This window comes from Lepisma saccharinum, chromosome 21 (assembly GCF_977018435.1).
Source record: "Lepisma saccharinum chromosome 21, izLepSacc3.1, whole genome shotgun sequence".
NCBI lineage: Eukaryota > Metazoa > Arthropoda > Insecta > Zygentoma > Lepismatidae > Lepisma > Lepisma saccharinum.
Window position 1 is genome coordinate 27,765,032 of NC_139249.1, and position 278,344 is coordinate 28,043,375.

Consider the following 278,344-nt stretch of genomic DNA (forward strand, 5'->3'; position numbering starts at 1 on the left):
TTTCTTTGAACTGTGCATACCACCTTCTAATCGAATTGTCTGACGGTGCATCTTTCCGATATCCCGCACAAAAATGTCGTTGCACAACTGTAACGGACCTCGTTGCGTGATATTCAAGGACACAGAATGCCTTCTCGCTAGTAATATCCGCCATTTTGGAAAACTGCCGCCTGGCGGCAGAATCAGGAGACAGAGGTCTATGAAACAAATAAGGAACAAAACTTGTTGAGTTTCTCAACAATATCGTGCATTTGTGTTCACCGTGTCATTCACCCACATCGATTACAACAATGAGGAAACCCCGACAATCATTTACGAAAACCCGGATGTGAAACACTCAGGCAGTAATTGTTTATTATTTTTTATTAATGATAGTAATTCTTGTAATTATTATAATTAATAAAGAACTGCATATATATAATCAGCAAAGGAAGCATTGATTCAATAATAAAATGGTTTCTTAAAGTCTAGTGATAAAAAGAAAAGTGTGTGTCTGGGAGCCACACCTGATATGTAAGTTTCTAGTACAGCACAGGTAAGCTAGGGTTAAAACTAAACGTGTAGTCCTGATGAATACATCTGACCATGAAATTTACTTAAAACAAGTGGTTGGAAGTAGCATCGCTACTGTAGCTAACTACAAAATTCCTGTAGTTGTAGCAAAAATTTCGCTACAGCTAAATTTCTTCACAGCATTTTGAGGTAAATTTTGAATGTAACAAGAGCGTAAAAAAATCTTCAATAACACTTACTTTTGCAGGAGGTTCAGACAAAGTCCATTACATGTAAATATGGATAATGTAGATTATAAATATCTTGATATCGCAGATTATAGAGATCCATGTATCTGAATAATTCTAATATCCAGATAACTAACTAGCATATTATATGAATATATTCCGGCTAACAGCTATGTTTTCTTGAGCTGCATCGCTATTTTGAGGAAAAATGTGCCTTGTTTGCACCACCCCCGAAGCAAATCCTATGGATATCAATGGTGCAAGAGACTGCAAAATGTTATTTATTACTGTGTAAAACCACTTGCAGTACAAAAACGAACAATCCATTTTCCACTACAACGGCAAAGAAGTAGTGCCATCAATGGCTCAGTAAGTTGACAGCATTGTTCATTGCCAGTATCTCGTATGTAGGATCTCATCAGCAAGAAATTATTGTTATAAGAACGATAGACATACACTTTCTGGAATTACAATTATTTTCGTCATACTATTTGTTTAGAAATTTTAAAATTACAATATGCTTAGAACACTCGGGTTTACATATCTGTTTCCTCAATACATTTTATGATATTGTAAAAAAGTACGTTCGAGTTATTGACTTTTCTGCAGAAACGACAATTTTCTTTAGTTAATATACAGTTTCCGAATTTATGTATTTTTCCTACTTTTATGTCACTTTCCTGTAAGTTTCGCTAATCATGACAATGAAGATGAATGGTTCATTTTGTAATTCTCTTTATCTATAGTCACTTTCTGCCATGTTTGGCTTGTTGTGTGAATGAGGAAGAATGATGAATGAAGATGAGCAGTTTGGGGAATGGAGGAGCAGGAGGATTCTATCCTCCCAACTAGGCATCTTGTCTAGTTTTTGTTTTGAGTCTACTTGATTCACATATAAGATAATCAAGACTGGATCCGAACCAGTATGTGCCTCCACTGGGTATCGAACCTGGGCCCTTTCATTACAAGGTGACAAAAGTTTCCACTGTGTCTTCAGGGAAGCACTCCCAACATGAAAACTTACATAAAGCATTGCTCCACCTGTTTTGCATTTATTCCATAGAAGAATACCCCAGCTATTGCCAGGGTTCGAGCAAACATCTTCCCCCAAAACAATTCATTTTGTTTAAGGGATAAGAAGATAAAACTGATAAATATCAAATTTTTATTTTTTCCCCATTTTGCACAACACATTATAGTTAATTTCAATACATATGATAAATTTCAATTAATTTTTAAAAAGCAATCAATGAAAAATATTTTTATGCTTCTTGAGAACATGCACATGTGTAAGACCTCGATTCATTAATCTTCCATGTGGACAGCAGGAATATTTAATAAGAGAAATGATCGATCATTACAGAGCATAGTTTACCCTCCAATTATTGTTCCTTAATATTCTCAAGAAAAATATGTTGATATGTAAACACAAATAATCCTACCAAAATTTATTTGTGTATAGCTGTAATCATTAATTTCGGTAACACTGTAATTGCAATGCTCATATATCAAATTTGAAATTATATACCACTTACATAGGTATGATATTCTCAAACATTATAGTAAAAATAAATAGCTGAAGTAACACTGCTATGAAAGTTATCGAATGATGGTAATCATGATAATAAATAACACTCTATTTTCCAGTAAGTACAACTATCATACTATGGGCTTCTCTTGAATATCCATATCGTTGTTTAATTTTTTATGCAGGAGTAGCGCAAAAGTAGTGAGCTACTTTTGGGTAAATGTAGGTGTAGTAAAGCTACATTTTGTAAGAGTAGCTGTAGCAAAGCTACTTTTAAAATGTAGCATTCTGATTACTGCTTAAAACTACCTTTCACATGTTTGTGTCTCAATTTACATGTTGATGTCATAAAATATGAAACAAATGTTAATATCAAAATATTTGATGTTTCGGAACTGTTCCACTGTTCACAACACATATGCAAGAGTTTACGTATTACGTAAATGTGTGTATATATCCTGTTTAATAGAGCTTTGAGATGGAAGTGACACGTGGCTCCTGCAAACCAACCCTTAGAAGTAAATGCAGCATTTCGAACCGAAGGATCATTCCATGTCAAATCATCCACAATTTTGTGAAAATGTCACCCACTTTCCCTGATTTTGATGAAATTCGGTATATTTATAGCATTTTTAATGCTAATTACAAAAATGACAACTTTTTTTTAGATTGGTCAAGGGGTTCAGAAGTTACGTGCTCTTTAAAATCTCTGTGTACGCTACTTGCTGCTCCACCTTGAATGACACACAATAGGTTATAAATGATGGTATTTCCCTCAGGTTTGCCGTAAAAAACTTCAAGTTTGTTTTTGTTTAGAATAGTGTAGGCTTTCATCTAAATATGGTTTCAGATGAGTGTATCAATAACCATGTATTTTTATGTATAGTTTCATGTGTCTGTTTAGAATAAATTACTAACTTCAATAGTGAATTTTGTGCAATGCCCCCCCTTCATTTCCCCACGAATTTTATATGTGGGTAGCTCAGTGTGTGTACTAATGCCTGATGGAAAAATTGGGATGGGCAGTTCAGAGACAGGGTGATAAAAAAAATCATTAAAAGTTAATCTTATTAAAAATGCTTATTGCATTTGATGGAAATGATTTTTTTATCACCCTGTCTCTGAATCGCCCATCCCAATTCTTCCATCAGGCCTTAGTACACACTCTGAGCTACCCACATATAAAATTGATGGGAAATTGAAGGGGGGAGGGGGGACATTGCACGAAATTCGCTATTGAAGTAGGTAATTTATTCTTCTAAAAATTACATTAAACTATACATAAAAATTACTAACTAACTAACTCTCTAGCCTTCTTAAACCTGAAGGTTCATGGCTGCAGCAACACAGGCCTTCCCTCTGTCCATATCTTGGGCAAGATCTATATACTCTTTTCCATCTCTACCGATTTCCTTTAGGTCCATCTGAACGTTGTCCCTCCATCTTCGTCTTGGCCTTCCTATAGGTCTCTTACCATCAGGTTTCCCAACAAGAATCCTGTGAACTCCTCTTTCCTCTCCCATTCGTGCCACATAGCCTGCCCACCTAAGTCTTCTTGATTTAATTATTCTAATAATATCTGGACATGAATACAAATTATGTAGTTCTAAATTATGTAACCTTCTCCACTCACCTGTCTCCTCATCCCTTTTAGGTCCAAAGATTTTCCTAAGGATCCTATTTTCAAATACTCTCAATTTGTGTTCCTCTTTCAATGTAAGGGACCAAGTTTCACACCCATATAATACTACAGGCAAAATTACTGTTTTGTATATTTTAACTTTTAGTTTCTTAGATATTAAATGAGAAGACAAAAGTTTATGAAGAGAGAAGTAACATGCATTTCCTGAATTAAGCCTACTTTTTATTTCCTCTTGAATATAATTTTCATGTGTTAATATTACTCCTAAGTATTTGAATTTGGAAACTGGTTCAAATGAGTTGTTATCAATAATTAGATTTTGATTATTACCCAAAACTTGGTTTCGGCCTGTAAGCATATATTTAGTTTTCTCTTTGTTAACTTCCAAACCTATCTCTTTATCAGTTTTGAAAAATATTTTAGCATTATTCTTGATTGTATTTACATCATCCCCCAGTAAATCTACATCATCTGCATATGCTAACAACTGAGTCACACCATTTAATTTTAGTCCTTCGTTACTTTCTTTTACCTTCCTAACAGCATATTCTAAGGCACAATTAAAGAGCAATGGAGATAATGCATCTCCTTGTTTTAACCCATCATGAATTGTAAATTTGTCAGACACATTAATACCCACACGAATTTTACTTTCTGTTTCACTGGTGCATACTTTTATCATACTAACAAGCTTCTTAGGTATTCCAAACTCGACTAACATATTATATAATTTATCTCTTTTGACCGAATCATATGCTTTTTTGAAATCAATGAATAGCTGATGGACATTTTGATTATATTCCCACTTTTTTCAAGTGTCTGTCTGATGTGAAAAATTTGATCTGTAGTTGATCTGTTACGTTTAAATCCACATTGATAATCACCTATAATTTTATTAGCATATGGGGTTAGTCTCGTTAAAAGAATGTTAGATAATATTTTATATGTTGTTGAGAGTAAAGAAATTCCACGGTAATTATTGCAGTTCATTTTATCACCTTTTTTAAACACAGGAACAATTATGGATTCTTTCCACTGTTGAGGGATTTCTTCTTTATTCCATATTAAACAAATTAATTTATGAATTAGACATATTAACGAATTTCCACCATATTTAATTAACTCAGCTGGTATTAAATCAATGCCAGGTGCTTTGTTATTCTTTAGCCTTTTAATAGCATCTTTAACTTCAGTCAAGTTAGGTTCTGGAACTAAAGGTTCTGCTGTGTGCACTTCATTTACTTCTGATTTATCTCCTACATGAATATTTAAAAGGTCATTAAAGTAGTTCTTCCATCTATTTAGAATATCGCTTGGGTCAGCTAGAAAATCATCATCTTTATCTTCTATCAAGTTTATTTTAGGTTGCTACCCCTTTCTAAATTCATTTACACCTTTATATAAATCTCTGATATTTTTGTTTTTGCTGTTTGTTTCAATTTCGTTAATTTTGTTTTTCAAGTAATCTCTTTTTTTACTTCTAAATGTGGGGTTAACTTCTAGCTTTATTCTATTATAATTGCTTAGATTTGTATCATCCGAGTTATTTAACCACCTAAGTCTAGCTTGATCTCTTATTTCTATTAGATTATGACATTCATTATCAAACCATGGCTTACTTTTTCTTTCTTCAGCTGCTGATTCTATTGCATTACATATGTGCTCCCAATTCTTATTTACATCTGTTCCATTTATATTTTCATCATCATTTAAATCGTGCAAAACATCTAATCTATTTGACAGTTTAATTTGTAATCTTTCTTAATTCTTTCATCAGCAAATTTTCCTGTATTAAATTTTATAACTTTTAGATTTTGTTGCTTATGATTTATCACTGCGAGTCTTTCTCTTAATTTAGCAATTACTAAATAATGGTCACTAGCACAGTCAGCACCTCTATGTGTACGAACGTCAATTATACTAGTATGTCTTCTCTTATCAATGAGAATATGATCTATCTGATTATGAGTTTTACCATCTGGAGAAGACCAGGTATATTTATGGATATCTTTATGTTTAAAAGTGGTACTTTTCACAATTAAATTCTTTGAGGTTGCAAAAGTAATCAATCTTATACCATTATCATTACTTAATTCATGAAGACTTTCTTTACCAATCGTGGGTTTAAATGTCTCTTCTTTGCCAATCTGTGCATTACAGTCACCTAACAGAATTTTCATATCATACTGAGAAAATTTATGAAAGACCTGTTCTAACTCTGCATAAAAATCATCTTTAGTATTATCATCTTTATCTTCCGTTGGAGCATGTATGTTTATTAAAATAATTTTACACCACCTACCCTGTAAAACTGCATATGATATCCTATCATTAATAAATTCTACTGTTTTAAGAGCCGAGATAATTCTATTATTTATGAAAAAGCCTGTTCCAAAATTATGATTTTCAGTACCACCATAAAAAAAAGTATAATTTTTAATTTTACAATTCCCTTCTCCTGGCCACCTAACTTCCTGGACAGCTACTACATCTAATTTATACTTAACTATCTCATTTACTGTACACTGAAATGCCCCAGGCCGGTAAAGGCTCAGAACATTCCAGGTGCCTAATTTAATATCCTTATTCCTAATGTAGATCTTATCCTTAGCCCAGGGACCTCCCAAAGTAGTCCCCACCCGGAGATCCGAACGGGGGACTATTTTACCTCCGGAATATTTTACCTTGGGAACATCCATGGCCTTATATTGCTGTTTCTTGACATGTCTTTTTGCAGTGCAGAGTTGTCAGCTCTACGCCTAACCCCCAATATGAATGGAGGACCGCACCTGTCGTTGGTCAGCGGATCCCTCGGATCTAGGTGGGAGGATCACATTGTAGTCCACCAACCATACCCCACTTCTGCCGATTGTGGAATGCTCATAGAGCCATAACAGGACAGCTCTGTAAATCCCAACAGAGCAAAATGTTGACCATTTCACTCTGTTGGTTGACTAACTGCAGTGAACAAGTCACTGGGCGATGAGGTCGTCACATCCCTACGCCTAGGGGTAGTATCTAAAGAGGTCAACTAAAGTTGGGGTAAAAAATAAGAAAAGAGAAACTTAGAATTGGGGTTCACAAAGACAAAATACATGGTTATTAATACATTCATCTGAAATCTTATTTAAATGAAAGCTTACACCATTTTTAACAAAAGAAAAGAAACTTGAAGTTTCTACGGCAAACCTGAGGGAAGATACTATCATTTATAACCTAATGCGTGTCATTCAAAGTGGAGCCGCAAGTGGCGTACATGGAGATTTTAAAAAGTGTGTTAACTTCTGAACCCCTTGACCAATCTAAAAAATATTGTCGTTTTTGTAATCAGCATTAAAATTGCTTAAGTATACTGAATTTAGTCAAAATCGGGGATGGTGGGTGACATGACCTGGATGAATTGACATCGAATGACCCTGAAGCAAGTGTTACTTGTTACTTGGCCTGTAGTATTTTTTCAGGGAACTTTCAGACCGAAGCAACAAGTGACGTGTGTCACTTGGAAGCAGACTCTCAGTAAACCATTCAACCTTTTGAAATAAAGTGCGACAATGAGCTAAACATGTCACTTGCATGTTGCTCGGACTACACTGTTTTCTCAGTGGCATGCATCGTGCCGCTTCTGTCTGTTGTTCTTACATGCACGGTGAATGTTTTGCTTTATACTGAAGTAGACTGTGTCGCTCGTCATCTGTGACTTCAGTCTTAAAGCTCCTTCAATGGCGCACATCATTTCACCTAGGTCTTGCTTGTGCATGCATCGTGGATGCTTGCTTACAGACTGAAGGGGCCCATGTCAGTTGTCATGGCCCCCCACTGTCATGTGTTGCTTCGGTCTGAATATTCTCTAAACTTAACAAGATTATTAGCTACTTCATCAGACGTTAAGATTTAATTTAGCCTGTAAATCACAGAGAACAAATTGCTAGTATTATTGTTGTAAAATGACCGGCTTTTTGTTAGATGTTTCCTTTTTATAATCATGAATGGGCCTCTGGAGTGGAATAAATTATTAATGTTGCCATGTAATAAAAAAATTTGAACCTCAGTGGTCAGAGTGCTTCGGATCTCATTTCAATCTGTAGGTCCAGTCCAGAGTTCTAAAATAGGATTTTTTTGCTTGACATTTGCGACCAGTCTTATTTGCTTCTGCTTCAGTTTTAGTGCCAGTGTTTTTCAACTGCTGGGCCGCAAAAATCCATTGCACCCAGGGATTGACGACAAATTTGAATCTAATTTTATATTTGACAGCAAGTCTATACATAATATATATATATATATATATATATATATATATATATATATATATATATATATATATATATATATATATATATAATATATATATGATTATGCCAGAGTTGATATATAAATATTAATTAAGGGTGCATATTAATTTCCATATAAACTTTAAAGATCAGAAATGTATTTATCAGTGAAATTGTTGGGATCAGGGCATCGACTTGTAAGAAATAAATGTACTGGGCTGTCGTCTCACAAATGTTGAGAATTTTGCAACAAGCAGTGAAAATACACCACTAGTTGCTCTGTGACCAGGGTTAGCAGCAATTTATCCAAATTAAACATGATGTACTGGAAAGCCAGAATACAAATATACATATTTTACTGACCACAAAATTTAATGTAAAGAGATTTGATACTAGACTTTCAAAAGGTAGAGCAGTATTTTCTTTTTTGCTTCATGTACGTGTTCGTATAACAAATTCAAACATCGTAAATAGTATCTTACTGATCATACTATTAGGTTCTATTAAAAAAACATACAAAACTACTCTAATTATGTGAATATGTTTATACTACATAGATTTATTTAATAAGCCAACCAAAATATGAAGATAACACTCGGAAAGAACCGTTTGAACAATGTTTATGTCTAGCTATGAATTTCATATTGTAAATTGTATTTTATATTTTGAAATGAGTGTCAGCTTTACAGTAGGGAGCTAAACGAAAACAATGAAACAGGAAAAATACTGCCAACTTCTGTATTTTCATTGACTTGAGACACTTTTGTGAAAAAAGAGGCAGAAAAAACCTCAGGTTTCTTTTTTCAAGAAAGACATTTTTTTCCGACCATTTCCAATTCTAATTCTGCATGGATTTTTCTCTGTGCACATGAAAATAGCAACTTTTATGAATTAAAATTCTATTGAATTTATACATGTCTATAAATGCACTGAGGCACGTTTTTTTTTACAGTTCAGCTTTATTTTTATCAAAGAAGGAAAAGAAAGCTGCGTGGAAAATATAACAGAATTCTCTCAATCAGTTTACTTTGTTAGTATCCTTTGCAGAACAATCTATCTGGCAGATGGAACATTATTGCAAGATAAAATATCTCGGTTGATGTTCAATTGAATTTGAAATTTTTATACAATTAACAACAACGTTTGCTGCCTCGTTTCGAACACGCAGACTGTAATGTTATTACAATTTATTTATTAGAAAATTGTGAACTAGCGCTATTGCGAATCGAGTTCGTTATAAAAAGCAGGCTGAAAAGAAACAAAAATCTCCGGCAGATGAATATTCTTGAGCCACTTCGGTGACTGAGTACGTTTAGTGATCAACACATGATCCCTCTCTTACCGAATGTTCCGGACACGATTTCCGACCTGGACAAAAATGTCACTGGATCTTTTGTCCTCGTATTTACTATTTGCCCGAAAGTGCAGGAAAATTACGTAGGATGAGAATAATATAAATTCACAATAATTATTCCGGAAATTCATCTACATGTCAGAATCTCGCTCGTTTGCTACAACACGTTGTTTCCAGGGTGAACTAAAAGTTGACATTTTGGTGCCTTCCGAAAATATTACTCTTACATTTCAATGTTGATATCAATTTGCTACAATGAATGATAAATATGTACAATTTATGACGTGTACTCAATGGTTTCCTTTTGATTATTTTTTTTCACGAGTGTAAATTACGAGGATTTCTCTTGATGTGCCAATATCAAACGATATCGTGAAGTGCAGAACAAACTAGTACAGGCAGTAAGTATGCACCAAACTCAATATAATTCCTTTCAATGAAATATTAATTTCTTCCTACAACTTCTTTAATAGAGCATTCAAGATTAACCAGTTTGAGTGGAGAAAAAGAGAGAGAGGGTTGGGGGAGAGAGAGTTTTTAATTCGCATGTTCCTAGTATTGCAAATAATCGTTGGAATTTTCTTGATACCAATTTTTGAAACACATAATTTTTCTTACATGCATATCAGTTGTCGGTAAAATTTATAGGTTGCCACTGTTTTCTAAAATAAGCTAGGGGTCTTGGGTTTGAATCCCGGCAAGGGCATGTATGTTTGTGAGTGTCCATTCATCAATTTAATCATATCAACACTCATCACCATCTTCGTAAATTAGCCAAAAGTGGCACAAACAGCTAAGTAAAATAAAGCAAATCAATCAAGCAATGAATCAATCAATCATTAAATTAAAAGAGCTTCGCAATTATTTCCTTATGAGACAAACACGATTAGCAATAACGCTAGCACAGATAGGAATAATTTTCAAAAAAATTGTAATAACCCGGGTTTGAGTCCTGGTCGAGCGTGCATTTTTCGCTGAAAATTTCTACATTACAGTCTGCGTGTTCGAAATGAGGCAGCAAACACATCATGCTTACATTTGTTTGTTCGTGGATTTCCCCTACCTCACGTGTCCCTTGCAATTGTTGATATTGCATGATACACGAAACACTCCGAGGTGATGTGGTTAGCACAGCTCGCTACGGCGCCAGGTGTCTCAGGTTTAAATCCTGGTCTAGACATTGGTGTCATTTGTTATTTCATCATATCATCCTCATCTTCGCGATTAGCCAAAGGTGGCAGAAAAGCGAATTCAAATAAACCAAATCAATCAATCAATTATGGAGATATTTTAGAATGAGTACGTAATCTTGAATTTCAGTCTGCCCATTATTTGTTTTGGTCAGTTTATAAATACTGTCAATGCTTCTTACAACATCGCAAGTACCACTAATGTTTTGGATTTTGCTCAGGCCAGACTCCCAAGTTGTTGTTTTTAAGTCGTCTCTCTTAACGAGGAACGCTAGTGGCAACCCTGCCACGCACCCCTGGTAGATATGTCAGAGCAAGCGTTTGCTGTGTTGGGTTGCATACGTACAGGATAGACTTTAAGCGCTTATAGCGCAGAAACTAAGCGCTTTCGAGGTAAACTTTATAGGGAAAAGTTACTTGTTTTTATGATATCTATCAGCACCGAAGCGTTGTTGAAAGAGTTTTGCGACACCCTGTATGTATATATATATATATATGTGTGTGTGTGTGTGAGAGAGAGAGAGAGAGAGATGAAGGAATTGGGAGCATAAAAATTGAAATCTCCATTTGTTAAAGCATAGCTCATTCACCCCAATTTCTACCGGATGCAGAGTCGAGTAATAAGACATTTCCAATCGGCTCTGCACAGTCGGCAAGGCAACGGCCCTTACCAGCAGTGATTGCACCTCCACTATAACTTTCCACCAGCATCAAGGGATATCCCCGGTGAACATCTTGAGGTGCAAAGTCCGCCACATCACAAAGGAATTCTGAAGTATAAAAATAAACCTGGAGATGGTAAATAGACAAATAGACACCATCGACGCTGATTGACAAAATCACATCATCACGAGGTGGCAACAAGCGTGCGGTATGATTGCAGCAGTCTGGACTACAGAGAGCCAGAAGCCAAGAAGCCAGCCCAAGTCCGGAGAAGTAGCGGTCCAGCGATAAGCCACCAAATCTCCTGCCGCCTCCTATCGCTGTCAACATCTAGGCCAGCAGTCTTCAACATCTCCCGCCATCTCCAGTGCACCCATCTCTGCCCAACTGTCGCTGACGCCAATAGCCGAGGGCCAAATAATCAAGCAAGTGGTGAGTATCATTCAACCAACTAAGGCTCCCAACGTCCTTAGTCCACACCATTCAGGGTAGAGGTGGTCAAGCGTGACCCAAATTGAAATCTTATGTTTATTTAATTGAGCTACTTCCCAGCGTGACTCGATCCCATAATTAACGCGATGCCACACTACAATATACATACATATGTGTGTGTGTGTGTGACACACACACACTCACCAGATTGACCCTGCAAAAAAATAGTCCAATCTCATTAAAGAACGTTGCAGGAGGCAAAATATTTGTTGCTATTTTAATGTTTCAAAGGTATTATACTAAAATTCTGTGCAAAGAAGCTGTTTAACAACACCTGGTATTAGTATTTTTTTGGTATACTCAATCTAAAATTTTGTACAGGGACGGCGACAGGGGTGGGCAAGGGTGGGCAAGCGCCCACCCAAAAAGTCCTGTGCCCACCCAATTGCCCACCCAATCAAATTCACTAAGTCGTACATATACTTCGAGATATGTGAAGTGAATGTTGCAATAAATAAGTGTATTGTGGTGTTCATTACATGTATATTTTACTAATGAATATTGTATTGCTAGAGATCTTGAAACAAGTAAACTGTGACCAATTTAATACTTCTATGATTAGAAGCAGCTACTGAGCTTAGGAGGCGCAAAATTATGGAGGGTATGGTCAAAATGAGATCAGGATTCAGGGTGAGCTTGAGGGCTGCAGCTCCGGGCCTTCACTGGGGAATAAACTGCTTCGTAAAGAACCACATAAAGAAAAAAATAGGTAGTTTGGATGTGATGTAAAAATGTAGAAATACGTATAACTAACCACCTCATGTAGCTTTGCGAAAAGTTATAACTGAAACTGTGGAGGGGGTTGGGGTGGGGTCTTGGTGTTGTAAGCTCCGGGTATTCACATATATAAATCCCGGCCTGATTATTATTAAAATAATCTCTAAATATACAAATAAAAGAACCTCAGCGTTGCTTCCTCCAGCAACACAATAAATTAATTTGACTTTTTAATTAGGTCTACATTGAAATTCCAGAAGTATCTCTTTCTTTCTTTCATTACCATTATTTATATTTATATTTTACATACCTGTCATTTTAAAATATCTACATGGTATACATGGCCGCGGTGGCTCAGTCGGTAACGCTTCTGACTACCATGCTCAAGGTTCCGGGTTCGATCCTCGGCCGGTTCAAATCCGGGAACTTTTCTAACTGTGGAAGCGGCCCCGGCGCTCACCCAGCGTCGAATGACATGGGTACCAGGTGGAAACCCTGGGGGGTAAAGGTGGTCAGGGGCGTGATGCTGATCACATCACCCCCACTCACGACCGGATCAAGAAAGTGTGGGGCGTTACCCCCACACCCCCACACCCCCTATACGCCTTCATGGCGTGGTGCTATGCACAGGGGAGCACTTTACCTTTACCTTTACATGGCATACAAAATAACAACTTTGTATTCGTTCTACTAATAAATAGGCTACTACCGAGGTATATTAATTTTGATGTAACAGTTATGTAGGTTTGAAAAAAGCAACAGAATTATTGAATTATCTATTTAGAAACCCTAGTCCCACACATAAATTTTGCCTATCAGTTATGTAATCATGCAATTTTTATTGTGATTAACTTACTTAGAATTAAAAGAAGAAGGGATTGGAAGGAAAGCTTTGTTTTGAGGGCATCAGAGAACTAATCAATCACGTGAGAATAGTTTAAACTTTAGAAGCATCAGAGGTTTAGCCGAAAAGGTCAACAGAATCTGTAGATGCAGATGAAGTAAAGAAGAAAAGGGATGTCACTAATTATCCATAAGAAAATTTTGTTTATTTGTTTTTAAGTCGAATGTTTTGCTCAGATATGCTAATCGGGACTAACCTACAGTTTAAAGTGGAGTCCGAACCAGTGTGCATTGTGCTTCCACCAGGGGAGGGGCCAGTATAAGGCGACAATGTTATGCCATTGGAGAAAAAAAAGTACAGAAAGAACCCACAGGGAACGTGTCATTTTATCACCATAAATGATGCGTTCATTGAAGAGGGTGTATTGCCAGGACAAATATTTGAGACTTTTGGAAAACAACGTTATTGTTCAAACAGTTAGCTGCCTTGATCCAACAATGAAACACTCTGAAATTGAAACTACCACCTCAACTTTTGGAGTGGTATGAACTAACGAAACTCCACTTTTGGAAGAGTAAGTTGTTCCTGATTCGACTGATTTGTTCTATGTTAAGTCACTTTTCTGCTAATTTTGGCTAATGGCGACAATGAGATCCTATAGTGATTACATGAAAGTGACGAAAAGGGGGGGAATACACGCTGCCACGTCCTCTCACGTGAGCATCTGCCAGCTTAGCACACACAGGGTAGAAACAATGAGATACCTCTGGGCACAGATCAGGGTGACTTACACTATGAATATATGGAAAGAAACAATAGATTTAACCCACTACGGAGGGTACAATTCGTCATATATTCTTGAATAATCATGTACAAATATTAGATAACTTTGGAAAATCTTTTCATACAATATTTTCTCTATTTTTATTTCTTATTAATTGTAGCCAATCTTCTTCTTTGGGCTTCTTCTTCTTGTAATTGCTGAGGCTTCTTCTTCTTGTAATTGCTGAGGCTTCTTCTTCTTGTAATTGCTAAGGCTTCTTCTTCTTGTAATTAATAAGACTTCTTCTTCTTATAATTGCTTACACTTCTTCTTCTTGTAATTACTAAGGCTTCTCCTTCTTGTAATTGCTGAGGCTTCTTCTTCTTGCAATTATTAAGGCTTCTTCTTATTATAATTATTACATATTGTGTACTTTTTCTTCTTTCTTTTCTTTATCGATCTTATCCAAATCAAAACGATCTCCCAGACAAACAAAGAGAAAGGGGTAAGTTAAAGATCGCCACCTGGCCGGCGCTAACCTTAACTTGGAGCTGCAATAGATGCGCCTATCAAAAGTGCTTGGGTGCCTGCCGTGAGATGGCGCTACACCTGGGACAAAACAACCCAAAAGCCGCACGAAACTCCCAGTTCGTGGGAACCGAAAAAGACACAGAATCGTAATTACAATTCGACTTCTTTACTTTTATATAATGATCACTTATGTTATTACTGAATATTAATTACCCTTTCCACCTTATTTATATCCTGTTATTGTACTAAGTTCATTTATTTATTTCATTATAATTAGTATTAATATCTACAATCATTATTTCACCACATCAGTGCTTTCCATTTTCTCTATTTACAATTGTATAAGTTTTCTTGTGTGCTGTCATCTCTGGCCCACTTTCTAAACTGCTTTATGCATCATCAAATATAAACGTCGTTCTTTTTGCATGCTGCCATCTATGATCCTCTACCTCAATGCAGTTTGTGTACGTGACACAAAATTCCCCTCCTTTTGGTAAAATTTTTCCTTCGTAGAAATTTCGTATGCAAGGAAATATTTTCTGCAACACCTATTCTTACTATTCACTTCTCCTGTGTTCCTTTCAACATTTGTTTAACGTCTTCCGTACAATTATATCTTTTTACATTATCTAGATTTTCTCTTCTTACTTCCTTTGTCGCCGTGTCTTGTATAACTATAGTGTTCCTAAACGTATCTAATACAATATACGGACCTTCATACTTGAAAAACAGTTTTTTAATTGTGCGATCAATGGTCTTACTGATTGGATGCGTTTTACAATAAACTATATCACCCTTCTTTACTTCTATCTTCTTTCCTTTCGCTTCCTCCTTTGACGTCCTCTTCTTTCTCTTGTTATACAAATCATTGAAAAATTCTTTCCTAGTTTCCCTTTCCATAACCTTCTTTGGCCATTCTAAATCATCGAAAATCATTGGCTCTGCTTCATATCCCAAGAAAATCTCTATCGGGCTCATATTTGCCTCAGCTGATATAGAGTTATTTAATAATTGAACTATCCTGTTAATTACTGCACACCACCTTGTATGATGATCATGACAGTATATTCTAAGTAATCTCACAATCTCTCCATTGTAACGCTCAATTGGATTGGAACTTGGATGATATCTTGTAACATTAATCAACCTTATCCCTTTGAAATATAGATACTCCTTGAAATATTCTGATGTAAATTGAGTCCCGTTGTCTGTCAACATTTTCTTTGGGCTACCATAATGTTTGATGAATCCTTCATCCAACTTCTTGACTATTTCTTTGGCTGTCGCTTTCTTTAAAGAATAGCACATGATAAACTTGCTACATACGTCCACACACGTCAATATATACAAAGATCCCTTGGACCTAGGTAATGGTCCTATTAGATCTATGGAAACCATGTCTAATGGCCATTTAGCGATAATATGTAATTCTTCTTTCCTGAATTTTATCTTTGAGGGTTTAGTTTGTACGCAAACTGTACAATTTCTGACATGGTTAACAACGTCACTCTTCATAGTCTTCCATACGTAAAATCTTCTAGCTAGTCTCAACGTTTTATCAACTCCGAAGTGGCCAGATCCTTCATGCACGACCTCAAGTACTCTTCTTATCAAGGTTCGTGGTACCCTTATCCTTACTTGGTTCGGATTCTCATAGCTAACTTGGAAAACGATGCCATTTATAATTTTATATCTGCTCTTTATCTTAGACATCCTTGTTTTCTTGTTTCCTTCCTCTCCTTCCAACATCTTGATAATATCCCTTAATTCCTCATCTTCCTCTGCTCCAACTCGCCATTCCTCTTCTTTGATACCATTTACTTCTTCCTCAGCGATAGCGTTGATTTCTAGTCTAATCACTTCCTCTGGTTCCTGATTTCTCTTCAAAGGTGCTCTGCTTAGAGTATCTGCAACATGGTTTTCTTTTCCTTTTATATCCATAAATTCAAAACTGTACTGTTGCAGTAAAATCGCCAATCTCGTCAGCCTTGCATTCCACTGTCTTGCAGAATTTAACCAAACTAGACTCTTATGATCACATACCACCTTGAATCTTCTGCCTTTTAGATATGCAGAGAACTTTTCTATTCCAAATATTATCGCCAGACACTCTAGCTCACTTATCGTATACGCTCTTTCGAAGTTCTTCAAGCTTCTGCTAGCATATTGTATCACATTCTCTTCGTTGGAGTCGTTTCTCTGAAATAGGTATGCTCCCAATCCAATGTTCGATGCATCTGTGCCTAAAAAGAACATTTTCCCAAAATCAGGTTGGCTTATGGCTGGCGCTTGTATAAGGTCTTGCTTAAGTCTTTGGAAAGCCTCATCTTCATCTCCTTCCCATTTCCATTTTATATGTTTTCTGAGAAGTTCATATAATGGCTTGGCTTTGCTTGCGAAATTGTGTATAAATTTTGATCGCCAATTACATACTCCCAGGAATCTTTGGAGTTGTTTTCTTGTGTTTGGCCTTGGGAACTTTCTTATAGCGTCATTTTTGTCTGGGCACATCTTTATTTCACCTCCAGATACTACATGACCTAGGAAACGTATTTCCTTCCTTGCAAAAGAGCATTTTTCCAATTTGACAGTTAATCCTGCTTCTGCCAATTTACTTAATACCCAATCTATTTTTTCTATATGTGTCTCCCAATCTTTCGTATGTATGCACATATCATCCACATATATAGCAAGCCATTCTCTTGTTTCTATACTAAATATTCTGTTTAGAGCCATCATAAAAGCTGATACTGATGAATTTAGACCATATGGGAGCCTTCTAAATTGAAATAATCTTGATCCATATCGAAACGCTGTATATTTTCTAGACTCTTCTTCTATTTCTACCTGAAAATATCCCAAAGTCATATCAAATGATGTGAAGTATATGCTGCCGGAAAAGGTGTGTAGTAATTCATTTATTCTTTCTACTTGATTTCTGGGAAGTAGCACGTGTTTATTTAGCTCCCTTAAATCCAGTACGGGTCTCACACCTCCGTCCGGTTTGTCTACCACGTGCATTGGGCTTACGTGTACGCTATTGGAGTTCTCTATTATCGCTCAACTTAACCATTTCTTCAATTCCTTTTCTACAGCTTCTCTCTTTGCAAAGGGTATAGGATATTGCTTTGACACTATTGGGCTCGCTGTGTCTACCTCAATCCTATAGGTGTATTCATCCGTCATTCCTGGGCGTTGGCTAAATATTCCCCTATGTCTCATCAAAATATATATTAAGTCTTCTTTTTTATTTTCCGAGATCCAATGACACTCATCCACTTTGGCTTGTATTTCTTCTTTCGATGCGTTGTATTTATGGGCATCTATTTCGACCTCCTTTTCATATTCACATTTTACATTTTCATTTTCAATTATATCATCGTAGTCTTTCTTCTTATACACTGCATCATGTTTCTGATATACAAGACTTTGCTTCCTAAGGCCTATTTCGCTCTCGGAAACTTTTATTTCATCCTCCATAGGGATATCTACTTTCATGTTCTCCATTGATTCTAGAGTTAGCCGATTTTCTTTTATGTGTATGTGCCCATTGTAATTTTCTAAGAATGGTACTCCTAGGATTATATCACACCTCAAACCCTTTATCACCAGAAATTTTACTTCGAAATTTGCTCCTTTGATGCTCATCATGATGCGTACCGTGCCCTGAATTTTGTATACTTCATTTCCCGCAGCCATAACTAATCTGACTTTGTCCTTTTCAGAAGCGTCTAATTTTGCTTGTGAGTATTTCTTTTTAATTCTTTGCCAACATCTATAGCTCATTACTTCGACAACGCTCCCACAATCGATAAAGCATTTAACCTTAATTTCTATTATTTCTGCTTCCACATACAATGATCTTCCAGGTTTTAAGTTTTCAAAACTCGGCTCTCCAATTAAAAATAACTTCAGAATTCCTTCTTCATTTATCATATGTTCTCCCTTCATATATTCATCATTTTCCCTTGCTCTCACACCTGGGAGTTGCTGCGAGAGCTCTACAAGTTTAGCCTCTCGACCGATTCCATGTTCCTCGACTCCTCATTTATCTGCTGCCATCCAGCATTTCCTACTTTGTTCTGCACTTGGCTTCTGACTAATTCCACTGCTTCTCTTCGCTCTTCATTTATCTCAGTATTTCCCCTCTCGTTCCTCTCGTTGTAATTGTTTCCTCTAGGTTGCCTTTCTTCTATCTTTATCCTTCTTCCTGAGTTTCTTCGGTACACATTTTGCCAATAATCATTTCTTCCTCTATATCCGCGGTTTCCTCTCCACGGTCCTATATTCCTTCTATCATAATTTCGTTGCTCTTCCTGGACATAATTTCGCCTTCTGCCACTTCCGTTATCTTCTAAGAATCCTCTTCCTCTGCCTCTATATGCATTTCTGACTTCTATATTCCTAATCCCGAATTCTTGTTTCCGGAATTTCTGCTCTGGACGTTGTTCCTCTTCAGGATGATGCCTCTTAGGATAATATCTACTTTCCTTTCCTTATCCCATGACCTTTGAGTCTTTTTCAGCATGTCATCTGTTCTGAGGTAGTCTATCAAGTCTTCAACCTTCCTTATCTTTACTACAGCCACCGCTCTTTGTGTCCATATTGGTAGCGTTTGTATCACTTGTCTAACCAACTCTTCCTCGTTCCATTTTTCATTCAAATTTCGGAAGCTCCTTAATGTTTCCCATGTGTGTGATTCCAAACTCTCAACCTTGGAGCAATCTATATATTTTCTTTTCAATGTCTCCAGTTGCCTTTCCTTAATCTCCTCACTGCAATAATATTCCAAAAAATCTTTTACTAAACTCTTCGAATGTTCCAAACTTGTGCTGATTTAACTGATACCAGCCTGCCGAAGACTTTTCAAAACATCCTTTGATAAGGTCTAGTATCATATTTCATGGTATCCTCATTAGCTTCACGTTAGTTGTCAGTTCCTTCAGGAATTTTCGTGGACACTTGTCAGATATATTTCCATTAATCTTGGGCAAGTGTTGTAATTCATTAGGCTTAGGGATTCTTGTCTTATATTTTCCCACTTCCAAATTACTTCCGTTTACTTTGTCCAACCATCTTCCATTGTTGCTCCCTTCTTCACTACTTTCCATTTCCTTTTCTTCCTCTGATGATTCCTTTTATGCTTTATTTCCTCCTCTGTAGTCGATTCGTCACTACTACTTTCCTTTTTTATTCTCTTCTCATACTCTTGTTTTCCATCATTTCTTTCTCGATTGAAACCTATTGGTTTATCTTGTATTCTCATATCCTCTATTTTAGGAATTATTCCTCTCCATTGTACTTTGTTCTCTTCCTTTCCTTTGTCAATCTTACTTTCGAGGGTTTGCATCTTCTTATTACTCTCCTCTAATTCTTCCCTAACTTCTTGTCGTTTTCTAATTATCATTTTTCCAAATTTAAAAGTTTCCTTTACTATTGTTTCTTCTGTCACAATTTTCATTTCTTCTACTCTGTTTTCTACTTCATCTATTTTAGAGATGTTAATATCTATCTGCTTCTTATTTGCCAAAATATTGTTTTCTAAACTTGTACTCCTCTGCTGGCATTCTTCATTCACTCTTGAAGCTTCCTTTTCGATCTTTCTATTGCTTTCTTCATGTCTTTCATCTGACATCCTTATCATTTCTTCTATCTTTCTATCAAATGCTTTCCTGTTTTCTTCGCATACTTCTGCAATCTCTTCTAACCTTTCTTTAACTTCTTTTCTCTTTTCTTCCATTTTTCGATTATTTTCTTCCAACCTTTCTTTAACTTCTTTGCTGTTTTGATCTTTACTTTCTTTTATTTCCATCATCATTTTCATCAACATCTCCATCGTGTTTTGTTCTTCTTTCTTTCCTTCTTTTTCCTTTAACTTTGCTTTCCTGCATTCCTTGCATTCGTATCCTTCTCCCCTTTCACATATCTTCTCATATTTTTCTTTCCGGATTCCTTCACATAACCATTGTTTCATTTCTTCATATATTTTACACTGTATTATTTCTTCCTTATTTCCATCTTTGCAACAACATATATATTTTCCTTCTTCCATGTTTGCTTTACTTATCTTTCCAAATTCCTTATTCTTCGCGTTATTTCAACCTCTGGTCTGCATCGAGCCCCACACGTTGGTCGCCATTAATCAATGCCACGTCCTCTCAGGTGAGCATCTGCCAGCTTGGCACAGGGTAGAAACAATGAGATACCTCTGGGCACAGATCAGGGTGACTTACACTATGAATATATGGAAAGAAACAATAGATTTAACCCACAACGGAGGGTACAATTCGTCATATATATGCTTGAATAATCATGTACAAATATTAGATAACTTTGGAAAATCTTTTCATACAATATTTTCTTCTATTTTTATTTCTTATTAATTGTAGCCAATCATCTTCTTTGGGCTTCTTCTTCTTGTAATTGCTGAGGCTTCTTCTTCTTGTAATTGCTGAGGCTTCTTCTTGTAATTGCTAAGGCTTCTTCTTCTTGTAATTAATAAGACTTCTTCTTCTTATAATTGCTTACGCTTCTTCTTCTTGTAATTAATAAGGCTTCTTCTTCTTCTAATTACTAAGGCTTCTTCTTCTTGAAATTGCTGAGGCTTCTTCTTCTTGCAATTATTAAGGCTTCTTCTTATTATAATTATTACATATTGTGTACTTTTTCTTCTTTCTTTTCTTTATCGATCTTATCCAAATCAAAACGATCTCCCAGACAAACAAAGAGAAAGGGGTTAGTTAAAGATCGCCACCTGGCCGGCGCTAACCTTAACTTGGAGCTGCAATAGATGCGCCTACCTAAAGTGCTTGGGTGCCTGCCGTGAGATGGCGCTACACCTGGGACAAAACAACCCAAAAGCCGCACGAAACTCCCAGTTCGTGGGAACCGAAAAAGACACAGAATCGTAATTACAATTCGACTTCTTTACTTTTATATAATGATCACTTATGTTATTACTGAATATTAATTACCCTTTCCACCTTATTTATATCCTGTTATTGTACTAAGTTCATTTATTTATTTCATTATAATTAGTATTAATATCTACAATCATTATTTCACCACATCAGTGCTTTCCATTTTCTCTATTTACAATTGTATAAGTTTTCTTGTGTGCTGTCATCTCTGGCCCACTTTCTAAACTGCTTTATGCATCATCAAATATAAACGTCGTTCTTTTTGCATGCTGCCATCTATGATCCTCTACCTCAAAGAACAACAATGCAGTTTGTGTACGTGAGAACGCAGATATTGGAAATACAACCTCCATATGCTGGGCAGGATAGAGGTTGATATTTGAGCTCTTTGGAAAAGGTCACTCCATACAACCCAAGTCGTCTGTGAAAAAGAGATGAATTACCGGGTATGGTGATCAATTTCGATGAATTCCTTGTGTCCAAAATCACATTCTACAAATTGTAAACTATTTGTTACCTCAGTGCATGTGTTCATCTAACCATATGTGTATCACTTCTCCCGCATGATTAACAAAGACTTACTTCAGAAAACTATTAACAACTTAGCTAACAGATTTTTCAATGTTACTTGACTATTACTTTGGGCGATATTTTGTCAAAAAAGCCTTTCACAAGCCTGGGGATACTTTATCCAGGGTGAATATAATTTGTTTTCACGTGTGTGTGTGTGTGTGTGTGTGTGTGTGTGTGTGTGTGTGTGTTTACATTCCCAACAAGACATTAATTTTAATCCAAATATCCAGTGGCGGCGATTAGGATGAGCGAGGGGAATTTCCACCCCCCTGGCCACATTTTACCACTTGTTGCACCCGCACTATGGCCTCTTAATGCTAAGACTTTTCTACCAAAAAAGTAAACTGTCCTTGCACCCAAGCTTTTGGTACCCGATAGCCGTTACGGCAAACATGCAGATACATTTGTCAGTTGTAATAACCTTGTAAGCTAAGAAAAGTGATCATTAACCCCCAATTTTCAGTCAAAAACTCATATGATGAAAATAATATGATGAGGAACATGTATTTAAATTACAAAAAAGTAATTTAATCCTTCACCATTGTCTACCAACACAATTTCTATCACTGTCGTCTAATATATAAAGTGGAGTAGGTATGTGCCTTGTATTTTTGTACTTGAAGGACAAAATGTGATGCAACCAATTCACATTTATTTCACTACATTGACATGAAGGAAAGAATTATTAGAATGTATGGCTGCACACACACAACACTTCCTTGAAATAATTGTGTCCATCGGTAAAGGCGTATCCAGGGATTCTGGGCCCCCAATGGACATTTCCACTTTGACATGAAAAACGTTTTAAATCTATTCATTTTACAGATAATGACACACACACGAGATGTGCAAAATATCTCGGCGATATTTGTTTCGGTTCTCGAGAAACACGCCTTCAATCACCGCTGAAATTCACCTCCTATGTCACGGATTTGAAAACGTCCTCTCCGCAGACAGGAGGTCCTCTGACATCATCACTTAGAAATGCGTGCAGGCGGGGCTTCTGCTCGTCACGTCAACTTAGCATGAGCCGACAGCAAATTCACTTGTTACTGTGTAAAACAAGTATCTTACAACTCCAGTGCAAAAATCTGTGCTCCATTTCTTGGAGATGAATTATGCCCTAGCAGTATAGTATTATTTAGTATAATTCAGCCACTCGGTAGAGGGTTTTGCCATTAGGGTGACAAAGCAAACCTTGTAACAGTCAATGGCTGAACACGTGAACAGCCTTGTTCATTGCGAATACATAGGTTAGTTCTGACTGGCAAGAACTTAATGTTATAGGAATGCCTTTTCTGGAATTACAATTATTTTCGTCATAATATTTTCTTCACAAATTTTAAGATAATACTTTTAGAACACACTGGTTTACATGCCAATTTCTGCAATATAAGAGGAGATACGGTATAAATAGGTACGGTGAGTTTTTAAATTTCCTGCAGTAAATGACAGTTTTCTTCAGTTAATATATATATTGCAAATTTTTGTATTTAGCCTACTTTTCCGTTCACTTTGTTTAACCGCAACGATGAGAACGCATGGTTAATTTATTATGTATCATCTCTAACATCACATTTCTTCCCACTTTTGGCTAATCGCTACAATGAAGATGAAAAACTACAAGCAGTATTCGAAGTCTGGGTGCAGGAGTATACCCCCCCCCCCAACACACACACACTACCACCAACTGCACAATCTAAGTATCACCCAACCTGCCACGATAAGAGACGAACTTTTTCTTCTGTCCCATCTCATTTCGAAAACATTCACTTGTCCCATCTCCTTTTATGAGACGAGACGGAACATGCCTCGTCTCGTGAGCAACACTAATATTAACAATAGAAGCATCCCCCTAGCTGTCCCCAAATTATCGATCAAATATCTTCCCATGTAGCAATTTCCATGAATTTTGTATATAATAATTACAACGCCAGTTCATTCCTGGTAATTATGAATCTACAGTTTGGTTTGCATATATAAGCAGGATAATATTCAGTTTTCGAGGCCTGTACCGACGAAACGAGGAGTTAAAATAATAATAATAATAATAATAATAATAATAATAATAATAAAAATATTGAGAAAGGGTTTTTTTTTGTATTTATAATGATAAGCCTTTGCATACATTGTTAATTCTATATTTTTCGAGACTTGAGACGAGAATTGCCCTCTCAAACCGAGACGGATGTTTATAAATTGAGACGAGACTGTCAATGAGAAATTTACAAATAAACACGAGACAGACATTTACAACTCTCAACGAGAAAACGAGAACGAGACCAAGGCTGCCATGTCTCGTCTCGTCAGGATCCTTAGTGGTGAAGTTGTGAACCAACCAATTAATGCGTTCGGGGTAACGAGATGAGGCGGCTTTTTTTGCAGTACAAAATTCAAAATAATTATATCGTACCATTTCAGTATGGGATATTGTTATGGGCGTAATATAGTTCACGTGTGTGTGTGTGGGGGGGGGGGATCAACTTTTGGTATGATTAGGGTTGCTTTATTTCGTAAGAGAAAATCCAGGACACTGCTGGCGGAAGCTTGTTGGGGAGCAGGGGGGAAGGGGTGCTAGACCCGACAAAGTTGTGTGTATGTAGTCACACTACTTATTAGCATTGATACTTTTCTGTTCATCTTGTGTCACTACGTTTTTAAGAACCAAATTTCTTTAATATCATTCGAGGGGGAAAAATAACTGATTTGACAGTCTCAATGCAGTTTTTTATCGCAGAAATTCCGAAACTATCAGGAAATTGCAGATATTAGTCTGCAGTCCCATCTGGTGTGTGGAATTACGAAATTTCCTTCCCATCCGTATCCCATCCTATACGTCTCTAATTTAAGAGAATGAAATAAGTCCGAAGGAATTTTTTATGAACAAGTGGATGGAACAAGGAAACTGGTAATTTTAGTGAACCAAAGAAAGAGGGGGTTGGACCCGTTGAATCCCCTTAAATACGCCCATGGTTATACACATTATTTCCTTGTAATAATTATACATAAACTAAGTATAGATATGTACTGTGCAACTAATGTAATCTTCTCAGTGTATTTTCTCTTATCTGCACAAAAATATTTGATCATAATTTGCGCAACAGAAATGGAACACAAACTGAAATTGCTTTATGGAATTGCTTATTTTGCACTACATAGGTTACGATAAATATCGATAAATATAAGTTTAAAAAATATTTTTGAGTGTCTGGTCAGCAACCAATTTTATAAGGAATATTTTTTGCATGGCCTGAGAACACACACGCAGCTGAACCCTTTCATTTATCTTGCATGTGAGCAGCACGGATATTTCATAGAAGAATGATCATTACAAAGCATAGCTTTCCTTTCTCCTATCGCTCCTTCTTCCATTATTTAAATCGGTACAGATTTGTAAAACTGCTGCACGTGTTCGCTCACCCATCCGGAACTGGACGCTCGAAGCAGACGACAAACGAGCTCTCCCTAAGGAGTGACGTAGTAACATGGCGGCGGCGTGTTTTCAGCGCAACGCTAGCCTCGCAACTTTGGAAGTCTCGTTTCTGCCTTAAATTGGACGCAGAGAAAAGTGAGAACTTGCAGGGGTCATTTTTCCAGGGTGTAGTTTTTAAAACTGTTGTAAAAAAAATTGAGTGGAAATGTCCATTCCCTTCTTCTTTTTGAAAATGCTATGGAGATTCAGCATACTTTCCGATGAGACACTTGATGTGGCAGGTATAGAAAATTCTCGGTGTGTACACGGTTTGTGGATTCCGAAAATAACATCCATTCATTTTTTTTTTTTTTACACTAGGTAGTGATATATCAGCTGAAACTGTTTTGGTACAGTAAGTGAAGTTTGTGTTTTTTTATAAATAATAAATGCAGAGGTGAAATACTAGAAAGAAATATATTGATTGCTTTATGTACCAGACAGTAAAAACAAACTATTATTCACTCCATGTTTTTGTTAAATGTCTTCAACCTTGTCAGTCAAGTGGAGCTGTCTGAGTGAACCATCCAAAGCAAGTAATCTAGCCGCAATTGAAAAGTGGACTTCCTTAATTGTGAAAAGGTTTTCAGTTTTACTGTACAGTTGTCAAAGTATTTAGAGCCCTCATCACAATTTAGCCTCTGCTCTTTCTTAATCCAAGAGACGTCACAGAACTGCTACAGAAACTTCGTGAAATATCAAATGAAGATTTCAGTGAAATATTTCAAACTGCTTCTGAAAAGTGTTAACATATTCAATTCTGAAATTGCTATCATCGTAACTGTAGATAACTATCATCGTATTATGATAGAGGGGGACACGCCAATGGCCTTGGAGGATGGGCACCCCTGGCTGGACCCCCTCCAAAATTTATTTCTGGATACGCCCCTGTCCATCGGAGACAAAGAAGTGGAAAAAGATGCGAGAATAGATTAGAAAGGAAAGATGAAAGACACCAAACACACACACACATATGTGATGTGTGTGTGCATGTAAGTTAAGAGCAATATTTGAAGAATGGAAGGAGAGAAAGTGAAAGGGTGAAAGAGGTGACAAGCTGAGAAAGAAAGATATAAGAAGGGATTAGGGAGTAAAACAGAAAAAATGAAGAGGAAAGGGAAAGAAGTGAAGAGAAATCGGTAGTGTAAGAGAGAAGAGAGAAGGGGATACATATGCATGTGTGTCGTACATATATGTGTTTTACATGTATGTATGTATGTATGTGTGTATACATACGGCCTTACATTTATACCTGCCCACCCTAATCTATCAATATACAGCTTCTGCCCACCCGATCGAAAATTTCTGGCACCGCCCCTGCCTCAAAGAAGCAAGCTTTCCTCGAAGGACTATCAATTGGACTTAAACAACCATCAGGAAAAAGCAAAAGACTCTATATCACTCACATTGGAAGTGAAAATGGCTTTGTTGAAGGTGCGGAACTTTTTTTTTTGTGTGTCCAAGACGACTGGCGAATACCATGAAGACATGAACGGTGATGTTTTTAAAGATTGGTTTTCGTCTGGCCTTCCTAAACTTAATGCGGACAGTGTTATTGTGCTTGACAATGCTCCCTATCATAGCGCGAAATGTGAAAAATTACCGACCACTGCTTGGAGGAAAGGTGATATTTTAAAATGGTTACGTGGCAAAGGTGTCGTACTTTCAGCTGATTCATTAAAGTTGGAACTTTTGGATCAAGTTTCCCACTTGAAGCCAAGCTACGATAGTTACGTGATAGACAAAATGGCAAGGAGAACGGGGCACACTGTGTTGTGCTTGCCTCCTTACCACTGTAACCTCAATCCCATTGAACTGATATGGGCTCAAGTCAAAGGGTACATTGCCAGGAACAACAAAACATTCAAGCTTGAAGAATTGAATAGACTGACTGATAGTGGCATTGCTCAAATTTCAGCTATCAACTGGGCAGATGCAGTTCAACACGTTATTGAAAAAGAAGAGAGAAAACTGTGGGATGTGGACAATTTCACTGAGAACTTGAATTTTGAAAGATTTGTTATCCAAGTCAGTGACAGGGAAATTGAATACGAAGACAGCTGTGACGAAGATTTGGCAGTAAGTGAACCCCTTCCATTGAATTAAAAATACATATTTTCCCCCTGTCTCAACAGTTTGGGTATTGTTGTGACTTATGAAATGTAAAGTGAAGAGGAAGAATCAATGTTTCATTTTTCTCGGCTTGCCTTTGATTTGAGTCTCATTGAAAACGTGGCAATCTTTTTGTTCTGCCACCAGAATACAATACTCTGCATGTCAACAATATTGAGAAATGTTTTGGTGTGAGTGAAATGCTAAAATAAAGTATAGTTTAAATATGCTTACGATTGTCTTTACTTTGTCACTGATAACAAAGGAAAATTTAGTGTACTATGTTTTTGTTAGTAAATATACACATGGGACAGGTTATTATAAAACAGTGGAAAATAAGATTTGAAATTTTTTAATTCAACAACATTTCTGTTAGACATCCATTTTGGCTCTTATATAAAATGAATAGGTGCGGTGAACTATGAGTGTAACAGCAGATGATTGCGGTAGTCGGCAGACATGAATCACCTGACACGGAGTGATACATCGAATCGGTGAGAAAGTTTGTTTACAGAAAGTCTCAGGGTTGGTGATTTACACTTTAGTAATGCTTCCCTCCCTGCCCCTCCCCCTCAAACATAATTTTGCAGACTCTCCGTTATTCGCCTAAATCTCCGTAACCAATCATCATAGGCAGGTAATCTTTTTTCATCTTAATCCTAATTAGATAGTCTAGAAAAAATATTCTGTTTAATTTTTCGATAATGTCAGTGGTTTTGCCATAATTTGAAAATTAATCTTGAAAAAGTGATTTTTTCTAGAGTCGTTTTCACGTTCAGAAGAGACAACGGGGCTTATGGAGAAACCGCACAGTGTTGCCAATACAGCGCTAGCTCATGTCGCCGGGAAATGATGACCTTCCTTCACAAAGAAGGTGTTACATATTTTGTATATATAATGATAATTATATGTAATTATTAACATTAATATTATACTGTGAACGTTACAGTTACCCTTTTTACTATGATCCATTGCGATCACTACACACGCGAGTGTAATGCACGAATATGACACTTCAGAAATCACTTAAAAAAGTAAAAATCACTGAGAGCTCACACAACTGAAAACACTTTTTCGGGAGAGGGAAAAAGTCTAAACAGACCAAAGCAGATCTCTCACTCAAGTAAGGGGAACATGGCACATGGATTAGATTAAGTTGCAACCCAAACAAACAAATGAGTTATGGCCCACGTGAACTGATAAGACGTGAATGACTCAAGCAAGGCATGTCATATTTCTATCTTGAAGCCCCATATTTTGTCACGTGTTGGAAAGCCTTTCAAAGGTTAATATGGTGTCTATGAATTTATGTGTACGTTGGAAACTGAAAGGTGATCTTCATTTCAGTATTAATGTCGACAGTAATGTAAACGAAAACAACGTGTATTTGCGACAGCACCAATGTTGATCACAACAGCAGCATTGGAAATAATTGTCAATTATTAAATTTAAGTAATTTCAATTCTATTATAACAAACAGCATGAAGTTCATATTTTTACTGAATGGAAATAAAATAACTCGAAAACTTGGTGGTGATTAGCCGGAATGCTGCGGTGAATCAGCTCAAGATGGCCAGACAACGTCTCCTTACTTCGCACGCGGTTCGGGTTAAAAAGAAACTCCAAATGCATGGAAGTAATATTTCTGGGAACCTTTGAGTGGTAATAAAAAATAATTTCATTATTTTCTCCACAACTTTGTCGCTGGAAGTTTTTACTTGGAATTACAGAACAAAAAATGGCCAGCGACGACATTTTCTGCTGCACGAATATAAAAAATCTCCACATACTTTATTTGAATATTTTTTAATGCAAATATGCTTTAAAGTATTGATAAATTCTGAGTACCACCGTCACCTATGACAATTAAAAAACAGTGTCAATTTTTTTCATAATGAAAGCTTCAATTTTACGGCATGTTTCAACGTTAGGAATGAAAACAATGTAAAAATTGTGTTTTCACAGAAAATTTGCGTTTTTAATTTATCTAAAATTAAGTAAGCAAGTTACCAGTTTTTTGTGTTCACCATCGTATTCTCTACAAAATTTCCTGCAAAACTGCAGGTACCGATTTTACTTAAGCTAAATTTGTAAATCCAGAAATTTGACAACAGCGTGCTCGTATTTCCCATAAGAAAAGCATTGCCCATAAGAGCCCATTGTGTCTTCTGAACGTGAAAACGACTCTAGTACTTTCTAAAGTTTTTGCTTTGTAACTTTGTAATATTCTGTTTAATTTTTCGATAATGTCAGTGGCTTTGCTGTAATTTGAAAAATAATCTTGAAATAGTGATTTTTTTCTAGTACTTTCTAAAGTTTTTGCCTTGTAACTTTTGAACAAATTAAATGACAAGAAATTGTTTCAAATAAAAGTTATAGCCTAATTTATAAGCTTTAAAGCGATATAAGTTTTAATGTATTTTAATGAAAGATACACCATAAAATGTCTCAAAATGGAGGATGGTACCAAAAAAGAGTGTCTTTATCACAGTCCGGTGGGCTTTTGAATGGTGTAACTATAAATTGACCTTGAACTCCTCTTCTTGTAGAGGGTCAGAATAATACGCAATGCTTGCAAAGCCCTCCTTGCAGTTTTTTTGAATATGACAGCCAAGGAAATTCTAGTAACCACTTATGTAGAAAAGGTGTTTTCCCTGCTTCGCTGTCTTGCTTAAAATCGTAACCTGGACCAGGTTTCCATGGTGATGTTAATAGTTCTTATCTTTCAGTGTCAGACAAAATTTGATCAGAACTTAAGTGTACATAATTGCCAATGTCTTTTTTTGCACAGCTAACGTCCACTGATTTTCCTTGAGAAATGGGATCAAGTTTGGGAAGCTTTTCATAATCACCAATCACCTGAGTCACCTCCTGTCCATCTTCAAATGCCCGCTTTCTGGAACAAACTACAGTTTCTGCAACAGCTGTCTCTGAAGACATAGATTTATTTTAACAAAGGTAACTTGATTTTTTTATGCTTGTCCATGGTGTAACGTGCACTATCAATAACTTGTAAAAAACGAGCAGAAATCAGACACACAAATTTGCACTAACACAACAACACTTGAAATAGTTTAAGAATAAATATGAACTTTCCTCCCTATGACAGGTGTCTGCTTCCCAGCAGGTCGTTGGCCAAGGTCAGTCTATTTCTGTCCTTTAGACCTTGCATTACAGATTGACAAGGAATTCAACCCCTGAATGCTCCCTGGTTTTCCCCCAGATCTTCTGATAATGCACATAAAGGCGAAAGTTACAAATTAGTATAGTTTCAGTGTTGAAAATTATGAAAGTTTCATACCAAATTCGATATCTCAAAACTATTTTTAAATAATGAGGCAAAATGAAGTGAAATGAAGTGCTTTGTTTATAAATTGCCATAAATTGAAAAAAAAAAAAAGTAGATTGAAATTTCCAGCCCCCCTTTGCCGATGCCCATGTAGACATTATAACTAATATGAGTGCACACCTTCAAGCATAAACCTGTAATAGGTTATCATTTTATTGCATATTATATTATTTAATTTCATTGTATTAGTATATTGTAATGTTTGACTGACATGTCCAATATCACAGCATAAAAATGCAAATGTGATTCATGGATGAAATAAATCTAAATCTAAACCCAAAAATAATATCAAACTTTTATTAATTGATCTTTTCTGGAATATATCTGTAATATTTCAATTGTCTTTCCTAGGATGATAATTCAGGCAGGATTGGAGAACAAAGAGAAGCAACTGCAGATGTGTCAACTCTTCAGCCTTTTACTGATGCTTCAAATGGGTATCTTGATGTATTTTACCAAACCATCAAAAAGTTCCTTCACTCCTGTAAGTGAAAAAGATACTCCTACACGAACACCACAATGAAGAAGAAATCAGGATTCTCTACACAGGTATATAGAAAAAGTCAACAGTGATGAAATACAGAAAATACACTCAAAGGTAGCTGCATTTTTTTCGTATGTAATGTACCATCTAGCACTACAGATTCGGACCATTTTAGGAACATGGTAAAAGTTTTACGGCTTGGAAATATATCACATCTACCTAAATGGAAAGCTTTGTCAACAACTTTGCTTGAAAAAGAAAATGAAAAATGTGTTAACATGAGCAAAACTCTAGTGGATGAAGAATCTGTTCTACTTATAGATGGATGGAGAAATATATCCAGCAACAGATAAACAGTTGTGATAATGTTGCAAAATTCTAAAGGGTGTGTCAGTCATTCCTCAATGCCTGGAATCTTACAGAAGAAGCAGAAACAGGAGACAGTGGCGTGCCCAGGGGGGGGTTGGTGGGGGTTAAAACCCCCCCCATTGGTTTCGTCATTTAAAAAAATTCAAAGCAGAAATACATTTTATTTCATAAATCGCCAATATTGTAAAATGTTTACATTTGGCAATGAGAAATGTATTTGCTTCTTCAATTACTTTTGATAATATTGGAGTTGAGTTACAGCAATGCACAAGCATTCATTCATTCCTTAGTCACTGAAAAGGAAGTAGAATTTCCTTCTCAGTATGGTCAAGAAAAGAGCCGCAACCCTTGGAATGCGAACTGAAGGAATCCCTCCTCCCCTTTCTTTCACCCACGATGACCCTCTTAGGAGAATGACCCTCCCTTTCCTGTTACGACAGTGCTGCCAACTTCCCTTTTCTTTCTTTCCCCTTCTTATACTATTTATGCCAGCAGAGCAAAGTTCTGTGAGATTTGAATCACTACAATTAGTAGGCAAAGTAAGTCAAAATCTTATTTCGCACCTGGATGAATATTTATTTCAAAATATCAATAATTATAATAATAATAATAATTGTTGCAGGCAGTAGCGAGGCATGGTTTTACGAAGGAGGCAAGCGATGTTTTGTACAATAGCATGCCGGGAGGGAGGGAGGGATGCGTTATATAGCGCAACTGGCCCAGTCAGTTTCATAAACAAAATAAAAGCAATTAATATGTCAAAATATTATACGTTTTACTCTTGTGCTCTTTACAAATTAGATATTTTTTTCTCAACCAATTTCCAGCCTTCAGTTTATTGAATTTTCTTGTAACATGTGTGAAAGATCTCACTTGAATTTGTGCGTAAATAATTTAGCAGTTGCCAACACTACTGACACTGACACTACTGGTTGCTGTCAACACTGGTGACGTAATTTGAGCTGGACCAAGTTGGATGCATGTTTCAGACATTCGACCGCCCGGTATCTTTGTCCCAAGTCCTGGTGTTCTCTGGGGTTGTAGCGAGTTGCAGTCTGCAAGGTAGCAAGTTGAAGTGGTTGTGTTGTGTGTTACGTTTCTGCGTGTGTAATAGATTTTTGACGTGGAACTAAAGATGGATAGAGAAAAGAGGAGAAATACGTATTAGATTATTTCCAAAAGAAACAAAAAATGGAAGTTGAAGCTTCACCTTCCACAAATAGAACGTCAGAAAAGGTCGATTTAAGTTCAGAGGAATTCCATCCGAATTGCGAGAGTGAAACGTGCGAACTTTCAGACTCTTGATATTCAACAAGAAGGCATAACAGAAGATATTGCAAACCTTGTTGCAACATTATGTCAAGGAACTGTCGAGGTAAGTGACGTTCATTATTTGATAGCAGATATATCCATAGACGGATTTAGAATTGTTTTTCTGGGAGGGCACAGCATGTGCTGTAAGCATACAATCGTGTGTGTGCAGGGGAGGGGGGTGCCCGCGTGTGTATGTCTGGAAGACGTGTGTAGGATGTCACCCTATATCACCAATAAACTTTCGCAGGGCGAGAGAACATGAAGATGAACAAGTTCCCTCAATGATTTCAGGGGCCTCACTGATGGTGGTGTAATCAAAGAGGTCCTGGGTTTGATCCCCTGAGAAGGTGCATTGCACAGTGGTACGTATCCCGATTTAAACTTTAAGTCCAGTCCCGATTAACGTATCTGAATATAAAATGGACTTTACAATCATTTACTTTTTGTTTTGTTCACGAACCCTCGAAAAACGATAGATCCACCAAGGCATTTGAAACCCTGGCGTCGGAGCAGTGGCACTAGTGTCGCTAGTTAAAGCCACGGGGAAGCCTGTGGTTCACGTATTTTCCGAGGTCCCAGAAAGCTTGGTGCTACTATGCAGTGTATATGTATGCAACCACATTATAAAATCAGTTTTATTATTTTGTAGGAAAGGGATAAAATTTGTATTACGACACGGGATAGACTAGATAGGCATCCTATTAACTGTAAATATTCCTTACAAATCTTCTGAATATTTCTCTTATACAAACGCAACAAATACAATAAGTAATATACGTGTGCAGTAATAAATTCATTTTCTGAAAGCATCTTTTCTGGCATCAGTGGTCGAAGTAGGTGATGTTGCCTCCAGTTAAGAAAGTTTCACAAATCATACCCCCAATTAGAATAATTTTCATATTGAGCATCCTCCACCTACTGTATTGTCTCCATGTTGATCCATACAAGGATGTACCCCATCGTATTTCCAAAATCGATCAAATATCCCCTCCCTTTTCGGCTACGAATTTCTATTTCGAGCACTGTCTGGCAAGATTTTGTCGGGCTCAGTGACAGATCCTGTGGTGCGGTACTGGGCTTCGGAGGGGAAGGGGGGAGTGGCCCCTTCAACAGTTGGTTTCGCAGTTCCATAACGTTAACATTATACACAATTCCTCTCCATAGACCTAATATGAAAATGAATATGACACATTAATGACACTGTAGTAGAAAATGTTAATTACTGAAGGGGTTCGTATTTGTTTATCGACTGTCAAACAAATGTTTTGACCAATAATATAATAATACAATGCCAAAAATGTACACAATATTTAGCAAATCCATCTCCACAACAAGTACAATGTTGATTGAATTGATGTTTTAAATCCACTTTATGCACAGTAAGGCTAATAGGGACTGGGCCTAAAGTTTAAAGTGAGATCCGAACCACTATTAGCCTCCACCGGGTGGGTATTGAACCTGGAACACCTTGATTACAAGGCGACGACGCTCACACTGAAATGAAACTGTGGTATCGTCATCTTGCAGCAATGCAAAGACGTCCAGTAAATGCTCTTGAAGCAATTGATATATGCATTGAAGTAATATTTCCCTGGGTAAACACACGTTTGCGCATATTATGTACAATCCCGGTAACAACAACATCAAATGATAAATCATTCTCAACTTTGAGACGTTGAAGACCTATCTTCGAAATACCATTTGCGAAGAAAGCTTAAATGGGTTAGCTGCTCTGAACATTCACTGGGATATAAAAGTTACTTGTGACGACATATTGTCAGAACTCGCACAGAAACCTCGATGCCTAAATTTCAGAATTTAAATTGTTGAACTGTGGTACCTTATTTATTACTGTCTTTAAGACATCAAGTAGTCTTAATCTCTTTAATGTTGTTACAATGTTGAGTGTACATTTTTTGTTTAAAAATTATATTTGAGCAATTAAATATAAAATATTAATAATTTGGAAATATTCAAGCAGGTGCTTTTATATGATGCAATAAAAACATGAAGCATCCATAGCAAATACATTGATTGCGTTCATTGGGGTAAAATCCAAGTATATTAATTATCTAATTTATTACAAGAAATTTGACCTGTGAACTGGAAAATGTATTGGATTCATAACCCCCCCCTTACGAAAATCCTGGGCACGCGCCTGACAGGAGACTAGCTAGCCAAAATTGTCACACAGTCCATAGCAGAAGCAAAAGTTCTGTATAATACAACAGTTTATGCTGTTGTCTCGGACAAGGCTTCAACTATGCCTAAGATGGGAAGAATAGTTCCTATTTGGCACAGTAATTGCAATATCCACACAGGAAATTTATTGGCCAAGGATATCATAGGTGAGAGCATAACCAAAAGTGTCCAGCTGATACTAAAAGAGTTCAAGCAGCCTGATCTGGAATATGCTCTGGTACAGAAAGGGGGATGTAGAATCAAGGTTCCATGTGACACAAGATGGTGTTTGTATTGGGACTCCTTCTCCTATGTATGTTTGGTGAATAACATCCATTTTATGAAGGTGTTAATTGTGAACGATAAAAGATGTAAAAGGGTCAAGGCAGAAGCAAAGCAACTGGTTGTTGATGATTTTATTGAGGAAGTTAGAGACAATATTATACTTTTGGATTCCATTTGCGAGCTAAAAAATATTTCACAGAGAACAGATTCATCCATTGAAGGTTCAGCACATTTGTGGTGTACACTCCCGGTAGCACAAAATTATCTTCACTGTGAAGACAGACTGGAGTACAGGAAGGACATGGCACTCACAATTTATTCACTAGCAGCATACTGCCTTCATCCTCTATATGCCGATGAGGCAAAGAGCTTACCATATGAAACCTTGCAAAGAGTTCAGACATTTTTGCTGGAAAGCCTTGATACTGAAGGCATAAATGGACTCCATAAATTTTGACAAAAAAAGGGAGTATATTCCAAACTTTGTTTGAGAAGATCAATTGTGTTTTGGAACATGGCAAAGATACACAACAATAACTTGGCCTCTTTTGCACTCAAACTTGTGAAGATTACAGCAACCTCAGCTCAAATTGAGAGGATTTTTGGTCGTATGGGCATTCTTCAACCAGAAACCGTATTGATTTCAAGCATTCAAAAAAGGTACTACATGTGTATTACACATACAAAGATAATTGATTCAAACAAATCAGATGAGTATTATGTAATTTTTATGTGTGACCATAAGGAAAGAGACTATTATTTTCTATCTATGGCTGTGAGAGTCAGTTTCGTATATCTGCGTTGCTGGCTTTGGATGGATACGATTGATTTAAAGGAAAAACTACCTTCATTAACAAAGGTTACAGTGTCCAGTACAAAGATGCCTGGGTAGTATGCCAACCAGGATTAAACAAAGATGTACTATGCTACCATCTCAGTCTTGGATCCCATAACATTTATTAATGAAGGGAGTGGCCTTTGAAATTAATTTGATCTATCCTAAAAAAAAATAGCAACACCGATGTATAGAACTTGATCAAACTTTGCTTTCTAGTTTTTTTTCCTCTCTTTGAGATTATTATGCCCTTTTTTGTGGGAATTATTATGAAAACAAGCAAAAGCTCTTATTTTGTTGGCAATATTTCAGCCTTTAATTTCACTAAGCTGTCTCCAGGCAAATGCCCTCATTCAGCATGAAAAAAGCTTGTCAGGTTTAAAAGCTGAAACAGTGACAGCAACAATTTGTACTTGTTTTTGAAGAATTTCCAACTAGAACATGTACTGTAAAAGTTTTATGTTTTTCAGATTAAGATTAGAATTACACATAAAAATTTAATAGCTAAACTGAATTACAACTTAGCCTCTATGAAAGCAAGGTCAATGATTTGAAAAACGTGTCTTGCCTAAAATGTTATTTTATAGTATTAATACAAGATGCTGGAGTTGATTTTTAAAACAAATGTTAAATTAAAACTTGTTATGTCAATAAATTAGTGCTTAATTACAAACATGTTTATCCCTTTCACCACAAAAGATTGAACCTGTCTTGTGTGCATAATTAATAATTCTATATTTCCAATATTTGATGAAATCAATACTTGTTTCATTCTCATATTAAAAAAAGATATGAGAATAATGGAAGTGTGAAGTTTGTCGTAAGTAATATGCACTTCATGTTTTGGAAGAAAATAAACCATACATGCCCTACAATAGATAGAAAGAAGTGTGGGGATGTTAACAATGCCAAACAAAACAATCCTAACCTACTCAAGATGTAAAAAGAGTAACACTGCAAATATGTATGAACCTAATTCTGTAGCTTCTGGTCTAACTTGCTAAATCTAAAAAAGTGTATTATTTTTATTGTGTACATTTGCTATGTTCAAACCGAATAGCATGGATTCTAGAATAAATAATAACCCATGGCTTAACAACCCTCGAATGGCCTTGACATATCTCCCGACTGCCAGTTTCCCTACCTAGAGGTGTGGAGATATTCAACCAGTAATGGGGTGACATGGGGTCAGCACGTCAAACCCTCAGCCGTTATAGGATATATCCATGACCGGGTTATGCAACTCACTTGTAGCTCCCCAATACAGTCCAATACACAGACTGAGAACCCAGGTGAACTCGAACCCATGATGTCCCACAGTCAGAGTCAAGAGCAGAACACCTTAGACCTCACGGCCACAGAGGAGCACGTGGATTCTAGAAACTTGGTAAAATTATAAGTCAGTAGAATGGTTGTCTAGTTCGGTTAGAATGTTAGATAGTATTTTATGAAAACTGAAAATTTTGAGTTATGTTTTGACCAGACACCACAGCATCATATCCAAAGAGCAATAAACATAACTTGTCTAACCTTCTAATAGCATATAGGGGTGTGGAAGGAAACATTGTTCTGTAAAAAAAAATGCAAAAAGCAATTGGTAAAACATTTTATTAATGTTTCAAGACATGTATCACTTTAAAAACACATGTGTAGAATAATCTGAACAAAATTTTACAATCAGAAGTTATTCCCTGCGTAGTTGCTCAGTCAGCCAGAAGTAGCTCGGACAGTAAATATCTAGGTCCAAGTTCTGATTATTTAATTAAAAACTAATCATGGTACACATGAATTTTTAACATGATTCTTCATTGGCTTGGTTGATTACTTACTTTGTGTTTATGTTAGGGGAATAAAATACATGTTTTATAATACTTAGATGTAAGCGAATTTATTTTTCCGCGGAACTTGCTTGTAGAGGTTCTATTAATTTCGTATTCTTCCACCATCCACTTGTGAACTCATTGGGAATAGTGGAAGTTTGTGAAAAAGATAGTAACTCACATACAGCATGTAACATTGTTATTCGTACACATATAATTTCAGAGGAAAAAATGTCATATCTACTAGTAAATATAATAATTTTCATATGTACCTGGAAATAAATGTTAACGAAGGTTTCACCAACAAATGTCAATAAAAATGTATTTTCAAAGTGCATAAACAGAGCATATAATGTGTGTGAAAAGAGAAAAACATGCTGTTTCATGCAACATTGTTATTCGTACAGGCAAGAGTTTCAATCTTTCTCGCTATTCGGGCGATTTCGTGCAGTTTGCAACTTCGTAACAAGTTTGAACATGCAGGCACGCTCTCCGTCAAGCGGAATGCTGGCATAGGTATTGTTGTAGGCCTATCGTCTATCTATCAGCGTGTTCGAAATGGGCAAGGTGAAGGCACTTATTTCTGATCTGAAGGGTGTTATTATAAATTTGGCTCTTAGATGTTATTTGTTAAGAAAAATTGGACAAACAGTCAATAAATCAAACTCCACAGTTCAATACATAGTAAACAAATTTAGAGAGGAAGGTTCAACACAGAATGTGCCAAGAAAATCAAAAGAGAGACAGTTGAATAAACATGATGAACGCTTTATTTTAAAAAGAGTGCAAGAAAAACCCCAACTAAGTGTTCCTCAGTTACGACCGTTAGTAGAAAATGTTGCTGGCAAGATGATGTCCGATCAAACTGTCCGACGTGCCTTGTGGAAGCATGGATATCATGGCAGAATACCACGAAAGAGGCCGTATGTAAATAAGATGAATCGCAGGAATAGACTTTCATTTGCGAAAGAGCACATCCACACGAGTCCAAGATTAATATAACAGTTGGGCTGAAAAGTTCGTAGGCTAACATAGTAAAAAATATTTTTTTGACAAAATTCGATTTTATTATTCAATATAGTTGCCTTCGAGGGCGATACAATGATTATAGCGGTCATACAATTTTTCGATGCCATTTTTATAGTACGATTTCTCTTTAGCCTCAAAATAGGCCTCAGTTTCGGCGATTACCTCTTCATCAGTGCTAAATTTCTTTCCAGCGAGCATTCTTTTAAGGTCTGCAAACAGGAAAAAGTCACTGGGGCCCAGATCTGGAGAATATGGTGGATGGGGAAGCAATTCGTAGTCTAATTCATATAATTTTGCCATCGTTTTCATTGATTTGTGACACGGTGCATTGTCTTGATGAAACAGCACTTTTTTCTTCTTCAAATGGGGCCGTTTTTTCGTGATTTCATTCCTTAAATGATCCAACAACGCTATGTAATAATCGCTGTTGATGGTCTGGCCGTTTTTGAGGTAATCGATGAATATAATACCATGCGCATCCCAGAATACTGATGCCATAACCTTGCCAGCTGACTGTTGCATCTTTCCAGGCTTTGGATTCGGTTCATTACGTGCAGTCCACTCGGCTGACTGTCGATTGGACTCTGGAGTGTAGTTATGGAGCCATGTTTCATCCATTGTAATATATCGACGGAAAAATTTGTGTTTATTACGGTTGAATATCGCTAAACATTGCTCCGAATCATCAAAACGTTGTTGCTTTTGATCGATTGTGAGCACGCGCGGCACCCATTTTGCACACAGCTTTCGCATGTTCAAATATTCATGCACAATATGTCCAACACGTTCCTTTGATATTTTTAAAGTCTCAGCTATCTCGATCAACTTCACTTTACGATCATTTAAAATTATTTTGTGGACTTTTTTGATGTTTTCGTTGGTAACAGCCTCTTTGGGGTGTCCACTGCGTGCATTGTCTTCGATGCTCATTTCGCCTCGTTTAAATTTAGCAAACCACTTCTCAACGGTTGATTTTCCTGGTGCAGAGTCCGAATAATGTTTATCAAGCCAAGCCTTGGCTTCAACAGTATTTTTTTTCGCCAAAAAGCAATGGTTTATTAACACACGAAATTCTTTTTTATCCATTTTTTCACAATAACAAAAGCTGCTTCACTCACAATGCTATATCTCACGAACTAATTATCCAGCAGCTGTGAAATTTATACACGTATCTTTTGAAGGTTAGTACTAAGTAAAAATCACATGGATTTAATTCTAGTAACTCCATCTATGAGTCAGCCTACGAACTTTTCAGCCCAACTGTTATATGGGTCAGATGGGATAAATAGGGTCTGGAGAAAATCAAATAAAGACAATGATCACGTTAACACAGTTCCAACAGTTAAACATGGTGGTGGGTCATTAATGATTTGGGGCTGAATGTCGTTCAAAGGTGTTGGTACCATCCAGTTTATTGATAGTATCATGTATGCATATGTCTATTTGGACATATTAAAGAACAATGTAAAGCAGAGTGTCCAAAAAATGGACATGCCACCTGTCTACAGATTCCAACAAGACAATGACAGTAAGCATAAGGCACGAGTTAACATGAATTGGCTAATATGGAATGTGCCCAAACTACTACAAACACAAGCTCAAAGTCCAGACTTAAATCCCATTGAGCATTTATGGGCAATTTTGAAGAGGCGAGCCCATAAAGCAGCCATCAAGTCCAAACAAGAGTTGAAAACTGTTGTGCAAGCCGAGTGGAATAAAATAAGCTCTGAAACATGTCGGAAACTGGTTAATTCTATGAAGAACAGGTGCCAAGCAGTAATTAAAGCCGAAGGATATGCATCAAAGTATTAGAACTGTCAGTCAATTTGCTTGGAATATACTTTTTTCTTTTATATTATTAAGTGTACGAATAGAAAAGTTGTACAAAAAATGGCATGTTTCTCTTTCAGTTTCATTTAATTTATTATTGTCATTGGTTATACGGAATTTGGGTAAGATTTTTTGTTCCTAATGATATTAGTTATTGAATTGTAAATAAACAATTTCAAAACAGTGTATTTCCTTTCAGATATTAAAGCATTTTCTTTGAAAATCAGTGTGTACGAATAAGAATGTTACATACTGTACGTCTAAGTACTGCGTGTCCTTATGCTTCAATATGCATTTCTCTGTGAGCAGCAATTTGTTTACTGTCATCTTTGATGTGGATTGCTGCTGCTACTATGTCACATGCTGTAAAGTGAAAAGGGGCTTCATGCCCCTAGATGCTTTCATTATTCAGTTGAGGACTATTTAACATTAAAATGTCCCTCAATGCTTCCAACAGCTATTCATATGCTATCTAATCCCAAGCATAAAAAACTCTCCAAGCTTCACATGAAAATCCAGCAGGAATCTATGCAAAACAACTTGAAAGAAAAAAATGCTTGCCCACTAGGAAGTGTGCATGCTTGCATAAGCTACTTATCATGTCATAATTTCTCCAGTAAATTAATACTTTGGTGAAATTCTAACTGTGCTAATTAGTCATTTTTACTTATTCTTATTTCAGTATTCTGAAATACTTCCCAACAACTTGCCAAAATCAGTAAATATTCAGAACTAGATTGCAAAGTTATCAGAAAAAAATGCCTTTTTAAGGAAAAACTCTTTTTGGATGGGCTTTTTTCAGCCTTTTCTCCAAACTGCTTGCAATCAATGAAAATACATCAGCTTGAAGCAATTTTCTTGTTCCACAGCTTTCATTTGTCTCTCTACTGTAAAGTGACACTCCTTTCTAAATTTAGAATACAACTTTTGACACATAATTAATACAAGCAGCATTTACAAAAAAAGGTTGACTTTTTTTTTCCAGGGTTGGCTTTTCTCTGTCATTTTCATAATTCTGTATGCTGCTTAAATGTATCTACATATGCAGAATTTTCAGCGAAAAACATAGGCTCGACCAGGACTCCAACCCAAGTCTTTGGCATACTATGCCATTGCTCTACCACTGAGATACTGTACTCACCTGGCTTTTCCTGATTTTTCGCTGTCGCTGCTTTGCCTATGTGGAATTGTCACTCAGTGCTAACAACAGATTCTGTTGCACACTGGTAAAACTGAGACAGGCAGCGACTGAAATAGATTACCTACAAATGGCAAAAAAGGAGATCTATCCTCCTTCAAAAATCTGGATTTTTATTAGAAAAGAGCTCACTTTATGCTGAGATAGCCTAATCGAGACTGGACAAACAAATTTGAAATGGAGTCTGAACCACTATATCTGCACCAGGAATCAAACACTACGGATAGATTGAACCACTACATCTGCACCAGGGATCAAACACTGCAGATAGATAGATAGATAGATTAAAAGACACTATGCCATTGGGTAGGTCTAGATACACACACATCTCTAGGGCATGTAATGTGTGTGTCTATGCACACATACGCAGAGCATTTGAAAACTGTATTACACTGGTCAGAAAACAAATTTGACACAAATAATCATTTCATAGAATTCTACCTTCCAAAGCATATACAAATGATCTAGCATAAACTAGAAATAAGAAGTATCTAAACACAAAAAAAATAACTTAACATTGTGAAAAATATTTCTTTTGGTTCCCTTCTGAGAGCAGCTTGCAACATTTGTAACAATAATTATGTTGTTATAAATGTAATAAATAGTGTTCCTGAAGAGAAAATTTTCTATAAGTACTAAACGTTAAAAAAGGCCAATGACTTAAATAAAAAGATCTATGCCATTTGGGGTAATACTACATAAGTATATGTACCTGTACTCTGCAGTAGCACAACCTAAACTTATCCTAGAAGGAGATAGAGCAGACGTGAACTGACAATGTGACAATCGTGCATACAAAAAGAATTACTTATACGAGGGGCGATCAGGTTGCTCTGACCCTAACATAGAAAGAGCGGAAATAGGGTTCCAATTTTTATTTTATTTTTCAACATACTCCCCTGCAACTCCAATGCACTTTTCCCATCGGTGCTCTAACGCCTGGATACCTTGCAAAAAAAATTCTTCCAACTGGTCCTCCAACCATGAGTCCACAGCCCTTATCACCTCAGAATCATCAGAAAATTCTTGCCCACGAATATCATTCTTCAAATGTTTGGGGACCAAATCTGGGGAATAGGGTGGGTGGGGCAACAATTCGAACGATGAATCTGCAATAGCGGCCCTCGCAATGCGTGAGGTGTGGACAGGTGCATTGTCCTGGTGAAGGAGCACACCCACGCCTCTTTTTCTTGATGGAATCACGTAATTTCTTGATTAGATCACTGTAGTATGTGCCAGTGATGGTTTGGTCTCTTTGTAGATAGTCCACAAGAAGGACACCCTTGCAGTCCTAGAAAATTGAGGCCATCACATTCTTGGCTGACGTTTGCACCTTGAACTTCTTCGTTGGTGGAGAATGTGGGTGTTTCCACTCCATGCTTTGTGATTTTGTTTCTGAGTTGAAGTGACGGACCCATGTTTCAACCATAGTTACAAATCGGGCAAGGAAATCGTCTATATCAGCACGAAACTTGTCAAGAAGTTCTTGACTGATGAGCACTCGAGTTCGCTTCTGATCTGGAGTGAGGTTTCGAGTGACCCATCTTGCAGCAATTTCTTTCATTTGCAATTCCAGGGTAATTATGTTTTGCAGTGCCATATGACAGGCCACACATCTCAGCAACATGACGGATAGTGACTCGACGATCCTTCAGCACGATATCGTGGACCTTGCTAATGTTTTCGGTCGTCATGACAGTTTTTGGTGCTCCACCTGCATGTTCATCCTTACACGACTCTCTCCCACAATTAAACTCACGACACCATCTCTTCACCATACTGTATGAAGGACCAGTGTCCCCTAGTGTATTCACCAAGTCCTCATGAATTTTGGATACCGTCCACTTCCTCTTCACAAAATATTTGATCACCGCTCTCACCTCAGTTTTCTCCATTCTGGCACATTGACACAACTTCACTCAGTTATACCCCTGTAAAAAGAAAACTGTACACTACTCAGACTTGCAATTCAGAATGAAAGCATACAAAGGATCATTAAACAATAACAAAATAAAAAATCAATCATAACGTCATTCCTTCTATGTTAGGGTCGGAGCAACCTGATCGCCCCTCGTATCAATATTCTAGGGTCAAGGATTCTCAACAACAAAAAATATTATTTAGGTTCAAATACAATTTTATTGCACATAGTAATCATCCAAATACAGTATTAATAATTTTATAGATAAAAGTTTGTGATTCACTTGGTAAATGAACTCACTCACTTAATTTGCAGTGCTATCAAGAGCAAGATTACAGACAGTTTACCTTCACAACACAGTGCCAGCAACTTTATCGTGTTGATAAGTCACAAATCAACCAATTCACTATTTTCTGAATTGCAAAATATACTTGACACACACTTAAAAGAAAAAGAAAATGCGATGTCCGTAAAATGGACAAACTTTTTTCTTACTTCTAGCTCCATCATTTCATCCAAGCTTGGAAAGATCTGCATTAACCCTTAAACGACAGCCTGTCACCTATAGGTGACAAGATGCTTTCGCATGTAGTATCTGACATTTGGGACATACTGTGACTCTTGTTTTTGTTCGGATATACATTGTTTTTTGTTCTGCATGAGTCTTGAGGAATGTGATAAACAACCAGTAAGGTTTAATTTCATTTGGGTTATATTTGGGGGCAGCCCTTCGGAAATCTTGTTCCATTTCTATTTTAATTTTATTATCGTTATTTTCTCAGTTCTGGGATTTGTAATGGCACTTTTACCAAGGGAACGAACTATGACGGTATCATAATGAGTACCATCATAACGTGAAAAATAAAATAATTCTTTTAGTTGAAATCTATGATTTAAGTTCGTATTTGGTGGTTTATATTTGTAGAAAATTAATTTGCATCACTTTGGCTTTGTTCTAATTGAAGTATATATCTAAACTTCAAACATTTAAAATATTTTTATAATTCAGCGATGTAATTTGGTTTGTGATGTATCAGGAATGTCCTTACCGTAGATTGCCAATTTATGCAAAATCGCACATAAGTTTGTTTTCAACAGGTTTTACTTGCTCATTCATAAGTATATGGATACGAACATGTAATTAAAATGTATTACTAGCATGTACAAACCATTTGAAATAAGTTTTGGCAGAATTTCGTCGATAAAATTAAGATTTGTTACAATGAGCGCCTTGAAGAGTAATCCTAAAGTTGTAAAGTTGTGAAACATAGCCAACTCACATAAAGGGAAAAATCTAAGTTGTGCGTAAATAACCTTTTTCCCACCAAAATTGTAAAACTTAAAATAACTGTAAATGGTAAAAAGAAAATACGTAAACAAGTAATAGAGTATTGTAATATCTATTTTATTGTATCTAATTTATTTTACAAGCATTTTCATGTATTATATCTGTACAATTCTATAATTGTCACTTGAAAAATAATAATAAGTTTGTATTCTGTGCGTAAAGTTGTAACAGTGTGAGTTTGGATACACTGCTTCATCTAAAAGATCACCGACGAGTAGTATGGAGTCGCGAAATTTTTCGGAAACTTAAATTGGAACTATTTGAATATAACGTGAAGATGTGTCCGTGAAACGTGATATTGCAGTGCAGATAAGTATATTATTTGTAATCCGAACTTGAAAAAACGTTGCAAAGTGCATTAAAGGTCCAAAGGACATTAAAATAGTGACCTGATGGGATCACGTAAAATGGCAGCCATCTTCTCTTGAAACTGAACTTTCAGATAAGTATTGTCGACATGCATGTAGCTACATAAATGCAAGGCCTAGTTTGATAATATGAAAAAAAAAATTGTCTACTCTGAATTTGGAGAGTCTATTGAACATATAAATATACATAATTTGTCTTAGATTGTTCTTGGTGATAATCGAGCGTTTCATGCCGATTTTCTCACAAAAATCTTCGCAAGATTGTAAGTATTTGTACGTGGTAATAAATTGACTTGATGTGATTAACGTGAAGAAAAACCTAAAATATGTAAAAATGATATTGAGATGTATAATCTTGCTTCATTATATGAATGCATGCTGAAACAAGTGTATGAACGTATATTTCGTACTTGTTATTTTTTTAAAAAAAATACACTGTTCTTTAATTCTTGATATTGGGAATTTTCTTTCTTACTTCGAAAGTTAATACAGTTATTTGTACAGTAAGTTGATGCATAGAAATTTTGAGTTGAACTTTTTGGTAACCTATGAAGTAAAATATATAACAATTTTTATAAAATTCTTTCAAAAAATAACCGCGACTGTGAAATTCGTAGCCGAGGAAAAATGTCGTATACGGTTTTATTAGATTATGGAGACTCATTTTACGGCTTTTTATGTCTCCTAAATGGTTCAGTTTGAACGTCTCACATATTAGATTGATGAGACTCATCTTGTCTCTTACATAATTAGATTACTGATGCTAATTTTTGTCTCTTAATTGTTAGGTGGAAATCTTTTATTACTAAATTATTGAATTTGTATATTATTGTATTTATCTTGCAAGTCTGTTTTGATATATGAGCCATGACGGAAACTGTCCAGGGGAACTTCACACTCGCAGACATTGTGGGAATTTTGAATGCACACAACACCAAAATAGAGACTGCTCTGCAGGTACAGGCAGATGCAAGTAAAGCTCACACAAAGGAGCTCAAAGATCTTAAAATGGAAATAAGTCAATTTAGAAATGAATGTATGGTCAGGAATGAAAAGGTAGTAAAAGACATGCAGGTGCTTGATAATGAAGTAAATGTGGGTGTCGGAAACTATGAAAGTGAAAGTCAACCTAGTGTTACTTATGTACCACTTAACTACTGTAATAGCAGACACATTTCACGTGCAAGTGATAATTCAGAAACTGATTGCGATATCAATTATGATCTTGATGATGCACTCATTGGTGATGTTTACAAAAGTCACGAGTGAATATTTGAATTATCTACCTGACTTGTTTACGGATTGTGCACGTATTGGATATGTAGAAAATAAATTAGAATTTAAGTTTAAACATGACGTAACAAGGTCACTTGTGAACATGAGAACTGAAAGTGTTCAGCTAAATGCATGTAACTTCAAGAATAGTAATAGTGCAAGGCGCTTAGGTTTCACATGCATGTTAGTGTACGATGTTACTCGTAACAGTTCAGTTAGTGATCGTTTAAGGAATTTTAGTGTAAAACACAATTATGTTCATGATGGTATGGTAGGAATACTCAGATCACACGTTGCACATATGAAAGATGGTAGTGATATCGCCATACAGCTTATGAGTAATACATTATTAGATTTAGGAGTGAGTTGTATGACTACAGTAAGTAAGACTTGTACACCTGATTTTATGTGCACAAATCCTGTTTTAGTAAATAAAAAAAAGTAAAGGTAAAGTAAAGTTCTCCCCTGTGCATAGCACCACGCCATGAAGGCGTATAGGGGGTGTGGGGGTAACGCCCCACACTTTCTTGATCCGGTCGTGAGTGGGGGTGATGTGATCAGCATCACGCCCCTGACCGCCTTTACCCCCCAGGGTTTCCCCCAGGTACCCATGTTATTCGACGCTGGGTGGGCGCCGGGGCCGCTTCCATCGTTAGAAAAGTTCCCGGATTTGAACCGGCCGGGGATCGAACCCGGGACCTTTAGCATGGTAGTCAGACGCGTTACCGACTGAGCCACTGCAGTTAACTCTCAGGGAGGTGTCATGCACCCATTGAGCTTTCACTCTAATGATGAAAATCTTGAAACAACACTCTTGTGGATATGAATGAACATAGTGTAGATTGTAGTAATCTCAAACAAAATGTGATCAGTCACAGAACTAGTTTGAATACTGACTTGGTACCGGGCGATGCTGGAACAGTGTGCTGTGGCAGGGGTACTCATCCAGAAATGAATGATTCTTGTGAATATCTTAAGAATTGCTTGCATGATAGATTTTGTAAGAGTATGAACAGGGTATTATTTCTTCGAAAGTTACCGAAAGTCCAGTTAAGGCCTAGATATTCAAAGTGTATTAAGGTTAAACTGAAGTTTATGACTATGAATGTTTTGTCTAACCGCACAGGTGCAAAAAGAAAAATAGTAACTCATCCTAAACATGTAAGAAAAAGAAGGTTCAGACCTAAATGTTTGAAATTATGGAGGAGACAAATTTGTCTTGATGCATTCTTTGCATTCTTCTCTCATACTTGTGCATTGACTGTCAAGTCATGCTTGATCATGCATCGTACACATGTACGCAAAAGATGTCACAATGATGCCATGAAGTTAAAGTTAACTTCACACTTGTAATGTCGTAGACTTACATTTCAATCATCTGATAACTTACCTTTAAAGTATCTTAACGAAGGCATTGTTGCAAAGTGCAAACATGTCTTATGACATTTTACCTGATTGTGCCAAAAAAATTTTGAGGGGTAAACAGTGTAACATGCATAGTGTTTATCGTTTAGGATTAAGTTCAGAATTAAATAATGATGAACTGAAAGTGTTGTTCACTCTTATGGGTTGTACATATTGGAAAAGGTATGTTATGAAACGTACATAAATTTGTTAGTAAGTGAATTTGAAACATGCAGTTTAGCGAAAGAGCTTTATTACGTACATGTAATATCTGATATGGATGGTTAACTATAATACTTTCAATATGACAGTATCAGTATATGTTTTAATTTGAGAAATTGTTGATTGTGTAGCTATTAATTATGTAGCTTGACATGCTGAGTCATGTATACAGTACAGTTTCAATGCTGGGATATATCAACCACAGATGCAAACTGTAAAATTGATAAATATTATCAGTTTGTTTATTCAGTGCTTTTGAGGTTGGCCTATAATTGGTAGTATACCTCGTGCACTTGAAAATATTTATGCAATTTTGATAATTATTTTTATCATACAATGCTTTTGAGGTTAGCCTATTGTTGGTAGTATACCTCATACTCCTAAGATGATAATATGATATATTTGTAATGTTGTTAGTATGGCGTTGAAGCTTGAAAAATGTGAGTTATGTAGATCAGAAATTAAATTTTTGGGTCACACTATCACTTCGCAGGGGTATAAGAAAGATCCTAAGTATGTAAATTTGCCTGTGCCCAATTCGGTGAGACAATTGCAAAAAATCCTAGGTTGTTTTAATTGGTTGAGCAAATACATAAAAAAATATGCTATCATAGCACAACCTATGTATGGCTTGTTAAAGGCTGGTAAGAAATGGCAATGGAATGACAAAGCTTCTACAGCTTTTAAAACACTAAAAGATATAGTGAACAAATACTTTTAGCATTTCCTAATTTTTCACACACTTTTTATGTTCAAACCGACGCATCAATAGTAGGTGTTGCCGGATACTGCAATCAGCTGATAGATGGTAATTTTAGACCTCTCGGTTTCGTGAGTAGATTGCTCAGAAATTATGAAAAGTCATACACATCTACAGAATTAGAGGTTTTGGCTATACTGTTCACTATAGATAAGTTCTGTTCATTATTAAAAGGAAGACATTTCATTATTATAACTGACCACAAAGCACTTACCTGGTTAGAAACGGCGCACACATGGAATGCACGTTTAACTCGTTGGTTTGTGCAATTACAACAGTATTCCTTCCAAGTTCAATACTGTAAAGGGTCGGAAAATATAATTGCTGATGTTTTAAGTAGAACATTTCCGATGCAGGAAGATCTGTTATATCATGTAAATTCTTTGCAGTTTAAGGAAATAGTAGAACCTTTCACTAATATAGATGATTTGATTATAGCCCAAGAAAAGGATGAAGAACTGAAGGAAATTAAGCAATATATTTTGCACCCTTCGATTCTTAATGATAATCCAAGAAGTAGGACTTGGAATGAACGTTATCTTCTAAGAAACAATATTTTGTGTGTTAGAGACTTTCACAACTTTCAAAAAATTAGAATTTGTGTACCAATTACATTAGTAGGTTCAATATTGAATAAATTCCATGACTTATCGGGACACATTGGTGCTAATCGTACACTTTCACAAATATACAGATACTTCCAATGGAAAGGTATGAAGAAAGATGTACAACAATATGTAGCAGACTGTGATATATGCATTCTTACTAAACCGAACAAGCACCCGTCTAAACATTTAGCCAAAGTACACATTACCGACAAGCCTGGAAAAATATTGTTCATTGATTTACAAGGTCCATTCACCATGGGTCCTAAACGTGAACGCTTTTTATTTACTATATTGGATGCAGCTTCCAGGTATTTGGTGGCATATCCAGTGATGAACAGCAATGCTGTTACGGTACTGAATAAATTGTGTCCGATATATTTTGTACATCTTGGTATTCCAGAAAAAATAATTTCGGATAATGGACCACAGTTTCGTTCATGTCTTTTTAATACGAAAATGAAAGAATATGGTGTCAAACTTATGTTTACTCCACCTTACCATCCTTCATCCAATATGGTTGAACAGTATCATTCGGAACTTAACCGTTTAATGAGAGTATTGTGCATAGATAACCATGCTAAAAGGCCCCAGCAAGTGACCATGGCTTTGCATTGGTTGAATAATACAATCTCCTCACAAACAGGTTTCGCTCCTATAGAATTAAGGTTAAATAAAGAACCTAATCTACAAATAGGAGATGTCATATATGATGATAGTACACATCAGTCATGGAATGACAAACTGCTTATGGCTCAAATTAAAAGTCATGCAGCTAGATCCAATAAGTTAAACAAATGGAATAGTAAACATCAAGATAAAATATCGATTTCTTCTGGAAATCTCGTTTTTATTAGAAATAGACAAAGAGATATGGGTGATAATCGAATAAAGAAATATTGTTTTTTTATATGAAGGTCCATACTTATGTATAAAAAACTTTGGTGACTCTCGTATATTTGCCTTACGTTGTAGTGATGGTATTCTGCTTGAAAACATTGCTATTGAACATGTAAAATTATGGAAATGTTCCAAAGACAAGAAAATTTCTTGGTTGAACACTTTGCATAATGGAAGTAGCACACATAAAGATGTGGTGCAAAATCTACTTGAAGCATCAATGCAAGAAAAGGATGATGTTTATTCATCTGTCAAAGCAGATGAGTGTACAGTTTGTTCTTGAAACAAACCTACCATTAGTGAGGTTAGCCTAAGTTGGTAGTATACCTTGTGCATGAAATAAAAATGTTTTAAGGTAGATGACTCTTGTGGTTGTCCAGTGTTAATGAGGTTGGCCTAAAATTGGTAGTATACCTCGTATAAAAATAATAATTTGTTAGATAACTCTTATAGTTATTCAATATTTTTCTTTGGTTGGCGTATAAATGGTCATATTTTAAATACATTTTTATTATGGTGATAATTTAGATTTAGTTGTTAGGATTTACCTCATGGACTGTGAGATACTTAATAAAATGTAAAACATTTCAGTGCACCAATGTCACACTTTAGCAATAATTGTTAGTTGAACTGTAATAACACATAATCTCATGCTTATTTGTCCAAGGAACAAGCTGCTCAAGTTTTAGTTTATAACACCTAGGGAATGGTACCAAAAATCCAAATGCTAATTTTTATGTGAGAATTTTAAGCTGTAAAATAGCAATTTTGAGTTATTTGATTTCATAAGCTGAATCAAATACTCACAGTATGTTGCAAAAGGTAAGCAAAGAGATCCATGACTAGATCCGAGCTTGTTGCACATGCTGACATGCCATAGAGCATGAAAACTTTGAGTTGGTTCACGTAAAAGGCAATAAGTAAGTCCTATAGTGCCACTCAACAAACTTGATATGAAAAGTGTTGTAATATGTGAGTTGGTTCACGTAAAGGCAATAAGTAAGTCCTATAGTGCCACTCAACAAACTTAATATGAAAAGTGTTATAATGTGAATTATTTTAAGAATGTGATTATATTTTATTAGCACAGAATATTGGATGGTACATTTTCTTCACAAGTTGAAACCTTACTAAAGCAATTTCTTTTGTATAGTTGGGTTAGGTGAATAAGACATTGTTTATACTGGGCAGATGATTAGTACTGGAACGTTAAGATTGATTTCATGAAATGTTTCGCATACTTAATCGTACCTGGCCTTTTGGTGTGTTGATTGCTTAAATTAGTAACATTCACTCCTGCTAAATGGTCATGCTCCTTCAGATGGTAGTGCATACAGATTTGACATTAAGTAAGCTCTAAAATACCGATTTAAATTTCAAAAGGTTTTCTCACGTCCACAGCAGTGTGAATATCTTATCAACAAATTTTTTGTTCAGAATTGAATAGAACTGATTGTTATTTTTTTTGTTTGTCAATGTTATTGAGCAGTAACCATTCTATTTTAAGTGGTGAAGATTGACAATAAGTTAATTGAGCAGTAACCATTGTATCTTGAGTGGTGAAGATTGACAATAAAATTAATTAAGCAGTAACCATTCTATTTTAAGTGGTGAAGATTGACAATAAAATAATTAAGCAGTAACCATTCTATTTTAAGTGGTGAAGATTGACAATAAAATAATTGAGCAGTAACCATTTTATTTTAAAAGGTCAAGATTGGTAATAATTTTGTACAGTAGCCATATTATGAGTGGTGAAGTTTGTGAGTATTCTGTCACATAAACGATAGGTTATAATAATTTTATGCTTTGTATTCGTTTAACTAAAGTGTTGTATGATTTTTAGTGGTTAACTCTACTAGAAATGTGTTAACATATTAATTTTTTGCTTTTGTTCGTCATTTGACATATAATATGTGATGTGCAATTCAAGTTCACCATCACTTTGAAGTTTGAGTTTCATTTTTCATGATTTAATGTGATATGATACACTTGTCTTTAAGATTAGTTCAACTCTGAAGGGTCTTAAAGTTTATTAATATATAGGTTATAAGCATGTTGCCATATAATGTGGTATTGTATTATTTTACTCATTTCTTTTACCAATTTTTGTTTTCTTGCAAATAACAGATGTTATTTTGATCTCAAAAGTTATTACAAGTTTATAAAATTGTAAATAATAGTTTGGCGTGGGTAAGCCCATTGGGCGCCAGTATGACGGTATCATAATGAGTACCATCATAATGTGAAAAATAAAATAATTCTTTTAGTTGAAATCTATGATTTAAGTTCGTATTTGGTGGTTTATATTTGTAGAAAATTAATTTGCATCACTTTGGCTTTGTTCTAATTGAAGTACATATCTAAACTTGAAACATTTAAAATATTTTTATAATTCAGCGATGTAATTTGGTTTGTGATGTATCAGGAATGTCCTTACCGTAGATTGCCAGTTTATGCAAAATCGCACGTAAGTTTGTTTTCAACAGGTTTTACATGCTCATTCATAAGTATATGGATACGAACATGTAATTAAAATGTATTACTAGCATGTACAAACCATTTGAAATAAGTTTTGGCAGAATTTCGTCAAAAAAATTAAGATTTGTTACAATGAGCGCCTTGAAAAGTAATCCTAAAGTTGTAAAGTTGTGAAACATAGCCAACTCACATAAAGGGAAAAATCTAAGTTGTGCGTAAATAACCTTTTTCCCACCAAAATTGTAAAACTTAAAATAACTGTAAATGGTAAAAAGAAAATACGTAAACAAGTAATAGAGTATTGTAATATCTATTTTATTGTATCTAATTTATTTTACAAGCATTTTCATGTATTATATCTGTACAATTCTATAATTGTCACTTGAAAAATAATAATAAGTTTGTATTCTGTGCGTAAAGTTGTAACAGTGTGAGTTTGGATACACTGCTTCATCTAAAAGATCACCGACGAGTAGTATGGAGTCGCGAAATTTTTCGGAAACTTAAATTGGAACTATTTGAATATAACGTGAAGATTTGTCCGTGAAACGTGATATTGCAGTGCAGATAAGTATATTATTTGTAATCCGAACTTGAAAAAACGTCGCAAAGTGCATTAAAGGTCCAAAGGACATTAAAATAGTGACCTGATGGGATCACGTAAAATGGCAGCCATCTTCTCTTGAAACTGAACTTTCAGATAAGTATTGTCGACATGCATGTAGCTACATAAATGCAAGGCCTAGTTTGATATGAAAAAAAAATTGTCTACTCTGAATTTGGAGAGTCTATTGAACATATAAATATACATAATTTGTCTTAGATTGTTCTTGGTGATAATCGAGCGTTTCGTGCAGATTTTCTCATAAAAATCTTCGCAAGATTGTAAGTATTTGTACGTGGTAATAAATTGACTTGATGTGATTAACGTGAAGAAAAACCTAAAATATGTAAAAATGATATTGAAATGTATAATCTTGCTTCATTATATGAATGCATGCTGAAACAAGTGTATGAACGTATATTTCGTACTTGTTATTTTTTTAAAAAAAAATACACTGTTCTTTAATTCTTGATATGTGGTAATTCTCTTTCTTACTTCGAAAGTTAATACAGTTATTTGTACAGTAAGTTGATGCATAGAAATTTTGAGTTGAACTTTTTGGTAACGTATGAAGTAAAATATAAAACAATTTTTTTTTAATTCTTTCAAAAAATAACCGCGACTGTGAAATTCGTAGCCGAGGAAAAATGTCGTATACGGATTTAGAACGCACTAAAATAATAATTTTGCACATTTACATCGTGGCGTCATCGCGTGGGGGCCCGCTGATTTTCAAATTTCGTAAAAAAAAGGTCATTTTTCTTCTTCTACCTGATAACGGAAAATTTGTTTTTTATGTCCTGGCGTCGCAGCGTGGGGACCAGCAGATTTTAAATTTTCGTAAAAAAAAAGTTTCTTCTTCCTCTTCTACCCGATAACGGAAAATTTTGTTTTTATGTCATAGGCTTAGAGCCACATCTGTACTGAACAAAACGAGGTAAAATTTGTAACTCCAGCGCTCTTAGTTCCAGAGATATAAAATTTTATATAAAAGCATGCGGAAATTTAAAATTCCCACTGAAAACGCCTAGGTCGTTCATGGGTTTTCCGGGAAAACATGCTCGGTCGTCTAAGGGTTAAAGACAAATGCATTTATCTATGTAGTAACACAGTGAAAAAATCTATTCTTTTAGCCTTTCATTCCTTTCGTCAGTGTAAACAGTAATATCAGTGTTTACCTGACTTGTCATTAATTTTTTCCGGTATTCCCTTTTTTTCTATCGTTACTGAAAATTCGATAAGTTTGTTTACATTAGATAGTCATAAGTTGGTTACATGCACAGATAATAGACTTGTTTGAAGGGGGGAAAATACGTTCTCATTTATACAGCCTAAGGAATTTCATTCTTCCATGTTGTTTACATTATATCTATTCTCTACATTAGACTATGTAAACTACTATAAGCTAATGTAATATTCTAGTAGATTACACATAGACAATGCATGTAGACGTAAACTTATAGTCTACGGCACATCAGTGGTCATCGCATCAGCACACAGCAACTGTCATAATGCACAATTTGGCTCTCCTGGGTTCATTCAAAAGTTCTGAATCATCTGCTATATTCCATGTGCTTAGCCCCTTCATAAGACTATCTCTACCCAAATCTCAAAAAACACCAGAAGAGGAGTTGTTTTGTCACAACTGTTGAGGTCATACAGGTTGTAAAGGCAAGTTTTCAGTAACAACCATATATCTTTTTAGAAGGTTTTCTAAAGTTCCGACAAAAGTCAAACAAGTGTGATAGACTTCACAAAGAACATGTTAAATAAAAACATCAACATCATTCACCAAATCTCATTTCTTCTAGATAGAGCTAGAAGCTATCAGCAAACACTCGTAAATGTATTATGACTGCTTGCATAAGGAAAAATTCCATCAAATCAACTTTTCAGATTGCATTTTTAAAGATACGTTTTTCCGTTGTAGGGAATTTGTATCACCAATTCTTTCGTGAATTATCAAATTAATTCAAAACTTAGCACGTTTTTCTTTTGGTACTAAGGGCATTATGGGCGAATTCGCTAGTGAGTTTTCAAATGGACTTTAAACTTTTCAGTTTCTTTAAATCTCTTTCTGCATTGAGGGCATTCATATGGGCGAATTCCTTCGTGAATTCTCAAATGGGTTTTCAAGTTTTCACTTTCAGTAAATCTCTTTTTGCACTGAGGGCATTCATATGGGCGAATTCCTTCGTGAATTCTCAAATGGATTTTCAAGTGTCCACTTCGAGTAAATCTCTTCTTGCACTGAGGGCATTCATATGGGCGAATTCCTTTGTGAATTCTCAAATGGGTTTTCAAGCTTCCACTTTCAGTAAATCTCTTCTTGCATTGAGGGCATTCATATGGGCGAATTCCTTCGTGAATTCTCAAATGGGTTTTCAAGCTTCCACTTTCAGTAAATCTCTTTTTGCACTGAGGGCATTCATATGGGCGAATTCCTTCGTGAATTCTCAAATGGATTTTCAAGTGTCCACTTCCAGTAAATCTCTTCTTGCACTGAGGGCATTCATATGGGCGAATTCCTTCATGAATTCTCAAATGGGTTTTCAAGTGTCCACTTCGAGTAAATCTCTTCTTGCACTGAGGGCATTCATATGGGCGAATTCCTTTGTGAATTCTCAAATGGGTTTTCAAGCTTCCACTTTCAGTAAATCTCTTCTTGCATTGAGGGCATTCATATGGGCGAATTCCTTCGTGAATTCTCAAATGGTTTTTCAAGTTTCCACTTTCAGTAAATCTCTTTTTGCACTGAGGGCATTCATATGGGCGAATTCCTTCGTGAATTCTCAAATGGATTTTCAAGTGTCCACTTCCAGTAAATCTCTTCTTGCACTGAGGGCATTCATATGGGCGAATTCCTTCGTGAATTCTCAAATGGGTTTTCAAGTGTCCACTTCGAGTAAATCTCTTCTTGCACTGAGGGCATTCATATGGGCGAATTCCTTTGTGAATTCTCAAATGGGTTTTCAAGCTTCCACTTTCAGTAAATCTCTTCTTGCATTGAGGGCATTCATATGGGCGAATTCCTTCGTGAATTCTCAAATGGGTTTTCAAGTTTCCACTTCGAGTAAATCTCTTTTTGCACTGAGGGCATTCATATGAGCGAATTCCTTCGTGAATTCTCAAATGGGTTTTCAAGTGTCCACTTCCAGTAAATCTCTTCTTGCACTGAGGGCATTCATATGGGAGAATTCCTTCGTGAATTCTCAAATGGGTTTTCAAGTGTCCACTTCGAGTAAATCTCTTCTTGCACTTATTACAACATATTGACATGGTTTCAATGGTGTGATATTTAATTCCTCCACCAACAATTTCACCAGCACACATGATTCCTGATGGCTTCCCACAATTTCTGATGAAAGCAGGTAATATTAAATTTCTTTCTATGTTCCTGAAACAAAAAGTTTCAATATGTTGAATTACAAGAAATTATCATCTAACATAGGCTACTCTCTTAAATTTATGCTTGCACAAACATGTGTAACAGTATCTACCTACTGGCATATGAAACCACCTACAACCACAGCCACATTTTCTTTCTATGTATTACTACTCCATGGCAATCTTCTCTTTACTGTACCATTCTACAGCAGCTGCATATACTCTGGGTCATTTATATTCAAACAGAAATTATTATAATTCACAAGATAGGGAGGAAATTTTACTGGGATTTTTCATATACAGGGAGTTTAAAATAAAGGGACATTGAATGTCAAAGAGACCCTGAACCTCAGTATTTAAAAGCAATGTTCTAACTTTATGCTATCTTGTGAGTGAATAATCTAAAATTGTCATTTCGTAAAAATTCAAGTATTATCCATAACTAACTAACTAACTCTCTAGCCTTCTTAAACCCGAAGGTTCATGGCTGCAGCAACACAGGCCTTCCATCTGTCCCTATCTTGAGCAAGATCTATATACTCTTTTCCATCCCTACCGATTTCCCTTAGGTCCATCTCGACGTTGTCCCTCCATCTTCGTCTTGGCCTTCCTACTGGTCTCTTACCATCAGGTTTCCCAACAAGAATCCTGAAAACTCCTCTTTCCTCTCCCATTCGTGCCACATGGCCTGCCCACCTAAGTCTTCTTGATTTAATTATTCTAATAATGTCTGGACATGAATACAAATTATGTAGTTCTAAATTATGTAACCTTCTCCACTCACCTGTCTCCTCATCCCTTTTAGGTCCAAAGATTTTCCTAAGGATCCTATTTTCAAATACTCTCAATTTATGTTCCTCTTTCAATGTAAGGGACCAAGTTTCACACCCATATAATACTACAGGCAAAATTACTGTTTTGTATATTTTAACTTTTAGATTCTTAGATATTAAACGAGAAGACAAAAGTTTATGAAGAGAGAAGTAACATGACTGTTTTGTATATTTTAACTTTTAGATTCTTAGATATTAAACGAGAAGACAAAAGTTTATGAAGAGAGAAGTAACATGCATTTCCTGAATTAAGCCTACTTTTTATTTCCTCTTTAATATAATTTTCATTTGTTATAATTAAGTTAAATGTTAGAAGTTATTTTCCGTACAAATAGATCATTTAAACTTTTCAATTTACTACTGTTTTGTTCTGTATCCCACCTGTGACACAAAAAACAATAAATTTCTCCTTTATTGTTATGTTTCTTCTCAACTCCACTAGAATAATCAAAGGCCATTTATATTCTCTCTCTGTCTCAAATACTTTATTTTTCATAATTTGACAATTCAGAGAAATTAAAATAATTTCTTAATAAGTGAAGAGGCAGTGTTTCATCTTTCCCACCGGTGACAATAAATTGTTCACTTGTAGCAACAATTCTGGGAAACTATTTTAAGGGTAGTTTTGTTTAATCAACAGTACAAGTTTCATATTTCATAGAAGAGAAACTGTAAGAAAAATGTTGTTTAACTATCAGAAGACTAGTTAGTTTAACATCAAAAATGTAGTTTGCGTGCCTCACCGACGAGAATGGAATGCCCATAAAATATTTGATTCTTAAAAGATACGTCTAATTGAGATTACAATGAATTGTTATTTTTAATAAGCGCCATTAATGAAAAAATTGCAATTTCCTATTTTTTTATTTATTTATTTATTGTTTGTCTTTCTTGTTATCGTTATAATATTAATATTTCAACTGACACTTTGATATTTCTAAGTTTCTGTTATTGGAACCCTCTGCCATGAACCATAACTGTAAACTCAATTTTCGATGAATCAATGCTTGTATCTTATATACAAGTGTATAAGTTGGCCAACAGCAGACAAAAAGAAGAAGGTAGTGGATCGTTAAAAAGTTCTCAGATTTTGTTACGTTTTTTAGACCGGATACAGACTACGGGAACATTATAAAGTAAAAGCGAGTACAACGTGAAGGCTAAGTGAAAGAACTAGTAGTGTTACTCTGCCCAAATTATTAGTATTTTACAGAGGAATTTTAAAACTGACATGCTCTTCTTCCAAGCAAAAAAATGCACATTTACAAAGGAGAAACAGTGCATCACCTCTTACCGAACAGTACTTTCACCTCTTGAATCTTAATAGTGTGACACTGTTGTCAGGTAGTGTACTGAACTCTTGAATCGCCAAATAGCAAATAGCAGAGACAGTAACAAATAGTGTCTTCTGCGTTTTGTAAAATTACATTTTTTGTGAACAAAGTTGGAAAAAAAAATCATGAGGGACTGCAGAAATTGCTACCAGCTAAAAGCACAATTGCAAAAAATTAAGACTGAACTTGAGTCAAAAAATATAATCATTGAACTCTTGAAAGCTGATTTACAAGCAATGGCACCCAAAGAAAATCAGAATATTTATACAAGCTACAGGAATAACTACAAAGGGACATGGAGTGAAATTACAAGATATGGCACAAAATGTAGTTCACGTCCACAAGATGGTCTATCACAAATAGCTTCCATAAAGAAAAGCTTCACACCCAACCCGACAGTAACTCACCAGAATTCCTTTGCTATACACTACAACCCGTGATAGCAGAAGATGATATACAACCAACAAAGGTACTCAAGACCAATATAAATCTTACTCCACACAACATTATGTGTAGTGTTGAAAGCAAGAATACATGAGTAATGTCACTCAAGCTACAAGCATCAAATCCGATGAGAAGAACATTAATTATACCAAAAAACATAGTCGTAGCCTCGGGGAAAGCAGCACTAAAAAGATAAGCATACCACAAAACAAGCCAAAAAGGGAAAATGAGATATAGTCACCAAAAATTCACATATATGGTGACAGTTAATGTCGCGGACTACCTCCATTTTTGTCAAAAAAGACGAACATAGCTGTTTGTGGCACTGTGGCTACATCAGAAAATGTACTAGAAAGTGTTGAAAATAGTGTAAAATATTAGGACATAATGATCAGGTAATTATAATAATCACTGGCTCGAATGATGTATCAAAAAATGAAGGTTCCACTACAAAACAACCTAAAAAAAACTTATTGCTACCAATGTTGTGTATCCCACACAGGTATGATGTGATGGAAAATTCCTGGGTGAACAAAAAAGTACAAACTGAAAATAGTAGAATAACAAAATTGTGTAAAGGGTTTGCAAATGTAACAGTTCTTGAAGTCCACACTATTGCCAGAGACATGTACGAGGGGTGGCTGAAAAATTCTCGGCCTACCCATGATGCATTTATCGTAGCTGAATGTTACTTTAGCTAATCATAATATATGCCTTTGCAAAGCCCCATACCAACTTTCATAGTACTATCTTTTTTTGTTTTTCAGATTTTGATGTTTGAAGTGAAGACATTTTCTGAAAAATGGATAAAGTGAGCATTCGTGCGGTTATCCAATACCTCATGAAAAAAGACATGAGTGCACAGGACATCCACAAGGACATGATGGAAACATTGGGGGAGGATGCCCCATCGTATTCTACTGTCAAAAAGTGGGTGGCGGAATTCAAGAGGGGGAGCACCTCTGTCCAAGATGCACCTCGCAGTGGAAGGCCGGCAACGGCCTGTACTGAAGAAAACATCACAGCAATACAGGATCTTGTTATGGCAGACCGGCGAGTGACAGAATGTTACATCGCAGAGAAAGTGGGGATGTCCCAGGAACGCGTTGGACACATACTAACAGTTGTGCTGGACATGCACAAGGTGTCACATCGATGGGTCCCGAAAATATTGAGTGCTGAGAACAAACGTCAGAGACACCTCTTGTCTGCAGCAAACTTGACCCTCCTTTAGGCTGATCCTGAGACATTTCTCCAACGTTTTGTAACCATGGACGAAGCATGGGTCCACCACTCTCAGCCAGAGTCCAAGGTGCAATCTAAACAGTGGAAACACCCCTCCTCCCCCCAGTTCAAGTCAGTGAAATCAGCTGGCAAGGTCTCTGTTTTTTGGGATGCGAGGGGTGTCATCCTGGCTGAGTATCTAAAAAAAAGGTGAAACGGTGAATGGTGCGTATTATGCTGCTCAACTGAAGCATTTGAGGGAGGCCATCAAGGTGAAACGTCGTGGAATGTTGAAGAAGCGCATCCTTTTCCACCAAGACAATGCACCCGCGCACACGTCCACCATTGCAATGTCTGCCATCGAGTCCTCCGGCTTCGAACTGCTTCCACACCCTCCCTATTCACCAGACTTGGCTCCCTCAGACTTTCATCTGTTCCCTAAACTCAAGCAACACCTCGGTGGAATCCATTTTCCATCAGATGATGACGTCATGGCTGCGGTGAAGGACTTTTTTGCATTGCAGGATGAAACGTTTTACAAGGAAGGTATCATGGGCCTGCAGCACCGGTGGCAAAAGTGTGTGGCACTGAAAGGGGACTATGTTGAAAAATAGCCATGAACGATTGAGCTCCTGGCAACCCTTCATGGGTAGGCTGAGAACCTTTCTGCTCCTGGCAACCCTTCATGGGTAGGCCGAGAACTTTTCTATCACCCCTCGTATACCAGATATGGACTTCATCTTAGCAAAAAGGGTAAGGAATACTTAAGTGATAGAATAATAGAAACTGTAAACCAGAAAAATGATAAATGCTGTGAACTCATTGCACTTACTTGGAAATCTGACCTACAGCCTATCGGATCAAATGATAAGGGCGAGCGAGGAATGTCAGGGGAATATAATGAAGCTGATAAAAACAAAATGAGTAAAAATGGGAAAGGGGTATACAAGCAGTGATCGTCTACACGAAATGCACGATTTCCGAGTAGATTCAGTGGGGATTGTTTATGGTAAATATTTCTGATAAAATTACCAAGGTCAGTGATACTACAGCAATGATCGGCATAAATCTAAGCCATGAAAAATGTAAAAATCAAATCCACATCGAACACTTACTCATCATCTATAGACAGTACTAAAACACCCAAATTCAAAATTGCAAATAACGTAGATAGTCAAAACAAATTCGAACATATACACCAAAATCTCTCAAACCTCTGCACCTATCACACTGGAAACTAAGGAAACAAATTTTAAGAAAACACATTCAGGCTCTAACCACAGACATAAAAATATGCAAAATCAAATGACTAATAACTTTTCTGACAATTATGCCCAATAATGTACAATCTGCCACCAACAAAGTAGATCTCATACAATTATGTTTACATGAAATTCAACCTGACATACTGACATTAACTGAATTTGGTGAATCTCAATTTTATACCCTAGAGGGATATAGCTTGGTGTCAAAATTTACCAGGGTGGAACATAAAAGTAGAGGCATTGCCATATATACAAAAGCGAGCCTTTCAAGGACTAAACAGATCAAGTGGCTTAAACCATTATGCATTGAAATGGTATTCGAAGCAGCAGGAATTGAAATCAACATAAATAATCACATTTACACAATAATGACCTTATATAGATCCCCAAGTTGTAATATCAATGATTTTCTCACAAAATTAGATTTTGTATTACAAAGGCTAATATTGCCAAATTGCAATCATCATTCTAGGTGACATAAATATTGATCTCCTTCAGAATACAAAAAGTAAAGAGCATATACAGGTAATGGACAAAATAATATGAACACCAATGCAATTGCAGAAAACTTGTATTAGTAGGGAGTTGGGCACCCCCTTGCCTGAATGACAGCTTGTATCCTACGTGGGATAGACAAATAAAGGTCCTGTACAGTGTGAACTGGAATACGTAGCCACTCCTCGCACAAAACAGTCTCAAGTTCCGAAAGTGTCATTGGAGGTGGAAACCGATTCCGCACTTTGGCCTCCAAAATACCCCACAGAGGCTCAATGATGTTAAGATCGGGGGACTGTGGACACTAGATGAGATGTTCTACCTATCACTGTGCTCATCAAACCATGCATCAACGCACCTAGCAGTGTGAATAGGGGCGTTATCATCTTGGAAGATGGGGCATGCACCGGGAAACAAAGTCTGAACCATGGGATGGAGGTGGTCACCCAGGATGGTGCAGTACTTCTCTGCGTTGATTCTCCCATGCAGGACGACAAGTGGGCCAACACCATTCCAAGATATAGGCCCCCAAACCATCACAGACCCCCCACCATGGTTCACGGTAGGCACTAAGCAGTCAATATCAAATGCTTCAGCAGGAGTTATCCACAAATAAACACGTCCTGTGGTCTGAAATAAAGTGAAAGACGATTCGTCTGACCATATCACATGTTCCCATTGCTGCTGTGTCCAATTTTTGTGCTCTTGGCACCACCTTCTTCGTGTCACTGCATTATGTGGAATCACCAACGGTTTGGGGATGGCAACTCTGCCATGAATGTTCACAGAATGCAGCTCCCTTTGAATGGTTTTCGTTGATACAGAGTCCTGGAGGTGATTGTTCATCTCTGCGGTTATCTGGGACAGTGTTGTCTTGTGCTTTCGAGTCACTATTCGCTTCAACACATGTCGATCCCTGTTGGATAACTTTGTTTTTCGCCCACTATTCTACTTTGCAGACGTTGTTTCTCCATGTTGTCTGTAGGCTGTCAGAACAGTTGACACTGTGCTCCATGCTACACCAACAAGTGTAGCTGTTTTTGTCACAGATGCTCCAGCCAGGCGGGCTCCTATGATCATGCCTCTTTTGAAGTCTGAAAGGTCGGACATACCTGCATTTGACGGATAGCTGACTCCTCCCATGCAACTCTCACACCAGCTTCTGATAGACTGATATGTTTGCTTTCATCGCCACTAGATGGTTGAAATCTCTGCTGAGTGTTGTTCCTTTTCCACGACGGCGTATATAGGCCTTTGCAAACCAAGGTGTTCATATTATTTTGTCCATTACCTGTAGATCTTCTTAAATTTCATGGTCTTAATCAAATTGTAAAAAAAAAAAAAAAAAAAACACCAGGATAACACTCACTATTGAAACTCTTATAGATCATATTAGCATCAACTTTCCTTTTGACGTGATTAAAAACAGAGGTGATTCACAACTTAATATCAGACCACACAGCACAACTCATGTAAGTAAAGTTGCTTATAAACCATAATATAACACAAATATAGGCAATAGAATGTAGAAATATGAATGAAGAAAATATCAAGTATCTATCTTATGTTCTAAAAAAAAGAAGATTGGACAGAGGTGTACCAATCAGACACTATGGAAAAAATTTGGAAAAATCTTATAAATACACTCATATACTACCTAAATATTGTATGTCCCATTAAAAAGAAATATATTTAAATAAAAAAAGCAAAACTTGGGTTACAAACAAAATCGTGCAGAAAAAAATGAACTGAAAGGCATCCACAACAAATTCATAGCTACCAAAGAGAAAATTTATAATGATATGTATAAAAGTAAGAAAAAATAATATATATTTATATTTTTTATTTGCTTTATTTTACTTCACTTTTTGTGCCACTTTTGGCTAATTTGCGAAGATGGAGATGAGTGATGACATGATGAATGGACACCCACAAACATCCACGCCCAGGCTGGGATTCGAACCCGGGGCCCCTAGCATCATAGTGTGATGTGCTAATTAATGAAATCTGAGAAAGCTCACCATTTATCACAAAAAATGAAAAGTAATAGCAATAAGTCTAAAATCATATGGGATATACTGAACAAGCGAAGAGGGAAAGATAACAAAAAAGCTAAAGAAAGTATCTCACTAAGCCCTGCGTCAGGTCAACCTTGCAGCAGGTTTTAGCATATGTAGATCCAAACGTGCGCGCAAGAATATAGTTCCACTGAGACGGGTTCTATTCCGACACAACTGCATACTTGCAAGAAAACAGTTATTTAATTTGTAATATACAGACAAAATAATACATTGATTAGCAGGTATGGACTTAATTGGTTGCAATCACTGTGCAGACGAACTTAGAACCGCAGATTCGCCAACTCGAATCTGTAATGCGTTGAAGAGACATTGAAACTTTAGAGCGAGTCGAGCGAGACTGAATGCGTTGCAGAGCGCGTGAAATCGCTGATACCAGTGTTGCACCTCCCACTATTTTAACCCTATGTTTATTGTAGAGCGGCGAGAATGGCTGAATCTCCTGTTCAGCGCGCGGTTTTACCCGAATGTTATTTTGGGCTTCATCCGAAAGGAAATGTTCTTCAAAGTCAAGCAAGTTGTTTTAAATGCATAATCCTCCTTGCGGCAACAAGATCAAAGTAAAACAGGGCGTGAGGTGATTTGCCGTCAATGTGCACACGAATTGTATCACGGGTGTTGAATGATTTGCGGTTTGAGTTTAGCAAGAGGAAACGATTGTTTGTTGTTTGACGACAAAAGAATCTCCGCGGTATTAAAATATATCGCAGTGAGAAGAAACATGTTTATTATTTGGACGAGACGTCCTTCAACTCGGTGGGTGGGGGAAGGGGTAATAAAACATGGAAGGATACCACCATGCAAAACCACCGCCAGGGCTGAAGAAACCGACGATGAGGGGAAGGGGGAGGCTTATTGTTTCACCCACTGGCGGCAATGAAAGCTTTGTTGAAGGCGCATATTTACTGTTCCGCGCAAAGAAAGGGAAGGGTGATTATCAGCAAGAAATGGACAGACCAAGATTTGAATCCTGGTTTAGTGAAGTGATTCATAAATTGAAACCAGAGTAATAGCGACAGACAATGCACCTGATTGTATATATCACCAATAACAAATCATGCTTTTTTGGTGGTACAACTTGAAGTGCGTGTGTCTTACAGTAACGGATGTATTGCGAACGAAGCAACCAAGTTTTTCATAAATCTATTTCTTTCTAAACCAAAAACAATAATTTGTCATTAAATTCAAGAGGAGCCTATCGTTGTTTACTTTTATCTTTGTTTATTTTTATTTTTGCGTGCTCGAAATATACACACATGCTCTCATGTTTAGAAGTTGTTTCGCTCTTATATTAATGACACATTTATTAAATAATATATGCGCAGAAAGTACTTTTAAAATGTTATGTTTCAGGAGACAAAGAGAAGCAAAAATACAATCCACTTGACATGCATGCGGGTTTTGATGTGTTGTGCGGTTGGCAATACTGTAGATTTTCTCAGTGTCTCCGATGTAAGCAGCTCGGCGGTTGAGGAAAGACTGGCACGGAAGATTCTGAGCTCAGTTCTCGCGCGGATTGATACATAAAACCTGCTGCAAGGTTAACCTGACGCTTGGCTTAGCTATAAATGGTACCGATGTAAAAGACCCACAAACTGTAGCAACAATATTCAATAACACTCTTCTGAATGATAACCCAAACACTAGATTGCAAACGGAATAAGCTAAAAATTTGGGCCGATACACAAATAGCATTCAAAACTCTATCATTCTAGATGAAATAAGTATTATCGACCTAGAAAAAACTATAAATTCCCTAAATAACAAGAAATCATGTGACATTGAAGGTTGGTCTAACCAACTAATAAAAGAGTGTACACACTCTCTACTTCTGCCTCTGCAATTTGCTATAAATTCATCAAAAAGAAATGGCATATTCCCAAACATCTTAAAAAAGTGTGTCATAAAACCAATATACAAAAAAAGCCTAAAACAGACCCCTTAAATTACAGACCAATAGCATTACATCACTGTTCTCGAAAGTACTAGAAAAAATAATCTGCAATAAAATTCATGATTTTTGCTCTAAATTTACTATTAAAAATCAATATAATCATGTTTTTCAAAAAGACAAATCAACAAATTCAGCAACTGTACAAGTTATAAAAATAATTACTGAAGCCTTGGAGGACAATGAAATTCCAAGCACGGTTTTACTAGATCTGTCTAAAGCATTTGACTCTCTCAACCACAACACACTTATGCATAAACTGCATAGTCTAGGCATCTGACGTGGCACATTTAACCTAATTAAGTCATTTCTTTCTGAACGAATACAATCCACTCAAATTGAGCACATAAATAATACATCTATCAAACCTTTTATTTCAGTTTTAAATCGTCAAAGGTAGGTGTCCCTCAAGGATCTATACTTGGTCCGTTATTATTCATCCTTTACATTAATGACATATCGAAGAATAACATGACTCAAACTATCACCTATGCAGATGACACTAACATAATATGTAGGGCAAAAACATAAGAACAATTAGAAATCCAAACTTGCATCTCGATTAATCAAATAACCCAGTACTTAAACGCTAATAGCCTAAATGTGAACCATCAAAAAACAAATTTCATGATTTTTAACCCTGGCAACAAGAAGAACTTTGATAGATAACTTGACGGTCTACTTAGATGAAAATGAAATAGAGTATGTTAACCAGGTAACATTTCTAGGATTGATCATCGATGATAAACTAAATTGGGCATGTCATACTGACTATATCTCTGATAAACTCACCAAAAACCTATACCTGTTGAAAATTCTTTCGCAGTATCATATCAAGGAAATCATCATGAATCCATATTATGGTCTTATCCAGGGCTCGAAAAATCCCAGTTGCCAGGTCGCCATGGCGACTAAAAATTTCAGCCTGGCGACTGATCTTTTGCTGTAATATGTACGAAATTTTGATGATTCTCTAAGTTCAAATTGGAGTACAGCGCAAGTTTGCAAATTATTTTATTTTATCAACGTTGTGACCATTCCAGAGTCTGTAACAATTTCTTGCCCCCAACATTCCATTTCCTGCTTTATCAAATAATTTAGCGATGTTTTGAATACCGAGATGCTCAGCATCTTATACAGTGTGTTTCAAAAGTCACACAACCAAACTTTGGAAATATATATCATGAAAACCGTAAGAGATATTTACACCGGGTTTTCTGCATTATAAAGCCTCATCCATTGAGATATTTTTCAATGCTTAAAATTATCAGTTCACTCAGTGCAGAAAAATATATAAATTAATAACACGGAAAGCAGCATTCAATTTTTTCCAGAAATGCACTTCTGAGTAAGAAAAATATGTAAGAAATTATCGAAGGGTTATAATTAGACATTTGGTAACTGATGCCATGTCAGTCTGTCATTTGCGACCAATATTGGTCATGTGCAACATTTCATGAATTTTTGACTGGCAGTGCAATTTTTGGGACATATCTCTGTATATGGCAACACTAGCAGGTCGAAATATTGCCAACAGTTGCATGCAACATGTGTCTAAGTATTGGCTATACATTTACGTGAAAAATCATAAATCAAGATGCTGTGCCAAAATTGGACTCCTGAGAGAATCCTAGGCTGCCCCTGGTTACATTCAATTCTCTTCACTCCGTTTCGCTGCTACCGTGCCTGTTTTTTTAATTGGTTCAGAAAGGCGTATTCATTGGACCAGTGCATGTGCATTGCTGAAAAGTATTTTACTACTCATTCTTACACTCATGTGCAAGAGGTTTTCCAATAAAAATGCTCTGCTTCTGCTGTACCTCACAAAGCAACTGTTTTACAACCAGTCAAACACCAACAAATGATCCCACAAATTGTTTTTAAGAGTTGGTATTTATTGTTGGAAATCAGTTCTCAGATGTTTTCAGCAAATGAACAATGTTTTTTTTAAAATAATGTAATTGCTTTTATTTAGATAAATGCTAATATAAATTTATGAACCCAGTGATAGCCAACAGGATTAGTTTAGTGCAGAAAACCTGGTGTAAATATCTCTTATGATTTTCATGATATACATTTTCAAAGTTTGGATTGCGGGACTTTTGAAACATACTATAGTATGCACAATTGCTAGTAGGTGGTCTCCTGGCACCTGATTTTCAGAGCTGGCACCTAGCTTTGAAGAAAATTTATTGAGCACTGGTCACTTAGAGTACTGTATTACAGCTTGGGGAGGAGAAGCTCACGTACATACAAAAAGAGTATTTACACTACAGAAAAGGCCTGTTAGACTTATATGCAAAATACCATCCAGATCCACATGTAGAATTGCCTTTTGTGAAAACAAAATTTTGACTTTATATTCACTGTATGTTTATAAATCTATTATTTTCATACTAAATGATGAGACACAAGTTAGAAGTCAACACATCCATGGACATAACACAAGACAAAGAAAATACTTTAATGTCCAGACAAACAGACTAACTCTGACAGAGTTTTACACCACATTCTGGAGATGTGAAATTTTACAACAAACTTCCTTCCTGGCTAAAAAATATCACTCCTTTTAAGAAAAAAAAAAATGCAGTTAATCAAGCAATATCTCGCAGAAAGAGCATTGTATGACATAAATAAATTGTAAAATAGATTGGGCACAACTGTCAATTATGTATTAAAAAAAATCTAGTAATCTCATAGAGCTTAGTGTTTATAAATACTATCACATTACGGAATAATGTATCCAACTTAAGAAAAAAATCATGCATACACTATATATTTTTATTATGGGCATACCTGTTTATCATTGTTTTTAATATTGTAAAAGTTCAATTTATGTAAATTTGTGTATCACATATGTGAGTTATGTAAACATCTTTGATGTTTTTATACTGTAATATCTCTTATACTATATCTTATCTATATTTACATGTATCTGATGATATACATACCCATGGAAAAAGGGGTCAATGAATAAATAAAGATTATTATTATGACTTCTGTTTTCGATGACGAGTAAACAAGCTAAACCTTGCACACATGAGTGAGATTTTGGCAAGGTGAATTTGCAGCTTGTTCAATGCTCAAATGGCAACACACAGCATTCTGCTGAGTGCTAAAAACACATAAACATGCTTCTCGGGACTATTTATTATGAAAGTGAACAATGGAATTGTACAAAACAAAGTGTCCTATTTCCTTACATTATCAGTGGGACTTCTCCTTCCATACAAACATTCACAGTATATACAAGTATTGTGAAAGTGACAACACATAGTTACCATTATTGCTGGCGAAAACGATATAAAAAATTAAGTTTGTGTAAGAGGAATCGACTACATTGTACCTGCATCTGATTTAGCTAATCTGATATTAAAACAGAAACACACTATTGGTAACAACTTCTGGAAGTTTCCATGTGAGGGAGATCCAGAAAGTGCATTCACATGGCATCCATACGTGGCACTAGTGGTCGGAGCCTGATGCACATACATATGCATATATATACATGATGTGAATCTGAGCACCGCTTTCTTCTCAACTGAAAATGCGGTAACCCCGCAAAATATCAAACTATTTATTTTCGTGTGGTAAGTGTTTGCTGTCTCCTTCATCATTTGGCACAAAAGGCGAAGTACAATAAAGCAAGTCAATCAACCTTACAATACATAAAATATTATTCTTTGGTTCAAGAATAATTAAGACTTTCAATTCACAGTTATTCTCATAAGATGTTATATTCATTTAGTTTCTTCTACAAAAGTTACTTCATGTCTTCTACCACCTTACCAAATTTCATGAAAATCTGAAATGGTCAGGTTGAAAAGTTGTCTTTTTTCTTTTTTGGTGATGATTTGGCACAGAATGACCATATGCATGTGCATAAACCTCGTTTCAAAGAATATTGATTAATAAGCAGAGCAAATTCCACTAATTTTATTTCATAGCCTTTCAGAATATACTTTACCTTAACTTCAATTTGAAAAAAAAAATGGCATGATAACTGCTTTGCCTTATAATGATAATGCAAATTTAGTAATCTGAGATGTTGACATACAATAAAATCAACATTAGTTTTTTCTCGATTGTCAGTGGAGGAATCTTTGTGACAACTTTTTAAGTGGAATATACATATATTTATGAACTTTAGAAAAAAGTTTCAGAGTGGTATGCCAATTTGACTTCAAGATACAACTATTTCTGTTAAGCACTGCAGGCTCCCACCATGGCCTCAGCATTGACTGATCCATGCAAGATTAGGAACTTTAGCCCCCGGTTTCTCAGGAATTATGAGGGCTACACATGAAAAATTGTTCATGGGTTCATACCTTGGTAGTATTAACGAATACACCAAGTTTCATTAAAATCTGAATGGTGGGTGTCATTGCCTGGGGTTCTTGTTTTAAGTCCGGTTTATGCACAGAAAGGCTAATCGGAACTAGACGTACAGTTTAAAGTGGGATCTGAACCACTATGTGCCTTTACCGGGTTTCGAAACCTGACACACCTTGATTACAAGGCGACGCCACTACCACTGACCCATGGAAGAGGCCGAATCATTACCTGGGGGGATTTAAAATGGAATCAGTCTGATACAAGTTTCATGAAATTTAACACTTAAATTTATGGTCCCCACCTAGTGGTTGCAGGACCTTGTAGTTGGTGGTGGGGCATGTGTGCTCTGATGATCCCCTAGGCTATACCGGCGGTAGCATAGCTACTGGCAAGGTCTCTCATGCTGGGCAGGCTAGCGGGTAAAGAGCCAGACTAAGAAGCAACCTAACGGTCAACGGCTCCAAAGGCGGAAGAAGATGGATGGTCATCTCAACGGCTGAGGAGGCGGAGGAACCTAGAGGAGTAATACCTCTATAAAAAACCTTGGTCCATCTGGCTCCGGATGGTAGCACCTTGTAAGGACCCCTTGCCAGGGTTACGGTGAAGACCTCAACGATATCTGTGGCAGAGAAGGAGACCTTCGGAACGGCAGAGATGGTGGAAGAGGCAACCCACCCTCTTCGGAGAAGAGGGAAACCACTGCCTTGTGGAGAAGGGGAACTTCAAAGGCTAAGGGAGTAAAGCCCGAAAGAAAATCCTGGTCCTCCAGGTTGGGGGTTGGAGTGAGAGACATTAACTCTACCCATAAAACATAGAGCAGAATAGCTAAGCTTTGCTCACTGCAAGCCCAGAGGCAGAAAGGAGGCAGCCCCTCCACTGGGCTAAAATGCTGTAGGCCAATCCCCTCCACATTTGAACCTACATGATTAAAAGAAAAACAAGAGAGCATACCGGACAGATCACGATGACGACGAATTGGTGAGGATATGGCTCGGTGAATGTTGGAACATGGCATGTAAGGGGTCTAAATGGGAAAGAATGTGAATTAGTAAGAGAGGTAAAGGAAACAAAAGTGAAATACTTTGCAGTTACAGAAACAAAGAAGAAAGGTAATGGAATTGAAGAACTTGATGAAAACTTTCTTCTATTCTACAGTGGAGTACCAAAACAAGAAAGAGCAAGATCAGGAGTGGCATGTATGATACATAAAGATAAAAAGGAAATATCAAGGGATGGAAATTTTAAATGAGAGATCAATGACAGTAGATATATTAGAGCAGAAAGAATTAACTTTAGTGATTGTATATGTCCCTAACGAGAATGAAACTTCGAACAACAAAGATCAGTTTTATGAAATACTACAAAGAATTATTGAAAACATAGATAAAGAAGTTATTATCCTAGGAGATATGAATGCCAGAGTGGGAAATAAAACTGATCGATGGGGAAAAGTAATAGGAAAGTATGGACAAGTGATAAATAACAATGGAGAGAGACTATTGGAACTCTGCATAATAAATGATCTGATTATCACCAACACTATGTATATACATAAAGACATACACAAATACACTAGAGAAGAACCAAGTAGAAATGAAAAATCTATAATAGATTACATCATTGTGCGGAGAGAGATGAAAAAGTTCATAAGAGATGCAAGAGTTAAAAGAGGGCCAGAAGTAAACACTGATTATAAACTTCTCATATTAGATATGACCATAGGGGTTAAAAGTAAGACATCAAGGATGAATAAAAGGAAGAAAATGATAAATTACAACATAAGAGAGAAGATAAAGGTATACAAGTTGAAAGAGAAAAATGTTCAAGAAGAATTTAGAAAGAAAGTGAAAGAAGAACTAGCGAATGAGCAAGTAGAAGAAAGAGAAGAGGACTTAGAAAAACCCTGGAGTAAATGGAAAGGGGCAATAATATCTGCAGCTGAACAAGTGTGTGGAACATCTAGAGTAGGAAGCAACAAGAAGAAGATAACAAATTGGTGGAATCCAGAAATAGAAGCAGAGGTAAAAGAAAAGAAAGAAAAATGGAAGAAATACCTGTCAGTGGGTACTCTGGAGGCATTTGAAGAATATACAAAGCAGAGAGATAAAGTGAAGAAAGTGCTTCAAGAAGCAAAGAAAGAAATGTGGGAGCAATTTGGAAGAAATATGGAGCAAAATCGAAAAAAAATTCAAAAACTTTTTTACAAAGTTTTGAAGAACATGAGGAAACAAAAAGATTGCCCTTTAAAATTTATATATGATGAAAATAAGAAAATATTAACAAATTCTGAAGAAATAATGAAAAGATGGAAAAACTACTTCCAAAAATTATTAAGTGAAAATGAAAGAAGAAATGTACCAAATGAAGAGGAGGAGGAGACAAGACCTGAAGAACCAGATGTCCTAGATGTACAACAAGAAGTAATTACACGGGAAGAGTTAAAGAAAGCTATTTTAGTAGAATGAAACTAGGAAAGGCAGCTGGTCATGATGGCATTGCACCAGAAATGATCAAGTATATGGGAAAGGAAGGAGAAGATCTGTTGCTCAGAATAATAAATGTGGCATGGAAGGAAAAGAAGATAGTGAAGGATTGGGAAATATCAATACTAATACCAATATATAAGAAAGGAGATAACAGGGAATGCGGAAATCACAGAGGTATTTCACTACTCAGTGTGCCTGGCAAAGTCTATTCAAGAATTTTGGAAACTAGACTAAGACAAGAAATAGAGGATAAATTAGAGGAGGCACAAAGTGGATTCAGACCAGGTAGAGGTGTCGAAGATCACATATTTACAATAAGACAAATAATAGAGAAAGTTATAGAATACAATAGAGAATTATACCAATGCTTTATAGACTTGGAAAAGGCTTCCAATAGGGTGCCATGGCAAGAGTTATGGAAAACCCTAAAGAAAAACAATGTAAACAAGAAATTAGTAGAAGCAAAACAAAGTTTCTACAAAACAAATAGATGCTATGTCAGAACTGGCAATAACAGATCAGAGGAATTCATAACAACAACAAAAGTAAGACAATGTGATATTTTATCTCCATACTTGTTTATCATTCTGATGGATGATGTTCTGAAAGAAATAAAACCAAAGATGAGAAAATTCAAAGTAGGAAATTGGAAACTGAAAACTGGAACTGTATCTGAACTTTTATATGCAGATGATATTGTATTGTTTGCAAATTCACAAGCAAACCTACAAAGAAATTTAGAAATAATAAATGGTAATATGTCAAAGAAATATATGAAAATAAACAAAGATAAAACAACTGTGTTAAGGATAGGGAGAATAGAAAAACCCTGCATAATAAGCCTTGAAGATTCCGAGCTAAAACAAGTACAAAGTTTTAAGTATCTAGGGGTTACAATCAATAGTAATGGAAAAATAGATGAAGAATTAAACACTCGAATAAAGAATACAAACAGATTATATTATGCCATAAACAAAGGAGTTTTAGGGAAAAAGGAAATGAGCCAAAAAACAAAAATGATTGTGTGAAAATCAACTTATGTACCAACATTGATATATGGAAGTGAATCCTGGATAATTAATGAAAAACAAAAACAAAACTTACAAACAGTAGAAATGAAATATTTGAGGACAACAGCAGGAAAGACCAGAAGGGACAAAATCAGAAATCAAACAATCAGAATAACATTAAACACAAAACCAATATATCAGGATGTTGAGCAAGCACAACTCAGATGGTTTGGACACCTCAGCAGAATGCCTGAACATCGAATACCTAAACAGGTATGGGAAGCAAGAATGGGAGGATTTGATGCAGAGAGACAGAAAGGAAGACCACGTAGGACATGGAATGAGGGAATGAAGGATATCCTGAGCAGGAGGAACATCTTGTGGAGTGAAGGAAGTCAGTTGGCAGAAGATCGTGACAGATGGTCAGCTCTCTGTAAAACCTCGACACCAATCGGTAGAAGAGGATCGGAATAAGTAAATAAAAAAAAAAATTATGGTGTTTTATTTCAGAGCACATACCTCCATATTATATTTACCTGTGCAGGTGAAAATTTGTAGTAGTTTACCCATTCGTTAAAACCAGCATATGCTACTTTCCTACAGAGTTATAATATGAAGTACTGTGAAGAATATTGAATAACCATATATGCCTCAGAGAATATTAGATAATTCCGAACATTCATTTTAATAATATTCACCAGGGGTTTGTGGCCGCGGTGGCTCAGTCGGTAACGCGTCTGACTACCATGCTCAAGGTCCCGGGTTCGATCCCCGGCCGGTTCAAATCCGGGAACTTTTCTAACATTGGAAGCGGCCCCGGCGCCCACCCAGCGTCGAATAACATGGGTACCTGGGGGAAACCCTGGGGGGTAAAGGCGGTCAGGGGCGTGGTGCTGATCACATCACTCCCACTCACGACCGGATCAAGAAAGTGTGGGGCGTTACCCCCACACCCCCTATACGCCTTCATGGCGTGGTGCTAAGCACAGGGGAACACTTTACTTTTTTTCTTTTAGGGGTTTTCAAAGTTTTTGCTGTTGCAGTTCCCCTCAGATGCCAAAATCTGCATTCACCATGCACCTACCATCAGCAATAATAAATAAATTCATTTTATGTGGCCATAAAAAAACAACACAAAATCTGTTCATGTGTTAATGTATGCATACAAGTAATGAAAACATAATGATAAATACAGATGATGCAATTTTCATTAATGTTCATAAGCTGAGAGAGAAATACAGAGTAAGAAAACCAGGATATCAGGCATATTGCAATGTTTAGCTGAGTCAGTGAGTTGTATGAGCTTGGTTGGTGGCACACATTATAACTAATCTGGGTATATATTTGGAAATGACAAGGATCATCTCAGTCTGGATATTTACTCTTGATTTTTATTTGGACTTGATCACCGTCATGGTCGAAAGTCCAGTTTCACAAAGATATGAAGTCGCAGAAGGAAGCATAATGTGTAAGGCCTTATTATTGTTTAACTCTGGATACTTATTCATTATGGATGGATCCAAAATTAAGACACTGTCGCAGATAGAAACAAACATATACTTCACTATGTTGTCTGAGGAAAGATCAGTAAGCTTCTCCTCTTCTGCTTTGGAAAACATTGATAGATGGTCTGCATTGAATGAATCTCTCATTCAGTTGTGCAGTGTGAGCTGTGGAAAGTACTTTTCGAAGAGGATGAAGTTGTGTGAAGTGCTCCACTTGATTGTAGTCCTGTTCCTTCTACCACCATGCTCAGCGTAGGTAAACAATCACCAATGTTTTCATCTTCAATATTTTTCTTTGAAAGCAGCACTTCCTTTTGAAGGCATGCACGGGATTCTAGCAACCATTCTGACTGAGTAATGTACTGTTGCCAGAACTCTCCTCTACTTATATGTTCGGATTTTGTCAGGGTCGTACAAAATAACATCTTGTTACTAAGTAAATCAGGCATAGTTTCTTCTGAAGATCAAGATATTGATTTTTTTTTTTATTAGTAAGTATAAATTTCAGGAGAAAATAAATATTTGTCAAAAGTTCTCGTGCTTCCCCTGCAAAACTTCGGTGGACGAACCCACTCACCAATTGAAGGCATACCACTCACCAATTGAAGGCATAGTCCACAAAGAATTTTTGGAGCATGGAACCACTGCAAACTGCGATTGGTACGTGAAGACTTTGGAAAAACTCCATGCACGATTACTGCAAGTTATGCCTGGCAAGGATGCAATTCCTCAATATGACAATGCACACCCACACACACTCCGAACACAGGATGCATTGCAGCATCTCAAATTCCATGAGATTTTACCCCACCAGCCGTACAGCCCAGATCTCACACCTCGTGACTTTTTCCTTTTTCCGAGGCTGAAAGAGCACCTGAAGGGACACTGTTACACCTGTGATGCCGAGGTGCATGCAGATGTGCATCGCTGTTGCCGGGAGAAGATGCCTGATTTCTTCGCCGACAGGATGCAACAACTTGTCCGATGTTGGCATTTGTGTGTGGACAATGATGGTGACTACGTAGAAAAGTAGTGACATCCTTGTAGAGGACATTCCAAACTTTAAGAAGACATATAGTTCAGGTAAGTAGCTTGCTTATTATTCACGTTATTGCGTAGGAGGCAAACCTTTTCAAAATGCCCCCATACCACTGTGCGTGTGTGTGAACATGTGTAGGTATTTTGTTGATATTAGTTCCATCACAGCCCACCAGGCGGTAGGCATTTGCATACCCGAAGTGGCACAGGTGAGCACATTTTCTTTTGGGTAATGTAAGAAGTATCTACAACACAGATTTTCCAATTTAACACTGTTAGATTTCTACCTCTGGGAAACTGAATAATAATGTGTACCCACAAAGCCATGGTCATTGGATGACATGAAACATACAATTGACTCTTCCTGTGCTTCCCTTCCTGCAGAAACCATATTTGCTGTTTGTTGATCTGTTCTACAGCATTGCAGACAACTTACTGCTGCAAATGAATATCTGTAACTTTCAGATATGTGACTAGCAAAAAAGTTCATACTTGGTGTTATTAGTGTTCCCATTATTATATTTCAAAGAGTGTAAACACTCCCACCTGATCCAACTCACTCACTCACCCATGGTGGGAGATCATCCAACCAGTTAGATATGGGGTGGAGTGTGGTCACCATGTCAAACCCCAGTCTTTGTTGTATGTTTCCATGACCAGATATATATGAATTAGGAGATAGTAAACACTTACCAAAAACAGAAATCAGAAGGTGATATTTTGCTGCCTAGTCATATTTTTACAGAAGAAATAGATGAGGTTTTATCAAGATGAGGGGGATGAATTAAGGCCTTGGCCTCTGAGGACTAGGGAGAATGGGATGGCTTTTTCTTTTGGTGTGGAAGGGGTGAGAGATGGAGTAGTGGAGATATTAGAGGTGGTTAGTAGGTTTGATGCGTATGCAGGTTTCTAGGTGATTACCCACGATGTGGACAAACACATCTAAAGAGGAGCCCAAGTTAAGAGTTCAGTATGGGCTGTTATGGGCTTTTACTTTTGAGATCACCACCCCTAAACAAGGATGTTTCTGTCAGAAACAAAAGTCGTTAACATTCGAAGAGAAAATAATAAATATGCAAAAAGCAGAGGAAATGTAAGGATTTGATGGTCTATACCTTCTTTTACAATTCAGACCATTCAAAAAAAGGTGCTTTCCTTTCTTGTGTTAACCGCAATTTGGGGAGTTAAAAATAACAGCCTTCCGCCTGTTGCCACTCGCTGCAAAATCGTGTTGGGAAGAGGGAAGGGGTGGGGAATGGCCAGGCAAAAGTTAGTAAATAGGCTTTCGTCTTGGGGTCGGGTCAAGTGGCTTATTATTTGTGTGCACGCTTTCTCAATTTTGGGTAATTCTTCTTCGAAAACAGGCATATTGTGTGCATTGGCGGATCTAGCGGGAAGACCCCCGGTTCACTTGCTCTTCCCAAAGGATGACTAACTATTATAAAAAGTATTGATAGAATTATATTAAAAGACCATAAAATTATCGAGCAGTTCTTTTCCAGATAGTACAGTTTGACACAAATGCATAAATAGGGAATAGATTTATGAGATACTTAAGTAAATTTAATCTGGGACTTGTTGCTTGCAAGGCAATAACGTTAACTGATGGACACAAAGCGAGAGCATTTTAGATTGAATATTTCCAATGTCTGTCTCTTTACTTCTGTAATCATTGTTCACACAAAATACAACAGAGCTTCCTTCATCTATTTCACGCCTCTAGTAATTGATTAATTGAGTTTTAAATCCTCTTTTATGCACAGATATGTTAATTGGTACTGGACCTACGGTTTTATGTGAGATACGAACCACTATGAATTTTCATAATTTAAGTGCTTTATTCTTGTGAATCAGGTAAAGAATAATACATAATAATTCCACGCGACTGTACTTTTTTTTTATATAGTTGTTATCAATACCTTATAATCTTTTTATATGATACCATACTTTTCCTCATGGCTAGTAAATATGGTTCTCTATTTTATACATACACATTTATCGAGAAGTGTAGTTATTACAAAAAATATGTTATATTCTGTTTCATATCTTGCAACGTTTAGAGCTTTCTTATTTACAGGAATTATAATTGAAGCAGCCCACCGAATAACGCTGTATGGCACTTTTGGAAATGTGCTGAGTTACCAGTGAAATCATGCTGCGGCCCTGTGGCTACAGGCTACAAACTGGCCAGCCATAAGGTCGGATGTTGCTCGAAGATTGATACTGTGTTTGCATAAGGTTTTATGTTTTTTCTACTGTAGTCCACTAACATACAACAGGTTTTATCCCTTGTTCTCGCATTCACTGATATGTGTCATACAGCGTTATTCGGTGGAATGCTTCAATTTTAAAATTGTTGTAACACAAAACAAAAAGGACGAAAATATGAGGGAAAAATGTCTGCTTAATACAAAGAAAACATATGTTAATATTAAGTTATCGGATAGGGCATAGTGTATAATAATAAATATTATGCGCTTATCCACTTAATAAATTTTCTCTTTCTAATTTGGTGAGTTTCTCCGATTCCTACTCCCGCCGTTGAATTGCACATACTCACAAGTCGCAACAAGAGGAAACATAAAAGCATTGTGTAAAAATCTATTTCTGTATTATAGACCCATGGCAGCTAGGGACGACCAAAATTACGTCAACTTTAGTGCTCTTTGTTCATATCACACTATATTTAGCCTGTCTGAGCTACCCTACCATTGTGCTTTAATATATTAACTCTTAGGTTCAGGAGAATGTAATTTTTGGAAACTTATGACTTGCTACATAATCTTAAAGGTTTTCGAAATGCATTTTTGTTATCGATTTACACGAGAAATTCTTACCTTTGTTGTAAATAATGTTTTAATAGCCATCCTATCGCGCTCCAATGTAAAGCTTAGGGCAACCAAATGACGAACGAAATTATTTAGGGGCACAACAGGGGTGGTGCCTCTAGCGGAAAAGTTTGGCAGTGAAAAGACCCATTGAACAGTACCCGTTGACCACCACTAACTTTTGTTGCAGCGTGTACTACAGCAGAAGCTCTATGCACGCTGGAGTTTCCTTCTACTGTGCACCATGCGGCAACACTGTCGCCATAAGCCCCATACTGAACTCTTAAGTTGGGCTCACCAATAGGAAGGTCATCTATGGAGTGGAATCAGGTGAATCTGAGGGTGGTCAAGTTGTTGAGTTGATTTAGGAAGGTTGTGAGAGTGTTCGCCATGTGTCCAGAGGAGGAGGATGTCATCAATGAACCTTAGCCAGAGAAGTAGCTTCTTTGATTGGGAGTCTAGGAACTCATGTTCCAACCTGCCCATGAAGAAGTTGGAACAGGAGGGTGGCATTTGGAGCCCATGGCTGTGCAATGTATTTACAGGTACTGCTGGTATCTAAAGTGGAAGCTGTTGCAGGGGAGTACAAGGTTGGCTAGTTGAATCAGGAAGTGGGTGCTGGGACTATGTGGTTTGTGTCAGCTGTTAAGAAATGATTCAGTGAAATGGGCATGGGCATGGGGAATGTTTGTGTAGAGAGAGAGTTATGTCAATGGTGGCAAGGATTGTATTGGGTGGTAGGTTATAGATGATGTCAAGGTAGTGGTTGGTTCCATGGAGAAAAGAAGGCCATGGCTTGGAGGAGAGATTAGAGAGGTGGAAGTCTACGAAGGCAGATATTAGTTCAGTGGGTGAAATGTAGTTGGACACAATGGGTCTCCCAGTGTTGTTAGGTTTGTCAATTGTGTGGAGAAGACAGAAGGCACAGACACTGGTGTGTCAGGGATGAGAGTGAAGTTGGATAGGCCTTCAGGGAGGCCTCTGGAAAGGAAAAAAAATCACAGATTGAGGCCAACATCTCAATTCATCCTCCTCATCCCACCCATAATACAACCTATGCCTGCATCAAGCCCTAATCAACCATGGCATTGTTGCAACGATTCCATTGAAAGTAAATTACGCCATTACAACCCGAAAGCGTCAGTTGCTTTTCAACAACATTATAGTATGCCCCTCGTAGAAATTGTAGATTATGAAATAGTATATATCATATGTAATTAAAAATGATGAAGAGAAAGCTAAAATGCTTACATAGAATTCAAAGCTTGTTCCTGTACGAGTTTGTCTTCGTTCAATGACTGGTGCAATTCATGAAGCACATAGTCCTTTGAAATGAGACAGTCATATGACTTGAAGATGACAGTCGATATTTGGCATCAGTTTTCCCTAACATTATTTTCATCTTGAATATCCAGGGTAGCTACGATTTTTTGATTATGAAATTCCCCGACTTTTCCAGGTTTTTCAGACCAGAAATGAAATTTTTCCTGACATATTTGTCGTCATGATTTTTGCTTTTGAACCTCATGTTTTTCAATTAAATATGCATGCACGTTAATTATTATGAATATGAATATACACAGTTATTAGCTGAAAATTTACCAAGTGATTAATATAATGCTATTCAATGAAAAAATAAATAACTATTGTACTTCCCCATTTTCACCAAGTCATTACAATTAAGGTGGTGAAAAAAAAATTAATAAAAAAAAGTGGCATATAGCAAAGCTTTACAATGTAACCTGTATACAATCTCTATTATATCAATACAAGGCCCTCCCGATGTCACAGTGGTAGCGTCGTCGCCTTGTAACCAAGGGGTCCCGGGTTCGATTCCCGGTGGAGGCACATAGTGGTTCGGATCCCACTTTAAACTGTAGGTCCAGTCCCAATTAGCCTTACTGTGCATAAAGTGGACTTAAAACAACAAATCAATGCAAATATCAATACAAATGAGAAACAACAGAAAATTAGGTCATGTACCTTTAGAAAATATGCAATAAGTTTAATGATTATATTTTTTAATTTATTGAAAATAGTACATATTTCGGAAATTCAGAACGTGAATGGGGCCAGTGACCAACCATACACCTAAAAAAAATATATATGCGGGCCATACCTTGGAATCAAATATCTCCATTATTTGAGTTTTCCACATGCTGGAACCAATTTTATATTACGGAAAACATCGAAATCTGTCTATTAAAAGGTAACAATTCCGAATGTTTTATGATTTTTTTTTCAAATTTTCCTAGCAGGAAGACTAATTATCATAGAACTTTGGCAATCATTGTGACACGAAATTTGAACCTTCCTTAAAATAATGAGCACTATTTGGATTCGAAAAAAGTTATTTATGTTGAAAAAACTTCAAAATGACCTTATGCAATCATACATGCTTCACACGGACAAGGTATTCTCCGGTTGACAAGCGACAGTAAGTATCTTAAACTAGTGGGAATGAATGTAGAAATAAATCGGAACCTTAGTAGAGTGAATTCAGGGTCTTTATTTTAATTGTAAGACAACCAAACCTGACCTTCCTAACCTAACCACAAAAGCATATATTGACAAAATCTTAAGTAATCGCTAAACTCTGCAGTATGTGTTAACAGACATAAATCGAAATCAAACCATGTAAAAGTTGCATTTGTAGCATGATGAAATCGTAATAAAACAAAAGGAACTTGGGCCCATTTTCACCACTTTTCAGCATAATTTCATTCTACACGCAAAAAATACATAAAATTACTATTGGCATCAAACCAACATTCCTAACCTAACAACGAGTGTACATTTAGTTCCTCTATTTCGCACCAGTTTTAAAAAATAAATTCGTTCTACAAGCACAAAACACGTGCATATTCGAATAATGACATCACTGATACTGCAAAAAATCACTAATTTCTCGGGTGCAACACATCCCTGCAATGTAAAAACTACGACAACGAGCAAATGAACTAGTTGATCAGGTTGCTTCTGAATGGGTCGTAAACGAAGGACTCAAATTCACAGAACGGGTTCACGGGGGAATGAAGTAGTGAGTCCCTTTGTATTTACTCGGCGTTCGCACCCATCCAGTGTGACGTCAACCACAGCCAGTTACGTGAAATTCTGCTCTTCAAGCTTTATTGCAGATTCAAAACCAATGAACTGTCCAAACACCAACCTGCTCCGCTTCACGTATCAAAAGAGAACGGGTTCCGAACGGGTGTGTTCTTGAAGAAAGGAAATTTCCTCACCACACACGAAGCTAAAGCAACATTTTTTCCACAGGAAATTCTGAGGATAACTGGTACATAGGTTTCATCTTGAGTAGCTTGTTCTCTTAAGAAAAATCTCACGCCTCTCCAAATTCTGGTCTTGAACAGGTTCACAAGAACGAGTCGCAAAATGAACGGATCCAAAAACCTAGATCCGAGAGTGAATAAATATAGAATCGAAATGCCAAGGAACCATAATTTTGTACGTAACAGACCAGAAGTCATAATGACGAGAGGAACAAGTTTCTGAACTGAATCTTTTGGGGGGACTGGAATCACTAAAAATGGGCGTAAATTCCAGAAAATATGCAAAATTCCCTGACTTTTCCCTGACCAACCAAATTCCCTGACTTTTCCCGGTTTTCCAGTCACGTAGCAACTCTGATATCCTATATTGTCAGGCTAGTCTTAGATATTGTTAGTCCTACTTCTTACTTGAATGTTTGCCTCCCCCCCCCCCTGTTCCCTTGTAATTTATTTCCACCTAAGATTAAACATGCAATGCCCTCCTGACTCCACTGTGGTTATGCCACTACATTCAAGCATACTTTGCAATAAGCTGTAAATTTTAGTCTGTGCACTCTTTCAGGACATCCCATTGGCAGACCCAACAGATGTCAGGAGAAATGTCACCAGACCAGCTGTGGCATCCCAGGGTGACAGTAGTCTAACAGTGAAGAACTGAAGTGAAGCATAAGACAGGCCATGAAAAACAATTAAGAGAAATTCAATGTCAACTAGATACCTCGTAGGCAACCAAAAGAGTCCATGTTGAAGTGAAGAGATAGTACAAAATTGCAGTTACCAATTTCGATTAAAACAACCACAAGTTGCTCTCTTCTACGTTTTATGTGCCATTTTGACTTAAATCTGTGAAAGAATTTTGCAACATGCTGTTTCACTAACATTGGAAAAATCTTATTGACAGTAGTAAAGAAAATTATAATGTAGATATTTTCGATTACCTGGAATTAGTATCTTCATCCTTTACTGGGTAGTTCAAATCCACATCTGTCAGATTTATTATGTTTCTTTCTTCTGTTTTAATAGTTGGGATTTCTTCGTCATTATATTTCACATCTTCCTCCATCTTCACATATTCTCTTTTCGCAAATGAAATTTTGCTTTCTTCTCCTACATTCAATTTATTTTCTTCCCAATTGAATGCATTTTCCTCTTCCTTGACTTCTGATTTGGAGACAACTGACTGCTCTAGCATATTTATATTTCTCATTGAATCAGGTTTTGTATCTGGTGATATCACAGGACCAAAATTATCCAAATCATTCTCACAAATGTCATCAACTTCACGTATGGCATGTTCAAGCACCAAAGTTTTCTCACAGCTTGTATCTTCTGATTTGAAGTGAGCACTGGAATATGGGAATACTGGTAGAGATTTGCTATCTTTAATACATGTTTTTTGTGAAGTGCTAAAATTGGCTTCTCTTTCACACTCCAATGTTGTGCTTCCAGATGATATATTTTCACTGAAATCATCAGACAAGAGAAGATAAACAGTCAAAAGAGTGATTATATCAATAAAACAAACACAACAAACTTTTTCTCAAAATTTCTGAGAAGAGGTTGTAATGAAAGTTGTTATGTACCCAATAGGACCAAATAATGTAAATAGTTTGCCAAAGCGGAATAGAGATGGCAGAACCAGGTGTGCAAAGTTAAAAATTAACACAATATACGTGAATAACTATATAAATAAGAACAAAGCAAATTGGAAAGATGAAAAACAATAGAATCTACTATAAGAAGAAAAAGAATAAATATAAATGGAATAAATTAATCTATATATTCCATAAATCAAATCAGTGATCATATGTAACTTAATCAGAAAACTAAAAAAGTCAAAGCACCGATACAAATTTGTGTCTTTGTACAGACCTTGAATCTGTCTGATTGACTTACCATCAACATAGTGGAAATTTTGTATACACCAGTGGTGGCGAGTTCCAGTCGACGCCCCACACAACACTTTTGGTTTCGCGTTTCAGCCGTGGCACCTACTTGGATGCACGTGTCAGTCGTTTGGCACCAAGTATACACATTGTTGCACATATTTAGTGTTGGCACGTTCCAATCACAGCCGTAAGGGAGGAGATTAGTACAGGGTGGCTACTCTAGAACCATGATAAAATTCAAGTACAATTCCCGGTTTACAAGGCAAATTTTCAAAAAATTCAAGGCCACAAGGAGATGTTTTCTCTATTTCAACCTTGCATATTACCGCCTCTCAACACCCACACACATGCCCCAGAGGCGCAGACACAAACTTCTGCCAGGGGGGGGGGGGGGGAGCAAGTACCAGGACAAATGTACCAATAATAATAATGACATTATTATGACCATTATTATTATTATTATTCGTAGTAGTAGTAGTAGTGGTGGTAGTGTCAAAGACGTTATCATCCTCGTAAATTACACAAAAAGGAGGTAGAAGTCGGTGTTAAAAGCATTTGTGTTGCAAAAAACGATTTTAAGCATTAAAAAAAACTACGTTCAATTTCACATTCATTAATAATGGAAAACAAGTACACAAACTGTATTTTTGAATGGCAGAACATGCATGATAAATGCATTTCAAATATTATTATTTTCTTACATATAACATGTATAACTTTCATGTACAACATATGTTTTACACATATTCAAAATGGAGTGATGTAGAATAAGAAAATATATGCCAACATTAAATTGTGTATGTATTCAAAGTTTCTTTAATATATATATATATACAACATACGTCCATTACTTATATTCATTACATAATCAATTCATCCACCTCATAACAAACCAACAGCAAAAATTATATAAATTGTCTCTCAAATGTGCATGCTCCTTTTCCTCATGCATGTCTTATTTCTCTCTCTGGTAATTTACAATGCATTACAGAAAACAATCATATTGCAAGTGAAGCGAACAAGGAAATTTTCAATCCATTTTTTTGCAAATTGAAAACAATATTGATTTAATAGGGTGTAAATAATTTCACGAGGTGCCATGATATTCTCTCTTTTACAACTTTTATCTTTTAGCTTGTTGGGCAGCCAGGGTCGACTCCCGCCGCTCCCTAGCTATGGCTCTGAACTTGACGAGACTAAGAAAAGCAGGCATTGCGAGTGAGAAAATTTTATGAAATGTATTTTTATTTGCATAAAATTTGAAATCGAGGGGTACAATTGCCTCTCTGTGCCATCTGCAGGTGCCCTTGGCCATCAATGTTTGCCCCCTTGCCCTCCTTAGAATTGATTTCCATTCAAGGTTGGGGGGGGGGGCAATGCCCCTGACCCACTGTGGTTGCGCCACTGATATGCACACACAAATATAGTAACAATATGAAGTGTCTGTGTGATTGCAATGTATCCAAAAATTCTAATTTAATTAAACAGTATTATTTAAAACATTTAATTTGAGGTCCTTAATTTACATTCACATACTCAGACTCGAAATACATTTACAAGTCACACAAATATTATGGTATATATTCTAACCTGCAAAAAATTGTTAATTGTGTAAGAACTTCAAACTCAAATCTACCTAATCATCTTCGAGAAATCTTATCTTGCAATAATCTTCCGTCCGTCAGATTGCTCTACAAAGGCCAGTAACAAAGTCAGGGTGGCTACAAACAAGCAGAAATGAAATTCCCTGACTTTTCCAGGTTTTCCAGGACAATGTTGATATTTCCACTGAGGCTTGGAACCCTCTGCTTGCCAAGAACAATGAGTGCGGACTCATTTTTTTATGCATAAAGCTACTTCTCTTATCTCTGTGAAGCAAACAACTTAACTCTTGCATATAAGTGAAACAATTGAATTGTACAAAATAAAGTGTCATATTTCCTTACATTATCAATGGGATTTCTGCTTCAGTGCAGTATATCCTAGTGAAGTACTGTGAAACTGACAACATGCAGTTATACCATTATTGCTGACAAAAAAGGTATGTAGGTATTAGAAATTTAATACATGGAATTTATAGAATTGCATTGTATAGGTACCTGATTTAGCTAACCAAACATTAAAACAGGAACACACTGTTAATAACAGCTTCTGAAAGTTCATATATGAGGGGCATCCTAAAAAGAGCTCCAATGTTGCCTGTATGCAGCACTAGTGGCTGGAGAGCACCACACACATGCGTGCAAGAAGAAGTGGCATGTAGCTGTAATATGGTACAGTACCAATGCAGCCATTTTAGGACAGTTCTAGGTTAAAGATTGCAGCTCTCATACAGTCTCCCACTGACTGCGATGTAGCCTAAGTGTAGTAATCAGATTTTTGCACGCTCAGAATTTGGCACAGAGCCAGCCACCAGCAATCATGTGAGGTGTGCAGACCGGACGTCGTGAGTGTTGTGAGTGATAGTATGGTCAGACGATGGTGCAGACAATTCACACAAGGCCAATCGAATGTGCACAACCCCATCCAGCTGAGTACACGCGGACCCCTTGCACACTTCAGGTGAGAGATCTTGGACCACTCCCTGTACAACCCTGGCCTTGCATGTACCGACTTTCATCTCTTTGTTCAACTGAAGAGGTTCCTGGCAGGACAAGGATTTGACAGCTACACTGCGGTAGAGATAGTTCTAGTCTTTGCTGTCAGACACATAGGCCATGGGCATACAAAATTTAGTGCCATGTTACGACAAATGACAGAACAACGGTAGTGATTATGCTGAAAATTAGGTTAGGACTCACTGTTACTAATGCAATAAATTACTACTGATATTCTTGTTTTATTTATGCCTAATCGGTAGTGACCTTGATTCGATGTTATTTTTTTTTCCAAATTGGTGTATTTTTTAATTTTTTACTATTCGGTGTTATTTTTCCCAAAATTCACATTTTTATTTTAGTGCATTTTCTGGCAAATACCTGAAATTATATACCTTCATGGTGTTTTTAAACTACTGTTTCAAATTGTAAGTCACATGGCCTACACCTCTTCGTGAGAGTTTGATATCTTGAAAGTTATTTTGGGAAAGTTATTTTCCATACCCCCTTTTTAATTTTAATATAAGGGTTTTAGGTAATGGAATTTTCCCTGTATATACTGAAGGGTGCATAATGACCATAAGTGCTGACGCACCCAAAATTTTTAAATCAATCAATCTCACGTGACAGATACCGATATATTATTGCACCAAAATTTGGCATTATCTTTTTTTGACTTGTTAGTACATTTCCCAAATTCGCGTTTTTGTTTTAGAACATTTTTCTGCCAAATATACCAAACTTAATACTGCCATTGTGCTTTTAAACTATTATTTTAAATTGTAAGTCACATGGTCTACGTTTCGTGACAGTTTGATATGTTAGATCATATTCTTGAGGAAGTAAAAGTAAAGTGCTCCCCTATGCTTAGCACCAAGCCATGAAGGCATCTATGGGGTGTGGAGTTAGGGCCCGACACTTTCTTGATCACGGCCAAAGTGGGGGTGATGTGATCAGCACCAAGCTCCTGGCTAACTTTACCCCCCAAAGTTTCCTCCAGGTATCCGCTTCATACAACGCTGGGTGAACGCTGGAACAGTTTGAACTGGTGGAAAAGATCCTGGTTCTCCCCTGCAGGGGATCGACCCCAGGTCTCTCACATGGTAGTCAGACACCCAAATGACTGAGCTCCATTATTTCTCGCTTGATAAATGCAGACGGTGCGCAATTAGTTTGGTAACTCAAAACACATCTTGCACGACAAATACTGAAGACGCAGCTCCCGTGTGACGGTAGATACGCACTCGATCTCCCGTTAGAACCCTGCCACTTTGCTCTGTGATGCAAATTGTGAAATACATGATTTAATGTGGTTGTCGGAATTATTTCATGTATATAACAAGCAAGATAGTTTACTCTTGAATAAAATGTTGGAAAACTTGCACCTTCCATGTACACAAATATGGCACATTTTGTTTCTTTAAGCCTAGAAAAGACAAGAATGTTGGATTTCATGGAATTTTTCGTTGTTTTAGGACATTTCTTTAAAAAAATCGCTAAAAACACAAACAATTCGCATTTTATGCAAATTCGCATTATTTCGAACAGGCAAAAAATTTGTCCAGACATCACTGCACATTCATAAACACAAATTTGCAGCAATTAATATTTTTCACGGTTTTCGCGTTTGCGAAAAATCAAGGTGCGTACTAATTGAAAATTACTTTCTGGGCACCCCTCGTATAAATCATTAGATGGAAAGTGAAAATTTAGCAGGGCTGGCAGAGAAAAGTCAATTCTTGAAGAAAGTGATTTGCTTTTATGATTGAATGATTCGAGTAAATATGATATTGAAATATTTACGTATTTATTATTAGTATTTTATTTCATAATATTGGACATTAACTTCACTGAGTGAGAGATTAATGACCATCTCTCACGAGTTTAAACAGACAGGACAGAGAGTGGCGTTAATTTCATTGCAATATGTACTAGTTTTGCAGTAAATTTGAGATTGGGAGCATGCACTTGCCAAACTTTTATAACATTCACCAATGCAGATTTATGTTTCACTTTTTCATGATAGTATTCAATATATATCCCATTTTGTTGGATTCTTCTTGATATCTAAGAATAGTGCAATGTCATTGTAAACTTATGTTAACTTGTACGAAACCAGTAATACATCAGGATGATGAAAGAAAACCTTTGTAAGCACTTCTACATTAAATAAGCGAGCCAGAAGAGTAATAAAATTCCAGCAGCATATTTGCAGTCTAAAGCTCTTGTTTGTGCATGCGATTTTTGTTGGATGTTGCAATCAGAAGACATCCAACAAAAATCAATTCCATAAGAGTGGCATGAAATTTCTGTCGCATGTTGTAGTGAGATACTTTGTTGGGTGGTGATATTCGACAAAAATTGTATGTATCAATGGAGCCTATTTGTTTCCACGTTCCTTCAATTTGTCCAACAAGAAACCTTACTACGACATCCGACAACTATCGGACGGTGTCACCCGCTCCCACCCCCTCCACCTGTTGACAGTTCTGTCCCCTTACTACTCCCATACGAACAAGAAAAAATAATAATTCAATGAATTTTCCACGTAATATTTAGAGGCTTAACACATTTTTCTGCCCCTCTGGAAATCTCTCTCTCCCCTCTCTCTCTCTCCCTCCCTCCCACCCTCTCTCTCACTCTCTCTCTCCTGCCATCACTGATTTCTGGCGCCGTGGTTGTGTTGTGCATAAAAGGGGTCTAAAAGTTGAGGCCGAAACTTAGCAACAAGATTTCCAGATTTTACACATCTGTCGCCATCCTGAAAGTAAACAGATTGAGCAAAGTGTGTTTTATTTTTCATACAACATTATTTTCCTTCGTCGATAAAAATAACTCAACTGTGAAAATCTCGCGTCAAGGCATTTATCAATATGTATAAATTCAATAGGATTTGGATTAATAAAGGTTGCAATTTTTCAAGTCTTCGGAGAAAAACTCAAGCAGAATCCATGCATAATTCCCAGAGCCAATAATTCACGCAGAATTCCTGGAATTCAAAAAATTCCCAGTGAGTAGCCACCCTGTAGTATAATTCCAAAAGTTTAAAGGAAAAAAAAAAACTGGAAAAAGGATAAAGGAATTCCTAACTCATAGAAAAGCGGAAATAGAAGGAAATCCAGAAGGAAGCCCACGAAGGAAGTCCAGTTCTAAACCCTGCATCGAGAAGGAAGTCCAGATCCAGATCCTCCATTAAGAAGGAAGTCCAGCTCCAGATCCTCCATTAAGAAGGAAGTCTGGATCCAGAACATCCATTAAGGAAGAAGTCCAGATAGAAAAATATACAAATCAAGAAAAGAAATAATAAAGAGCATATTCAGATGAAAATCGACTGTAAACAAGAATTATAGAAGAACGTAGCTTATCATGTAAATATTCTGATTCCATGTATCCTTTGTTTAAATAATATATTCGTTTAACCGTCTCCATTGGAAGTCATCCTGTCTGGTTTCATTGTCTACAAAGAACTATACCCTGAAGACATTCTAGCTGAGGTTTAAGATTAAGATTTATGCACCTTGCACCAAATAGAGGTGGCATTAATAAATTGGCGCTCCTAATGTGTGGCATACACGAATGCACGTAGTCAAGTGTGTTATCATAAAAAAACAGGTTAGGTAGTATGAAATTAAGAGCCAACATAGAATAATGAATTCCAAGAAAAAATATTGTTTTGTACAAGTCATAAGCGTGTCATCATTCAGGATGCACACAAACACACACATGTATATTACTATTTTTATTTTCCAAGTTTCCATTTATGTACATCTGTTCAGTATTAATATTTTCAGATGAATATCTGCAGCAACATAACAGACATAGTAAAAGAAATTTGCAATTCATGCACACAAGTTATACTCAAGCTATGTTCACGTATGATTCCTTGGCCATATATCACACATGCAATGCAATTTGTAACGCATTTAAATATTGGAACTACGAGGCATATTTTTAAAGTAAGTTCCGTTTTGATATTACACAAACACAAGGACACACGTTGTAATAATTTTATTTTTACATGATAGCCTGGGCCTACATCTACCTTTCAAAATAATTGCCACCTACATTAAGGCACTTATCATATCATACGAGCCCGACCCTGTGGCCGAGTGGTTAGACCATCGCGCTGCGACGCCAAGGGTCCCGGGTTCGAATCCCGGTCGGGCTTGGTTGTTTGTGAATGTCCATTCATCAATTTCATCATTTCATCACTCATCCCCATCTTCACAAATTAGCCAACAGGCACAAAACGCGAAGTAAAATAAACTAAATCAATCAATCAATCAATCATATCATACGAGCAGCTTCTGAATGCCATCTTCAAAGAAATCGGCCACCTGATGTGATAACCACTGCTGCACGGCTGTTTTTACGTCTTTATCTGCGTTAAAGCACTGACCAGCAGGGTGCTTGTTTAAGTGCAGGAACAAGTGATAGTCACTGGGTACTAGGTCAGGGCTATAGGGATGATGATCAATTTGTTCCCACCAACCAAATGACACGATGTGATCTTGGGTTCGATGCGCCGCATGTGGACGGGCATTGTCGTGAAGCAATACGATCCCTTTATTGAGCATGCCATGCCTTTTGTTTTAGATTGCACGATTCAGTTTATTCAAGGTCTCCCAATATGTTGCAGCATTTACTGTGTCACCCTCTGGCATCCAGCTAGGTTGCAGCACAGGTATTACCCGCGAATTTGGAAAGGAAGCGTGTTATTGGGCATAAGATGTTATAGCGCTTGTAAACCTACCTGGACAATCACAAATTATTGGACTTCCTTAAAGGACAATGAAATTAAAAATAAAGTCAAAGTCACGAAAAGGATGTCGACATGTGGGTAAGCACAAAGTCGACTTTCAAACAAAAAAAACGGTTACTCGTAGATATATTGAATTACATTAATTTAGGTGATCTCCGTACTCTTCCTTATTTATCTAATGCGATGGCAAACAAATAGGACACATCATCAATTCCAAGAAACATGCATCATTTTAATGAGCATTACCACAGAAGGCATTGGCAAGAACACCAGGACACTAATTGGTTCTCTTCGTCAAACAGAATGTTAAGTAACAAATATTTTCTGAAGTGACGCAAACACCACATTCGTTATTTGCTTAACAAAAGAAAGACTGGTGTGTACGTTCCTTCTATTAAATAAGCACAAGAATTTGTTGAAAATATGTACACTAAATGCATGCATGTAACTAATACTACCTTCACACTGTACTAGGAATCAGTCTTAATTTAATTGTACTTCAATTTACTGACACGTATTTAACAAGAGCCTCGTTAGTCTGCAAAATGCAGTCCAGCATATACTATGTGGAAGTGAGGCCGACTTTTGGGCACCTTAGCAGAAGGTCACCCCTTACACCCCCAGAGGCAACAAAAAAGGGACATACAAGAGTGAATGTGAAGTAGATGATATCACAGTAGTGATTATTTAGTGTCCTCATCCAAACTAACCGAATATGTTTGTAACCATGTAATACTCTCCCTTACCTGTTCTTAACTGTACAACAACAGAAGAAAAAGCATGTATGGCAATTGTCTTCCAAGTAAGTTATGGTTTCATCACAAATTTTGTACCAGAGGCTGGTCTGCAGTGTGTGTCGCACTCTCTGCAGGGTATATATGGGCATATATATATATGCGGGGACATGAAGTGTGTGTAGGGGGAGGGTGGAACTGCTTCCCATGCCACCAATCCTTAATCGTCGCCACTGTCAATACATTCAACTAATATGCTTCCCATGCCCCCCATCCCTAATCGTCGCCACTGTCAATACATTCAACTAATATGATATGGTTCTAAACCGGTTGGTTTGCCTTGGAGTCCATTGCAGAATTTTTCTTAGATACCTGGTGCTAACATGTTAAATTTATCATTTCCTCTACATACAGACGTGCACTTGTAGCACAGGTGTTGCCCCTGATGCAGCAAAAGGAGAACATATGGGTAACCGATTCAAGATGTAATCTCCACTTCCCAATGGAATCCCAAAGAATGTCGAGCATCGTAATGTACTGAAGGCACAGAGCAACATTATCCTGTTATCTTTCATTGTTGAAACAAATGTAGATAATGAATTTTCAGCACCTCAAAGAGCTTGAACTTTCATTAACGTCTACTTCTAAATTGAAGAGGCTAATGATTATTCAACGTATCTCAGAAATATGTTCATTTGCGATTCACTTTGCTTTTTCGAGGGTGCGCAGCACTCAGTTCCACTGTAGCTTGTGGATGAAGTGAACCGTACATCTATGCTCCGTCAGAAAAATGTTAAGTGTGAAAGTGGAACAGCATATCAATTTGAAGTTTCTTATGAAACTCGGAAAATCCGCCACAGAAACTTATGGTTTGTTGAAGGAAGTATACGGAGATGAGTGTTTATCATGCATGCAAGTGTTTGAGTGGTTTCAAAGGTTTAAAGAGGGATGAGAAGTGATCGCGGATGACTCGCGTCCTGGACGGCCTTGCACGTCAAAAACGGAATCAAACATTGCAAATGTCGGTGAATTGATTCGAAAAGATCGTCGCTTGAGTATTCGAGCTATTGCAAAACAACCAACATTATTACATTACGGTGCTAACGACCCTTCGTGAGCGAGTAACAAGATGACGACCTGATTTGTGAAAAAGCAAGTCATGTTTTCTTCATCAGCACAATGATCCTGCCACACGGCATTGTCAGTCAAGGCTTTTTCGGCCAAGCATGGGATTCCAGTGTTACAACAGCTACCCTATTCACCGGATATCACTCCATGCGACTTTTTTTTATTCCCAAAGGTCAAATCAGCACTGAAAGGAACCAGATTTACGACCATAGAATGTGTGGAAACAAAAGCGATGAGGTCATGAACATGGTTTCAGAAAATGATTTCCACACTGCTTCCATAAATGGAAGATTCGTATGGAGCGGTGTATCGATAGTTATGGGGAGTACTTTGAAGGGAATAATGTTCGTATTGTACAATATAACCGATAAAAGATTTTGTAGCAACAGTCCGTTTTTTTTTCTAGCCACACCTCGTATGTTTGTGATTGTCCAATCATCCATCCTTATCTTCGCGATTGGCGAAAAGGGTTCCAGGTTTCTTACATGGTGGAGGCACATTGCACAGTTGTTTGGATCCCACTTTAAACTGTAGGTTCAGTCCCAATTAGCCTTACTGTGGATAAAGTGGACTTACAACACCAACTCAATCAATACTCAATCAATCAATTATCTTTGTGATTAGCAAAAGGATGGATGAATGGATAATCACCAACATGCATGGATGGCACAACGTAAGTCCGTCTGTAGTAGGTCCTGCGGCAAATAAATGAAAAAGAAGTAAATCATACAGGGAAACCAGCGATTTCCTTACTTCCAGATATGCATTGAATCCACATTGCACTGTATTTGTGGGCAATCAAAGAGGTAAATCACACAAACATCATCAAATTTGATCAACCAATATTTCTAAAAGCACTCTGTATCGTAGCCAATGAGAACTCAAATAGTCCTTTGAAGTAGCTCATACTAAGGCTGGGTGGTCTTCATATAAAGATCAGTTTCCTTAGATGTGTTGTTTATCTAATGGAAGATTCAGGTCTACTACAAATCCTTGAGATCATTTACGGAGGTAATACTGTTAAAACTATGGTAACCTACGACCACCGGAAAAGCGCCACACTTCCAAGCAGCACACCTTGAACTGCATTTCGAAGACTAGCGAGGATCTGGCATCTGGACTCACAGCCAGTATAATCCTCTGTGAGGCTCGTGTGTCATCCATATTGTCCCTTCATCCATATCACCATCAGTCCTCATCTTTGCAATTAGCCAAAAGTGACAGAATAACGAAGTAATATAAACTAAAACAAATCGAATCAATCCGAAAAAGCCATAGCCAGCAGCACAAGGGCTTATATCATAGTTCATGCAGCACTCTTCACGATACTTGAAGAAGCAAAGTGAATTGCAAATGAACATATTTCTGAGATACGTTGAATAATCATTAGCCTCTTCAATTTAGAAGTAGACGTTAATGAAAGTTCAAGCTCTTTGAGGTGCTGAAAATTCATTATCTACATTTGTTTCAACAATGAAAGATAACAGGATAATGTTGCTCTGTGCCTTCAGTACATTACGATGCTCGACATTCTTTGGGATTCCATTAAAGCCGAGCATATTGGGAAGTGGAGATTACATCTTGAATCGGTTACCCATATGTTCTACTTTTGCTGCATCAGGGGCAACACCTGTGCTACAAGTGCACGTCTGTATGTAGAGGAAATGATAAATTTAACATGTTAGCACCAGGTATCTAAGAAAAATTCTGCAATGGACTCCAAGGCAAAGCAACCGGTTTAGAACCGTATCATATTAGTTGAATGTATTGACAGTGGCGACGATTAGGGATGGGGGCATGGGAAGCAGTTCCACCCTCCCCCTACACACACTTCATGTCCCCGCACTATGGTCTCTTAATTCTAAGCATTGTCTATCAGTGGATTTGACCCAAAATCATCTGCCCGAATTCCATTTTCAATACGATTCTTTCTAATTACAACCAGTAGACAGTAAACTATCCTTGCCTCTCCTCCCATCCACTGCTCAGTTAAGACACCTAATCGCCGCTACTGTGTGCATAAATACTTAAACAAGAAAAACAACATGTAAATAACAAACGCCACGTGAACGAAACACTGCAGAAAACAATGCATGATGTTCTCACCAATATCATAATCGCCCTATGATGCCAGGGGTTCCTGATTTGAATTCCGGCCTGGGCATGTATGTTTGTGAGTGTCCATTTATCAATTTCATCATATAATCATCACTCATTTCCATTTTCGCAAATTAGCCAAAAGTGGCACAAAAAAAGCAAAATAAAATAAAGCAAATCAACCAATCAATCAACCAACCAACCAATATCATATGAAATGGAACACGTAAAGTTAGGGAAACACATGACTCTGCATAAAACTCCATATCTCCTCAACCCCCAACTCTAAAGGCACGAAACAAAAACAAATCTCTAGAGGAAATCATAAGCTATGAATTTGGTTCAATGACATTTGGACATAAATTACATAGTTTCTTACATATTTGCTGTTCTTTGTGTCAAAAAGCAACATTTTCACTAATTGAAAAAATTAAAGAAAATATTTGAATCTTTGTAATTCAATTAAGATTTATGGCAGCTCTATCAAACAAAAACCATAATTTAGCAAATTTTCTGTTCTTCCATTTTGGATATCTTCACTTTTTGTGTACAATGCACCGTTTTCGAGATATTAATTTCATTTTTTAATTTTTAAGTTGAATTTTTGTCACCTTTTTCCAAGATGGCGGATTTTCCCCAAACATTTGGATGACGGATTTTTAATATATTATTCACTATACCGTTTCGCACAATCTGGCACAAAAAAACATTTGTGTTGTAATTATTTCCAGGTGAATCCGTATATTTCCTCTACTAATATGAGACTAGTCAGAGTTGCAGCCAGTCCAGACTTCACATTCATGAACGATAATGCATGTCTGCACTGAGCCAAGCTGGTGGATGATTTTCTTGACAGGCTACCAAGGTCAATAGATATGAATCCTATTTTGCATGCATGGTATGCATTAGAGAAACAAGTTGCAGCCCATCAGCTGCAACCAAAGGCACTTCCACACCTCCATACAGGTCTTTGTGAGGAATGGGACCAGCTGCCTGCAATACTCTTGAGCCACCTTGTAGAGAGCATGCAACATTGCTGCAAAGCATGTGTGGTCCCATTAGGGTTACCACACTCCTTATTAACTGACCTGTTGTTATGGAACTCTCACGCTGACTATATTTATTTCTTTAATGTGTCTTTGGCATATAGTTCTTAGCTTAATGTTTTTTGCATGAGGGTTTGGTTATAAGTCATGGCAAAGGTAAAGGTAAAGCTCCCCGTCTACACATCACCATGCCATGAAGGCTCATCTAGTGGATGAGGAGGTAGGGCTCCACACATTCTCAATCTCGGCCATTTTGGAGGTGATGTGATTAGCACCATGCTCTGGCTATCTTTTTCCCAGTTACAAATTGATTTAAGGCTGGGAGAGCCCCAGAGCCAATTTTATGAAGGGTCAAGGCCTGAAAAATTTTGACCTTACATCCCACACCCCACGAATCTAACTCAGGTCTCACGCCCTACCAACGAGATCACCGTGGCTTATGCATAGTAATAAGTAATAGCAACATTTTCCGGCAAGAATACAGGACCGGCACAAAAATTTGAAATACACAAATAGAAGAGGACACTTTATGGACAATGCAGGTCATAACTGCCAGAGGTTGGTAAGGAAGCGCCAAAAAAAATCATAAAAAGTATTGTTCTACATATGTGTATTAGACACAAGGCTACATTGCAGTACAAAAACAAAAGTAACTATAGTACATTACAAGGAAGGTTTTGCATTCCGGAGAGTGAGTGACAAGTAGTAGAACATTTTGTCTTTAGATGGCAGTGTGATTGGTTCATTTGCTTTATTTTACTTCACTTTTTGTATCACTTTTGGCTAATTTGCGAAGATGGGGATGAGTGATGACCTGATGAAATTGATGGACACTCACAAACATCCAGGCCCAAGCCAGGATTTGAACCCAGGACCCCTGGTGTCGTAGCGCGATGTGCTAACCACTCTGGCACGGGGGCCAGCTAGATGGCAGTGTGAAGTATGGTTATCACACTAACAGCATGAGAACATGCCATGCCAATATGATTTCGACCTCATACCTAAAGTAAAGGAACACCTGCGCAGGAGACGGTTTTGGACTCAAAATGACATTGTCATCACCATGAAACATGAGACGTCCTGACTCACACGAGAATGGTATTGGTATTCGATGCCTCTCACATCATTGGCAGCATGTTGTGAACACACTGGGGAACTAGTTTAAAAAGTTTGAGGATTCATAGGGCAATTTGTGTACATGTCTTTTGTTTTTGTACTGCCTGTGTAGCCTTGTGAGTAAAACACATTTTTTACTAATTTTATATGGCACTTCCCTGACAACCTCTGGTACACATGACCTACAATGTCCATACAGTGTCCTCTTCTATTGGAATTATTGTGTCGGTCCTGCATTCTTGCGAGAAAAAATAGTTGCCATGATTTATGCCTTGTACTTTGATGTACATCAGAGCTCTTTTGTTTCAGTTTTACAGTAATGCCACTTCAGTTATCAGAAGGTTCAAGCCATTGCAGCCAGGAGATTTCCAAGTGTGCACCTTTTGGTAATGATCTGTTTTCTAATATTTTAATTATGCTTAACTTTTGGACATGGGTGTAAAATGAACATGCCTCAAATTTATATATTTTTACCCCAAATGGAACATGACTCTTAAAGGCACTTAATCGCATGGCCATGAATTTAGGTGGATTGCAGAAGTTTGCCCTGTTGCCACGACGGAGCACAACCCTATGTGTTCTGAGGGTTTAGAGAATGAAAGGTCTCATTGTAGAGTTGGCCTTTGTAATCCATGTGATACAAACTGACAGTATTTGTTTGAAAGGTCAGGGATGACAACTGTATGCCCCAGAGAGAGGTCAGTTTGATGCTCAAACTAGGCAATACAGTCCCGTGGAAGCCACACAGTGCATGGCAACCAGTGAGTAATGTGCTGCTTTCGCTTTGCATTTCCAACATGTGGTACCAGCTCAATTCTGTCCAGTTATCTATTTTCATGGCTATGCATTCAGGCCCGTAGCCAGGAATTCTTAGTGGGGGGGGGGGCAAAGTCAATCCCAGAAGGGGCAAATTTTTAATATATTGTGTCGCATTTGCAGATATAGCAGGGTGCACTTGTAATGGATTGACCATTACTGGTTTTGGTATATTGTATTTGGTCTAGGAATTAATTCGTGCACCTGGACAAGAGATGGCGTAACGAGCATATCGTCAAACAGTTCCGTGTATCCACACATGCGTTGAAAACTCCTGTCAGCGTGCATCGTTCGTAGTATAGGGCAGTTGATTGACGCATCAACAGCAGCATTTTGTAGTCAACTGAACATGGTGCAGTTCGTGCCAGATAAAGTGTTTTTGCGTGGTGTTCTGCTTCATTACTTTAACATGCAGAAAAGTGCTACCAAAAGTCATCGTATTTTGGTGGAAGTGTATGGTGACCATGATCATGCGCTAGCTGAGCGAACGTGTCAGAAGTGGTTTGCACGGTTTAGAAGTGGTGATTTCGACCTGGAAGACCAAGAGCGACCTGGACAGCCAAAAAAATTTGAAGACGAAGAATTGAGAGCATTGCTCGATCAGGATTTGTGTCAAACACAGGAAGAACTTGCAGAAGCATTAGGCGTTGATCAAACAACAGTTTCCAAATGCCTCAAAGCCATGGGAATGATTCAAAAGATGTCACATTGGGTTCCACATGAATTGAAAGACAGAGACATTGAAAGATGAAAAACCATTTGCGAATTGCTGCTTCAAAGACAGAAAAGAAAGGGGTTTTTGCATCGCATTGTTACTGGCGATGAGAAGTGGATCCATTACGAGAACCCGAAACGAAAAAAGGCCTGGGTGAAGCCAGGTGAACCAGGTCCATCACAACCAAAACGAGATATTCACTGTGCAAAGGTTATGCTGTGCATATGGTGGGATATGAAAGGTGTGGTGTACTATGAGCTGCTGCAACCGGGTGAAACTATTAATGGAGAACGTTATCGACGACAATTAATGCGTTTGAAGCAAGCTCTGGTCAGGAAACGACCAGAATGGGAGAACAGACATGATAAACTTATTTTTCAACATGATAACACTTGCCCACATGTCGCAAAACCAGTCAAAACCTATTTAGAAAATGTCGGATGGGAAGTTTTACCCCACCCGCCGTATTCACCAGACGTTGCTCCTTCGGACTACTACTTGTTCGATTGCATGAATAACGATTTGATTCGACAGCGGTTCACTTCTTCAGAAGATATCGAAAAATAGGTCTCTGACTGGATCGCTTCAAAGGATGAGGACTTCTTTCATCACGGAATCCGTAACTTGCCTGACAGATGGGCGAAAGTGATGGCTAATATGGACAATATGGACAATATTTTTCTTAAGGTATTTATGTATTTTGTGTTTGAACTACAGCTTCAATGTGTGCATAACAACCGCACGAATTAATTCCTAGACCAAATATTAATTACTTGCTGGCCAGCTACAAGGTGTAGGGTTAAGTAATATGTTTCCATGAGTGTACTTTTATGTTATTATTGCATGTAAGTGTATATGCTTATTGGATTGTGCTTTGCTGGATATATTAGATTCCCCTGTTTTTTATCTCCCCGGTTGGGGGAGCTAGCTGTCATACCAAAGACCATTGGCAGTGGAATTTTTCCAACGCTACGGGGTCCACGTCCACGGACGTTTACCCCGACTATAAAAAAAGGCCAGTGGCCTTTAGCAAAAATAAACAGTGCTTCCCCATTGATCGACAAAGTGGAACGTCTCGTCAAATTTAATCCACTTTTGGTGGCTAGACATAATATAATAATGTAGCATTTGGTGTAAGCCAACCCCAGTTGCTGTCCCAAGTCCCCTTTTAGAAAAAGCTTTGAATTTGTGGATATTTCCGTATTGAATAATTGATGCCCATAAGAAAGAGTGAAGGCGTAAGGAAATGCATTTGTTATGAACGGAATATCACTTGTTGTTATTGTTATTCACTTGTTGTACATGTGTAAACGAACCAGGGACTAAAAAATATAAATTGTTATGTGAAACTCCCGCTTTCGTAATTCCCGCGCAAATATAATCTGCTCGCTTGGCACCCAGGGTGAGGTGAAAGGAGAGATTTGAAGGATTAAGGCAGGAAGTAATCCAGAGGGCTGGATAAAACAAGGGATAGGGGGGCTGACGCTTTCACACACTTACCCCCCTCCCACAAAAGCTATAAGTAACAGGAAAGGGATGATATCTTGAAACTCCAACAAACAAAAAAAGTTCGAGCAACATCAAATAACAGAATTTCGATAATGACCTTTCCGGGCTGCCAAAGAATACAAAGATTAAGTCTAGTAGGAACTGTATGTACTCGATATTTACAGGTCGATAATGTTAATAGGCGATTAATATGTACCTACAGCTTTGAGCCTCTCTGCAGAGCTGATTAAGGGAGCCCTTTATAAATCGTGCTTCATAATGTTTCCCTCTATAGTTTCCAGTATGCACAAGTTTTATGCACAAAGGAATCTAATGAGAATCAAACTACAAATTTTGTCGCTTTTTAACCAAAATAATAAATGTGAAACACAAGCACATTTTCATCGTGTTTGATAATAATTTGACCAACTAAGCTGTCCTACATCTTTCACCAGCCGACCTCTAGGGTGGGATGGTTACACAACACACTAGAAGCCAAAGGTGCCAGTTTCGAGCCTGGGGATGAGTGTTCTTTGTGAGCAGAGGCGCAACCACTGGCATATGCTACAGCCCCCTCATAAATTTTGAAAAATCGACAATTTCAAGTATATAAAATCACCATAAACTCGGGAAAACCAGAGTGGTAAATTCAAGCCCTATAAAATTATCCCCAGTTGACATTTTTGAGAGTGGAAAGTTGTAAATATACGATATATCTTCTTGTGTATGCCCCCCCCCCCCAGAAAGCAGTCAGGGATGCCAAATTTTGAAAAACATTAGGTTCTTATAAGTTTAAAAAATCTCAAATTCTCCCTTCCATGTATTATGATATTAATACGCACCATACTCGCTATTCTAAAAATATTATTTATTGATTTTAATATGAAAATATATAACAATAATAAATATAATAATAACACAACAAATTCTTAGGTGCGCTATGTTCCCACGGACCCCTATAAGCTGCGCTACTGAAAGCATCTACCTATAGGTACAATTCCAGCCCCTCCAGAAAAAAATCCTGCATACGTCAGTGGGTGCAACCACGAATTTTTGACTGGAGGGGGCAGTACCAGGACAAACGTGCAAATAATAATAATAATTGTATTATAGTGGTGGTAGTGGAAATAATAATCGTAGCATCAAAGACGTTATTTAAAATCACGCTAAAAGGGGTTAGAAGTCGATGTTAAAGCATTTGTGATGGAACAAATAATTTGAAAATATTTTTCCAACACGTTCAATTTCACATCAGCTAATACTGGAAAACAAGCACACATCTGTATTTTGAAAGACACAAAATGCATGATGAACATAATTCTATTTGTACATATGACATGTATTACTTTCATGTATGTACAACATATATTTTATTTATGCAACATGGAATGACGTAAAATAAGAAAATACATAAGTATGCAACATGTTGACGCTAAATTGTGTATGCAAAGTTTCTTTAATATATATATTATTTATGAGAATACATTAAATACATTACATAATCAATTCATCTGCCTCATAACAAATCAAAAGTAAAAATAATACAAATTTTGTCTCTTTTTCCTCAAAAGAATTATTCGTGCATTTGAGACAAAACTTTTTAGCCACAACAGTCTGAAGTAGCTACCTATTTGGTGTTATTTCTCTCTTGAGTAATTTAAATGCATTAACGAAAACAATCAGATTGGGATCGATGCGAGGAAGAAAATATTTAGATCCAATTTTTTCAAACTGAAAATAGGATGCAAATATTTTCAGAGGGTGCAATGGCATTTTCTTTAACACATTTTTTATTTCATTTAGACTGTTTTGGCCCCAATGCTATGGCTCTGACACAGCACACATTGCGAGCAAAGCGAGCAAGAAAATTTTACGAAAATTTGAAATCAATGGGGGCAATTGACCTTCTGTATCCCCCCCTGCAAGTTCCCTTGCCCGTCTGGAAGAAAAAAACTAATTCCATCTTGAGTATCCATTTGTCCTACTATTCTTAGATTCTGCTAGTCTTGTTTTTTTACTTAAATGTTTGCCCCCCTAGAATGGACTTACGTTCAAGGTTGGGAAGACAATGCCCCCTGCCCACCTGTGGTTGTGGCACTGTTTGTGAGTGCCTCTTCATCATTGATTGATTTGATTGACTTGTTGTTTTAAGTCCACTTTATGCACAGAAAGGCTAATCGGGACTGGACCTACAGTTTAAAGTGGAATCCGAACCACTGTGTCATGTGCCTCCACCGGGTATCGAACCCGGGACCCCTTGATTACAAGGCAACGACATTACCTCTAAGCCATCGGGGAGGCCTGCCTCTTCATTAATTTCACGTCACCACTCATTGTCGCGATTAGCTAGAAGTAGCAGAAAACCAAAGCTAAGTAACAAAAATTAAATATCCATTCCCTCTCTCTACTGCATGAATCGCTATTACTAAATGGTAGACTTGGGAAACAAAAAATTAAGTAGTTCAAACTTGATAGCAACACATCCAAGAAAATCATCCAAACACATTTGGCACCTTTAATATAAGACTTCTCAAAATGTCATAAATGTTCTAGATACTGAAAATTTTGAAATAATTTCCCGAAGTCTGAATCAGGAAGGGACCCCCCCCCCCCCCCCAATCCTAGTACGACATTATTCGGAATCCCACACACCTCATTAAATCACAAAATCAATAAGTGTCTTTGTTATGTTTCGAGAGTAATACATGATATAATTGTAAAGATTAGTGAGAATACCATGTAGGAATGTGTTCTGTACATTTTGCAGGGGGGGGGGGCAAAGCAGGATCTTAGGGGGGGCAGTTGCCCCCCTGACGGCCCTGTAGCTACGGCCTGTGTGCGTTTAGATGATTTACTCAATCATCTTGCTCACTAGATCTGATTTAGATTCTAGCAGCACTAAAAGTGGACATCCATATAATATGCACATAAACACTGTATTCACATACAAAATAAGCGTTAATAATATTTACACTACAGTGACAACCTGGCTAAATTACAATGATCAGAAGGCAAATCAAGAAGTGGGATAACATATAGATGTGGAAGAGATCAAAGATGTATATAACATAAATTGCTTGTGAAATTTGAAATACATTTAGCATTCATGCAACTCACCTTATATTCAAATGAACAGCTTCATTTCGAATTGATTCAGGCAATTTAGAAAGCTCTGCCACTAGCTCCTTTTTCAAACTTTCAAATGTTTTCAATATTTCTTCATCTGTAAGTTTCTGGTAATCATCCATTTTCGTTCTGACAATTTACAGTTATATCTTCAATGTATACAAATACCTGTCAAGAACAAAAAAATAACTGCATAAAATAAAAGTGCACTTAACAATTATTTATACAATACTTCCTTATTTGTCTCATTTGAGTTAATCAGAAGGTTTGACCTTTAACACCCAGGTTTCCAAGTCTGTGTTCTTTGAACATGCAATGAAGAAATAAATTTTAAAAAAAAACGAAATTATTTACTCTTTCCTCAAAGGATTTGGAGCTTGGGTAAATGCAAAGTTGCACCATTGTTGTAAAATAACAATCTGTGTAGCTATACCTTGCAGTTGAGTTCTTGCTGTCATTGGTAAAGGCATTCTGTTGTGAGATAATTTACTTATCACTGCCTATGTGAGAACAGGACCGAACACAATATTATTTTTATTTGAATGAATACGAGGGTCACTATTTATATTTTGAGCCTTGGCAACACTGATTGAAGTTAGGCGTGATTTGACGTTTGCACGGAATCGTCTGGCATTATTGACCATAACATACTTCAAATGTTTTGTCAATAGCTTCATTTGTGTTGTTTATGTTGCCTTGGAGATTGCGCGACAACAATAAAATGGAATTAACTCGTGAACATTTTCGTGCAATGATTTTTTACGATTTTCGACGTGGATTATCAAGACAAGAGTGCATCGATCAACTTACTTCCACATTTGGCGATGAAGCCCCATCCTTTGCCACTGTGAAACGCTGGTATAACGAATTTAATCGTGGCCGCCATTTGATCACCGACGAGATTTGCGAAGGTCGTCCAAAATCAGTTGTTGTTCAAGAAAACATTGATGCTGTGCAAAACCTAATACTGCAAGATCGTCATGTGACATACTGTGAGATTGAGGCAACCATAGGCATTAGTTCCACCAGCATATATAAAATATTACATGATCATTTAGCTGTGAGAAAGGTATGTTCTCGTTGGATCCCACACAATTTGACAAAAAACTCAAAAAGACGATCGCGTCAATTGGTGCAAACAAATGCTCAATAAATACAATCGTGGTGCTTCAAAAGACGTATATAAGATTGTAACAGGTGACGAATCATGGATATATGCATATGAGCCGGAACGTAAACAGCAGTCGACTGTATGGGTGTTTCAAGATGAACCCAATCCAACAAAAGCTGTTCGCGCTCGAAGCACATCGAAACAAATGGTCGCCTGTTTTTTCGGGAAAACTGGTCATGTGGCAACTGAGCCTTTAGAGGAACGTAGAACGGTCAACTATGAATGGTACACAACAATTTGTTTGCCAGAGGTCTTCGGTCAAATACGGAAAACAAACAAATGCCATCGGATCATTCTTCATCAAGACAATGCCAGCTGTCACACATCTCGTCTAACAACCGACTTTATGAACAGTCAAAAAATCGAATTGATGGGTCATCCGCCGTACAGTCCTGATTTGGCACCCAATGACTTATTCTTGTTCCCGAATGTCAAGAATAAATTGCGTAGACAACGATTTTCGTCGGCGGAAGATGCCGTTGATGCGTTCAAAAACCATATTATGGAGGTGTCTCAAGAAGATTGGAAAAACTGCTTTGACAAATGGTTCGAACGAATGCAAAAGTGTATTGACCATAAAGGAGAATACTTCGAAAAACAATAAAGCAGTTTTCAATGACAAATTCCTGTTTGTTCATTGTTAGGCTCAAAATATAAATAGTGACCCTCGTAAGTATGCAACATGCATGAATCAGTATTAAAGTTTTGGACATTTTAATTTGAACATCTTTGAATTTTATTTAGAGGGACGTGTACAATTTGGTGTCACTTCTTTCATCTCTGGGTGAGAACTGATAGTCGCAACTGACTATCCAGAAGAAGAAGCAGTGTTGCCTAACTCGTGGCTCCAAATATTGGAGTTATGAGAGTGGTGGCACGTGGCAATGCATGTATGTGTGTGTGTGAATTATGCAATAATATGTACTAAAAATGCATGATAGGATATGAGAAGCAACTTAGTCTTGTTTGAAAAAAAATTCTCCTCATGGTGCACTAAATAAGTGTCAAATAGAGATGGTCGAAATTTAAAAAACTCATTTTCTCCATGAAATTTTGGTTTTCTCATACCTTCTTTGATTTTTTCTTAAATCCCCTAAAACGCAATTGTTTTGCACAGAATGAATATTTGTGGTACCGCACACAAATTCAAGAAATTAACTACATTAGGCTACTTAGGAACAGTTAGCTGCCAACACTCCTTTTCCCTCCTGATAAATGTATTGTTTTCTTATGATAAATTACAAGTGTAGGAACATAGTGATACTACATTTTAAAATATTAATGATCATTTTGGCTTAAAGTGGAGATCGCAAGGGCATGCAAAACATAATTTCATAAGAAAATTCTCTTTTTACTTCATCTAACTGCCTGTATCAAGATACAATCTCGACATCATACTTCCTCTGAATCCAATAAACATTTCATTCAAAATAAAACTCATCTTATTTCTCCATGTCAAATAATTCTCATTTCACACATTAAAAAAAAAATCCATCCAATTGAAAAGTTCATCTTTCAAATTTTTAACCATGTAAAGTATAAGGTGGGTTGGAACAATTGTGGAGCATCAAATATGGCCATGTTAAATGCCACAACCTAATGTGTACAAAGTATTTAACTTTACAAGCATCCGGCCTGCAGTCAACGAGCCACTTCTAGCTCTATCAAGGGTCCCTAAATGGTACTTACAAAAATGCACCAAAACATAAAGCACTTGAAAGGTGAAGTAGTAAATTCTCTTTTGTAACATTCAACCAATTCAGAAATTTGGCAATCGAGGGAGCACATACATCTCTCAGATTAAACACCAAGGCAAAAAATACCAGATTATCTACTATCTCTTAATATTAGTATATTTGCACATTCTATACTGGTAGTAGACGACAAGATTATGGTGAGGTATTAACACATTAATTTTGGAATATAATGGAACATAGAAATATTTTAACAGTTAACAACATTCATCAAATTTAAATAGTATAATAACAGAACATATTTTATAAAGATTCACAACTATCTCAAAAAAAAATTGTGAAATTATACATTTGCGAATGCCTCCTTGTTTATATCAATATTCTTTCCAACAATATATTTTACAACATACGTTAGGACTCTTGTTGCTATGTGAATTGCATATTTGCAAAAACTCAGCTTCTCTATTTAGAAATTATTTTAATTTTAAAGAAGGCACAATGGGGAAGTATGAACCATACTTATGAGGGATCACCCTTTTGTCCCAATATTGAACACCGTCGTTGAATTTGTCACTTGAGGAAACTGCAATGAAGTAAGCAAAAATATAGTACATGGGGAAAATTCATCAACAGATCACATGCATAAGCGTACACAACATACAATGTGTGAACTGAGATAATCCATGCAAAATTGCAACCCACGCAATAAATAAATGTTTATTATCAGCATTCAAAGAAGTGTTGGCACAAGTGTCAAATGCATTCAGTGCATCAAGGGAACAATTACTTACTAATGCACATTAATATTCCAATATTTCACACTTTAGGTGTGATTAACCCTTTTCCAGGGTTGACATTTTGCCCAACCCGGGTGTTTTTTTTTTTTGCTTTTTCACATAAAAGCAGATAAAACCTGGGCAAAACTGGGTTTTATTGTTTTTCTTTCAGGTTATGTTTATAAATATATATATTTTAAAAACGAAATACATTTCTCTTTGATAGTAATATATTGGAACATTCAATTTGTATTGTTTTAGTTCACTGAATCAAAAACTTTAATATTTTCTGTTAACATACTTAAGAGCCCGTATCACCGCTGGTGACGATACCTAAAAAATAGGTTCTTGCGTCGACCTTCTGTGCTCAAACAGTCAAGTGTGTGGCATTTAAATTTTACTGAGTTAAAGATCAAATATGAAATTTGTTATGTCGTTAAGCCTTTTTTTAAATACATTATTTATTACGTAGTTTTCCTTATCTCAATTTCGTAAAATTCACTTGATCGCCAATTATATGTAATAACTTAAATCAACATTTTAAAGAACAAGAAAGCTTCTACTGTTCTTCTACAGCAAAGAAATGAAACTGATCTTACATAATTTTCTTTAGAATGTCTGTAGTTCGTCGACGTACAGAGCAATGTATGTAAATTCTAACTTTGACGTTTCTAAGCTGGTCGCGCTAGCCGTTTCCCCCTCTGTACCGCTCGCGCTCAACCCCCCCCCCCCCTCCACGGTCCTTTTTTCTTTCACAATCGGCCGGTCTTCCAAGAAAACCGCATGCTGAGAGCTAGGAAAAGAAAAAAAGAATTCAGGGAAAGGTTTTGGGGGAATCAATGGTTTGGGCGATGCTTGTAAACAGTTCTTCACTACGCTATATCCTAATACTAAATCACGATGGGGTTGTAGTGCAATGACAACAGTGAAGAACGGGGGATTTCTCCAGTATATTGTTCACAAATGGGAAGGGCTGGTTACACAGACTCAAGTACACCTTTACAAAAGGTTTGCCTGCAAAAGAAAAATTGTGCCAAATTATAACTTTTTTTTTGTGAGAACACGAAAGTCCATTACCAAGGGATTTTTTTAGGGGGAAGGTGACTTTACTCAAAGTTTTTAGGTAAATATTGTGTAAATTCTATCTGGTGGTGGATTATCAACCAGTAACGCAAATTAATGACTTTTTAGCTGTCGATCATAAATAAGTTCAATGAACGTTCATTGTCAGTTTGAGATATTTCTGAGGGTCAATGGTAAAAAATACTTGATGGAAATAGTGCTATTTTTAAACATTTTGAACGTCCGTTCAACTTAATTTCGAATTTGGCTCCTTTCATGATTTGTAAGTAGGGGGATAAAATATATTTACTTAATACTTTACTGCGTTATTTTATCACCAATTACATACATACATACATATATATATATATATATATATATATATATATATATATATATATATATATATATATATATATATATATTACAGTCAGACCCAAAGAAGTCACAACATAAGATAGTTCTGTGTCATCATATACAAAAATACTTTTAGGCATAGGTCTTATGTAGAATAAAATACATTAATTATATGTTGTTTTTTTCTTTTCCAAAGACATTATTTAGTTGAATAATATGACAGACTTACTATTGATAATGACCATACAAAACACACCATAGAAATTTCATTCACTTTCTGGGGCCAGCCACCGTGGGGGAGTGGTTAGCACATCGCGCTACGACGCCAGGGGTCCCGGGTTCGAATTCCGGCTTGGCCGCGGATGTTTGTGAGTGTCCATTCATCAATTTCATCATATCATCACTTATTCCCTTCTTCGCAAATTGGCTAAAAGTGGCACAAAAAGCGAAGTAAAATAAAGCAAATCAATCAACTTTCTGGATATACGACAAATAACACTATTTCTGTATAAGGAATTTTAGGCGTGCTCAGATCCTCCGATTATGGGGAGCAAGGGCCTTGATAAGAGTTCAGCTGACGAAATAAAGCCTTCATTCCATCTCACTGTTTTTATTACATTGATGGGAACAAAACAGGGTCGTGTGTGTCCCGACGCATCTAAAATCACTTTATTAGATGAATTTCAAATTCAGTGGCACCATTGTTCTCTGCTGGCGCTTTATTTTCCATCTCTGCTGTTCAAAGACTATTGTACGTATAAACGTGGTTTAGTACCGCAAATTCAAAAGAACTACACATAATTTATTCATGTGCAATATATGGGCAATTTATTCTGCAGACACATACAGATAATACAACTAAAGAATAAAATATGTGGAGGTGTTAATAAGAAATTTGCTAGTGGGAGAGTCCAATTACATAGGAAGTAATACACTACCCTTTCCTTACGTAGTTACTTGGAGCTTTCGTAGGTTTGAAAATAGTATTTACTTTTATTTCTATAAAAGCATAATGTTGTTTAAGAACTGTTATTAGATTCTTCTGCACTAAATTTCTAAGTGAGGCTATTAAGGGGCAACTTCTCCCTTCCCCCCCCCCCCATTTACTCACCGTATGCAAAGAGTGTGAATACTTTTTTGCTGAAATGGGAAAGTGAACCACAGCAAGAAACTAATAATATACGTCTGTTTTTATGAACAGCTGCAGAATTACCTACAAACTTGGTGAAATTCACAGTTTTGCTAGCTTGTACTCATTGGACGAAATACATACAGCCAGGGACGGAGCTACAAGGTCGTCAGGAGGGATGAAACCCCAACAACATATCTAAGCTCCCTGTAGCCCCCAGATTTTTATAGTACGGTAGACGCCTTTCGATCGAAAATTAAAGAAGTAGAAGCTATCTTACGTAATATTTTCCATTATAAAACTTCCCTTAGGGCAAGGCCATTGCTATGTTCAAGTACATTTCCTGCTTTTATAAGATCGCAAGATTATTGCAACGTGTTGTACGTAAAATCGTGGTTGGAGGTGGCAGCTGCAGATCTGCATGGATCAACAACGGACATTGATTATTTAATACGTACTAAGTAATTGTTAAATCACAAGTCTCCAAACTTGCCAAAAAAATTTACAGATACTCTGCTGCCTATCTGGTAGGTGGATGTGTTCAGAGGCTGTGGGATTGCTGTTTGGTTGTTGGAGGGTCAAACGATGATAATACATCCTATGTAAATCATGTCACTATTTTTGGAGCGAGTGTTAAAAATTAATTTTTATAAGTTGGAGGATGTTACCAATTGTATTGTGAAGGTAACACTGAGAGAACAAACATATTTTCAGTGCAAATTCACCTACACTAGGAGACAAAAGCATTGACTATCAATATCATTGACATAAATCAATGGATACAGTTGCAGCTCTCGCACTGGGCAGATGTGATTAGTAGTGAAAATAACTACCAATAGTTTTATATATGTTTCACATCTGATTCTTCTCCATGGAATAGAAATTGACCACTCGGCATAAATTATTTTCCAACGGCATAAATAATAATTTATTAACATGAAGACCTAGGCTTACAAGGAATAAAACTGCCCAAGCTTGCTGATTTTTGCACTAAATTGCAATGTTTAGTTGCACAGAGGCTAATCGGGACAAAACCTACAGCCTATAGTGGAATCCGAGCCACTTAATTAAATGTCCCTAACCGTGGATCGAACCCGTGACCCGTCGATTACAAAGCATCATTATTACCGCTAACCGAGGCGGGAAGGTTCACTTATAATCTTTCTAATTATTAACATTTAAGAGTTAGTTAGTTTCTTTAGTCTTTTAATTCCTTAATGTCGTATTTTTGCCTCTCGGATGTTTTCAATAACGATGTAACGATGAAAGGATTGAGAAAACATCGCTGACAATTATGTTCATTGCAAATACTCGAATGACAAACTACAATCAGAAAAGCTGCCCCCCGTGGCGGAGTGATTCAGTTCTTTTTCACATGCATGCTCGGATCCGGAGAGATAGTTCGCAACTATGAATAAGAGGAGTGTACAGTTAACAGAATCAAGCATATCTGGAAAGTAGTAAGCTGCGTGAAAACTGACATACGTGTATTTCAGGATAACTATGATAGATATGAACAAGAAACTGTATTAGCCTTATCTGCGGATGTTTGAAAAGTCCTGTAGTAAATTCACAAATTCGTCGTTCCGGTTCAATATGAGTAATATGCATTGGCTGTAAATAGTTTTAATTGTATCAAAAATGCTAAAAGTACACATTTTACTAACTACACGACTTTCCCAATGATCCCAAATGGCTAACTTGGATTGATATTCATGTGCATTAGCACTGGCCTCCGTGGTGAAGTGGTTAGCACATCCGGGAGTTCGAATCCCGGCATGGATGCTCTTTGTGAGTGTCCGTTCATCAGTTTCATCATACAATTCATCCTCAGGCGGAGCACAAAGCATGACGCCTTAGGTTGTAAGACACGTTTTTATTACGTTAAGAAAAGAAAGAACATCAAAATCATCTCACTTAGGATAATTCACCAACTGCAGAAAACACAACAGAATGTCTTCCGCCTGTTCTGCACATGTGTCGCAACAGGGTGAATAGCTATGCACTACTACAAAACATCGTCATTATTTCCCTAGTTTACAGCACCATACAGGAGAGATATCCTGCTACTCGATGTTATAAACTATTCCATATATGTTGGTCAGAGGCGTGCGCACGGGCGGGGGGGGGGGGGTTGATTGCCCCCTAATCACGGACGTTCGCAGATTTTTCCACAAAGGGACAAGAAAGGTATTTTTTCATTGGGCATATTACCCCGATACTAGTACTGTCCTCTCAAAAAACACCACTTGAATTTGAAATTATCGCATTCCTGCGTCCCCATTACATAATAATTAATGTAAATTACTATGACTGAAATCTAATTATACTTGTGAAATATATACTTTTAGGTTGACCTTCGTTTTCAAGGTGTGGTCATCCTTGCCCCCCTTCCAGACGTTCCATGCCCCTATATTATTATACTTTCACCTAGAAATTTAGTGGAGAGCAATATTGTCGATGTTATTAAACAATATTAAACAATATTATACTCTAAAAGGAAATGGCGCAACCACAATGGGACAGGGGGCATTGCTTATGCCTTTTTCCAACCTTGGACGGAAATCATTGAATTAAAAGAAAGCAAGACTAGCAGAATCTACTAGTAACAGGACAAAAGGATACTCAAGACGGAATTAGTTTTCACGTCCATCTTCATTATTTCTTCCAGACGGTCAGGATCACTTGCAGAGGGTTACAGAGGGACAATTGTCCCCTCGACTTTAAATTTTATACAAATAAAAATACATTTCTTAAAATTTTCTTTCTCGCTTCGCTCGGGGTACCTGCTTTTCTTGCAGTCTTGTCAACTTCCGAGCCGTAGCTAGGAAGTAGCGGGAGTTGGCACTGGGCGCCGAACAATCTGATTGAGAAAAATTGTAAAAAAGAATGCCATGCCGTCCCATGCGGCCTATTAAATCAATACTGTTTTCAACTTTCAAAAATTTGGATCGAAAAATTTTCTTGCTCGCTTCGCTCGCAGTTTCTTTTCTCCAATACATTGTAAATTACCAGAAAGAAAGTAAGAACGAATAAGTAATTCATACAGTTGCTGCTATAACAGTTTGGTTTGGAGGAAAACGAGCGCTCACATTTCAGAGACAATCTATATAAATTTTGCTGTTGGTTTGTTAAAGGGCGGATGAATAGATTACGTAATGTATTTAAATAATATGTTAATACCTAGGAATATATATATATATATATATATAATATACACACTCGCGCGCGCAAACACACACACATATATATATCACATCAATGCAAAAAACTAAAACAGTGAGATAAAATGAGGTTTTTCTTTGCCGATCTGACTTAATTTTCAAGGTTTTTGCTCCCCCCCTTATCAGAGGATCTGCGCACGCCTATGATGTTGGTACCTTCTTCTAATAATAAAAACAAGTTAAAATAACAGTAATATTAAATTAATAATATTAAAATATTAATTAATATTGTTGTCACATGAATGGGAAAAGATGGCATAAGAATAGGAATATAACAGCACGTATTCATTATCTAGCTCATGAATAGTTAAGATCGCTTCAATTTGTATAAAAACAACTGACCTGGCAAGGTGATTGTGAAACAGATAAGGAATTGAATATTTATTGAATAACGAAAAAGGATGCTAGATCCATTTGACGAAAAGTAAAGCTCTTAATTTAATATTTAAGCATATTACTTAGGTAGTGGTGTGTATAAATCTTCTTTGATACAGTCATCCAAAGTTGTATGACCCCCATGTAATCCTTCCCTTACAATAAGTTTGACGGAAATACACCTATCTCGATTATACGACAGATGCTAAACAAAACAAGCATATTTACATAATTTAATTTTAGTAAGTCTCTCGTGGAAGATTCGGACTCCCTGGACACCCCGCCTCCCCTAAATAGTCCTTGGTTCTATTACATGTAAGTTGTATTGCGATGTTCGTCAATGTGTGTTTTTCTTCTTTCAGACACTCGGAACATGTGTTGTCCTGTCACAGAAACCCTCTCGGCTCGGAGTTATAAACGTTCGGGCTCAAAAGAAAGGTCTATTATGGTCAGAGCCTGACCTTCCCCACGGGGGGGGGGGGGGGAGTAGCGGACAGGGAACCTTGTCTTCTGTTTCTTTCGACACAGCAACCCTCCCACCAGTAAAGTCTCAAACGGTCTACCATGCAATGGATTTGCGTTCGAAGGGAGAAATGGAATCAATATTGGCAAGACTAGGAAGAAAATTTGACATCTGTCCGGTGCGTTTTTCGAGTGACGCTGATACGGGCTCTTAAGAATTGACAATCAAGGTCTCACACCTTGAAATGATTATAAACTAAAAATATACATAACCCGTGCCATACATAATAGACCATTGAGGGCCAGGTTTACCTACCAACTGCCGGCTGCACTCCCACATTCTGAGGTGGGAGATCATCCAAACAGTTATGGGGTGACGTGTCGTCAGAACGATTAAAACCCTCAGTCATCGTTGAAGGTTTTCATGATCGGGGTACGCTACCCATTCATAGCTCCCTCAATTTAATCATGACGGTGAGTGTTCATACACAGGCCGAAATCTCAGGAGAAAAGTTACATTTCCCCAAGGAGACTCAAACCTACACACGTCCCATAGCTGGAACCCAAAAGCATGACCGCACAGCCAAAGATGATAAAGTTATATATATAAATGTATATTTGGTTGTAGCTTTGCTGCTATGCACCAGTTACATTTGTTTTAGATTTTATAATTTTACAATTTCATAATTTTATAATATAATATTTTCTCTCACAATATAGTTTTTAAGTACATATATTATTTTCTTCGTTGGGTTCCTCAAAAGTGTTGACAAGGTGTATGGGACATTATATCCTGCTTCTTTTAGGTCTCTAAAGAAATAATCACGCATAGTTGCATTAAGATGACATTCAAATATAATATGATCAGGTGTTCCTTCTGTTGCACCACACTGACAGATTGGGGATTGAACAATCTTCCTAGTGTACAGGTATTTAGGGGCTAGGGTGTAATTTAGCTGACATCTAAGAAGACTTGTTAAAGAGTTTCTTGAAAGGTTAATGTCTTGATACCAAGGTTCTTTAGGTATAAGTGGTTGAACTGAATAATATTTTTTCCCATTAGTCTTCCCTGTAATTGTCCATTGTTTCTGCCAACTTTTCAACAATTCTGTTTTAGCATGCGACTCTAGCGATTTTGCAGAAAATTTGATCCGAAGCGATCGGTGACTTGATTCTTCAGCTGCATACTTGGCTAATGCGTCTGCTATGTGGATCCCTACTATGGATGTATGCCCAGGAGTCCAGACAAAAGAAATACTGTATCCTGAGTTTGTTAGTTTGTGATTCAAAATTTTTATGTTAACAATGTACCAGTCTACATAGTAATCAGCTGTTATCGACCCCAGGGAGTGTAAGACTGACGCTGAATCAGTGGCGATCACTACCCTCTTGAGGTTTTTCTCCTGTGTATACAACAATGCTTGACGAATAGCAAACCCTTCCGCTGTGAATATTGAAAATTCTGCTGGTAATGGGTAGATTTTGTATTCCATTAGATTATTGCAATATATTGCAGCTCCAGTGTTACCAGTTGCGAACTTTGATGCGTCTGTATATACTATGTAAAAATCTTCATGCACTACAGAGTGTACATATTCCTTGAATATGTTATTCAACATACTTGGCATTGACGTTCGTGTATCTTTATCTGGATATGGAGGAAAGTGAACGGGAAGTATTGTTGCTAATTTAAAATAGTCTGTCGTAAAGCACGGAGACGTTGAAAATCTAATAACTTTCGGTATGAAATCCTTAATCGACTTGTATGCTGTGAATAAGATTGGAAGATTTAATTTATATTTAGCTGTACGGTTTGATGACAATAAGGCTTGTAAAAGTGATAATTTTGGTATTATCGGACTGGATATGGAAGACATTTTTTTCATTAACCCTTAGTACACCACGCAGTCTGACGAAAGTAAGCCCAGTGTCGCCGAGGCATTGAGCACGAAATTTGAATTTGTATACATAATGGAGAAAAATCGTAATAACTCTGGCACTATGGGACCAATCTACTTCGGATAACTTTTGTTTTGCAGGCAGAACATCAGTGCATGCAACCATGTAAAAATTTGGATGCCCCAACCGCAAGGGGGGGGGGTTACGGGCGGGGGCTACATCCCCCGAATTTCAATGAAAAAAACATAATATGTAGAGTTTGCCCCCTCTTCTCCAGCTACTTTGGGGAAATAACCGGAACTTTTCTTTTTTTTTCAAAGAATGGACCTTCCGCAACAGAATGGAACTTGATTCATGTTTGTGGGTGCAATACAGTTTGAATAATAAGGCAAAACGTAAAACTCTGTTTTTTTACTCAAAACAGCGAATCTTAGCCAATTTGCATATTATTCGTAAAATTGTTATAACTCGGACACTATGGGACCAATCTACTTCGGATAACTTTTGTTTTGCAGGTAGAACATCAGTGCATGCAACCATGTAAAATTTGGATGCCCCAACCTCGGGGGGGTTACGGGCGGGGGCTACATCCCCCGAATTTCAATGAAAAAAACATAAAATGTGGACTTTGCCCCCTCTTCCCCAGCTACTTTGGGGAGAAAACCGAAACTTTTGCTTTCATTTCAAAGAATGGACCTTTCGCAACATAATGAAACTTGTTTCATGTTCCTAGCTGCCATACAAAGTGAAATAAGTCGCATTATGTGGAGCAATGCAATGACTAAAATGTTATGTTGGGTTACAATATTTGGCAAACCGTTCGAGAAAGAAACATGATCGAGGGCTAGTTAGTTATATATAACACAGCAAAATAATTAGGGTTATATAAATAGGTACTCACCATCTATTGTTCTGTGTGATACTTCTCGAAACAGGGATCAATGCACAGAAAAACTTGACACTTCTTGCACTGAAAAAACGTCAGGCGGACAACTTTTTTCTTGTTGCACACTTTGCATCTCATGCGCTTACTGGTCTTTCTAGGCCAATGCTTGTTAGCCGAAGCTTCGAATCTTACCATCTCAGGGGGAGGTGGATAATCAACAAGCAAAGGTCTAGAAGGACCAGCCTGCTCCATAGATCCCCGCCGAACCAGCTCTTCATACAAAGCTATCCGGAAGTCTCGATGTCTGCGAGTGCAGGAGACCTGGCTGAAGAGGATGTGTGCATTGAGGAAACTTTGGTTTAGAAGGTAGAAAAACAGTTTGTTTGTCCACTTTATCGTCCTTCTGTCAGTCAGGTATATACATGCCATTCTGTCTGCCTTATCCACGTAACCCATACTTCTATTGTAGTCTAGTATGATCTGGGGCTTCAAAGGATTGCCGTGGTCGTCAGTGAAGTTTCCTTGTGCGGGGGGTTTGTGAAAATTTGTCAACACACAGACGTCACGTTTGTCCTTCCAACGTATAGCTGTCAGGTCCCCCTTTGTATACACGTCCAGGTCACCACGTTTGGTCTTCCCCGTTTTCAAGTCAGTGGGCATGGAATGCCGATTCTTATTGACAGTTCCGCAACATTGGGTGCCCTTTGTTGCGAGATCATCAAAAAGTTCGGGAGAGGTAAAGTAATTGTCCATAAAAAGTTTATGACCAATTCCTTGTACTCTCTTACTTAGTTCCATGACCAGGGCATGGGTGGCTGTCACAGTTGGAGTCTGTCTGGCACTGTCCTTTCCAAGGTAAACTAACATATCAACAGTATATCCCAAAACATCACAAAGCAAGTACACCTTTATGCCAAATCGCTTGTGCTTCTTTGAGATATATTGCTTGAAGAGCACCTTTCCCTTGTAAAGAACAATAGCCTCGTCAATGGCTACGTGTTCCGTCGGGTGATACAAGTCGAAGTAATGTTGTCTCAGATGTTCAAGAACCTGTCGCAGTTTCCAAAGTCGATCGGTGTTGTCTTGAGGAGGGGAAGAGTTGTCAGCAAAGTGCAGGAAAGCTAGGATGTGTTGGAAATGGTTGCGTGACATAACATGCCGGACCCAAGGTGTGTGGAAGGAATTTGTCTGCCAGTAAGAGTCCATGTAGTCGTGCTTGTTATGTCCAAAATAGATCCAGAGGGCAAAAAAAAGGAATAATTCTCCAAGGGTGATGGGGGATTCTACCCTGGACGGATTATTCTTATCGACAAACTGCTGGTAGTATCGGTTAGATTCTACCAGAAGAATGTCGAGAAGAGCATCCGTCCAGAATAGGCGGAAAGAGTCGAAAGGTGAAGAATCAGGAGTCAAATCTGAGGTCTTGGGTCCAGGCCGGCCAGTAAAAGGTAAAGGAGTTGGACCCTGAACATGAGAGGTGCGCGGGCCCCAGGTTGATGAACTTGATGACGTCGATGAAGATGCTGTTGGGAGAGGAGCGCCATTTTCATCCGAAGAAGAATCAGATATCCCCCCCAAATCAACATCATCATCAAAGTCATCATCTTGATCAACATCTGATCCCACGCTCTCACATTCATTGTCCGTATCATATAACAGCTCATCGATCTCCCTAACGCATAATCGTTTTTTTCCGGACATATTTCCACAAAGAGCCAAGTCAACAGGGAAGAAATAGATTCACAGTAGCTACACAAGATGCAAGTGCGAACGAAAAAAATCAGAAGCACATATCACAAAAAAATTAACAACACAAGTTCAACACAGCTCGAGGGGCACACAATCAGAACGCACAAAACACGGTGTTTCACAGCCACTGCTCTGAACGTTTATGGCGAGGCCTTTCGTAACAGAGGAGGGGAGGGAGCCTTCGCAATCCTTTGTTTTGTCTATACTTCTGGATAGACTCACGCTTCTGGCTTCTGGCCTCTAGCTATCATCAAGCTTCATTGCATTTCTAACATAGAGGCGACAGAAAGCTGACACCGCCAAACCTCATCCAATCTCCCCTCTCCTTGACCCCTGCCCCCTGCCACTACTTTCGGCTGGATCACCAGGTCTAAACACAAAGAAGAATGTGTGCCTTATCAGTACTAAATCACAGTGTTGGAAGCTTGCAGGAAAACAGCATCATAAATACCAAGCATTCATTGTGTCTGTCAAGTGTTGAGCCAACATGTGTTTGGGTCAGCCCAAACACGTGACATATTCTGAGAAAGGAGGGGGGGATTTGGAATTTTCGTAAACACATGTTCCCGAACGAACTGTCAGTGTTTCAACCTCAATATACAAATATAAGTGTGGCAAACCCTCGATAATTGTACCTAAAGCTGTTTGTATCATATGTGTTACGGCGGCTACTAGGGACATACTTTTTTTGTCACATATATGAGACGGCGGCGGACTAAGGGTTAAGAATTTTCTCGCAAGATATTGTGCCCGTAGATGAAATGGTGGTTCTCCTACTTCAACAAACGTAGCCTGTTTCGGTGTTAAAGTTATCTAAAATACTATATTCTGAAAAATTTGACCAACAGTTTGATTCCACTCTTGCTGGATGGCATAACAGTTAATATATCTATGATGAGTTACCAGGGTTGCACATTGCAATACTATACCAATACTTGAAATACTTGATAGCTTTGGTGGTTTAGTCAACCTCCGTGACAGAGTGGTTACCATAGCACACTGCAATGCCAGGGGTCCCAGGTTCGAATCCTGGTTTGGACATGGATGTTTGTGTTTGTCCCAATGAGAATACAGAGAAAATAGAGAGAAAATGGGGAATACTACTGCTTAGGGCTATTATTATTATTACAAATGTAAAAAAAAAGTAGACAGGCTGTCTAACTGCCATGCAGAAGACCCAGGTTCGAATCTTGGGGTGGGTGATCTAAGGTAGGAATTTTTCCAGTTTTTGTCCCTGCATAAAGCACCTCTGGAACTGACCCAACCTCAAATCAATGGGTTGTGGGGGGTAAAGGCCACTGGGTGTTGGTTGTGATTACCAGATTACCACCTCCAAAATGGCAGAGATCAAGAATATGTCGGGCCCTACCCCCATATCCCCTCAAGCCTTCATGGCACAATGCTATGTGCACGGGAAACTTTACCTTTACCTTCTATACAACATACAGTAGCTGCACACACACTTTTAAATATGCTTCAATACATTGTGTTCATAGTTGTTTTCCCATAATTTTTGTGGATGTTTCAAGTTAAAATATTTCCTCCGTGTATTAACCATGCCAAATTTTTAAGGCTGACATTTTTTATTGTCTTGGCTGATTTCATCCAAATGGAATACCATATCCATTCTCCAAAATATCTGGTTGCTATGAAACTATACTTTTTCCGCGCTTAGAAGGGACTGCACTGTAAACACAAGGGCAAAGGTATTACTCCGCCAGGCTTCAGCGATTGGATGATCGTAAAGCTTCTGCTGCTTCCACCACGTGTGAGAGAAAGTTGGCGCGAAAGCAATGTTACAAGCTACGAGAAATTAAATAAAAAGGAAAACTATAACTATTCACAAGATAAGCTGAACTTCTGTACTTAAGAATTTAACTTGAAGATTTAAAAGTGTTTTACTTGCCTAAGCGAGTCAGATAGAAAGTCGATTCCTTCCATAGATTCCTCCCCTTCACTGCTGGTGCCGCCGCTACTGCTATCAGCTGGATTGATAACAAGTCGTTCAACAACAGTGTCGCACATGTAATCTGATTCCCAGAAGCGTTCCTCTTCTTTCTCCAATATGCAATACAATAAGGTGCCTGCCTTTGCCGGTCGGGTTTCTTAGCCCTGTGGTTAATCCTGAGAGGAAAGCCTGTTTTTTAGATTTTACGGCAGAATCTACCCACACCTTAAGAAACAGTATGACCTTCATTCACCCACGTTTCATCAAGGAAATACAACTTTCGCCCCTCCTGCCTGTATTCGCGTATTTTCCTCAGGTAGTTCCGGCGCCACAACAATATGTCTTCTCGGTGAACAATAATATTTTTTCTGTTGCGTTGCACAAACTCGAAGCTGATTTCTTTCAGAAGTGTGTGGAAACTTGTTAAGGTTCGGCAGATCCGAATCACTATTCACACTCACCAACACTTTATTTATTGTTGGCACTTCTCGCAAACTCATCGCACTGAACTTGTAACACAGGCTTTTGACGTTGACACTTTTTCCCTGGTGTTGTGAAAATGCCCTTATTTAGAACCTCGCTGCACGCAGATTTTACACTCTTAACAGACACACCAGTAAACTCAGATGTCAATTTCATCACGTCCTGGATAACCATAGTTGGATATTTCTCGCAAAACTTTGCGAACACATTCAATACAATTTGTTTCTCGCCGCTTTTCAACGGTTTCCCGCTGCAGTATTTAACGTAGCCAACGCGAACATCCATCTCGCACAAATTGAAATTCCCTCCCGCCTGCCCAGACTTTACGCATGCGTGTTGTACCCAGAGTAAAAATTGTCACGTCTTGTGTATTTATGCCAACCTGGAGTTCATTTACATAACAGTTGGGCTGAAAAGTTCGTAGGCTGACTCATAGATGGCGTTACTAGAATTAAATCCATGTGATTTTTACTTAGTACTAACCTTCAAAAGAAACGTGTATAAATTTCACAGCTGCCGGATAATTAGTTCGTGAGATATAGCATTGTGAGTGAAGCAGCTTTTGTTATTGTGAAAAAATGGATAAAAAAGAATTTCGTGTGTTAATAAAGCATTGCTTTTTGGCGAAAAGAAATACTGTTGAAGCCAAGGCTTGGCTTGATAAACATTATTCGGACTCTGCACCAGGAAAATCAACCGTTGAGAAGTGGTTTGCTAAATTTAAACGAGGCGAAATGAGCATCGAAGACGATGCACGCAGTGGACGCCCCAAAGAGGCTGTTACCGACGAAAACATCAAAAAAGTCCACAAAATAATTTTAAATGATCGTAAAGTGAAGTTGATCCAGATAGCTGAGACTTTAAAAATATCAAAGGAACGTGTTGGACATATTGTGCATGAATATTTGAACATGCGAAAGCTGTGTGCAAAATGAATGCCGCGCGTGCTCACAATCGATCAAAAGCAACAACGTTTTGATGATTCGGAGCAATGTTTAGCGATATTCAACCGTAATAAAATTGCTTCCCCATCCACCATATTCTCCAGATCTGGCCCCCAGTGATTTTTTCCTGTTTGCAGACCTTAAAAGAATGCTCGCTGGAAAGAAATTTAGCACTGATGAAGAGGTAATCGCCGAAACTGAGGTCTATTTTGAGGCTAAAGAGAAATCGTACTATAAAAATGGCATCGAAAAATTGTATGACCGCTATAATCGTTGTATCGCCCTCGAAGGCAACTATATTGAATAATAAAATCGAATTTTGTCAAAAAAATATTTTTTACTATGTTAGCCTACGAACTTTTCAGCCCAACTGTTACTAAATATTGGTTATGATAATTCTAGAGTACAATAATTACAATTGTGTTGAAGGAATGTTATATTCTTGTAAGTTATAAAGTGGACTATATTTTGTTGCGCATGACAGGGTCTGTTGTTCAAGCAGACTCAACGAGAAGTGTTGCCAAACCCCCTATTATTTTGCTAAAATTAGCTGTTTTGAACTTTTTGGTCCTGCATTGGTGACAATAATGGCTTTCAGATATTTGCACAGTAGTATCATAATTATATGACTTCATTAAAAAATTAACACGGAAGTGACCTATTTTTAGTTTGTTTATTAATTTTCTTTAACAGCAGTATTAATCCTTGTGGTATTGTTGTAGACGTTCCTATTCGAACGTTCTCTACGTCGCTGCTTGTAAATATGATGCTAGATTTTCAAAAATTTGAAAAATGGAAGAAATAAAGTGGTTGAAGTTCCATTTCGTTGGTAATTTTCGATTCGTCAAACCTCTTACAATTTTTGAGTAAATCAGACGAAATTCTGCACATCTATTCTCTACGTCCATTGCAAGACAGGGTCTACTTCATTTTTTGATAGCTTAAGAAAAGAAAATCGCAGATCCACGATATTGGATTCTTTTTCAAATTCTCTTACAATTTTTGTCCAATTTGCATGACATTTTGAAAACTCTAAAAATGTATGCAAAACTACTCTAGTTATGTGAATATGTTTATACTACATATATATATATATATTTAATAAATCTACGGATATACAAAGATAACACTCGGAAAGAACTGGCCATTCAAAAAATTGCTTTTATTGTGAAGGAAGTGAGGAGGAAAATTTGTATTCTTTATTCTATGAAAACTAGCAACAAATAGGGTATGACATATCCACATTGTGATTATGGTGATTATCCATAAAAAGCATTTCTACAATATAATGTAGAACCCTACACACTGTGAGAATTCGCTTTTCGCTATATTCTTCAGTTATTGGTTGGCAACACTGTATTCATACACGTGCATTTGTTTACCGTACAGTTCCTTCTAAGCGCGGATCCAGTATAACAGTTCCCATGAAAAAAAAAAACATTAGTCACTCCCAATTTGGATCCTAACATACATATGCCCTAAAATATTTAAGTCTCTTTTCATAATGTCCAAAAATGCACTTTACACAGATATTTGAAACTGGCAACACAATTTGGAGCTACCTCAGAATATGAAAAATCAATTTTTCATCCGCCATCATGAAATGCTTTGAACAAATGCAAATGCAAAATAAAATCATTTCCTGGGTGTATCTATTTGTGACATGAATTTCAGTTTAAAAACTCTCAATTTGCTACAGATATCCAGATCTCAAAATTGGTGACATTCCCCCACCCTTCCTACCCTCCTATATTACACAGTTTTTATTAAAAACTTCAAGCTCAAGTAATGTCCTAACGTAGCTGAGACTTGGGTTTCTTAATCTACGAAAATCTAATCTCAAATACTGGCATAACTTAAAACACTCGAAAGGCATGTTAAATCAGTCTGTTGTGCACCATCTATAAACATGGTGACAAATTTTCCTTAAATACAATATGACACCAATCTTTTAAGTTATCTTGTAACTATAAAAATTGCAACTCAAAAGCTTTACATTTATGGCAAAATGTATGTTTGCGATTTTAGCACCACTCCTCTCCTGAACTATTAAATATAATTTTAAAAGTTTTACTGCAAAATTGCGGACCAATGAATTATCTACAATGACTGATAGTTTAGTTCCTTATACTCCAAAAATGTATTGTAGACAGTTTCGGGGAAAAAGAGCATGGTACAGAGCGTGCGTGCAACATGAGAAAAATCAGTTTTTCATTCACCATCTTGAAACACATCCTTTAATTTCACTCACATGTAATACTTTTGCAGTCTATCAAGTTTCTAGCAGCAGAAATATGTTATCATGGTCACTAAATAGATGACTTGTCTTTCTTTGCCCTTCACCCCCCTCCTCTCGTCCTAAATCGTGCATTATGTTTCGATAATTTTATTGTGAGTTTGAGTTTGAGTTGCTGTTTTAAGTCCACTTTATGCACAGTAAGGCTAATCGGGACTGGACCTACAGTTTAAAGTGGGATCCGAACCACTTGTGCCTCCACTGGTATCGAACCCAGGACCCCTCGATTACAAGGCAATGACGCTACCACTGCACCATGGGGGAGGCCCCAATTTTATTGTGAATTAGCATTGCAGGTAATGTCACAATGCTCCTGAAAGTTTTATGCACAAAGCTGGAAATTGCAGTCTATAAAAAGGTTTGGAAATGCCAAAATATGAAAGTATATGTATGCATTGTATTTACCTGAGAACCCCACACCCCCTATTTTTAAGAAAAAAAATCAAATTGTGGTAGAGTATGAGGGTGCTCAACTTCTTGGGTATAGAGCTCCTAAACACAAATACCATTTACCCTACCTGGGCAGAAACCCATTACATTCAATCAATGCACTGAACTGGAGGGAGGGAGGGGTCACTGTGTCAGTGCAAGGCTTTGGAAAGAAAACATAACATTTGCACTATACTAAATTTTGTAAAAATTCATTGTCACAGGTGAAACTATGTAGCTTGCCCAAATACGGAAGTGACTGATATCTAAAGTGCTACCACATTTCAAAATTATAAACTTTGTTTGTTCAATGTTTTATCTAAATATTTCAGACCCTTTTGATTTTTGTTTCTTGGATATACGAGGGTGTACCCAAAAGAAACCGGATTTATGTTTTTTTTGTTTTGTTTTTTTTCTTTCAAAAGTACCTTATCACCTTCAAAGTACTCTCCATGACACTTAATACATTTGTCCAATCTGTGATTCCATTCTTGGGAACATTTTTTAAACTCATCTGGTGTGATGGCTGACAGCTCCTTCCTCCTTTTTTCTTCACCTCTTCAACGTCGTCAAATTGCTATCCCTTCATGTCCCTCTTCATTCGGGGAAACAAAAAAAATGTCACACGGAGCGAGGTCAGGTGAGTAAGGGGCATGGGGCAAGAGAGTCATGGTGTTTTTTGCCAAAAACTTACGCTCGGAGCTCTTCTTTCAAAGCACAACATGTTTCCACTGGACACTCTTTTTGCTAGTCACTCTGATTCAGAGGCACAAATTTCACAGCGACCCTTCTCATTCCCAAATCTTCCATTAAAATTCGCTGAACCGAGCTCCAAGGTAGTCCAGATAACTTCCTCACCTCTTCAATGGTCCATCGTCGGTCTTCGGGCACATGTTCACAAATTTTATCGACATTTTCATCCGTTCTGGAAGTAGATGGACATCCAGAACGGGGTTTGTCATCAATCGACATGTCACCTTTCTTGAAGCGAGGAAACCACTCGTACACTTGAGTTTTTCCCCATAGCGCTGTCCTTGTAAGCTGTGTTCAACATCACAACCATTTCTGTGGCATTTCTCCCAAGCAGGAAACAAAATTTCACAGCTGCACGCTGTTCTCTTACATCAGCCATCACAAAGAATGAGGTGCGAGCGAAACTGCTTTTACGAAAAAAAATCACCGTGACCAGAGACGACCTTCCCCAGCTAAGCCACTGGGTGCAATGAACTCACAACGAGTTACTCGACACTTCGTACTACGGAAGCTCCACCCAGCACAGCGTTATTCTGGTTTCTTTTGGGTACACCCTCGTATGTTTGTATTATTTGTGTTAAAAGTCTATTTCTAGCATGATTTGAGAAAAATATTCTGAAAAAAAGAAACCACTGTGACTTGTACCACATTAATTGTTTTGAGTATTACAAGCTTGGCTAAGCCTTTATTTGACAAGGTTTCTCAAACTGTTGACAATTCTAGAACCTCACAATTATTTAAAGCAATAATTTACATTATTTTCTGAAAAAAAAAAAACACATTTTGAGTGGGTTTTTTTGAGGTGGGTTTCTCTGGAAAAAAACTGCATGGGGAAAACTGGGCCGGACCCACCCTGAGCTTTTCACTTCCTATCATGGGCAAATGATGTTATCATGAAACCTCGACATATTGGGCACAGTCAAAATCACTTGTTGCTTGCAATAATGCACACTCCTGAAGTTTGGTAACAAGGTCCTTACGTCCAGTCCTCATTGACAAGATACGGAAAGTAGATTTCTGAAGTAAACATAATCACATGTCGTGGTCCTTCTACATGTAAAATAAATGTCCTGGTGTCTGGATAAGTATCACAAGCAATCTGGTCCCTCTTCTTATTCTTTGGGCAAAATCGAATGTTGCATCAGATCTCCAATCTAACATGACAATATCAAAAAATGGCATCTGCGAATTTCTCACCCGAATTCTCTTACATCAAGCACACAATGTAGTTAGTAGCGGGCACCAATTCTCAGCCATCCCTTGAAGTCCCAGTAGAAAATCAAGACAGTATAAGCTGTGTGAATTAAGTTTGTATTGTACGTTTATACACTGGCAATGCATGGTGCAAGTCAATAACGCGATTGTAGTTCCTACCCAATGTCTGTTGAGCAGGTATTCAAACATAACACTGTGAATCAACTCTTCCCTCGATTAGAAGCAAGGCTACTTGTAGGCAGAGACATCTATTACTTTGCGAGGAAATTACGTATAACAACTTCCAGGTGAAGAGAGACAAAATTGTGATGAGTTCTTATGACATTATTTTAATGAAAATAAATAATGCTTTTTATAATGCAAGAAAATCGTCACAATCAATAACAAATATAAAGCATATTCTTGAAGAAATTTCAACCCCACAAATTGGAAACAAATTCAAATATGTCACACTTTCATACATGTAATGAACAAACAATTAAATTTGAAATAAAAAGAACTCGAACATTTTTGTTCAAGAGAAGTAGCATGTTAATCGTACGAGAAATGATGTGTTAAATGCCACCAGTGGTCACAGCAGTTCTGAAGAGGTTTAATAAAAACATGTATCTGATTAAAATGAAAATAATTGAGTAAGCCTTCTCTCCTTGGATTGTATTACACCAACTCAAATGTACAAACAAGCCCAGCTTCATGAAAATGGCAGCAAAACCACAGGGTTAGTCCAAAGTCCGATCAATCTTTCCCCCATGGATTACAGACGTGACTGTAAAATGTTCTTATTTCTGATTGTACACCTATTCAAGGTTGCCCATGAATGAACTTATACCCTTAAAGAATGGATAGTAGTAAGCATGTGGAATCATGAATAACATCATACAGGAAAATCAATTATAGGCATTCAAAAAAATTGCACAACGTGATTTAATGAACCTATTAACCCAGGGGAGGTTAGTACTATTTATGTCATCAATCTACCTAGTCTTACCATAAATACTGTCCCAAAGTTGTAAGTAAATAGTCACAAAATGGTGAGAGATATTGTAATATCAGAATAACATGAGGTGCATGGATGCATTATGAACGAAAATCACAAACAATTATTCAAAATGGCCACCTTTAGGACTGACACACTTCTGAAGTCTTCGTGGCCACGCATCAATTGAATTATGCAACACATCGACTGGAAAATGAGCAACTGCCTTCAGAAGAGACCGACCGCTTTAAACTTTCAATATTGGGATGTCTCTTCTTCCAAGCCATCTCCTGAAGCTTGGACCACAATTTGTAGTCCAAAGGGTATAGGTCCGGACTTGCAGAAGGCCAATCTGAAGTGGAAATGAAGTCTGGAACATTTGCTATGAGGGCACACTCCATTTCTGTGAAAAAGGGGTAAAAACATCAGCCAAAGTGTACCAGCAGACAGTGCTTGAGAAACTTTGCAAGAATCTTACCGACACCATCTTCCATGGAGAGAACTGGAGCTTCCAGCAGGACTCAGCCCCAGCACACAAAGCATGCACCACCCAGCAGTGGTTGGAGGCAAATGTTCCTGACTTCATTTCCACGTCAGATTGGCCCTCTGCCAGTCCAGACTTAAACCCTTTGGACTACAAATTGTGGTCCAAGCTTCAGGAGATGGCTTGGAAGAAGAGACATCCCAATATTGACAGTTTAAAGCGGTCTCTTCAGAAGGCAGCTGCGGAGTTTCCACTTGATGTGTTGCGTAATTCCATTGATGAGTGGCCACGAAGACTTCAGAAGTGTGTCAGTGCTAAAGGTGGCCATTTCGAATAATTATTTGTGAGTTTGGTTCATAATGCATCCATGCACCTCATGATGTTATTCTGATATTACAATATCTCTCACCATTTTGTGTCTATTTACTTACAACTTTGGGACAGTATTTATGGTGAGACTAGGTATATTCATGCATCCCTCTGCCTGCATGCTCTGATTTATCAAAGGGCAAGGTGTTATTAACCAGGGTTGGCCCGGGTGATGGCCCAGAAAATGAAGCTTATAATACTCAAAATAATTAATGTGGTACAAGTCATAGTGGGTTTTTTCAGGATATTTTTTTCAAATCATGCTAGAAATAGACTTTTAACACAAATAATACAAACATATATTTAAGAAACAAAAATCAAAAGGGTCTGAAATATTTAGATAAAACATTGATTGAACAAAGCTTATAATTTTGTAACACCATTAAGCCTTGTTTCCATGATATGAATAACTCAATATGCTGACCAAGGCAGAAATTTATTTTATTATAAAACATAAACTAAACGTAACGTTTCAACCTTCTAGCAAGGTCTTCTTCAGACTATGTACCAAGTACAAATGTAACAAGGCACAAGAACAGGACGGTATATATACACAAAAATACTCCCCAGACTATTATTCTAGCAGGTGGCTTTCCCTTGTCAACTTTACTTTCACCTGAAAGTGAATGTGGTTGGACTCTTTATCTCACGCTCTGTTTCCTTCATTCTTCTTTCTTCTTCTCTCCTCTTTCTCTCTTGTCATTTCCACTCTTTCTAACACCTTCTTCCATTCTTTGTTTATCATCAGTCCCCCATTCCCCACTTAAGAGAGAGAGAAATGCGATATTTAAACACACGAGAGAAACAGGACATGACATAGAGTGGGATGAGGCTAAGCAGATAATATATTACAAAGGAGAATTGAGTACAATTCAATAAATGTTGTGAAAGTAGAATAATGTTAACTGTGATATAATTAAACCAAACACTTTCCAAATGAGTCATTTCATTACTCAAAATTTAGTATGTGTACAAATGTTCTGTTTTCTTTCCAATGCCTTGCACTGAGACCCCTCCCTCCCTCCAGTTCAGTGCATTGATTGAACGTAATGGGTTGCTTGCCCATGTAGGATAAATGTTATTTGCGGTTAGGAGCTCCATACCCAAGAAGTCAAGCACTCTCATAATCTACCATAAATTGTTCCTTTCTTAAAAATAAGGGGTGTGGGGTAGGTACTCAAGTAAATACGAACACATTCATATTATGACAATTTTTGACATTTTCAAACCTTTTTAGAGACTACAATTCCGAACTTAGTGCATAAAACTTTTAGGAGCATTGTGACATTACTTGCACTGTAAATTCACAATAAAATTATCGAAATATAATGCACGATTTAGGAGGAGCATGGGTGGGGTGGATGGGCAAAGAAAGTCAAGTCATCTACTTAGTGACCATGATAACATGTTTCTGCAGCTAGAAAACTTGACACAATGCAATGGTATTACATGTGAGTGAAATTGAACAATGTGTTAAAAGATGGTGAATGAAAAACTGATTTTCCTCATGTTGCATGCACACTCTATACCATGCTGTCTTTTTCCCCAAAACTGTCTACATTGCATTTTCGGAGTATAAGGAACTAAACTCAGTCATTGTAGATAATTCGTCGGTTCACAAATTTGCAATAAAGCTTTTAAAATTATATTTCATAGATTAGGAGAAGAGTGGTGCTAAAATCGCAAACATACATTTTGCCATAAATGTCAAGCTTTTGAGTTGCAATTTGTAGAGTTACAATATAAATTAGAGGATTGGTGTCATATTGTATTTGAGAAAAATTTGTCAGCATGTGCAAAGATGGTAGACGAAAGACTGAGTTAACATGCCTTGCAAGAGTTTTAAGTTATGCCAATATTTGAGGTTAGATTTTCGTAGACCCAAATCTCAGCTATGTTAGGACATTACTTGAGCTTCAAGTTTTTAATAAAAACTCTGTAATATAGTGTGTGGTTTAGGAAGGGTGGGGAAAGTCACCACTTTTGAGACTACAATATCTGTAGCAAATTTAGAGTTCCTTAGCTGAAATTCATGTCGCAAATAGACACACCCAGACAATGATTTCAATTTGCATTTGCATTTGTTGAAAGCATTTCAGATGGCGGATGAAAAATTGATTTTTTATATTCTGAGGTAGCTCCAAATTCTGATGCCACTTTCAAATATCTGCCTGAACTAAATTTTTGGACATAAAGAATGCAGACTTAAATATTTTAGGGTATTTTTTAAGCTGCTTGACAAAAAATTTCTTTAACAATATAGTGCATATGTATGTTGGGATCTAAATGGGGGCACTAATGTTTTGTCCATGGGAACTGTTAGTTTCATAGCAACCAGATATTTTGGAGTATTCCATTTTGATGAAATCAGTCAAGACAATAAAATATGTCAACCTTATCATTTAGGCATAGTTATTACACGGAGGAGATATATAAACTTGAAACATCCACAAAAATATTGGGAAACACAACTGTGAACAAACTGTATTGAAGCAGATTTAAACGTGTGTGTGTAGTTACCGTATGTTGTATACTAGGTAAAAGTATAGTTCCCAGTGCATATAGCACCGCACCATGAAGGCACATTCAGGGGATATGGAGGTAGGACCCGACATATTCTTGATCTCGGCGAATTTAAAGGTGATGTGATCACAACCAAACTCGGGCTACCTTTACTCCCAGGACCCATTGATTTAAGGCTGGGTGAGTTCCAGAGCTGCTTTGTGCGGGGCAAGACTGGAAAAAGCCTGACCTTAGATCACCCACCCCAAGATTCGAACCCAGGTCGTCTGCATGACAGTCAGCCATCCTGTCTACTTTTTTTTTTTACATATGTAATAAAAGTAATACCCCTAAGCAGTAGTATCCCCCTTCTCTCTATTTTCTCAATTTTCACACACATGAATTATCTCCATATTATGGATTGATTGATTTGCTTTATTTTACTTCGCTTCTTGTGGCACTTTTGGCTAATTTGTGAAGATGGGGATGAGTGATGATTTGATGAATGAACACTTACAAACATCCATGCCTAGGCCAGGATTCGAACCTGGGACCCCTTCCGTCTTAGCACGATGTGCCAACCACTCCGCCACGGGGGCCAGCTCTCTGTATTATCATTGGGACAAACACAAACATCCATACCAAACCAGGATTCGAACCTGGGGCCCCTGGCATTGCAGCATGCTGTACTAACCACTCGCCAATGGAGGTTTACTAAACCACCAAAGTTATCAAGTATTAGTATAGTATTGCAATGTGCAACCCTGGGAACTGATCATAGATATATTAACTATTACGCCATCCAGCAAGAGTAGAATCAAACTGTTGGTCAAATTTTTCAGAACATAGCACTGTGGCTGTGAGGTCATGCTTTGGGATCTGGCTATGGGACGTGTGCAGGTTTGTCTCCTTGGGAAAATGTAACAGCTTTTCTCCTGAGATGTCACCATCATGATTAAATTGGGGAACTATGAATGAGTAGCATAACCCGGTTATGAAATCCTACAACGATGACTGGGGGTTCATCGTGCTGACCACACGTCACCCTGTAAGAGTAGGATCAGGTGGGAGTGCAGCCAGCAGTCGGTATGTAGACCTGGGCCCTCAATGGTCTGTTGTAGAACGGGATATGTATGTTTTCAGTATAATCATTTCAAGGTGTAAGACACTGATTGTCAATTCTTAACTATGTTAACAGAAAATATTAAATAGTTTTTGATTCAGTGAACTAAAACGATACAAATTGAATGTTCCAAAATATTACTGTCAGGGAAAATTGAATTTCATTTTTAATTTATATATATATAAATAAACAACCTGAAAAACCCCAATGAAACAGGCAAAATGCCAACCCTGTTATTAACACACCCCACTCACTCATCACTTGTCAGTTTGGTTCCAGGCCTATCGAAAACAAGATTTACTTTTGGACCTGATCGTATCCACCCAGTGCGACCTATAAATTTTATATCCCTGATCTTTTTAACCACTCACAAGCTGTATTGTTTGCCATTTTAGAATGGATCCTGCAGAAGAAGAGAGGATTTTGACGCTGTGGGAGAGTGTAGGAAAGAATGAACGTAATTGATGATATTCAATGTTGGGAAATGGCTTACAGCTTATCCAGGGAAGAAAAGTGAGAATATGCAGCATCCTAAAAGAATGCAACGTAGGGGAACGAGGAGAGAGGAGGGTGAACAACCCAGACAGCCTAACAGGATACATCAATTGGTCATTGCACCTACTGTGACTGGCATAAACACAGAAATGCAATGGCACATATCAATCATACATATATGACAGGAAAGGATGTCACACTGGAATCGATACCTGGTGGAGACATGCAGTAGTTCGGATACAGTGGACATAAGAAATTTTTTAAAAAAACTAAAGTCTTCGGTGTGTTGTCTGACAGGAAAAAAGTCAATTAGTGCATACACAGACAATAAAATTATATGTTTTACCCTTAATATTATTTTGTTCCCAGTAAGGGGCTTGCTCCCATATTATGTGACGAACTTGATTAAAAGTTTTGCTACATGCCAAGGCATAATTTCCGAACAAATTGTTAAAGTCTGCATGTTCCAAATGAGAAGGGGAGCACATTATGTAGCATTTGTTTGTTTGTCAATTTCATCAACATCTGTCGCAAACCTCTTTTGCGATTATTGATATTGCATGACAGTCGGAATACAATAGAGACTTTTTAGAATGAACATTTGAATTTCAGTCCACGTTTGTTGGAAATTCTTTGTCTTGGTCAGTTTGTAAGTACTGTAAATACATCTTACAACATTGCAAGTATCATTATTCTTTTGTATTTTGCTTAGGTAAGACTGGCAATTGACGCTAGTGGCAGCCCTGCCACGTGCCCATGGAAGTTATGTCAGAGCGATCGCTTGCAGTGTTGGGTTGCTTAAATACATATTAGATTTTAGGCACTTAAGAATGCAAAAACTAAGCACTTTTGAGGTAATGTTTATGAGGAAAAGTTACTTGTTTTTGTGATATCTACCAGTACCAAAGTGTTGTCGAAGTGGTTTTGCAACACCACTTTCTACCAATACCGATACCACTTGTATTGGCCGATACCAATACATCGCATCGGTATTAGCTCAGCCCTAATGCATGTATATGTCTGTGTACTTCCTTGTAGGTGTGTAACAATTTAATTGTCCAATTTCAGCCAGTGTACTCACTGCACCAGCAATTATACATGGAATTTCTGGATTACAAGATAACAATCTTGGCCACGATATTACCAAGGGAGCATTTGTATTTTTGTTAAAGTACAAGCATTCATGTTCCTACCATAAGTTGACCACATGTGGCAGTTTATCTGGGGCAGTCCCTTTTTTTTAGTCTATGTCCCAATTTTTTTAAAACCTAAAGTGGGATAATTTTCTGTGACAATAACTTATTGGTTACAATACACTTTCTCTACTACTACAGGTCTGCAATGTTGCAGTTATGTTGAACATTGATGTGCGAACTTCGGTCGTTCCACATTCTTCTAATTTTAAAAGCCTGCCTGGTTGGGGTGAAATGCATAGCACATTTGCACCGTATTTAATAAATTAGTTTTCAAACATAAGTATTTATGACAACCCAGATCTCATATTAAAATGCTGCATTAGAGACCCTGGTGTTTTACTGTTCAGACACAAAAATATGTTCGCTAACCCTAGAAAGGTAGCATACGTAAATTTTATGTGGAAGTAGATGATGGTAGGATCCCCTCCCTCTCTTCTCCCTTTCAGGCGTGCCCCATGACAGCAGTGCTTCCTCGTGTCAGTTGCCGACTGACCGGTATCGAGTGCAGGTGGACTCTGCATTCCTGTGTTGTATGTGGATATTTTTTTCTAGAGCTTATACGCCAGTTTGACGTGTCCCTACCCTTAACGGCTTTGGTATGATTTTACAAAACCGGACCCTTCTCCAATTTCGTTCATATTTCGCATACTCACTAATTTAGGGCTCCTAATCACAAATCTGAAGTTAAAATTTGGCGCTCTCGTGTGGAACTTTAAAAAATAACATGTAGAAGGTTGTGATTTTACAATATGAAAAAAAGGCATAATTTCGTTAATAACTCTAATACTCACTAATTATGGAGTCCTGATGATGTATTTGCAGTTAAGATTTGGTTGTCACGTGTAGAAATTGTAAATTAACGTGCAGAAGTTGTAAAATGACATTGTGATTTACCACGATGATTTTCGAAACATCAACAACGATTGGAAACCATATTTGCTCATACGAACAAGTGAGGTTCGAAATTCGTTACGTTGTCTACAGCATTGCCACACTGTTGCATTGTTAGTAGGATTGCATTCAGGGTGGAACAATGGCAGAAGAGAGAATTGTTAATGTAATACAGTTGTGTAAGTGGAGTGTGGAGGAAGAAGGGCATGGACTCATTAAGAAACTCATGGATTTTGGAGTTCTGCATAAAGAAGGGAATTATATGTGTCCACGTGGGCACATATTAAATTTGAACAAGGACGATGTGTCAATAGATAAGTATTCATGGAAGTGTAAAGGGAAGGTTGTGTTAAAAAGAAAAAGTCACGGTAGTGCAATTACTCCATATCAATTAGAAAGGAAACATTCTTCTGTAAATCAAAATTATCATTGTTACAATTATGCATTTTTGTCAAACTGTGGACGTCCAATTGCACATTAAACGTTATTTGTGATCAGGCTGAAATTTCATCTAAAACAGCTGTTGACTGGTCTTCATTTTGTCGGGAGGTTGTAGAGCACGCATTCTACGAAAATCGTGAGAAAATTGGAGGTGTAGGCAAAGTGGCAGAAATTGACGAGTCGAAGTTTGGCCGTAGAAACTACCATCGTGTTGAAGGGCAGTGGATTTTTGGCAGAATTGAGAGAGGAAGTGGATGGTGCTTTCTAGTACCAGTCGAGAGGAGGGATGCTGACACCTTAGTGAATATAATTATGGAGTGGATTCTACCGGGTACAACAATAATATCAGACTGTTGGAAGGCGTATGATAACCTGAATGACAAAGGTTTTGAACATCTCAAGGTAAACCACAGTGTGAGCTTCGTGGATGTGGAGACTGGGGCTCACACTAATACTATAGAATCGACCTGGAGGCATGCAAAAGTTAATATAAATTCTTATGGCTTGAAGAAAGTTTTCTTCTCAGGATACTTGGCCAAATACATGTTTCTGAAGAGGTGCAGTCAATTAGGTTTGGACCGTACAGTTGACTTTTTCAGACTCGCCGGAACTTTATATAACCCCCTGAAAAACTGCGACCAGCCCAAGGAAAATGAGGGAAGTGAGAGTGTGAGAGTGACAACTCAGAAGGGGAAGAGTATGTGGAATGTGGACTAATTTAATTACAGGTTAGTTTGGCAATGGTGTAGGGAGCATTCAGTTGTTCAGTAATCTGTGAATTGTTGGTGGGAGGAAGATGGCATCTTTTAAGGTAGGAAATGAATTCATTTTAAAAGTTTTGATTTGAAAAAAGCTATTTCTTAGTCACTTTCAGTTGGGTACATATTAATAATATTGGGGTATTCATTCATATTTCGCATAGTCAATAATTTAGGACACTTAATGACGATTATGTAGTTACAATTTGTCGCTCAAGCGCTACGAAACTGACATTTTTTAACGGTGCACCACAAAAAAAACATTCCTGCATAGCCCCACAAACCATTCACGGTAAGGTTAGGTTAGGTTAGGCAAACATAGTTAAAATTTAGAATATATATTTTGTTCTTAAACTACTCAAAACTGACATTTTTCAACGGTGCCCCACAACAAAAACCATTCCCGCATAGCCCCACAAACCATTCACGTTAACGTTAGGTTAGGCAAACATAGTTAAAATTTAGAATATAGGCCCTATATTTTGTTCTTAAAGTATTCAAAATGCAAAAACTTCCGATAAATAAATAGTGCATTGCCGGTAGCAATCAAGAACCCCCTTTTTTTTGCAAAGGGGCGTGAGCGCCAAATTTTAACTTCAAACAGATTCGTAATTAGGAGCCCTAAATTAGTGAGTATGCGAAATATGAACGAAATTGGAGAAGGGTCCGGTATTGTAAAATTGCTCCACGGCTTTTTTCATACATGCAAGTCTGACTTATCGCTACCTTTGATGGGTGTTTTGGCCCAAGTTCCTTTTGTTTTATTGCGATTTCATCATGCTACGAATGCAATTTTTACATGATTCGATTTCGATGTACGTCTGTTAACATATACTGTGGAGTTTTAGCGATTAGTTAAGGTTTTGTTCAATATATGCTTTCGTGGTTAGGTTTGGTTCCCTTAGCATTAAAATAAAGTCATAAATAACTCTTTTTCGAGTCCAAACAGTGCTCATTACTTTAAGGAAGGTTCAAATTTTGTGTGACGATGATTTCCAAAATTCTACGATAATTAGTCTTTGTGCTAGGAGAAATCATAAAACAATCGGAACCATTATCAGTGTTATTGTTGAATGTTTGAGTACAGTTTGCATTGTTTTCTGTGTTATGTCAAGTAATTGGAAGACTAAAACAATGTCAAACGTTTTGGACAGTGAAGATGAAATATTGGCTGCTCTCGATGAAGCCGAAGAAAGTTCCGAAGTTGAAGTAAATTCGGATTCAGATGAAAGCTGTTACGATAGTGATGCTGACCCCGAGTATGCACCGGATGAAAATGACTTAGAGGTAAAAATCTGATATTCCCCGGACACCTGTAACTTCATCGTTTTGCCAATTTTTGACATTTTTACTTACCTATCTGCTTCGTGGAACATTCTTTAAAGTGTATTCACGTTTTTTTGATCAAAGTAAGTAATTGCATTTTTTTTTTAAAAAAAAGTACGTTTCCACAAATGGTTTGTAGGGTTATGTGTCTGGTTCGTGGGTCTATGCGAGAATGGTGTTTTTTTTCGCATATTTTTTTCGAAACCAATTTTTAACTATTGTGACCTATACATGACCCTACCTAACCTAACCTTACCGGAAATGGTTTGTGGGGCTAGTCAATGGTTGAATTTCCGCTATGAAACATTTCCACATCACACAAAACACCATCCAGATGTTAGACAATGCTACAGGAACTTATTACCGTAAATAGTTTCTTCTGTAAAAATGAAGAAATCTGTCCGGGGAATATCAGATTAGTACCGAGTTAGATTTTTGGAAGTAGAAGTAGTACAAAAAATTGAAATTTCTACTACACCAGAGCAGCCTCGGAAAAAGAAAAATGATACTCTTTCAAACGAAAGTAAAAAAGAATAAAGCCAAGCGTACCAAAAAGTGGTGAGGATAAAACTATAGGAACTGTTATAAAAGTGCAAGGAGAAACAATGAATTGCAAGAATGGGTTTGTTTGGGATACGAAATGCCAACAGAACAAGGAAAAGACACCAGCCAAAAATGTTATTCATATAAGGCCACAACCCACAGCAGCAAACAACTCCCGTCAAGCCACCTTGGTAAATATGCGATAATGCCTGGACACCTTTCACTCATTTATTTCCTTAATTTTACCACTGGTACTTACCTATTTTGCCTTGTGGAACATTCTTTACGGTGAAGTTGTCTTTTTCCATAAAATACTGTCAACTTTTTATATTACGATTGATTATTTGTCTTACTTGTTCCACTTCTGTAATAGACAATATGGCGTGCACTCGTAATGGATCATCACGCGTCATGATGCGCCAGCTTCTGTTTTGTCGATTTTCAGAAAATTACGCACTATTTTGATTTTTTTTTTTTTTTATGTTTACCTCCACAAACCATGCACGTTAGCCCCAAAAACCATCCACGGGTAGCCCCACAAACCAATGACGTTAGCCCCAAAATCCATCCATGGGTAGCGCCACAAACCATTGACGTTAGCCCCAAAAACCATCCATGGATAGCCCCACAAACCATTCACACAAGGTTAGGTTAGGTTCCATTAGCACTCATTTCACCCCTAAATTCATCGAAAAAAGAAAGCGCGGCGAACATAGTTAAAAATAGAAATTTTCGTAAAAAGAAGGCACGTTTGGAAACACTGCAGAGATCGCGTGACTTTCAACGCTCTCGCCATCTGCAGGCACACAATGGAAACAACGGCATAATGTGGCAGGCAATGCCAATTTCTTACGTAAAAAGTGATTAATTCTTGTTCGGCAGCATTAAACTACTAAGTTTTTACTTTCCGTGAAAGAAAATACCTCCAAGAACGTCCAGAATGTTAAAGAAACTCATTTCAGTAAGTACTTTCTCCTGTAAATTTGAAGAAATCCGTCCGGGCGATATCGCATATTTACCGTCACGGTAGGTACTCTTGTCAGGAATGTTTTGAACTGCTTTTTTGTGACGAATTCTTGAGACTATTCTTCAATATACCAATGAACAAAAAAAATGTACCCTAAAACAACAAATGGGCATTACAATGTCATGATTTTTCCTTCATTATAGCCTACAATGTACATGCAGAGAACCATACCTTTCTAGCGTTAATAGTACTCAATTCATACTTCAAGTTGGCATTGTGCATTTCTCACTTAGTGCTCCTGTTCTGTAAGAAAATATATATTCTTCTTGAGTTACTTAGCATAGCCTTCCTTCCTTCTTCGTTGTTTGGCACACACCGCCTATGAGCGATTTCTTGCCAGGGGTCCTATTTGATTTGTTATGAGAAAGTTTGTTTACATTCCAAGTGTCTGTGTCTGTTTGTTTATGTTACAATGTTGTTCTTTCGTGCAAAGCTGTACAGTATCCACATGACATCAGACCGTGGCTCGTAGAGTAGAGTCGAAAGGGACATCGGAAATGGAATACCCACACGGTGTAACTGTTTGTAAAGTGTATTGCGATGATGTTGTTGTCGAATTGGGCATTGTAAGAACAAATGTGTGAGTGATTGAATAGGTTCTCCACACGGACAGGAAGTTGCAGGCACGGTATATGAACTGGGATATATAACGACGTGACCTGTACGCATTCGCATGGTAAACACTAAAACTGCACGGGGTAGGTTAATGTGTTGAAACCAAGGACGTTTATTGCCGACTTGTGCATGCCATCTATATGTATTGGTATTGAGGAGTTGCTGGGTACACCAATCGTCCCATTGTTGTTCTACTTTGATTTTTACCCGTGGGAGGAGGTCAGTGTACGGCAGGCGCATCGGGGTAACATTTTCTTTCGTTCTTGCTTGTTTGGCCATTACATCAACGCGATCTTGATATTTATTGAGGTCACTGTGAGCGCGAATATATGTGAAGGTCGCTGACAGACCCTGCTGTTGAAGTTCTAACATGATTCGGAGAATAAGATAAGGAAATACCGTTAATTTATATGCTGCCCGACCTGTTCGTGCTAAAGTTTGAAGTACGCTCAATGCGTCCGTAAGAATTAACGAATGATCGATTCGTAACTGCAGGGCGAATTGTAATGCTTTATAGATAGCATAACATTCCGCCGAGAATATCGACATATCGGATGGGAGGGAATATTGTCGGGTGATGTTATGAGATGGTACGTAAAAAGCACAGCCCACACCGTCTGCAGACTTCGATCCGTCAGTATAAATAAAGGTTGATGTGGGCCACAATTCTCGATAATTTTCATGTCTGCCATGATCTTCATATTGTATCTCTACTCGGGGTTCTGTGGGAATATTCAGTTGATATACAAGCGGGTCCGGATGGGTAAAAGTTTGGTGGTAAGCGTCAGGGTCAATGTTATAACATTGTAAGAAAAAAAAACGTTTTGTGGGGGGGGGGGGTCGGGAGGCCAAACCATTGTCGTTGAATCGCAAATGTTTTATTAAACGGATGAGCGTGTCGCGCCCACGATTTAAACAAATATTGCACAGTGAGTTTGATGCGTCTGTGTGACAAAGAAGATTCATTGCTTTCTAAATATACACTAACATTGGGACTAGACGGCATGAGGCCTAGACATGTACGTAAGGCTCGTCGTTGTAATACGTCGATAGACGTAAGAAGTTTTGGATTGGCTCCACCATAAGCTGGTGCTGCATAATCAAATAATGCACGAAAACAATTTTTATAAAATAATAGCATTGTATGGGGGTGTCCTCCCCACTTGGTCGTGGAAATGCAGCGGAGTAAATTAACAATTTTTAAACCCTTTTCCTTGAGATATTGTATATGCCTTGTCCAATTCAGTTTCCTATCAAAGTATACACCCAGGTATTTGACATTGTCGACTACTGGAATGTGCTGAATTTCTGTGATATTGTTTGGGTAACTGCTCATTTTTCTCGAGTTAAAAATTATGATTTTGGATTTCGGAATGGATATAGTGAGTCCTAAGGTATCTAAGTGATCCGTAAGAATTGGAACTGTTTTCTTTAGAGCGAGTAAGCCTTGCGTGGCGTCAGGGGTGCATTTATAGCAGCACAAATCGTCGGCGTATTGTAACAATTTAAAGCCGTGCATATTTAGGTGATGTATTTGGTGGGTATAGATATTAAAGAGTAGGGGGCTAAGGGGCGAACCCTGAGGGATTCCCGTGCGAGCTATACGGGGGCCTTCCAACCTATCTTCAAACCAGAATTGTAAATTTCGTTCGTGATATAAATTCCAGATTATGGTCCCTACTATGGGGTGTATGTTTAGTTGTACCATCATTTTATATAAGATCGGGATGTGAACTGCATCATAAGCATGTTCTATGTCAGTGAATAGGCCAAAGCAATAATCATGAGTAATCTGGCTATTTTGGATTTCAACTGTTAGGGTAGCTATGGCATCTTGGCTTCCATGTTGCATGCGGAAACCCATTTGTGTTGGCGAAAAGAATTTATTCTTTTCCAACACCCAATTAATGCGATGTTGAAATGTTCGTTCGAAAAGTTTGGCAACTACTGGTATTAATACTATTGGTCGGTATGACTTTACCTCCGCGGGAGGTTTGTTAGGTTTTAATATGGGGAGGACTATGTGATGACGCCACTCGATAGGGATTCGTCCTGTGCGATAAACGGTGTTGAATATGTGAACAAGTAATTGTATACCTTGCTGTGGCAGATGTTTGAGCATGTCATAGGTGATACCGTCATATCCCGGGGAAGTGTTCGGCACGATTTCTAAAATTTGTTGTATTTCGGTGGCATTAACAGCCGGGAAATCGGCAGTGAAATCGAAATTCTGTGCAAAGGATATTGCCGCTCTTGCGCATACAGAGGGTGGCGTGAGGAGTTGCATAAATTCTGCTTCCCACTGTCTATCAAGATTTTTCCGTTTTGGGGGGGCCGGGTTCCTAATAGAATGAAATTTATGCCATATGGAACTAAGACTATCTGTGCAATCGAGTGAATTACAGAATGAATGCCACGCTTCTCTTTTTGATTGTAAATATATTTTCTTCGCCTTAGCTTGCAGTTCGATTTTCTTCCCCGGCGAGGGGTTTCGTTCGTATCGTTTTAATTGATTTTTTTTGACATTTTATTGAAGCACAGTCGCGGGTCCACCAACTTTGGGAAGGAAATTTAATTGGGCTACTATATTGGCTTCGATGGGCACTATTGTCTATTGCAATGGTAATCATACGGAGGAAATTGTGATATGGTATGTTTCCGTCATTGTGGGGAGTTGTTTGATCATAAATGCTTGTAAATTGTGTTTTAAATGCGTCCCATTTTATGGAAGCTTTGGTCCAACGTTTCACCGGAACCGACCCCCTATTGTCTCGCAACAAGTATGTGGAAAACGATCGACGGGCTATAAGTAAAATGGGGGAATGATCACTGCCACGGAGATCTTGTTCCTTTACCCAATGAAAACGGTGATATAATCGGGGAGAAGTAATTGTGAGCAAGGTTATTAGAAGTATAGGTTGGGCCAATCCGTTGTTTACTCGTGATGACGAAACGACGGTAAGAAGTGAATTTATCAATGAAATGAATTCCAAATCTATGCGCTAGTGTTGCACTATGCAGATAGGAAAACCATACCAGAAACTGAACACACGAAATCGAGTACACAAATGAGCATTTCCACCCATTTACATTTTGTGGCTTTAGACAAATTGAAAATAAATATCGATAGGTACTTATTGTTATGCGGGACAGAATATTATTGATCGGAACGCGATTTTTTTTTAAATCCCGTCATTCGGGACGGGAAATATTCGCAATTTCTCGACTAGTCGGGAAATTCTCGGGACGGGAAATTTCCGAAATTTTCCGACGCTCTGGAAATTTCAAATTCTACACGTCATTTTCACCTTAAATGATTGTCTTTGTATTTCTGGAATGAAAACTAACAATTTCCGATAAGTTCCAGGCACTTGCAATGTAGAAAATAAAAGAATTAATACCGTTTTGAAATGACCATTCGGTATTTCCCGACTGCTCGGGATCCAGAAAAGTAGGGAAGTCATTTGCTGAAGTCGGGATCGGGACAGAATTTTTCTTTCCGATCCCGGTCCCGACTTTTCTAGATAACACACACCACTTGTTATTATTATTTATTACAAGATGCATCTTCCAAGTACGTTGAACATAATGTACTGTGTATACCAGAAAAGAAAATTTCAAATGAACATTTATGTACGCTATATTTACACTAGGCTATGCACTTGTATGTTTTTCTTCAGTGCACAACATGTTTCCTCGAATATATCAAGCCCGACCCTGTGGCCGAGTGGTTAGCACATCGCGCTGCGACGCCAAGGGTCCCGGGTTCGAATCCCGGTCGGGTATGGTTGTTTGTGAATGTCCATTTCCTCCATTTCATCATTTCATCACTCATCCCCATCTTCGCAAATTAGCCAAGAGGCACAAAACGCGAAGTAAAATAAACTAAATCCATCAATCCACCATCGAATATATCAAAGTCTGCCTAACATGAAATGTAATATTGTACAACTTTGCTTTCACGCAAACTTGGCATAGTAATATTTCATTCTCACAGGCAGTGGCGTGTCCAAGGGGGAGTTGGTGGGGCTTATAACCCTTCCCGTTGGCCCAGTATTCGCTAAAAGAAAGAACGCCAAATGTAGGAAAAGATGGCAAAATGAGGGATGACTACCAAAAATAGTGTACGTAACCCCTCCCTTTCGAAAATCCTGGGAACGCCACTGCAGTCTCAGGTCAACATGCAAGGGCAGATTTTTTATTTTTTCCACCTTTCGATGTGTAGTCTTTAATTTCTGCAGTAGAAACCACGTGTGGCTTCTTACCGATGTGTAAAATGATTAATACAACTTTCGTGTCGGTATTTTATAAGCACAACATATACACGAAGTTTTGTTCAAAGCTAAGTTGCGTTACTGCGAAGCCGTAATTAGATTTTGATCAGCTGTAGGAGTTTAGCTTAATGGTTTAATTTTTGCTTTGTAACTTGGCCATAAAGCAGAATTGAGTTGCAGAAGTATTGTATTTTTTTAATATCGCTTATACGTTCTATGAAATAAATGTTAATGTGTCTGTAATGGTCTTACATAGTAGTATACATTTTTAAGAATACTTCAGTGAATTGAACACGTTGCCACAAATATTTAAAATAGTATTACTAATTTGTATAATACATTTTAAACTGCTGCTCTATAGAATCCTTCAAAATGTCACCAGTATTTTTTTCATACAATCAAAAGAACATCACGATATGAATCTCTGCATGTGATTGCAGAGTAATCAAACAAACGCCAAATTATCTATTCTTCCATTGCACGTTAAGGAACAAACACAGACTACACAGAGCCAAGATACCATTTCCTGTATCATACACTCCCTGTTATCGTCTCCCCACCCCCTCGTACAATGTGGATACTATATAGTTTTGCCCGCCAGATTGGTATTTAATTTTAAAATTTGTGTGTATATGCAAGTTTGTGATCAGTGTTACAGGTCAGTGAAGTGAAGTATAGTATTGCGATATCTATATGACCACAGCTACTACTACGAATTCAATTCTATGGTACTCCTCCACAATTCCGAGTGTTGTACACCTTCTTGACCAAGACTGCCATATACCCGGCGGTGAGGGTCACGAAGGAGAAGAATTACAAACGCTGTCTTGACTATTTTATATTGTTTAATCAGCACTATATGCCTTAACTTTGTTGAGATGTCAAATGCGAGAGGTCTATGATGCGCTCCTTCAAATAATTGGCGACAATAAAACTGTCCAAAAGGTCGCACATGAGGCTCGGTGTATTGCAAACTAGTTGTGTGGCTTTACATTTCTTTGCTCACTAGTTATATGGTACGTATGACTTCTTATTCCACGTAATGTAATGAGCAAATGCCTTCAAAATATTAATCTACGATGTGTTTGATGATTTCTTGCAAGCATATCGGCGTTTTGAAAAAAGCAGGAGTGATGAAAATTTCAAAGTTTCTTAGAAGCCACTTGGCAGCCTGGTAGGACTTCCCTCCCTCCACTCGGGGGGGGGGGGGGGGGCGACCTTTGAGTCCAGGTTGATGAGAAAGAATTGGCATCGAATTTAGATATAGATGATCCAAAGATAGGCAACACTGTACAGGGCCGAAATCGAAAGGAGAAGCAGTTTCAGTATGATGAAACTGTTGAAGATCCACTAAAGCGGTACAAAGTTGATATTTATTACCAGGCCGTAGACGATTATTTTAGCTCTAAGAGAAAGATTTGAGCAGCTTAAACATCATAGTGAATTTTCCATTTTTTTTATGATATTAGTAAGCTTAAAGACATGCAATCTTATCTTTATTTGAAAATTGTAGAAAACTGCCGGAATGTTAACACATGAAAGCTACTGAATTAAAAGATGAACGAAAAGCGTTTTTGGCTATAAGAAAACAATTACACGAAAGGAGACCTTAAACTGATAAAGAGTCATGATTTTGCACCTAATGTGAGTGTAGAACTTCGGATTTATTAACTTTGTCGGTAAACGTGGCAAGTGGCGAACAAAGTTCTTCTTGGAAATTAAGGCTAATAAAAATACTATCTCCTATCAATCATGTCTGAAACACCCTTGTTTCTATTTTATGTAAGATAGCTTTATACGAAGAAGAATACTAAATGCAAAGGTAAAGTTCCCTGTGCACATAGCACCATGTCATGAAGGCACGTTTAGGGGATGTGGGAGTAGGCCCACACACATTCTCGATCTCAGCCATTTTAGAGGTGATGTGATCAGCACCACTCTCCGGCCGCCTTTACCTCCCAGGGTTGCCCCCATGGTACACCCATTCATTTGAGGCTGGGTGAACCCCAGAGCCGCTTTATGGAAAGAATTAAGACCTTAGATCACCCACATTTCAAAAATCCAATCATGTATCACAGACCTACAACGTTAAACATATAAAGTCAAGCCTTCATTTCTTTCCTAATACTTGTTACATTTAAGATACATTTAAAAGAAAGAGAGAGTTTTCATAAAGTATAATAATAAGTCTAATATAAAATTAGTGTTTAACTGTGGTCGAGCGAGATATCCTTTTTTGGTTAATAGTATAATAAAATTATTTATTTTATAGTTTGATGTATTACTTAGGAATATATTAATTTTCAATTTACCGTTGCTACGTAATGACGGGAGGGGGGGTTCGAGAGGGAGAGGCATCTGCCGCCACCTCCCAGGGCGGCAAAATTACTAGCGCCGGCCCTGGTGTACACTGTATGTAACACACCTTATTACTGACTTCCTTGACCCTGGATGTACAGGGTCAAGGAAAACAAAGAAATGAGCATAATTTTCTCTACGGAGAAGATATTGAACCTAAACCAAAAAGAACACAAATAATAAACTCGACAATGTAAATTGATGAGATTTAGTAAATCATTTAATGAAGTGACTAATCACAAAGGACATAATCAGCTCAGATCCTATTAGTTCTTCATGGTATGTGACGTAAAGTTCCCGCCCAACCGTTAGACGGCGTTAGTGGCTATCACATCTCCTTTCCACAGCCTGTAGTACACATCCTCATCTAGACATTGTTCTTGTTCTGGTGTTTAATATCTGCATACTGCAACACTGTCGTTTTGTCATTTCACGTGACTTTACATTGAAGTGATGGATTCACTTGGCCGGTCACACGTCATCGCAAGCAAAAACTTCAACCGTTACCATGGTTTTGGGCCAGGGCTGATTGTGAGGTCAATACAGGAGGGTCGGTTACCATTTAAGGGATAATGAGTGGGGCTGCCGTCATTAAAAAGTATAAACCGGTTGTGTGTAATCCATGCATCTAAAGTTTTCCCCAAACGGTCCGCGTACGTATGTCCCCAAGAGGGGTGATGGCCATTAAAGTCTCCGAGAATGAGGTAGGGGCCCGGAGCAAGGGTTATGATCTCTTGTAACTCGTGAAAACGGATTCTTTGGGAGGTATTTGAGGAGGGAATGTATAAGGAAAAGATAACTATATTGCGGCCATTAAGGTTGACTCTGATAGCCACTATCTCGAGTTGGAAGGTCTGAACGAGGGAAAGGTTATGTGGAATTGGTATTTCGGTATGGGAAAGGGTTTCATGCACATAGATGACATTACCACGCTGATGCGCAGGGTTTCCGTACATGTGAAAATGGGCGAGTCTATATTTCTCGTGCTTCGTGCCTTTAACCTCCTGCAAGCAAAGAATAAGCGGGTGGTGTTCAGCAATTAAATCTAAGAGTTCGAGTTTCCGTGCGGATAAGCTATTCACGTTCCATTGTAAGATGGTACCCATTTCCGACATCACCTTAGGCATCGTCTTCGAGTAACGTCAAAAGTTTGTCTGTCAAAAATTGAATGTGGTGGATGAGGCGAATTCGATGGGCTTTGTCCCGTATTTGTCGAACAGTTTCCCACATGCTGGGAATCATGTCTAGCAGAGCCTGGTACACCTCGCTGTGTTCGGTAGGGCGTTCAGTAATATGCGAATGTGGATTATGCTGCCTCTTGATCGGGTGCACATATGATTGGCGTTGGTAATGCTTAGAATGGGAAGGGGTGTTATTTATCGGGTATGCGTTGTTTCCTATGGGTTGGGATGTCGCTTCCTCTGGGTCGGTAAGGGTCGATGAACTAGCAGCGGACACTATTGCGACGTCATCGTCTTCCCATCGCGGACGGCGATGTATTTCTGTCCTTGGAGAAGGGCGGATTTTGGATTTCTTAGTGTTTCGTGGTTGTGAAGTAGTCTTAAAGGATGGCACCTTAAAACGAGAAGAAGCAATTGATGTTTGAGAATCCTTATTTTCAGGAAAGTCTCTGTCAGGTTGATTACGTAGCGGGGAAAATATATTGGCATATGTCCTTGTATGATTAGTAAAGAAAGGTTTTGTGCGGGAGGTCTGCAAGTCAGGGAATGCCTCTTTTGTCACTCGGGGTCGATAAACATCCTCGCAAGTGGGAGTGGGGAGGAATATGCCTTGCAGCTTGAGTTTCGCCTCCCGATATGATAAATTGTTTTCAGCCATGCTGGTTTGGACAGCTGATTCCAACCGCCAGCTCGCACAGGTACGGTCTAAGGCTGAATGTGGTAGCTTGCAATTGATGCAACACAAAGGACTGTCACAGTCTTCTGGGTGGGAGTCCAAACCACACTTGGCACACTTGGGTTTTGATTTACAAACTAAATGTAAATGGCCGTACCGGAAACATTTGGAGCATTGCTGGACTGATCGTATACGCGGTCGAACCGCGAATATTTCACTATTAATGAGAACTTTCTCCGGCAAAATATTACCGCGAAATGTGATGCAAAAGAGTTTAGTGGGAACTAACTGGAAAGATCCATCCTCTTTCCACAGTTTTTTGTTCATGCGCTTGGCCGAAAGGGCCGGGATAGGACACTCGAAACCATCGAGTACGTCCTGTTCTGACACGTCATGAGCTATGCCGAATATGAGTCCTTCCCGTTGAATTAACGATAATGGAATTCTCGTTTTGACTCCCATATCATGATGCATTGCACTACGCGTGAGAAACTCATTCGCAGCTTTAGCGGTGGGGAAAGTCACCCGGACGCGATTACGACCGCATTGTTCCACTAAATGTACTCGGACTTCTTTCTTGCGGAGATAGTTACCAACACTTCCAGCGGCAAGAAATTTCTCGTTAGTGTCTATACCGTCAAATAGGATAATGTAGGGACCCGGCATATCCGTGCCATACCAATATGCAAGGTTATTAGAAGTATAGGTTGGGCCAATCCGTTGTTTACTCGTAATGACGAAACGACGGTAAGAGGTGAATTTATCCATGAAATGAATTCCAAATCTATGCGCTAGTGTTGCACTATGCAGATAGGAAACCATGCCAGAAACTGAACACACGAAATCGAGTACACAAATGAGCATTTCCACCCATTTACATTTTGTGGCTTCAGACAAATTGAAAATAAATATACTTGTAGATAGGTACTTATTGTTATGCGGGACAGAATATTTTTGATCGGAACGGGAATTTTTTTAAAATCCCGACATTCGGGACGGGAAATATTCGCAATTTCTCGACTAGTCGGGAAATATCAAATTCTCATTTTCAACTTAAGTGATTTTCTTTGCATTTCTGGAATGAAAACTAACAATTTCCAATAAGTTCCAGACACTTGCAAAGTAGAAAACGTCAAGAATTAATAAACTAACTAACTCCCTAGCCTTCTTAAACCCGAAGGTTCATGGCTGCAGCAACACAGGTCTTCCATCTTTCCCTATCTTGAGCAAGTTCTATATACTCTTTTCCATCCCTACCGATTTCCCTTAGGTCCATCTCAACGTTGTCCCTCCATCTTCGTCTTGGCCTTCCTACAGGTCTCTTACCATCAGGTTTCCCAACAAGAATCCTGTAAACTCCTCTTTCCTCTCCCATTCGTGCCACATGGCCTGCCCATCTAAGTCTTCTTGATTTAATTATTCTAATAATATCTGGACATGCATACAAATTATGTAGTTCTAAATTATGTAACCTTCTCCACTCACCTGTCCCCTCATCCCTTTTAGGTCCAAATATTTTCCTAAGGATCTTATTTTCAAATACTCTCAATTTATGTTCCTCTTTCAATGTAAGGGACCAAGTTTCACACCCATATAATACTACAGGCAAAATTACTGTTTTGTATATTTTAACTTTTAGTTTCTTAGATATTAAACGAGAAGACAAAAGTTTATGAAGAGAGAAGTAACATGCATTTCCTGAATTAAGCCTACTTTTTATTTCCTCTTTAATATAATTTTCATTTGTTAATATTACTCCTAAGTATTTGAATTTGGAAACTGGTTCAAACAAGTTGTTATCAATAATTAGATTTTGATTATTACCTAACACTTGGTTTCGGCCTGTAAGCATATATTTAGTTTTCTCTTTGTTAACTTCCAAACCTATCTCTTTAGCAGTTTTGAAAAATATTTTAGCATTATTCTTTATTGTATTCACATCATCCCCCAGTAAGTCTACATCATCTGCATATGCTAACAACTGAGTCACACCATTTAATTTTAGTCCTTCTTTAGTTTCTTTTACCTTCCTAACAGCATATTCCAGGGCAAAATTAAAGAGCAATGGAGATAATGCATCTCCTTGTTTTAACCCATCATGAATTGTAAATTTGTCAGACATATTAATACCCACACGAATTTTACTTTCTGTTTCAATGGTGCATATTTTTATCATACTAACAAGCTTCTTAGGTATTCCAAACTCTACTAATATATTATATAATTTATCTCTTTTGACAGAATCATATGCTTTTTTGAAATCAATGAATAGCTGATGGACATTTTGATTATATTCCCACTTTTTCTCAAGTGTCTGTCTGATGTGAAAAATTTGATCTGTTACGTTTAAATCCACATTGATAATCACCTATAATTTCATTAGCATATGGGGTTAGTCTTGTTAAAAGAATGTTTGATAATATTTTATATGTTGTTGAGAGTAGAGAAATTCCACGGTAATTATTGCAGTTCATTTTATCACCTTTTTTAAACACAGGAACAATTATGGATTCTTTCCACTGTTGAGGGATTTCTTCTTTATTCCATATTAAACAAATTAATTTATGAATTTGACATATTAATGAATTTCCACCATATTTAATTAACTCAGCTGGTATTAAATCAATGCCAGGTGCTTTGTTATTCTTTAGCCTTTTAATAGCATCTTTAACTTCAGTCAACTTAGGTTCTGGAACTAAAGGTTCTGCTGTGTGGACTTCATTTACTTCTGATTTATCTCCTACATGGACTATTTAAAAGGTCATTAAAGTAGTTCTTCCATCTATTTAGAATATCGCTTGGGTCAGCTAGAAAATCACCGTCTTTATCTTTTATCAAGTTTACTTTAGGTTGCCACCCCTTTCGAAACTCATTTACACCTTTATATAAATCTCTGATATTTTTATTTTTGCTGTTTGTTTCAATTTCGTTAATTTTGCTTTTCAAGTAATCTCTTTTTTTACTTCTAAACGTGCGGTTAACTTCTCGCTTTACTCTATTATAATTGTTTAGATTTGTATAATCAGAGTTATTTAACCACCTAAGTCTAGCCTGATTTCTTATTTCTATTAGATTATGACATTCATTATCAAACCATGGCTTACTTTTTCTCGGTTTATGGTATCCTATACTTTCTTTAGCTGCTGATTCTATTGCATTACGTATGTGCTCCCATTTCTTATTTACGTCTGTTTCATTTATATTTTCATTATCATTTAAATCCTGCAAAACATCAAATCTATTTGACAGTTTAATTTGGTAATCTTTCTTAATTCTTTCATCAGTAAACTTTCCTGTATCAAATTTTAGAACTTTTAGATTTTGTTGTTTATGATTTATCACTGAGAGTTAATACCGTTTTAAAATGACCATTCGACTGCTCGGGATCCAGAAATTTAGGGAAGTCATTTGCTGAAGTCGTGATACCGCACACCACTTGTTAATATTATTTAATTTAGTTCAGCACAAGATACATCTTCCAAGTACGTTGAACATAATATATACGTTTTTCAAAAGGATTCTTCGGTCACCGAGCTTTGGATTCGTGTGGAAACGCTAACGTGAATCATGCTAATGCTAGAATCTGCAGTGCGCATTTCTGCCCAGAAGATTATGTACGTAATCTGAAAAGTCAACTTTTAGGTTTACATCGAAGAAAGATCCTTAAGCAAGATACCTTCGACTCCTTATTATGAGCAGGAATGTAGGGAGTATAATCCTGGTAAATACTTCACCTACCATTTCTTTGCCATTGGTGTACAATTCTCTCTCGCTTTTTCCCTACATATTCACATAAAGCAATAAAAATACAAACTGCTAACTTTTCATTCCATTTTGGTTATTTATTAAACGGTACGTGTTTGTATTTATATTTCATAAATTTACTTTGCTCTTCCGGCCATTTAAGGCAATTGAGATTATGAAGAAGTGATAAAATAGATGAATGGCCAATCACAGTTCCCCTTACTTACAAGAGCGACCACAAGAAAAAGAACCTTCCTTTTCTTCCGTTGAACTCGGACTATAAGAGAGCATGCTCCACTCTCCCCCTCCCCTCCACACTGGAGTACGGTGCACAGGAGTCGCGAGTCTGCGCAGGTTTCTTTGCTTGTGGTTCCACTATAATAGTAATATAAAATTGTACACTCACCTCACTTAGTTCTCTGGCAGTTTGTTTCTTTATATATCATATTTGGAGAAGATACAATTCAATCTATAGTTGTACGTACACTTTATATAACACACCTTATTACTGACTTCCTTGACCCTGGATGTAGAGGGTCAAGGAAAACAAAGAAATGAGCATAATTTTCTCTTTGGTGAAGATGTACCTAAACCAAAAAAACCTCAAATAATGAATTCGACAATGTAAATTGATGAGATTTAGTATATCATTTGATGAAGTGAACTAATTCTGAGTGGACTAATCGCAAAGGACATAATCAGCTCAGATCCTGTTACTTCTTCATGGTATGTGACGTAAAGTTCCCGCCCAACCGTTTGACGGCGTTAGTGGTTATCGCATCTCCTTTTCCATAGCCTGTAGTACACATCCTCATCTAGACATTGTTCTTGTTCTGGTGTCTAATATCTGCATACTGCAACACTGTCGTTTTGTCATTTCACGTGACTTCACATTGAAGTGATGCATTCACTTGGCCGGTTACACGTCATCGCACGCAAAAACTTCATCCGTTACCATGGTTTTGGGCCAGGGCTGACCAATATGTAGGTGGAATCTGGGGGGACACAGTAATTGTATCACTTCTGGAGATTTTATCGGGGTGAACATCGTCCACTTCTTCGCGAGAACGTTTATTAGAACCTTTCTCAGCGTCCATGTCGGATTGGGAGTCCGGAGTATGATTCCCGGCCATGGTATAACGGGCCTATTTCACGGTCCCGTAAATTTAATTCGATACACAAGCACAAGATCACTTCACAACACTATCACTAGTTCACAAATTATTTCCCGTACAGGAAAAGGATACAGATACAGCTCGAACAGGTATACAGTGGTAGGTACTCAGGACCGCTTTAACTACAGGTCTTGATCCTATCACTTCCTGGCAAGAACTCCTACTTCAGGGGGTGCTCGTTCGGCGGCGCAGATCGTATGCGCAGTTGTCCGTGGATGCATGACGTCACCATCGAAACACTCGGCACGGAAAAGGCTGGTTCCTTATGCAAATATTGAGAAATTTGACGACGAATATCTTCTAAAATATAGTAGCAATGGAAAAGTTACAACTTTTACTGTTAAGATTCATCCTTTCTAATCAATTTATCACAAAGTTGATTCAAATGTGTAAAATGGTTTTCAAGAAATCGTGTTACGAAGGAACCCCTGTTTTGTTCTCTCCAGGCTTCCAATGTAAGGGAGTTTTAACTTAAGCGCGTTGGATTTCTTTTTGCTGTATGTTTTGAAATATGATTATTTTGTTCTTGTCAACTGAAATCATGCCTAAATGCTATGGAAAGCTGTGAAAACTATTATCAGAAAACTAACGGAAGAAAACTAAAATATCACAGCTTGATTGATATAAAAAAATGCGAGATTGCCCATTTTTGTGAAAAAGTTATTGTGCGAGATCTAAAAGCAGAACTTTATAATATTGTATTTAAATGTAAGGGTGTAATATACGTGACTGCTTCCCAGGCACGTATCCAAGGGGGGGGGCTTAGGGGGCTCAAGCCCCCTCGAAAGTTTTCGGTTTACACTAGATAAAATGAGATTTTTTGTTTCTTGTGGTGTCAAATAAAATAATGTGACGTTAATTTAAGGAGAGAAATAATTATCGAGGCAAGACGGAGAATATTCTATAACCCTGTTATTGGTAACAGCTCGTATCCAAGGTGGGAATCAGGGGGCTCAAGCACCCCTTCAGAAAATTTTCAGTTTACGCTAGATAAAATTAGGTTTTTGGCTTCTTGAATAATATGGTGATAATTTGAGAGAGATAATTATCTAGGCAAGACGGAGAATGTTCTATAAGCCTGTTATTGTTAATAGCGCGTATCCAAGGTAGGGATCAGGTGGTTCGAGCCCCCCCCCCCCCGCTCCCCAAGGAAATTTTTCAGTTTACACTGATAAAATTAGGTTTTTGACTTCTTGAATAATGTGACGATAATTTAAGGAGAGGAATAATTATCGAGACAAGACTGAGAATGTTCTATAACCCTGTTATTGTTAATAGAGCGTATCCAAGGTGGGCATCAGGTGTCTCGAGCCCCCTCCCTCAGGAAATTTTTCAGTTTACACGAGATAAAATTAGGTTTTTGTCTTCTTCAATAATGTGACGATAATTTAAGGAGATAAATAATTATCGAGGCAAGGCGGAGAATGTTCTACGGACCCTGTTATTATTTATAGCGCGTATCCAAGGTAGGGATCGTAACTCGTGGACTCCCCCCACCAGGAAAGTTTTCATTTTACACTAGATAAAATTAGGTTTTTGTCTTCTTGAATAATGTGACGATAATTTTAGGAGAGAAATACTTATCAAGGCAAGACGGAGAATGTTCTATAACCCTGTTGTTGATAATATTGCACGTAAACTTTTCTTACGCTTTCGGTGTTGTCGTAGCGAACTTGAACACTATGTAGAAGAGACTTGTCAGCATTTGGAAGCTGCGCAACAAAGGTAGCGCCGCAGGTAGGGCGATTCGGATTCATTGTAATTTTTTAATCTCTGGAAAGCGCGAGAGGGAACGTTCTTGAAAAAGAGAAGGAGTCGAACTACAATATTTACGAATCGTGATATCTGCGAAACGTTCTAGAATATAATGAGGATATTAATACGCGGCTTCAATTTCCCGGTTGATCTGTACAACAGAATAGGTGGAGACTTCAGAGGTAAGTGTGACAATTCATACAGTCGATTAGTGATCAGTCAGTGTCCATTGGTTGCTTTATAAGATCTAGTGATTCGAAAATGAAATGGACTAAATACCATAAAGTAACGAAGTCTACCACTAGTTCCAGTTCGGTCCCAAAGCTAAAAACATTGACGACAGCGGAACTTCGAGTAGTGCTACGAGTAGTTCGGGTGGAAAGACGAAGAGATCGAAGGTCTCTCTCTCTAAAGTAAATATTTCGGCAGTATCGGGCTGGGCATTGGAGCGATTTATTAAAAAAGAAATAAGCTGCACAGATCAACTGAAAATCAAAGTTTTGAGTGATGATTTCGTTGTGCCAGGACCAACTTTTGTGTATGCAGTCCGAGAATTTCATGGCATAAAAAAATACTTTTGTTTAAGGCTACTGGGTTCGACACACACTCAACAGACAATTTTGGACACTTGCGTGCGAGTGCTTAGGCATGAATATGAACAATTTGGTGGATTTCGGCTTTTATAAGAGCTGCAAACATGGGAGGACAAGACACATTAGTGATGTTCAGGCTCGAATGAGAGAGAAATATTCGTGAACTGTCTGATTCCAGTTCCCTGCACACAGTTTGAATCTTGCGTTGTCGAGTGGATTGTGCATTCCGTGCATGTGTAACACCTTCGTAAAAACACTTCTGGTACATAGATGTTTTGATGCATGATGAGAAGGAATGGACAAACATACATACTGAGATGGTTCCGGCACACAATATTAATGCATGGGAACAGAGGAGTTGAGTGGTAGAAAATGTCCCGATTTCACGTTCTGATTAAAATGACAGCCTTAAACAGTGGCGACGATTTAGGAGATAGTTGCTCCCCATTCTTTTGCCTCCACACTATCACACTATGACCTCTTAATGCTTGTCTCCTTGTCCACCCCCCTCCCCCCACATTTTGGAACCCAATTGCCACCACTGGCCTTAAACATACAATTGTGATACCGCTTTAAAAAATGGTGTTCAGCCTCCCCCCGCAAGGAATCCCTGGATACGTGCCTGCTGCTTCCCGTAAAATATCACTGCACTCTCCACGTTCTTCTTCTGTCTTTTCTTTGGCTCCGTCAATAGCTTCAACACGTTGTATTTTTTATATATATTTGTCACATATTTGTTTTAATTAGTATTCAGCTCGTTCCGCCACCTGAACGCAGCAGCTACGGCTCAAAGGGCAGTGTAGTTACACCGGAAGAAGGCTCGGAAATGGCAGGCTTCAGTAGTTAACTCATCCAAATTAAATTAAACAGGTATGTGCTCTCTCTAAATTTAAATCATAGTTCACAAATAATTTGATTAAAAGTTTTAAAAGTATCTGTTTTATTTAATAGCGTATTAATTGGTGCATTCTTCTCCAGCATAGCCATAGGCAGTGACCACACTACGGAGGGGGGGGGGGGGAGGCAGGAACGCCTCCCAATTCTCGTTCGACAATTTCTCTCTCTGTCTTATCTGCCCCCAGTAAAACGACAAAATAAATAAATAAATGAATGAATGCTCTTTTAGCCAAAATGTGCATTTTTGTGTCGTATGTAACGGAATAATAAAAATGATTGCCCCGGGAAAATATGATTTACCCCTCCATCTTTACTATTGCGCCGTCACTAGCTACAACATATTTTGATTTCTATTGTTCCCACATATTTATTTTAATTTTAGTATTGTGAATCATATTGCACTGTGTTACCTCACGTAGCCACCCCCCTCCCCCCCACACACGTACGACTTCAGTTGTAAGTTTTAGACTAAGCTTGTCAAATATCCACTTATATCTTTGTATTCTTGAGCCATTTAAAAAAAATCATTTCGCCCCTTCTTCTGGACTATTTCATAGGAATGTTTTCCCACTGGAAGCCCCTTTGCAGATAGAGATCCCAGGCTATAGCCTTCCCAAGCCAGCGTCCCCTCCAAATACTCTCTTGGCCTCATGAAAGACAAATATATGTATTTCTACGAAATATTAATTTGACTTGGCGGTTTCTCTTTTCGAACAGGAATAAGTTTTAAATTTTAATAGCTTATAAATTTACACTATCAATTTTGAGTAAAGGTTTTGCGTAACCCTAAAAGTACATTTAGAGACTGCAAGGTCAACTCTCGATATTTCAGATATATTAATAATTTTCATCACAACGTTTTGTAATAATTATTTGTTACTTCAATAACCTCCTCGCAAATGTTTCTCGCATATTAAAACATAGATGCCATATGATTGTCATTTTCTGTTTATTTCCTTGTAATGCTGATCTCCGTGGCGAAGTGGTTAGCACAACGCTTTACGATGCCAAGGGCCCCCAGGTTCGAATCCCCGCCCGGGCATGGGTCTACTTTCCTTTCTTCAATTTCATCATATCATCACGCATCCTCATCTTTGCGATTAGCCATATGTGACAGGTAGCGAAGTAAAATAAACTAAGTCTATTAATCAATTATTTTTTAAACTCTTTAATTCTTCTTTAGCATGCCACGTTTTTGTTAAAATTATATTACGATTTGTAAAATGACGAGATTCTAAAGGAGAACACGCAACTTTCTTTGTAGCGCATCGGTCAGAAAGTTTCAGGAATATGGATTTTCAAAATACATTTTTTCACATGTACTTTGCCCCCTTTTAAAAGTAGTGCGTTTTCAATTATGTTACTAATCATTAAAAGGATGCCTCAATACCATCTTGGAGGATGACAATTATTATTTTCCCCCTCCTAAAAGTAATAATATACTTTCGCTCTCTGAATCTCCCATATAAATGCTAGGGACCGTCTGCTTCAGCCGAGCTCACTGCTTCTCCGGTGACGTCACGCGTTCGTGCAAGATCGGCAATCTTCGGATGGCTTTACCTAATCTCTATATTCCTTGCTCCTACTTAGCATAGCTAGCATATCGGAATCCATGGCCGTGTCCGGATTGACAAGCGCTCCCTCCCGTTCTCCCCCGTTGCTCTCGCGTGCCGTCGAAGTCACGTCCAAGTCGTCCGAATCTACATGTCCCCTTGTAGTACGGTTGTCACTTTTCCCGCCAGGTGTCAGCTCGAACTTCACCCACCGCGCTCTGGGGCGCAGGCGCATCGCACGGAAGCAGAAGGCAGACGCCAAACAAACATCACAATGATTTCCACCTATTTACTACTCATATTAAAAATGTAACACGCTATTTCATCATTTACAATTTTTCTACATTCAGTATTATCGATAAAATGTTAAAGTATAACTGAGTTTTACATCCTCTAATCAGTAAATGTTGTCTGTACAAAGTGAAAGTTAGAACATGGCTGCCAAGCGCAGCGTCACAGCGAGTTCAAGCGTGCATCTGTCGCGCCTCTCTGCTCTCCCCTCCGACTCCACGTCTGCCGCGAATTCGGACAACGGAGGTTGGCTGAGTCCCCGGATGGAACGGTGCTCTAGGTGACATCTGTTGCCGATTCGGACGCGGCCCATGTTGTAAACACACAGTATGGCCAGGTCGAACTATTGCTAATTAACGTCATGAACAGCGAAAAAGTAGGGAAATTTTCGGGACGGGAAATTTTCCCGAAGCTGGAAATCTCAAATTCTACACGTCATTTTCACTTTAAATGATTGTCTTTGCATTTCTGGTACAAAACTAACAATTTCAGATAAGTTCCAGACATTTACAATGCAAAAATCGTGGAGAATTAACGACTTTTTAAAATGGCCATTCGGAATCCCGTAAAGTCGGTATCGGGAGACCGGGCAAGACCTCACCAATGTTTATGTTTACATTTTTAACACGGTCTATATGTACAATATGTGGTGGCGATTGGGTCCCAAAACTGGGGGGGAGTATATTTCCCTTTGTAGATAAGATTTAGCATAGTGCGGGGGCAAAAGTGGCGAAACTTGGGGTGCGACTGCCCATCTCGCCTCCCCTAATCGCCGCCACTGTGTACAATTGAATTTTTATTTACGCAGATTAATCTCTCACAATCCAGTGAGGCGAATAAATGTTTTGTGTTGCATATTATCAGTTTATCACAGAGAATGGAGAATGGTAGCTCATATTTTGCCAGGAATTATTATCATACCTCGTCACTGGTTCTTATCAGTTCTTACGATATATCCTCTATTAGAATCATACAACAAGAATGGAATGTATTTTCCTATATGTGTGGTGGACAACGATTGTATACATTGCATACATTGTATTATTTTATTACGCCTTCGTAACACACAAAATAAGAAGAATATTACAATATTATTGTAGTTTACTCTTCCTAGGAACTTGGCAAATCCAGAATGGACAATTAATAGTATCAATGTGTCTGCCATCTACTGGAATATTTTGTACTAGAGTTGGCGGAAAACAATAAAGATATACACGATATAAGGGAGGAAGGGGGATATTACATCAGATTCACGATATTCGCGATGGGGAATCCACAGGATGATGAAGAGGAGAAGCAACATTTTTGTAGAATCGTTAGGGCATTCAAATATTACAGGTACTTATGCACAGAGAATCCATTTGGTCTAGCATAGGACAATAAAGAAAAACACATAAGAAGTAATATACGATGCAAGCACAATACTATCCCTTATTTTATCTTGTATTGCATTGCAGACGTTGTTGTATAAGATATATATATATGAGAAAGCATAACTAATATACTGGATACGTGTTATGAATTATGTAATTAATCGTACTTTTATTACAAAATGAAATCGTCTTGAAAATTCATTGGGTCCCTTACTTTTGTCCGCGTACAGGTACAATTCTTGAAATTGAATTAAATTCTGTTCATTTGTTCAATTTGTAACAGTCTTGACTAAATATTATGGCATGGGACCACTCTCCAAATTTCGCATACTCTCTAATTGAGACGACCTAATCACGAATCTGCATATAATAATTGGCGGTGAAGCATTGAAATTGTAAAATAACGCGTAGAAGTTCTAGAATAACCTTGTTAAATACTGCGATGATTCTCCATACAAAGCAATTGACAACCATGTTTCTTTTGCATTTCTTGTCGCACAACAGTTTTCCTACCTTGTGTTCCGACGTCAGACGAGGAATGCCTACAAGGTTAGGTTATGTTCCATTAGCATAAATACGATGAAAAATTGGTAAAAGTTCGGTATATCGGAGACACATTTCTTCATTTTTACACAAGAAACTACTTAGGGAAATGAGTCTGCAAGCTTCCCAACATTCGTCGAGGTATTTTCTTTCATCGTGGAATATATTTGACCTGGAAATCATTTATTTTTCAAGAGAAATAACTCACCGATGCACAATTGCCATTGCTTTCGCTACGTGAACTGCATGCTGCATACGTTTGAAGATGTAATCCCCTTTCAGTTTTTCAAACCCCCCCTTTTTTTCTCACTACATGCTTGCCTAACCGAACCAAACCTAACCTAACCTTATCGGAAATGGTTAATGGGGCTATCTGTCAGCTACCGTGCATAATGGTTCGTGGGGCTATCCGTGAATGGTTCGTGGGGCTATCTGTCAGCTACCCAAGCATAATGTAAAATTTTCACACATGACGAACACGATAGTAGGTATTTTTCGGTGAAGAAGGTTGGAAACACTTCATACCCACAACATGAGTCAAAATGTGCGTGCCATAACGTGTGTTACGGAAGCGAAGAAAGGAATAAAAAAAAATCACTGTATGTGAAGAATTGTGTTTGTTTTCGTGCAAAATGCATAATGGCACCTTGAACTATGTTCCGCAATACACAATTGGTAAGTACGAACCATGCGAAACCCAAAATATCCGATTTTAATGTGTCTCCGATATACCGAACTTTTACCGAAAAATTATTATTTAGGAATGTGGACTCGTTTGATTAGGTACGTTTGGCAGTGGCGTATTGCACTCTGATTTTTTCATGTTTTGAAAATGGCATCTTCCGTGGACCTGCTGTTCTTACGGTAGGGTTACGTTACGTTAGGAAAACATAGTTTATTTCATTTTTCTCTACATTTCCATACTTGACTGCCAATTATTACATGCAGATTAGTGATTAGGAGGTCTCAATTAGTGAGTAGGCGAAATTTCATAGCAATTGTAGAGTGGTACAATATTGTAAACTCGTTCCAATATTTTATGTTCATGCTGTACATTCTTTGCTGCTTTAAAATATAAGAGTGATCATTCGTTTATAGAGTTTGTGCATAACAATTTACAGAAATTACGCAAGATGCCAACATTCTTACAGTGTAAACAGATGATTCTCTCGCCATGAAACATATTTTGGATCAAGTATCCTAAGATTCTCGGTAAATAATATACCATATTCATTTTTACCCCCATTAGGTACATATATATTTCCTTCATTATTGTTGTTGTACTAAAGATAGGGGAGTAGAAATAATTTTAAAATCCCAGGAACAGTTACTCTACATACCAGCAAGGAAGAGACCTATTGTAAAATATATAGTATCATGTAATGACAGTCAAAAAATACATTACAATTTAATTTTAAAAAAAAAATCACATTATAACATTCAGTTGGATTTCTTGTGTTAGCTCAAGTTCTACATAGTGTATGATGTACATAATAATTTGTGTGTGTGTAAACACATTTTAGTAACCATTTCATTGTGGTTGCCAAGGTAACAGGCCAGACCATACTTATGATAGTAGGTTGGTATCTGCTTAGGAATTTTTGAGGAGTTATTATAGTTGGACTATTTTCGGTAATAGTTCGTTATATTGTAGACACATGTCAGTGTTTCCAACCCCCCTTTTTTAACTATGCTTGCCTAATGTAACCTAACCTTATCAGAATGGTTTGTGGGGCTATCAGTCAGCTACCTGTGCATAATGCACAATTTGCACACGTGACGAACACGATAGTAGGTATTTTTCGGTGAAGATGGTTGGAAACACTGATATTCGAAAACAAAAGAAGTGATATCGCACCGTTACGTGCGTTCGGTAGCACTTAGAAAAATGCGTTATTTTAGTAGAAAAGTGTGTGTTTTCGTGTAAAAAGCATAATGGCACCTTGAACTATGTTCTGCAATACATAATTGGTAAGTACGAACCATGCGAAACACAAAATATCCGATTTTTTTGTCTCTGATCTATGAAACTGGTACCATGGTTTATGAAGATTATGTTGTTTACGAACATTTTCAGTTGTTTTTAGCTAGTGGAAATGCGTTATTGTGGAGTAAAGCACATTTGGTCTCCTAGTGAAGTGGTTCTCAACCTTTGTGTCACCACTGCCCGGTAAATTATTATTATTATTTTTGTACGTAGACTACCAGATCCCAACATATTTACTTTCTAATTTTTTAACTTGATACATTAATATGCAACCTAAAAATAAATTTTAATAAATATATTCCCAGCATAGTAATATGTCTAGGCTTGTTTACATATATGAAATTAGGTTTGAATTAATTTGAAATCTCTCGCAACCTGGTATAATGTACAACCTGTATAATGACCTTAAAACTCAGGCAGATGCTGAAATAGGATGGCGGCGAAGTGCAAAATATATACATATATATTTTTTTAATCGGGCTTCTTTTGAGAAAAAAAATGTTTTTATTTCACTTTATGTTTAGGTAGGCTAATTAGGACTGGGCCTACAAATTTATAATGGATTTCAAACCACTACGCCATTAGGTAGGCACGCACACGTACACACGGAGACAAAAACAAATTAGTAACTGAAAGCAATAACCAGGTAAGTACGAACCATGCAAAACACAAAATATCCGATTTTAATGGGTCTCCGATATAACGAACTGTTACCAACTTCGATCTTGTGAAAACACCTATAACTCATTTATTTCATCCTTTTTTACATTCCTACTTATGTATTCTGCATTGCGGAACATTCTTTAGGGTGGAATTATGCTTTTCTCACGAGAATAATAGCGATTAGACCCACAAACCATTCACGGATAGCCCCCAAAACCATTCACGGTAAGGTTAGGTTCCATTATGTTAAGCAAACCTAGTTAAAAATTAATTTTCCTAGAAAAAAAAGAATGCATTCACGCTAAAAGAGGTTACACGATGAAAGAAAATACATTGACGAACTTCGATAATGCTATAGAAACTGATTTCCGTAAGTAGTAGGTCTGTAGGTCCAGTCCCGATTAGCCCTATTGTACATAAAGTGGACTTAAAACACCAACTCAGTCAATCAATCAATGGTTTAGCAGTAACAAATGTGTTTCTAAATTGCTGTTTGTGGTTTTATTTCGTGTGTGTGTAGCAAATTTCAATTATGTACTGATTTTTGGGTATATGAATAGAATGATAATATTGAAAATATGCATGCCTCAAGTTTCATTTAAGTGGGGGGAGTGTTCAGTTATTATTATTAATGTAATTAATGGATTCTTCTTGAGGAGGGGATTGTTTCTAATATTCTAAACTGTGAACATGATGTTCCAGACAGCATCAAAGCCACTTAGCATGTTTGTGTGTAGGTAGGATTTACTCAAACAACCAACCTCCATGGCAGAGTGACTAGCACAGCATATTATGACGCTAGGGGTCGCAGGATCAAATCTTGGCTTGTGCATGGGTGTTCTTTGCAAGTGTCTCATCATATCATCACTCATTCACATTGTTGCAATTAGCCAGCATGTATCACCACTTTACAATGTGTCTAGCCAGTGAAATTGTAAGTTATATTTACACCAAGTTCTATTTTTTGATTGGATTGTGCCTTACATAAGTAAATCTTTTAATTTTGATGAGGTGCCTTTGATCCTCTGTACCCCCTCAAGAAAGTGAAATATTTTGTATGGTTTACGAAGATTATGTTATTTATGAATGTTTTCCGTTGTTTAAATCTCACGGAGATGTGTTATTGTGATATAAAGTATGCCTGTTACCTCAATATGTTATCTTACCGTGAAACAGAACAACCCGAAGGTTTCACGCAAGTGAATATGGCACCCAGAATGACATTCCACAACAGCAGCTACAATTTTACATCGTTAGGTTTGGAATTTGATAGCAAATTCCAATATGTTCTTTTGCAATTTTAGTGTGTATACAACCTGTTTTTAATAATAAAAAGCAGCAAAAATGCTCTGAGATGACAGGTTTTTACTTACATGTGCCTTACTTTTGCATCAATTACTTGTGTTTTCCACTTGCTGGAACCAATTTTATATTACATAAAACATTGAAATCTGTTGTTTAAAAAAAAGAACAAAATTCTCGAGGGGTACAGTGGGAGCCCCTTTGATGAAAATGAATACCCAGAAAGAAAATACTAAATCTTTAAATTAATTATAGTTGTATAAAAATCATTTATTTTTTCTGAATTCATAGATATTTCCTTCACAGGACCCATTCATTGCAACGACTGGGGTGCACCGAGATGTACCTCTCAACCCTGCCACCACATCACCAGAAGCTCTTGGATAACTACAAAGAGCATCTCGCCAAGATTAAGATTTGCATCAATAACAACGAAGAGATAATCAAGTTGGTCATCAAAGATGTGGCATATCTGTTTGAAAATGTACGACACAATCCAGATTCAGTAAGTTTTGGTTATTAAGACAAATTTTGAATGTATTTGTGGCGTTCCTGTGGACTGGCGTGGAATGTCTCTGCTTAGAATACTTTTTGGTGATCTATTCTAGAGAGCTTTTGCATGGTAATACGTATGAGTTGCATGTTGGTGCAGCAAGGGTAAGTCCAAATATCATGAATAAAGTGCATATTGGGATAGCTCTGGAGGAAGCTGTGCATAATTTTCTGATTTGCATTGTTCCATTCGTTGGTGTGCAGTGCAAATAGATGAAATAGGTTTATGAATTCTAACACTGTTAATTTACGAGGTGCATTTCAAAAGAAATGGCCGATTGATCACATCAAACAAGAAAAGAAGTATAGCAACATTGTATAGATCGACCACAAGGAAAAAAAAACCTTGGGACGAAAATTCCCCGTGCAGCTTTCCCTTCTTCCCTCCACCTCGGGCTATAAGGAAGCATGGTCCACTCTCCCCCTCCCCTACTTGCTGGAGTACGGTGAACAGGAGTTGCGGGTCTGCGCAGGTTGTTTTGCTCGTGATTCCACTATACTAGTAGTTACAAGCACTTGATTTTTCAACATAGTTACCATTATTTCTCCAAGTACCCATGGTACTGTGGAACAAGCTTTTTTTACCATCTGCACGTAAGTCTACTGCCAGAGAGACTGACCAATCAAACACATTGTTTCAACACCTCAGTTTCTTCAAATTGTTGAAGCACAACCAATTTTTGAGATGCAGGAATATGTGATAGTATCTAAGTGCAAGGTCTGGATTATATAGGGGGATATAATAACGTTTCCATCCGAACGTCTGAATTGTCTGGGGCCTATCATTGTCATGGATAAGAAGATAAGAATACAGCATTCCATGTCATCGGTTTTGTATGGCATGTCCTAGATTAAATAGTGTTTCACAGTACGCCTGCGATGTATGAGTTGTGTTGTTTTTCTCGGCTCCATGAAATCCACCGAAAGCAAACCTTGCTTATCCTAGAAACGCTAGATCTTCCACTCCTCTCTTCATCATGAACATTTGTGTGACCTTCTGTGAATGCACGACACCATTACGGTACTTCTCCTTCACATATTACTCTTTATGCAATTCTGGCAGCATTATGACCTTTGGCATTAAGGCCATACTAAAGGCAATGTTGTGGTAATTTTTCGATAACAGATTGCAGCACCGTTTGCCATGGCAACCGAGGGCCATGTTGCCAGATCTCCACGTAATCAAGGTAGATACATACAGGTTGGTCAATTAGGGTACTCCTTGATGGGATATGATGTCACGTTGGCTAGCAGATTTTATTGAAAAATCTAAGTAGATGTGGAGCAACGTAATTGTTTATCATGAAATTTTAGTTGTATGTTCTTATTGAAAAAATACAACAATTTATCAGCAATGCAAGATAGTAATAGTCGTAATAGTAATATAAAATCCCTTGTATTGTATTATGTATTTCTTTTAATATTTCGAAAGCAGAAGAGAACATACAAATATAGATGTAGTTAATTCAAACACGAAATGCATAAAGTAAGAAGAGTAATTGAAATAATTGAAAACATTTTGCAATTACGTTTGAAGCCAATGCTGCATTGACTGTAGAATGCACTTTATATGACAGTACTTGAACATATTTATATCTTTTATCGGTGACGTTAGCAGATTTTCTTCATAAATTTGCAGAATTTCAGTGATCATCTTGTAAATATTTATAAATATTAGCGCTCTCTGACGATCCTCAATCTTTTATCCTTCAAGTGAATAAACATGTAATTCTGCACCCTTATTTTTAATGAGTTTTAATATCGCGATTTTGAAAGAAAAATGTCAGAAGAATCCTAGATACACAATAGAAGACATATTTGTTTTTTTATAATAGTTCAATATTAAATACAGTTTTGTAGTGCATCTAATTTATTTGCATGTCATGTCACCACACAATGTCCTGTTTCATAGTTCTTTACGGATTTGGTCTATTCTGGGTTTCAGTTCTGCAGCTGATGTAGAATCTTTGGAAGTATCAGTAACATTTTCAAGTAACAGTAACTGTAAACTACTTACGTTATGAAATTAGTAATTGTGACTCAGTTATTTTTCCACCTAAATAGTAAGTTGTACAATTACTTTACTGCATGGAAAGAAATATTATCTTGAACCAAATGTTCTCCTCAAAGAATGGGTAAATTGACGATTATTAAAGCCGGCCCCCGTGGCAGAGTGGTTAGCACATTGCGCTACGACGCCAGGGGTCCTGGGTTCGAATCCTGGCCTGGGCATGGATGTTCGTGAGTGTCCATTCATCAATTTCATCATATCCACTCATCTCCATCATCGTAAACTAGCCAAAAGTGGCACAGAAAGCGAAGTAAAATAAAGCAAATCAATCAATTGATGATTATTAAAATCTCGAGACCATGAGGACAATTTTGTATTTTTTTCGTCAAGAGCCAGGATGTATCCCAAGTTTATTTGTATTAGAACACTTACCATATAAGACTACATACATAATCTCCAACAATCCTCATGGACACAGTAATTTTATAGTTCAACAAAAAATTCTAAAAAATATTTGGTTTGTTCAACAAAATGAAATGAAATGTTAATCGTCATTGCTTTGTAACAGAAGTTTACTGTAAATTTTATTGCCTCAATGTTTGTACATGAAATGTAAGAAATGAGTTATAATTTCATGAAACTTAATGCTTAGCATTTAGTGGTCATCGGTGGTGAAAAGGACATCGCGCTTGCAACTCATGATCCGAACAACGTCTTACGAGATGAAACATATCTAGAGTAAAGTAACTGTAATAATACTATGTCAAGTACTTTCTAAAGAACCGTAATAACAGTAATTATATGCGAATTACTTTCTCAAGTGATTCACTCGGAGTTACTTTTAAAGAGAAACTATTCAAACACTGCTGAATGCTGATATATCATCGAGTTCAGCAACATATTGTATGAATTGCGAAGGAAGTTGAGCCTCTACCTTGGCAAAGTGGTAACGTAATCGCCTTGTAATACAGGAGTAACAGGTTCGATAGACGGTGAGTGTACAGTGATCGTCAAATAAAAATTGGACAACTAGATCCTGAAAGTCTCCCTTCTCTGCAATGCATCTTGTGTGTTGTCTAAATCTACAGCGACTGTATATAGTGGCTTGGATCCCACTTTAAACTGTAGGTCCAGTCCCAATTAGCCTTTCTGTGTATAAAGAAGATTAAGAAAACTTATTTCGAGGGAAGATACAGTACAGTAATAAATACCATTAGAATAGAAGTTCAATAGCTTAGAAAATAATTGTTTACAGAGACTACTAAAACTAGATTTTCGGGATATATAAAATCATATTTACGTTGTTGTTTCAATGCATATTTATTATTTTTCTTTATCATACCCTGCAAAACATTATTGCATTCTCTGAGAGCAGTGTTGGCGATTGGGTTCCAAAACTGGGAGGGGACAGGGACACTTTAATTTCCATTGGTAGATGAGGTTTTGTATAATATTGGGGTAAAAGTGGAGGCCATCTGCCCCTCCCCCAAATTGCTGCCACTGTTTGAGAGATATGCTTTTTGCAAATCATCATCATATTCAGGAAGAAATTTATTTCCTTAGGATTTTTGAAAATACCTCTAAAAATTTAAACTTGCAAGAATATCAATGAATGCGTACCAATGCTTGACAGACAAGGCAAGTAAGTCACACCCCTGGCACTGTTTTTTTTTTTTCTCCTGTTTCCCCTAATTTACAATTGATGACCACTTGCTATCAGATATTATTAAGGCTTGAAACATAATTCATCACCATTCAATCAAGTGTCTACGCTAGCAAGCAAAAATGTATGTACTCTTCCACGTAAAGTTCAAACAGTCCACTTTGTTGATTTACAGTATATTCTGTAGAAGCTTATAGACCAACTGCCATGGTACGCAACTGCCATTGTAGGTCAAACCTATTGTCCTTTTGTACAAATTTCAATAGTGCTCTTTACTATTGGTAGAAGATACTTCGATTAGTTTCTCAAATGCTCATCTACAAAAGGAACAAATAAAAATAGTTTTAACATCGTATATGAGACTATGAACTTACAAAACATGTTTAAAAAATATTGATATTACATTGTTACAACCTTAGACAAGTTGAGTTAATAATGGAACTTACAGATGTTGAGTAAATGGATTTGAAAATAATGGATCCAATTGGCACTATAATGCTTAACGATATCGTCCTGTTATTAAAGGGCAGTTTGGTTCACGATATGAGCTCACTTCAATGATCTAACTTTATAATGAATTTTAAATGTGATGAGCCTAAAACAGAAATTGGCAAAATAATTGTTAGAAATATTTTCATAGTAGAGTGATGATTGCAATGCTATATGGAGTGAGGTTCCTCCAGGTTCGAATCCTGGTTTCATGTATGTATTTAATCATTATCTTTGTTCCAATCATCCATTTTATCAAATCATTATTCATCATCATTGTTCCAAGGAGCAGAAGTTGGAGGTAAACTAACAGAAATACATTATGAAATGGAAATTCAGTTCCTACTATATTTTTATTTGAATTATTATAGTAAACCAGCCAAGAAGCAAAAAAACTTAAAAAAAACTTTTATCTTCATGGAATGTTAATAATAGGCATCCATGCAAAATCAATCAGTCATAGGTCTGAGAGAAAAACTAGTCAAGCTTCAAACTCACTGGTATTCGAAGTAAACTATTTAGTACAAACAGCTACTGAAATCCAATCTGATATTGAACCAAATATACGTAGCATAATCAGGACAAATTATGATTTCTATGAAGCTCTGTGTCATCCACAATTAAATTATTGCCCTTGTACTTGCAAGTATTTGAACATTTATCTATACCGGTACTCATTTGGAAATTCTCAGTAAACATACAGACTTGTGTTCGATAGACGGTAAGATTTTAGTCTCATAACTGTTAGGGTGTACTTTTACACTTTAAATATATACAGCATCAAGTTATTGGACGAAATGCACTCTCATTATGAGCCGTCCTAAATTATAAAAGTACAAGAAAACAGAAGAGCTTCATACAGTTTACAAACCGGTTTTCTGACATGTTTCTGTAAAGGAAGATAACAGAACTGTGTCCGAAACTTGCAACATTCAGGGATCTCACATTAGATCTATTCGAATCAAACCTAACTTAGCCTGACCTACTTAATACATATGAATATTTGCGAGCTGCTTCAAAAATAAAAAGAGAAAAACTCTTGTATAAAATAAGTCAGCAAGTACTCGTTTCAACCATGTACAAGAGCAAAGTAAAAAACATTTAAACAAACTACTGATTTGTAATAAACATTCCGATGTTGTACATGTGAATAGCATGAGTTTCGTAGGTTTGGAAATTAACTTACAGGAATGAAAATAGAGCAATATGCAATATTGATTTAATGATATCAGATATAATCTATATTAAGCTATGTATATTTTATGCTGTAGCAATGATCTCAAAACGGTAGTTATTAGGATTATGCCTAACGTAAAATATAACATTCTATTCTGATTTTACATTTACAAAGAATTAACAACTTCGTTTGGAAGTTAAAAAAGTCATGCAGTGTCAAGCGATATTCTCACCGATATTACATCAGAAGATATTTCTTCAACATGTAAATAAATTATACATTTTGCCTATATTTCAAACATTTTGTCTTTGATGGATAATATTAAGCAACAAGCAATTAAATATTAAGACTTACCTTCGAGCTTGTTCAGATTTTTAACATCCTCCGTGGAATATTTGCTCCCTTGTTCTCGTATCTGTACGGAATTCGATATCCTCTGGGAGCTTAGTTTGATTTTCACTCTTTCAAGAACTTGCATTGATCATATCGTTAGACAACATGGAATGAAATATTGGCAACAGTGTATGCTAAATCTGCACCACGGAGTATATTGCGACGAAACGCTACTTCAAAAGTTTTAATGATAAGCACTACTCTCTGAAGGTACGAAATGTTTTAATTTTTTCACAAAATATTTAAGATGTTTGCGGGAAGAACATGTGATCTTTGTTTCAACACAAAATCTTCCAAACTAGTCATAAAAGAAAGAAAATGCACCGGTATTAACAAAACTACCACTTGAGCACCATCTGTACGCAGCAGTTTGAACATGACGGAGACCTTATATTTTCTGTTATTTATTTAAATCCCTTCAATCGTAACAAAATTATAAGGTTCACATGTTCTAGGGAATAAAACAATCTTTTATATCGGAAAATTTCTTCCTTACCGAATCTATATTAGTTGTTCGGTTACCCTTAGAAAGTTGGGTCTATGCTTTAGCATGGCTTTAGAACCCCCTTAAGAAATCAAATCACAGGTGGCACTTTTTCAACTGACGGAATAGTGTATTCATGCAGCCATTTTAAAAAGTTCTCTCACAATAACCAATAGCTCACTAGTGAAAATATGAACACTGGGTCTCCAATGGACCAGTTGATGTTATTGCGCAGGTGTGATACAATCACTGTTGCCAGCCATTTTTAATAAATAATGAGCCTTTTTTTTTTTTAACCTTTAGTACGCCGCGTGATCTGACGAAAGTAAGCCCAGTGTCGCGGAGGCTTTGAGCGTGAAATTTGAATTCGTATACATAATGAAGAAAAATTGTAATAACTCTGGCACTATGGGACCTATCTACTTCGGATAACTTTTGTTTTGCAGGTAATACATCGGTGCATGCAACTATGTAAAATTTGGATGCCCCAACCGTGGGGGGGGGTGGTTACGAGCGAGGCCAAATCACCCGAATTTCAATGAAAAAACATAAAAATGTGGAGTTTGCCCCCTCTTCTCCAGCTACTTTGGGGAGAAAACCGGAACTTTTGCTTTTTTTTTTTAAAGAATGGACCTTTCGCAACAGAATGAAACTTGATTCATGTTCGTGGGTGCAATACAATTTGAATAATAAGGCAAAACGTAAAACTCTAGCGAATTTTAGCCAATTTGTATATTATTCATAAAATTGTTATAACTGACACTATGGTACCAATCTACTTTTGTTTTGCAGGCAAAACATTGGTGTATGCAACCATGTAAAATTTGGATGCCCCAACCATGGTGGGTTACTACATCTCCCGAATTTTAATAAAAAAACATAAAAATGTGGAGTTTGCCCCCTCTTCTCCAGCAAGTTTGGGGAGAAAACCCAAACTTTTGCTTTTTTCGTTCACACTTGCATCTTGTGTAGCTACTGTGGATCTATTTCTTCCCTGTTGAGTCGGCTCTTTGTGGAAATATGTCCGGAAGGAAACGATTGTGCGTTAGGGAAATCGATGAGCTGTTATATGATACGAACTGTTTATGGTGACGCCTTTCCTAACAGAGGCCTTTGCAATCGTTTGTTTTGTCTATACTTCTGGATAGACGCACGCTTTAGACTCATGCTTCTGTCCTCTGGCTATCGTCAAGCTTCATTGCATTTCTAACATAGAGGCGACAGAAAGCTGACACCGCCAAACCTCATCCAATCCCCTCTCTCCTTGACCCCCGCCCTCTGCCACTACTTTCGGCTGGATCACCAGGTCTAAACACAAAGAAGAATGTGTGCCTTATCAGTACTAAATCACAGCGTTGGAAGCTTGGAGGAAAACAGCATTGTAAATACGAAGCATTCATTGTGTCTGTCAAGTTACGAACACGTGTTTGGGTGGGCCCAAACACGTGACATATTCTGAGAAAGGAGGGGGGCGATTTGGAAAACAGGATTGCAAAACATGTTCCCGAACGAACTGTCAGTGTTTCAACCTCAATATACAAATATAAGTGTGGCAAACCCTCGATAATTGTATCTAAAACTGTTTGTTCCATATATGGAACCGTGGCTGACAGGGACATACTTTTTTTTGTTCCACATATGGAACGGCGGGGGACTAAAGGTTAAATACACCTCGTAGCTTTTTTCTGGAAGACAACTCGATATAGTGGACTACCCACATCCTGTAGCAAAAAAGAAAATTTGCATAACTTTAAAACATTACTTAAGGAATCTAGAAGTAACTTATTGTCAAAAAATCTAGTTTTCAGTAGATGTGTACTTATTTTTACAGTTGAGTACAGCTTAACCATGAATGCCCCTGGCAAACTCTTAAACTAAGGTGCACAGTCATTTGTTTTCTCCTCTTGCATTCTCTTCTCTCGTGCCAGTGAGCTCTGTCTTGCCACATCCATTGTACTGGAAGGATGCTTTGCATGCAACTGTAACATGTGATTTATTTATTTGTACATACAGGTATATACAGAGTTGAGCAGACTAAATCTAACTCACTTGTACATTCATCTGAATATGGTTTTTATCTTGTGACACCTCAGGTTCATCTGCGTAGAAATTAGCAACAGTTCTTTTAATTACATACCTACCAATGTCTCATTTGGACAATTTACATTTTTCAAGGGATCTGTATTTACTGTTTACTCTTCCGCTGTTTATTATTCTTCTTGATAAAACTTTCCAATTTTTGCACTCCAAATGTATGCATGCTTTGAGCTTGTTTTACGTGATGTAACTTAGATTCTTTGCTTTGATATTAAAGAAGATACAACAACCACCGTATGTACCAGTTTGACAGGCGGTGTCTGTAAAATTTCTCCACTAAGGTATTCAACATCATTGATATTTCTTGTACCTATAACACAAGCCTTATGCTGACATAAGGCACTGAATAGGTAATATGAAAAAAATTGGATAAGATTACAGAATCAACAACCCATGAAATTGGTGATCTATTATAACAATGTTATTGCCATTTTGCAAAATATTTAGTAAATACTGTGTCACTATCTCCATTGCTAATAGTGAACAAGGAGCATAATAAAATTTGCATACAGCAAAGAAAAGAAGCCGATCCAACTACCACATGCAGGAAATCAGTTGAAATCTATCTCAAGCAGTTGCTATTGTGGCCTCCCCGATGGCGCAGTGGTAGCGTTGTCACCTTGTAATCAAGAGGTACTGAATGTGATCCTTGTGGAGGCACATAGTGGTTTGGATCCCACTTTAAACTGTAGGTCCAGTCCCCATAAAATGGACTTAAAACCCCAACTGAATCAATCAATCAAGCAGTTGTTAATTTTTAATGACCAACTAACCAAACCAAACAACAGAAACAAGCTATATCAAGAGAATAATAAATATTTAACTCCGGCCCTTGCATGCTTTGCAGCTTACTTTATAGAATATTTGTAACTTCATGTCCTTGCTTTGTTGTCAAAAAAATTAACATCATTAACACTAGAAGCGCCAGGATTTTTTACTACCTAGAAGTGCCACCTCCGGTCAAAATTACCGGTATTTAAAATTTGACCATTTCTCAAAATGGATATTGCCAATAATCATCTTATTACTAATAAAACAAAATATTTTGTAAAAAAATACAAAAATATCATGAAACCCAGCGATTTTTATTTTTCCATGAACTAATTACAACAATAAATATTCATTTTCTTCAAGAAAATAAGTTTCCGTCATGAAATTTCACATATTACATTTTTGCATTTCAGTACCTTTTCTACACCAGAAACACATTTTCCACAAACATATTTGTTGCACATTGAACAAATGTCACTTGTTTTGTTTTCATTGCACAATGCCACCTGGCATTGGCGCCTCATTCTGGAAACAAAGCCACTTACATTCCGTGCATGTGATATTGATGTTGACAATATTTTATTGGGCTTTGCATTCAAATGTCCTTCTCTCAGTTCCTCAGCTAATTCTATCAAAAAAGTTATGTCTCGTAACGTTCCTCCCCGTGACTGCCTTGTAAACTATCCATGCATTTATTGCTGCCAGATCTAAGATATTGTAAAACACATGTACCGGCCATCTACTTGATGAAGCACGGACTGAATATTTGTGTGCCATTTGATCAACAACATCAACACCGCATTTAGTTTTGTTGTAATACTTGAATGTTTCTGGGAATTTCTTCTGGCTTTGCAAATCTACTTCTACATCTGAATGCATGGAGCTTAGGAGTAGAAAATGTTTGTTTGTTTTAGCTTGGTATGCACAAAATGCAATGTCCCCCTTTTTTAGCAAACATGTTTCATACACTTGCGTTCTAATGTCCACAATTTCATTAGGAATCTCCTTTCCATTTTTCTTCATAGTGCCAATTAGCCGTGTCTTCTTCTCCTTTAGCTTCTCAGCGAGTTTTAGCGATGTGAAATAATTGTCAGTAGTTACATTTCTACCCGCATTTAGATAAGGTGAAGTAATTCTCAATACATTTTCAGGTACAGTAACATTATCATTCCTTGATTCATCTTTCCCAAGGTATGGAAAGGCATTGCACATGTATTTGGAATGTACGTCCACTAGCATCCAAAATTTTATATAAAATTTGTCTGGTTTGTTTGGTATGTACAGTGTAAATCTACATCTCACTTTCGAAGGAAACAATTGTTCTTCAACTGTCAGATTTTCCCCTGGAGTGTAGCAACTCCTACAATTAGCTATAAATTTGTCCCAAATTTCAGAGCACAGTGCAAATTTATCAGTTTGTAATCGTTCAGATCTGGATGATTTTGAATCGAATCTAAGATATTTCATTATTTCCTCGAATCTTTTTCTTGAAATTGTTTGTTGAAAGATAGGTGGCCCCAAGTAGTTTTCCATAAAAAATCGTAGTCTATAGAACTGCATCCATACGCTCCTCTAGCATATTAAATAGCCAGGAAAGCATCAAGTTCTTGTAATGACAAACGCCAGTTGGGTTGCTGGTTTCGCGCTGCTTCTTCTTCCATACACTTCTGTATGTGTTGAAGCATGGAATCATCTACAAGAAGTCTCCATGCACTGGCAACATTTGAACCAAAATGACTGGCAACGGCGCTTCTAGGTAGAAACACAAATATTTCCATTAGTATTATTATTATTTTTTTTTTTTTGTAAATAACGCATTGCAGTAATAATGTACTGCAAATTTTAGGAAAAGTCACAAAATTTCAATGCACGAAGAAAAGGTTTCTGTACAAAGCAGAAACTGCAGTTTGAAAAACAGTCAAAATGACCGGCTTGGCGCTTCTAGTGTTAAACATTAAGACGTCACCTTCACTGTGTACAGTTTTCTCCTTCGTGATGATAACAAGCACTTGGCACTGAACGAGCTGTAGACAGTGCTGCACAGTTTGGCAACACAGGAACAGGGCAACAAAACAATGCAAGCAGCTGATTGCATCATCCATGCTTCCTCTGTTTGCTTAGAATTGAAATTCGGCAGCAGTGCCACTGGGGCATTCTTATTTTGGTCAAAGGACCTCCCTAATGGCATAGTGGTAAAGTTGTCGCCTTGTAATCAAGGGGTCCCAGGTTCAATACCCAGTTGAGGCACATTGCACAGTGGTTCAGATCCTACTTTAAACTGTAGGTCCAGTCCCGATTAGTTTTTCTGTGCATAAAGTGGACTTAAAACGACAATTCAATATTCAATTATTTTGGTCAAACTGTAAATATTACTTTGAACTGGTAGTGATGCTGAAGCCAATTCCAACAAATACTGATTGGTGCTTCTCATCAACCTTGTTGCATCTTTTCAACAGGTTTGGTGTTGCAATATTACAAATTTTTAAACAAAAACATGTCTGCATTTGTGGCCCCATGTGACTACCTGCACAAGTTTGCATATGGAAGTGATGACTTCCAAATTTGAGGGCCTCTCCAATGGCATAGTAGTAACATAATTGCCTTCTAATCAAGGGGTTCTTGGTTCAATATCTGCTGGAGGATGGTATGGATCCCACTTTAAACTGTAGGTCCAATCCCATTAGACCATCTGTGCATAAAGAGGACTTTAAAAAAACTTCTAAATTTGACCACAAGATAGCACTTTCCCAGTACCGCCAGTCTTAACTTTGTAGAGGCACTTTCCATTTCATAATGTAGGGGTACCTTTCTGTACCATAACTGAAGATGAGAGCCTCAGCTTGTTTTTGAATTAAAATAATTACTTTTTTTTTTTTCAGATTAAATCTTCAACCAGGCCTAGTGGATCGGATATGGAAAAAGTCCAGGCCACACTAAAGCAGTTCGTAAGGGACTGGAGTGAAGAAGGTGCTGAAGAGAGGCAATTGTGTTACCAGCCTATCATACAGGAGATTGAAAAGAACTATCCTACAGATATATGGTGAGTTGCCCTGCTGGAAATTTCTACTGTTTTCAGTAGACAGAATCTATTGTAGTCAACTGTATTCTACTGTGTGTCTTGGAAATTTACTGAAACTCAATGGTTTCCTACTGAACAAGTTCAGTAAGCCTACTGTACATGTACAGTAGAAGAAATACAAGTGAAATATATTCTCTTCAGTAATACATGTAATATTGTATACAGTGTATGTAACTCAACATGTTGGCTGTAAATATAACTTTTCATTCCTCCTGATTTTCAATTTATTTTTATATCTATTTGAAAATCTAAACACAGTAGATGTTTCAAAACACCTATAGAACTACTGAAAACAATACAGTAGAGAAACTAAAAGTGAAAATTACTTCTTCAATATTATATTTAATATATATATGTAGTGTTTTTAGCTTAAAATGGCGGCTGTAAGTATTACATTTCATTCATCCTTATTAACAATTTTTATTTATATCTCTTTGAAAATCTGAAAATGGTAGATGTTTCAAAACACCTATAGATCTACTGAAAACAGTAGACAAAAGTTTCAGCAAGGTCAATGTCATATGTCAGTTTTGTTGTTAATATAATTTTTCAGAACTTGATCAGTATCTATATAACTTCATATTTGCGAGACACAAATTCACCTTAACCAATGCCTGTACCAACCGAATGTGCTTTTACGTCACCTTTGTACTTCTTGGGTTAATTGTGATGAAATAGTGATGGGACATACACAGTGCTACCTCCTTGACTGACCAGATTCATTATTATTATTTAGCATAGTTTTTCTGCCACTTTTGGCTAATTGCAAAGATGAGGATGTGTGATCATATGAAATTGATGAAGGAATCCTGCAAAGAACATCGGAATCCCTGTTACTGTGCTAACCACTCTGTTATGAAGGTCCCCTGCCATGGGTTTGAACCTGGGACCTCTGGCTGTTTGAAATATTATTAAATGAAGTCATCAGTATTGCGTTACATCTGTACAAAGTGTGTCCTTAATGGGAATTTGTTTAATTACAGGAATCAAAAATTAATGCAAATTAAGTTTCAAGTGTGTGTTTTTGCATTTGATGGTACGTAATATTTTTGTAAGCATGACAGCTGCAACCTTAATTTGAAACTTTTATTTTAATTAAATAGAGTTTCTTGTCTAATACATGTATTTTCTGCACCTTAAATTATACATTTATAAAGTGTTAACAATATTGTATCATAGTTTTTGGATACACTGCAAACGGCTAACGACTTGAGGGGTGAGATTTTTGTACCAAGCAGTGGCATGTTGTGACATTTATTCTTGGGGAAGCAATCGCAGAGAAATTAAAACTCAAGGATATTTGAGGTCTTTCTACCTTCAAAACGATCTTTAATAAGAGGCTATTTGAAGGTGAAAAATAGTCTTCCATGGCAGAGTGGTTAGCTGATCTATATCCCAAATGTGTAATCAAGGGTATGTAATATATATTTGTAACTCAATTATGTTTACCTGCATCCCATATATGTAATGTAGTGGATGTAATATACATTTGTAACTCAATTATGCTGATCTACATCCCAAATATGTTATCAAGGGTATGTAATATATATTTGTAACCATAACTGCTATATGCCATGTATGTAATCAAACAGATATGTAATAATATATACTTGTAACTTTAATTATACTGCATCCAAAATAAGTAATCAAGTGGATGTATTTGTACTGAAATCATGCTAATGTTATATGTAACAAATGACGTGCTCTATACTGCTGCAGATAGAAATATCTACAATGTAGTCAACAGAACAAGAATAAATTACAATTACAATTACATAGCATGCTACGATGCCTGGAGTCTCTGGTTCGAATCCCGGTCGGGGCATGGGTTTTCTTTGTGAATGTCCCTTCATCAATTTCATCATATCTCTCATCCTTAGCTTCGTGCTTTAGATGAAGGTGGCAGAAAAGCAACCAAATCAACGAATCAGTGATCTTACCCATTTTGTTGGTCATGTAAACCACCATTCTGTATCATTCAGTTTATGGACTTGAAATTCTATAATGAATGTATTTCTGTTCTGGCACTGTAATGAGATGTACTATAGCTCTTTTCAGTTGTTACGACGTGCGCTCTAGAAGCTGGCAGGGGAAGTGGAGAGCGGGGAAACGACCTATCCAGCGCAACGAGACAGGCCGGTTAGAGAGAAGAGACTGCAGCGTTGCCAGAGTAGCGGGAAAGGGGATTTGAAATCGAAAGAACCATGAAATACAGACGTCCCATTGTTCGCGTATGGCCTGAGAATGCATATTATCCCCTTGTGGTCAGTAGAATACCGATAAGTGTACGATATCAAGTGTATACGTTGTAGGAATTCTTTCCAACTGTACCGAATGGTATCTATAGCATTGTCCATTACAATCACTGCGTCTTTGATGTTCCTTTCGTCAAGCGGATCTAAAAACTGCAAAAACCACTGAAAACTAATTTACATTACTGTAGAAAACCAGTGTGACTGGAACCTACGTGACAAACAATAATGCGCCCACCTTTACCCACGGGCACTTTTAAACCCCATGTACCCTCTTTATTTTGCCAGTTTTTCGTTGGAGCGTAATTCTGATGTATGTACGTTTCATCTAAATGAAATACCTCTATATAGGGCAAAGGTTCCTTATTTTTTAGAAGATCCATTTTTCGCAAAAACGTTACTCTGGCTGTAACTATATCGGCTCTCTCCATCAGAAATCGTCTACCGTCATTGCTCTTTTTGTACTTTAACCCCATATATTTCAGTATCCTCCACAACGACGAAACTCTCCACTGAAAGCTTATTTGTGTATGCAAATCAACGAAAACTTGTTCAGTGTTGGATATTCGCCCTTTATATAATACCCGAGGATAATTCTTCTTGTTATATCTTTATCGCAACCGTCGATTGTCTTTGTGATACTGTTCCTTTTGATTCGTTTGCGCGGTGATTCAAATGACGTGGAACCCGACGCCTCAAGACTGTCTTTGCCTTCCCTAACAATACGCTGCACAGTTCGCGTACTCACTCCAAAAGCTTCCAACACACTCTGTTGCACTTTGAGCACACTTACCAAGGGACCACTGTTTTCTGCTTCCTTTTGATAATATCCATGAACCCTACTGATTATTTTCCTGCCTTGGCTATAAACTACCCTCTTTCCTGTTCGCCATCGTACGATACTTACTGCCAGGGGTGCCGACTTGTCAAAATTATTAGGGGGGGGCTCTGATATCTGAAATAAATTAATCAATGACTCACTCTCTCCCTTTTTTAAGTTTTGGCCTCAGTGTTCTGAATCTCATAAAAGCCCATGAATTCCTCAAAAATATCAAAATTTTTATTCACAGTTCGAATGCAGAATATTGATTGTCAATGGATGGATATGCCACAAGTTTCGTCAACCATAATAGCAAAATATTCTCGACTTTTAATATCTGCTACCAAGGAGCGCAAAACAGATCTTCCTAATATAGTATCAATGATCTCGTTCTGAATGTCATGTAGCCCGAACGTCCCATCCACTACCCTAGTTCATGCACATCGTCTTCTGAAACTCTTTTTTAGTAAAAATTTTAACAATACTCATAATTATGTACTTAGTATATAGTAATAAGTCATGTGTTTTGTTTTCTCTGGTCACAGCCCTCCCTAAGTTGATGGTTTAGCAGTCTCAGTCCCCCAAAGGTGATGGTCTAGTCTAGAACATTTCAAATGTGTATTTAAAGTTAAGTTCATGTGGCACAATTCAGAGTAAACTTGACAAGAGAAGCAAAATAATACATTAGAACTCTTCCCCATCGTTAACATTGGGGGGTCTCTAGCCCCCAAAGCACCATAGAGTCGGCGCCTATGCTTTCTGCGTTAATAAGCACAAAGCTCCCTATGGAACAACGAGAGTACAAATAAACGTCACATCACATGCCACATACACGTTTATCGAAGAAACAATGCAGTTAGGTAATACACGACGCGATAACAATTACTCCCACGTATGTTATTCCTACATCCCGCTCATAACAAATAGGAATCAACACTGGGGCAAAATATCATCAGCAACGCGGTGAATTGGCAACACAGCAACGTGCAGAACGAAGTTAGCGCTGCAGCTTCCTCCCGCAACTGCGTAACTCTCGGCTCCACCGCTAGGTGGTCTGTTCTCTGGTTGGTCAGCGGCACGTTCCCCGCTCCCCACTTCCCCTGCCAGCTTCTAGAGCGGACGACGTAAGAACTGAAAAGAGCTATAACAACCTCAGAGCGACTGGATAGAAACAATAGCCCATGTACTTTGTCATAAATAGTGCATTACATTTAGTAACTTTGTGCTTAGATTTGCATAAATATGAAACATTTTGAGGTGAATCATGTGTGATGGGCCCTGTAATTTATATAGTGCCACCCTAATTTTAAGTTCTCAGATTTAAAATGTTCCCGCATTGCACATTCATTCTTGCACCTTTTCCACTTTTTACGTTTTTTCACCTTGGCCCATTGAAAAATGTAAAATTGAGGTTCCACTCTAAAATCCTGTAGCTTCATAAAGTCACTAAAATCTGAGACTGTCGTAATTTCTCAAACTGCAATGTTCAATGTTAATGTTATGCTCTTAATGATGTTTTGACCCATGCATGTGTGTTATATATTGTTACATTATTCTTATGCTGTGTAAAACACTTTTTGCTAAAAGAGAAGAAAACAAATTATTGTAACTATAGCAACATAAATCAGTAAGTATCAAAAGGGTGATGTAAGTCATAGGATTTTATGTGTGTGTAGTATATTTTCTTGAAATGTAACGTTTAATATTAAATATTGCAACTGGAACTTTGTCAGATAGCACACTGACTATATATCATTCTAGCATGTAAAAGACAATCAAAATATTAAAATATTTGTCGTCTAAACAAATTTGACACGAAAATAGTGAAATTGTGCATTTTACATAATTAATAGAATAACTGCAAAAGTATGAGTTATTAAATTAAAACTGACACGGTATGTTTTATGTTGTCCTCAAAAAGTGGGTGCTGACTTTTGTTCTCTTTCCTTGCAGTGTGCCGCACAACATTAAAGTGCTGGTGCCAGGTGCAGGATTGGGACGATTAGCCTACGAGATAGCCCGGAGGGGATACAGCTGCCAAGGAAATGAGTTCAGTCTGTTCATGCTGTTCGCCTCAAATTTTGTCTTGAACAGGTAAGAGTACTGCATAATTATTTTTAGAGTTTGAAATTTTTAAGAGACACGTTCAACATAGTTTTTCACAAGTGGCATTTTTCTGTCTGTTTCACTTCTTTTTTTTTTTTTACAAATTTATCCTTTCATTATTATGGAGTTAATTTCACACATAAGATTGTAATTCTTGCAAGTGGATTAAACATATTTTATATGTATAGAGTTGAAAATGTAAAAACTGAACTGATTTACACCTATCCCTGTAACCCTGAAAAATTCACCGAAACATGTTCATTAGTGATGTATATTTGTATTTATACACTACGGTTTGCGATAAAAATTCCTCGGGGAAGAAATTGTACTTCATTTGTGTATTTAAAGAAAAGAATATTTTGATGGTGGTAATTTAGAATGTATTGGATTGATTGATTTATTTTATTTTACTTTGCTTTTCTGCCACTTTTGACTAATCACGAACATGAGGATGAATGATGATATGTTGAAATTAATGAAGGGACACCCACAAAGACACCCATGCCCATGCTCAGGCTGGGGGATTCAAACCTGGGATCCCTGGCATTGTAGCATGCTATGCTAACCATTGTGCCTTGGAAGTCGGCTAGAGTGTATTGGAATTTAGCAGTAAGGGCGATTTTAGCTTTTCCTACATTACAACTGATTTTGCATTAGAAGGTAGTAATTTGGCTAGAGATCAAAATTCACTCTTTGCTACAATATCCCTCAGTGTGAAAAACTCCTGCTTATATGATGATGAAGTTTCTCAGGATATCAACCAGGTGATTTCCAGATAGGCTTCTGAGTTTTTGAGAGCTAACGTCACACTCATCTTCAATCCCTGAGTAACATTAGTTCTCGAAAGTTCGGTAGCTTATCCAGAAATCACCTTTTTGATATCCCGAGAAAAACCTCTTCATCATTCACCCCCAAGAAAGCTTTAAGAATTATTCCTGCTAGTATGGTTTTATGCAGTTCCCCAAAACATCTTGATCTGTAATAATTATTCAGTGATAGGCTTTAGATATGCAACCATCTTGCACAAATGCATAATGTAATGAACACTATGGTTTGTTCCAGGTGCAGAGGGGTGAAGCTATACAGGGTCCATCCATGGGTGCATCAGTATGTCAACAATATGCATGCAGAGGACCAGACAAAGTCTGTGTATTTCCCAGACATTGACCCCTCAGTCCTTCCTGCCAGCACTCAGTTCTCCATGGCAGCAGGAGACTTTTTGGAGGCAAGTGATTTTCGTGTGATTTCTTTCTTGTATGACTTTGAAATACTTTTCACAACATATATACGAGGGCTGAGCTGACACTGGCCGCTGGTTTGCCAGAGTTCTGGTGTCTCACAGTCAATAAAAATTTCACGTAACACTTTTTGCCAAGTCTAATATCCTGGAAATAATGCAAAATGCATAATTTTCATTTTTTTTGACAGCAGCATTGTTTTTGTAATATCTTTTGTGAAATTATGAATATTTTAAAGCAAAACTGGTAGATCATGATATGCAGTGGTTCCTTGCATAAGGAATGCATTGCACAATGAACATACTGCTTAACGAACATGCGCACAGGCCAGAAAATATCTCGCAAAATGAACCACAGAGGAATATCATCACAAATTATTAACCCCTCAGCAGGCATACTTCATTATCTTACACGAACAGACACACAGGGTACTGTACTTTATATACAAGCAGCAATCTGGCTATAATTCATGTAAACAACTGTTGTTATAAATACACTAAAAACCTATGAAAGTGTCAGAAGTGGAAATAACGATAAACGAGATACTCTGAGTGCCTACATAATGTAGTGTACATATTTTCTGTAACTGTATTATATGTAGTGTATTTAATATAATTGATAAATTAGTAAATTCCTACATTTTCTTTATAATCCCTGCAATTTTTTATGATGTTTCGTGGTTTTAGACCAGGCTCAGAAATGGATTAAAATTACCGTATTTACTCATGTATAATGCACACTTTTTTTTCAAAATTTTTGCACCCAAAAACTGTGGTGCGTATTATGCACGGAATAATTTGGACAGCCAACTTGAACCCGTACATGGTTTTTTTCCATGATTTTGGGACACTTGCATTGATTTTTCATGTTTACGGAACCCTCTCATGTTATATATTGTTGTAAAGCTTAAATCCTGCAGTTTCTGAATATGGCAACAGTATTCCATTCAAACTAACGACACTAATGTACACTAATGTGAAATGAGGTTGAAATTAGCTCATCACAAAATGAAGGATCGTTCTGATTTTATTGGTTCTTTGGATGAAAAAAAGATAAGGAAAAAGAAAATTAATATTACTGGCCAAATAATATTATATATGGAGTGTTTAAATGCCGTAATGGAAGAAATCTTGTGCTGCTAACTGCTAGTTTGAGGGTCCTCAATGTGCCTTGAGGACAGGTCATGGAAAAGATATTTTGAAGTTTTTGTAGAAAAAGTAAAGAAGGAATTTGCAAAACCATGTATAAAAGTTTGAAGGTCATTTCTCACGATTTTTCACTTTTTAATGTAGTCTTCTGCTACATCAAGAAAAGCAGTGCCATTCTGGCATTATTCAGGCATGCACCTCCCGTCACATTGGATGTGTATGAGCAGTATTTATTGGGCAAGAAATAATAGAAAATAATTTCCTGAGCACTGCAAATCCAGTACGTAATTTTGATCTTGCTGTCTACTATTACAGAATAAATAAGGTGGTTAAATACTGAAAGCTTTGGGATGCTAAACACAGTGGTGGGAGAGGGGGGAGGTGGCATGGGTTGGTGACATTTTTCACACAAGAGGATATTCTCCTCTTGTTCACACATAGCAACAGGCGACTCACTGAATAGGTATGATGTCATTCACTCTTGCTCGGCATAGCAACAGCTGTACGACTTACAACTAAGAAAGCAATTTCTTGAATTGTACTGTGCATTATATATAAGACATAATTGTTTGTCACTTTTTCCCATCAAAAACCAGGGTGCACATTATACATGCACGCGCATTATACACGTGTAAATACGGTATTTAGTGTTGTCTTTCCTTTTTTCCTACATAGTTGTTAGTTTGAATAAGTATTTATTACTTGTTTGATAGTGATTTTCGAACAAGATCAGGGTATTAGGAAAGTTTCTGATTACAAAGTAGAAAATTGTACATACAGGGTGGTACATATTGTATCTACCAATTTGTTTGGCAACCCTGCCAAAATGCACGTGTGCATATGTGGCATACCTACATCTGTGTAGAGTTGGGAGTCGGGCAATTATAGAGCGACCGCAAACAAAAGAACCTTCTGCCAAAAGTCTCCGTGCACCTTTCCCTTCTTCCTTTCAGCTCAGGCCATAAGAAAGCATGCTCCACTCTGCCCCTCCCCTCCATGTGGGAGTAAGGTGCACAGGAGTCGCGAGTCTGTGCAGGTTTTTTTTGCTTGTGGTTCCACTATAGTATACCATGGAGCATTGGCCGGTATAGACGTGGATTGTGGCGGTGAAAGCCTTAATTCAAACAGACACTGGACACTGCGGCGGAACAATGAAGATCTCCATGCACCTGTTGCCGAGATACACATCATTCTGAGGTGGATTGGATAGTGGAGAGCCACGGGTAATGTTGTGAACCGTCAGTCACTGTGAAATATGCGCTATTCCACAGACATGTTGAGTCGCGTGTCATGAAAACCTTTCCACATTGCCTTGTACAGTGCATCCAAGCAGAAGGAGGACATTTAGAGGATGTTATTTTCAAGGTGCACTGATGTGTTCATTGTCCATATTATGTATGCACTGTGCTAAATGCCTATGTGTATGCAAGGGATGTTAAAAAATAAACCGAACTTTTACAAAATTGAGAAAATTGTAATATTCACCAGCTATTTCGACCTGTCTCCTTCAAAGTACTTACCTCCACTGTGCACACATTGCTCCCAGAGTTTCTTCCAGTCCTGGAGTGCCAGCACTCCAGTTTTGGAATGGCCTATAGTGCTCTTAGCAAATTCCCCTTGATCTCTTATATTGTCTGGAATCTGTGACCTTTTAGGGTTGATTTCAACTTTGGGAAGAGAAAGAAGTATGCTGGTGCCAAATCAGTGGAGTAGGCCGGTTGTGAGGCAACAGGTGCCCGGTGCTTTGGCAAAAACCTCACATGCATTATCGTGGCAAACCATTCAGGACTAGTTCTACCACATATGTGTGGCCTATTGTACTGCACCTTTTCTTGATTTGATTTGAATTTAAAATTTTTGGGTTCGTCACCACTAAGGCTATTTTGCACCCATCACATTATACAGGGTCCAACCCCTTATCGTGCACCTTTTCTTGTAATCGTTGCATGACGTTAACGTAGAATGCTTCATTCACTGTGGAACCATGCGGCCCAAACTCTGATGCTCCTCTACGAGTCGAGGAACATGATCAACATCACTTTAACATGGGACCTACTCATTCGTCATTCTCGATGAAGGTTCGACCCTATCTGAAACGTCTGAACTATGCATAACACTGTGTTCAACTGAAATATTTCTCACCATAGGCTTCATGTAGCATGTCGTACGTCTGAAAGTTTTCTGCTATTTCACACAGAATTTCACCACACTCGCTTCTCTTCCCTTCCAGTTACTTCATAGTAGGGTAACTGAAAATCGCGGTGGGGAGTCAACACCTGCATTCAACATGATCTCCTGTGTTACTGTTGCTAACAACGGCTTTGATACTGGGCAAAGTTAATAACTAAGGACACCGCCATGTACCAACATTGTCCGTTCTCTTCAATGAATGTATATAAGTAGTGTAAGTGTATTGTTTCAAAGTAGTACTTGGTACGAGGCCTTTTCTAGCCTCTTTTTTATCAATTGAATATCATTTTTTGACATATTTTGACAATTTTTTGTCGACGTTTTAGCGCTTAGCGATGTTTTAGTAAAATTTCCCTTTTTTTCCCACTCGTACTTGGTACGAGTGCATTTGTAGCCTTTTTTTTATCAATCGAATATCAGTTTTTGACATATTTTGATAATTTTTTGTCGATGTTTTAGCGTTTAGCGATGTTTTAGTAAAATTTCCCTTTTTTTCCCACCTCACACTTGTAGGTATACCACGCAAGATAGTGTAAATTGATTGTTTCAACGCAGCACTTTGTAGGTATCCTCTTTTTTATCAATTGAATATCAGTTTTTGACATATTTTGACAATTTTTTGTCGATGTTTTAGCGTTTAGCGATGTTTTAGTAAAATTTCCCTTTTTTTCCCACTCGCACTTGGTAGGTATACCACGATCTTACGTGATATAACTTAACCTATCCTTTTTTTTTTCGTGCTAAACTGCCTCTACGTGCTTTGACCTACTTTAGAGTAGACCCAAATAGAGAATTCAACGCCCGAAAATGGGGCTCGGTGGGGCTCGAAAAAACTTCAAAAACTCATTTTCTCTCCACGTTCCGCGCCTCATTTATTGCGCTGACGATGTTTCACAGCGAAGAAAACAGCACCAAAACATCAAAAACTCACTTTACTCATTTGGGGTTCTGCCTCGAAGTGAGGCTCGGTGAGGCTCGCCTTAATGGTTTTACGTGATATAACTTAACCTATCTTACGATTTTTTTTTTTACGATCTTCAGTGATATAACTTAACCTATCATTTTTTTTTTATTTGCACACTGAACTAACTTACATTATATTTTATATAACCTTGTTGATTTTTTTTAGTAAGTGGCAATTTTTTTACGAATTTTTTTTAAAACTGCTCCGTGACCCTCTCGTTCTTCACGTTGTGGACAAAGGACTTCTCTGCGACCAGGATGACGCTGCACAGGGTATCCTCGGGCAACGGACTGTTGAACTCGCAGACGACCTTGATGTTGGTGCGATCGTTGACCACCACCTGCTTCCTCTTAGATGTGTTGATGACGGTCATGGGTCTGTGGGTTTTGAATTCGCTGGGCGTGTAATACATGTTCACGCTTCCCTCGGTCACGCGTTTGTAAGCCGAGAACGCTTCGTAAAGTTTGAGGTAATCGTCTTTGGTCATGTCGAGGTTGTAATTCTCGCGCGGGAACACTTCGTTCCTACCATTCTTCAGATAAACGTTTTTGATCTTGCAGTCGTCGAACTTGCTGGAATCTTTTTCCTGATCGTTATCGCGCCCGGTCTGAAAGAGCACCACGACGAAATCTGGCATGTCGAACTGTATGTTGTTGAACTGCGTCGTCACGTCGAATTCCATGTGACTTCCCGACGCCAACTTCTGCACGCACTGGTAACCGTGAAAGTGAATCTGTACCTGCGGACTTTTCAAGATCTCCGCTTTGTACTTGAGGGCGTAGTTCGTTTCGTATTCCACCACCGGCATTCTCAACTCCATGCTCCGGATGACGCATTTGGCTGCTTCGGGTAATGTGTTGGCTATCGGCGTGCCGTCGGCGTTCAAGTTGGTGTATCGCATCAGTGCGTCGTTGTCGTTGGCCGCTCTTCGAAACGTGACTCTCAGTCCTCCCTTCCACATGATCTCCTTGTAGTCGGAGAAGAATCCCGGAAGCAGACGCATGGGAAAGAGCACCGTGTGATTTCTCGTCGATATTTTGGTTCCCGCTTCGAATCCTCCCGCCTGGTAGTATGCCGCGTCCGTTTTGGATAATTTCAATGTTCCCACTGCCGTCGACGTGATGCCTGGATAATCGATTCTGTCGATGACGGTGTTGTGTTTCCTCACCTCCACCTGCGAGAACAGGTGAGGCACGAAGTTGTCCACGAGTTTTAAATTTGCATTGGGCGGAAACGCTTCTCCGCTTTCCTTCTTCACCACGTCGAATTGAAGGTAGAGGTCCGCTCTGTGAGGATGAACGAACCCGTCGCCTACATCCACGTCGTATTCGATCTCCCGGTTCGCTTCGTTGAGATTGGCGAATGTGCGACGGTTGGGAGGAAAAGATTGCAACTCGTAACTTTCGATTTGCTCCATTTCACTATGTGTGTTATTTATTATACGTTGATCTCCACGATGGCAGTGGTCGTTGCACCTGCGAAATCCACCACGTCTCCTTTCTCGTTCGTCACCACCAACTCTATGTCGTCTATGCGGTTGCGACATACTGGATAATAGATCGGCGAAGATGGCGTGTAGATGATCGGTTCCATGAACTCGGAACTGGGTTTGAAAGTGGCTATGATTCCCGTCTGCTTGTGACTTCCCAGCAACCCCCCGTCCGAGGATTTCGTGATCATGCCTTCCGCTACGTTGCAGTGAACGTTCAAAGTCTCTATGGCCAAGAATTTAGGAATGTTGGTTGCTACGTGCTTGATGCCAGCTTCGAGTTTCGGGTGATCGTTCTCGAAACCTAAAAGTTCTCCCATGGTGCCCAGGTCCACGGTCTCCGTCGCCGACACGATTTCCACTCTGTGCGTGACCGAATTTTGAGAAAGGTACGTGCCTTTGGGTAACTGAGCTTGCAAAGTAGAAAGATTGTATTGGCCTGGCGTGACGACGATGTGTTCGCTTCCGACGCTAATTTTGTTGTTGTGCTGCGTGACGTTAGGTATGAGGTACATGCTGTAGAATGCACGCAGAGCTATGGATTTAGGATAGACGATGTCGTCGTGCAGCGTGAGTTTCAAGATCGAAGATTCGCTCGTGAGATGGAACACGCCCATCCTAGTAATGCTGTTTGAGGTTCCACAATGCTTTCTGGAAATCTTCGATCGTAGGCTTATTTATTTTAGAGAGAAACGCGAGCACGGAAAGGCAGAGATGACCGCAGTTCACGTCTCCGAAATTTTGAATGCGTTCGTCGTTGTAGTATATAGAGGTTTTGTTCGTTTTCAGGTATTGGACTAAATTTGTAGGTGGAACACCTCCGAAAGAATCGAAAACGAATGCTTTGTTATTGTCGTTTTTGTGGTAACATATCCAATGCGTGCCTGGATTTTCTTGACTGTCCAAGTTGACTATGCCGCATTCTCTTCTTTTAACGGTTGAAGGTAACGAGTCGGACATGAAAACTCCTCTGAAGTGTTTGATTCGTAACGGTTCGATCAGAGATTCAATGTCTCGGTTGGTGAGTGCTGCTGTTTCTTTTTTTTAAACTTTTTCATGACGCCCTTCCCCCCTTTCTTCTCCATGGCCAGGTTGTGACGTTTCTGTTCTTCCAATTCCGCCTTGTTCTTCTTCGAGTCGATGACGGTTTTCGCGATGGCGGCGCTTCCGCCGGCTGAACTTCCAACGGCCCCCAATGCTGCCAGGATGGCCGGGATGCTGAATATGAAACCTCCGATCTTTTGCTGTTTCCGCGAACGCTGCAAGCGTCTCAATTGAGGTGTGCTGAGAAGTAATTTCATTCCGTGTCCTTTCGACAAGCAAGAACGTTTCTTCTCGCGTTGTTTCTTGGTGAGTAACCCATCGAGGGCACCTAGATTTTTCAGATTCGAATATGGTATCTGGTACACGACACCCTTGGGCTTCATTTTTTTTTGATGCTATATGTTATCTGAGAAAAAGAACAACTTTTTTTTTCTGTTAGGTTTACGATGTGTGTTATTTATATATCGTCTCACTCAAAACAAACTGTGGCGATGTGTTATTTATATATATGTATTCTGGGAAAGAAAAAAAGTTTTTGCTTCGCCTAATGCTATCATGTGTTTTACAAGATCGTCAGTTTCAATGTTCGACGCGTACCAGTCTACGGTAAATCTTCTTCTCCCCTGCCTCCACTCGTGCAGCTCGTCTAATTTATCGTCAATTTTTTTGTTTGCGGCTCGAAAGAGAGTCTCTGAAGATCGGAACATTTTTTTCATTCCGCTTATTTCTCGGAGGTGATCCATGAAAATTATTTTGCACGGTGAACGAAATTCTGGCGTTACTTTACACAAGTCTATGAGTTTTGTTACATCCCCGTCGAACGTGAACGTAAATATTTTGTGCAACACTTCGGGAGGAAGTTGAGTTATACAAGTTGACATATTTTTCATGGTATGTTATTTATATATATATATTTTCCGGGGGTTGGGGTGTCTGTGATTAAACAAATTCTATTACGTGCTTCGTTTTCTTACCAAGAAGTTCCTTTGTCCCCTTGTACACGATTCGAGTTTTGTTCTCGATTAAGATAGCTAGCTTCTCGTCGGATAACATGATAGCGTATCGATCTGGTAAAAATAGACTGTATTGTCCGTTGAGCAACAGACGCACCTTGGGACCATACTGCGTAGAAACGATTGAACCGGAAGTTATCGTGTAAGGTTTGTCGACTTCCAATTCCTGAATTTTTACATACTCGACTGACAAATTTAGCATTTGTTTTAATGCTTGGAGATCACTCATTTTTTCAGTCGTCATATCGAAGGACAAAAATTTTCAGGGTGTTAGAGAATTTTAATTTTTCACAATGTGTGTTATTTATATATACCGAAGAATTTTTTTTTGAGATGTCGTAGATTTTTTTTTCACGATGTGTGTTATTTATATATCAAGTTTTCTTTTTACTTGTACATTTTTTTTTGACAACTTTATTTTTTTCTGACGGTAATAACTTTTCCACGTCAACTTTTTTTGACGAGACAAATTTTTTTTTGACGATAAAAAATTTTTACGATAAGGCAACTTTTTTCTGACGGTAATAATTTTTCCAAGTCAACTTTTTTTTGACGAGACAAATTTTTTTAACGATAAAAAAATTTTACGATAAGGCAATTTTTTTCTGACGGTAATAATTTTTCCAAGTCAACTTTTTTTTGACGAGACATTTTTTTTGACGATAAAAAATTTTTACGATAAGGCAACTTTTTTTTTTCTGACGATGTCCACGTCAACTTTTTTTTTGACGAGACTAATTTTTTTTTTTGATAAAAATTTTTTCCATGGCAATTTTTTTTTTGGACATGTACATTTTTTTTGACGTATATTTTTTTGTCATATTTTTTTTTGACACCTACATTTTTTTTGACGTGTATATTATTATTTTTTTTTTCACAGTGTGTGTAAGAGGAAGAAAGCTTGCGCTTCGGAAAACGAGATGATGTGCGTTACAATATCTGCCGCCTTCTGTTCAGACTTGCACCAATCGTCCGTGTCCATCCTTTCGTTTAATTTTTTGGCTGCGGCCGAAAGAAGAGTGTCGAGATCACCGCACCTCAGGTCGCTGATCTCCCGAAGATGGTCCTTGAGAACCATTTCACAAGGGATGCGAAATTCCGGCGTCGTTCTTGCTATGATTACAAGTTTATGTACATCCTCACAATCTCCGTTTACTGCATGTTTGAATATTTTAGATAGTAGCTCGGGTGGCAAGTTGGTTATACGAGACATGTTGTTTTTATTATTTTTTTTACTCTATGTTATTTATATACCCCACCCCAATTTTTGTTTCGTGTTCATGGCGATGGTGGTACCCAGTGCTGCAACTCTTTCACCCAACGATGCGTCTCTGCTCACGAACCTTTCGAAAGCTGCGTGCTCTAACTTTCTGTCTGCTTCGTGACGTGCATCCAGATCCGTGCGAGTGGTGTTGTAGGCGATGTCGTGATCTTTGCATGCGGCGTCCAACGGATTCACACCCTTGTCTCCTCTCTCCAATCTTTTCTCGAGTTTGGTACCCTGTCCGCAGTACTGGTAGCCAGGTAGATGCATCTCGAAAGGTAACTTGTTGATGATGTCGTTCACGAGTCCCTTTCCTTCGGCCACGTTCCAGAATCTCGGAGGCAGCGTGTTGATGATTTTGATCAGGTAACCTATGCCCTTGTCGTCGTTCACGATGAAGTTGGAAAGTTTCGTGCTGATCATGTCCACGATGCCAACCTTCTCGTTGTAGAAATTACGATTGCCTGCATTCTCTTCGCCGGCTATCACCAACAATCGGTCCACGAGCTTCCTCACGTCGTCCACCCAAACAAATTCTTTGGGTAACGTGTTGTAGCGTTTGACGCCGCTGCCTGTTTTGACCTGGTTCCAAATCGGTTTGATGAGATTCCTGTACTTCTCGCCGCTGCTCGATTTCACCCTATTCTGCGAGGCATCGTTGTTCTGGTACAAGGCATCCGTCATGATCAGAATTTCCTTGTAACTCTGGTAATCATCGTCGGTGTAATCTTTCGGCTGCTTTTTGGCGACGAGTTCCCACAGTCCCACCGTACCCGGATACCTGGTCCAACTATCCTTCTCGCCTAAATTGACTTTAATGTCGTTGCCTTCGAAGGTAACTTTCGATTTCCCAATCTTCCAAACCACACCGCCGCCTTCGTTGCTTTCCATGCTCGGATACAATCCGAACACTTCATCCTTGTCGAACTTCCCCGTGCTCAGGTAGTCTCGTGCCAAAGGTCCCAACTCGATTTTATCCGAAGACGACGACGTGCTACCTATGGCTCGACGTCGTGCCGGTACTTCCTTCAGTTCGAACGGCGTCGAAGGAATGCTCGAAATGGGCGTGGGTACGGCGTAACTTTTAGCTGCGAGCGGTACGAGTTCGTTGATCAAATTTTTATTTTGTTCCGTGACACTTTTAATTTCTTTACCTAGACCGCTGATGGCATCGATCACGGGTTGATCCTGACGTTTCTTCTCTTCGTAGGATCCGCGATTCTCGGATTTCCAACCTTTGAAGCGTTTCGCGAGGTAATCGCGAAGCTTAAGATTTTCGTCTTCGATTTTTCGTTTCGTCATAACGTTATTTTATACACGTCGTTTCTCACAACGTTGCAACGTTTAGAAAATCGTTGATTTTGTTTCTGTATTTTCCGTCGTTGGGTTTCCTCGTCATGTCGATCGTCGCGAATCCGAAATCGTCACTGTTCCAGCAAGAAGAGCAGCGTTCCGAAAATTGATTGTAGTTCATGTCTCCGCCTACGTAGTCATCGTACGCGTGCTTGAGGTTGGTGTGATCTTGACGAAACAAACATATGAAATTAGCGTTGTCGCGTAGTAACTGTTTTGGAATTTTGGAAAACGTTTGAGCTAGGTAGAAGCAATCCATTCCTTTGTGACGACCTTGCGTGAAAAAGTTGCGAATTTCATTTTGATTTTCCAGGATGACGTCGTCGAACACAACGACTGAATTTTCACGACAATCGTCGAGTGGTTTTATTTCCGAAGCGAACTTTGCAATGTCCAGACCATCGTACAGTTTCATCAGTTGCTGGTATTTGGTTTGCTCCAAACTTTTCGAGAACACGTACAGGTGCCTGTTCTTCCAATCTAACCAATTGGGTGCGAGGAGAAAATTGTCCACGAGCAGTGTCATTTTCCCACACCCCGAAGGACCTACGATCAGACAGCGGATGCTGTCGGGGAGCAACTCGCCATTCTTTTTTTTTCTCGTTTGACTTTCCGAATCCGGTAGACGCTTCACCACGTTCCACGTACTCACAAGATCACCTCGTTCGCGTCGATCCAACTCTTTTCCGGAAGTCCCAGCCATTTGACAAACAGTTTGTCACCTTTCCTACGCAATACTTTCTCGATGAGGTACGTGTCGGGGTGTTTCGTTTTAGAGAGATCCTCTTCGTAAAATCTCCCTTTCAAAATCTCGCCGCTACTATCTTTTATTATATACGTGTGTCGGTTTCCGGGTAAAACTCGAACCACCGTAAAAAGTTCCGTGCTCCAATTTTTTGTGAATCCCTTCTCGGGATTTAGCTTTTTTTGTCGTGGGTGTGTACATTGGACAGTAAACGCTAGAAATTAAACGCTGCTCGTCAGATTTCGTAACGTCAGCTGGCTTCATGCCTATCGTTCTGTGTACCGTATCATTATAGGTATCGACGAGTTCCGGCAGAATATCAACCCATTTGTAATTTCCCCTAAGCGTGAATCGTTTCCACATGTGTGTTTTCAAGGTTCGATTAAATCTTTCCACGATGCTGGCTTTGACATCACTGAAGGTCGAATAATGTCGAATGTCGTGTTTCCGAATAAACTTTTGGAATACGGCGTTGTAAAATTCCTTCCCCTTGTCCGTGTGCAGAAACCGAGGTCGTCTGCCGCCGCTTTCGCGAAAAATTATCTTGAATGCTTCCGTGACGCATGTTCCCGTTTTCGCCTTCAAAGGTAGAGCCCACGCGAATTTCGAAAATGTGTCTATGACGGTGAGGAGGTACTTGTTGCCCTTGTTCGATTTATGTACGTTTTTTAACTTGCCGCTACTCATCTCCACGAGGTCACTTTCCCAGAGGTCGTCGATGCCCTTGGTTACCACCGCCAAACGTTCGTAGTTGCGGCGTGCAGGTTTATGCAATTCTTCGACGATGGCTTGCCTAGACATTTTTTTTTTTTAGAGATTACGTTTCAAAAAAAGCACCAGCGTGATGGGATTCAAAGAGGGTGGCACTTCACCTGTGTTTTGAACGATCAGCTTATCGCCGGCACTCACGTCGAAAACGGTAAGGTCTTCGTCTTCGTGTATTTCATATATGTTGCGCGTTTCGTTCCAACGTGCCAGAGGAATGTTTCCTGCTTTCTGGATGCCACGATTCGATATCAAGGTCATGGTGGGAACGCTAGCTTTTCTGCCGTGAGACCAGTACGAAAATTCGTTTACCTGAATCGTGCCATCGAGGAGAAACTTGTGGTACGGATGATAAGGATGTAACATGTACAGTTTGTTACCTTCGACGAACGTGGAGATTCTCTGTTGATTGGGTACGCTGTTGATTTCGATGGCTTGCAAGGTGAACAATTTGGCGAATTTAGTGTCGACGCCGAGCAGATTACTGTGAACGTGTCCGAGTTTATTTTCGATGGGCAGCAAATGCTCGACTATGGTATCCGTTACTGTAGAAAACGACGGTTTGATTTTCACCTCCACGTTCAACTGCTTGTAGTTTTCGTTGAGTTCTTGCAACTTGGCACCGAAAGAGGCCAGCGTCGATTCCTGCGTGGATTCCAACACTCCAACTTGATCTCTGATGTTGACGACGATGTTCTGAAGGTTCTCGACTTGATTCAATTTCGAGCTCTTCTCGGTAAGATCGTTCACGATGCTTCGCATCTCTGTAAACTGCGTGTGAAGGTCGGCGACGCTCTGCGAAGTGGGCAGCGTCGACACCAGCGAACTGATTTCGTCTCGAATCTGTTCCACGTTCGCCGTTTCCGTTTCCAGTCGTTTCAGCATACGTGATATGTTCCTTTTCAAAGCGTGCAATTCTTTGGAGGTGGGGAGATTGGCCACCCTACTCTCGAGATCGCTCAACGAACTTTTGATGTCGCTCGATTCGGATAATGCCGTCACCGCCGTTTTCAATTTTTCCAAATCTTCGCTCGAAGGTACGCTCGTCCGTAACGATTCCAAGTCACCCTGTATGTTGTCCAGGACGTGACGAAAATGAGCAAGATTGGATTCGACGTTCAAATTTTCTAAATATTCGATCTTCTGCTGAACCGTGCTTAACGTGTCTTGAATGCTCGTCAACGCTCTTGCTTCAGCGTGAATATTTTTAATTTCTTCGTTGATCAACGCCAGAGATGCCTGAAGCGTAGCGATGGTGGTTTGAATGTGTTCGAAATCTTGATAAGCCTCCAATTGAATTTTTATGTTCGCGACGCTTTTACCGATGACCTGCAGTTCGTCTGACGATGGTAGGTTCGTCATGGTATCTTCCAAAGTCTGCAACTTGGATTTAATTTCTTCCAACGTGCCGGTGAAATCTTCTTGTAATTTGGAAACGACGACGTGCAAGCGTTCCACATCGATATCGTTCACGACGGTTTGAAGTTCAGAGAAATTCTTTTCGATTGCGGAAGTTCGTTCTTCGATTTCGAGTTTCAATTTTTCCAAATCTTCATTTTTCGATTGAAATTGCTGTAATTTGGCCAAATCATTTTGAAGCGAATCCACGCTCAACTGTATATTTTGAACGTTGTCGTAAGAAGGTACGTCAACATAATTTTTTATGAGCGTTTTCAGTTCGGAATCGATTTTCAGAATGGGGTCGAGACATTGCGTTTGGAGCGTAGCGATCTCCGACTCTAAACTTTTGTTTAAGGTCTCCTGCAAAGCGATCAAATCGCTCCTCAACTTCTTAACACGAACGTCCAACATGAGAATCTCTTCTGCGTGGTCCACATGCTTGGTGTTGCCGAAAATATCGTTAGGCATTTTTGGTTAACGGTTATTTATAATAGGATAGACGATTCGTAATTCTACGAAGAGAGGAACGAGTTTGTCGTAATCTCCTAGGAGTTCCACGTATAGACAATCTCCTGCTGAAACATCGTACGTTATGTTAGAAAGCATCTTGTCGTGCTTCATTCGAAAAATGTTCTTGCCGGTAGATATTTTGATTTCGCCTACGTTCTCGGGATTCACGGTGATCCGAAGTTTCCCGTCGATCGGAATTTCGTAGAAATGTAAATTGTTATTGAAGACGTAAAAAATCTTGCCCACGTCCTCGTCCAATTTAGTCCAAATGCTGTTGAGGTGAATGATCAACAGACCGTTGAGTTTAGTTAACACGGAAGGTAGAAATTCATGATCTGTCGTCGTGCGGTGTACAGTCTCCATGTTGGTTTGCTTTCGGAAACCAAAAAGATTCATTGTCCTTGCTAGTTACTTATTGTGTATGTGAGACAGTTAAAGTTTTTTTTTCATTTGCATTGCCTACAATTTTTACTAATTTCTAAACGATAGTGTCCCCAAGGCAACGTGTGGATTCCTCAAGACAAAATACATCTTTTATCGTCATGCGGATCTAATGCTACTTTCCTAACTTTGTTTGTTGTAATCACATGGTCTACACTTTGGATTCTTTGTTCTATACTTAGTATCGTCGATTGTGAGTAAAGGCAATCGATGTAATCGTGGAAGGTGAGTTTGTTCTCCACCGTATTTTTGCCCACACCTTTTGCTTTCTTCGTGACGCTACTCTCTGTTCTCATGGCATACATTTTCGAACGCAAACCCGCGAACTCGACAATAATATCACCGTTACATTCATCTTTCAGTTTACCTAGGACTTTTTTGTTGAGGGAAGGAATCCCAAATCTGTTGGGTTGAGGATACGCAGAAGTATCGAAATACTCAAGCATGGAAGGATTTTTTATGTCTTCGTATAGGTTAGGTGTTTGTATGCTGTAAATGAAGCTGTCGGTGTCCGTGTACAAAAATGATATTTTATCATTGTAGAAGGGTTTCATCACGTCGTAATGAAATTCGAACATGTAAAGTTTCGACAAGTCGAGAACCGTTGCGCCAACGTAAATTGGTTTTCTGAATTTCATCAATTTTATATCTAGGTTGAAAAGTGCCAAATTCTCGTTGTAAATTTTTCTCGACTTGAATCTAGGATCGGCTATCCACTTCATGCATTTATTTTTATCCGAAACCAATTTCACGTCTACATGATTCCGCACGTTTTCCATCGTCTTGCCGTACACCGCGTTATTCATCAATTTAAAAAAATCTTTGTCTAAATCGGAAGTGGCAACCGTCCTATGTTGCGTGTTTGTTTCAATGTACGGTTTGAGCCACTCGGAATGTTTAAACCTGAGGACTCTTCTAACATTCGCTACCTTAGCACCCTTCCCGATCAAGAATCGGAGATTCGAGTAATGAACAACGTATCTCTTTTTCCCCTCTAGAGTCAATAAAAGCTTGCATTGATTAGAATGAGGCGAAGATTTGAACTCGGATGCCGGTGGTAAATCGCTGAACAGATCGTGTAAACGGTCGGGGAATTCGATATCCACCTCTGCGAAGAAGCCATACTCACTATCGTCGAAATTTTCTACGTCTATTGATGCCCATTCGAATCCCCCGTAAGGAAGTTTCTGTACCATGGCATGTCCGTAGAGATTATTGACGTCGGCGTAGAAGATGTAATTCGATGCTCGATTTGAATCATAATCTTCTTTCATGTGCACGTTGTTGGCTTTTGCATATCTCTGCACGCATTGTACCATCCCGCCCCGAATCCCCCTCTCGATGAAAAGTAACATGTCCACGTCCGATATCAGTTCCAGCTTGACCTTTGTCTGGAATAACATTGCCGACCACGCTAATCCCGGTAGGCTGTAGAAATACGCTGGATCTAATTTATAAATATTCGTTGCCGTTTTCCTGAACGCTTGAAAAACATCCGCGAGTATCGTCACGTCTAATTTTAAGTATGCGTCGTGGTAGTCTCCGAGTGTCCTACATCCTAATTTCTCCCACATGAGTTGCGCGTGTTGGTATTCTTCGTCCGTGATTCCTTTCTCTCTGAGTCTGCTGTAAAATTCTCTTGGAAGTGGAAGAGCGTCGTCGTTAAATTTAGAACCATCACTAACGTACTCGTAAGGATAAACCCCTTTACGTCTAACGAGTTCTATGTCTACGTTGGGAAAACTAGCTTTTGTAATTTTGAATTGTTCATCTAGAAGTTTGCTGGCAAGAGCGTCCAGGCTGGCAGAGAGAAATCTGTACGAATCCAGGAAGCGCATCTCGATGGTATTTTTAGTCTCGGGAATCATAACTTTCTTACTTATGGAGATGTATCGTTCTTCGTTTTGAGCAAGAATATCTATTTTTTGAGCGTCGTATCCAAGTTTCCTAATTAAGGGATGAAAGTCGTAATTAGAACCATTGTGAAAGAATATGGGGACGAATTTTGGTTTTTGGATTTTGAGGTTGCACGCATTACAGATTCCGCTTATGAAGCGACCGTCCGTATGCGAATGGTGAAACACTTTACGATTGTCGTCCGTGAAGTGGTTATCGCACACGGGACACTTGACGGTGTCATAGTAATTTTGAAGTTCGATAGCAGATAACGGAAGCATCGGTTTCGATGTTTGCAGCATGCATCCAATTTTCCCAACCTCCTCGACCATCTTTTCGAAGAAGAGTTCGATTGCATCGGGTCCTCGGTATACGTACGGTTCATCTATTTTATCTCGTCGCACGACAACGTAACCGAAACTGTTTGGTTCGTGTAGCTGGTAAGGTGTGGTGGAAGAAACTTCGGGATCCGGATCGCAGTACGAGAGTGGTTTGAGGAACGCCTCGAAATCAGCAACGATGATGGTCGGATGTTCCAACAACGCCTTGTGCATTTTGAATTCTTCCACTTCGTTCTTTTCGGGCATCAACATTCGAACCGGTCTGTTGTTGCCGCAATATATTTTATGTTCGGCAAGTTTATCGATAGCAATCTGACGTCCGGTGTATTTTCGATAATCGGATTGTTGTCAATCGTTGAAAGTTGTTAGACATCTCGGGCAAACTTCGATGTTGTTTGCATACTTGGTTGATTGACTTCTGACCAAGCGTGATAGTGAACGAATGAGTGTGTAGTGATGAACACTGTCGTTTGAAATAAGAAGAAGATTAATCACACGAGCATCGTCATCGTCGACATCGCTTATCCTGACGGGATGCACGACATGTTTATCCCACGTATAGGAATACACGTTGATGATTAAGCATTTTTCTTCTGCATCTCGTGCTCGTGTTTCGAATTTTGATATATCAGAAATGGTCACCGGTTATTCGATGCCAGCCATTGCATTTTCCAGTTCAGGTTCATGCTGCTTGTAATGATAAACCTGTTCTGGATTATTTGACCAATGAATCGGGTGAAGTTCCGCCAACACACACCAAAGAAAACACTTGTTATCGCTGTTCTGTATATTTAACACAGCCCTCTTGTGTTGAATGTTCGGTGGAAGAGGAACGTAGCTGGAAGCGCAAAGAGGCGAGAATCGGTTCACGTAAACGGTTAACGTGTGAGGACTTCCACACAGAGACCATCCCGACCCTTTAGCCTCGAAATCGTCATGTTTCTTAACCAGTTCATTTGAAAAATCAGAATAAAATCCGTCCAAATTATCGACGTCCGCCAAATGAAGAGCCTGGTTTTTTGTTCGATGATAAAAGACTCTTGTTGTACCGTCGACTTTTTCGTATTCGGAAAATAGATCAACGTATACTTTTATGGAATTATTTTTCAATTTATTTTTTAGAATATTTATCACGGATGTTTTCGTTTCACGCAAGAAACTAAGAATGTCGCAGCCTGGTTCCGAAGTAAAAAAGAAATCCTGAATATGACGGTTGAATGCAGATCTAATTGGTTTTCGTTCATCGGATAATTTAACTTGTTTGGAAGTGGAAGCTTCCGTTTCTGAATTATCGATTTTTCTTTTCAATGTTCCTCGTTCGGTCGATGGTTTGCAAATTTTCAGGTGTTTACTTAAATTTGTAATGCTGATCATCTTTCCGCATCGAGCACAAGGCTTAGAAGGTAACGAACGATTAATTCTCGAACCTGTTTCGCTACATCTTGCCCTGTGTTTGCTAATATTAGTTTTAGATATTAATTTTTCGCAAGTAACACATTCGATCAAACTGGTGGATTCCATTATGCTTTCTCAGATCACACAAACCAAAAAAATAATTTCCAGGTATGTTATTTTATATGGAATTTCTCGGGGTGATTACAAAACTCAAAAAAATTCAATCTATACTGTGAATACAATTTTCAAGTATGTTATTTTATATAGAATTTCTTGGGGTGATTACAAAACTCAAAAAAAAAAAATTCAATCTATACTGTGAATAGAATTTCAGGTATGTTATTTTATATAGAATTTCTCGGGGGAACAGATCGTCACGAGCATCGTGTGGCCCACGGCGAAAGCTTACTTGGAGTTCGTTGAAAGGCACGCGACTCAATTCGATCTGGGGAGGAAGCTCGATCTGTCTGCTCCCAGCTGGCTAGTTTCAAGAGCGATTGCATCAACGCTCTGGCTTGACGTCACACGTTTTCGAGAAAGTTTTCGGAAAGGATCCGGCCAAGTACCTGCGGACGATTTTTCCGAACACTGTCTGCGACGGCCACGTTCTGAACGAATTCACGTGGACGACCCAACATCGTTTCCACACGCATTACTTTCTCGGCTGGGGTCTGATCTATCGATTCTGCTGCATCATCCCGACGTTCTTCATCATACACTGCAACATCAATTACTTGGTGTTGCATTATACTGTTCTGGAAAACAAGTTGAACGTCCTGAAAGATTTGTACCAGGACGTAACTGAAACTGACGCCTTCAAAACTCAATTTCTGCGCCTCCTGAGGACTGAAAAAAGAATATCGAATCAGTACAAAACCTTCGAACGGACGATCCTGCCCGATAATTTTCGTTTCCACCAGATTGTTGAGGGTTGTGGCAGCGAGCAGCAGCACCACCAAGTGTGGTCTTGGGCCACGTACATCGATTCTCTCAACCTAGACGCAAGCAAAAAACGCTACTTCCCCAAAAAGGATTCCGCGTTCGTTCGGGAGCGCATCGAGCGCGTGAACTGGGTAAAGATCCCCTCGCCGTGGGTCGACGTCGTGCAAACGCTCTTTTCTTATTTTCATATGAAAGATGATCGCAGTTTCGGAGCCAGGCGATTCGAGGCAAACAGCAACAATACCGTTAAAGTGATCGTTTCCCCGAAGTTAGGATTTAGCTTGATCCTCGACCAGATAGACCTCCAGGAGAACGAAGCGTGCTGCTTGCTCCATTTCGTCCCGGGCAACAACATTCGCATAGAATTCTCGCACAATCGCACCAACATCAAGGTCGTCTGCGAGTTCAACAGTCCGTTGCCCGAGGATACTCTATGCAGCGTCATCCTGGTCGCAGAGAAGTCCTTCGTCCACGACGTGAAGAACGAGAGGGTCACGGAGCAGTTTTAAAAAAAATTCGTAAAAAAATTGCCACATACTAAAAAAAATCAACAAGGTTATATAAAATATAATGTAAGTTAGTTCGGTGTGCAAATAAAAAAAAAAATGATAGGTTAAGTTATATCACTGAAGATCGTAAAAAAAAAAATATCGTAAGATAGGTTAAGTTATATCACGTAAAACCATTAAGGCGAGCCTCACCGAGCCTCACTTCGAGGCGGAACCCCAAATGAGTAAAGTGAGTTTTTCATGTTTTGGTGCTGTTTTCTTCGCTGTGAAACATCGTCAGCGCAATAAATGAGGCGCGGAACGTGGAGAGAAAATGAGTTTTTGAAGTTTTTTCGAGCCCCACCGAGCCCCATTTTCGGGCGTTGAATTCTCTATTTGGGTCTACTCTAAAGTAGGTCAAAGCACGTAGAGGCAGTTTAGCACGAAAAAAAAAAGGATAGGTTAAGTTATATCACGTAAGATCGTGGTATACCTACCAAGTGCGAGTGGGAAAAAAAGGGAAATTTTACTAAAACATCGCTAAACGCTAAAACATCGACAAAAAATTGTCAAAATATGTCAAAAACTGATATTCAATTGATAAAAAAGAGGATACCTACAAAGTGCTGCGTTGAAACAATCAATTTACACTATCTTGCGTGGTATACCTACAAGTGTGAGGTGGGAAAAAAAGGGAAATTTTACTAGAACATCGCTAAACGCTAAAACATCGACAAAAAATTGTCAAAATATGTCAAAAACTGATATTCAATTGATAAAAAAGAGGATACCTACAAAGTGCTGCGTTGAAACAATCAATTTACACTATCTTGCGTGGTATACCTACAAGTGTGAGGTGGGAAAAAAAGGGAAATTTTACTAAAACATCGCTAAACGCTAAAACATCGACAAAAAATTATCAAAATATGTCAAAAACTGATATTCGATTGATAAAAAAAGGCTACAAATGCACTCGTACCAAGTACGAGTGGGAAAAAAAGGGAAATTTTACTAAAACATCGCTAAGCGCTAAAACGTCGACAAAAAATTGTCAAAATATGTCAAAAAATGATATTCAATTGATAAAAAAGAGGCTAAAAAAGGCCTCGTACCAAGTACTACTTTGAAACAATACACTTACACTACTTATATACAAACTTTATAAAAGGAGTTTGGTTTCTTTTTGAACAGGCCTTGTGCTTTTATTTCAGAGCCATATAAAGTTACTAGAAGCACTTACCACCTTTCCGTTATCATTTGAAGTTGGTAGGTGCAATATGTGCCACCTTGTTTATATGTATAAAAAGGTTTTATCAAAGTTTGTCATAAGTCAGATATAGAAGTTAATAATTCTGTTATTTTGTGTTTAATATTGCATACCTACCTATTATCAGGAACCCCTCCCTTCTATAAATGCTAGAGTGATAAGCATTAAGTCTTTGCAGATTGTCTGTTAGCAAATGTCTTAGTTGAACTATTTATAAAAAATTAAGCATCCTATATTTTTGTATATTTCATTTTTAATATACCAAAGAACTGTATAATAACAATTTTCTCTTTGTTGTGACAGGTGTATTCCGAACCTGAGGAATGGGACTGTGTAGCAACATGTTTCTTCATTGATTGTGCCAACAATGTTGTTTCTTTCATTGAAACGATATACAAAATTCTTAAGCCAGGTGAGTGTGCCACAAGTATGTACTGTAGAATGTTACTGCATGTGCTGAATTCCATGGGAATTCCTGGCTCCAGGAATTACATATGACTTCTGCATGAATATTCCTGTAATGTTCTCATATTGTAAGCAAAGGGTCCTGGGTTTGATAACCAGTGGTGGCACATAATTGTTCGGATCCCACTTTAAACTGTAGGCCCAGTCCCAATTAGCCTATCTGTGCATAAAATGGTCTTATAAAAAGTTTTAAAAAACCCTGACAAATCTAAAATAAATTTATTGTACTGTAAAACCATTGAAAACTGTTGATTTGGAGGAATCTTTATTGGAACTGTGTAGTCTCAAGTAGGAAATATTGTGTAGCAACCATGCTTTTTATAATCATCATACTTATATAATTTTAGAATGTGGTAGTGAGTTTAGCTTATAAATAGTTAACACAGTTAAATTTATGTAATATAGCTTATAAAATACCCAATTGGAGCATGATAAACAAAATAATTCTAATATATTTGTGCAGTGTTAGAAGTCTAGTAGCAGATCTTGCTTAAACCCTTAAAGTGTGGAATTTTCTGAACAAGTCAATATTATAAAATGGAGGGTTCTTTTTTAGCATAATTCAATTTCATTGCTCCCTTCAGCATCATCTTCATTTTTCAATTTTTATTCACAGTCACTGCTCAAAGGTGAACAACAGGTGCAACTCTTGATTCCCTAAGGCATAGCGGTAACATTTGTTGCTTGTAATCAAGGGGACTTGGGTTTGATACCTGGTGGAGGCACATTGCATTGTGGTTCGAATCCCACTTTAAACCATGTATCCAGTCCCGATTAGCCTATATGCGCATTAAGTGGACTTCTAAACTTCACAAAAACAAGTGCAACTCAATGTCTGTGTCACTCTTGTTTCTGATCCATATTTCGGTTTTCTATTATGCACGTACTACGCTGCAACTTTTTTCGTCTAATGTATATTTTCTTTCTTCTTTTTCATGTTCTTCCTCTTCTGCTACTGTTTTTGTTTTTACTACCGCACAATCTCACCTAATGCAGTCGAATCTTGTCAAAGCAAACAAAGCATATGCGCTTTCCACACTGCAACTCCACACATGTAGCCATCCACAGTTAAGGGGTTAAGTGAACAGTTTGAACTGTGATAGAATATATGTTGCTCTTAGCATACTATTCTACATCTTACCTATTTTATCAAATTTTGCACATTTTAATTCGACTTAGTGCTGCATTAGGTTTTATACTGTGCTCAACACTTAAAATTAACCTTACAGCCTGGAGTAGTAAGCAATTTTTTCACTACCCAAATTCCATGGTGCAGCATCCCTTTGAGAGCCATTGGATGATGTGTGGTCAGCACATTGAGTTCTATCACTGCTGTTTTCTGGCCCTTGAGACAGGAGCCCGCTACTTCTTCGATTCCCAATTGTCCTCCCAATGCCAGGTCAAGACTGAAATTGTTTTAGCTCCCACTTGAATCAATCCCAGACTGCTTGCACGGAAGGTGAGAGCACTAACCATATGGATACACAGGAGCCACCCCCTCCCCTTTCCTTTTTTAAACAACATTTGTTATTTACCAGGTGCATTCAAGTTATAACACCTCCTATTTTTTTTGCAGGACTGGAAGCAGATAGAAACATGTGGTTTGTTGTACAATATGCGGGCACTCGTTGTCCATGCGTGACAGAGATGGCAGCACTGTACAGCACATAGAACTCGAGCTTCAGCGGCCAAAGTGAGGACTGTTTTGGATACTTAAAATGGCAACGTTTTCATTACGAACGTGTAATCATTCCATCATTCCATCAATGATTGAAATTCATCGCCAGTTGAGTGAGATATGTGGTGATGGTGTCATGGATGTGTCTAATGTGTGTTCGTGTGTGTGACAGTTCAAAGAAGCCAGAACGTCGTGTGACAACAAACCAAGACAATCTAGGCCACCATCATTTTTTCAGCACTGGCACTTACCCGAAATGTTTTTGGTGGCGGTGAATCTGTGTGCTTCCATTGTGCAGACTGGCGCTTCGTTTCAGGATTGAAAAATGGCATCCATGTCTCATCCATTGTCACAATCGATGATAAGAAAGTCCCATTCATGCCGTCATCACGCGTGAACATTGCCTGGCAACATGTCACGTGCGCAGCCTTGTGGTCATCAGTCAGCATTTGTGGCACCCACTTGGAGGACACTTTTCCCATTTTCGGGTTTTCATGCAGGATTGTGTGCACAGATCCCACGGAAATGTCAACTTTGGAGGCGATGTGTTCCACACTCATTCGGCGATCCTCCAAAACAACTTTCTCCACTCACTCGATTATGTTGTCAGACTGGCCTACATTGTCTTGGTTTGTTGTCACACGACGTTCTGGCTTCTTTGAACTGTCATACCCACGAACACACATTAGACACATCCATGACACCATCACCACATGTCTCACTCAACTGGCGATGAATTTCAATCGGTACCACACCATGCAAATGGAGAAAACGAATGATTACACGCTGCTCTTGTAATGAAAACGTCGCCATTTTAAGTATCCAAAACAGTCCTCACTCTGGCCGCTGCCGCTAGAGTTCTATGTGCTGTACAGTGTTGCCATCTGTGTCACGCATGGACAACGAGTGCCCGCGTATTGTACAACAAACCGCATGTTTCTATCTGCTTCCAGTCCTGCAAAAAAAAAAAAAAATAGGAGGTGTTATAACTTGAATGCACCTCGTAATATGAAAAAATACATTAAATTTTAAAATTGACAATGGGAGTTCAAAATAGTTAAAAAGAGAAAGCTTTGCCAACTGAACACAAATGGAAAAAAAAAAACGTTTATCCATTAAGAAACCACTGGTACATGATACAAACAAATAAAAAGGCATTTTGCCAAAACACTTTGCTCTATTGATAATATAATTAATTTCTGCTGTTTAGAATTTTGATCACATGAACTGCATTCATTATATCATTCTAATTAATGTATGAATGGTGTATTCTCAAAGTAATCATTGGAATCGTTATTGGTCTGTGTGTGTTTGGTTGGGTGGTTGATTTGGTGTTTTAAGTCCACTTTATGCACAGTAAGGCTAATCAGAACTGGACCTACAGTGTAAAGTGGAATCCAAACCACTATGTGCCTGCACCAGGTATCGAACCTGCGACCCCTTGATTACAAGGCGACTATGCTACCATTGCACTATCGAGGAGGCCTGTGTGTATGTTTGTTAATTGTATTGGTTCTGTTTTATGTTTTTTGTGTGATTGCTTATCTGCCTTCCGTAATTGGAGGATTTACCTCTGTTGAGGTCCTCCTCCATGGCCGTGCAGTCTAAAATGCTGTGCTTTGGACTCCAACTGCGGGACGGCATGGGTTCAGTCTCTGGGTTTTCGGCATGTATAGGACCAGTGGCAACCCACTATCGTGAGGAAAATGTGGAGCTATGAGTGAGTAGCGTAACCCGGTCACAGATATTTCCTATAATGACTGAGGGTTCAACGTGCTGACCCCACATCACCCCATTACTGTTTGAAGATCTCCACACATCTAGGTATGATTGTGTGAGGAAGATTGGCAGTCGGGAGATAGACTATGGCCCTTACTGGCTGTATTTTACCTCTCTTGAGAGAGTAATTAAATAAGTAAATAAATAGAATCCTTTAACGGTTGCAGTATATCACAGGATTATGCATTTGTGGGATTTTTCTAAATAAAGTTTGTCCAGAAAAATGTAGAATCATATTTGGATTTTCTCTTCTTAATCATATGTGTGTATTTTGTCAAGTACTATTTTGTTATGTTTTGTTTCAAGAACTTCCATAGGATGCAAAGAACTTCAAATGTGCATTGATTTCATTGTTGTTAATGCAGCAAATGTACCCTGAAGATCTTTGTTGAATATTCACAGAAATTCGATTCTACCCAACTGAATGCATCTTCCATTTATTGTGCCATTATCCATGAGGTATCAGAATCAGTGGGCAAATGTCAATTTTTTTTTTTTTTTAATTTTTTTTTGTGGGTATTTGACGATATATAAAAAGTAGTTCATATACAGTAATATCATGATAGAAGTGCAGTCCTGGTTTGAATTACCAGAATTTTGTTGATCCAACATTGTAAGGACAAGTGAGATGTATCTTATAAGCCACGTGTATAAACAGTGATGCAACTTGACGGGATGACATGTCCCCAACATAAAGTTATTTGACCAACTATGGCCTTCAAAGGTCTATTACACACTGCAGTTCCATTAGAGTACAAAAAATAACCTAAATGCCCATATATATAACACCTCGATTGTTTTGCTTTCAAAGCAGATATTGTGTATTTAAAACAACCATGTTGATAGATGAGAATTATGTTTGGTGTAAGAGAAATGACATGATAGAAGAAACTTGTGTGGCAAGTAGAGCTTATGTGATCATATGTATTTTTTTCAGGTGGCCTTTGGATCAATCTTGGGCCATTGCTCTACCACTACTCAGACGTTCCAGGTGAACAGTCCATTGAACCAAGCTACGAAATCATCCGAGAGGTTATGAAAGGTGTAGGATTCACATTGGAGGTAAGAATAGTTAATTATTGATGCATTTTGGTCGTATTCATGTACTAAATTGTACAGTGGCACATCTTTAAAAAGTTGCCAGTCTTGTAAGTTTTATCTTTTCCATCTCTTCTTTGTTTCCCTGGGATTTTCTCTTTCCTTGTTGTTGTGCACAGGTTTTCACTTCGTAGCATCTCTTTGATGTCTTGACTGGTCTTTTGCTTTAATTCCATTCTTTTCCATCCTCCTCCATTTGTATTTAAATTTTGAGGTCATCAACTTTCCAGATTTCATATTCTCTTCAGTCTTTATAGTGTGTCCATACTTTTGAGTTTGTTCTTATTCTCAATCGTCAGTTCATCAACATTCACTCATTGCAAACTAATATTATTTTTCCCTGTGTACTGGAGGGAGGGCCCATTCATTAATTATTGTACAACTTAGAAAAGTGTACACATCATAGCTTTTACATATGATGGTGTATGGTCAGCTTATTCCGTCCCAAGTCCCTTTTTCTGTTCCTCCAGGTCAGGTATCTAGGCATAGAATTGACATAAACAAACTTTGTTGATTCTAGCTTCAGTCATCAAACAACTTTCATCTACCATTTAGAGTATGACATAACCATGATAGTGTTTTGTTTATAGTTTATGAGTGTCTCTCTTTTTACATGATTATTAGCATCTTCGTGCTGGAAATTGGAAAATATGCAATGGCACAATTCGCAAACTATAATTTAAGTCATGCAAACCTCAATTTTTTAATCAACATACTATCACTTGAGATATACTGGTAGGTTCACTTACATCATCCTAAGGTGGAACATTTTAGTGTGAATGAGCATTTTAAGATAATACTCTAAGCTTTCTGTATTTTAGAATAATCTATGAAAGTTGCAAAACTGAAGATTTTCATACAAGACCTGCTCTTTTTGATGCTTTAAGCCCTGAAGTGGCTAATCAAGATATGAATTCTTCTCAGCCTGTGCACATTGTTATAAGGTTAGTACATGTCTTAAAAAATGTTTTCCAAGTGTTGCCAACTCCCTGTCTATAAGATATCTGTTAATATTTGTATAACGTCAGTGTTGTATGACATTTGCTCAGATCATTGATTAATGATAGTGTAAAAAGTAGGAGTGACCGAATACTAACATTGTTATGTAAATAGGAAGGGCATCCTTCTAAATGTTTGAATTTAAATTTGAATTTTTTTAAGCCCACTTTATGCTGAGATAGGCTAATCGGGACTGGCCCTACAGTTTAAAGTGGGATCCGAACCATTATGTACCTCCATCGGATATCGAACCTGGGACCTCTTAATTAGAAGGTGACAGCGTTACCACTAAGTCAATGCTAAAATATAATAATTACATTAAGAGACTGATCCCTATACAAGAGCCTTGATTAAAATTATTGGTAGATTCACGTATGAGATAATCACATATTAAAAGAGAAATCTATTGTGAAACAGCCCTTTGAGGGCCACGTTCGGTCAAAGAGCTTTACATTTTAAAATCCTTGGCTAGAACTGCATTTCCTCCATTGTCTGGCTTTCTAGAGACCAGAATTTGAGATTCATTGCAGCTGTCATGTGGCTTTCTATACCAGAATTAAAGTTCCATTGCTTCTGTGTATAGATTTCTGGAGAACAGAATTTGAATTCCATTGGAGCTCTTGTGTGACTTTCTACACCAGATTTAATTCAATTGCTTCTGTTGTGTGGCATTCTACACCAGAATTTTAATTCAATTGCTTCTGTTTTGTAGCTTTCTTCACCAGAATTTTAATTCAATTGTATCTGTTGTGTAGCTTTCTTCAAGTGAAATTGTAATTCAATTTCTTCTTTGTTGTAGCTTTTTTCACCAGAATTTTAATCCAATTTCTTCTCTCTTTTTTTTGCTTTCTACACCTAAACTTTTCATTCAATTGCTTCTGTTGTGTGGCTTTTTACATGAATTTTAATTGAATTGATTCTGTTGTGTAGCTTTCTTCACCAGAATTTTAATTCATTGCTTCTGATTTTTGGGTTTCTACACTTAAAATTTTAATCCAGTTGCTTCTGTTGTGTAGCTTTCTTCACCAGAATTTTAATTCAGTTGCTTCTGTTGTGTGGCTTTCTACACTTAGAATTTTAATCCAATTTCTTCTGTTTTTCTTGTATGTGCGCATTGCTTGCATTATAGAATTATTTTCCTGTAGTTTACGGTTATTACAAGCATAAGAAAACAGTTTTTCTTTGTGACGTTTCAGGAGAACACACGCTCCTTTCATCAGACATTTATTTTCATTTTGACTAAAGATACAGTTATAACAATGGTTAGTAATTTTTTAAACAAAAAGAATCTGTTATATAATGGATGTTGTCAATGTTACATTGTTGTAATATAGCAACTTAACTGTGAAAAAAGCAGTCTGTTTTATTTTTATTTCAGATTTTTTTTACTATTGTTATAACTGTATCTTTAGTCAAAATGAAAATAAATGTCTGATGAAAGGAGTGTGTGTTCTCCTGAAAAAAGTATCCAAACAAATGAAAATAATGCCGTGACCATGCCTACTCCCTTCATATGCTATTTCGTATTACCCTAAGCTGTATATCTTTGCTTGTTACAAATAATGAGGAATAAAAAATGCAAGACTCATCCAGCTTAACTTGCCTGGGTAATCACACACTTAAGTTTTTCCAAAAGTCAATGGACATTTACATCTTTCTACCCTTGATCCTCTTGCTGTTCATATGCCAGTAGTTTCCACCACTAAAGAACGAATGAAAGAGTGTACTTCAATGTTAAATGCAACGACGATGTGACATTCTCTGCATTCCGTTCACCAATAAAACTCAATATAACTCAAGTCAGTAACACTTACATGTTATTTATCCCCTGCCAGTCTTATTATCAATATGCCGAAAATTGCATACAACTTGAATGGAAGACTTGTTGAAACCAGTACGACACTCCTTACCTCCTCATGGACGTCACGGTCAGTCTGTTACCTCGATGATGCACTTTTTTCCAGGTTGTGCCTAATCGCAACATTTTCAGAGGTAACCTTACAACAACTGCTACTGCATGTGTTACATACTTCCCAAGGCTGCCCAAAACAGGTTAAATTTTGAGATTATGTTTTCACCCAAAACATTACATTTCCCCCCATATTGACACCATCACCTGATGCTCCTCCACCACACGCATCACTCACAAAATTGTCACAACTGACCCAACGGTCATGAAACTAACTCCTTACATACAAAATGTGTGTGTGTGTCGTTGCTGAATGCCCTAATTTTGCTTGAAGCAAACAAGCACACAAACTATTTTTCGAATTAGGATGCACTTAATTTTTGTAACCTTCTGCCGAACTTCTTTTTTTATTCCCCCCCCTTTTTTTTTCTTTCCGCAGCAAGCCTCGTTCAGCAAACAATGCCCGGAAGAGTAAGCTGATTCTGTTGTGTTTAAACTTTTTGCTTAAATTTAGAAACACATAGCGCAAGAAAAGTACAATTTTGAAGAATATACAAACAATGGCCAAAAGTGCACAGCGCTGCATCCTGCACAGATTAAATACGACAAAATTCTAAATTCTGGCACAAATAGAGATTTCTTAATTAAAACCCCCGGAACGAGGATAATATCTCTCGCACCACTTCTGTGCTCCTACCAGCACAACAAATGTGCACTCGCCTCTAGCATTAGCACTACTGCGACAAGGCCAATGACGGTTACGTCATAATCCGGACGGGACTTTTCAAACACACGTTTCTAAGTTGCTGATGTGTATTAAAAAAATAATAGCTCAAGAATTAATTGTCATTGAAAGATGAATTTTTAATGTTTTTTTTATTTTTTTTCTGGATGACGGCTTTTCGCAGAGGTGAAATTTACACAGTGTACCTCCCAATAATGAAAGTTTAGAAAGAAAAATAAAATATATTTTTTAAAAAATAAAAATGCATTCAGCATGCCCATTGGCCACCACAATAGACCAAATGAATGATACATTCATAATCGGCCCTATGCACCAAAATTGAGGAGATGCAGGACAAAAGAACACTCTTTGAGGATATGTAATACCCATTCCCCGATTAAAAAGGAAAAGAAGGAAATTATGCAACATTTTCGAAAGACGTAATTTCCAGGAAATTTTGAAAATTAGGGATTTCTCCCGAGAACACTTGTTCGTATGTAAAAGTGAATTATATCAGCAAGAAGTCATGGTTAATGAGTTAGTTATAGCCCATTTTATAAGATATATAATAATCCATCGCTCGACAGCCCTGGAAGGGCCTTGGCCTATCTCCCTCCCACAATCCTACCTAGAGGTGTGGAGATCTTCAACTGGTAATGGTGTGACATGGGGTCAGCATGTCGAATCCTCAGCCATTATAGGAAATTTCCGAGACCATTACGCTACTTACTCATAGCTCCCCAATTTCCTCACACAGAGACTGGTCCCAGGCAGACTTGAACCCATGCCGTCCCACAGTTGGGAGTCCAAAATACAGCACCTTAGACCGCACGGCCGCCGGAAACAAAGGAGTTTACAATTTCAGCTTGTTAGTAATAGTAACAGTGGATGTATTGTTTTGTAATTCAACTATGTCCTACCTTAGTTTGTATACAAATGAACAAAGAAACGACAGAACTGAAATATCATGTGTAGTTTTGAAGAAATGTCACGTTAATTGCTCCTACCTGGTGCTGGGAAGACAGTTATTTCAGCCACCCGGATAGGAGTTACATGCTGCGGGAAGACCTGCTCTCTCACCTGCTGAAGGTTAATGGTTGCAATTCAGGAAGAAGTGTCAATCAAGTAGGTAGGTGATATCAGGAAAATTGATCTCATATATTGTTTTTGCTATAGAATTGGCCAGAATCTCCCATCTGTGTAATTCTACTTTCAGAAAGAAGACACTCATGTGAAGACAACGTATGCGCAGAACCCGATGTCTATGCTGAAGTACGAGTATGACAGTGTGTTTTTTGTGTGCAGGAAACCGAATTCTGAAGAAAATAGTGACGAGAGTCCGAGTCAAACAGGTGGACGGTAATAGCACTGGTGTTATACTATGTCGCCAAATGACACATTAAATCCCTACTTGGGACATAGGTAAATATGCTGTGCTCCAGTTTTTTTTCTATGGACATTCATCTTTGCCATAACGATGACCACATTAAAGGAGAATCTCCGACATAACAACAGTGATAATGTTTTTATTCAATTCAAATGCTCTAAAAATAAGTAGTTTTTAAGAGCTATGACTGAACTGTAAAGGAATAGTGTGAATGAATGCTAAAACAATACTTGTACATACATGTATAATTATTAAAAGAGTTGACGCAGTTTTACAAGTCATCACATAACGAATAAACATTGGATGTCATCGTATTTTATCTCTTTTATCATTCCTGCTGTATGCCACTGGAAGAATCAGTAATAAAATACTCTGGAAAGATTGTGTTTTGTTTTTCCTAATGTGCTACACATAATAGTTTTGTCCATGGTAAGAACGTTAAATATTGAAAGAAATACAGTAAATATGTCTCTCTTTCTTTAGCAGATACACATGTCACATACGTTAACCTCTAAGGTGGAGTGGTTGGCACAGGGGTCCCTGATTCAAATTCCAGCCTGTGAGTGTCCATTTATCATATCAGCACTTATCCTCTCTTTGCGATTAGCGAAAAATGGCGGAAAAGTGAAGTAAGGTCAACCAAATCAATTTCATATACTAGTTCTTGTGTGCCCTATATATCGAAGCATAAATTTTTACTACTCCCATCTATGACAAAGTGTGAAACTATTGCCAGATAGAGCATGATACACAAATACACTTTTCTGATTGGCTACTCTTTTTTTGCCCACTCCACAGTAGCTCCAAGAATGGTTGATTGGTGTCCTCATGAACAACTAAAAAGTGAGAGTTGTTTTCATGTTTAATGTATGCAGCACTTTGACACTCATGTGAAATAGTAGCAGTCACTTTTGTTTAAATGAAACAAGTTTGCCATACACCTATTTTTGGCCAACTTTTGTGTTTAATTTACAGCAAAATGCTGTGACAAGAAGAGGTGCAACATATCCATTGACCAAATACAAATAACACCATTCCAAAATCAAATTGAGTTGAGTAGACAAGATGAATGAGGCTGTTCCCAGAGGTGTGATGGTTTTCCAGTTGTCAAGGACACTGTGATCCTTAGACTTGCATATTCATAATGCCCACTAAAGATTGAAACAATTTATTTTGAATATATGGTTTTCCTCTAACTCCTATACTACCATCATCATACGTGGTGAATGAATTGCTTACGATGTTTCAAGAATTTTTATAGCCACATCAATTTCTTACTTTGCTGTAAGAACGGAAGAATTTTGTTTTTGCATATACAATGATAGGAAGAAAAGAAGCAGCAGCTGGATGCAGCGAGGGCTGAGGCAGCCATGAAGAGAGAGAATGACAAGAAAGTGAAGGAGCTGGAAGCAAAAAAGGCCCGCTTACTTGAAGAAGCAGGGAAGGAGGCTGAGCTCCTTACTGAAGAGATTCAGAAACTTAAGAAGTGAGAAAGATGCTGCTGTGCTATGTGTACATAATGTGAATATGTTTAGACAGACTGCTTATTTGTAAATAGAAAATAGTGACGAATTGTGTATTGATGATAGCCTAGAGTGAACGAGTGCAACTATATAATCCCTGAACTTTGATAATTGCAGCTTAAGTGTAAGCATTATTTTAGCTAATCACATGTGAATACATTCATCTTCCAGGGTAGTCAGGGAAAATTTCTTGTCAACAGGCAAAGTCAGGGAATTTTACTCAGGGCTTTTGCTAGACACCCTGATTTATCTCATCGAGAACAGCATTTTGTTATCAAAACCAATGTGGAAGTTTGACTTTACATGACTGGAGATTTCGAAGTATCGAGTACATGCGAAAGTCTAAACAATGTTCTTGTTTCTCTTTTCCGCAACAATTGGCGACTGACTATAATCGCTCTAATCGTTAAACGCGACAATTGAGGTAATGTTGTATTACAGTTTTAAACACAGAATGGGTGAAAAAAAACAAAGAGAGAATTATTGCTTTTCTGTTCATTTTTCTGTTTTTATATAAGTATTTGTTTCAAGTTTTTCATATTTATTGCAATTAGCAATCTTACTAAACTTATTAGAAGTATACAAGCTGATAATTCAGGAAAACAATATTAACAAGAAAATCAAATACATTAACGTGATGCGCTTTTCATATTTTATTTTTAAAAAAAGCCATCTCTATCGTAATATGAATGACATTTTTTGTAGAAGTTAAATGTTTTCTTCACTATATTGGAAACTCAATCAAAAGTTAATGGATCCTCACCATTTAACGTTTCACAAAAATTAGCGATACCCTGTGAAATTTTGGGGACTACAACACTGATTTCATCAATTTTGAGCAGTGCAAAATGCATGCTTCCGATACATTTTTCAAGCAAAAAGATCTGATCATATTCTTCCATTCTTAAATAATAATCAGGTTCTTACCATGGCAAACAGAAGGAAGTTACACTATCTCTGTTTTATACGCCACATACTGACAGAAGGTAAACCGCAGTACCTGTTTGAGAAGATGCATTCCCGTAGGGAAATCTATCAGTATGTTACCCGTAAGCGGAACAACTTCGATTTACCCCATCACTCTACTACGGCCTACAAATCATCTTTCTCCTTTTTGGCTCCCAAAGCATGGAATGCATTGCCTGCAAATATCGCTAGTGTAAACAACCCATTGAATTTCAAAGGTAAAGTAAAAGATCTGCTGTTAATGGAACAATGGCAGAGTCCGGGCACATACTGAAGGTATCAAGTCATTCACTATATGGAATTGTATTATTATTACTATTGTCTGTTGTATTTCTAGTTGCACTTTTTTTTTGTATGCAACTAATTCCTATGTATTTTTTCTTTCTTCATTTTTTTGTATCTGTGTATTTTTTTTTTTTTACGATTAGCTTACTGCTCCATACGCAGTTTTTATCATCTCATATGTATTATCATATTGACAAGGGTTAGATGGCAGAGCAGCCCTTGGCTGAACCTCCCCCACTGAATAAAGAAAATGTATTATTATTATATCATAACTCATGGTCGCGATTAGACAAATGCGGCAGAAAAATGTCGTCAAAACCCTAATTCAATTAATCAAATCCACGTCGTGCTATCCTTCTAAGTAAGAATGAAGGCTACCTGAAGGATTATTTTTTCAGGGGGACAGAGTAAGATTTCACTGATAAGATAATTTAATTATTAATATTATTTTTCAAATTATAAAATTGATTGAAAATACGTTGCCGCTGTTGACAATTTCCGACTTGAATCCACTATTTAAATAGAAACTGGATTTGCCTTGCTTTCTTTTCATAAGCATCTATCACACAATTCTTTATCTTTTTGTACTTTTTCAAGATGCATAGATATCAAACAGACCACTTTATCTGCTCTCTATCATGGCACCTGTGATCCATGTTTATACGCGGTAAAAAAGGAATTCAAAACGACAGCATGTGAATTATCAAACTCAGATGCTGACTTGGGGAAATGATTTCTGACTTTTCGGGATCCCGATCAGTCGAGAAATTTCAGAGAACGAGGAAAGTGGTTAATTATTGGTAATATTTGCTCTTAATGTGTCAAGAATTTATTAAAATTAACTGATTTTATTCCAGAAGTGCAAAAATAATCACTTAAGAAGGGGGGTAGTGTGTAGAATTCAAGATTTTCACCGCGTCCATAAATTTCCAAAGTTTCACGTCCTGAATGACGAAATTATAAAAAATTCCCTTCTCAATCTCATCTCCACCTAAAATGTTCATCCTACACGCCCCTAGCTAGTTACAGCAATCAGGATGATTCTAATGACTGTGGTGGAAACATTCTTTCCTTATTTTGTTCGACATGGCAGCAATTGCTATAATTTACAGTGTGCAAACCACAGAAAACAGCATTATTTATAATTATAATAAAACATCATTACTCGAATTACATTGTCTTTTCTCAGATAATCTCGGGGAGGGCAAGTGCCCCTCTCCTTGCGGTCGGCCATGGTAAGAGGTAAGAATGCTGCACAGGTACAGGATAAAAATTACCGTTTTTGCGAAGATTTGTAACATCAAAGCCATACCTCAAGGAGAAACACGGTTCTAAAAGAAGTTGTTCATCTAGATGGCATCTAGCTGTGAAAGTTTGTCTCGTTCTTCGACACTTGTGTGTATTTGTATGTGCCAGTTGCGTACGGTGCTAGGTCAGGCATGGAACAGGTCACCTCACTTGCACCCCCCCCCCCCCATATATGTATAGGTATGTGTGTCCGTTAATATAAAGCACCATAACCTGTAAAATTCGACAATTATTGCAAATAAATCAAGTAACGAATATATACCTAGTCTTACCATAAATACTGTCACAAAGTTTTAAGTAAATTGACACAAAATGCTGAGAGATGTTGTAATATCCTAATAACATTACTGAAATAGATGCATGACAAATCAAAATCACAAATCATTATTCAAAATGGCCACGCTTAGCATACATTCCGTAAGTATTTGTGGCCACGCATCAATTGAATTATGCAACACATCGACTGGAAAATGAGCAACTGCCTTCTGAAGAGACCGCTTTAAACTTTCAATATTGGGATGTCTCTTCTTGCAAGCCATCTCCTGAAGCTTTGACCACAATTTGTAGTCCAAAGGGTATAGGTCTGGACTTGCAGAAGGCCAATCCGAAGTGGAAATTAAGTTTGGTACATTTGCCTCCAGCCACTGCTGTGTTGTTCGGGCCCCATATGTTGGGGCTGAATCCTGCTAGAAGCTCCAGTTCTGACCATGGAAGAGGGTGTTGTTGAGATTCTTGACTAGTCTCTCAAGCACTGTCTGCTGGTGCACTTTGGCTGATGTTTTTACCCCTTTTTCACAGAAATAGAGCGTGCTCTCATAGCAAATGTTCCAGACTTCATTTCCACTTCAGATTGGCCTTCTGCAAGTCCGGACCTATACCCTTTGGACTACAAATTGTGGTCCAAGCTTCAGGAGATGGCTTGGAGGAAGAGATATCCCAATATTGAAAGTTTAAAGCGGTCTCTTCAGAAGGCAGTTGCTCATTTTCCAGTCGATGTGTTGCATAATTCAATTGATGCGTGGCCACAAATACTTACGGAATGTGTGCTAAGCGTGGCCATTTTGAATAATGATTTGTGATTTTGATTTGTCATGCATCCATTTCAGTAATGTTATTAGGATATTACAACATCTCTCAGCATTTTGTGTCAATTTACTTAAAACTTTGTGACAGTATTTATGGTAAGACTAGGTATGATGCATATATTACATGTTGTTAGAAGTGACACATAGTAGACACATTTGTTTTACATATGGCCATAATAATAATAAAGTAAATATATGAATGTAAAGAAAACATTCAAAACAAAATACTTTGTTGATGAGCAACAAGCAAAAAAATAATGTAAAACTTATTGATCAGAGAAATGTTTTGTCGAACATACCTGTGTCATCTTTTTATTTGTAGATCAAGTCCATTATTCTTTCCTTTGTTAAGAACTTGACGATAACTGCATCGTAGAAGCCATGTGAATTCTCGAGATGATTCATTAAGTCTTTCTCTATCGAAATAAAGGACAAATTTGATAGTCTTGCTTCGCTTTGAAAATTTACGCTAGGAATACCCACTCTTTTTAAAGTGGAAAAGGACCGTTCAACACAAGCACTAGACGCGGGAATAGTCAAAATGAGGCAACACATTTTGAAAACTTCTGGAAACCCATCTTCACTCAGCTCAGTTTTTATCAAGAAAGTAGTTGCTTCCGACACACTTTTCCCACTGAAGTCTTCTATATTTTAGGATGCAATAAGCTCACTACGCAACCTGGAAAAATCAAAATGCTGGCCATGTCTCCTTTAAAGAATGGAATTCACTTTCAGGAAAACATTTTTTATGTTCGCTCCATTTGCTTGGGTCAACAAGTTCTAGAAACTGAAGTTTTCCCAGTTCTCGAAATCTTTCAGAGATTTATGTGCAATGTTGTCTACTATTTCCTTATAAAGCCTTACATAACTTGTTTTCACATCAAGATCGCTTGTTCTTCTTTTTGGTGGTATCTCCTCCCAAAACATGTTGAAATCTGCCCTCTTTCCATTAATAATACCTTTAAATTCAGATATTTTGTGCAAGCAGCAATTGATACAGGCCCGTAGCCGGGCAGGGGCCAGGGGGGGGGGGGGGGCTCAGCCCACCCTGGCACTGCCGCCAGCGCCCTTGACATTAGGTAAAACTATTTTGTATTCTAGTTTGTTTGAGGTGAAAAGTGAAAATGTAGACAGAATATATTATTTTCTTCACAACTTCGTTCGTTCATCTTGTTTATGATCAGAAGTCTAAGCAGCGGCAAATTTTTAGAAGATTCTCTAGACTTTTAGAAAGTTCTTTCATTAGGGAGCCTTCTTTATCTGTACCTTCCCTGCCCCTGTTGCAGCCTCTAGTTTGACAGAAATTTGTGACTTTGATGTCATTATCCACATTCATTCCGCATCTGCGCCAAATGTCAACAGATCCCAAGTTTTTTTTTTATTGCTTTCGCCTGGGGGTGGAATGTACGGTAGGCACTATGATTGAAGTGAATACTGTAACAGGTGATGCAAAAGTCATTATCCTATTTGAACTGACCTTTATTTTGAAATCTTGTTTATATCAGTAGTGTTTTGTCAGTTAAATAGAAGATACTCACGAAATTTATTGTTTGCAAAAATGAATAAGTATACCCCACAAGAACGTGAAAAAATAGTGACAATTTTGCGTGACACTTTTCCGGGCAGAGTAATATCCCACTTTGGTGATTTGACATGGCCGACCAGGTCCGACGATTTGACCGCTCCAAAATTTTTCCTTTGGGGATATTTGAAGTCATTGGTTTATGTGAATATGCCAGAGACGTTACAGCAACTAAAGGACAGTATTCAGCATGAAATTGAAAACATTTCCCCGCAGATTCTTTCCAACACCATGGAAATCGCAATAAAAAGAGCCCAAATTTTCATCAATTCGAATTGTGGTCATTTATTGGATGTTATCTTTAAAAATTGAGGACATAAAACTTACAAGTATCAATAAAAGTTTAACACACAAAAAACCTAATCAGGTGATGACTTTTGCACTACCTCGTAGATTTTAACATGTATGATACAAATATCTGGATCATCAAAAATAGTATGAAGTGTGAATTAAGGGATACATTAGCACTTCAAGAGATGTTTTAGAAGATGTAGAAAAAAACTGTAGTATGTGGATATTTCTAAATTTTAAATTAACTTAATGACCCCAACACACATAATACTATTAAACTTTTGAAAAATGGACTTGGTTTACAAAGCCCCCCCCCGATAATCCATGAGCCCCCCCTGGAGGTCAGTTCTAGCTACGGGCCTGAATTGATATCCATTGCTTTCTTTTGCAGAATCTCAAAGAGAGTGTCAGTGATAAAGAAGAGTTTATTGAAATTTTGTAAGAGAAATAAGAAATAGATATCTTGAAGTGAAGCCAGAAACCCCCGAGAAATAAGATATGTTTCAGTGTCCCATTCATCAGGATTGTCAATAATGTTTTGAAAGAAATTTTCCAATGATAATTGATGCTCGAAAACTGTTTGAACGATTCTAGAACTGAAATTCCATCTTGTGGGTGCAACTTTGGGAAGTCGTTTTTTTACTTCTCTATCTAAAGCATGCGATCTTTTCAAAGATTTTGAAAAAAATTCTGAGAACCCAGTTATTGTTTTGAAAAATATGTTACAGTCCTTGGAATTGTTTATTGCTTGCGAAAGAACCAGATTAAGTCTGTGCCCGAAACAATATACAAAGAGAGCATCTGGATAATTTTGTCTCACACGCGATTGCAAGCCGCTTAATTCTCCAGACATTACTGCAGCTCCGTCGTAAGTCTGGGCTACCAGTTTGTTTGGACGGATGTCGTATTTGAGAGACATTCAAACACATGTTCAGCTAAAGCCGCTGCAGACCTATCTCCACTCACATCCGTCAAGCCCAACACCTGCCTATTCTTTTTTACCTTTTCATTATGGATGACTACATCATGACGACGTTGCTCATCGAGTTGCGTATCAATTCTTGTGAATCCAAATGTTCTAATGCAGTAATGGCATGCAGATGGCTCTTGACTTTTTTCATGACGTCCGCTAGATTTGTGGAAATTATTAATGCCACAAAACCCCGTACCGTTCCAGACTCCCTTCTCACTAACAATCAAGGCCAACAATATAATTTACCGCTGGACGAACACCCGATATACAGAGCTATAATAGCTCGTTTGAAAATGCCTTGTGTGTGATTTCGTTTTAGTTTTTACTTCACATAGATCAGGTGTCGGTTTGCCTTTTAAAAGGACCGCTGTCTTTTCTGAAAAGTTCAATGAACTGAAAGCTTTCGCCTTCAGCTGGTCTATCACACAACACTCGCGACCCTTGCTTTCTTGTCCTACCGCTGCTCGCGTTGGAACTTCGGGGTTAGAGTTGACGAGCTGTTCCAAAGGTCCGGCCAGGAGTGAAAGCTTCTCCTCAACTGTTACTTTTGGAAACGTTGATTTCGCGAGAAAGAAGCGTTCTTATTATGTTAATACGTATGTAGCTAACAAAGGGGCCGACTCCATGGGGCTTGGGAGCCCCCCCTCCCAATGTTAACGATGTGGGGCAGAACCCCAAAACAATTTTGCTTTAGAGGATCTAATGTATTATTTTGCTTCTCTTGTAAAGTTTACTCAGAATTGTTCCACATGAACTTAACTTTAAATACACATTTGAAATGTTCTAGACCATCAATTTGGGGGGGCTGAGACCGCTAAATCAACTTCGGGGGGGGGCTGAGACCGCTAAACCATCAACTTTGGGGTGGGGGCTATGACCAGAGACAGCAAAACACATGACTTATTACTATATACTAAGTATGTAATTATGAGTATTGTTAAAATTTTTACTAAAAAGAGTTTCAAAAGACGATGTGCATGAACTAGGGTAGTGGATGAGACTTTTGGGCTACAAATGGCTCTAACATGACATTCAGAACGAGACCATTGATATATTAGGGAGATCTGTTTTGCGCTCCGTGGTAGCAGATATTAAAAGTGGGGAATATTTTGCTATTATGGTTGACGAAACTTGTGAATTATCCATTCGTGGACAGTATTAATATTCTGCATTAGAACTGTGAATAAAATTTTTGATATTGTTGAGGAATTCATGTGCTTTTACGTGATTCCGAACACTGAGATCAAAACTTAAAAAAGAGAGAGAGTGAGTCATTCATTAATTTCTTTCAGTGATCAGAGCCCCCCCCCCCCCCCAATAATTTTGACAAGTCGGTGCCCCTGGTAGCTAATTTGTAAGTGGTTGAAAAGGGCGACAAATAGGGAACAACCTGTGCCCTCTGTTGCATGAAGGGACCGCCACTGATGCGGACTCCTACATATTCTTTAACAATACAATTACGATTCCTTCGTGTCTTACACGGAAGTATCATCCCTGTGTTTGCATGTCTTTCAACACCTCTACCAGGTCTATATCTATATACATGTATATCGGCTGGTTTCACTTTACAGTGCGTGTTTACGTCATATTGCAGGAAGTATACCAGTAGTACACTTTTACGCACGCACGCGTGTGATTTCCGTGCTGAAGAGATAAGGCACCGAGCTTCTGTACACCGTTCGTCCTTCGTCTGAAATAGCAGCACATGCGTGGAGGACTAGCAACAATGTAAACAGCTATTCCGGTTGTTTTCTGATGAGACGCTAAAGATCGGACTTCGTTGTCAAGGTAAAATACACACGAACAGCGTGCCATTGGACAAATTACCTCTACTTTCGTCACATGTTTTCACACAGTGTTTGCGTGTACGTTTTAACGTAACGATTAGCAGCCATTGTGCTCGAGATCAATGTGAAAACTGAAAGCGATGTAAAGATAACTTATGCCCTCGTACAGTCACAGACACTGGGTTGTAACAGCTAAATTGACTTTCAGTGGGATCATTACATCCCAGAAGTGTCCGTGACTGCGGTGGCGTGCCCAAGGGGAGTTGGTGAATTTCATAACCTATAATTTGGCCCAGTATTTTTTTTAAAAAAAAAACAACAAAAAAAAAACATCTCCAAAGGCAGGAAAAGAAAGCAAAATGAGGGCTCACTATGGCTATATGATACAAACAACCAGGCACGTATCCAGGAATTCCTCTCGGGGGGGGCTCAACACCATTTTTTAAGGGGTATAGTAAGAACCTCACAACTGTGTGTTTAAGACAAGAGGTGGCAATTGGGTTCCAAAACGGGGGGGGGGGGGGTGCGGAGGGCGTTGCAAGGAAAGTTTACTTTCTCTTGGTAGCCAAGGCTTAATATTAAGAGGTCATAATGTTGAGGCAAAGAAAATAAAAAAATGGGGAGCAACTATCCCTTAAATCGTTGCCACTGTAAGGCTATCGTTTTAATCAGAACGTGAAATCTGAACATTTTATACCACTCGACTTCTCTGTTTCCATGCATTAATATTGTGTGCCGGAACCATCTCAGTATGTGGGTTTGTCCATTTCTTCTCATCAGGTATAAGAACATCTATGGTGTCTTTGAGTGTTTTTACGAAGCTGATACACATGCACGGGATGGACAATCCACTCGACGACAACACGAGATTCAAATTGTGGGCTGCGAACTGGACTGGACGCAGACAGCTCTCGAATATTTCTCTCTGATTCGAGCCTGAACACCACTAAAGTGTCTTGTCCACCCATGTTTGCAGCTCTTATAAAAGCCGAAACCCACCAAATTGTTCAGATTCAGGCCTTAGCACTCACAAGTGTTCAAAAATGCCTGTCACAGCTTCCGCTGTCTTGTCATGTATCGGCACGAAACAAAGGAAGTCTTCTCGAATACAGGTGGATTACGAAACAATTCATGCACAGTGAAAACCCTTCCGTTCCCAACACATCTAATGTTTCGTCTCCCAGTATGATCAAATGCTTACTCATTTATCTCCAGTGACGTGCCGAAGGGAGGTTTGGTGAGGTTATAACCCCATTTGACCCAGTATTCCTTTAAAAAAAAGAGGAACGTCAAAGACACGCCTCTCTTTATCTCGGACACATTTTTTAAAATCAACTCACCAGAAGTTTTTATCATCGTATTGGAGATTGAAGTAAGATGATTTCTTCCTGCAGATTTGGATATGATCCTTTAGGGTGCTGTCGTCTGCCTGCCTTCACACCTAACCTTAACAAGGCCTAATTTTTCATCCTTGTGACTTGGATTTTCAAGACTTAGGAAGGTTTCAGACCGAAGGGACACGCGATACATGTCGATTGGAATGGGCCAATCAACAGCAACGTTTCACACCGTAGCGACACAAACCTAACGTTCAGGCGACACGGTGTGAAATATCTCTTATTAGGCCACTGTCATTGTCACCTCGAAGTAGTAGCTCTTGTTGACCACAGAAAAAATTATCCTCAACCGGTGATAATGCTCCTCAGTTTTCTGTGCTTGTTCACTATACAGGCAACACCTTACGATTTGATATACACAGGACATGTATAATACTATGTCGACATTTTAACGAAAAATCGGTTGAAGTCAAGGATGGCTAGGTGGTTCGGTTGGTAGAGCCCTGATTTGGGTCCTGGTAGAGCCTGTAATTTCCGTCTAAAATGTTTACATATGCAACATCTTCTTGCTTTCTCTTCTCGGCATTCTTAAAATTTTCGGCTGTCTCTTTATGGTAGTTAAGTGTTTGAATTTGTTTCGAACCCAGTAGGCTTAAAGAAAAGTATTTTTTTTTATATCATGAAATTCTCGGACTGCATATACGAAATTTAGTTCTGGTAAAACTAAATCATCACTCAAAACTTTGCTTTTCAGTTGATTTATGCAGTTTATTTCTGTTTTAATAAACCATTCCAATATCCGGTACTGCTGAAATATTCACTTTAGAGAGAGACCTTTGATCTCTTCGGCCCTCGAACGGAACTAGCACTACACTGAGGCGCCGGAAGTTCTGCTGTCGTCAATGTCTTCATTTTCGAATCACTATATCTCATAAAGCAATCAGAGGACGCTGACTGATCTGATCACCAATCGACTGTATGAATTGTCACACTTACCTCTGAAATCTCATTAACCGATTCTTTGTACAGATCAACCGAAAAATTGAATCCGCGTATTTATATCCTCATTATATTCTAGAACGTTCCGCAGATAAAACGATTCGTTAATATCGCCAGTAGTTGACTCCTTCTCTCATTCAAGAACGTACCCTCTCCCGCCTTCCAGTGATTAGTTTCTCAAGTGCGCTGCGACAAAACCGAAAGCGTAAGAAAAGTGTACGTGCAATATTATCAACAACAGGGTTATAGAACATTCTCCGTCTTGTCTCGATAATTGTCTATCTCCTTAAATCATCGTCACATTATTTAAAAAGCCAAAAACCTGATTTTATCTAGTGTAAAATAAAAAAAATTCCTGGGGGGGGGGGCTCGAGCCACCTCAACCCCAGTTTTGATACGTGCTATTAACAATAACAGGGTTATAGAACATTCTCCATCTTGTCTCGATAATTATTTCTCCCAAATTATCATCACATTATTCAAGAAGCCAAAATCCTAATTTCATCTAGTGTAAACAGAAAAAATTCCTGAAGGGAAGCTCGAGCCTCCTGATTCCCACCTTGGATACGTGCTATTGACAATAATAGGGTTATAGAACACTCTCCGTTTTGTCTTGATAATTATTTCTCTCAGATTTATAAATTTATTATCTTCACATTATTCAAGACGCCAAAAATCTAATTTTATCTAGTGTAAATTGAAAAATTTCCTGAGGGAGGTGGGGGGGGGGCCTCGAGCCATTAACAATAACAGGGTATAAAACATGCTCTGTCTTGCCTCGATAATTATTTCTCTCCTTACATTATTTTCACATTATTTAAGAAGCCAATAACCTAATTTTACCTAACGTAAACTGAAAAAATTCCTGGGGAGAAGGTCGAGCCCCCTGTGCCCCATCTTGGATACGTTCTATTATCAATAACAGGGTTACGGAACATTCTCCGTCTTGCCTCGATAATTATTTCTCTCCTTAAATTATTGTCACATTATTTTATTTCACACCACAAGAAATCAAAAACCTCATTTTATCTAATGTAAACCTAAAACTTTCGGGGGGGGCTCGAGCCCCCTAAGCCCCCGCTCTGGATACGTGCCTGCAAACAACTTCAACTTCCAGTTACGGGTAATCAAATGGAAGTTTCGAATTTTCCTAACACAAGCAAAATCATCAACCTGTCTTGGAGCTGGTGTATTTTTCTACACTATTGGAAGTGGAAATAAAATAATACTCTCATAAGCGTAATGCTAAGTTTTACCCCCCTCCTACAACCATCCAGGGCCTACCCAGGGGAGGGGACATGGCCCCCCTCCAACTATGAATTTTTTAAATGTGAACTTATTAAAAGCTACGAAAATAACATCGACCATTTCTCAAATTTGTAAAAAATTACGACTTTCTCCTTTCATAAATAGTGGGTGGGTTGTGGAGAGAGGCAGGTCCCAGAAGTCTCCAGTCCGCAATATTGGGGTAGTTCTAGTTTTATAACCATTGACGCAAGGCTAGCAGACGTCCCGAATTAGTCGGGACAGTCCATTACTTTTAATCCCTGTCCCGACTTTTTTCGAAGCAGTCGTGGTGCGAAAATGTATTTTTTTTTTTGTTAACTCACATTTAGACATATTTTTTTATTATTTCCTAAATACAATCTTTGTAAGCGACTGTATTGTGTTGATGATTGTTGTATCGGAGGGTGGGGGTATATTGGTGAGTCGATTTTTTCCCGTTACTTTGGAGTTGAGTTACAATAATATTGCAATTCTATAATTGTATGTTTATCTCTAGCTGTAATATTACCATAGCATTGACGGTCACATCTAATACTCCAACAGCATCTCTCTGCCCACCGTAGTGTAGCGGTTAGCACAGCACGCCACGACGCCAAGGGTCCTGAGTTCGAATCCCGTCATGGGTATTTTTTGTCAGTGCGTTCCTTCATCAATTTCTTCTCATCCTCATCGTCGCGATTAGACGAACGTGGCAGAAAAGCGACGTAAAAGAACCTAATTCAATCAACCACACAACATTTCGGATCTGGTCCCTCGGTGAAAAAAAATCCTGGGTGGAGGCCTGATTCAGCGCACAGACCTCTCTTCCTCCAGCTCGCCACTGGGGGAGGAGCAGTTTCGGGTTCTTGCGACTGGCTGGACACGTAAACCAGGGGTGCCCGGAGGGGGGGATTATGGCGCAGGCTGCGCCATCGAGATTTTGGGGGGGATTTTTCCCCTTCAAATAATTTAAAATTCAACATTCATATATTTTTCCAAAATATATGTGAAAATTTTACACCTTAAATGCACCATATTTAATCCATTAGATGAAGAAAAGAAAGTGTTTAAGGGCATTATCGAAGGGGGGATGGGGAGAAATATCCAACTCTCATATATTAGGCCTTAATTGACACATTGGTTCTGGGGATGTCTGAATTAAACGTTGGTGGTGGGGCAGTATCCAACTCTAGGTCTTAGATTATGGCGGGTATTTTAGTTAGGGGGGGATTGAGCATTAAATTGAGGGAGGTATCCAATTCTTGTGCATTACTATTGTCTTAGACTGGTGCGGAATATCTGGTGTGGGGACAGAATTATTTTTTTTTTGGAAGAGACAATATCCACTCTTCAATATCAATAGTAAGTCTAAAATTGGCATGGAAATTTTGGTGGTAGGATTGAGTACTAAATTTAAAGGGGGAGATATGAAGCTCTTGATAAAGTGTTAAATCTTAGATTGTCAAGGGATTTCTGTAGTGAAGAGAGAGTTCGAACATTAAATTTGAAGACTGTATTTAGCGATATGGTATCCACACGTTTTCGACCCCGAAAGTGCCAAAAGAGAAGCTGCAAAATACTAAATATCTCGGGATCCTAAGGAAGTATTGACACTCCATTAAATTAATGTTCTTAAAAGCCTGCAAAGAAATAGATGTAAAAATTTTCCTGTTCGCAATATTGTGTTACGATAATGCATGTTTGGCTCTTTACTAAGGTCAATGTGAAGTTTTATACTATAGCTGCATTACAAGACATAAGCGATATTCTCCATATTCATTAATAACATCACTTCTTAAAATATAATGCTTGGTGTTGGTATACTGCTTAATTTAAAGCAGGTGCTTCATTTGTAACAAAAGCTAAGAAAAAAGTTACTTCCAGTAGACACGCTTTCGTAATTAAATGCTTTGTAGGAATTAGTAGGATAGAGTTTGAGGGCGCGAATGATATGATTTGGGGGGGGGGGGCGGATGACATAATTTTGGTGGCACCCCTGATGTAAACTGTTACTTATTATTTTTTTTCTAAACCATCTCTCTTTCCAAGTGGAGCCCCTTGTAGAACCCCCCTCCCCTTCAAATCCGGTCCTGATTCGATGTACAATTTTCTTTAGTTTTAGGTTTGTTTATTTACATGTAGACTCTTGCGGCCACCAGCCGTTCATTCACAATTTAAAACATCACAATGAATGCTTTGTTTGCTCAGAAGATGACATAACGTAAGGCGCTTCCGAACTTTCACGATCCTCGTGAAAGTCGTTGGCACAGGTGCACCCATTGTCAGAAGGTCAAGACGCGTTTCCTGCAACTTCCCTCTTCCTTTCCCGTAAACCGAAGAAGGGATTCCTCCTTTTGCCAGTGTGACGTCACTCACTCCTTCAGGCATTACAAAGACATGACAACGTCGAGAAGGTAACGGTGAAGTTTGACCGCGAGCTCTGGAGCTTGACGTATGGTCAGTGTTTCCATCTCAAAACTGCAGAAGTCTCCAGGGAAGAAATTAAAGTGTTATTCGAACCGCTTAAATGGAACCCCATCTGGAATACCCCACAACGTTGCGGCTCGTGATAAAAATATTTAGCGATTCTGCCAACGGTAAAAATATGAATTATAAACAGGGTGGTATATGACGGGGCATTGAGAGGAAGTTCCAACTAGATACAACTCCCCCTACTGGTCTTATCTTCCAGTATGTTAGATCGTATTGTATATTGTATATATGAACCAGAGCGAATGTTGAAATTTTTCCCCAATATAACAATCCGATGGTTCGAAGAAATCAGTTGACATTTCCCCATTCACTGTCAATTTATGATTGATTGATTTGATGTTTTAAGTCCACTTTATGCACATTAAGGCTAATCGGGACTGGACCTACAGTTTAAAGTGGAATCCGTACCACTATGTTCCCCCACCGGGTATCGAACCCGGGACCCCTTGATTACAAGGCGACGACGCTATCACTGCGGCATCGGGGAGGTCCTTATATAATGAACAGTAAAATGACATTTTTAGCTATCCTTCGTGATATAGAAGTTACCGTTTCTACGAAGCCATAATTCCTGGGTTCGAATGAATAATTTGCTGCGCACTTGTTCTCATCTACATATTTCATGGGTTCATGATTCATTACGACCAAACTTAGAGAGTTTTAAACGTGGTATGTAAATAGTCAACATACAATAACCTTAAATAAGTTTTAATGTATGTGTATTTTTGTTGCTTGGTGTCCCCAGTGTGAGAATTAAGCTTTTTGCTTTTTTTTGGGGGGGGGTGCTTACTCAGTGTCGTGATTTCATTTCCGCTTTTATTATTATTATTATTATTATTATTTAAGGCACGCAAATTTGTATATGTTACCAACAGGCCCGTTGCCAGGAATTCTTTGTAGGGGGGGGGGCGAAGTCAATCCTAGAGGGGGCAAATTTTTAATTTATTGTGTCGCATTGGCAGATATAACAGGGTACACAGAAGCACTTGCCCCCTCCCCCAAACGAGATAAGTAACAGAAAAGGAATGATATCTTGAAACTGCAAAGAACAAAAGAACTTCGAGCAACATCAAATAGCAATATTTCGATAATGACCTTTCCAGATTGCCAAAGAATATGAAGTTTAACATAAATACTCAGGTAGGCTAATAGGGACTGTATCTACTTGATATTTATAGGTCGATAATGTTAATAGATGATTAATATGCACCAACAACTTTGGGCCTCCCTGCAGAACTGATTAAGGGAGCCCTTTATAAATGATGCTTCATAATGATTTCCTCTTGTTTCCAGTATGCAAGATTCTTACGTACAAAGGAATCTAACGAGAATCCAACAACACCATTGTGTTATGTTATGCAAGATAAATAGAATTAATTAAATAATAATGGTTACATATCACCTACATTTTGATGAATTGTGTAAAAATTTGTAGCTAATACATTTTTTTTTGTACTTGCTAAAACATTAAAACATGGGTCCCTTATTCCATTACGGACTCTATTTCTTTCAAAGGGAGATTCTTGCATCACTACAGACAACGTTTGCCTATTGGTTACGTTAACCATTTTGCAAAATATTGTGTGAATTGTGTTATATTATAGTTGAAATACATTTTTTGACACCTGACAAACAAATAGGAATCCCCTGATTGATCAATGACTTCTTGGATTACAGTGTCATCATTAATATTTCATATTAAGTTTCATAGAAAGAAATTGTTTTAATAGGGTGCAATAATTTCACGGGGCACTATGGCATTCTCTTTAACATTTCTTTTTTTCATATAGATCGTTTGGCTCCCAGGGCCGACTCCCGGCGCCCCATAGCTATGGCTCTGAACCTGGACTATAAGAAGAGCAGAGATTGCGAGCGAAGCGAGCAAGCAAATTTTACGAAATGTTTTTTTTTATTTGTATAAAATTTGAAATCGAGGGGGGGCAATTGCCCCTCTGTGCCCCTTGCAAGTGCCCTTGGGAGTATGGTAGAAAAAAGCAAGGAACACGTAAAAACTAATTCCATCATGAGTATCCAATTAATTGTCCTGCTATTCTTAGATTCTGCTAGTCTTGTTTTTTTACTTAAATGTTTGCTTCCACTAGAATGGATTTCTGTCCATGGTCAAGGGGAGGGGACAATGCCCCCTGCCCCCTGTAGTTGCGGCACTGTTTATGAGTGTCTCTTCATCTATTTCACGTCATCCTTCATTGTTGCGATCAGCTAGAAGTGGCAGAAAAGCAACGCAAAGTAAAAAAAATATATATCCACTCCCTCTCTCTACCACACCATTACCAAAAGATAGACTTGGGAAACAAAAATTTAAGCAATTCAAAGTTCATAGCAACACATCCAAGAAAAACATCCAAACACATTAGGCACCTTTAATACAATACTACTCAAAATGTCATAACTGTTCTAGATAATGAAAATTGTGAAATCATTTCCCGAAGTCTAATCTGGAAAGAGGGGCCCCAATCCTGATACGACATTATACGGAATCCCATACACCCTAATAAATCACAAAATCAATAAGTGTATTTGTAATGTTGCTAGAGTAACACATGATATAATTGTAAAGATTAGTGTAAATTCCAGGTAGGAATGTGCTTTTGTATTTTTCACAGAGGGGGCAGAGCAGGCTCTCAGGGGGGCAGTTGCCCCCCCTGCCCCCCTCTAGCTACGGGCCTGGTTACCAATCAGCTAACTCTACTATTGCCTTCAGTACTAAGTACCTAGGACATTAAATCTTATGATAACATTTACACGTAATTTATAAATACGTAGTATTTTTACTTTCTAAGAAAACCCAAATCTATGCACAAAAACAGCTATTAAACTAGAGTCGACGAGCCATATGAAAGCGGCTGACCTTGACAAGTCCGCGCAGAGAGAGAGGGAGATACATTTCCGCTGTTGCCACCTACTCACTGTTCGAGTTTCTCTCCATTCTTTCAAAATAAAAAAACAATGGCTTACATTCGAACAATTGTAAATTGCCGCTGCACGGCTATTATTGCAACAATCGATACCAATCCTGCACGAGTATTACCAGAAAGATTTAGACAATCATATTGTGCTGTAAATTAAATGTGTAGAATCTTGAAAGTAAGTGAAAGAAATTAAATATTTTATTGACCATTATTATATAGAGACAAAGTTCTCTTGCGAGCCGATTTTTATTAAATTAGATTTGAAATAACTTCCAGTGAGAAAGTTACAAAGAAAACTCTAAATATTAAGTTCGTATAATATTTACAGCGATATGTTATTTGGTTACTGAGAAAACGAGAGAAGAACTTGATTCATTCTTTCGCGGCGCGGCAAAGGCAACTTCGTTTGCCGCAGATATCATGCGCCAGTCTTGTGCCACTCGCAATAACAAAACAACTGTCTGGCATGCATAACATGAACTGAAAATAAAAATAAAATGCCATTTACTTACATAACGCTCATTCCGTACTGCTGTCAACCTCGTCACTTGATTCAAGTTCTTCGGAATCCGTGTCTTGCAAATTTAATTACCTTCACGATGACATCATCTCTGACTATTTCACGCTGGAAGTCATCTTCTTGTATTTTTTCTGCGTGAGCCACACAATCTGCCCACTCGGAAACACCTATTCTGTCTATTGCTTCGTGAGTCAGTTTCTGTACGTCGGCAATTTTGAAAGTCTTGTTCTTGTCAGCTACGTACCCCTTCACCTGGGCCAAAATCATTTCAATCGGGTTGTACTGACAATGATAAGGTGGGAGACGAACAACTCTGTGACCATATTCTCTTGCTATTATATCGATTTCGTAACTTTTGTGAGTTGGTGTATGATGTTTCACCAACTGCAACAATTCTGCTCGGGTTTGCGTGCTTGTGTGGGGAATGCTCTTGTTACAGAGCCATGCCATAATATCCGCCTTCCTTGTGTTCGAACAAGGCGTTTTATCCACTTGAAAGGAATGTATGCTCGCGTTGTCCATTACAATCACGGATTCGGGAGCGAGAAACGGCAAGAACTGCTCGCAAAACCACTTTCGAAACACGGCAGACGTCATTTCTGAATGATAGTCAGTACTGTTTGTTTTGGAGCGGAAAACCAATTTACTTTGGGGCACAAAGCCTGTAGCAGCTGAACCAGCATGGCACACTTTAAGACGAGCACCTTTTCCTAATGGCACCTTTAACCCACCACAACCATCACTCATTCTCCAGCAGCTCGTCTTCGTGTGATTCTGGTTGACCCAGGTTTCATCTAAATACTATATATTTGCAGTACCAGCTTTCCTGATTTCGTGCATGGTTCTGAGGAAGATCACTCTCGCAGCTACAACATCACCCCTCTCCATTAAAAATTTCTTCCCGTCGTTACCTTTCCTATATCTGAACCCCATGTTCTTCAAAATTTTTAACACTGACCACGTACTGCCTGCAAACCCGATAGCTTCCTTCAATTTAGCCCTAAGTTTCACTGCCGTAGGAAATTCGCCATTTGCGTACATATCAAATATAATATTACGCAATACCCCTTTATCAAAATCGTCCAAGTGCGTAACATTCTTTCGCCGATTACGACGTTTGCCAGGCGAGCGAAAAGAAACCGACTCTGTATCGCCGATCGACGAACTGGCTTCCTTCGCAATCGTCTGAACTGTACGCAGACCTATCCCACATGCAGCCGCTGTACGCTCCTCTCTCTCCTTTTCCTCTCTCTCTACGACATTTGGCAACACTGCTCCCTGACGAACACGAGGCACTGTCTGCACTGCGAGATTCACTTTGGATGAACTGATACACTTTGTACACCATATCTCGCGCTTGTTTGTGTAGAATACGACGCTTAGGTGTTTCTGTAGCCATCTTGCACACGTATATTGACAAATTTTTGTGATCACACTGAAGAAACACGAACAGTCACAACGAAAACCAAACCGATTCTTGCCGCTCGTAAAACAAAAGAACGACATCGCGCGTTTTGCACGGCAGACTCCACCACCTCCTTTTGCTACTGCGCATCGAGGCTTGTTCAAGGTCAGCCGCTTTCATATGGCTCGTCGACTCTAGTAACACCGAACAAACTTGACCAAATATCTAGCGATTCAACTCAATGACGGCGTGCGGTGAGAAATGTATACGTACCTCCAACGAATAAAGCTGACGAAATCAGCTCTTGCCATGGCGGTAGGCTTTCGTAGTTTATTTTAAAATCGTGATTACTCTGGGAGCTTTTTGTAAATCCACTGCATCCAAAGATAATGAACAAATAAACAATGAGCTATTTAAAAATAAGTAGGATGCAATTGTTTTGTTTCAGTGGTGTTTGTTCTGAGCGTCCCTCTTCTGCCACTTTTGGCTAATCGCGAACCCTAGAACTTCGTTGACTAGCCACCGAGTTGGCTACATAATTGTTCGAATATTAAAGAAATACCAAAACGTACAACACTGAAATATATGGGTACTTGAACCCTAACAATGAATCAGAGTTTAATCATCACATAAAATTATGGGAATAAGATTAATTTTTAACTTAATGGCCACTTTCTTATTAAAATCGAAGTGTTTAAACCTTATTACTTATTGTTTTAACTACTTCATTCTTTATGTAATAATTCAATTCAATGTCTTAGATACGAACAGGGTGGTATTTGACAGGAAAATAAGAGGAAACTGAATGCATAATTGTAATATTGTCCTCATTAGGTCAAAATGTAGGGACCCCAAAAACATGACACGCGCCTGGGCCTCAAACGCTGCCCCCCACAGGAAATTTTTCAAACACTGTACTATATATATAAACATAATTTCATTACTTCTACTATCGTAATTAAAATTATATAGAATAAACTACCCTACTCCACCGATTACAATGTAGTTCTACATTAATCAGGTCAACAAAAATAGGCTAATTCTACTGTAAGCAGGCCTATTGACTATTATTAAATTAAAAGCAAATGAATTTATGAATATAAATGTATCTTTCATAATGCATGTAATAAATCATGAAAACGGCAATGAAATGTGGAGAATTTAGAAAACGTAATTTGGTAGCAGGATTATAATGAAGAACTGATTTCCTAGTACTTGGTTGTAGCTACTTTCTCGCTAGAAAATCATAGAGGTAAAGTGTTGTCCCTGAATTGCTTGAGTGCTTATACAGCCGTTATCCAGCTTTCACATAACGGTACTGATGTCAGTACACAGTTCAAAAGATCTTAGTTGGTATCACTGTTTGGTTCCTTCTGTTTTGGACCCCCGTCGAATTTCCGCCTCGTTATCTGTGTCTGTGACAGAGGTGAGAGCACTCCGTGTGCTGTAGAAGCTAGGAAGAAGCGCCAACGTATGACAAACGTTTCCGCAAAAGCTTTTCCAGAGAAGGCACGATAAAATTATCTGAGCGGCGGCTTAAGACAAATCGCTTACGCTCGTTGCAGGGCCTACAAGAAATCGCATGGCCGAGTTGTTTTACTTTGGGGAGCTGAAGAAATAACCCGCGTGTGTTTAGAGCCGTGTGTAGTGTTGATAAAAGTGATGCCGTTGAACAGAGTGTCTGTTTTTGTTATTTTTGCTGTGTTGTGGTCAAATTCAGGGACTTTGGCTTCCAACGATGGTAAGTTGATATACTTTCATTCATGTTCACTAAAAGTTGGTTAACTTTTCGCAGGCAACAGGTGGACAAGATACGTGTAAAGTGAAAGGTGCCTGCCTGCCTTATGGTTACCAGTCTGCGAGTTAAAATTTACTGATTGTAAATCAAATTATTTCACTGTGTAATTGCATTAAATACACTTTGATATTGTTATCCAAATGTAAGCAATCTAGTCTGTCTGTGCAAGGATAGACAGTAATGGCCTGTCATTGACTTGCAACTCGAGTTGCATGTTCGTTGACAATTTGCGTTTCCTGTGAGTTGCATGTTCGTTGACAATTTGCGTTTCCTGTCATGATCATGTTAACAATTGCTATTGGTTGTATTGCTTCCACATAGCGAAGTAAAGTTACAATTGTGCATATTCTGTTGTATGTAAGATTTTTAAATTTTCTGGCGATTCGTATAATGTACTTCGGTTATTTAATTATTCAGCGTCATTAAGATGCTGTGATTCATTCGATAGTTTTGGCTATGTATGTTGGAAAGGTAACTTGATGTAATAGCAAATACTTATTTTACATTTTAATTACTAAAATGGCTCATTTTAGGAACAAAATTACTCTGGATCTTTGCACATCTTTGTGAGAATATGCGCACACAATTGCAACTTAATTGTAATAATACCGTACCTTAAATTATAACTAAGAACAGTGGATTCAGTTGGTTTAGGTTACACTATCTTTTTTAACCGTTAGATTGTCGTAGTTGGCTTTACAAATTAGTTAATGTGTGTGCTGTGTGTGGATGATCAAATATCACACTGTGGTGGAAAGATTGTGCCCATTTACAGTGGATTAAGAAATCTACACAAACTTTCATCTTTATTCTGGATTGAACTGTACGGAAAATTTATATTGGCGGAGGAATCTGTAGATTAGTTATGTAAATATCGCCTGATATGATTTGCCGAGTGTGAACCCCAAATATTCCATGTATTTTTTGAATTGTAAAACTTCAGTGTGATTGCAACTGCTTGCGCTAGTGGAAAGCCTTTGGGTAACCGATGTTCCTGGGTTCATATTGAGGACACGTATTTTATGCTTTGAAACTCAGAAAAAAATGTGTCTGAACCGGTTAAGCCTTTTTCATAAAGTTACCTGTAACGCCAATATTTCCCCATGCCTGGTTGCCAGGAGAACGCGTAGATATGCCGAAATCGAGTTCTATCAGTTCTATTCTATTTTTGGTTTTTGCAGTTGACGTACTTGCCCCGTGCGTTAGTCACGACAAAGTAGACGAAGGAGAAACACAATGGCACATTCATGCCTTACTCAGGATTCGAACCCAGAATTTCTGGCTTCGCAGCGTGCATATTCGCCACGTAGACTAGCTGAAGCGTTATTTGTGAACGTATTTTCACGGCATAGTGAGTGCTAAATGCACGCCATAATTGTTCGGATCACAAGCTGGGAAATATTTTAGGGGCAGTGTTTGTCGTGTAAAGTGGGATCCTTGAGTATTACCGTGCAAATTGTCCATGACTATTTTCATTAATTTTCCTCTTACAACCTAAGTGTTTTTAAGCGATGGATTTTTATGTATGCTGGTGCAGTAGTTGTCAACAGCTTCTTTTGAGTTTTCTTTTAATTCTTGAAGCTCTTATTGGGTCAAATGAAGTGCACGAACATGCTGATGGACAATTTGCACGGTAATACTCATGGATCCCACTGTACCTATGTCACGGAATAAACTATAGGTTGTTTGTTACGTGCGGACAGATTCTCTTTGACGTTTGATTTTAAGTGCTGAACTGGTGTTCAATGGATTGTATCGAGACGAGACTTAATCATTTCCATGTGTAAGGACTTATTTCTCGGTCTCACCATACATAGCCATAGACATAACTTGTCAGGAGCGAGGGGGGTCACTCGCCCCTCCCCCAGATTTACAGGCTTATTAAAATTATAATTAATTATTTAATTATAGTTTACTAAAGTCTCGGAGACTAAGTATTGTCTCGAATTTACAGAAGTACAAACATCCCTGTGGTGTTCATTATATCAGACCAAACATTCATTGGTTAAAAAGGTGGAAAATGTATAATTGCACTACACTCTTTATTTTGAAATTTAGAAAATTAGAGCGAAATAAATTATATCATGTGAATTTGACAAGACTTTTTCGAAAGATTTTACAGAAATCGTAGCGATACTATTGTACTGATGGGCATGTATACTGACAGAGTATTTGTGCATAAAGTGACTGAAAGAATACAATACCCACATATTTTCAAGAATTCACAAAACTATCTCAACTGCCCCCCCCCCCCCCACCCACACACCTGACGCCTCTCTGTGGCTCCTTAAAATTATAACTATACTGTGGGACACGAAAATATGAGCGTCAAGGTCAATCGTCTCCCCGCTCCTCTCTTCGCCCCTAGTCCAGCGGTGTTGTCGCATTTGCAGCTTCGTTTCGACATGAACGGATGCAGTTTTTGATGTCAGTGATTCTGCAAAGTTGGCAGTTAGTGACACTAATAGTGCTGATGACAATGAAAATATGCCTCGTACGGCACAGCAGTGATGGATTGTTTTTCAAACGTTAGCTGATAACCCAGAAATGGCAAACACTATTAATTTCAAGTAAGTTCAAAAGCATGTGACGTGGTCAGAACGAGTGTTCAAAACAATACGTACAAGGACCACTGATAATGCGGAAGGAAATGAATTTCACTTCCATACGCCACGGAGACACTACAAAAGATAATATAACCGGATTAGATGAGTTTGATAAAGAAGTATTACTTAAGTCTGTTTTTGTATATTATATATAGTTTTTATGACTGAAGAAATATCCAAGGGCTAAAAAGGTGAGGCTTAATTTTGATTCAGTAAGAAAAATGAGCTTTCGGAGTTCAAATAAATCCATGTCACAAATTCTGCAGAATTTATAGAAAAGTTTAAAATAAAATATAAAAAAGAGGATCAACATGGCAACACTGCCCTGACTACGCGGAACTACAGCGCCTTGAATAACGTAGTGTGGAAAACGACCCAAGAAACTAGTTCCCCAGACGGATGAAAAACATAGATGGCAGTGCGATCAGAATCGGTGCTAATTTTCTTACAAAAGTAATGCTGCTTTGTTAGATTTTGGAATATATTATGTAGATTTGTCTGTCTTGAAAGGCGGTACGTGAATTGATGGAACACAGGGACACAAGCTCTGACTGCACCATTTCCTCAAGTAGATTTTAGACCAAAGCGACACGCGACAAACGATACCAGGATTTCACATCAAAGCGACATGGGTCCTTCGATCCAAGGCAACTTTCATACAGAAGCGAGACGCGACACATGTCGCTTGGAAACGAGCTAATCAAGAGCAACATTTCACATTGTAAAAGCATGAGGGGCAGCACAGGCTAGCATTCGGTTGGTGAAATCCTTAAGCGATAAGTGTCGCTTGCGGCTTTGGTGCGCAATATCCCTAAAGCAAGACACTCATTGCATCACGCATGCCCGAACAACAAACCACGGCAACACGTTGCAAGCTATTGAGGAAATGGCCCAGTTTGAGCGACACACAAGCGACAAAGCGACACGTGTGGCTTATCGTGTCGCCTAGATCTGCTGTTCCCATAATTAGCAGCAAACGCTTGCTAATAGACTGAAGGCACCGCCGCTTGTCACTTAGTTGGGAACTCCCCCTGTGGCGTTCGCTTTGGTCTGAGCACTCTTCCTTTAAGGAGCTTTCAGACCGAAGTAACAAGCAGCATGCGAATACGGCATATGAACGTGTCGTTTGCTGCTTAGACTCTCGTGCGCAATGAATGCTATTTTACAGTCTGGAAGTGTCTGTGTCACTAGTCACATCAGTGTGAACAACCCGTGTGGCTTGTCCCATTGGTCTGAAAGTTTCCTTACACTCATGTCGATGGCACTAAGGAAGTTTTGTGGGTTTCCCCTTGTCACCTTATGCAATCATCATTATCATCATCGCCGCGATTAGTTTAAAGCGGAAGAAAATAGACTAAAAATACAAATGCTTCAGTGTGTATATCTTTAAAAAATGATGATGATGATAATAATTATGAACCTAATTCATACACAAAAATTTAGTTACCAAGAGCATTCCACGCGTTTTTTTTTTCTCCCGTATTATTAATGAAAGGATAACGATAACAGGACGTGGTCGACTGTATAGAATGTTCGTTAATATCTTCGCAACCACTGTACCAAATATCATAGCAATTATCACATTCATAGAAATGCTTCATGTAAAAGAATCAGACGTTGCAGCGAAAACTCCATTTACTTCCATTATAAGCAGACGAATACCAAGTACCGAGACCAGCGCCTCTAGCGGTATCATTTTCGAGTGGAACCAGCCAGAGAGCCCAGAACCGTGCCGTTTTCCACACTACGTTATTTAAGGCGCTGTAGCGGAACGGTGGGGCTCTCGTTTTAGTGTCCCGCAGTATAGTATCATTTCAACATGCGCTTGAAAGTTCAAAGGTCAATTGGACACTTGCGACGAAGCCAAAATTGGGAAGATGTTCTTTTAAAAGTTGCAGGTAGGACAACTGCGACCAGTTCGACTGTCCTTTCCACACCATTCACGAAACGTTGCAGTGTCACCTGAAACAGAATATTCAGCTTGAGTATGGAATTACATATGCAATTGTACAGCCACGGACACTTCTGGGTTGTAACTTTTCCATTGAAAGCTAATGGTATCGTTACAACCCAGAAGTGTCCGTGACTGTACGATCCATTTCCAAGACACTTGGATGAATTCTAGCACTTTAATAATTTTATTAATTGTACCAATTCACCCAAAAAGGAACTTGCAAGGGTTATTATCGAGGGACTCGGGATTAAAACTTTATATAACCCAACCTCCATTAAAAAATGAGTTATAGGCTATATCTATATAACTGTAACTATAAGGTTGCTGCACAGTGTACTATAACTCACACATTAGTGAACAAGGTCTATTCAGTAGCGGTAATTGCTAAAAAGACACAGGAACATCTGGGTAATAGTACATAAACCACAATTCACTTGTGTTTTTCTCGGTTTAATTCTTTTGTGGATTATTAAGTTTTACTCCCGAATCGCTCAATTTAGCCTCGAAACATTTTTTTAAAATTATAGTATCAACAGTTGTTATGAACCTCAAATTAATTTTATGTGGTTTTGATTGTCATATACATAATATCCACGTATGTATTCATAAAGATTGCACCAGCTGGTATTACTTTAGAAAAATAAGTTAGATACTTTGACTTTTAGCCGTATTGGAAGTTCTTTGAAAACTTACAAACCGTAGATGTCCAGGACTTTCGAAAGGTGGAGGGGAGGAGTTAAGTATATATTTTTTCGTAGTCAGTCCTCATTTTCTGCCATTGACGTTTTTTTTAGGGACGTTATGACCCTCACCGACCCCCCACCCTTTGGGCACGCCACTGTAGATACCTTTAGTGGTTACGATCACCCCACATGCCCTGGTTCAGCCCCTTACGTCCTTACTCAATGTGATTGAAATTCTTGTGAAACTTTTAATTTTAAACTGATTTGATGGCAATTGTCCGTGGTTGCAATTGTCGGAATACCGTTTCTGCGGCATATAGATTTTTGTGACAATTTATCTCTTTAGTTCCACATGAATATTGAACAGATAAAATCTTAGCGGCTACCTCTATACTGAAAAATTTGAAGAAGCGTGTACCGTACCTAAATTGTCGATCAACATATTTGAATCGATGGACACAACGTCAAGTTCAATGATTAGAGCTAGGTCTCGGGTTCGAATCCTAGCCTGGGCATGGATGTTTCTGAGTATCCATTCATCAATTTTATCATATCATCCCTCATTCCCATATTCGCAAATTAGCCAAAAGTGGCACAAAAAGCGAAGTAAAATAAAGCAAATCAAATCAATCATTAGAACATAATCGCTAACAAAGCAGATGATTCTGAAATACTAACCATCACAAAACAATCCTTGTAAGGACATAGAATGTAAAAAAAGAAGTAAATGAAAATAGTTGTGGACAATTTGCACCCACCTAAGTGTGTGTGAATTTCGCTGAACGTGTAAGGAAGGAATATTATCAGACAAAAGGAAATTACTGGTTTATTTCCGTTCAAAACCAGGAAGATTGAGCGAATCAGCCACTCCAAATTCCGTACAAAATACCACGATTCAGATTTCTCCGTATTGCACTGTTCAATGTATAATTCTGACAATCCATCTGATTAATTCGAAGTAAATCAGTTGTTTTCTCCTGGCGTCCTAATGACTTCCACCTTACAAATTTCCCTGCACTTAATTTGATCCACATAGTTACGCATAGCAGAGACCAGGAATGCGAAACCTTCATCCGAGCCTCTCCCCTTCGTCGCCAGAGTACTTCTTGCATCATGGTCGAGTGTGATTAGAAAGGCGCCTCGAAGATAAACCGCACGATCTGAAGCGCCAGGAAGGCACGGGCGGTCTGTGACATTTTGCAAGGGAACGGCACGAATATTTCGCCTCGGCGTAATATAGCAAAGAAACTTTGTGTCTCAATCCATCCACCAGGTGTTTACAATCAAAATTTCCGCATTTGTTCAATCCACATCACATGGCAATCGCTGTTCTATATCGAAATTATTTCATGGCAATGTGCAGATGAAACCTAAACGAGACGGCCTTAAATCGAGACGAGAACGAGAGAGAAACGGTGCCGAGAACCAGTGGCGTGCCCAGGATTTTCGAAAGAGGTGGTTGCGTGTACTTTTTTAGTTGCCAGTCCTCATTTTGCCATCTTTTCCTGCCTTTGACCTTCTGGACCAAATGGTGGGGTTATGATCCCCACCAACCTCCCTTGAGCGCACGCCACTGCCGAGAACGATAGAAACCTCTGTAAAAAAATCGAGACGAGACTGAGAAGCTATGATAATGGAAAAAATTACAGGAATCATATTTACCATGTGATTTTTTCAGACAGGGCAAGAGAATATCTGCCAGAAAGAGATACGTCATGAACTGTATTTTGTTTGCAGCAATTACAAAATCAATTCATTAGTGGCAATTGTAAGCCCAACGAGACAGCATTTACAACTCGAGACGAGACCGAGACTTGTAACCAACGTGTAGAAAATTCCCTTCCTCGTGTTGACTCAGTGAGTGAACATTTACCCTATAGTTCCAACAACTGACTTAATATTGTATAAGATGGAATTCATATAGGTGGGCCTGTCCACCTCTTTCTTGTGTTCGGAAAGTCTTATCTCGATATCATCTCTATGGTAGCATTATAATCTGCAACATGCTGGATAATGTACTGTCCAGCGTGACCCTATAGGTGCTGTGAATAGGAAGTTGGCCACAAAGAGCTCTTTGGTTGGCCATTTGGAGTTATTTTGTAGAGGGGTACTTGTATTCGGAAGGTGTTCAAATTTAGCGTGTTTTTTCTAAGTTTCACCGAGAGAATGCGGAGGTATATGTAGAACGATGGATGATTAATCGCACGGTAAATTTCTCGTATCGGACAAACGGCTGAAATTTGCTAGTTCATTTAATTTGAATATTCATACTTACGTATTCTGCATAGCCACATCCCAACACATGGGCGATTTTGGGGTACACAACACTAAAAAATGGTAATTCAATCCTCCCTTGGTATTTTTTAAAATTATTATCTATTGAACGATTCCATTTAACTTATTTCAGCGTAGTAGTTGTGGTGTGCTTGTATGTGGGTTTGTCTTGCGTAGTAGGTGTGCTGTCTAGTGTGGTTGGGAGTCTTGTGTAGTAGTTCTGCTGTCTAGTGTGTTTGTGTTTATCTTATGTAGTAGTTATGCTGTCTAATGTATTTCTGTTTGTCTTGTGTAGTATCGGTGATGTGTCTTGTGTTGTAGTTGTGCTGTCTTGTATTGATTGATTTAATTTATTTTACTTCGCGTTTTGTGCCTCTTGGCTAATTTGCGAAGATGGGGATGAGTGATGAAATGATGAAATTGATGAAGGGACATTCACAAACAACCAAGCCCGACCGGGATTCGAACCCGGGACCCTTGGCGTCGCAGCGCGATGTGCTAACCACTCGGCCACAGGGTCGGGCTGCTGTCTAGTATGTTTGTGTAGTAGTTGTGCTGTCTAGTATGTTTGTGTAGTAGTTGTGCTGTCTAGTATGTTTGTTTTGTCTTGCGTAGTAGTTGTGCTATCTAATTTGTTTGTGTTTGTCTTGTGTAGTAGTTGTGGTGTGTAGTTTGTTTATGTTTATATTGTGTAGTAGTTGTGGTGTGTTTGTGTTTATATTGTGCTATAGTTGTGATGTGTTTGTGTGTGTCTTGTATAGTAGTTGTGCTGTCTAATGTGTTTGTGTTCGTCTTGTGTAGTAGTTCCTCCATTCATATTGGGGGTTAGGCGTAGAGCTGACAACTCGGCACTGTAAAAAGACATGTCAAGAATCAGCAATATAAGGCCATGGATGTTCCCAAGGTAAAATATTCCGGAGGTAAAATAGTCCCCCGTTCGGATCTCCGGGTGGGGACTACTTTGGGAGGTCCCTGGACTAAGGATAAGATCTACGTTAGGAATAAGGATATTAAATTAGGCACCTGGAATGTTCAGAGCCTTTACCGGCCTGGGGCATTTCAGTGTACAGTTAATGAGATAGCTAGTTAAGTATAAATTAGATGTAGTAGCTGTCCAGGAAGTTAGGTGGCCAGGAGAAGGGAATTGTAAAACTAAAAATTATACTTTTTCTATGGTGGTACTGAAAATCATAATTTTGGAACAGGCTTTTTCATAAATAACAGAATTATCTCGGCTCTTAAAACAGTAGAATTTATTAATGATAGGATATCATATGCAGTTTTACAGGGTAGGTGGTGTAAAATTATTTTAATAAACATACATGCACCAACGGAAGATAAAGATGATAATACTAAAGATGATTTTTATACAGAGTTAGAACAGGTCTTTGATAAATTTTCTCAGTATGATATGAAAATTCTGTTAGGTGACTGTAATGCACAGATTGGCAAAGAAGAGACATTTAAACCCACGATTGGTAAAGAAAGTCTTCATGAATTAAGTAATGATAATGGTATAAGATTGATTACTTTTGCAACCTCAAAGAATTTAATTGTGAAAAGTACCACTTTTAAACATAAAGATATCCATAAATATACCTTGTCTTCTCCAGATGGTAAAACTCATAATCAGATAGATCATATTCTCATTGATAAGAGAAGGCATACTAGTATAATTGACGTTCGTACACATAGAGGTGCTGACTGTGCCAGTGACCATTATTTAGTAATTGCTAAATTAAGAGAAAGACTCTCAGTGTTAAATCATAAGCAACAAAATCTAAAAGTTCTAAAATTTGATACAGGAAAGTTTACTGATGAAAGAATTAAGAAAGATTACCAAATTAAACTGTCAAATAGATTTGATGTTTTGCAGGATTTAAATGATGATGAAAATATAAATGAAACAGACGTAAATAAGAATTGGGAGCACATACGTAATGCAATAGAATCAGCAGCTAAAGAAAGTATAGGATACCATAAACCGAGAAAAAGTAAGCCATGGTTTGATAATGAATGTCATAATCTAATAGAAATAAGAAATCAGGCTAGACTTAGGTGGTTAAATAACTCTGATGATACAAATCTAAACAATTATAATAGAATAAAGCGAGAAGTTAACCGCACGTTTAGAAGTAAAAAAAGAGATTACTTGAAAAGCAAAATTAACGAAATTGAAACAAACAGCAAAAATAAAAATATCAGAGATTTATATAAAGGTGTAAATGAGTTTAGAAAGGGGTGGCAACCTAAAGTAAACTTGATAAAAGATAAAGATGGTGATCTTCTAGCTGACCCAAACGATATTCTAAATAGATGGAAGAACTACTTTAATGACCTTTTAAATGTTCATATAGGAGATAAATCAGAAGTAAATGAAGTCCACACAGCAGAACCTTTAGTTCCAGAACCTAACTTGACTGAAGTTAAAGATGCTATTAAAAGGCTAAAGAATAACAAAGCACCTGGCATTGATTTAATACCAGCTGAGTTAATTAAATATGGTGGAAATTCATTAATATGTCAAATTCATACATTAATTTGTTTAATATGGAATAAAGGAGAAATCCCTCAACAGTGGAAAGAATCCATAATTGTTCCTGTGTTTAAAAAAAGGTGATAAAATGAACTGCAATAATTACCGTGGAATTTCTCTACTCTCAACAACATATAAAATATTGTCTAACATTCTTTTAACAAGACTAACCCCATATGCTAATGACATTATAGGTGATTATCAATGTGGATTTAAACGTAACAGATCAACTACAGATCAAATTTTTCACATCAGACAGACACTTGAAAAAAAATGGGAATATAATCAAAATGTCCATCAGCTATTCATTGATTTCAAAAAAGCATATGATTCGGTCAAAAGAGATAAATTATATAATATATTAGTAGAGTTTGGAATACCTAAGAAGCTTGTTAGTATGATAAAAATATGCACCAGTGAAACAGAAAGTAAAATTCGTGTGGGTATTAATATGTCTGACAAATTTACAATTCATGATGGGTTAAAACAAGGAGATGCATTATCTCCATTGCTCTTTAATTTTGCCCTGGAATATGCTGTTAGGAAGGTAAAAGAGACTAAAGAAGGACTAAAATTAAATGGTGTGACTCAGTTGTTAGCATATGCAGATGATGTAGACTTACTGGGGGATGATGTGAATACAATTAAGAGTAATGCTAAAATATTTTTCAAAACTGCTAAAGAGATAGGTTTGGAAGTTAACAAAGACAAAACTAAATATATGCTTACAGGCCGAAACCAAGTGTTAGGCAATAATCAAAATCTGATTATTGATAACAACTCGTTTGAACCAGTCTCCAAATTCAAATACTTAGGAGTAATATTAACAAATGAAAATTATATTAAAGAGGAAATAAAAAGTAGGCTTAATTCAGGAAATGCATGTTACTACTCTCTTCATAAACTTTTGTCTTCTCGTTTAATATCTAAGAAACTAAAAGTTAAAATATACAAAACAGTAATTTTGCCTGTAGTATTATATGGATGTGAAACTTGGTCCCTTACATTGAAAGAGGAACAGAAATTGAGGGTATTTGAAAATAAGATCCTTAGGAAAATATTTGGACCTAAAAGGGATGAGGAGACAGGTGAGTGGAGAAGGTTACATAATTTAGAACTACATAATTTGTATTCATGTCCAGATATTAGAATAATTAAATCAAGAAGACTTAGGTGGGCAGGCCATGTGGCACGAATGGGAGAGGAAAGAGGAGTTTACAGGATTCTTGTTGGGAAACCTGATGGTAAGAGACCTGTAGGAAGGCCAAGACGAAGATAGAGGGACAACATTGAGATGGACCTAAGAGAAATCGGTAGGGATGGAAAAGAGTATATAGATCTTGCTCAAGATAGGGAAAGATGGAAGGCCTGTGTTGCTGCAGCCATGAACCTTCGGGTTTAAGAAGGCTAGGGAGTTAGTTAGTTAGTTAGTATTCTGCATTGAGAAACATTGCTGAAAGTGGCATTTCGCTTATTTCACGGAAATAAGCTCTACTCGATATGTCGCAAATAGAGCTTATTTCCGTGAAATAAGCGAAATGCCACTTTCAGCAATGTTTCTCAATGCAGAATACGTAAGTACGAATATTCAAATTAAATGAACTAGCAAATTTCAGCCGTTTGTCCGATACGAAATTTCTCCTGTAAATTTGAAGAAATCTGTTTGTCCGATACGAGAAATTTACCAATCGCACTTCCTTGTCCCTTTGTCCAAATCGAAGGCAATGTCTCTGAACACTCATTCATGTACTGATTGAAATCGATGAAGGCTTCAGTTTTTACTCCATTGAATTCTTATTTCAGATTATTGTGCTTTTAACTGTAAATAAATGGGTCTGTTTTTAGATTCATGATGAAGCAGTACAGATTACTTTTGAGATTTTCCTAGATTAATTCTCAGAATCGTTCCTAAATGACAGCATTCACGTTTTCCTTGAAATATTGTTTCCTCGAGCATGGAAGCTTTTTCATGGCCTTATACATTCCTTAAAAGGAAGTGCACGATTTTTTTAGTCTTATGTATTTAATGTTACAGAATATAGCGAGCACACGATTTGACAGTTCAAATCAAGGTCGGCACGCACGGCGTAACCTTGGCTGAACAACTGTTTTCACTGAATTGCTTGTTGTGTGAGATTTTGCTGGAAAATTATTACGGTATCTTGTCAGATTTTTGCAGTATGAATGAAACAGTGAGGTAGAGGACTTGGTAGAGCGGTGGGAAGCAAGAAATTGTTTTTGTCGAGACAAATTGAATGTGAAGTCCAACTATCTTTTTCTGTTGCCATCCAGTGCCAATAACCGGTTTCATCCCGGAAAGTGGTTAGGCACACTCATTCAGATTGCTGTAGTTGGGGAACTGCTTGAGTCACTCTGGAAAGACCTCTCTCACCTCGTTGGAATGAAGCGACACAAACTGGGCTAGCTCAGGGGTTTTCAAACTTTTCTGCTGTCCTGGCTCCCCCCAGCTGCCAAAATCTGCACTCGCCTCCCCTCAGTAATACATGTGACCATGAAAGACCAAACACAAAATCTCTTCATGTGTTTATTTACTGTTGGTATATGTACAAGTAGTGAAAATAATGCGTGATAAATGCAGGCGATGTACATTTTTTTAATATTTATTAGGTGTCAATTCACTCGTGAGAAAAAAGGATAAATGTGGCAGAAAGAAAAACCTGATAATACCGCATTTCACCACATAATCGTCGGCACTGCATAATCGTCGCACCGTGTTTTTTCCAGTCCAAAAATTGGTTTAACCTTTCGTCGCATCGGCACGTCTGATAACGAATCCAATGGTAGCGGCTTCGAACACATAAGATTAAATTCTCTTTTAAGTCCATACTTAGTAAATTTTCTCAAGTGTAATATTTCGACTATAATAAATAAGTCAATAACAACTCATGTGTAGGCTTACCATATTTTTTGGGGTCCAACCATCTTCAAATGTTTAATTGAATAATACATTTTTTGATGTTTAGGAAACCTCTTTGTTCTAGGTAGCATTATCTGTTAGTTGACTCAGTTGTACTTTTCACTAGACATGACTTTTTTCAGAAATGGCTAGTTTGTTTTAATAACATCATAAAATTCACAACATGAAAGTTCTGAATTAATTTTAACATTCAGCAGATGTTTAACAGTGGATACTAGAAGTCTACCGCTTTCTGCAGACCAAATATTCCCCATAATTGAAAATACTCTCTCAACTGGAGCAGATGTTCCAGGCAAAGACAGCGAACTCAACCATTTTAAAAATGTTGGTACATGAAATATCAGTCTTTTAAAACAGCTTAAAAATTGGTCGTGAATATTCAATACCGGTAGCTATTTTCATTTTCAGATTCTGAAAACCCCGGACATTTTGTAATCCCGGACAGCACTAAAAAACTGGACTGTCCGGGCTAATCCCGGACGTATGGTAAGCCTACTCATGTGTTAACTTTTTTGTTAGACTGGAAAAATGTTCCCTGTCACTAAGAAATGGTGTGCGTGGATTTAGACTTTTCAGTTTTTAACGTATATTCATTCTAATCTTACATTGCAGTTCCTGTCCCCGTTAAAAACACGGAAGACCGCAACCAACTTGAGTTGCAATTATTCAGGAGGTAATTATATAGATTTTTTATTAATACATTGTACACTTTAAAAAATGAATATTTAAGTTCTTGCGCCTCCCCAGCGAAGCTTCGGCGCACACTTTGAATACCATTGACCTATGCTGAAGCAGTGGGTTTTCAGAAATAAAATTAATTCAGTTCCTCTTCAATGTTAAATTGTGTAGAAAGACTGCAGTGTGCAAGGTTGAACTTTTATAGATGGATCCGTCTGGTCTGGATAATCAATGAAAACGATTAAAGATGGCGTCCTGTGAAGATTTGATTGACTCGAAGATGAAGAATAGTATTGTCATTTTAATGTTTCTGATGCAATTAGTTCCCCGCTTACACGTTAATTTACGTTGAAATATTCCTGAAAAACTTACTTTTATTTAAATGCATCATGAAAGTATCACTTTGTGTAGATTTGTGATGGACTTCAACCTGCTTTGTACAGTGGGATCCATGAGTATTGCCGTGCAAATTGTCCATGACAATTTTCATTAATTTTTCTCCTATATCCTATCTGTTTTTCAGCGATGGATTTTTATGTATGCTGGTGCAGAAGTTATCAACAGCTTGTTTTGAGTTTTCTTTTAATTCTTGAAGCTCTTATTGGGTCAAATAAAGTGCACGAACATGTTGATGGACAATTTGCATGAAAATACTCATGGATCCCACTGTACGAAACTTCCCGAACACAAGAAGTGGACAGGCACACCTATATGAATTCCGTCTTGTGCAACAAGTCAGTTGGAACTGTATGGTAAATGTTCGCTGCGCTGAGCTGAACCAGCATGAGGAAGGCCACAGTGGCGCAACAAATTAGCAACAGTGTCGATGGCGTAGTCTTAACGCTGTTGCTTTGTAATAAAAAAACCCCGGGTTCGATCTCCGGTCATGGAACTTTGCACAGTATCCTATTTTTAATTGCAGATCTAGTCTCGATAGCCTATCTGAGCATTAAATGAACTTAAACAAACATATAAAATAAACGTAATTGGATAAAATATGTAATTTATCTTAAAGCAAAGGCACCTTACTGGGTTGTGAAAGACCTAGTTTCCACACTACACGTGCAAAATAAGCAATTTGAAGTTGTTTTCTGTCGTTCTTGATTTTGCAGATTACTCAATCGTCAGAAATCAGCGTTTAATGGTCAGGCTAACCACCTCCGTTTATCTGTTTTTCCGTTGCCACATCCGCGGCAAACAGGAAAAATAATGAAAATTGTATTTTCACTCGACAGATGTTCAACTGTGTAATGACGGGGGCAAGTTTTGTTTTTAAAACAGCGAAATTTGTCTTGATTGGTTTCTTGTGTAATGGGGCCTAGTCCTCTGTGTCAATCACTATTCTGGTGATGTATATGAATGGCATAATATTAAAGCAAGTTTAGAATCTCCAAAATGTACTGTACATTACAAACGTATTGCTAAAACGCATTAGCACAGCGCGCTAAGACGCTAGGGGTTCCAGGTTCGAATCCCGGCCTGGGTGAGTGTCCCTTCATCAGTTTCATCATATAATCACTCATCCTCATCGTCGCGATTAGACAAAAATGGAAGAAAAGCAACTTTAGATAACAAACATAAGATCAAACCAAATGAGGACTTGGTAGAATGTTTCAACTATCAGTAATCTTTCACAGCGCTTTCGGTTAATTTACATTACTGCCACTGTGGGTTCACTGGCCAGGGATGTCAGCGTCCGGGCCAAAATAGAATTTGGCGCCTCCCCTTCCCCCCGGCTCCTAGCAGCAAATATGGTGCCCCCGCTTGAGGCAAATGTTCTATATACAGTGGCGTGCCCAGGATTTTTGAAAGGGTTCAGAGTTCAAATATGTATAGACTTGCCGTTAAATATAAAATTAGTTTTAAATTTGTCGTCAAACCCTGGGTGCAACGAAACTTTTGCGGCCCGGCGGTTGAAAAACACTGGAACTGAAACTGAAGTAGAAGCAAATAAGACTGGCCCCAAATGGAAAAGAAATCTATAAAATAAATCTGGAGTGGACCTACAGTTTGAAAATGAGATCCGGAGCACTCTGCCTCCACTGAGGATTGAACCTCACACCCCTTCTTATTACAAGGCAACTGCATTACTTTATTCCACTCCAGAGACCCATTCATGATTATAAAAGGAACATTCTATCAAAAAGCAGGCCTTATCCATTAATAGTGCTTACAATTGTTCTTTGTGATTTACAGGCTAAATGAAATCTTTAATCTCTGATGAAGTACCTAACAATCTTGTTAAGTATAGAGAATATTCAGACCGAAGCAACACATGACAGTGCGGGGGGAGGGGTCAAATTGAAGTGACAAGTGACATGGGCACCTTAACTTTGTATGCAAGCATCCACCACGCATGTACAAACAAGACCGAGGCGGCATGATGCGTGCTATTGAAGGAGCTTTCAGACTGAAGTCACAGATGATAAGCGACACAGACTTCTTCAGTATAAAGCAAAACATTCAGTGTGCATGTAAGAAGAACAGACAGATGCAACCGTGCACGATGGATTCTGCATATGGGGACCTCCCCGATGGCGCAGTGGTAACGTCGTCGCCTTGTAATCAAGGGGTCCCGGTTTCGATTCCCGGTGGAGGTGCATAGTGGTTCGGATCCCACCTTAAACTGTAGGTCCAGTCCCGATTAGCCTTACTGTGCATAAAGTGGACTCAAAACACCAACTCAATCAATCAAGCATTCTGCATATGTGTTGTGAACAGTAAAGATTTTTAATTGTCCCGAAACATCGAATATTTTGATACTAACATTTGTTTCATATTTTATGGCATCAACATTTGAATTGAGACACCAACATGTAAAAGCCTGTTTTAAGTCAATTTCATGGTCAGATATGCTCATTAGGACTTCACGTTCAGTTTTAACTCTAGCTTACCCGTGCCGTACGAGAAACTTATATACCCGGGAGTTGGCTCACAGACCACACTTTGTTTTATCTCTAAATTTCTAAATTTCATGAAACCATTTTATAATTGAATCACTGCTTCCTTTGCTGGTTATATGTGCAGTTATTTATTAATTATAATAATTACAAAAATGACTATCATTAATAAAAAATAATAACCAATTATTTCATGAGTCTCTCACATATATGATTCACTAAAACTCTGAAAATCCATAATAATTTTTATTAATGTTTTTTAGTTTGCAGAAGTACAGTTGTTTATTAAATATGATAATTACAATAATTATCATCATAACCAACCACTGTCACTGGCATGAGTGTCTCGAATGAGACACATTCAAAGATGGCGCCTGATATGCCCACCAAGTGCCTCCTAATTACATTAAGTACATTTATGTTTTTATAAACAAAAGTAATAAAGAAATATTGGAAACATCCTAGGAAACGAATGTACTTTATTTTCAAACAGTTGTAAAATATAAATAATAGAGGTTTTGTGCGTGCAAGGCCCTCTCCAGTTAGCTAGGGTTAAAATTTTATCTGAACCACTATGCAATATGTGTCCACTGGTATAATATATGCCTCTTTATTGCTACATCATGTAAATTTATTTTAGCTACTTGTAAAATATGTCACTACAAATCTGTAAACTCATAACAGTAACTTCAAGTGAAATAGGTTAGCTGTAATTGGTAAAAAGCAGAAAAAGCCAACATTTCCGGGGTTTTTCCAAAACAGCCGGCTTTTTAACGGAAAAAACCCGTCCCTTCCAAAAAGCCGGCTTTTTTGCAACTCTACAATCAATACACAGCGCGTTGTTGCAGTGCATGTGTTGCCTAACTCTGTGTCCTGTCGAGTTTTGTGATCATCAATTCATCTTATCTTCACGATTAGTCAAACGTGCAATATACAATAACGGTTTTTAGGCAACAAGTAGGAACTTGTTGTGATTGAAAGGTTTCATTGCGAGCCAAACGAACAAGAAAATTCTTTCTCAACTGACAATAATATTAATTTGATAGGGCGCCGTAGGATCTCTACTCTTTGCCAACGATCCTCTCGTTAGCTCGTCCGGTGGCCTGGCGACCCCCTACCAGGACTGGACTGGTCCACCCCAATAGTTCCCTCTTGACAGTCCCAGTCCGGCCCTGCCCCCACCTCCCGTTGCCAAGGCTATGGATGAAAAAAAGATTACTTAATTACACTGTCATTAAAAGAGCTGTGATCATTTAATATAGACTTGCATGTAGGACCGACCTTACAGAAGGCTGCTGTGAAATGTGCAAGAACAGGATCATTTTCGTATTTGTTTGTTATTTAGCGTCGCTTTTGTATCACTTTTGGTTACTCGCTACGATGAGGATGATGATTGATGAAGTCGATGAAGGGGCACTCACAAAGACACCCATGATCATATCGGGTCTCGATCTCAAGAAATTCGGTGGCAAGATCCGGGACACTCTTCCTCACCCCCTAAACTTCAAGGGGCCTAGAATTAGTGTAGAGAACCCACTTTAATCTGTAAACCCAGACCCGATTAGTTACAACTATTCCATACATGTCTCCGGAAGGATTGGAAGCAAAGGAGCCATAACCCCTTGAGTAAAATATTAACACAAAATTATTTATTTCAAACATATAATTACAATTCAGTTTTTAGCTTGATCGTCGCAGGATTGCAGTAACTTCAAACTGAAGCTTTTTTTCTTTTTTTTTTTTTTTTGTTTACAGAGGGTAGAACTGTTTAGGAAAAATGCATTGCTTACCTTACTTGGGTATGTTTTTGTTCTTCTTAACAAAACATTTGCAATAGTGTTCGCTTAGAACCAGCTTGATCCAATTTTAAAATTGTAAGAATGTGGTAGATCAGCTAGATTTAGAATTTACAGATATTCCAGAATAAAAAATTACGAGACAACTATTTCCAAAATATCAAAATAAATTAATGTTATAAAAGGGACAACCAATTTTTTGACCATGAAACCATTCGAAAGCATAATTCTATTTTCATATTTTGAAATGTAAAAAAGAAATTAAAAGATGAATCTTAATTACAGTGTTAAGTATTGGGAGAAAACAGTTTTCTTTTCAGCATTTTGAATTGAATTAACAAAAATCACATAGCAATGCTTGAAACAGTTGTAGCAACAATAACTATCCGGGATACATGCATTGGGCATTTACCAGTGTCAGTGGCGGCTATTAGGGGAGGCGAGGGGGGGGCAGTTGCTCCCCAGTTTTCGCCACCTTTGCACCCGCACTATGCGAAATCTTATCTACAAAGGGAAATGTACTGGGGGGCAGTTTTGGCACATTGCCCCCCCCCCCCGGTTTTGGGACCCGCCACTGACCAGTGTTATACCACAGTACACTTAATCACTACATATTAAGGTAGGCGACGAGATTATGCGAAGGAGTTCTCTGGAATGAGGCTAGGTTGACTCAACAATTTCAAATATTGAAACAAGGGACAAGAACACGTAACGAGGACTTCGGTCGGGACATAAGGAAACCTAAACTAAAAACACTAATTAGAATTCAACCTAGCAATACAAATACGATAGATATTTTAGAATTGTTCATTGAGCACTTTTCAGTTTGTTTAATGATTTGAGGAGCAAGGGGGTCAAAGTGGTCCATCCAAAATCAGGCTGCCCCACATGATGACCAAAACTGTCAAAATGCAAACAATGGGTAAATTTCACTATAAGATAGAAGAATAAAATGAGAGTGTGTATGTTGATTGTATTTCTTTGAAATTTGGCGCACCTAAATCTTTGACAGTCATACCAAAACGTGTGGCCCCACCACTACTGTTGGAGAGACGTTTTTTTTTTTGAAGTTTTCAAGTTTTACTTTGAAGCTATGATCCAACCAACACGACGAAACGAACACTGTTCGGACGACGTGGCCACAAAACACGTGAGCGTCGACCAGGCAAGAACCGTTGAGGTATGTAAATTGCGACTCGCAGAGAAAGGAGTTCACCGAATAAGAACCTGTTCCGCGGGCAAAGGAGTAGAAAGAGAAAGTGGGCGTTGCATCTGACATTTCCAGCCTTGCGGTTGCCGCATCACGTGTTCTATGCAGTTCACGATCACCTCTTTTGATTCGAAAAGGAGCGTGCACGAAAAAAGGAAGAAAAAAAAGTGTGAAAGTATGTTGCGGTTCTTCTTCCCCTCATGCTTATAATAGTGCCGCCAATCACAGCGCAGAACGGCTATTTTGACAAAATCCCGTCTCCCTGCTGGCTGCTTCGGGAACAGCGGAAGGTCTAATTGACTGTTCGACCGCAAGTTCCTTCGTAGGTAAACGCGGCAACAGAGGGTCACTGCCAGAAAGGGGGAACCCGCACCGGGAGATACCGCGATTTCGCTTTAGTGTTGATTTAGTTTGTACCCACCTCCAGAGATGGCGTGGGTGTCTTTACCTAGTAATTCGAATTATGCAAGTTCGAATGGAAGAGAGCCACTGTGTTTGTGTGTGCACGTTTCTTAAAAACTTTGACTAGAGTCGAAAGGTAGAATGCACAATATAAAATTATTGTGCCTTTAAAAGCCAGCATGGTGCAACAATTTTACATTTTTTATCACCATGTTATGACCCAGTGGAGCAATGCCACGCATAACTGTAGAGAAGGGGAGAAAGCGAGTGGGCGGAGCGAAGTGGTACGCGCTGTTGCAAACGGCTGGTAGCCTCAGTCCCGTTGCCTTCTCCTTCACGGTAAACAGTTCTTCTTCATAACGTTTCTTTTCAGTTTGACGCCTCGTTTCGACGCTACGAGCCCTTGAAAAGCTTAATTGTGTCCTGTATATGCAACACGCAGCATATGCTCACATATGCCTCGAACGGGTTTACTTTGTAATTAGTTTGAACAAAATATATGACTTACACAACAAAGTCCCGAACGAGTCACTGTGTATTCTGAAAGATCTGTCTCGCAGTGACGACTCGTGACTTTTTCGAAGTGTAGGAAGAATTTATGGTAAACCGAGGAAGGTTTGAAAAATGCGTTCAATTACATTCACACGTATCGCTTGTACTATCATTTGCATTTAGAATGTTAGCTGCAGGCCCATGCTCAAGGTAGGGCAAGGGGCCCTTGCTCCTCACTTTGAACTATGAAATATTTAAATGTGAACCTATAGAAACAGACGAAAATAACATTAACGATATTTCAGATTTTTTAAAAATTTCTATTTTCTTCTCCCCCTGTCGTCGAGTGGGTTCATGATAACAAAAAGTGCTGCTTAAACTTCGAGATTATGCTAAATGTTTCTAAATTGTGCTAGGATTTATTATTAATTACTTTTTTTTCTCGGATAATTGGAATTCTGCATCTACTTTTCTGGAGTTTTGAACTTGGGGCGTTACTTATTCTTAAGTTATGTAATAGTATAAATTTCCCCCCAAAATTGTTTAAAATTGTGCAACAAACAACATGGGTTCAACATAGAACTTAAAAAGGTTTGAGAAAATTGTTTACCTCCAAATTTCCACCGATTTCCTACCACAAAATCTCCTGACAAACTAAATTGGGCAGGATGAAAAAAATATAGAAGATGGATCGTGGCATGTTTGTAAAAAAGCTTGCCGCTGGATCGGCATACTCCCTTTCGTTTGAAACATGTTCGCTGGTGAAGTAGAAATAAGATTTGGACATAATATTATTTCTATTTCCTGAACACATATTCCATTGAATTCGATTTTTCCTCTCCCAGGGACTGGCGTTTGCAGATTTTACCATTATGTCAAAAGCAGGTAGGAATCGCCCCTGCTGTCTCGTTCTCGTCTCGAATTTTACAAGCCCATCTCGTTGTCGTTGCCATCCCTACTATTTGCGGTTCTGTTCTCAACTAAGCTGTTTACATTATGCAGGTGTGTAAAAGGACCATAAACTGTTTACATTGTAAAACGAGTTTTTCTAGCCTGTGGCTCTTCAGTGTTCGTGACTGTCTCCTACAAGTCGCAGGCCAGCTAATTTAGAAACGTGAAGTGTATAATCTAAACAATGCAAACCTCTGATAATTATCAAAAACGAACAAATAAAGCTGGTTTTAACATCGCATGCCCCTTTTGTCTGTAGCATGTCTCTGGGTAGTTCAAGGTCTTCAGCTAAGTTATAAATTGCGTCGCAAAAGCTTTATTTAAGCTATTGTATGCATACGTTGATAGGTTAGGCAGGCCAGGTTTCTGTCCCTAGCCACTCGTGTAAAGCTTAGGTGCAGTGCAGTTGCAACGCGTGGCGCTGATAGCAAAGCGTGTAATCAGTGCCTTGGTTTCCAACGAAGCTGACGTTCGAAACTTAGAAGAATGGGTAAGGTTAAACTTTTAAGTTAGAGCAAGCATGTATTTATTTGTATTTATGGTTGATTGTTAGTTGACTTTTATCTTAGTAAAGTCGAATAATTTTATTATTTGTCTTTGTGGAATATTGAGAGCGTTTTACAGTTCAACACGCTTCTATACTTTTTATAGTAACACTGAGCAAGTACCAAATGCCAAAGTTAGTTCTATTTAGACGGTGAGGTGGGATTTTGCGTTTCCCCTACCTATATTGTCCACCTTGACACTCCCCTTCATCCATCCCTACTACCCATCTTCCTCTCAATAAAAAAAACATGACTATGTTAAGGTGCGTATACATGTACGAACCAAACCGCTTGTGAACCGTTCGCTGAAATTATTCTTACAGCGAACTTCCAACGATCCATGGGAAACCGCGAACCACCGGCAATCATTTGTTCAGTGTTCATCTTGTCGTCATGTCTTCGCGTGAGAAAAAGTATGCGATTTTGGTGATGGCTAGTTTGTGCAAGAAGAGGAGGAAACAACGACGTTGGTGGCACACCAACCTGTATAAAACGCACTGGTACGGAGCTTATGATGGATTTGAAGTCCTTTTTTCAAAAGTTTAACAGTATTAAATTAAGGTAAATTATGTGTGAGTGTGAGAGGGGGGCGATTAAGTTACATAAAATTTAGAAATGTCATACAAATACTACATTTTTTTCTATATCTTTTAAAACATCGGTTGATTGACTGTTGCTAACATCATCCCCCTTACTACACACTCCATACTACGTACTTTTGATGATACAAATATTTATATCACACAAAAGAAAATGCACAATATTCAATCATAGTGCCTACAGTACATTCAACCACCGGCCGAAGCAATGAAACTCCCTTCGTTCCGAAAACTTGAGAGCTGTTGACCTTTGACGCAGATCTGGAAGGAATATGTACGAGTGATGACGTCAAAGTGCCAGATTTCTGTCTAAACGGGAAGCCGCAACAGGGACAGCCAAGGTACAGATAAAGAAGCTCCCCTGTGAAATAACTTTCTGAAGTCTAGAGAAGAGAATCTCCTAAATGCTTGCCGCTATTTAGACTTCTTATAAATAAGATGAATGTAATAGCCACTTCTTCATCTTCTGTGAATTGATCCCTCACCAAAATTGTGAGCAAAATTATATCTGCTGTCTACATTTTCACTCTTCACTGCAGACACATTATACAAAATAGTTTTACCTAATGTGAAGGGGGCTGACGGCAGTTCTAGTGTGGGGAGCCCCCCTCCCCTGGCTCCTGCCTGGGTAGGGCCTGCAACGCAGTCTGCGTGTCTGTTCTGAACGCTCGACGTTGCTCTGTTTTTCTGATAACACTCGACGCCAAGAGATGGCACTGGTAGGCTTTTTACACATTCTTTTAGATGATTGACGGAACAGTACTGTTAATGAACGTGTTTATTGTAGGTGTGTCTATTTAATACCTACGTAATGACATCAAAATAACAGCAATATCGTAGCTTAAATTGCTGCATGATTTTTACAATATACGTAGCTATTATGTCACGAAGCATTAATCCAACTTTAAAAATAACAAATACCCGTGGGTTTTGGCGCTACTCAAGGGGGGACGCTCCACCTGAGCTCAGATAAGGTAATCCGGACTGGTGGACATACGGTTGAAAATGGAATCGTTTCGTGTTGATGCTACGAGCCTTGGAAAAACTAATTTTCTTACTTGTACGTATGCAACTACACAGCACATATTCGTGGTTGACATGAACACACTTTTTCGACGGGTAAGGACAAAATTTTAGTACACCCTCCTCACTTAGTAGTGCAGCAATTTCCTTCGTCTTCGTTATACATAATTTGTGTCAAAGGTGCAGTCCGACTGACAGTACCTAATTGTTTTAAAGTAGAATTTTCTACATTCGTGTAATTACTCTTCAATTCTTCTTAGTGAAAGTGTAAACTTTTCTAATTAATTTTACAAAAAGTTTAACGTGCGTACACCAAAATTTCGATGTATAAGTTACACGTACCAGTAGCGGTTTCTGCCTATTCGAACAATCGCACGTACACACCCAAATAAATCTGCAATGCAATTAATTTTTATTGTACTTATTAACTGGACACTATCTCCTTCAAAACATCAAACGTTCCGAAGCCCAATCGCCCCGTCGGCTTCGCATTACCAGTGCCTGCCGTACTAACTAAATTCGTTAACTGTACATTTCGGGCACACTGTGCAATCATCGATGAAAATGTGGCTCTGTAGGCTCCTGAACAAAACTTATGAAGCACTTCTTTAATGTAATAAAATAGGATATGCAACTTAAGCCCCTATCACACGGAACTGGATTTCTAGTTGGAATGCCCTAGTTGGCGATGAACAGTAGTGTAGTGTCCCCGGTTCACAGCCCGAAAATGGCGCTCGGTGGCGCTCGCAGTGTTACCAACTCCTCACTTGAAAAAATCACCAAGGTTTTTGTTTTTGGGTCTAACCTAACCTCAAGCAAGGAGCTGGCAATATTGCTTGAGGCTTTTCTTGCAGTGTGGCCAACTCCTCACTCGAAAAAATCACCAAGGTTTTTATTTGGTCTAACCTAACCTAAAGCAAGGAGCTGGCAACGCTGCTTGAGGCTTGCCTTGCAGCGTAGCCAACATCTTATTTGAAAAGTCACCAAGGTTTTTGTTTTTTGGGTCTAATCTAACCTAAAGCAAGGAGCTGGCAACACTGCTTGAGGCTTTACAGTGCATAAAGCAATTTGCCAACCTACTGATACTTTTGCCATAGCTTTTTACAAAAAAAAAAAAGAGAGAAGAGAGAGAGGGAAGAGTTAAACAACCGATAGTGTTGCTAATATTTACCTACAGCTTTTTTTACATGGCAAGGGCTTAGCCAAATTTATATACTGGCGTAACATACACTGGGCAAGAGAGCCGGCAACAAATATATACTGCCGTAAAAGAGAGAGAGGGATGGATGGATGGTAGCACAGTATGTGTGTGCGTGTGTGTGTGTATAATATGTAGCATTATTAACTAGAGTGTGTTGGCAACTCGCTTATAACTAAAAAAATAGAGATGCCAATGTTGCTGTAAGATAAAGAGAGAGACTAAGCTGGCAACAGTGGTGAGCGAATACGTATTATTTCCAAGTCCCGAGCGCCAATGTATATCATGATTTTTGCAAACCTCTCTCGCGGCAACGATGCGCCACACACACACGTACGTACTTCTTTTTTATTTCAGTATTGTGGCGCAAACAAACAAATAATAATTGTTGTTTTTAGGATGCCTGGCCCCTATAACCTCGCCAGGGTGCGTGGTGCCCAACCAAAAATGTAAAAGTTTTCTAATGGCTGCGGTTATAGATTACCGCACCTCTGTAGAGTTTCACGTGTTTTTTTTTTTCCCCCAAACTTCCATGAAACCCTACAGAGGACCTCCGTAATGCATGCAACGTGTACTAACGACTCTAGTGTTATTTGATGTTGTGATATTTTTTGGATATAGAGTTTTATTATGAGATAGATAAAAATAATTATGTTTATTATAATATTTTCTTGATGAAGATGGAGAATGTATGTGTGTGTGTTACAAATAAAGTTGCATGCTTATTTTCTAGTGTGTGTGTATATGTTTTTGATGTTTCGACAGCATCTGAAACGATAAAAAAAGAAATTATTGTTAATTTTCACGTGTAAAAACAACAACAAATTTTTTTGTGCAAATTTTCTGATTGTCTCTCGTGCTATAGTGCAAAAAAGATATTGTGACTGATAACTAATGAAATTAACATTTGTAAGTGATCTGAACTAGTGAAATTCGTATTGTGCTATTGTAACTGATTGTGCTAGTGCAGAAAATTTCTTATTGTGCAAGAAAAGATGTTAAAAAACTTGTTAAAACTGCTCTGTGACCCTCTCGTTCTTCACGTCGTAGGCAAAGGACTTCTCTGCAATCAGGATGACACTGCATAGGGTATCCTCGGGCAAGGCATCGTGGAACTCGCAGACGACCTTGATGTTGGTTCGATCGTTGACCACAACCTTCTTCCTCTTAGATGTGTTGATGACGGTCATGGGTCTCCGTGCTTTGAACTCGCTGGGCGTGTAGTACATGTCCACGCTTCCCTCGGTCACGCGTTTGTAAGCCGAGAACGCTTCGTAAAGTTTGAGGTAATCGTTTTTGGTCACGTCGAGGTTGTAATTCTCGCGCGGGAACACTTCGTTGCGACCGTTCTTCAGATAAACGTTCTTGATCTTGCAGTCGTCGAACTTGCTGGAATCTTTTTCCTGATTCTTGTCCCTCCCGGTCTGAAAGAGCACTACGACGAAATCTGGCATGTCGAACTGTATGTTGTTGAACTGCGTCGTCACGTCGAATTCCATGTGACTTCCCGACGCCATCTTCTGCACGCACTGGTAACCGTGAAAGTGAATGAACACCTGCGGACTTTTCAAGATCTCCGCTTTGTACTTGAGGGCGTAGTTCGTTTCGTATTCCACCACCGGCATTCTCAATTCCATGCTCCGGATGACGCATTTCGCTGCTTCGGGTAAAGTGTTGGGCAGCGACGTGGTGCCGTCCGGACCTAAAGTAGCGTATCGCATCAGTGCGTCGTTGTCGTTGGCCGCTCTTCGAAACGTGATCCTCAGTCCTCCCTTCCACATGATCTCCTTGTAGTCCGAGAAGAAACCAGGCAGCAGACGCATGGGAAAGAGCACCGTGTGACTTCTCGTCGATATTTTGGTCCCGGCTTCGAATCCCCCGGCCTGGTAGTACGCTGCGTCTGTTTTGGATAATTTCAACGTTCCCACTGCCGTCGACGTGATGCCTGGATAATCTATTCTGTCGATGACGGTGTTGTGTTTCCTCACCTCCACCTGCGAGAACAGGTGAGGCACAAAGTTGTCCACGAGTATCAAGTTTGCTGCTGCAGGAAACGCGTCTCCGCTTTCCTTCTTCACCACGTCGAATTGAAGGTAGAGGTCCGCTCTGTGAGGATGAACGAACCCGTCGCCTACGTCCACGTCGTATTCGATCTCCCTGTTTGCCTCGTTCAGATTGGCGAACGTGCGACGGTTGGGAGGGAAAGATTGCAATTCGTAACTTTCGATTTGCTCCATTTTACATGTATGGTTATTTATTATATGTTGATCTCCACGATGGCAGTGGTCGTTGCACCTGCGAAATCCACCACGTCTCCTTTCTCGTTCGTCACCACCAACTCTATGTCGTCTATGCGGTTGCGACATACTGGAAAATAGATCGGCGAAGAGGGCGTGTAGATGATCGGTTCCATGAACTCGGAACTTGGTTTGAAAGTGGCTATGATTCCCGTCTGCTTGTGACTTCCTAACAATCCGTCCGAAGATTTCGTGATCATGCCTTCGGCCACGTTGCAGTGTACGTTCAGAGTCTCTATGGCCAAGAATTTAGGAATGTTGGTTGCCACGTGCTTGATGCCAGCTTCGAGTTTGGTGTCGTTCTCGAAACCTAAAAGTTCTCCCATGGTGCCCAGGTCCACGGTCTCCGTCGCGGATAGGATTTCCACTCTGTGCGTGACGGAATTTTGAGAAAGGTATGTGCCTTTGGGTAACTGAGCTTGCAAAGTGGAAAGATTGTATTGTCCTGGCGTGACGACGATGTGTTCGCTTCCGACGCTAATTTTGTTGTTGTGCTGCGTAACATTGGGTATGAGGTACATGCTGTAGAATGCACGCAGAGCCACAGATTTAGGATAGACGATGTCGTCGTGCAGCGTGAGTTTCAAGATCGAAGATTCGCTCGTGAGATGGAACACGCCCATCGTGTTTTAGATTCCACAATGCTTTCTGAAAATGTTGCACTGAGGGGTTATTTATTTTAGACATGTATGCGAGAACGGAAAGGCATAGGTGGCCGCAGTTAACATCGGTGAAACCCTGGATGCGTTTGTCATTGTAGTAGAGGTTGACAACACTGAGATACTTCACCAACCTGGCAGGTGGTGTGCCACCGAACGAATCGAAAACAAATGCATTGTTATCGTCAATTTTGAGGTAGCATATCCAATGTGTACCAGGATTTTTGTAACTGTCCAGGTTGACCACGCCATACTCCTTTTTCTTCACAGCAGAGGGTAGAGAATCGGACATGAAAACACCCCTGAAGTGTTTGATTTGTAACGGTCCGATCAGAGATTCAATATCGAAGTTGGACAGGGCTTCTTCTTTTTTTTATATTTCTTCAAAGCATCGAGGTTGCTTTTTTGTTTTTTGGTTATACCTTTCCCCTTCTTCTCCATAGCCAGGTTGTGACGTTTCTGTTCTTCCAACTCGGCCTTGTTCTTCTTCGAGTCGATGACGGTTTTCGCGATGGCGGCACTTCCGCCGGCCAAACTTCCAACGGCCCCCAATGCTGCCAGGATGGCCGGGATGCTGAATATGAAACCTCCGATCTTTTGCTGTTTCCGCGAACGTTGCAATCTTTTCAATTGAGGTGTGCTGAGCAGCAATTTCATTCCATGTCCTTTCGACAAGCAAGAACGTTTCTTCTCGCGTTGTTTCTTGGTGAGTAACCCATCGAGGGCACCTAGATTTTTAAGATTGGAGTATGGTATCTGGTACACGACACCTTTGGGCTTCATGTTGATGCTCTATGTGTTATTTTCACGGTATGTTATTTATATATATATTCTGAGATTTTTCTCGTGTAGTTTTTTTACGGTATGTTATTTATATATTTTCAAGGCCTCGCAGTCGTTACACAAATTCTATTACGTGCTTCGTTTTCTTGCCAAGAAGTTCCTTTGTCCCCTTGTACACGATTCGAGTTTTGTTCTCGATTAAAATAGATAGCTTCTCGTCGGATAACATGTTAGCGTATCGATCTGGTAAAAATAGACTGTATTGTGCGTTGAGCAACAGGCGTACCTTGGGACCATACTGGGTAGAAACGATTGAACCGGAAGTTATCGTGTAAGGTTTGTCGACTTCCAATTCCTGAATTTTTACATACTCAACTGACAAATTTAGCATTTGTTTTAATGCTTGGAGATCACTTATTTTTTCGGTCGTCATATCAAAAAAAATTTCAGAGTGTTAGAGAGAAATTTAATTGCTTTTTTTTCACGATGTGTGTTATTTATATATACCGAAGATTATTTTTTTTTCACGTATATATATTATTATTTTTTTAACAGAGGAAGAAAGTTCGTGCTTCGGAAAACGCGAGGATGTGCGTAGTGATATCATCCTTCTCCTGCATAGACTTGTACCAATCATCAGTATACTGTCTTCTTCCCTGCATCGCCTCGTACAGTTCGTCCGACCTATCGTCCAATTTTTGCCCTGCAGCCGAAAGCAGAATGTTGAGATCACCGCACCTCAGGCCGCTGATCTCCCGAAGAAGGTCCTTGAGAACCATTTCACAAGGGATGCGAAATTCCGGCATTGTTCTTGCTATGTTTACAAGTTTATTAACATCTCCGTTAACTACCTTTTTGAATATTTTAGATAGTAGCTCGGGTGGCAAATTAGTTATGTAATCCATGTTGTTTTTTTTACTGTATGTTATTTATATACCCCACCCCAATTTTTGTTTCGTGTTCATGGCGATGGTGGTGCCTAGTGCGGCGACCCGTTCACCCAACGATGCGTCTCTACTCACGAATCTTTCGAAAGCTGCGTGCTCTAACTTTCTGTCTGCTTCGTGACGTGCATCCAGATCCGTCTGCGTGGTGTTGTAGGCGATGTCGTGATCTTTGCATGCGGCGTCCAACGGATTCACACCCTTGTCTCCTCTCTCCAATCTTTTCTCGAGTTTGGTACCCGGTCCGCAGTACTGGTAGCCAGGTAGATGCATCTCGAAAGGTAACTTGTTGATGATGTCGTTCACGAGTCCTTTTCCTTCGGCCACGTTCCAGAATTTCGGAGGCAGCGTGTTGATGATTTTGATCAGGTAACCTATGCCCTTGTCGTCGTTCACGATGAAGTTGGAAAGTTTCGTGCTGATCATGTCCACGATGCCAACCTTCTCGTTGTAGAAATTACGGTTACCTGCATTCTCTTCGCCGGCTATCACCAACAATCGATCCACGAGTTTCCTAACGTCGTCCACCCAAACAAATTCTTTGGGTAACGTGTTGTAGCGTTTGACGCCGCTGCCTGTTTTGACCTGGTTCCAAATCGGTTTGATGAGATTCCTGTACTTCTCGCCGCTGCTCGATTTCACCCTATTCTGCGAGGCGTCGTTGTTCTGGTACAAGGCATCCGTCATGATCAGAATTTCCTTGTAACTTTGGTAATCTTCGTCGGTGTAATCTTTCGGCTGCTTTTTGGCGACGAGTTCCCACAGTCCCACCGTACCCGGATACCTGTTCCAACTATCCTTGTCGCCTAAATTGACTTTAATGTCGTTGCCTTCGAAGGTCACCTTCGATTTCCCAATCTTCCACACCACACCGCCGCCTTCGCTGGTTTCCATGCTGGGATACAATCCGAACACTTCATCCTTGTCGAATTTCCCCGTGCTCAGGTAGTCTCGTGCCAAAGGTCCCAACTCGATTTTATCCGAAGACGACGACGTGCTGCCTATGGCTCGACGTCGTGCAGGTGCATCCTTCAGTTCGAACGGCGTCGAAGGAATGCTCGAAATAGGCGTGGGTACGGCGTAACTTTTAGCTGCGAGCGGTACGAGTTCATTAATCAAATTTTTATTTTGTTCCGTGACACTTTTAATTTCTTTACCTAGACTGCTGATGGCATCGATCACAGGTTGATCCTGACGTTTCTTCTCTTCGTAGAATCCGCGATTCTCGGATTTCCAACCTTTGAAGCGTTTCGCGAGGTAATCGCGAAGCTTGAGATTTTCGTCTTCGATTTTTCGTTTCGTCATGACGTTATTTATACACGTCGTTTCTCACAACGTTGCAACGTTTAGAAAGTCGTTGATTTTGTTTCTGTATTTTCCGTCGTTGGGTTTCCTCGTCATGTCGATCGTCACAAATCCGAAATCGTCACCGTTCCAGCAAGTAGAGCAGCCTTCCGAAAATTGATTGTAGTTCATGTCTCCGCCTACGTAGTCATCGTGCGCGTGCTTGAGGTTAGTGTGATCTTGACGAAACAAACATATGAAATTGGCGTTGTCGCGCACTAACTGTTTTGGAATTTTGGAAAACGTTTGAGCTAGGTAAAAACAATCCATTCCTTTGTGACGACCTTGCGTGAAAAAGTTGCGAATTTCATTTTGATTTTCCAGGATGGCGTCGTCGAACACGACGACTGAATTTTCACGACAATCGTCGAGTGGTTTTATTTCCGAGGCGAATGTTGCAATGTCCAGACCATCGTACAGTTTCATCAGTTGCTGGTATTTGGATTGCTCCAAACTTTTCGAGAACACGTACAGGTGTCTGTTCTTCCAATTTAACCAATTCGGTGCGAGGAGAAAATTGTCCACGAGCAGTGTCGTTTTCCCACACCCCGAAGGACCTACGATCAGACAGCGGATGCTGTCGGGAAGCAACTCGCCGTTCTTTTTCTTCGTTTGACTTTCCGGATCCGGTAGACGCTTCACCACGTTCCACGTACTCACAAGATCACTTCGTCCGCGTCGATCCAACTCTTTTCCGGAAGTCCCAGCCATTTGACAAACAGTTTGTCACCTTTCCTACGCAATACTTTCTCGATGAGGTACGTGTCGGGGTGTTTTGTTTTAGAGAGTTCCTTTTCGTAAAATCTTCCTTTCAAAATCTCGCCGCTACTATCTTTTATTATATACGTGTGTTGGTTTCCAGGTAGAACTCGAACCACCGTAAAAAGTTCCGTGCTCCAATTTTTTGTGAATCCCTTCTCGAAGGTGCGTTTGAATTTGCTGATCCTCACCTGGTCTCCAATTTTGTATTTAGCTTTTTTTGTCGTGGGAGTGTACTTTGGACAGTAAACGGTAGAAATTAAACGCTGCTCGTCAGATTTGGTAACGTCAGCTGGCTTCATGCCTATTGTTCTGTGTACTGTATCATTATAGGTGTCGACGAGTTCCGGCAGGATGTCGACCCATTTGTAATTTCCCCGAAGCGTGAATCGTTTCCACATGTGTGTTTTCAAGGTTCGATTGAATCTTTCCACGATGCTGGCTTTGATGTGACTGAAGCTCGAATAATGTCGAATGCCATGTTTTTGAATAAATTTTTGGAATACGGCGTTGTAAAATTCTTTACCGTTGTCCGTTTGCAGAAACCGTGGTCGTCTGCCACAGCTTTTGCGAAAAATTAATTTGAATGCTTCCGTGACGCATGTTCCTGTTTTCGCCTTCAAAGGTAGAGCCCATGCGAATTTCGAAAACGTGTCTATGACGGTGAGAAGGTACTTGTTGCCCTTGTTCAATTTATGCACGTTTTTCAAATTGCCGCTACTCATCTCCACGAGGTCACTTTGCCAGAGGTCGTCGATGCCCTTGGTTACCACAGCCAAACGTTCGTAGTTACGGCGCGCAGGTTTATGCAATTCTTCGACGATGGCTTGCCTAGACATTTTTTTTTAGAGATTACGTTTCAAGAGAAGCACAAGCGTGATGGGATTCAAAGAGGGTGGCACTTCGCTCGTGTTTTGAATGATCAGCTTATCGCCGGCACTCACGTCGAAAACGGTGAGATCTTCGTCTTCGTGTATTTCATATATGTTGCGCGTTTCGTTCCAACGTGCCAGAGGAATGTTTCCTGCTTTCTGGACACCACGATTCGATATCAAAGTCATGGTGGGAACGCTAGCTTTTCTACCGTGAGACCAGTACGAAAATTCGTTTATCTGAATCGTGCCATCGAGGAGAAACTTGTAGTACGGATGATAAGGATGTAACATGTACAGTTTGTTACCTTCGACGAACGTGGAGATTCTTTGTTGATTGGGTATGCTGTTGATTTCGATGGCTTGCAGAGAATGCAGTTTAGCGAATTTAGTGTCGACGCTAACGAGGTTGCTGTGAACTTGTCCGAGTTTATTTTCGATGGGCAGCAAATGCTCGATTATGGTATCCGTTACGGTAGAAAACGACGGTTTGATTTTCACTTCCACGTTCAACTGCTTGTAGTTTTCGTTGAGTTCTTGCAACTTGGCACCGAAAGAGGCCAGCGTCGATTCCTGCGTGGATTCCAGCACTCCAACTTGATCTCTGATGTTGACGACGATGTTCTGAAGGTTCTCGACTTGATTCAATTTCGAGCTCTTCTCGGTAAGATCGTTCACGATGCTTCGCATCTCTGTAAACTGCGTGTGAAGGTCGGCGACGCTCTGGGAAGTGGGCAGCGTCGACACCAGCGAACTAATTTCGTCTCGAATCTGTTCCACGTTCGCCGTTTCCGTTTCTAGTCGTTTCAGCATTCGAGATATGTTTCTTTTCAAAGCATGCAATTCTTTGGAGGTGGGGAGATTGGCCACTTTACTCTCGAGATCGCTCAACGAACTTTTGATGTCGTTCGAATCGGATAGTGCCGTCACCGCCGTTTTCAATTTTTCCAAATCTTCGCTCGAAGGCACGCTCGTCCGTAACGATTCCAAGTCACCCTGTATGTTGTCGAGTACGTGATGAAAATGAGCGAGATTCGTTTCGACGTTCAAATTTTCTAAATATTCGATCTTCTGCTGAACCGTGCTCAACGTGTCTTGAATGCTCGTCAACGCTCTCGCTTCAGCGTGAATATTTTTAATTTCTTCGTTGATCAATTCCAAGGACGCCTGAAGCGTGGCGATGGTGGTTTGAATGTGTTCGAAATCTCGATAGGCCTCCAATTGAATTTTTATGTTCGCGACGCTTTTACCGATGACCTGCAGTTCGTCCGACGATGGTAGGTTCGTCATTGTATCTTCCAAAGTCTGCAACTTGGATTTAATTTCTTCCAACGTGCCGGTGAATTCTTCTTGTAATTTGGAAACGACGACATGCAAGCGTTCTGCGTCTATATCGTTCACCACGGTTTGAAGTTCAGAGAAATTCTTTTCTATTGCGGAAGTTCGTTCTTCGATTTCGAGTTTCAATTTTTCCAAATCTTCATTTTTCGATTGAAATTGCTGTAATTTGGCCAAATCATTTTGAAGCGAATCCACGCTCAACTGTATATTTTGAACGCTGTCGTAAGAAGGTACGTCGACATAATTTTTTATCAGCGTTTTCAGTTCGGAATCGATTTTCAGAATGGGGTCGAGACATTGCGTTTGGAGCGTAGCGATTTCCGACTCTAAACTTTTGTTTAAGGTTTCCTGCAAAGCGATCAAATCGGTCCTCAACTTCTTAACTCGAATGTCCAACATGAGAATCTCTTCTGCGTGGTCCACACGCTTGGTGTTGCCGAAAATGTCGTTAGGCATTTTGTTAACGGTTATTTATAATAGGATAGACGATTCGTAATTCTACGAAGAGAGGAATAAGTTTGTCGTAATCTCCGAGGAGTTCCATGTAAAAATAATCTCCTGCAGACACATCGTACGTAATGTTAGAAAGCATCTTGTCGTGCTTGATTCGAAAAATGTTCTTGCCGGTAGAAATTTTGATTTCGCCTACGTTTTCCGGATTCACGGTGATTTGAAGTTTCCCGTCGATCGGAATTTCGTAGAAATGTAAATTGTTGTTGAAAATGTAAAAAGTTTTGCCGACGTCTTCATCCAATTTCGTCCAAATGCTGTTGAGGTGAATGATCAACAGACCGTTGAGTTTAGTTAACATGGAAGGTAGAAATTCATGATCTGTCGTCGTGTGGTGTACAGTCTCCATGTTGCTTTGTTTTCGGAAACCAAAGAGATTCATATTATGCTGGTTATTTAAAATACGGTCAAAGTTTTTTGTAATGACTGTCAATGTTTTTTTTGTTTTTTTTTTGTTTTTTGTTTTTTTGTTTGTTTTGTTTTTTATGAATCTTCTGTTGAAGATGGGCACATGTTGCAGGTTTTGCTTTCTGCTAAGCGATAGTGCCCCCACGGCAGTGTGTGGATTCCACATTGGAGAACGCACCTCTTGTCGTCGTTGGGATCCAGGGCAATCTTCCTCACTTTGTTGGTGGTTAACACATGGTCGACGCTCTGGATGCGCTGTTCTGCTCTTAGAACCGACGACCCGGTCTTGAGGCAATCCACAAAGTCCTCGAATGTGAGATGCTCCCGAACCACCTGTCTGCCGACACCCTTGGCCTTCTTGGTAACGCTGCCCTCGGCTTTGATGGTATAGGCCTTGGCGCGAAGACCTGCAAACTCGAGAATCACGTCTCCGTCCTTCTCGTCTTTGAGTTTGCCAGGCACCTTTTTGTTGCGAGCCAGGATACTGTACCGGTTCGGCTGGGGATAGCCCGAGGTGTCAAAGAGGTTAACAAAAGATGGATCTGTGGCTATATCCCCGTATGCGTTGGCTGTGCGAACGTGGTACACCAAGCTGTCCGTGTCCGTGTAGAGAAGCGAGATGTTGTGGCCATAGTGTGGACGTAATGTGTCGTAGTACGTCTCGAACATGTGGAGCTTGCTCAGATCCAGAACAGTGGCTCCAACGTAGATGGGCTTGTTGAGCTTCACCACGCCTTGCTTCATGTGAATCAGAGCCAGCTGCTCGTTGTAGATTGTTCGAGACTTGAACAATGGACTTGCAACAAGCTGACGACATCGCTCTTTCCTCGTCACCAATTTTATGTCCACGCGATTCCGTACATTCTCCATGGTCTTGCCAAACACCGCATTATTCATGAGCTTGAAGAAATCCTTATCAAGCTCGGACGTGGCTGCGGTGCGGCGTTCAGTGTTGAGCTCGATATATGGACGCAACCATGAAGAATGTTCGAACTTGAGGATGCGGTGAACTGCGTGGACGGTGACCCCTTGCCGCATCAACCACCGGAGATTCTGGTAGTGAAGAACGTATTTCTTCTTGGGTTCGAAATCCATGACGAGCTTCTTCTGGTTGGAATCGGGTGGACACTTGAACTCGGGTGCAGGGGGGAGATCGCAGAACAAATCCTGCAGCTCCTCGGAGAACTCAAGGTCCACCTCGGCGAAGAACCCATGTTCCGAATCGTCGAAGTTTTTGATGTCGAATTCAGAAGGATCAGCCCACTCGAACCCTCTAAAGGGGAGTCGCTGCATCATAGAGTGCCCGTACAAGTTATTTACGTCCGTGTACATGATGTAGCTTGACGGTTGGGTGGAGTCGTAGCCAGTAGCCATGTGATGGTTGTTGGCGCGCGCGTGCCGTTGCGACACCTGGACCATTCCACCCCGCTTGGCACGTTCCATAAACAGCATCATGTCCACGTCCGAAAGAAGCTCCAGCTTAATTTTCGTCACCAGAAACATGGCTGACCATGCCAGTCCGGGGAGACTATAGAAGTAGGCAGGGTCCAGCTGGTAGATCTTCATGGCGGTCGCACGGAACGTCTGGAACACGTCGGCGAGGAGCGTCACGTCAAGTCTGAGGTAGGCATCGTGGTAGTCCCCGAGATTTTGGCAATCCAGCTCGCGCCACATGGACTGAGCATGGTTATAGTCATCCTCAGAGATGCCCGAGCCTCGCAGCTTGCTATAGAAGTTTGCTCGAGGAGGAAGCGACGTCTCCGCAAACTTGGTAGAGTCGGTGACGTATTCGTAGGGGTAGACCCCTTTACGCCTGAAGAGACTGGCGTCCAAGTTTGGAAAATTCGCAGAGGTAATGAGCATTTGTTCGTTGCTCAGCTTCCCTGCAAGGGCATCGAGGCTAGCCGAGAGGAACCTCAGGGAGTCGAGGAAGCGAAGCTCGATGCTCCTGCTTTTTGAGTTGGGGATCGGCACCCACTTGCTGACGCTAATATAACGCTCCTCGTTTTGTGGCAGGACATTGATTCTTGCATTGTCGTATCCAAGATGCTTGATCAGGTGGTGAAAGTCGTACCCCGAGCCATTGTGAAAAAATACAGGGATGAAGCGCGGGTCCCGGGCCAAGCGATTGCAGTCGTCGCACCAAGGACCAACGTACCTACCGTTAAAGTGATCGTGGTGATGGACTTTACGGTTGTTGATGCTAAACTCGCAGGTGCACACAGGACAGGTAGTAGCCTCCTCGTGTCTATGTTGATCGTCGGGGGACAGTGGGAGCATAGACTTGGGGGTCAACAGCACCTTCCCTATCTCGATGGCCTCGACAACCATCCTCTCAAGAAAGTGTTTGGCTGCGTCGGGACCACGGTACACATAGGGCTCGGGGTCGATGTGTTGATCTCGTCGCACCACAACATATGCGAAACTGGATGCCTCGTGGAGTTGGTAAGGGGTGGTGGAAGAAACTTCTGGATCGGGATCGCAAGTGGACAGGGGTTTGAGAAAAGCCTCGAAATCCGCGATGATAATAGCGGGGTGCTCCACCATGGCACCGTGCATGCGAAAACACTCTACGGCGCCAGGTTCGGGCAAGTCTGCCACCCCAGGCTCGTTGGCATTGCAGTAGAGCTTGTGGTTAGCGAGCTTTTCGGCAGCGATGTTGGGACCTCTGATGCGCTGGTAATCCTGCTGTTCTCGATTACGAAATATAGACAAGCACCTGGGACAAACTTCTATGTGGTGACTATCACTGCTCAGCTGGCTCGAAACAAGCCGAGAGAGGGAACGGATGAGGGTGTAATGGTGGTGGGTCTCATCCTTGATGAGCAGAAGATGAATTTCCTGCGCACCGTCGTCGTCTACGTCGCTCACCCGGATGGGGTACACCACATTTTCGTCGGTGAGGCCATAAACGTTGATGGCCAACCGAGGGTTGCGTGTACGGGCCTCGAACTTGCGAATGTCCGAGACCTCCACCGGGTAGTCAATCCCAGCCATCGCATCTTCCAGCTCCAACTCGTACTGCATGTAGTGGTTAACTCGGTATGGGTGGTTTTTCCAGTGGACAGGGTGTAACGCTGCAAGCACACACCATATGAAGCACTTGGCGTCACTGTTCTGAATATTCAGGATGGCCTTTTTATCCTCAATCGCTTCTGGTAAGCGAACATAGCTGGAGGCGGAGAGAGGTATGAACTTGCAAAGTTTGACGCACAGTTCGTGAGGCTCGCCACACAGCGAACCCCCCGAGCCTTTAGCTTGATGTTCTTCTTGTTTTGCCACCAGCTCATCGGCAAACTTGTCGTAAATTTCCCCAATGCTGTCACCATCCGCCAGATGCAGCGTTTTTGCTTTCGTTGCATGAAAGAAAGTGTATCTTTCATCGGTCGGCTTCTTGTATGTGCAACATAGCGTACCGTAGAATTTAGTGGAGTGCATTGCAAGCGCATCACCGAGGATGGAAATAATTTTGGCTCGCACGTTCTCCAAAAAGCTACGCACGTCGCATGAGCCCTCCGAAGTGAAGACAAAATCTTCTAACAACCGCTGGAAAGCAGACTGGTTAGCTTTCGCCACAGGCTTGACGCGTTTGGCGAATGGTGGCGAGTCGGCTTCCGCTTTCCTCTTGGTCGAGCTGGTCGACGGTTGGGGGACAGGTGTTCCGACGACAACTTTGCATGATGTTATATGCCTCTTCAAATTATTAATGGTAATATGTATACCGCACCTGGGACATGGTTCGGTGGCAGCCAAATGCTTGCCTGGCACGCAGGTGCGACAATGTCTTGCAAAACGTTTGCTTGATATGGTTCTCTTGCATACAGGACAACTTTTCATGGAGCGCATCTTGTTGAAAATATTTGTGGGTATGTTATTATATATATATATATAGTGGAGTGCCACAAAATAAATACTGTGCAATAATTCACAATGGTGTTGGGTTTGAGGGTTTATTTATATATGGGTGGTGTTGTTTTCCTCAAATATGTGCTTTAATAGTTTGAGAAAAAAAAAAACACGTGAAACTCTACAGAAGTGCGGTAATCTATAACCGCAGCCATTAGAAAACTTTTACATTTTTTGGTTGGGCACCACGCACCCTGGCGAGGTTATAGGGGCCAGGCATCCTAAAAAACAACAATTATTATTTTGTTTGTTTGTTTACGTCACAATACAGGCGCGCGCACATGCGCGTGTGTATAACACATCGTGTTTCCCCCGAGAGAGAGGTTTACAAAGGTCACGATATACGGAGTTGGAAAGTTACGATATGGCGCATTCGCTCGTTACTGTTGCCAGCCATAAATCTCTCTCTCTCTCTCTCTCTCTTCATCTTACACCAACGTTGGCATCTCTATTTTTTTAGTTGCAAGTAAATTGCCAACACACTCTAGTTAATAATGCTACATATTATACGCACACACGCACACACATACTATATTACCATCCACCCATCTCTCTCTCTCTTTTACGGCAGTGCCGGCTCTCCTTGTTTAGTATATGTAGGTTGGCAACGCTGATCTTTACTTGAGGGCGATCAACCGGGTTGATTGCACAAGCAAAATTGCCACCTCCTTGCTTTAGGTTAGGTTAGACCAAAAAAAACCTTGGTGATTTTTTTTTTTCGAGTGAGGAGTTGGCAACGCTTATCTCCACTTGAGGGCGGTCGACCGGGTTGATTGCACAAGCAAAGTTGCCAGCTCCTTGCTTTAGGTTAGGTTAGAGCAAAAAAGGCTGTGGGTAAGCTGTCGGTTGTTTAACTCTTCCCTTTCTCTTTTTTTTTCTTGTAAAAGGCTATGGCAAAAGTACCAGTGGGTTGGCAACCTTGCTTTATGCACTGTAAGGCATGCCTCAAGCAAAATTGCCACCTCCTTGCTTTAGGTTATGTTAGACCAAGACAAAAACCTTGGTGATTTTTTTTTCGAGTAGGTGTTGGCAACACTGCAAGCCCCACTTCCGGTTGCAGAACTCTCAAGCAAGATTGCCAGCTCCTTGCTTTAGGTTAGGTTAGACCAAAAAAAACCTTAGTGATTTTTTCGAGTAAGAAGTTGGCAACACTGCGAGCCCCCTGAGCCCCACTTCCGGTTTGTGAACTCTCAAGCAAGATTGCCAGCTCCTTGCTGTTTTAGGTTAGGTTAGACCAAAAACCTTGGTGATTTTTTCAAGTGAGGAGTTGGTAACACTGCGAGCGCCACCGAGCGCCATTTTCGGGCTGTGAACCGGGGACACTACACTACTAATTATTTTAAATTAAACATTATTATTATTACTATTATTATTATTATTATTCCCGAGACACTTGGTTCGGACCCCCTCTGAAACATATTTCTAGATACGTGCCTGGCGGCGAGGGGGGGCAGTTGCCCAAACACATTTTTCCATTTTTGCTCCCACACTATGATAAACCTTATCTACCAAGGAAAAGTAAACTGTCTTTGCCTCCCCCCCTCAGTTTTGGCACCTTCCCCACCCCCGTTTTAGAACTCTTACTAGTAGTAAGAGACGATTTTGCTTGAATATAGAAAATGTGTGATCGTTGCAAAATATGAGGGGTTGAGAGCACAAGTGGCGTAACTCCATTCAAGACAGTTTTGAGAAAAGGACACATTTAAATAACTTAGTACTGCGTCTAGCTGTTGAAGCACAAACATAGAGGTGCCTCTATGAGCAAGAATTTGAAACTTAGGAGATGCTTGCTTCTATCACCGAACTGTTGATACTTCACACTTATAAATGTAACTCCACGAAAAGTGGAGTTATGACACTTGTCCTCTGAACCCTTTGAATCTAGATTCAAATGGGCCAATTGGAAACCAGTGGAGTGGTTCCAACCCAGTGCCTGTACTTTGAAGACTCATTCTCTATCATGACGGTTGCTGGTCAGTACCTTTAAGGG

General features: G+C 38.5%; 3 protein-coding genes across 7 annotated transcripts; 1 reads left to right on the forward strand and 2 right to left on the reverse strand.

Annotated features, from left to right (window-relative positions):
* Window positions 1-53,943: 53,943 nt before the first annotated feature.
* Window positions 53,944-140,860, reverse strand: LOC146004094 (uncharacterized). 3 transcript variants are annotated; one of them, XM_083142737.1, is made up of 4 exons: window positions 140,594-140,860; window positions 105,400-105,576; window positions 84,833-85,357; window positions 53,944-57,788 (listed from the first exon to the last, which is right to left on the reverse strand). In XM_083142737.1, the coding sequence occupies exons 2-4, from the start codon at window positions 105,528-105,530 to the stop codon at window positions 56,417-56,419; spliced, it is 2,028 nt and encodes a 675-aa protein (XP_082998863.1). In that variant the 5' UTR covers window positions 105,531-105,576; window positions 140,594-140,860; the 3' UTR covers window positions 53,944-56,416. The 3 variants fall into 3 exon arrangements, with proteins under 3 accessions (XP_082998863.1, XP_082998861.1, XP_082998862.1); XM_083142735.1 differs by having other exon boundaries at window positions 140,563-140,860; XM_083142736.1 differs by lacking the exon at window positions 140,594-140,860 and adding an exon at window positions 136,197-136,325.
* A 19,709-nt stretch (window positions 140,861-160,569) lies between these two features.
* LOC146004493 (carnosine N-methyltransferase) lies at window positions 160,570-215,577 on the forward strand. 3 transcript variants are annotated; one of them, XR_014443932.1, is made up of 9 exons: window positions 160,583-160,841; window positions 165,678-165,876; window positions 177,888-178,048; window positions 183,113-183,253; window positions 184,328-184,490; window positions 205,463-205,571; window positions 210,019-210,143; window positions 211,001-211,123; window positions 215,028-215,161. XR_014443932.1 is itself a non-coding variant. In XM_083143356.1 (8 exons), the coding sequence occupies exons 1-8, from the start codon at window positions 160,768-160,770 to the stop codon at window positions 215,172-215,174; spliced, it is 1,098 nt and encodes a 365-aa protein (XP_082999482.1). In that variant the 5' UTR covers window positions 160,570-160,767; the 3' UTR covers window positions 215,175-215,577. The 3 variants fall into 3 exon arrangements, 2 of the variants coding, with proteins under 2 accessions (XP_082999482.1, XP_082999481.1); XM_083143356.1 differs by lacking the exon at window positions 211,001-211,123 and having other exon boundaries at window positions 160,570-160,841; window positions 165,678-165,855; window positions 215,028-215,577; XM_083143355.1 differs by lacking the exon at window positions 211,001-211,123 and having other exon boundaries at window positions 160,590-160,841; window positions 215,028-215,577.
* An 18,999-nt stretch (window positions 215,578-234,576) lies between these two features.
* On the reverse strand, window positions 234,577-235,290 carry LOC146004120 (uncharacterized). Its single transcript, XM_083142785.1, has one exon. The coding sequence runs from the start codon at window positions 235,288-235,290 to the stop codon at window positions 234,577-234,579; it is 714 nt and encodes a 237-aa protein (XP_082998911.1).
* Between the last annotated feature and the right edge of the window lie 43,054 nt (window positions 235,291-278,344).

Excerpts from the sequence above, each read along its gene's own strand:
- LOC146004094 (XM_083142737.1), bottom strand. The coding sequence starts at position 105,530 with ATGGATGATTACCAGAAACTTACAGATGAAGAAATATTGAAAACATTT. Across the intron at positions 85,358-105,399 it reads GCTGTTCATTTGAATATAAG|TGAAAATATATCATCTGGAA; the intron begins GTGAGTTGCATG and ends TGATGATTTCAG. Across the intron at positions 57,789-84,832 it reads GATGAAGATACTAATTCCAG|GAACATAGAAAGAAATTTAA; the intron begins GTAATCGAAAAT and ends TTTTTGTTTCAG.
- LOC146004493 (XM_083143355.1), top strand. The coding sequence starts at position 160,768 with ATGGGGAATCCACAGGATGATGAAGAGGAGAAGCAACATTTTTGTAGA. Across the intron at positions 165,877-177,887 it reads TACGACACAATCCAGATTCA|ATTAAATCTTCAACCAGGCC; the intron begins GTAAGTTTTGGT and ends TTTTTTTTTCAG. Across the intron at positions 183,254-184,327 it reads TCAAATTTTGTCTTGAACAG|GTGCAGAGGGGTGAAGCTAT; the intron begins GTAAGAGTACTG and ends GGTTTGTTCCAG.
- LOC146004120 (XM_083142785.1), bottom strand. The coding sequence starts at position 235,290 with ATGAGTGATGGTTGTGGTGGGTTAAAGGTGCCATTAGGAAAAGGTGCT.